At 35.5% G+C, this 288,358-nt stretch overlaps 8 protein-coding genes and 1 long non-coding RNA gene across 19 annotated transcripts in view; 3 read left to right on the forward strand and 6 right to left on the reverse strand.

The window, feature by feature from the left end:
* Positions 1 to 11,728, reverse strand: part of LOC128239143 (baculoviral IAP repeat-containing protein 7-A-like) — a 12,728-nt gene extending 1,000 nt beyond the window's left edge. The window contains exons 1-7 of one of the 2 annotated variants that reach the window (XM_052955637.1): positions 11,559 to 11,728; positions 5,090 to 6,884; positions 4,618 to 4,814; positions 4,179 to 4,215; positions 3,004 to 3,129; positions 2,297 to 2,587; positions 1 to 2,111 (exon numbers count right to left, since the gene is read on the reverse strand). The exon at positions 1 to 2,111 is cut by the window's left edge and continues 1,000 nt beyond it. In XM_052955637.1, the coding sequence (XP_052811597.1) occupies positions 1,921 to 2,111; positions 2,297 to 2,587; positions 3,004 to 3,129; positions 4,179 to 4,215; positions 4,618 to 4,814; positions 5,090 to 6,419 (2,172 nt within the window). In that variant the 5' untranslated portion in view covers positions 6,420 to 6,884; positions 11,559 to 11,728 and the 3' untranslated portion in view covers positions 1 to 1,920. The remainder of the gene's footprint in view (positions 2,112 to 2,296; positions 2,588 to 3,003; positions 3,130 to 4,178; positions 4,216 to 4,617; positions 4,815 to 5,089; positions 6,885 to 11,558) is intronic. The other variant, XM_052955638.1, reaches the window with a different exon arrangement.
* Positions 11,729 to 19,154: 7,426 nt separating this feature from the next.
* Positions 19,155 to 99,704, forward strand: LOC128236670 (syntaxin-binding protein 5-like). Of its 9 annotated transcripts, XM_052951683.1 has the most exons (34): positions 19,155 to 19,429; positions 25,913 to 26,010; positions 34,724 to 34,805; positions 35,997 to 36,097; positions 38,726 to 38,860; positions 39,789 to 39,852; positions 50,362 to 50,445; positions 53,386 to 53,509; positions 55,229 to 55,304; positions 57,153 to 57,188; positions 59,614 to 59,768; positions 60,464 to 60,536; positions 61,054 to 61,204; positions 61,862 to 61,929; positions 63,269 to 63,309; positions 63,732 to 63,934; positions 64,350 to 64,499; positions 65,654 to 65,737; positions 68,377 to 68,525; positions 68,875 to 68,963; positions 70,268 to 70,324; positions 70,951 to 70,983; positions 71,683 to 71,807; positions 76,608 to 77,622; positions 86,175 to 86,294; positions 86,564 to 86,686; positions 87,779 to 87,919; positions 88,531 to 88,616; positions 89,990 to 90,080; positions 90,567 to 90,678; positions 91,074 to 91,169; positions 92,692 to 92,816; positions 93,153 to 93,277; positions 93,611 to 99,704. In XM_052951683.1, exons 1-34 carry the CDS (start codon positions 19,292 to 19,294, stop codon positions 93,746 to 93,748), a joined length of 4,488 nt encoding a protein of 1,495 aa, XP_052807643.1. In that variant the 5' UTR covers positions 19,155 to 19,291; the 3' UTR covers positions 93,749 to 99,704. The 9 variants fall into 9 exon arrangements, with proteins under 9 accessions (XP_052807643.1, XP_052807645.1, XP_052807647.1 ...); XM_052951685.1 differs by lacking the exon at positions 70,951 to 70,983; XM_052951687.1 differs by lacking the exon at positions 70,268 to 70,324.
* Positions 99,705 to 103,418: 3,714 nt separating this feature from the next.
* LOC128239453 (lambda-crystallin-like) lies at positions 103,419 to 109,366 on the reverse strand. Of its 2 annotated transcripts, none has more exons than XM_052956090.1 (6): positions 109,332 to 109,366; positions 106,354 to 106,588; positions 105,940 to 106,101; positions 104,447 to 104,641; positions 103,996 to 104,101; positions 103,419 to 103,671 (listed from the first exon to the last, which is right to left on the reverse strand). In XM_052956090.1, the coding sequence occupies exons 2-6, from the start codon at positions 106,561 to 106,563 to the stop codon at positions 103,448 to 103,450; spliced, it is 897 nt and encodes a 298-aa protein (XP_052812050.1). In that variant the 5' UTR covers positions 106,564 to 106,588; positions 109,332 to 109,366; the 3' UTR covers positions 103,419 to 103,447. The 2 variants fall into 2 exon arrangements, with proteins under 2 accessions (XP_052812050.1, XP_052812049.1); XM_052956089.1 differs by lacking the exon at positions 109,332 to 109,366 and adding an exon at positions 106,852 to 106,964.
* A 78-nt stretch (positions 109,367 to 109,444) lies between these two features.
* LOC128236699 (IST1 homolog) lies at positions 109,445 to 114,824 on the forward strand. Its single transcript, XM_052951769.1, has 5 exons — positions 109,445 to 109,834; positions 110,759 to 111,143; positions 111,660 to 111,719; positions 112,227 to 112,389; positions 114,104 to 114,824. The coding sequence occupies exons 1-5, from the start codon at positions 109,566 to 109,568 to the stop codon at positions 114,256 to 114,258; spliced, it is 1,032 nt and encodes a 343-aa protein (XP_052807729.1). The 5' UTR covers positions 109,445 to 109,565; the 3' UTR covers positions 114,259 to 114,824.
* Positions 114,825 to 119,521: 4,697 nt separating this feature from the next.
* On the reverse strand, positions 119,522 to 147,067 carry LOC128236747 (sushi, von Willebrand factor type A, EGF and pentraxin domain-containing protein 1-like). Its single transcript, XM_052951838.1, has 16 exons — positions 146,964 to 147,067; positions 142,384 to 142,560; positions 138,779 to 138,955; positions 138,402 to 138,578; positions 138,117 to 138,293; positions 137,551 to 137,727; positions 136,657 to 136,824; positions 135,627 to 135,758; positions 130,755 to 130,889; positions 130,282 to 130,407; positions 128,564 to 128,694; positions 127,927 to 128,265; positions 126,867 to 127,065; positions 120,658 to 120,824; positions 120,006 to 120,118; positions 119,522 to 119,888 (listed from the first exon to the last, which is right to left on the reverse strand). Exons 1-16 carry the CDS (start codon positions 147,031 to 147,033, stop codon positions 119,639 to 119,641), a joined length of 2,715 nt encoding a protein of 904 aa, XP_052807798.1. The 5' UTR covers positions 147,034 to 147,067; the 3' UTR covers positions 119,522 to 119,638.
* A 31,244-nt stretch (positions 147,068 to 178,311) lies between these two features.
* Positions 178,312 to 191,243, reverse strand: LOC128236754 (mucin-2-like). Its single transcript, XM_052951851.1, has 16 exons — positions 190,345 to 191,243; positions 189,010 to 189,864; positions 186,917 to 188,295; positions 186,203 to 186,379; positions 185,881 to 186,057; positions 185,398 to 185,571; positions 184,883 to 185,050; positions 184,493 to 184,624; positions 183,843 to 183,977; positions 183,551 to 183,676; positions 181,623 to 181,753; positions 180,739 to 181,077; positions 179,861 to 180,065; positions 179,432 to 179,595; positions 179,117 to 179,229; positions 178,312 to 178,607 (listed from the first exon to the last, which is right to left on the reverse strand). Exons 1-16 carry the CDS (start codon positions 191,241 to 191,243, stop codon positions 178,412 to 178,414), a joined length of 5,370 nt encoding a protein of 1,789 aa, XP_052807811.1. The 3' UTR covers positions 178,312 to 178,411.
* Positions 191,244 to 193,588: 2,345 nt separating this feature from the next.
* Positions 193,589 to 194,475, forward strand: LOC128238812 (uncharacterized). The gene is made up of 3 exons (XR_008261777.1): positions 193,589 to 193,738; positions 194,048 to 194,112; positions 194,334 to 194,475. It is a non-coding gene; the product is annotated as an uncharacterized LOC128238812 (long non-coding RNA).
* Positions 194,476 to 248,756: 54,281 nt separating this feature from the next.
* Positions 248,757 to 260,004, reverse strand: LOC128236758 (uncharacterized). The gene is made up of 13 exons (XM_052951858.1): positions 259,914 to 260,004; positions 259,226 to 259,393; positions 258,690 to 258,821; positions 258,213 to 258,344; positions 257,749 to 257,880; positions 257,014 to 257,148; positions 256,477 to 256,602; positions 254,364 to 254,494; positions 253,672 to 254,010; positions 251,526 to 251,730; positions 249,982 to 250,145; positions 249,551 to 249,663; positions 248,757 to 249,017 (listed from the first exon to the last, which is right to left on the reverse strand). Exons 1-13 carry the CDS (start codon positions 260,002 to 260,004, stop codon positions 248,786 to 248,788), a joined length of 2,100 nt encoding a protein of 699 aa, XP_052807818.1. The 3' UTR covers positions 248,757 to 248,785.
* A 13,557-nt stretch (positions 260,005 to 273,561) lies between these two features.
* LOC128236759 (mucin-2-like) overlaps positions 273,562 to 288,358 on the reverse strand; it is a 21,387-nt gene continuing 6,590 nt past the window's right edge. The window contains exons 2-11 of the mRNA XM_052951859.1: positions 286,627 to 288,358; positions 282,010 to 282,216; positions 277,901 to 278,098; positions 277,562 to 277,729; positions 276,963 to 277,112; positions 276,544 to 276,678; positions 276,045 to 276,110; positions 275,214 to 275,341; positions 274,661 to 274,951; positions 273,562 to 273,816 (exon numbers count right to left, since the gene is read on the reverse strand). The exon at positions 286,627 to 288,358 is cut by the window's right edge and continues 1,229 nt beyond it. Of these exons, the coding sequence (XP_052807819.1) occupies positions 273,562 to 273,816; positions 274,661 to 274,951; positions 275,214 to 275,341; positions 276,045 to 276,110; positions 276,544 to 276,678; positions 276,963 to 277,112; positions 277,562 to 277,729; positions 277,901 to 278,098; positions 282,010 to 282,216; positions 286,627 to 288,358 (3,330 nt within the window). The remainder of the gene's footprint in view (positions 273,817 to 274,660; positions 274,952 to 275,213; positions 275,342 to 276,044; positions 276,111 to 276,543; positions 276,679 to 276,962; positions 277,113 to 277,561; positions 277,730 to 277,900; positions 278,099 to 282,009; positions 282,217 to 286,626) is intronic.

A 288,358-nucleotide genomic window follows, 5' to 3' on the forward strand; every position in this document is an offset into this window, starting at 1 on the left:
TAAAAGATGTGCATTACATTCTATGTTTCATTACTTCACATATAGAATCAATACAGATTTTATTATTGAAAATTGCTGGTATAGTTTGTTCAATACAAATAGAGTGAACTGCACCACAGTCAGGTTCACGAAGAAAAGAAACTAAGCATATAAAGTGTATCCCCCATAGTATCCCTTTGTTGGCAGGACTACTGTACACACAGAATACCATGAGGATTAAGTCCTTAAATGTATGCTGCTACTGAAACTGCATATCCAATAAGGGCTATTCCAGTAAAACATCAACCCGGGGGGAAGGCTATTATCTAAATAGTATATTGGTGGGTTTTTTATGCTAATTTGAACCCACAAGGATAAATTTGCTTCTGTAGGGGGGTGGCATAATTTATAAGTGCTTTCCCCCCGGGTGTTATATGTTTAAATGGAATAGCCCTAAGCATAAATAACTGAAATAATTTCATCAATATATGCACAACACAAACTTCATTCCTGAGGCCCTTAATAATACCGTGGTAGTTTAGCCTCACTTAAGGCCCATAACTTTACTGTGCTTCACCACAGACAGAGCCACAGGTGCATAACTTCACATGCTGAAAAATATTCTTGTAAACCTTTCATCAGACATACTTCTGGAGATTTGTGTGACAAGGAATTGTCACAGACATACAGATGGACAGACAACAATGCCTAAAACAATGAGTCTTTCTTCTGTAGAAGGGGAGACATACTCATTAATTTATAAATAAACTATTCACCTGATGCACTGCACCATTAAAGACAAGCAATATCAGGGTGTGCATAATACATCGAAAACTAAATCACCAACATGATCCACCATAAACATGGTATAAAAGTCATGCAAATAGTTCTAATATCTAAAATCATTCCAAAAATTGTCAATAAACTATAGAGTTTAATGGGCAAGAACTTAAAAAGGTAAAACACAGAATAATGACTATCAATCTGAACAAAGTGATATTGAACATCAAAGCAAAAAACATACATGTACAAATATAACTCTAACAAATGTATGAATTAGGAGCATAATTAATTCCATATTTTATACAATTCTGCCTTTTAAGCAATTTATACAAAATAAAAATGTAATAATATCATAACACCTTTACCTAAAACTAATCATACAAGCCAGACAAGTGGGTTTTCTCCGGGTACTTCGGTTCCCCCACAACACAAGACCACACTCTCATGTAATATTGTGACAATGAGAGTGATTAATTTAAGTTGAAATAACTTGTTTCACAATCGTTGTAAAATTATAAGTATAAACTAATCACATAGAAGCAAAAGGCTTATCACAGAAAAAAAGCAAATCAACACCCCTTGTGCCATAAATTTTAAAATAGTATTGCGTAATATCTTATAAAAGAAACATTAACAATACATGTACATGTTACAACCTAAATGCAATTAATGTTAATGCAAAAAAAACTTGCAATGCATAATTTGGTAAAACTTTACTAAAAATAGCAGTCAAATGATTTTGAATTAAAAATGTCACATTCAGTAATGAAACAGACAAATAAACAAAATACATAAACAACAGAATGGAGCACTATTAAGTAAAATATATATATACAAAGAGACAAAATGAAATGGTTTTAGCACATGGACAGAAACACTTTTATGAGTATAGATAACACCCTGCCACATGGCAAACCATACCCAACATAGTGGCCCTGCAAATATGACAATGTTGAAGAGCTGGGCTACAATAGGCAGGTCAAGACACTATTCAATGTTAGTGTTGACAGCTCCTCATATCAAAGTCCTGAATATATGACACAGTTGCAAAGCTGGGTCACAGGCTGAAGACACTATGCAACGTAAGTGCGGATGGTTCCTCGTATTGTTGCTTGCAGAGAAGACACAGTTGCAGAGCTGGGCCACAGGCTCAAGACACTATGCAATGTAAGTGCGGACAGTTCCTCGTATTGTTGCCCTGCAGATAGGACACAGTTGCAGAGCTGGGGCACAGGCAGCACAAGACACAAGGTGGCCACAGGGCAGGAACACGACATTGGCATCAGAAACCATGCAGATCTTACACAGACGCTGCTCCTTCAGCTCCTGGTTCTCTTTGGCAAGGTCACCTGCAAATATGAGATATCAAACCGCTAAACATGGACAAGTGTCATGGTAATATAGTTATTTAATAATTTTGAAGTCATGTCCGACAAGTTTTCACATATAAAAACAAAACTACCATAATCATTGACGCTATGACATTACCTCGCTTACAAAGCACATGTAAAATCTGCTAATTACTGGCTCATACCATGACTATCGGCAGCCTCTTGTGCTTGGGGTATGGTTGAAGGCATGTCCGAAGAGCTGACATCAGCTCCACTTGAAGCTGGAGGTTGCAATTCACCTTTGGACTGGGAACCTGTCACTTCAGCTGGTGCATTCTGGGAGCCTGTTGCATGCTGGATGTAAGAAGGATTCTGGGAGTTCATAGTGGTTTTAACATTATTGGAAGACAGTGGATTCTGTGACTGGCTAGCCTGCTCTGCCTCCATCGCAAAAGCTGCCTCTAGCAAAGCTGTTCCTGATGGAAAGTCATCACCTGTAAATACAATGTTCATGTCAAAGTGTTTTTCTAGCAATGAACTCTAAAACTATATTATAAGATTAGTTTTAACTATTGAGCTTTATAATTGTGAAGACAGCTACAGCTTATAATCATAAATGAAGTTTGAGTGTTTTTCCTGGCTGAGAGGTCGAGTGCTCCAAGGGACTCACAAAACCACAGCCTCTTGAGTGTGAGATGGACATCTACATCTCTACATCATCACTACACCATCATATCCTCAATAACTCACCCTGACAAAATAACATGTATGCAATAGCAAATAATATCCAAGGAAATTGGCTTTGATGTCTAATATAAACATAATTATTTAACATATACATTCCACTTATATCAGGAAATAAATTAAGTGCAAAATGAGGCAGATTCAAACTAAAAACACATTAATTTACCAGTTTCCATGAGCCGTTTCCTGATGGTGGTCATGATGATGTCTCGACTGACAAGTCCCTCTATCTTGCGTACATACGGGCTGTCCATCCGTGCCCTCACTTCACGTTCCTCAATCTGGTACGCACCTTAGGACAATGTAACAAACATAGACTAGTCATTTGACTGAAAATTGTGTTAATTTTGGCTTGATAGTGTGGAAATTTGGTCTGTGTTCCCATAGTCTTTTGTTTAAAGAATACATGGTGGTCTATTGTTCAACTCAAAAGATCTGCATTTATGTTTATGTCATTGTTTGTTTCAATAAAGTGCTCTGATGGGAAGTCATTTAACCAATGAAATACAAAGTTACATTCATCAGCTGTCCTTTTACACACGCAAAATATTATTAATGCTTTTCTTTCTTTAACAATATTTACTCAGGTGTTGAGAAAATACAAACTTTAAGTGTGATGAATTGAAATGTAAATATAAGAATTGATCACTTGTTTCAGTAAGTTCATGCTGTATAAATGCTGAAGGGCAGGCTTCCAAATTTCCCAAGAATTTCCGGAATTTGCTAATGTGCCCTCCTGCATTCATACAGCATGAACACATAAACAAAATGTGATCAATCTTTAAATCAAACCATGTCACGAAAGACATTTGAAGACATAGATAATTTGGAGGAGCATACACACATAAATCAAAAATTACAATCTGACAGATGTTGAAGCTTGTTCAAAATTATTTCACTAAGAGATATAATTCCTAAACTACTGAACCCAGAAATATGGCCATTTGGCCTTGCTGATAATATTGGGACCCCTTATCAATTAACGTATTGTACGATCCCTTTTCAGATCATTATCACTGAGTTACGATATATTTGGAAACAAATTCTAAGATTGAAGAAATTAGACAAAGTTAATTTTCATAGAAAACTTTCAAGTAAATATGTATAATACCAATATATGAAACCAAAATAATCTTACAATGTTTGTCACACATTTGTTTATAGGGCGGATCGTCACCGTGTCATTGGTCAAATGTGTATGTACCCTTAGCTTATATGCAAAGATTTTGAGCAGATTTTGAGCAGTTTTTCACATGACTCCACCATTTGTGACACTCAGGATGTGGGAAATCCTCAACTTTTGTGTTAAAAAACGATCAAGCTAGAAATAAAGCAACATACCTCCAATATGCTCGGTTCCATCAGCACCTTCATTGTCCTGGAAAACACACATGACTAGGCATTAAAAAACCTACCAGCATCTGATAGAATAAGAATCAATGAAAAATTAAAGTTAAAATTAAATACATAATAAATCAAAAGTATATCTTTCTGACATGTAACAGTTTTTAAAGCATTTAATAATTGAAATCATGTTTGTACAAATAATCCTTTTTATACATATGGTAGTCTATTAAGTGAGAATATATAATCAGACATCTATTTGGTGTGCTGAGTTTATTATGTAATAATTCATATATATAAAATGAATTGTTGATCCCATATTAAACTGCCAATCTTCAAAGTGTTTTCTGTGGACAATCATAGGCAATTTCAATATATAATGAGTTCATGAGAAAACTTAAATCATTGACTAAACTATGACTCTATTGAAGCATACCATCTGTTGATTTGCAGGTGGTTCCCACTCGCCACCATTTTCCTGGACAACCCGGGCCACAAACTCCTGACCTTTGACCTGAATGACGAAGGGGCAGCGCGGGAACCAGCGGGCATGCTCCCTCCATGGATCGTCTTTTGGGTCCCAGTTACGCAGTCCGCCATCACAGAAAAAGCACTTCACATTGTCATTGAAACCTATCCAAATATCAGAACAACATGCTCCTTATTTTATGATTCTTATTCGAAATTTGAGCAAAACAAAACATATATTTATTGAAAGAATATTACTGAATTTACTGTATAGTATTTAAATCAATAACAAAACACCTCATTTGAATAGCTGGTTCTGCTGTCTTTTAGTAAAATAGCACTCTGCATATGCATGCATACAGTTTTTATGCAAAATGAAAATAAATTTGGTCTGTGATAAAACAAGGTTCTATTAATCTGTACAGTCTTAATAAACTTACCTGCATACCAGAAGCCTGCCTCAGCCAGCTGCTGTGGTGTCTGGTGTTTGTATGGGAGCCAGCTCTGGAAGGAGGCAAGACGCTGGGCCTCAATGGCATACTGCGGGTGCTTTGGCCGGTCTGTGACAATACCCAGACTCTCTCCCTGGTTTTTCAGTCTGCTCAACGCATCTGTAACATTATTCATACTTCTGTTTGTGAGAGAGCCACCAGGCGGAGAGCTGAGGTCCAGAGGTAGAGGCACATTACCAACCTTCAGTCCAAGGACAAGAGGACATCGGGGAAAATGTTTCCTGTGCTCTATATGAGGCCTGTCACCTTCTTCCCAGTTCCGTAGAATCCCTTTACAGAAAACACACTGTGCCCTGTCAGCAGTCCCAGTGTAATAGAAGCCATGCTTTGCCAGGTCAGAGGCAGATACAAAGGCATTGCTGGGCCATGTGCGGAAAGTCTCTAGTCTGTTCCTTTCAAACCTTAGAGGACCAATACTGGCACCTGTAGGAGGTGGAATGTCCTGGCCCCTTCTAGCGCTTACTCCTGGCAATGAGAGTGAACCAGACCCAGTTTGCCTTCCTGGTGAAAGTCTTGATTCCTTCTTGTCTTTTTTGCTTGTCTTCTTGCTATGTTTCTCCTTCTTTGACCTTTGTGAAGCTGGTTCAGAGACACAATCTGCGACATTGGTAGTATGGGCGCTTGGTCTTCCATCACTTATATGTCCACTTGAACCGCTTCTTAGAACATTTTCTAAACCAGCAACAGTTCTCAAAACAATAGCATTGTCACTAACACTGTTGGGTAAAGTTCTGTTTTCATTACTTGCACCAACCTCTACATCAGAACCTAATCTTGTCGGTAAACTGTGTGTTTCAAGATCTGTTTCATCACGTAACACTTCAGCATCAATACTTACTGCTGTATTTTCATCTAACCTTTCATTAACATTCTCATCATCTATTGCATCTGTACAATCTTCAATAACACTATTTAGCCGTTGGATGTATTCTGATTCCCCATTCGCACTCTCTATGCCAAAAGGAACATTTTGTTCATCACTTTCCTCAAAGAAGGCACAGTCAGGGCTCAGAGTCCTGTGTATATCCACAGGGTTATCGCTCTCCTGCCATTCAGAGCGTTTGATCCCACACAGATAACATGTCACCTCATCCTGCAACCCGGTGTGGTAAAATCCTGCTTTCGAAAGCCTTATGGCAAATACAGGACTCTCTGTCGGCCATTCTTTGAAACTTGCTAATCGACAAAATTCAAACTTTTTATCTTCATTGCCTTGAAAAGGTGGTCCTTTAATTTTTCTTTCAAAGTATACATTCATATTATCAAGGCACACATTTCACTATTGTTGTTATTAAAAGAATCTCAGACTGTTAATGTTTAAGTGCTGAAGGAAACAGGAAAATACTTGTCATAATGTCTCCAAACAATCTTAATGAAATGTTTACGCTATTTTCTGTCTGTTACTCTGGCATTTTTATAAGGATACATGTGTCGAGAATTTGGTCCCTGGGTGCTGGATGTAAGCAGTATCAGTGTGCCATATTCCTGCTGATGAAAGCTGGTGCACAGCCATTCAAGATCTTAGAGAGCTGACAGTTGGTAAAGAAAGCTATTGAGTAGCATTAATTTGCTTTTATATTTAATTAAAATCAAAGCTACATGTTAGAGCGTATGCATCTCACATCATCAAGTCTTCAGGGCTATCACAGAATCAGGGTCTTTCTCCTCGTAGCCTCAGAGACAATACCAGTTCTCCCCTCCCCATCATTATAAGTTGTTGTGCCTGAAAAAATACAACTGAAATGTGGTAATTAGGTTTACAAGTGTTTAAACAACTGCATTGACCGAATTACAATAACAAGCTTGACCCTAGGGTATTAAATGCTTTAAATTTAAGCACAAGAAAAGTTGAAATTTGCTGACTACATCCTGGTTGTGTTCATGTTTTTGTGATGGAAATGTGTAACACATGAACAATATATTTATAAAATAAATATTTGGACAAGAATTTTGGACAATTTTACAATTTTTAGCAAGAAATTGGAAAAAAAATTGATTCTTTTCATTTTTTATGTAACACTTAAACAGGTCCTATATTTTAAGGTAATGTGTAAAATATAACTCTGTCTGATATCTAAAGTACCAGTGGGTGAAAAGGACAGATGAGATTTTTCAACTCATTTTGGAATCAACATTATAATTTATATATAATTTATACATTTGACATTTCGTATGTATCCATGTAACGCTACAACTCTCTACCATTTAACACTGGGCGAAAGAATATATAGTAATAGTATGCATTAATGTTGAATAATAATGACAAAATTGTTCAATATATACCCGACAGTGATCTAAACTGGAATGAATTTGTCATTACTGGTTAAGAAGCAGTTTCTGACGGAAAGCAGTTTCCGACAAATCGCTTTTTCGTGTAATTTCTTTAGATCTTCATAAAGAAGGTACTGCAATTCAACTATATGGTAAATAGGCAATCAAAAGTTGAAATTCTTACCGAGACACGTATTATATATAAAGTAACTTTTATCATTATTTAATGTTTATTTTTCATTTTGTACACAAACTTGCACGTGGGGGATCGGCACACGCAGCGTATTGAACCTAATTTGCATATCTATGAAAAGCTTAAAGGTTTCCCTTAATTGACTTATACAAACGATGATCATTGTGTACATATTTGTGAACACTGTTGTCGTGCTTGTTTTGCACCCACATTCACTTAAATGTATACAAACACAAGTTTCTATCAGAAATGAATCAAAATATCATTGATATTCAGTGTCTGCCTGATTTCGAGTATGAATTGACTTTCGTAAATTTAATGATTTAAATTTTTCGTAAATGCTGAAGAATTGAATAATTTTTCTCTTATTACAGTCTTATATTTAGTATATTAAATCAACCGATAATAAAAGCACACAATAGGCACCTTAAATCTGCCCCGCATTATATTTGTCGGAAACTGCTTCTCATCACAAGATAATCAGAACAGTGAAAGTACCCTCATTGCGCCCCTATTAGATACACTAAATGTGACGTCACACATGTGAAAAATAAATCGTCAATAGCAGCTTCAGCTGAAGTTATCTAAAATGTGAAAAATTTTAGTAGGTATTGAACACATATAAATAATTCAATAAAAACGTATAAAAACTGTCGGAAACTGCTTCTCAACCAGTGGAGTCGTTATTTTCACACAAATATATTCTATATACCGTTTTAAACATGTACACTGCCTGTCAGATTTGTCCCAGATATCGGGATACTTGATAAATAATCAACACATGTAAGTGATTAATGATATCTGAACATGTGTGTTATTTTGCATAATGACATAAATAATAAATATGTGTTTAATGGTAGTCAATAATATTTTCCTAGAAATTTAATTAATAATGGAGATCATTTCAAAATTGTGGCCGCAAGGAATTTCTCTGAGCAAGGACCATTTGCTACTTTTTGCTGGGATGATATACGTCACATTTTTAGTCTGCCATAGTAAAAAAAAAATTCTTTAAAACTCGTTGACAGCCATTTAGGTGGACTTATAATATACAAGTAAGATATATATATTTATAAATGTATCTGTACAAACACGGAAGAGTAACAATTCAAATAGTTGTACATGGACATTTTTTTTTGATATGGTAAATCCTTCACATACTGGCTAAGGTCACAAATCCGAACACTTTTTGAGGTTTTTCACAATTATTTTGGAGAGTTTTTGTTGTAGTAAGTTAAAATTGTGTATGAAACATCTTTGGTTAATGTGACAAAATCTGTCAAAGTACAGATCCACGATCTCATCAATTTTATGTCGAAAAACGTTCATTTTATGCACCAGTCAATTGCAACCACGGCCCCCACAGGTCCGGGGGTATACCGGGTATAGCCGGGGAAATGGGCCGTGTTTTTACCTTTCAGGTAGCCCCGCAGTGCCGGGTGAATGCGGTGGTTTTGTCTTCACGCAAAATATAGCGGGGAATGGGCCTTACCTAGGGTCCCTTGGGTGCGGGGGCATTTGGTGGGGATTTTACCATAAGTTTGTCACTGCAGGGCGGGGATTTTACCCGGGGTTGGCTGGACCGAAAGTCAAAATCCCTGCTATTCCCCGGACCTGGGGGAGCCGTGGTAACAATTGACTGGTGCATTATAGACAGTAATTCACCCTTAAATTTATGCTATGGACGGCACAAATACCAAACACTTGAAAAGCAAAAATACATGGTCATACAATTATAATTAATAAGTATGCTATATTAAATAAACACTTAGCTGCAAAGTTATTTATTGTTTCCGATGTTTTATAAAACATGAAACTCATATACATGTAAAGCGTGATTTCTATTTATAAGTATCTTGAATAACATAACTGCAAAACCTAAAGATGCGTGTGCGCCCTCTGATGTCATTCCCCTGTGTGCTACATTTTGATCTTTAAGCATATAAACATTGATTGGCATATTTTAGGAAAATACTCAACATAACAAGATGAAACTTCGCAAGTGTTAGTGTGACCAAGGCAAGCCTTTGTATTCAGGGTTCTCAAAATGTTTGAGTTGAACAGGCCAAATTGAATTTGTAACAGGCTTTCTAGGGGGGTCCGGGGTCATGCCCCCCTACAGACTTTTTTAAAACAAAAATGCAATTTCCTGCATTTTGAGCCATTTAGGGTACTGTTTTTCTAGGAGTTTTGAAGTGAACAACAATGCAAAATTTCGATAAAAATACTGTTTTGTACATAAGTTACATACAATATACAGAAATGTCATACATTCAGAAAAAGACCTTGACAAGTCACTGTCAGTGTCTGTATCATCACTGACTAAGCCGTTTTGGATTGAAAATAGAAAAAAGAACACATTTCAGACCGATTTTATAAACCATTTTCTTTTCCTGAAGTTTCCTGCAAACAAGTCAAAATAAGAATCGATCGAATATATAAACTAAAGAGAAATATCAATGACAACTTATGCAACAGGTCTATAATAAATGGATGAATACTCAATGGTATTTAATTATTCATACTTGCGAGTGGATGTTTGTGGCCGAAAAAAAGTCATCTACCGTATTTCACCTTAGAGTTCGGACACCTTTAAATAATTATTTTTTTGCTGTCAGATTTCATAGAAAATTACCATTTTTACATTTTATCTACATGTATTTTAAACCTGCCTTTTTCTTCATGTTTGCATTTTACCACTTATTAATTTATCCGTAGTTATCAATGGTCATAAACTTATTAATATTACGCCAATAAGTGTAAATCCTTCATTACGCCTATCAGTGTAAATCCTTCATCAAATTAATTAAAATCCCATTAATCACCATTTTATACATGCATTGAAATGAATAAGCACATTATATCGGCTTCAGATCAAACAGTCACATTGTGTGACGTCACATAACTCACAGTTATACCCAGAGGATCTCGTGGAGAGCATGGATATTGCTGTGCAGGACTAATGTGTCTGAGTGGTGTTTCCGATTGTAACTTAAGTATTTCATTTCAAACTTTAATTCATCACATTAATTAGTAACATATATCATTGAATGTGTTGACTTTTATTGATGTTTCAATAAGTATAACTGTACGATTATTACTTCTTACAGTCTATATTATAAAGTGTGGTACAAGTTTCAAAGTTTATTGGCAGATCGTTTTACAAAATGTCACGTCTTTGTTTTCCTAATCCCTTGATTGCCCTTCTTGTTTCTATAATCCTCCAATAAATATTTCACACTTCCTCTTTCTACAGGGAATAAATCGTTTAGGATGGGTATTAACTAATTAACTTGTCACAGTGGTGTATATGGTTAGGTGATCTAGCCAGGCATTGTTAAGATAAAAATCAATAATCTTCGTCTGTGAAACTTGGTAACTGTGAAAGTTATGATTGATGTCCTTTGGGTGTCCAAAAATTAAGTACGCAAAATAAATTATTTTTGAAAATAATTACGGGTGTCCGAATTTTTAGATTTTTTTTTAGTGTCCGAACTCTAAGGTGATTTATGCTATGTTCTTTTGTTGGACATCGGCAATATGTTCTTCAAAGTGTGCTTGCGCATGCGCGAATTACGGAGCATTCTTACCAATACGATTTCAAACCTGAAGACTCTTATATAGATAAAATAGATAATCAGTTTTAAATATGTCAGAAAATAATTTGACCTTATGGTTTCTAGAACAATTCTAACCGGCCAATTTCTGGTTTTAACCGGTCAAATAGGCCGGCGGCCGGTTCATTTTGAGAACCCTGGTATTGATATAGATCATCGATTAATCGATCACGGTAAACAAACACATGTTTTAGCTGGTGTGCGGGATTGGTGCCCTGTTCCGAAATGTGACGTCAACCAGTAAGGTTGATCAGAAGAATCCAGGATATTGAACGTGCATTATTTTAGTCTAAGAACGTAAGAGTGTTTAACATACTTTTTTCATTCAGAGATGTTTCAAATTCAGGAGAATGTCACATAAACCTCAAAAAGTATTTGAGAACTACTCGCCTACTGGTATAGTTATTTGAACACAGTTTCTGATCTCGTTCCTTTTCATGAAAATAAAAATAATAATTTTAATTCTACAAATTTGTTATTGTAGCACACAACAGTTTCTAGTGGTGCATTTTCTTACAGAAATACCAAAAAATAAGGAAAGCTGGTACATAGAAATGCCGAACACCCAATTGCCTGAATTAAACGGGTTCCCCAAATTCGGCCGAAATCTTATGTGTCTGCCCATTTAGTCGTACATTTTGATCATTCGACCATCAACTATAAACCTCTAACAGAATAATAAAATATAAAACAACTCAAGATGTTCATTGAATAATATCATTGTTAATCGAATATTACCGAATTCCATAACTTTTATAAACCCCGTTCAAGCAATATTTAAATAGGCATAACAAATACAAAACATGCAAGAAAAAAGTGGAAAAACTAAGCAACTCAACCAAACAGGTTTTAAAAAAAGCAACCACGCATGTTTTCAGTATTTGGACCCCAAAAATGAAACAGCAGTTCAAACGAAATTAAAGTTCTGAGTCCTAAAAAGCATATGTAGCATAAAAAGCAAAGAGAAAAAGAAGGTAGAATAAATATTTTTTATTTTATTGCAACTGGGAGTAGGATTTGTTATTGGTCCCAGATTTCAATGATTATATGTCAGATTCATAGAAATAATACTGTTTGAAGAGTCTAAGAACCTTACTTTAAATTAATATACAACAATATAATCGCCGGACTAATCGTTTACACTGAAACAGACCAGGATTCCGGTAGTCTTCATACTGAAATATCTTGGCTGTCATAACAATAGATGAGACAAGACCACATCCAAGATCCAACACCAATTTGTCAGTATAAATTCAGGATCACCCCTTACGGCTTAGCAACAGCTGGACAAGAGGACAAACCTCATACAACCAAATCTTTAGCTGGGCCAACTACCTTTAATAACCCATTTCATCCCCGCACATATCAAAGCTAGGCGATTGGAAAAAAGGAAGGCTTCAAGATTGCACAGAGCGATTACCTCCGATGGCTGACACGTGTACGTAGTTCAATCAGCTATATATATAACTTTTTCCAATGGGACCCTTTTAAACACAAATTGTTACTCTATTTTCAATCGCTAACAATCCAATTTTATTAAAATCTGATGATTTCAAAAGGGACCTACATCCATACCCATATATACATCTAATGAGTTTGTTTTGAGCATTTTGGAACTTATTTTTCAGTTGTATCGTAAGACCACTATACCAGGACGAGCTAGTATAGTCAAAATGGCATTACATGAGCATTTTGCGAAGTTTAAAAATGATATTTGTTTGTTGATCCATACTTGATTGTAAAGCAACCTTTTCATAAAGTACCTCAGCCACTGGAAAAGTGATGGCTGTCTTATCTCCTCAGTAAGTTCAACAGAATACCAAATGCTGTTTCTTCTTTAACTATACAAAGAAGACTGCACTTACCAGGTAGTCTGATAATTCAGCGGTTTGGATTCCGGCTTCGATATAGTACATAACTGATGTTGATTCCGATAGTTTTGTAATCAACCCATATAACCAAATTCTACAAAGTATAATTTCCTTTATTTACTGATGCCTAATAGTTCGGAAAATTTTATAGAAACGAGTGTCGATCGTGCATATGTTTATTTTTGCTCCCCATATCATTTCCTCCATATCATTCAGACCCGATATTCAATTATATGCATAATAGATCGCTAATTGAATTCTATCTTCGCCTTTTGGGGGAAATATGGATTTTGGTACTTATATAATGTCCCAGCTACTGAAAATAAAATACTGAAAAAAGTAGGGATGCAAACGAATATTCGAATATTCGATCAAACGTTTGGTATTCGAATGTTAAAATCAGTATTCGAATATTCGATTTTTTGTTATTGTATAAATAGAATAATAAATATTTTGCCTACCACTCTGTTGCTATGTATACTGTTCGTTTGTCTTGTTTTTAAAGCGATTTGCCCATAACACCAGAGGAGTGAATGTGTCATATGTCATTAAGGGACTATAAAAAGTCCCCGTCATTTTACAACAATTAACTGGCTATTAGACAAGTGACATCAAACATTTCTATGATTTTCCGTAAATTTAAATGCCTTTGCCAATTAAGGATTTAAGGAATCGGCCTTCACACCAATGTGTTGTCTTGGCTGCTAAACAAGCTGTGCAACATTGCTCAAATCGCCGTTATGCTATAACTGACATGTGCTACAACAATGTATATGTATATATAGTTACGTATATGTTCTTTATACTGCCTTTCATGTTTTCGATATAATGTTCGTGCTTTGAAATGAAACTGTACATTATAGCGTTTAAAGATATATTTCCTCTGTTGATGTACAATGCGTCAAAATCCACATATGGTGCTAGTTTCCGAGTTGGTTCTGTTTTTCCATAGTTATATTTAGAAAAGGTCAATCCCAAAACGAGGCTGCTCGTCCTACGGAAAGAGCCGCCATTTGATTAGAGATCCATCTAATTTTACTTTGTTTACAAATATAAAGGCAGTGGAATTGAAATTATTCGATTTTGGTTTTTTATTGTTCATAATGTATTGCTTTTTTCGTTTCTGAAAATGAGGAATTTCAGAGGCTAATTTGGGAAAAATCAGGGTCCGCCGTGCGTACTGGCTACGACAAAGTAGGTTAACATGCCCCAACTATTACTTTAGCGAATAATGATAATAGTTTACTACAACTTCTAAAAAATGTATTTAGATAATCGAATATTCCATCAAAAGAATTACCGAATACTCGAATATCAGTTTTGCCATTCGTGTGCATCCCTAAAAAAGTATATATATATATAGAAGATATTTGTTTATTTCAGTGTAAGATCGTATTTTATTTCACGAGTGTCATAGAAAAACCTATTTTCACGAGTGGCAAAGCCACGAGTGAAAATGTAGTTTTTTTATGATCACAAGTGAAATTAAATACGATCTTACACTGAAATAAACAAATTTTCTGTTTCTTTTATGCTTATTTTCGGAGTTTTATTTGTTTTTTTTATTTATTTCTGAATTACCCCCTTTTTGAAAAGGGTGGGCTTTACGCCGCTACCCGTGGGGCGCCCCTCATGCATAATTATAGCTGTCAACTTTTCTACTTTCGGTTTGCTGAGAAATAGTTCTCTGCTATTCATTCTTATAGCTTAATATTCGCTCTTTTTTATTGCAAAGCTTTATGAACAGTAAACAATGAAGTATTATTAGTGTACATATGTTCCAAAAATAATGAACACACTTTTTATTTTAAGATGGGCATGAATACATAACCAAATTACTACGCCGCTATTTAAAGAATGAACATTTGGAAGGTCAAATGTATTAGCAAAACAAATGTGGATACTCATTGGATTTAAACCATTCTTCTTAGTTTAATACTGCATGTACGCGTGTTTTATAGTAAGTTAATATTCAGTCATCTTACTGTCAGCTGACCAGTCTGTTTCGCTTTAAAATGTTTGTTTTCCAGATAAAGTCAGTAAATGCCACGCTAGTTTATTGACACATTTTGAGGTGTGGGTGGGGTAAAAAATATCGGATCTATCTGTAAATGGTTGTGTGAATTATCCAGGAAGCTCATTTACGTACTACAACGGTTAACAGTTAAAAATACACTTGAACGATGATATAAAATTTTATTTATGTTCGAACAGTTGTTTTTGACTTAATTTGTTTGGTATGAAAGCAAATGTTCGAACATTCAGCTTCAAAGATCAGTAAAATGTTTGATAAACGGGATAACCGGTAATAAACGGTAAGTTGTTAATTTCCAATTATATATTTATTAAAATTTATTTTATTTTTCATTTTTTTATTTTTTTTAAACATTTTTTTACATAATATACTGAAGTCCAGTGTTCTGTTTTGATCAAGGCAAGCACATGTAACAACAGAGGAATTTAAAAGAAGTTCTGAAAGTTGATATTTTCACTCCTTATTTTGTTATTTCACTGTTAAAACCCCATATTTCATCGTAAAGCATGAAAGAAATATATATAGTCGAAACTCGTTATGTCGACTTTTTCGGAACCTAGGGAAAATGTCGAGATAACGAACATTCGACGTTCGACACATCCGAATTACAAAAAAATATCACCAATCCCAACACATTTGAGTTCGATTTATGTTCGATGTCCGACTTCTGCTATTGAACGGTCTTGTTACATATTACCGTCGTGAAAACAGCAAACGTATTATTGAAAAAATGATTTATTTGTGTCAAATTTATTTAATTCAATTCATTTAATTGGTTTAAAAAAAGTTTGCTTTCTACATGCAGTGTAGAGGAATCTCTTCATCACGTAACTTTCATTGTTGTCGAATTTTTCTCATGATATCACCGGCGCCCTCGTGCGTTTCAGTAAATGTCTCTTGTTCAATAAATGTCTCTTTAATCAAAAACATAAACAAATAACTTTAATTTTTCACACTTATTAAATAACCTCCAATTATGACAGTTTGTTATTGTGACACGCACGATAATTTAGCGACATCCCGCAAGTCATGAATTTTTTCGCACCTACAACTCGATCAAGTTCAACATAACGAACAAGGGAAATGTGTGAAATTCGACCACTGTGACTGAAATAGAAGGTCAACATAGCGAAAAAATCGAGATAGAAAAATCGACACAAGCAAATTTATTTTATATAAAACAAGAAGGAATAAATTCGGGACCGGAGAAAAAAGTCGACACAACCGGAAAGTCGAGATATCCGACGTCGACATAGCGAGTCTGGACTGTATAAAGACAAATGATAGACAAGCGCGCCCTAGAAAATAATATATTTATATTTATTGAAAGCCTTTGCAACTATATATCAGTATTACTGGGAAAACAAATACACAAATCAATGTATTTATATTTCTCTTACCGTCGTCGGAAACAATAATAACAGGTAAATCATTCTCTAGCAGATAAAAAGATTACTTAATCATGTAAAACATCACAATACGGACGAGGACAACTTCTTTAAACCTGTTTCGTTGATGTGAACCCAATCATTAGAATAATTTCTTCTCCGTTCAGACACATTTGCCACTCTTGTTTAAAATGCCGTTAATCTTCATTATACGAGCATAATATCACCTAAATCTCAACTCCCTGTCATTCGTGAAGGCACCCCGTTCTGTGATGCACGTCGAGCAACCAAGCATCCTCGACGACATCCCTTTGATGTGGGACATCCGCGGCGACCTCTGTTGGTAATGACGTTGTGGAGATGTCATCATTCTCAGGGATAACGACGGCCAGTTACGGCTGGAATGTCTCATGCCTCTTTGGAGAGAGAGAGAGAGAGAGAGAGAGAGAGAGAGAGAGAGAGAGAGAGAGAGAGAGAGAGAGAGAGAGAGAGAGAGAGAGAGAGAGAGAGAGAGAGAGAGAGAGAGAGAGAGAGAGAGAGAGAGAGAGAGAGAGAGAGAGAGAGAGAGAGAGAGAGAGAGAGAGAGAGAGAGAGAGAGAGAGAGAGAGAGAGAGAGAGAGAGAGAGAGAGAGAGAGAGAGAGAGAGAGAGAGAGAGAGAGAGAGAGAGAGAGAGAGAGAGAGAGAGAGAGAGAGAGAGAGAGAGAGAGAGAGAGAGAGAGAGAGAGAGAGAGAGAGAGAGAGAGAGAGAGAGAGAGAGAGAGAGAGAGAGAGAGAGAGAGAGAGAGAGAGAGAGAGACATTCTAGCATTACCGTCCAAATATGCTCAAAAGTATAACGCCGCTTAAACTCTTGGCGACGGTAACTATCCGTATAGAGTTTTGTCTTTGATAAAGAAAGGAACTAAAACACATCATGTCATATTAAAACTTGTGACACTTGATTTGACTACACAAAGGTGGTACATAACTCAATGTTTATAACCACTGATTCCTAGCGTATACGTTTGTATACGATCAATATTGCAGCTTAGTAGTATTCCATCATATATTACCCACCATGTACAGGTGAATGCCGACCTTACGTTCGACACATACACCCGTCGGTTTGTTGGTCATTGTTAAACGCTCCAACCGACTTACTCTGTTATCATGTTGATTCGGGTAGCAACTCCCTTGAATTAAACTGATTATGTCCCCAATCACTTCGTTCCACTGGTAAATAATAACCCTGACCCGCCAACGAATGTAACGGACGACGTTTCTGACGTGTTCATTGTCGTTTGTTTTTGAATTTGGACTACTTGACCTATCCCTGATCGAAGTTCAAATTGCATACTGGATACTAAAGACAACCAGAAGTTTGTGTACGACAAAACGAAAGACAAGTAAGAACGACCAGCCATCAATCTTATTGAATTATTGTTCTAGTGCATATAACAAATATGAATAAGCTGCTTTCATATGTATATTGGGTCTTAGCCTTTTTGTCATCAAACAGGGTCTTCATAAGGCCCCCATAAATGGAGAATCATATTGTTTTTGCTCGAGTTGTATGTCTGTCCGTCTGCAGTCATTCTCGTACACCAAAGTGATGATAATTTGCGTACCACACTCTGGTTCAATCGCCCCGATTCTGAGTGCAAACAGTGAAAATGTCAGCCAATCATGGACGTTTCGCTGTTTACAGTTGATAAATTCTCTTGGAGTCTGCAAAGCGTGGCGATTGCATATAGCCAATGAAAAAGAGCCAATCAATTCTATAAATTTTATCACATTTGGTCTTACATAATAAATCTATGTTCTTCTAGTATCAGATAAAGTTAACAATCAAGAACAAAATAATACTCATCCTCGAGCACATTACAAATATGGCATTTACTGTCTTTATTTGGAATAGCTACAGGCGTATTTCAACTGACTGCCTTTACTTGTAATATGTATCCAGATGCTCTTATTATCGACAAAGCAATCCTTTATATTTAGCTATATAATTATCGTTAACGTAGGACTGCGACTTGTTATTTGTTATTTGCATATATGTTCTAGCTCTACTTGACTAATTATTTACAAATAATGAATGAACTCTTTCTGTTGCAGATTACCAAGAAAACCTCATACTTCGGAGCCGTACGTATATAGGTTAAGACAGGATTATGAATAATTAAGTTCAGCAAAACGATATCATCTGTGCTTAATAGAGAATGCAGGAAATATAACCCAACACTGCCTAAGTTTAAAGATAACCTTCATATATTAAAAATATGTGCTATAAAGTTTGAATAGAAAATACTTTTTCAGACTAGGTTAAGGTTTTGAAATGGGCCTTTCTATTAATCAACCGAGGAAACTGTTCTATGCTCCGTGAATATGAACCCATCCGCTAAGAATACTGAAATTCAGTAAATGCTTGCACCAGGAATATTTAGGCGAAATTTGTTTATGCATTCCAAATTAATATTCTTATTTAAACGCAATTTAAACTTGAAAGCTGTATTTTAGTGAATGAAATTTGATTGGGATAAGGTTTAGATATCAGAAATATATGGACGTGATACTTGGTGACATCGAAGAATTTCGTCAAATTATTACAATTGATTCTATTATTGTGACAACCTTGCTCAGAATCTGGGATATCCGGGCAACTTCCGCAAATCTGGAAAATTTTGTGTTGAGTGTCAAAACATATTTGCTGATTATGCGATCATCATGGAATGTGAAAGATATTAGACAAAAAGTTGCAAGGTAGCCGGACACAATGGCTGGTAAAATGGCAAAAAAGTTTAACATTCGGGGGATGTTTGACGGTCTCCGACAATCTGTCAGCAGCTCATCTCCGAAATCAGAATCCGATATCGAAGAGACAATTCGGTCTGAGGACATTCAAGTGGCGAAGGTTGTTATCATGTTTTATTTTATTGTCATTCATTAACTCCTTTAGTGTATCTAGTGCTCACATGTACTGCATATTTATTTCTTATTTTTATATAATGCTTAAAATTAAGAAATTGCAATCGGTACTGTAGAAAACGTAAACACATCAAGAATGACAGTGGTCCAGTGGTTAGTGTCTCAGACTCGGGAATTGTACATGTTTAATCGAAATATATATTAAATGTATACTTTACTGAGTAAGGACATTTTTTTGCATGGAAATGGAGGTTTTCTGTGAAAAACTTACTGAACATTAATACTGAACATTTCCAATTGAAATTTCACGGGGACCTGTAAATTCCGCTAAATGACAGTGTATGCTACAAATCGCCCTTTCAGATATTAATTATAAAATAAAAACAACATTTCTTTGACAAGAAAATATGTTGTTGTTGTTTTTTCTATGATATTAAACATGTAACTCTGTATATACGAATTTTGGGGGTTGAGACATTTTCCATTTTGTTGAGCGATAAAAATTTTCCATTTTGTTGAGTGATAAAAATAATAATTCCCGGCTGGTATAAACATGGTGCAGCCTGGTACAATTTCACTATTATTGATAAAATGCTCACATTCAGAGAAAAAAAATGGTTCCTTACCTGAATGTTTTTTTTATTTTATTTTTATTATTAATTGTGCAACAATACCTTTGCAAAATTATATGATTACCATTAACATGAAGTATTCTTATTTGATGAAATGCTATGAAGGAAACTGCGTGGTCCACACTCTATATGTTGTTTTTGTGCAACTTTAACTGTGCAAAAAAATCAACATTCTGCCGTAAAGGGGTTTAAATTATCAGGGCATACAATTGTAGTTGGGCCTGTTAAAATTGGAAGACATTATTGGGTCGAATACTTGCTTTAATTCACAAATAATCGATGTTCATTTTCGTTGAGCAAAATCAGAATCGAACACAAGTGTCATTGCTTTATAATGCGTTACCATATAGTCCATTACTTCATGATTACTGCAACTTGGGTCATATCCGGCTCTGGGTATATCATTTGGTTAATGGCTGAGGTTTTTTGTTTGCACTGATTGGCTAATAGGTTTTCAAGAATAATTTGATTGTTTTGCCTTGTCTTGTCCGAATTTTCTAAACATATCAGCTGCGATTATCTACTGTTCAAAGGTTAACTTCTAGCATGTTATAAGTGTAAACTTTATTTGCTTAAACTAGATAAGAATTAGTCAACTTATACTGCAATACAAGCCTGATGTGTTTTCTTTGTTGTCCTTTTTTACAAGAAAATATAATTCAGTACTCTATAAAATGGTCAAACTTGCTATTTTCCTTCATTTTCCTGGCCTATGCAATATGATTTCGGCCGCGGAATTTGTTCTTGTGCGTGAAAACATTTGGACACTGGACATTTTGTCTGATGCGTATGAGGTTAAAGGAAGACATTTTATTTGAATGCAATATACTTGACAGTTAAATATGTGTAAACTCATTGTTTTTGTTTATAAACATACGAGTCTGCGACCTCTGTCACCTTCCCATCAGTATAACAATGGGTAGCTGCCGAAATGCTTGTTTATACTAAATACACGCAAGCAGTGTGACGTTACTGTTTACATGGAAATAGGTCGGACAGTCCGACATTGCTGGTAGATTTTCAAACTGTAAGTCATATCTTCATTTCTTGAACGGATAAAAATGATATCAAACTGATCAATTAAAAGTTGAAATATTTGTCGCGTATGAAGCCTTTTGACAAAAGATGTTTATATTCCAAATCCATATAGTGGACATCATGCACACTGATCAAAATAAAATGCAGCTTCCAAGTATTTCCTGAAAAGATGTCAGTTTGATGTAATTTACATAGTAAAAAAGTATTGCCAAATTCATTTAAAGCTTAAGCGAGGAAGATTACACCACCAATTATTCAAATATTGCTCATTTTCTAACTGATGTCTTACAGATAATGTGACAAGTCAGCATTGTATGTTAATAATTAATTGCATTCGAAAATTAATTAGTCATATTTACATTCGAAAATTAATGTTATATGCCCCAAAACTCATTTTTCCTAAACCGTTAGGAAGCTTTTAGCCATTAAACATCAATTTTCGACCGTATGTATACATATGAACAAATTGCAATCTGATCTTAAGTCAGCAGTCTTATTTCACTGGTTTCCAGACAATTACACAAAAATTGTCTCATTCCAAGACAAAAAAGAAAAACGGTCAATCTGTGAGAGTGCAGCTGTAAGAAATAAGTTATTAAAATAACACATTTGGGCCACAATTGATAGTTCGTCTTGACATTTCTCCACCCACATTACTAAGCGTAACTAACTTTTTAGGTGTTAATAATCCAGATGAAATACATATATGATATCTATGAAATTAACTTCAAATGAATGGAGCAATAAATGTTTACGATGCAAATTATGGGGAATGGGTGTAATTCCGTAAGATACTGCACATGTCAATGCATATGAGTCATCCTATCTGCGCATTTCGCAATTAAAGACATTAACTTCCAGACAAAAACTACGAGCAAAACATCCATACCAAAATTACGGTAATAACAGCATAAAGGCTACATGTACATTTGTGTGGGATATTTTGGATGTCAATTTTGTCCAGACAAAAATGTTGGAAAATGTACCAGTTTTTTTAAGTTACTGGCGATAAAGTTGTATGCATATTCATTAAAATATGTGCATTACCTGAGAGATGTTCAAGAGGTTTGTTGGTAGGAAAATTAAATCCTTTTAAAACCACTCTTCCTGTAGAAAACGCTGATCTAGATAAGTGCATGGAATTTATATGGCATGGCTGGTTGATTTTTTATGTACTCATATTAAGAATTTAGGCTTATTTGTTCACCAGTCTTAATTTCACCAGTCTAATTTGTTCACCAGTCTGATTTGTTGACCAGTCTAATTTGTTCACCCGAGTCTAATTTGTTCACGCCAGTCTAAAAAAATTCTTCACACCAGTCTAAATTGTTTGCCAGTCTTATTTGTTCACCAGTCTAATTTGTTCACCCGAGTTTAATTTTGATGAGAATTTAGGTATTGCAGAAGTTTTTTGTGCAGTTTGCTGTGGTGTTAAGTTTTAGAATTATGGTGAAGCAGAATGTATTGTTTGGCAATAGTATGTGATACAGAAGTAAAAAAGGATTAAACAGAAACAATTTGTCTTTAAATTGTGACCTCTATGGATTTTGTGCTCAGTATGTTAAAAGTCATGGACAAAGTTTGTTGGAAGAATATGTCTGCACCATACCTCAACAATGTCAGACCTAAGACCATGTAACTTTATTGGTATGTTGCTCATGACCAGATCTAGAATAACCCCCATTGAGATTTTGGTGCCAGTAAATCAAAAGTTGAGATCATTCATCACATTTGTGAAGTTTTTCCACTCAATAACTTAAGAATGGTACAGATTGGTTTACAAACCTGTTGGTGTGTAAGGTCAGGGTCATACCAGTTCCATAAAAGATGGGGTATAACAGGGTTTTTGTGAGGATGTTATACAACTGCAATTCCAGTCACGGTGACCCCTATGGTTGTGATAATTTAAGGGGGTCACAAAATAATGGTTAACACTTAAGGAAAGTTTATTTTGGGTTTCCCATGGATGCACAGATTTCTGCATCAGGGAAATCCTTGCCACAACCAGTTTTCAAAACTCCAAAAGTATTGCACCTAAACACTTGACTCTGGGTTTATTGCATTGGTGCGTTTTTCTTGTTTATGTTGAAGTCTGAGCTGATGACTGAATTAGGTTTGCACTAGCCGGTTCAGGCAATTGACTAGCAGATTGTAGTATAGGTTGGAGTTTTCTTTTATTTTGTTGTAGTATCTCTGGTGGGTTGGAGTTTTCTTTTATTTTGTTGTTTTCATTTGAATGTCATACAAAAGCATTATCCTTGACTGTGAATCAACTGTTCAAGATTATCGGATTATCCACAACTTGTGACAGTACTTATTATTGTAGACCTGATTAATCATTTCCATTTTCTCCTAATATATAAACCTATGTCATACACTTCAGTTTGAAAACTAGTTAAGTTTTAAAGCACCTTCAGATGAATAATTTTGCACCCATAATCTAAAAATACAGATGGAATTATGCCCCTGACAATCACTGAAAATACCAAGGAATTATGCCCCAGATCACTGATGATACATATGGAATTATGCCCCTTGATCACTGAAAAAAGAGATGTTTTCATGCCCCTTGGTCACTGAAAATACAGTTGAAATTATTCCCCTTGATCACTGAAAATACAGATGGAATTATGCCCCTTGATCACTGAAAATACAGATGTAATTATGCCCTTTGATCACTGAAAATACAGATGTAATTATGCCCCTTGATCACTGAAAATACAGATGGAATTATGCCCTTTGATCACTGAAAATACAGATGGAATTATGCCCCTCTTTCACTGAAAATACCAAGGAATTATGCCCCTTGATCACTGAAAATACAGATGGAATTATGCCCTTTAATCACTGAAAATACAGATGTAATTATGCCCCTTGATCACTGAAATTACAGATGTAATTATGCCCTTTGATCACTGAAAATACAGATGGAATTATGCCCCTTGATCACTGAAAATACAGATGGAATTATGCCCTTTGATCACTGAAAATACAGATGGAATTATGCCCCTCTTTCACTGAAAATACCAAGGAATTATGCCCCTTGATCACTGAAAATACAGATGGAATTATTCCCCTTCGATCACTGAAAATACAGATGGAATTATGCCCCTTGATCACTGAAAATACAGATGTAATTATGCCCTTTGATCACTGAAAATACAGATGTAATTATGCCCTTTGATCACTGAAAATACAGATGGAATTATGCCCCTTGATCACTGAAAATACAGATGTAACTATGCCCTTTGATCACTGAAAATACAGATGGAATTATGCCCCTCTTTCACTGAAAATACCAAGGAATTATGCCCCTTGATCACTGAAAATACAGATGGAATTATTCCCCTTGATCACTGAAAATACAGATGGAATTATGCCCCTTGATCACTGAAAATACAGATGGAATTATGCCCTTTGATCACTGAAAATACAGATGTAATTATGCCCCTATTTCACTGAAAATACAGATGGAATTATGCCCCTTGATCACTGAAAATACAGATGGAATTATGCCCCTCTTTCACTGAAAATACAGATGGAATTATGCCCTTTGATCACTGAATATACAGAGTTAAGTGTTGGATCAGCTGGTGGTGGTAGTTTATAATAATAATTGACTACACATGCATGACGAGTTTGATCTGGTGTTAAAAATTATACAAGTATTATATTTCGTCACTGGGTATGGATTTATTTCACACCATAGTGCATGAGCAAAGTCATTCAACCGAGCAAACCATAAATTGAAGCTTTATGCAGTCACAAATGAATATGCAAAAACAATACAAAACAGTAGTTATTTGATAGTACCTGTTGATTGTTGTATATTCCTGTATGATGTGTACATGTTTTAAAGTTTACATGAACAAAGTGATTAGTGACCAGAAAATTTCCTGCTATTCCCTATGTCAGTTCTAACTTTCTTCCTTACTTTTCAGGGCCTTTTTACCCTTCTTTGTTTAAGCCAATACCTGGCGTGTACTGGCTATTTCCTCAAAGGCCAGACCCTGTTTTTCCTCCCAAAAGAGCCTTTATTATTTATGTAATAAGAATCTCATGATTCATTTAAATGATGTTTCTGATTGATATATATTTACTGTGTTATTGATATCTTACTCCATTTGTAAAACTAAATTGTCCAAACTGTTTGAAAAAGTACTCTTAAGAATCCCCCCCCCCCCCCCCAAAAAAAAAAAAAAAAGAAGAAGAAAGAAAACAAACAAACTGAAATTAACTGATAAAAAGGCTCTTCTTTGAAGATCCATGTCTATGAATATATTCAACCAGTCCAGATATATATGCAAAAACAACCTGACAGGTCTATGTTCAATCCCCATATGGCAATCTTTCTCAAGTCATTTGTACAATGTCATGTACTAATTCATGCCCCAATTTTTCAAACAGTCTTAAGTCCCTGATCAATTTAAGCACACTTTTTATGTTCATTTAATTTGTTTAATTTTCTCATTTTGTCTCTGAGACTTTTAAAAGAAATTACTTTCATGGTTATCATGATTTTACTAAATGAATAAGATACTTCAGTTGGTTATGGTTGAGGTTTTTCGAGAAATTGGGGCATTGTTTCTATTCAGGAAATAAGGTCAAGTAGGATTTTCATTTAAAGCTAAAGCTTTGTCTCCATCAGGCTGGAAACACATGAGAGCTGAAATTAAATAAGGAAAATGTACACCAATGCAATGAAGGCCTGCTAGTTAACTTGTCCGTTTTGGATAATCACAAGCCTAGCAACATGTACTTGGGCCCTTTCTCTACATATTCATCTTGTTGTTTTTCAGACTGTGCGTCATGGGTTCCCATATCAGCCGACAGCGATGGCGTTCGATAGCGTACAACATATTCTTGCCATTGGAACCAAGTCTGGCTCCCTCAGAATGTATCCTTAAAAGGCACCAGTGTTTCAATGTAAAAATCATAGTTCAACTTAATTCTGTACTTAAATTATACCCAATTCTCAAATTTAATTTGAAGGTGAAATGAAACCACAATAATTTCTCCAATTACAGTTGATATTGTTAGTGTTCAAGGCTCTTATTGCATTACATGCGTTATATGCCATTTTTAGCTCGACTATTTGAAGAATAATTTTGGTTATTATACTCTCCCCATCATCCGCATCTTTGTCGGCATCCATTTAAAGTTTTGGGGCAAATTGTCATTTTTACGTATAAGTCCAATACCCTTTATCCAATTCATGTTATGCTTCAAACAGTAGTTCAGGTTAGGTAACATCCATATCATCCTAATATAGTCTTACCTGAGGTGAGCGGCCGCGCAGGCTTTATGTGCCTCATCCAGTATGCTGCCCGCTCAATAACTTTAGAACCCTTTTTCCAATCTTCCCAAAATTTAGCCAGGATGTGTATGGGCATAATATAGCAGGCAAGTTTGATAAACAGCTATATCCCTTGAGTCACTCAAATGTGATTGCCCTTTAATTATATAAATGACCGAAAATCGTGGACACGACCAATTACTTGAAGCCTTTTCCCAATCATCACTAAATTTGTTCAGAATGTGTATGAGCAGAATATCTTTTCAGGTTTGTTAATTGTTCATGTCATTTCAGTCATTTTAGAGTTATGACCCCTTAATTGGCATAAACTGTCTTAACTTGCAACCAATTGTCACCAATTATTGTGTCCTAAATTAGGACGGGCATATTTTGTGACAGTTGGCACTTTTTTTTTGTCATGCACATAAATGCATCATTAATGCATTCGTTTGTTAGACAAAGGGGCGTATAGTGGAGCGTACTTTCCTATGACAGTGTAAGTTTTTCTGACCAAATTGGGGGCCAACATTCAGCCCCATTCCCAATTGGTAAAACCGTAAAAATAAAATTGGACCCCTAATAATTTTGTATGGAAGAGTTGGTGTGTTCTTAGAAAAACAAACTTGATCAAATTCTTTAATGTTTTATTTTTCTATTTTTGAAATCGTTTTTGTTCATTTCTACAAGCAAAATTGAATTTCCATATTTTAGTCAAAATTACTCCCAATCAGAACAGCCCAGCTCCATTCCCAAAATGGTGAATAAAACACTTTTTATTATTTTGCAAAGCTTACATTTAAGGTTAATGTTTTCGCAATAATCTGATACATTAATAGCGAGATCAAATTTTCTAGTGATGAGGAAAAGATATAAGTAGAGAGTGCACAGTGCAGTTAAGTAGAAAATCCAGGTCATTTTTCACATTCATTGATTTTTTCCTTCTTGCGTAATCTAGAACACATTGAATATAAGGCTTACTTCTTTTTAAGACTTGTCAATTTATGATAAAATTAAATAGAAATAAAACCTTGCTAGAATGAGGTCTTTCACAGCAATGTGTGACACGCTGTTTGACTGTACAGAGTTAAAATATTGATCTAAAATTGCCAATAACATAGTTTTTTATATGTATATTTTACAAAAATTAAGCCCATGGTATGATGGATCATAATGACTGGTGCATTCCAGGTGGTTAAACACAAAAATACTTTACCACTTCAATTACTGGAAACAAAATTAAATTTGGTGAGTTTATGAAGGAATCAATACATTTTCCCAGTATTACCATAAATGGGTTTATTTTGTCAGAATGCTGTCTTTTCCCTAGAAGCCAATAGAAAAATAACAATTCTTGTTCCCTGTGAAAGTCTAGGCATCTTTACATTGGTCGCCACATTTGGAAGAATATTCCTGCAAAGCAAAATTAACACGAAAATTAAGAAAATATATATAGGTCTTGGATAGATATTATCTACGGAGGAAAGCCAATAGTTTATGTGGTGTTGGCAAGAGTTTGTGTATGACATTGGCAGCCAGAGATGGGAGTAATCATACAGCCGTCCTAAGGCAGGGATTATTTCTCTTTCTCGCCCAATCAATACTGTCCTCTAGGTTGGCTTCCAACAGCACTGTTTTATCAGATATCTGAGAAAATTTGTACATGTTCGAAGAAGATTTTCATTTATTTGTATACATTTTATATTGCCTGAATTAAAATGCCCTTGGTTGACAGTTAAACTTTGTAAGATAGCCGCCAGATGTTGATGATTAACCAAATATATGCGTTTTTATTGTTAATTGAGTCAAAAAGAAAGTTTAATGTCGGGGTTTTTTGTTAGCTACCACTGGCTTAAACTCAATTAATTTTGAGGGAAAGCTTTATTTACAAGAGCAGATGCACATTACTTATCAACATGATATGGTTTAATGATTTTTTCATTGGGTCTTTCCAATATTTACATAAAAATCATATACAGATAGTTCCTCTGGACGAGAAGTGCATTGTACAGGAACCATAGCTCTGTCAATGGTATATTTAGATTTCTTGCCCTTTGTTTAACTTTGTCCAGAGCATAACTCAAAGTCTTCGAGGTATTGACCTCAAACTTCATATATGTATAGATAATAATATAGTTTCCGCCAAATAACTTAAGAATATTTTTTATGGATAATGATGAAGTTGGGTGTGTAGGTAGCTAATGCGAAGAACTAGCTTGGGATTGCTTTTGAGAGGGTCAGGGTCAAGGTCAAGGACACTGTTACTAAAATAGAAAAATGGTTTCTGCCGTTAAATTTTAGTAAGAATTGATGGATAGTGATGAAAGCTGGTGTGTAGGTAGCTTATGTGATGAGCTAGCTTGGTAATGCTTTTGAGGGGGTCAGGGTCAATGTCAAGTTCACTGTTACTAAAAATAGAAAAATGGTTTCTGCCCAACAACTTCAGTAAGAATTGATGGACATTGATGAAAGTTGGTGTCTAAGTAGCTTATGTGAAGAAATATCTTGGTAATGCTTTTAAGGGGAATGGGGTCAAGGTCAGTGTAACTTAAAGTAGGAAAATGTTTTCAACCCAGTTAACTTAGACTGCTTCTTTTTCTCATACAGTCAAACCTGGTTGAATGGTCACCTGCTTTAAATGGCCACCTGCCTTAACGTGTCCCCATGAAGCCATATAAACACTAATTAGCGGCCACTAATCCCTTGTCACTGACACTTCCGCTTATTAAGTTTTCCAATACACAGCTTTAATTGCGTATAGAAGTTTACGGAAAAGAACGACGGCCTCGGGTATCTCCGTCATCCAATGAAAATGAATATTGCAACCCACGATTGCCATGCGTGTTTACTCATCGAGAAATCATGTTTATTACACGTCGGCGAATGTTTTGATCAGAATTGACAAAATTAATGACACAATTTATAAGATGATTAAATAGTTACGAAGATAATTATTAAATACCGACAAAAACACCGGTTTTTATGAATTCACAGTTTGCATTGTCATTCGAAGGCGTGAAACGAGTTACGATTTTTATGCACTTCAATATTATTTTTCAAAGTGCACGGATTTATATTTCTACGAACGGATATTTACAATGCATTGTTTTTGATATTTTTTTACCTTTGATTATGGCTGAAACTAAGACTAATCGAAAGTGTTTGACTCTAAAAGAACGTGTTGAGTTTATAAAGTTATTAGAAAACGGCCGTAGTGCCAGAAGTGTTGCCAAGGAATTTAACTGTGGAAGGACTCAAATCAATTTCTTACGTAAGCGTGAAATGTGTAGACTGATATGTGGTGTGTTTTGTTTATGCCTTGTATCAACATTTATCTATTGTATTTTATTTATAAATTTGAAATAAATTTATTTTATCTATACAAATGTACAGTACACTCCACGCAGAACTACCACTTTCCGTTTTCCTCGGCGGATTTTGGTCATCGCGGACACGACATCCAATTGATCATAATCCTCTTTCCTCGGCGTTTTTACTCGTTTACCCACCGAGGCTAATAAGTGGACCGTATAATTACAATCGCCACGTTACTCGGAGGTAAAAACACCGCGAAACTCGGAGGAAAACTGATAAGAATCTCCCACTGTATCTTATTTTGTTTAATTTATTTGATAATTTTTGCTACACCCGTAATTGTTTATAATTTTTTATTTACTTACACCACTGTGACAAGTTAATTAGTAAATACCCACCCTAAACGATGTATTGCATGAAGAAAGAGGAAGTGTGAAATATTTATTGGAGGATTAAATAAACAACTAGGGCAATCAAAGGATTAAGAAAACAAAGACATGACATTTTTGTAAAACGATCTGCCAATAAACTTTAAAACTTGTACCACACCTATAGACTGTAAGAAGCAATTATACATGTACAGTTATACTTATTGAATCATCAATAAAAGTCAACACATTCAATGATATAGGTAACTAATTAATGTGATGAATTAAAGTTGGAAATGCAATACTTCAGTTACATTCGAAAACACCACTCAGACACATTAATCCTGCATAACAATATACATGCTCTCCATGAGATCCTCATGGGTAAAACTGTGAGTTATGTGACGTCACACAGTGTGACTGTTTGATCTGAGCCGATAGAATATGTGTTATTAATTTCAATGCATGTATAAAATGGTGTTTAATGGGATTTTAATTAACTTGATGAAGGATTTACACTTATATGCGTAATAAATAAGTTTAGAACCATTGATAAAAACGGATTAAGTTATAAGTCAGGTAAAATGCAAATTAGGAAAAAAAGGCCGAAAAATATTCACACTTACAAAGTTTTCAACACCTTCATTACTCCAATCTAATTAAGTTCTCAACACCTTAGTATAGTAGGAGAAAGATGACAATAAAAAACACAAACGCACGCTATGGTATATCTTTTAATTACATAATGTGAAAAACAACAGTTGTTAGACGATGCTGATGAAAATTGATATGGAAATTTTCAATAATTGTTTTTAAAAAGAAACTTACTGTACTTTGAAAAATTAATTATCTAATTATTCAATATTGTTTTAACAGAAGCAATGTGCAGTAGTAGCTATGCACAAAACGCGGAGTTCCGTGATTAGGTCAATAAATCGATACGATCACCGGCGCTACCGGCAATAAAACCCTCCATAGAAAACGATTAACTCGGTGCAACTCGGTGAAATTTAGCGAGGAAAAAGGTTGCGTACTCGGCGGAAATCCGTGATAAATTAAAAATTCCGCCGAGTCACCGAGGATAGTGGTAGTTTCGCGTGGAGTGTACTGTATTTGTATTCAACCTTCTTCAATAATATTTATACAGATGTTACTGATTGTGGTGTGAGGTGGTGGTTAAGATATTTACTCCATCTCTGAATAAAGCTAAAGGCGGAAATGTCAAACCTGGATTAAGTGGCCACCTGTCTTAAGCAGCCACTTTGATCATTTCCCAAGGGTGGCCACTTAATACAGGTTTGACTGTACATGAAATTAATTGGCTATAACTTCTGATTGCCTATATTAAAAACATGGTTTCTTCGTAATGCAGCATTTCTATTTTTTTTGTCTGGCACATTAATCTAAAAGTCTGAGATATTAACTGCAAAGTGCTTTACACAGAAATGATATTCTGTCTTTGGTAATTGTTAAGTTATTGCCCTTTGTTCGTTTTTAACTTCTTTTTTCGGATCATATACTTATGACTTCCCCTATCTTGGTATGTAACAATAAGAATTTCTGTCAGTAATTTTTCTTGGTGGGAGAAATGGCCATCTGTGACTGAATCTTTTCCAATTTGCACTTTTCCAAAATTGTTTGTGTGTGCTTCGTTAACGCGCATGTGATATGAATGATATCAAAACCACTTGACACATATCTTCTCAACATTGAACCCAAGAGCTGATGTTTCTGTCCACCATCTTCGCCTTTGCCTTATACATGAACGACTGTTCACACTAGCTTGCCCCCCTCTAAAATTGTCCAAGTTAACTTTTTATATAGATATAGGAAAAAAAAGAAATAAAATAAATGCACCATATCTGACTACATATGGTTGAAATTCTCTTGAGGGGGTAACCCCAAAACCCCATGCAAATGCCATTATACTTTCAGTTTGTTGGGAGGGGCGCATGTAAAAAGGTTCACCCCTAAGTTACTTTCCCCTCTAACGTCAATTCCTTGATCTGCTCCTGGTTCATATTTTACAGTTTTTAAATTTCTTCTAAATAAGAACCCTATAGGGGAACAATCATTGTTTCTGATGAAAGCTTGTTTAATATGTATAGACCGACTGTTGACTGATGCTTAATCTGTATAGACTGGTGCTTTACTCTGTGTGGCTTGTTTGTGTAGAAATTCAATTACAGCCTTATCAAGATGTTGTTGGCTGCCGACCCATGAATCAAGGGCCACTCGCTGTGACTTGACCTACCTAATCATCCTTTCCTCTTCTTCGACAATACCAATATGGAAGTAATCATAAAAAGTAATTTACTCTGACATCTCAGTATATAGCCATGCATTTGATGTTATATACAGCCCTCGTATCGTTTCATTATTAAGGGTCTATTGCTTGCCATTATGACAGTGGGCTGATGGTGAAATTTCCATGTACATTATTGTTCACAGTTCAATAGTTTACAAAATGCTGAGACAGTTGTATTGAAATGACCCAAATAATTATTTCTGGTGAAGTCTTGCTAACTATTTCCCAGTCTTCCCGAAATGTGCCGGTCCGCCAGACATGTCTGGCAAATTTTGTACGGGTCCGGCAGGTCTTTCGAAAATTACGGTCCGGATGACCGACATATTTTGAGACGACTAAATAGCGAAGAGGTATTTGAAAGTGAACTGTCTTGAGAACTTCCGCTGATTATTTGCCTTTGCAGTAGTTAGTCAATCCAATACTGATATTGACGTCACATTGCATCGCCAAAAGTCGGCCATTTCGGATTTCCGATATGCTATCATGATGTTGATTCCCGGGGATAAACGAGTAAATACGATTCATCAGTAAAGGCATTTTATTAAAACAGTTTTGAAAGGTTCTTGGTTTGCAACAAAGGACAATCGAAAATTTACTTCGTCGGCAGTCAAAATGGCAACTATAGGTGGAATTACTGGACGACCGAAAAACCAGAAAGCACCTTAATGGCGGCGGTGTTTAAATATTTTTTTTGCGAGACCAAGTGTGTTTATTTTTACTTAACGACATGTCAATATAGTGTTTATATGTTGTTGTTTTTTGTGTGAACTAAATCAGGAAAGCATTAAAAACAGTTGACATTCATTTTTTTTACTCTTTATGTATACTATGACATATTTGTTTGGACAAGCAAATATTTTTTCGGACAGGCAAAAACTTCCAAAGTGCCTGTCCGGTGGACAGGCAGAATTTTTACAATTTCGGGAAGACTGATTTCCATGAAATTGTACGTGGGTTGATGCTTTTTCAACATGATATATTTACTGTAAAGGCATTTGTGCTATAATTTGCTCTGATATTGATTCTCAAACAATTGGATTCAAAAAAATACTTTAACTACATGTAAGATAGAGTTAGCAGAATAATAACGCAGAATAACATTAAAATGGTCTCATTTTCTTCCATCTAGAGGTAGGAAGTGAATCTCTCTCCTTGGTTGGTGGCATGCTGGCTTTACACTTCCGTTTGTGTGACAAATTTCTTTCCGAGACACAATGATTGGAAGTCCTGTTGTAATATAGAGGATATAACAACAGGAAGTAGCGGAACTTTGCCAGCAAATCACAGCAATTTGTGTGTATTTGGTCATATGTTTGGTTGCATGAATCAGAGGCTCCCCATGGCTGGGATAAGAATACATGGGACAGCTGTGATGAATTGTTGTGCTGTTGCGTTGTTGAGTCTGCGTGAATTGCAGCAGCTTCATTATCACGTCCCAAGGCTAGGAAAATATCTTCTGGGTCTCTAGAAATTCCATTTAGGCCTTGGACTATTTTGCGCTATACTGTGTTAAACTCTATGGGCTATCCCCTTTTGGTGTAGGGGGTTGGCTGTTTCAGAGGCTCAAATGCTCTTCAAGAAAACTCTTTGTAAACACATGGTATTTGGTGCAATCCCCATCAAAGTCAATATATAATTATTATCAAATTTTGATCATATATAATGTTCAGTATATATTGTACTAATAAATTAATTAATGTCTCCTGTCATAATTAAATTATGATAAATACAGTTCAAAGTTAATTGTGCGAAAGGCCTCCAGCCAATATAGAAGCAAAAGAATATACATATATAATACAAACATGACCAACATTTTTGAAGTCCTACAGTTGAAAAGTTCAATTATTTGTTGTTAAATTTGTTGGTTCAGACCAATGTGTGTCATATTAGTCAAATAATGACATTTGAAATTTTATAGGACCAGTTTTTATTAGATCATAAGATGATAGAAGGTTTATGTGTTGGTTTATATAGCTGTAACTCATGACTTCTGGGCATTTTGAAATCATGCATGTCGGTTAGTACTTGAGTTTAATAGTAATTTGTACATAAAGGTTAAGTAACTGGATATGTAATATATACAGGAAATGATACGTGATGTACAGAGGATGGATGAACTTCCTTGACATCAAATGCTCTATTACGGCCATTTTGGGATTTTTTTGTAGATTACGTAACTTACTTAATATTATCTGAAAATTTTGACTCAATTTTTACATACTCAATTAAGCCCTAGGTAACTTAAACTGCTATGATTGGCATTAACAAAATTACAGCTGTGTTACTATAGATATCAGCATGATTTGATTCCTTGACATTGCGACAGATTTGGACAGCCAGGTGTGGACCTCCACTGTCACCATGGCGCTGATGTCTCTGTCCTCCAGATTCTATTCCTTGTGAATGAGGTATGTTTTAGCCACACCTACCCTCAACCACAACCATAATGCACCCTCAACCACCCTACCCTAAACCACAACCACCCCACACCCTCAACCACCAAACCCTCAACCACAACCATCATGCACCCGCAACCACCCTACCCTCAACCACAACCACCCCACACACTCAACCACCCAACCCTCAACCACAACCACCCCACCTTAACCACCCAACCCTCAAACACAACCATCATGAACCCTCAACCACCCCACCCTCAACCACAACCACCACACACCCTAAACCACCTCACCCTTAACCACCCTACACTGCAACAGTGTTAAACTACATCTGAAGCTTGGGAAGTCCTTTAATCATTTACTTAATCTTTATGTTTTACAAGAGAAAGTCTTGGCTGCAGCTATGTAACGACCTCTATAACTGCAATGAGGATCAGGGGCACACACCAGTCTGAACATGGAACCTGCTCAGTTCCAATTAACAAATTTCCATTTCAAAAGAAACTTTCATCGCTTATTTTAAATGGCTATCTTAATACATAAATACATTTTAGCTAGAACACATGAAGATTGTTCATCAGACAAGTAATATAATAGTAGTATTGATGTCTAACACATGCTTATTGACATGGGACGAGATTAATGGCAAGATGTCATTGAGTAAACGTATCAGCAGCTGTTGTTACCCCCAGTAGATACAAAACACCCACTTAATTGATGGGGTTCAGGAAAAGGTGAATAAGAAGAGAAAATTCAAGTTCATCAAAAATAATATCAAGAGTTGTTTTAAACAATTATTTAAATAAATGTTTGCTGTGATACTTAAAAACAGCCCTTGTACAACATTGACGTGCACTTTACACAAAACACAGACACATTTATGCAAGTAATTTGTATATACATGGAAATTAGAGGGTGATCCCTTGCTTTGTTTGTCTGAATAGTGCAGTGGTTAGCACCATATATTCCAAGATGTTCCAGGTTTGATTTCCAGTCTGGGTGCATGCGAGTAATCAGTTGAGTTTGTTGTCAATAAGGCAGACAAGTTAGTTTCCACTCACTCTTTTAAACAACCTGACTGATGCACCACAAAGCGTGATTAATATGACTGAATTAATATAATATTGCTAGATTGGATTCTAAAATATATATGAAATGAATAAATTTAAAACCATTGTTTTTATTGACTTGTAATTTCAGGGAGCACTGGTCACATTCTGTTCGGATGACAACATACATCTTTGGAACTATCGACAGAAGCGGCCAGAAATTGTACATTCCTTAAAATTCCAAAGAGAAAGGTAAGCTTGCATAGTACTCATTTTCCATAGATACAATCAAACCTGGTCGAATGGCCGCTTTATAAGGTCACCTATATTACCCGGCCACTCCAAATTAATCCTGTATATTTTTGCTATATGAAGTACACGCATTAAGCGGCCAACTGTCTAAAGCGGATGCGGTCGCAAATCTTTGATCCCATGAAGCCATTTTGGCACTAATTGACCGGCACTAATCCCTTGTCACTGTCACGTCCACCAATAAATAGTCACGCTTCGATAAACAATTAGATGGCATGTTTTCCAACGCACTGATAAATATATGGAATCATACGGAAAATATGATGGCCTCAGATCTGTCTTGCGACCAAAATACAAATTACACCACGCGATTGCCCCACATGTTTACTCATTGAGGAATTATGTTTATAACACTTTCAGGAATGTTTTGATCCAAATTACACAATTATTGAATAGATACTTGAACAAATATTATTAATTACGAAGTTAATGATCAAATGCCAACAATTTGATTACCGTAAATGACTGGGTATAAGATGATAGGGGGTATTAGACGCAGGGAAAAAAATCTGTGAAAAGTCCAAGAAAAAACTTTTAATCTATGTTTTTGGTTAAAAGAGGAATAGAAAATATGTCAAATCGTCTGGCATTTTCGGCCACCATGTTTGTTGACAGTGACAAAAAAATTTTTTTTCGTGAAAATGGCGACGGTTATCTTTAAAACCATACAATGATAAACTGTTGAGAATGAAAAGTTAAGTTATGCAAAAACCTTATATTGTACAGGTTTGATCTCAAAATGTCAACACCTACAGAAAAGAATAAAGTACCGTAATTCACCTAAGAGTTCGGACACTGGGTCCATAATTATTTTCCAAAATAATTTATTTTGCGTACCTAATTTTCGGACACCCAAAGGACATCAATCATAACTTAACTTTCACAGTTACCAAGTTTCACAGAGGAAGATTATTGATTTTTATCTTTACAATGCCTGGCTAGATTATTTAACCATATACACCACTGTGACAAGTTAATTAGTTACTACCCCATCCTAAACGATTTATTGCCTATTGAAAAGGAAGTGTGATATATTTATTGGAGGATTAAAGAAACAACAAGGGCAATCAAGGGATTAAGAAAACATAAACATGACATGTTTGTAAAACGATCTGCCAATAAACTTTCAAACTTGTACCATACTTATAGACAGTAAGAAGCAATAATCGTACAGTTTTACATAAACCTGCATAGCAATGTCCATGCTCTCCACGAGATCCTCGTGGGTATAACTGTAAGTTATGTGACGTCACACAGTGTGAGTCTTTGATCTAAAGACGATAGAATGTGTTTATTCAATTCAATGCATGTATAAAATGGTGTTTTAATTAACTTGATGAAGGATTTACACTTACAGGCGTAATAAATAGTTAATGACCATTGATAAACAGGTCAAAAGCAATCGAGTTTTTCACACCTTCTTGTACAACTGACAAAAAATATTTTGACAGTGCCCAACTTTGCTTTTTTATATATGCAAGTTTAATTATTGTTCAATTCAATTTATTATACAAAATAATATTGAATAACTTTAATCGAAAAATATTTTTGTTTAAATTTTAAACGTCTTACGATATACCGTATCCCGATCTTCAACTGCCGTTTTAACTCATATATACTCGATTGATATGACGCGAGTAACATCCCTTTCTACATAAATCTAAACAAACTTTAGGCTTGAAATCAACATTAGAAAAAAAGTTAAAAAAATTGTTATTGGGTATTATACGCAGGCATTTTTTTTTGCATCGAAATATGAGGGGAAAAAGGGCGTCTAATACCCAGTCATTTACAGTATTGGTTATTCTAGATTTACAGTTTGCATCGTCCCTTGAAGCGAAGAAATGAGTTGCGCATTGTATTCTTTTCAATTTAATTGTCAAAGTGCTTGGATTTCTATTTTCACGAATGAACATTTACTATGCATTGTGTATGATATATTTTTTTAAATTTTGGTTATGGTGACAGAAATATAAATCCAAAGTTTTAGACGATGAATAAACGTGCTGAGTCTATGTACTATTATTAGAAGAGGGGATTAGGTTTACACAGGATTTATACATGCGCTTTAGATAAGATACTGGTGTGAAGCAAGTGATATGATCTGATTTTTGGTAAAATGTTTTTGTTTTTGCAATTATCTAATCAGGTTTATCGCAAGCTGTCTTGTTGGATTTATATTTCTGTCACCATAACCAAAATTTAAAAAAATATATCATACACAATGCATAGTAAATGTTCATTCGTGAAAATAGAAATCCAAGCACTTTGACAATTAAATTGAAAACTGTTTAAACAAAGCTTATATGGCAGAAATCTCCCACCTGGCCACTTACACAGGTTTGACTGTACCTTTAATTTGAGAATTTTTAGTTGCTCTATTTTTCTGTTGTCAAGATATTGCCAACCATTTTCAGCTTGCCTGAGCACAAAATTTGTGAGCTATGGTGATAGGATGCAGACTTTTAAGCATTTCAATTAGTTTCCTCAGCAATATAATATTTCTATAACAGTCCAAACAAGGTAGAGTCCATGCACAATTTTTGTATGATTACGCTTTGTTTCCAGGATAACATGCTGTCACCTGTCATTCCAAAGCAAGTGGCTGTACGTGGGGACGGACAAGGGCAATGTACATGTCGTCAATATCGAGTCTTTTAGTCTCTCTGGATATGTCATCATGTGGAACAAAGCCATAAGCCTGTAAGTCTCCACTCTGTGCAATAAAGCCCGTATAGCCCACAGGATGCCTAAGCCAGTAAGTCTGCGCCCATATTCAGTCACTGAATTTAGACTTGGATAAACAAGCCTGAATACTTCAGCTAGTGCTTTCAATCATTTGCTATTTACCAACTCTGCTATATAAGATCCAGAATTGGAGCAACCTAAGAAAGCATTTTACTAGCTCAGTCAGCCACTACATATTCAAGGACTTTTGAATTGTTTCACATTGTTTCTTTGATATAGTGCCTGCCACAAAAGATGTGTAATTAATATTGTAAAATATGTAATTTGACACTTGTAAAACCAATTTTATCACAACTGTGTAAAACCAATTTTATCAGCACTTTTTCTTTAAAAGGAATTTGATATCATTAATCAAGATTTACTGTTCAGAGCACAGGTCATTGTCACATAGCTTGACCAAAAACATGACCATTCAGTCCTTACTTATTTCTTTAAATAACTGACCAAATCTTATACATTTTACACTGTCAGAAATGTGAAAGACAAAGCTACAAGGAAATCTTCTAATATAGTTCCTGCTGATATTCTTACATAATCAGACAAAATCTGCACTCAACTCTGAAAATGAAAATTATGAAACAACAGAGAGGTTTGAGAGCTAAGCAAAATTCACCCTGAAAACATGTTAAATACTGACTGAATGCAACCTTTGTGCATGCATTACAAAAAGTAGACGGAAAAATCATCCATACTGTTGTGAATTCGATGCATAAGGCGAGTATTAATCCGAAATGAAAGTTTTATGTTCCAATATTTCTACTGCACTCTGGTTGATGTCTGGATGTTAATGTTTATAATCATCAGAAATTGGAAAGACCCTAGGATATCCATGCAGCGGAGAAGATATACATGTTAATGAGTCTCGATGTTTTGTTATTTACAGGTCAAGAAAAACCCATCCAGGCCCGGTGTTACATTTAAGTGATTGCCCTCTGGACCCTAGCAAGGTAGGTGACCAATGAGAGGGGTTTTTTTTTGCTTATATTCTAGGGCTTGTTTCAATAAATCTGGTGGTGTAAGTTTGACATTTCTTATTGTCATAATTGTACCATTTTAATGTTTATTACTGTGAATTGAAGTTAAGCCAGTATCAAAATTAAAATCAAAGTTGAGGAAATGAATTTGTTATCAATTTGAAGCATCTATGATGTGTGGTTACACTGGTGAGGGTTGTTACATGGGGAAGGGAGTTACACACGAGGGATTGGGATTACATAGGGGTCACATGGGTGAGGGTGGTTACACGGGGAGGGGAGATACACAGGGGTATTACATGGGGGTCACATGGGTGAGGGTGGTTACGCTGGTGAGGGTGGTTACATGGGGAGGGGAGTTACAAAGGGGTATTACATGGAGTCACATGGGTGAGGGTGGTTACACTGGTGAGGGTGGTTACATGGGGAGGGTAGTTACAAAGGGGTATTACATGGGGGTCACATGGGGAGGGTGGTTACACGGGGAGGGGAGTTACACAGGGGTATTACATGGGGGTCACATGGGTGAGGGTGGTTACACTGGTGAGGGTGGTTACATGGGGAGGGGAGTTACACAGGGGTATTACATGGGGGTCACGTGGGTGAGGGTGGTTACACTGGTGAGGGTGGTTACATGGTGAGGGGAGTTACGCAGGGCGATAACATAGGGGTCACATGGGTGAGGGTGGTTACACTGGTGAGGGTGGTTACATGGGGAGGAGAGTTACGCAGGGGTATTACATGGGGGTCACATGAGTGAGAGTGGATACATTGGTGAGGGTGGTTACATGGGGAGGGGAGTTACAAAGGGGTACTACATGGGGGTCACATGGGTGAGGGTGGTTACACTGGTGAGGGTGGTTACACGGGGAGGGGAGTTACGCAGGGGTATTACATGGGGGTAACATGAGTGAGAGTGGTTACACTGGTGAGGGTGGTTACATGGGGAGGGGAGTTACAAAGGGGTACTACATGGGGGTCACATGGGTGAGGGTGGTTACACTGGTGAGGGTGGTTACACGGGGAGGGGAGTTACGCAGGGGTATTACATGGGGGTAACATGAGTGAGAGTGGTTACACTGGTGAGGGTGGTTACACGGGGAGGGGAGTTACGCAGGGGTATTACATGGGGGGTCACATGGGTGAGGGTGGTTACACTGGTGAGGGTGGTTACATGGGGAGTGGAGTTACGCAGGGGTATTACATGGGGTCACATGGGTGAGGGTGGTTACAAGGGGATGGTTGTTTCATAGGGAGAGGAGTTACAAGAGGGATTACATGGAGGTCACATGGGTGAGGGTAGTTAAACTGGCGAGGGTTGTAAAACAGGGAGGGTAGGTCGCTTACATGGGTGAGATGGGTTACATTGGAGATTGGGATTACACGGATGGAAAACTATATTTGCATTTATAGTAGAGACTTGAATTAGAGAGCTTATTCTGTAAATTCATAACAGTAGTAAGCAGGGCTTCTAAAACTTTTGGAACCTCAATCGGCAACCACCCCCCCCCCCCCCCCCCCCCCCCCCCCCCCCCCCCCCCCCCCCCCCCAACCCCCCCCCCCCCCCCCCCCCCCCCCCCCCCCCCCCCACCCCCCCCCCCAAACCCCCCCCCCCCCCCCCCCCCCCCCCCCCCCCCCCCCCCCCCCCAAAAAAAAAAAATCCCCCCCCCCCCCCTCAAAAAAAGAAAGACCTGTTCAATAGTCCGATTTTATAGAAATGTCATACATTTTCGCAACGTCTTTTCTGTCAATATTTTTTGCGATGTGGCAATTCATAAGAGAGCTCTAGAGCCAGCATAGCTGATTCGGTTAGTCATTGATACAAGTTTAATTCAAATGAGATTCTCATCAAGTTCTGCGGCGTTTCTAACAAGAAAGACTGCGATCGTAATTAACTGGCTGTCGGAGAGCGGTCAGACGACAAAAAGTGAAACATGATTTATTTGCTTAATGCTTCTTTAGTGGGTCAACAATCAACTGATAATCTTGAATAATAGTATATATCTAGATTTTTAATCGAGGGCAACAAGCTTAAAGTGTGATATCGACATCGATTTTTTCATTACTGCGAATAAATATGACGTAAGCGGCGGACTCAGCTGTCAGACAATGTAGTTAATCAAGCGTATCGCTGTTGATATCCTATATATTATTACGTTAATTAATTCGGTATTTTAATGCTTTCACGGATTAACAATGACATGCATTTATCTTTAAAGCCGTTTTTAACCAGCAATGGTTCTTTATAACAATTTAAATTTAACCGTTTTGTAATCAACAAACGGATATCATGTAATGATCGACGACGACATAGCACATTGCCATGTGAAAATATGGACCGATTTTAACACTTAATCAGGAAAGCTGCAAGCAGATAATTAACACATAGTTTAATTGTGTCTTCTGCTTATACCAAAACACGTGATTGGACCGATTGCAAGCGTCTGCTAATTAAAAGATAGGCTATAGAGTGATCAGCGTAGCGGAAAAAGCAGCTGGTCGCATCGGTCTCATGGTAACCAAGACATTTTTATGACCTGTTGGATGTAGTTTTGAATGTGTGAATGACCCATGAATGTTTGTGTATTACAATTTCTACATCTTTTACTGACTTAGTCGTTTTGGACCGAAATTACAATTTTTTTTAGGAAATTTCGGACCGATTTTTTTTACACTTTTTGAAACTAAAATCGGTCTGGCTTGGTCAAAATCGGTCCAGACCTGCAAATTGCCGGTTTTTAGAAGCCCTGGTAGAAAGCTTTTGCCAATACTTACTGTGTTAAGTGATAACAACTGTTTGTATGTTCACATCTACTAATGCTGCTGGGTACATTAACTGTGTGGGGGTCCTTTGAGGCATTTTTCGTAAATAAAGTTGTGAAAATTGTCAACATTTGTAAGGTGACAAAAAAATATTTACTTGTTCAAATTCTTTGCTTTTTAAGGCTATTGCCAGGTTAATGACACAGCAGTTTTTAGGAGTGCTAATTGTTATTGTCTGAAAGTGGGCAGTTTGTTCACCACACTGTCTGTGAACTGTCCAGTTTCCATTCCAGTTGGGTCATTTCAAATAATAATTATATTCAAGAAAACACAGACCTTACTTGGTGAAATTATTGTAAAGGCCATAACCAGGAACTGTTAATTTTAGTGATAATTGTAACTTTAGATACTGAAGAGTTTCAATTTGAGTATTTGAAATGTGCAAGCAGTTGAATAAGATGTTTAGCTTGAAAAATTACACCAATGTTGTTTTATTGTCTTATACTATGTGGTTTTAAAGTCTTATGTCTAATTATTGTTCCTGACAAGATCTTCATGTTGTGACTTTCTCATACAGCCTAAAAATGGAAAACAGAGCTAGAGTTTGCAGACAGTATTTGTTGGAAATCGTTTTATCCATCCTCTATCTTTACACAAACATAGTTTGGGTTACCAGGTTTTCTTTTCTTCATTCATCTGAGATCCAGTTGTGTTTAAAAACAAAGTTCTCAAGGAATCGTTGATGGAAAGGAAATATTGTGTTTTTCTTTGTCCATAGTCAACAGTGGTCTTCCCATATATTTGTATGACTGTCCCCAGTGTGTCTGTGTAAGGGTAGCTAAGGAAGAATGTTGGCATTAATGTGTCTTGTTGTACTGTTCAATTACCCACACGTGAATGTATGCTTTTCATTTATACATTTAACTGAACAATTCTGATGATTATTTGTTTAGTGCGTTTCACATAACATTGTTGTTCCTTTTCAAGAATTCCTTATAATCAATCATAGACAAGTGTAAGACCTTCAGTATTTGTACGGAATTTGCTTGTTTAATAGTTTAAGATATTGCATTTTGCAGTATTGATTCCCATTGTCTTCTTAAGTTTTCTCTCATCTTGGTCAATAATTTCAGATATTTAGCAATAAATTATTAAGACAAGTGCAACATTACAGCTATAGGAAGTGGTAAAGTGTTAGTTAATGATCTGCATTTGAATTTCTAATATTTTACTTGGCATCTTACACCGCAATCTGAGAAGAATTGTTATATCTGTTCCCTGAGACATTGCATTGGATATTGTTGGCGATTTCATCTGTTGAGAAAGTGTGGTAGTGTCATGCGGTCTTAGAAGTTAAACTTTTCTATGAACAATTCCAGATTCTTAAACTAGCGCTATTGCTTGGCATATCATTTTTAGCTCTACTGGCCAAAGGCCAGAAGAGCTTATGCGATGGTAATGTGTACGTAGTATGTGCATCCGTGCGGTCGTGCGTTCGTGCGTCTGTAAACAATTGCTTGTGAACATGATACAGTCTTCAGTTTTGATTGTATCTCGATGAAACTTGTACAGTATCTAGATATCCATTAGAGCTAGGTTCCTTTCGAAAACCATTTTTAGCCAGGTCTGCATGAGCGAATTCTATTTTTAGTAGGGATGCAAACGAATATTCGAATATTCGAATATTCGATCGAACGTTTGGTATTCGAATGCCAAAATCAGTATTCGAATATTTGATGTTTTTGTTGAAATAATAAATTAATAAACTTTTTGCCTACAACTGTCATCTTCGTCTGTCTTGTTTTTACAACGATGGACCCGTATTGCCAGAGGTGTAAACATATGACACTATACACACGCCATATCGGATATATCGTCGGGAACTATAAACAGTCCCCGTAATTTTGCATTTACTGGCTGTTAGACAAGTGACATCAAACACATTCCAATTATTTTGGGAACATTTAAGATCGGCCTTTATACCAATGTGTTGTCTTTCCCTGCGAATCAAGCTTGGCGATATGCGCAAATCGTCGAAAGACATGTGATAGTTATTTGCTTTAAACTGTTTTCCATGTTTCGTTACAACGCTCTTGCGTTGAAAAATAATTGTATGGTTTAACGTTTAAGGATATATGTCCTGTATTGTTGAACAATATATTAGTCAAAATCGACGTGCGGCCATGGTTGGTGTCGTTTTCTATAAAAATATTTCGTAAACATCAATCCCAGAACGAGGCTGCAAGTATACCACGTTGGCGCATATCGTCATTTAGCCGGGAAAAAACGAAACTCCCGATCTTATTTTGCATTGTTTACAAAAGTGAACGCAGAGGAATTGACATAGTTTATTTTTTTGTTTAAAATATAATTATGGCTTTTTCTTGGGATATATTCTGAAAATGGGGAAATTCAGAGGCTAATTTGTGGAACAATAAGTGTCCGTCGCGTGTACCGAATACGACAAAGAAGGGTAACAGGGCCCTAGCTATTACGTTATTGAATACTAGTTTTCTACAATTCTTAAAGGATCATTTTGGTATTCGAATATTCGAATATTCGATCGAAAGAATTACCGAATATTCGAATATCAATTTTGCCATTCGTTTGCATCCCTAATTTTTAGCCAAGTTTACATGTACATGTAAATTCAAGTCTAGAGTTAAGGGAGATAATTTGCAAGTCTAGGATTTTGAGAGACAATTTGCTTTTTGCTTCTGCAGTTGATTTTGTGAATTACTCTGCCTTGTTCTTGTTGAAAGCCCAAAGGCCATTTTTTAGCTTTAAGTTCTGTAGTTTGCGCATTCATCTTAACAAAATTGGTTGTGAATGTTTAAGTTATGCACCTGGTGTCATTACTGGCCACACCCAGGGTTCACAGGTTTGGTAAACATAAATCTGGAAAGGTTTGAAAATCTTTTTGTGTGTTCGTGCATCCGTCTCAGCACAATTGATTGTGAATGTTTGTTCAAATTGATCAATGTTGTCCTAGGATGCCCTTGACTTTGACCTTTTGACCAACTTTTTTTAACTTTTAAAACTACAGAAATTTTTACTATGAGTACAGTTTTGAAAGCATTTTTTTTTGTCAGGTGACTTTTACTTGGCACATATTAAAATAGTTCATGCAACTAATCTGCTTACAATACTTTCTGGGCTCAGATGTTGAATGTGCTACGTTTTCAGGTAACCCAAACACAAAACATAAAGTATATGTCTGTTGCCTTTTACCCATACATACATGCTCTGGATTGATATGACCACAAAAGCCATGCCAGTAGAGCATAGGCCCTTTTGGGCCTCTTGTTTAACAAGCCAATGCAATATAAAATCCAAAAAGCTGAGAAAGCATTTTTCCAGTGGAGGGCTTGCCACCTTGCGCTAATTACGTCCACTGCTCATGGTGACGTTGGCATTTTTGTTTTCATCAGAATGCCAAAACTTAAATGTTGGCCATTAAAGCCATTAACATGGAACTTGGTAAAGATGTTTACTATCAGTTTACACCTTTTTCGATAACTTTGGCTAAAATTTGTCTAAAACTAATGCCCCTATAAAAAAGGGTAATTTATGCCCATAAATCTGGCTAAATTTGTTATTTTATGCCCCAAACTTTGACTCAGATTGGTAATTCATGCCCCTAACTCTGGCTAAAATTGAAAATTAATGCACCTATCTCTGGCTAAAATTGGTAATTTATGCCCCTAACTCTGACTAAAAATGGTAATTAATGCCCCAACTCTGGCTAAAATTGGTAATTAATGCCCCTAACTCGGGCTCAGATTGGAAATTTATGCTCCTAACTCTGGCTCAGATTGGTAATTTATGCCCCTTACTCTGGTTCAGCTTGGTAATTTATGCCCATAACTCTGTCTCAGATTGGTATTCATGCCCCTAACTCTGGCTCAGATTGGTAAATAATGCCCCCAACTCTGGCTCAGATTGGTAATTTATGCCCCTAACTCTGGCTCAGATTGGTAATTTATGCCCCTTACTCTGGCTCAGATTGGTAATTAATGCCCCTAACTCTGGCTAAAATTGGTAAAATATGCCCCGTTCTCTGGCTCAGATTGGTAATTTATGCCCCAAACTCTGACTCAGATTGGTAATTTATGCCCCTAACTCTGGCTCAGATTGGTAATTTATGCCCCTAACTCTGGCTCAGATTGGTATTTTATGCCCCTAACTCTGGCTCAGATTGGTAATTTATGCCCCTAACTCTGGCTCAGATTGGTAATTTATGCCCCTAACTCTGGCTCAGATTGGTATTTTATGCCCCTTGATACAACAGATAAGTGTTTGCTTGTGGTGCCCTTGTTTTTGTCAATATCATTTTATTATTTATCAACAATCACTTAAAAGCTTAAAAGGAATATTGACATGTTACATGATAATCATGTTTTATGTGGTGAATGGTTAGACATGATGATTTTCATTCATATCTTTATCCACACAAACAGAGTTCAACACACAATGTCATGCACTTGGATTTAGTATATTCTTTTGTTAAACTTCATAAATGCTCTGATTTAAGTTACATATCAAATATCAAAGCTCTGATGTAGGGTTAGATTCTAAATAAATATTATTTTATTATACCCCTTCAAAACACTGTTTGTGGGTGATTTTAGGAGTGAGCTTATCCATCAGTTAGTCGGTCAGTCGATCTGTTACTTTTGTATGAACAATAACCCATAAAAGAGTTAACAAGTTAAAATAATTTTTGGTACACATGTTTATTACTATACAATTAAGTCAAGTTTGAATTTTGTTACAAACTGACAATTATTGATGGAGTTATTGCCCCTTCTCAACTGTGAACTTTCCAAAAACTACAGTGTCAGGTTAAACTCCTGAAAGGGTTGACAGTTTTATTTAGAATGGATATGTCTGTTTCCTATACCAATAATGAGACTATGTGCATCCTTGATGTTTCGACTGTAAAAAAGAAGAGTGAATCTCTCTTTTAGAAAAAAAATACAGTAAGAGATGTTATCACAAGTTTTACAGATTATCGCCAGTATGAGTATCCCAGTGCAGCGACTATTGATTGAAATGTTAAAATTTGGGCAAAAATAATATTGAGCTGGTGCCATCTCTGTTTGTGAAGGCTTTCAGTTGACACTGATTGTGTGGCTGGAGCTGCTGATATTGATTTAGATGTGGGGAGATTGATTATAGCATGGAAATCTCTATAATGTTGTTTATAGTTTAGATCTTAAACAACAACAGTAAGGAGGCTATAGGCTTGCACAGTGTGTTTGTCATTTTGAACAAACATGTTCCTTATCAGGGGATTTGTGGCCCAAAGTCTAAAGCCTTATTTTTGAAAACAAATTCACTGTAGCACATTTATAAGACAGTTGAACTATAAATAAGTTGTCTTTCTTTTTTGAGGCCTGGAGGACCCGTTTTATTTGCCCCTGAAAAGAGGGACCAATTGGGGCTAGAGCCATTCCAAATGGCCATTACAACATACATCAACATTCAATATTTCGTACAGTGTACATGCAATTATGAAGTGTATCATAAATGTTCTTTCAACAGCAGTAGACATTTAAATGTGGCAGTAAATATTGAACATATTTCCTTCAAAAGCAAACTGTTGTTTAACTATAATTTTGTAAATTAATCATTTTTGCTTTAAAGCTGCACTCTCACAGATTGCCCTATTTTGACAACTTTTTCTCATTTTTTGTCTCCGAATCAGCTGATTTTGGTTTCAATGCCTTCAATTAAGCCATATAAGATAACCCACCATAGAACAGATCTCAATTGCAGAAAATTTCATTTTTCTTAATGCTTAAGTAAAATTAAACATAAATTTTCAAGAGTGAATATTAGAAACTGCTATCTGATCTTTATCAGCTGCCGGTTTTTAGACATTTACGCAAAATTTGGCTCATTCCAGACCAGGAATATAAAAAGTTGTCAAAATGGTCAATCTGTGAGAGTTCAGCTTAAATGTACAAAATATCATGCATATTCAGCTGTTCTGAAAGGAAACTTTTTATTAAATGTAGTGTTACATATCTATTTATCACTTTTGTTTTGAGGTTTGTTGGAGCTCAATCCATATTGTACACCTCATAGTTGACCTTAAAACAACAAGGCTTATGTGGAAAAAACCCATAGACAAACAATTAAAATATTAAAAGAAGAAACAAACTCAAAACAGCAGAGTGAGCATAATGGCTGAAACAAAACCATTCAAAAAATCTTATTATATTCTTCAGTACCTCAGTAACACGGCTTTCCCCTGTGTGACGGCAGCTTTGTCCTTGTTAAGTGGGTATTGTTGTTTTAATGTTGACTTTTGGCCTTTTTAGCCTATCATCTGACGAGACAAGAGGATAGAATTGATTGGTCACTGTTTACATGACGAGGCCGAGAGAGACCCCTAATGAGATTTATTTCATCAATTTGAAATGTGCAAACACGGTCTTTCCTTTATAAGATCTTCAGAACAGAAAAATGGACTTTTCATTTGATGACATGTGTTTGACTTGGCTGATAGATTGTCTCATGAAATAGGCTACTTTTTGATACAACGTTTTATGCATTTCTTTGGTCTTGCTTGTTTAACTTGCAAGATGTGTTTTTCTTTCAATGGCCCAATATGTGAAAGCAAGTATTTCCCCAAGGCCAATTTGGGATGTCGGTGCCTACATCCCTTCAAATGCTGTGTTGGCACTCAGACAAGCTTTAATCATCGCAATTTGCTTAATCCTGGCACACGACATGTCATAAAACCTGTTTTTTTTTGTGGCCTGTGTTCCAACAGTCAAGTTTTATGATAATCTTAGGTTATTAAACCTTATTAGCTATTTCACAGCAGTTATAAAGGGTGTTGGGATATCTACCGTTAAGCACAAGCCAATAATTAAGGTGTTATTCAGTTATAAAATTTGATTTAAACAGCGTTAAGTGTGACCGCTGCATTGAGCAGATTAGTATTTTATTTGAATACCAGCTGATTGGTTTAATGAAGTTCTGGGTTTTTTTTGTATGTTTTATGTCAGTGTTAATTAAGAAATGAATACCAGTCCTTGACAAACCTTTTTGATACGATTATGGTATATTTATATCAAGGAGTCGGGCTCCTAAACTCAAAATCAAGTTGTCTGAAACATATTCATTGGTTTTGGGACTTCTGGACTTTTGTTTACTTCCGATGCTGAATTAGTCTTATATATATGTCAAATGGCACTATAAAATAAAGTGGGGACCCTGACCCCTCCCATTATCATCAACATTTCTCAAAAGAATATATTTATTATGCTACTAAATTATTCATGCAGCTGATGAATCTGTCGCCTATGTTTAAATTATAATTTCTAACCAAACAATGATAATAGAGTTCCTTTTGAAAACAACACAACACCTGGAGTCTGAGTTTGAGACTAAAATAGTCAAAACTACAAATCTTGGTTTTTCAATAAAATAATGAAGAGTAAAGCAATAATTTTGACCATTGCTATTTATGTTACATAGGTCAAGTTTCATTTATGTATTCTCCTTTTGTCAGGTTTGACATAAATGAATCAAATCAAAAAATTGTGTCAAACTCAGACTGATGATGTGATTATGTGCCCAGCACTGGTGGTTTCTAGTAAACTGTCTCCCCAGTTAGCGGACTCGAGAGTGATTCATAAAAGCTGAAATTGAGCTCAAATAGATTTATAAATTATAAACTACAATTATTGCGTAATATTTCAGTTGCTGATAGGGTTTGAGTGTGGTGCCATCATCTTCTGGGACCTGAAGAACAAGTCAGCAGATTGTCGACATCAGGCCGCAGAGGTAAGTAGGGTTGGGTTTGACAGGGCAATAGCAGGAGTTGGGGTGGATTAAAGAGGATTAGTCTAAGTGGGGGGTGTGGAGGGGTGAACGATCAGAATAGTATCATAAAGCTACCTAGAAGCTTGGTTGAGTGCTAGTTGGTTTGGAGGCTATGTCATTCTTGGTTGAGCGCTAGGTGGGTTGATGAGGGGTTAGTTGGGAGGCTATGTCATCCTTGGTTGAATGCTGGGAGGGTTGATGAGGGGTTGGTTGGGAGGCTATGTCATCCTTGGTTGAGTGCTAGGAGGGTTGACGAGGGGTTGGTTGGGAGGCTATGTCATCCTTGGTTGAATGCTAGGAGGGTTGACGAGGGGTTGGTTGGGAGGCTATGTCATCCTTGGTTGAATGCTGGGAGGGTTGATGAGGGGTTGGTTGGGAGGCTATGTCATCCTTGGTTGAGTGCTATGAGGGTTGACCAGGGGTTGGTTGGGTGGCTATGTCATTCTTGGTTGAGCGCTAAGAGGGTTGATGAGGGTCATCCTTGGTTGAGCGCTAGGAGGATTGATGAGGGTTTGGATGGGAGGCTATGTCATCCTTGGTTGAGTGCTAGGAGGGTTGACGAGGGTCTTGGTTGATTGCTAGAAGGGTTGATGAGGGGTTGGATGGGAGGCTATGTCATCCTTGGTTTAGTGCCAGGAGGGTTGTTGAGGGGTTGGATGGGAGGCTATGGCATTCTTGGTTGAGCGCTAGGAGGGTTAGTGACGGGTTTGGATGGGAGGCTATGTCATCCTTGGTTTAGTGCTAGGAGGGTTGATGAGAGGTTTGGATGTGAGGCTATGTCATCCTTGGTTGAGCACTAGGATGGTTGATGAGGGGGTATAGTGCTATGAGGGTTGATGACACGTTGGTTGGGAGGCTATGTCATCCTTGGTTGAGTGCGAGGAGGGTGGATCAGTGGTTGGATGGAAGGTTATATCACCCTTGGTTGAGTGCTAGGAGGGTTGATGTGGTTGGTTGGGAGGCTATGTCATCCTTGGTTGAGTGCTAGGTGGGTTGATGAGGGTTTGGGTGGGATGCTTTGTCATTCTTGGTTGAGCACTAGGACGTTTGATGATGGGGTTTGTTGGGAGGCTATGTCATCCTTGGTTGAGTGCTAGGAGGGTTGATGAGGGGCTGGTTTGGATGCTATGTCATCCTTGGTTGAGTGCTAGGAGGGTTGATGAGGGGCTGGATGGGAGGCTATGTCATCCTTGGTTGAGTGCTAGGAGGGTTGATGAGGGGTTGGATGGGAGGCTATGTCATCCTTGGTTGAGTGCTAGGAGGATTGATGAGATGTTGGTTGGGTGGCTATGTCATCCTTGGTTGAGTTCTGGTAGGGTTAATGAGAGGTTGGATGGGAAGCTATGTCATCCTTTGTTGAGTTCTAGGAGGGTTGATGAGGTGTTGGTTGGGTGGCTATGTCATCTTTGGTTGAGCGCCAGGAGGGTTGATGAGGGGTTGGATGGGAGGCTATGTCATCCTTGGTTGAGTGCTAGGAGGGTTGATGAGAGGTTGGATGTGAGGCTATGCCATCCTTGGTTGAGTGCTAGGAGGTTTGATGAGAGGTTGGATGGGAGGCTATGCCATCCTTGGTTGAGTGCTAGGAGGGTTGATGAGAGGTTGGATGGGAGGCTATGTCATCCTTGGTTGTGCGCTAGGAGGGTTGATGAGAGGTTGGACGTTTGGTTTGCTAGCCGATGTAGGGAGAGAATCTGAAAATGGATATTTCTGGTTCGGTCAGGGGTTATCAGGAGAAAGGGAATCAGCAGGTTACATTGCAGCATAATTCCTCCAGTCTGTTTTTAGTAAATATTATAGGTTTTTGAATACCATTCTCAGAAAAAAAGTGAGCAGAAACTAATTACTTGGCAAATATTGAAAGCATGTGCTGAAAGTCTTGACAAGAATCTTGCATGTATCTGAAATGTAAGTTGAAAGTTTAGTACTTGGCATGATAACATTTGCTGATATAAGCATCAATAATATTGAAGAGCATTTTGCTACTATCCAAAGCTTAATTTACCACATGGTTATAGTGAGGTGCCTAATTATGACTACCTGGTAATTCTTGAATGTAAATAATAGCCTGTTTCCTGCTTGGTCAATGTAAGGGCAGTCCAGATTGCAACATGGCTTGTCGCTAAATCAGTTTTGGAGAGGTGGTAAGAAAATTGACATTGTCCCTCTAGCAGCAGTCTGCCACAGTCAGAATAAATCAATACGCTAGCTATCATTTAACACAAGCCTTAATGAAAATGGCATCAAATATTGAATGCTTGGCAGAAACCACTGTAAACATCCTGTAAAACAACAATGTCCGACCGTATTTGGTGTATAATGTACTCGTAAAAGAATAAATTTGATTGTCTGTCTTTGCTGAGAATGTTTTGGACTTTACAAGTAATGACTAACTGTCTGCTCTATTGGAATTTGACAAAGTAGTATTGACTTCAGACATTTTCAGAGTCCCATCATTTATTTACTCCCACATTATGCCAGATTTCTGAATTTAAGCAACACCCATCCTGTCTGTACGCCATTACAGGAAAGTTTACATTGTTGAGTTTAAATGTTAGGAGCGCCACTTTGCTTGTAATGATGACCAAAACATGTCCAAATCTAGCAACAGCAAATAAAAACAACTATCTTATCAATGAGCATATGACAAAATACCAAGAATTTCCGTTAAATATGAGTGAATGACACAAATTAAATTGAAAATTTTACTTTCAAAATCTAACAAACATAGCCTTAACTAACAAATAAAGACACCAGCTTTAATAAAATAGTGTAACTACCCAGTGATTTGACATTTGTGTTGATAACATGGTTTTTATGTTGAAATATTCATTTAAGGCCTGCCTAACAGGCATATTTGAACATGCATAATTTTATGTGTGAGAGACTGTGTTGGTGTTTCAGCCCCTGCGGTCAATATCGTGGCACAGTGAGGGCAAACAGTTCATGTCCAGCCACTCCGACGGCAGTCTTTTAACCTGGAACGTGAAAACCCCCGGGAAACCCGCCAGTATTATCACACCACATGGTAAGATGTGTCCCGAAATATGCATGGTTTTTATCGTAGTACTCTTACACAAGTGATATGACATGTGCACAAGTTTGAAGTAAATGGACGCTTAACATTACCACTTGCTTAGTGGTGTTGTGGTGTGCTTATGGAGATGTTGAGAGGAATCCAGGACCTCTGAGACCTGATGATACCTGTAAATCTACATGAGCATGGAGCCAGACAGTTGCTGGTAATGGACGTTGGTGGATGCCATAGGCCAGGTCTGGGTCAGGTGGAACCCAGGGTGAAGTCATGTGCCAGTTGTCCATGTCTTCTTATAACAGTACCATCTATTCTATACTCTTGAAAAAAAATCCTGTAATTAAATGTTTTCCTGATATTTATTGAGATTAAAGAAATAAAATTGATATTTCACTGTTTCAAACTGTGAATATTTTAATTTGATATTTTTCATTGTTTTGAAATTTTAGGCCATTCTGCTATCCAAAACACACATCAGCTTGTGCAGGCCTGCGACAAGAAATTAACAATTTCATTTCCAAAAATTATCTTGATTCAGTGTAAGATAGCAATATATATTTTACCTCATGAAGTGAATATTTCACTTGTGGCTACCCCACTTGTAAAGTATAACTTTTGGTGCTTACTCGATAAAAATTTTACAATCTTAAACTGAAACAAACAACTGTACTCTATATTCTGGTTTCTAATTGAATAGCTTTTATGGATTATTATCTACTTTATTATCTACTTAACTATATATCAAATAAAAAAAAATATTATCATATAACTACAATACTAAGGATCAGATACATACATAAATCACATTTAATGATAGACATTAGACTCAACTATTAGATATCTATTACCATTGTGCATTCTCATTTCAAATCCTAAAATAATTGTTGACTTGACTTGCCATAATATATTTGTTTTTGTCTTGTAAATCCAGAAAGCCATGTGGTTTGTAGAACAGAGTTTAGGTCCGATGCTAAACAGAGCATGTGAAACACCTTGTTTTATAACGTGTAAAGGGGCTTTCACAGGATTTTTTAGAAGTGGGTCTGTGACCCTTATTCTTGGTTAATTAGGGATCTCCCTAAAATAATGTTATTCACTTGATGACAGTTTATTTTTGGGGTCTTAGGTATGCACAGTAATTTCAAAATGAGAGTCCTTGGCTTAAAACTTGAGTTTAGGATTTAGGTTTACTGCGTCAAGAAAGTCCCAGGTTTGATTTATGATGCCCACACCTTTAACTACTCAATAAATAATTCATTTATGGAAAATGTTTATTACTGATAACAAGATTGTAGCCGTGTATTTAATTGCAGAAAGCGGAAAATTATTAAAAGATTGGTGAATGCTAAAAGATTTACTGTGGTCCACTAAAGTCTAAGGTAGAAATACCGTGTTTTATGCTCATTTCTTTCAAATTAAACTCTGTATCCTTCATAAGAACCATTGGTTTTTGACATTTATTCATCGTTTCTGGAATATTAAAACAAAATTATTAATTGTGGATCTTATTTGGGTGTAAGAGTGCATATTTTAAGGCATGTTTTGCTGCTACAGCAGAAGGCCAATGCCCTGTATGACCTCCAGCCCAAATGAGCTCAGCCATTCAGCTGTATGTTAAATCACAACCCTCATCAACAGTGCTTCAGTTTATCTATTCATGTGTTCTTGAACACAAGGCAGTAAGAGGCTCTCATATATAACTTGTTGTTTCAGCTAAACCAGGCAAAGACGGGAAGACCGAACAGTGTAAACCTATAACCAAAGTGGAATGGAAGTCCGTCAGAAATGGGTAAATCAACTTATCACCTTGAAATTGTCTTGTACCAGTCTGCAACCCCGTTCCTAATTTAGAAGTGAATTTAGGCATAACATGCTTTAGATGTTGTATATTTAATTGTTTGTAGACACATTGGTTTCCTGTCTGCTTATGGGTTCACGTTACAGTTGGAAATATTCACAACAGGTTCTCAATAAATTGGCAGCTTTTCAGCACAATTAGTTTTAACTTTATTTATTGTTTTATTTCAATTAATTAAAATCACAAGAAATAACATGGAACATTACTTTAAAGACAAACCAAAAAAATGTTTTCAATATAACAAATAATGCTGTATTTCATCAAGTTCTTACTTGTATGAAATTTTGTAATATGTGAGTCAGAAAAGTCTTAACATGGAGGTACCCATGCTGTGGAAAAACCATGTTGGGGCCAAATGTGCATCTTGTTAGGATCGAACCCACAACCTCTTGCTCCACAGGCACATTTGCCATGTCATTATAAAGACTAGCTCAATAGTAAGACATTATAAGCGCTTCTATACACTTATCAAATACCCAGTCATACAAAGCTGGCTCTTGGATTTAACCAACAGCAGCTCTAAGTTTTCATTATGTCTTTGATGGCTAGTTGTTGGGTTTAACTAACATCGGCTCTAAAGTTTCATTATGTCTTTAATAGCCTGGTGTTGCTTTAACTAAAACTGGCTCTAAGGTTTCAATATCTCCATAATAGCCTGCTGACGGGTTTAACCAGCACCAACCAAAGGTTTTATTATGTCTTTGATGGATTGTTGTTGGGTTTAAACCAATCCTGCTCTAAGGCCTAAAAAAATAAATTGTGTGTCGGTCACCCGACCCTACCTGGAAAATATCACCGACTCTACTGTTTTTTTTTTGGTGCCACTTGCGAAAAAACACACTCCTGAACTTAGGGAGTTTAAGCTCATAACACCCAAGATGAGTTTCGAAGATGTAGAGATAATGTTTTTGTTCGAGCCAAGATCTGTATCCGAGATTGACATGTCAACATCCGACAAGGGGCCATGGAACAAAATGTCTCTTGGATAATAGTATTACTTTTCCCACACATAAGATTGAATGCCGGTCTAATTTTAATATACCCCACCCACCACTGCAGGACAAGGCATGACCCTTTTCACTTGTCATGTTGTCAGATGCAATCATAAAAAATAGTTTAAATAAAATAGCAGCAGGACAAACATACTACTAGTATAGAAAGGAAATATAAAATTCTGGGAGTTCTGACATAGGCTGGTGCCTGACAAAATGTGACTTTCTTTTAAACTTGGACTGAAACCTTGGTCTGTTGCCATTTGTACAGTTTATAAATTATTCCTAACTTTACTTCTTGGAGAATGGCAGAGAAATGTTTTTGAGATGCTGAAGCAGGTCAGTATTGTCACATTTAATTATCAATATGTTTTGCTTTCGGAAGGTGTGTGACGAATGGCAACAAAACTAGCAATGACACACCACCTAACTGCAGCGATGCTCAGCAATGTCCTTATATAACTGAAATTATGTTGAAAAAGGACAAAAACAAAGCAAACAAACCTGTACCAAACTAAAAAAAAAAAAAATCCCGACCTACCCTACCTATTCTTGGGGACCATGTTACCCGAACCACACAATTTATTTTTTTAGGCCTAAGGTTTCATTATGTCTTTGATAGCCTGCTGATGGGTTTAGCCAATACCCACTGTAAGGTTTCATTATGTCTTTGATAGCCTGCTGTTGGGTTTAGCCAATACCCACTCTTATGTTTCGTTATGTCTTTGATAGCCTGCTGTTGGGTTTAGCCAATACCCACTCTTATGTTTCATTATGTCTTTGATAGTTTGTTGCGGTCCTTCTGGCATGGATTGAGGTCAAGGTAATTAGGAAACACTGTGTTCTGTTGACTTGACTTGTACTGTTTATACATGGAATGGATTAGAATATCACAGGCATGTTTCTCTTCAGAATTTATCAGTTACTGTGAAATCATTAATGTTCGTGGGCATGAAATTTCGTGGATTGCCGAAAAAAAATAATTTCGTGGGTACTTGAATTCATGGATTTTCATTTTTGAAAAAAAAAAATCGAAGATGCGATCGTCTGCATAATATCCACGCGCTGGTCTTCTGCGTCACTCGGTTTATGACACTCGCTAATGTGGTACGACATGCCAATTAGTGCATATACCCATGTCACTTATCGATTTAATTGGGAATAAAGGTAATAAAAGAACATGTACTCTGATCATAAATATAGATAGGGGAAGCCATTGAATGCCAATTAAGAATTTTGCAAACTGTGAAAACACCGAAAAGATGCGTATATTGTCACGTTCGGTGCTTAGTAACCTTCAATGTACTAGTATTCGATTAATTATTTCATTAAATAAAAAAATCGAGTATGGACACTCATCACGCACATCTTGTAAACTTGGAGATTTTCATTAACAGCACACGTTTAAACACGTGCTTATAACTGTCATTTGCTGCATAAAACACATTTAATTGATTTGGTTCATTATTTGTTAACAGAATAATGATCGTAAGTTATACAGTGAGACAGGTTTTAACACTGTATACTGCGACCTCTGTAAATGATATACTAGAGTATGTACGTAACAAGGCAATTGAAAAAGTGAATAAAGGGTTTATATTTCGAGGGATCTTGAATTCGTGGATCACCCAACCCACGAAAACCACGAACATTAATGCCCCACGAACATTAATGATTTCACAGTATATGACTTCCATTTCTTGTTATACTAAATTAACACTGTTTTCTGTTTCTATTCTACTCAAGAATGATTATTTCCTCTTTTTACCCAAGAGTTTATGAGTTTGATCCCCACTAGGCGAATATTGTTTTAGCTTTTCATAAAACCCCTCCAAAAATATTGGTTTCTACCCAAGAAACAGACTCAAGAGTTATTCATGCCGGCTCAACGCTGTTATCACAATCAAACTAATATAAAATAGTATAAACTGAGGATGATTGCTATGTAACATATGAAATATTGCAACCAGAAGTTTTAATCTTTTATATAAGGAGATACAACGAATGCATTAAGCTTTCTTCTTCGATTCCTCCTCTAGTTTTGATGAAATGTATGCACTACATAAAATCCGATAGTTTGAATCAGAAAACCCCACAGATATTGTGCCAAGAGCCTATTCAGTATTTTCAATATATCATAACACCTCCTAATGTGCAGGAAATTTGCAAGTTTATAGGTTTTATGTAGATGAATGTTGAGATTATGGTGGCATATTGTGGGTGACATTTACTTGTCATTATTCCAAGTTAAGGTATCAGGCCCACACATATGTGAACTGTAGCTGCCTGGTGGAGCCATACTGTGTTTATATCATCTTTTTGTGCAGAAAAAGAAAAAACAAATATAAAAATATTTACTAAAAGTAATATAACAAGTAAGTTATTTGGCTTTCAAATATTGCTTTATGAATAATTTACATCTGATTTCAGTTGAAGTAGAGAACAAAGATACAAACTGTATACCATTATATATGCTTTGCTATCAGCAAGAAAATACCTATCAAATGATATCAAAGTTATATTGTAGTCACCAGTTATCAAAATTTAACATTCTAGTTAAAGGCACTCATCAAATACTAGCTTATGTGTGGGCCTTATTCCTTAGGGCCTGATTGTACAGATGTAAACAGGCTTTCACCCTGGCTCCAAGTTCCTCTTTGTCTATGAATGCCTTTCATGTGTATTTCTATACACCATAAAGTGATCAGCTTTATCTGATGAAGGTTATATAATCAAGTACTTTAACAAACTCCTTTTGAACAGATGTGTCCATCAATTAATCATGTCAATTTTGCTTTTGATAATAACCCAGTGAAGAGCTTTTTGACCATTGATGTTAAAGCTGGAAGGTCATGACAAAGCTCTTCTACAGACTTAGAGGTTAAATAAAGATTTAGAACAATGTGTTAATAATGTTCTTAGCAAACTTTATGACTGCTTAAGGAATTGTAAAGGTCAGAGTGTTGAGAACGTCTGCTCAATGTTTGCTAAGACATACCAATTTTTGTGTACTACAAAAAATAACACTCTAGTGTTCTTGTTAGTATCTACATAAAATCATGTCCAAGAACCAGTAAATGTTTGGACATAAGGTCAACTGGCTGAAATACATTTGATTGGTCAACTGGCTGAAATACATTTGATTGGTCAACCGGCTCATATACATTGACCGGCTCATATACATTCAATTAAAATCCCAATGCAAGTACCATGTATTTTTTAACAATGCCCCATGCTGCTTGTTTCAGTGATCCGCTGGTGATATTCTCTGGCGGGATGTCATATGACCGTGCAGGAAGGACCCCCTGTATCACTGTCATGACGGGGAAAACCACAACCGTTCTTGAAATGGAACACACCGTCATAGACTTTGTTGTCATGTGTGAAACTCCCTGGCAAAATGGTAAGTAGAGGGCTTTTGTGACAGGTCTGAATACTATTGTATGATGTAGTAAGAGAGGCTATATTAGAACTACCATCACTACCTTGTGTTACACCAATGCTTGTTTAGGCCATTTTAAGCTTAACTATTGGAAGAATAAGGAGAGCTATACTACTCACCCTAGCGTCTGTGTCACACCTTGGTTAAGGTTTTGCATGTAAGCACCAGTACTTTAACTCATTATCTCAGCAAATACATTGTGTATTGCATAGCTACTTCAGATATGTGTTATCAACTATCCAACCTACTTAATTAATGAAGTTAGATAACTCTAATTTGAATGTAATGCAAATGCCACTATTATTCAACTTCTGGTTAAGGTTTTGCATGTAAGCACACATAATTTAATACCTCAGCAACTTCTTGGTGTATTGCATTGAGACTTTATACAATGATACTCAACAATCCAGGTTGATCATACTTGAATAACAGAGACAGTTAACTGTATTTTGGTAGTTCACTCAGGTGTGCAATATGATATGAAACTTGGCCACAATGTTAGTCTTAATGTTTTTGGAGTCATCTTCTGTTTAAATTTTTTTAGTACTCCAGTGATCATAACATATGGTGTTTATGGCGTTCTAGGTATTCAGATAATTGCATGAGTTTTTTTTGTCCTTTGTTACAAATATTGATATGTATGTTCCTCGTTTCAGATTTCCAAGACCCTTATGCAATAGTAGTCCTTCTGCAGAATGACCTTGTTGTTATTGATCTCACTTCTCCAGGGTAAGATGGATTGCTGCACATTTCCTGCAGCTCTTGTGTATAATGCACAACTTGTTTTGTTAACATTTTCAAAGAAATTTCTATAGTTGATTGGATACATCAGTCTAAGGTTACATTCAACTATTAAGTTTCCTGCTGCAGATTTTAAAGATTACTTTCAGGGACGTTTCCCTGTTGATTTGTCATTTAGACATTTCTAACATTCTAAAACATTTATGAATGAGTTATATTCATGCAGCAATATATTCATACTTAATGCTGCTGTATTCAGAAGTTCCATAATAAGGCTTGCTAATGCTTGGCAGGTCAGAACAATGAATTGAAATGGCTTAATGGACATGACATTTTCATTGTCCATGTTCAGATTCTTTAAGATCAAGATAAGCTTATTTAAGGCCCTACAACTTTTTGAATAGTTTAACTTTAGATTGAAAATTGCAATTTTTACAGATATTGACCCGTTACTTTGAATAAAACACTATTTCTAGATATGCTCAAGAGCCGTGTACATTTTCAGGTACCCATGTTTTGAAAATCCGTACCCCATGGACATTCATGAATCCCCCGTTACCGCGTGCCAATACTTTGCCGACTGTCAAACGGACCTTATACCCGCCCTCTACTCTGTCGGGTCCTCAAAACAGAAACGCTCCGGCTTTAGTGAAAAGGTGTGCCAAGTGTGATATTCCAACTGGATTTATAAATATGTGTGGATTTAAGTGTGGATTTCGTGAGTGGGTTCTCTGCACTGTAGCAAATCACAGTTGTTGTTTAAAATTGGGTTTTAAAATCTTTGTTTCCATGTCATTTTTTTATGCAATGATGATTTGCTGTATGCATAGAAAATGTAATGAAATAGACGGATTATTGGTGAGGTGAATGTGGCGTTACAGGTAGGTACATGCAGGTCACTGGTGCCAGCCTCGGAAGACTTGGTGAGTATGGCACCATACTCATGATAGATCCGTGCTTGAAATAGAAATTCTAGAAATAGGAAGAACCCATTCTTTAAAACCTCCATGATTAAGAAGGGTGGAATGAGCAAAGCGAGCCCTTTTTAAGTATTAAGATTTTACACAATTTGTTCAAACTGACTCTTGTCTGAAAAGTTGTAAAATTGAAATTCATAACAATAAAATGTCGTACACACTGAAGGCTGATAGGTGATTTCATTGGTTTCAGATGTAGGTTATAATCTTAATCATTAAGGTTTTTGCAAAATGGACCCATCTTATGTACCTCACAATAAGTATGTTCCTTACTTGAAACATTTATGTCATTGTACTTTATTGTATAATAATGTTAACATGCCTGTATGTTTTCAGCGCTGGCCTATAAAGGGAGGCGAGTGGGGCGCATCAACCTGTAGTTATCCTGAAATAGTTGTCACTGGGTAATTCTTCACTATTTGTCTCATACTGTTCTTTATTTTAGTTGCATTGGCCTTGCTGGCCATTTTTTTACCCTTATTTTAGTAGGCAATAATCTTGTTTTGTTGACATTGGTTTAACCTAGGTCTGTGAAAATTCAGTGGTAGGTTGCCCTTTGATCAGTAGATGACCCCTTTTGTTCTAAAGGTTAAAGTTTAATGTCAACACTCTTAGAAAAAAATTTTTTGTCTTAATAACTCGAAAACATTTTGACATATGACCATGAAACTTCACTGACAGGTGGCTCTTGCTAGTAAATGATCCTCAGGTTCAACTCTTATGAAAACTTTGTTTGCTCAATAACTTTAGAACAGTTTGATTAAGGACCATGAAACTTGACCAGAAGATGACCACTATTAGTTCAGTAGCTCGACAGTCTTAAGGAAAACAGTGTCTGCTCCAAAACTTCAGATTGGTTTGATGAAGGCCGATGAAACTTAAATGGAAGGTTGCCTAATACCAGTAGATGACCCCTGTTGTTGTTGTTTTTGTACATCTGTGTTATGGCCCTTCAATTGTTGAGATTTGACAAATTTGGTCTCATCCACTCTCTTCAAAGACCATTGCATAACCAATCTTCATCAATCTTATTTTCAATCTTGACTGGACATGTATTTTGCCCATGCTTGATAACTAACCTACTACTGAGTTATTTTATGGCCCTCAAAGTATCTAAATTTGACTTAATTGACTCTAATTTGACTGTTTCTTTTCTAATCCTTACCAAATTTAGTCATGATATCTCTCTCTTTCTTTGAATTGTCTGAAATTAAGTCCAATGTACTGATAGCTTCTTTGATGGGTGTATAATGATCAGCCTGCTGGTGTTTTTTTAATTGCTAAAATACGCCAAAGTTCACCATTGAGTCTTATTTGAAAACTTTTCAGGGCCCTTTTGCACAAAAACTACCCCCTTCTATCGCCCACCCATCACTGGAACTTAATTCATCAAACATAAGTTTTTTCTTAAATATCTAGGGACTATTTCTTTGGCTTTGGGGGGTGGGGGGGGGGGGAATGGGCCCTTACCCTTTATTTTTGAGGGAAAGATGAAGGTAAATTTATCATTTTGGGGAAAACAGCATGATTGCAAAGTATGTTCATTTAGAGGGTAGAATCACCTTATCAAATTGTCTGTGTAATTTTTCCGGAAAAACACCCCAGGAATCTTTACGTTTTTATCGAAGATTATCTTAAAATTCCTTAGATAAATTTTAATTCAATTATGTACTTAGATATATAGTGAGATGTGTAGGACATGCTTGATTGCAATCAATTGTTGACTGTTTCAATTATTTTCAGTCATGCAGATGGGACAGTCAAATTCTGGGATGCATCTGCAGGTATAGTTCATGTTTTTATTACAACTTTAGGGCTCTTAGGTAAATCATGTGAAAAAGGGATCAATTTTCGCATTGACTTAGTTTTGTTGTCTATATAAGCATTTTAGAATTCTCATTAGGTTATAGTTCAATGAAAGTCTTTTAATTTATTTTTAAGTGGATTTTATTAGAGTTATTTTAATTAAAAAATAGCATAATGATGCTTGAATGTAAATGAAAATGTAATTGGCAGAAAAATTTGAGAAAACTGCATGACTTAAGGGAATTTAGACTTGATTTTAAGTTTATTGTGTGTTTTCAGTGACGTTATAAGTATGTGTATATTTCAGTGGCGTTACAAGTATAGTGTATATATTTTAGTGACCTTACAAGTATAGTGTGTATATTACATTGATGTAACAAGTATTTTGTGTATATTTCAGTGACTTTACAAGTATTATACAAGCTGAAGACTGCCAAACTGTTTGAGAAGCCTAAGAACCGAGTGTTAGAGGGACAGGAGGATGATCCATTTGCCATCTACATGATCTACCTGGACCAGGAGAGCCGCCTCCTCACCCTTGCCGGGGCCACACATGTCATGCTATTTAAATTCTCCAAGTCCGAGGCCACGCTAGAGGTCCCGGTATGTTGATAGAATGTGTGCCCATGGCATAGTCAAATATATTGTCTTATAGTCAAGGTCCCGATGTCCAAATTTTACAAATTCAAGTTAATGCTATTGGTCCCTGATTGATTATTGTCAATTTTGGACGCTCATCAATGATTTTTCAATTTCATTTGATCATAGCAATTTAACAAGCCAAAACTCCTTAAATTCAGGCTCCTTACATAAAACTTCTTACAATGTAACCAGTGAAATTACACTTTTTTGTAGCAAGGTGCCTTACTGTGGCTAAAATTGCCCTTAAAAATCAGGGAACAAATTTGGTTCTCTTGTTTGAGTAATTGGAAACTCCTAACAGCCTTATTTTGTTTTCTGTGATTGATAGGTACATATATTTTCATCCTAGTTTAGGCCTCAATAATGCATATTTCAGTCTCTGGACGTGTCAATAGTGTATGAGGTGTTTGACGACCTGGACTCTCCGGAACTGGATTACCCTAAGCCAAGTCTGGGTGTGGCCTCCCAACACAACCATAGTGGGTCCATGGGCTCGCATAGCAGCAACGCCTCTGACTCTGCCAAGGTATGTACTTCTGCTTTTGAAACCAGGATGTATGGGAAGCATTGATGTGATGCTGAGCCAACCTGTTCTTAGTATTCATAACAGAGCATTTTTCTCATCTTTTTGTGAATGGTGGCCTTCCCCGAGTTGTGAATAGCCAAAAAAGTCAGGAATTATTACTTTATCATAGCATATTTTAAACAATGAAACAAAGCTCTTGAAGCTCCTGGGTTTGAAGAGTTATAAGAGCCTTAGACTGCATTTAAACATACATATAACTACTACAAGAGTTGTAAGCGTATTGTGATTTTTTAGTCTGTTTGTGATACATTATAATTTTTTGGGCTGGGCCCCATTTTCTTTCAGTAAAAAAAACGCCATGCATTAAACCAACGAAATGCATGTAAAACTAAGGGTTAAAGTCATAGCTGAACAAACAGTCACATGAACGTTAAAGTTATACAAGGTCCTTAGTTTCCATTGGCAGATGTAGTCCAATATAAGCACCATGTAAATTCTTTTATTTTTTTCTTAATAACCAGAGGTGGGTAGTTTCATTTCAAACCAACATTTGAAAATACACTTTCCAATTATTTATTAGGTTCTCTGTAAGATATTTTCTGGATATTCTCCTTTGTCTCATTTCAATGTAGTTATTTAAAATCAATGAGCACTGTAGTTTGTATTTTATCATAATGCCATATTCTTAATGAAAATCAAAGGTCTGAATTGATACCATATTATATACTGAGCTTCTTAAACCAACAATTTACCGATCTGGACTGATTTTGACCACGCCGGACCAATTTCAGCCACAGAAAATGGTTAAAAATTATGAATATACATAATAATATAATTAATTTATACATTCGTATGAAAATCCCATGATGACATAGTAAAAATTGTATTTGTGCAAGCATTATTCTGTGAGTAGAACTGCAACTTGTTATAAGGCATATTTTTTCTGTCATTAGAGAACTTGACTTGATCTAGAGATCTGTTTTGTATATGTTGAATGTTTTGTATGAACTATTTGTTCTGCTGTTGATTTCCTTGTTGGTACTAGAATAAGATGTTAGTATATATGAGTAAAAGCATGCCTAAACAGCAAAGATTCTAAAAATATGAATAAGTTTTATTCAGTATTCAATTTCAAATATAAACCCTATTTTCAGCAATCAAAACCTAGCTTAAGCGTATTATCGCAACAACAAAAGTCTGGCGGTAGCATGGGCTCATATTCGTCTGATGGGACTCGCGTAAGATAAACAGATATTCTACATTCCTGCTCCTTTTTCACACTTTTTGTCAAGTTTTTCTGTGTACACTTTGACTGCTTTTTTATCGTCATTTTTATCTCATCTTTTTTTTCGAAGGAGAAGTCGAGGTGTTGTCATTGGCTTGGTGTCGTTGATGTCATTTTGCAAATCTATAACCATTGCCATAACTCAAAAAACAAGATATTCAAATGAAACTTGGTGCCAGATGAAAGTATTACACATGTTAAGCAAGGCCCATAACTCTGGCCTTAATAGTTTAGTTACGCCCCTTTATCAAATGAAAAAACAGAAGAGTGTTGAAGTTTGTTCAGCTGGGCTATCGTTTTGTGATTATAGACACTCTCATAAATTTCATCTTTGCTAAAGCATGAATATGTATTTCATACATTACCCTTTTTAATCAAAATAATTTTGTACATTGTGTATGGTCTGTTTTTCAGAGTTAATGCATTCTCACACTTAAAGCTTAAATTTTAGCTGGAAGAGTTGTCAAAATTTTGTTATACCCCCCAAAACAAAGTTTGGGGGAGTATACTGGAATCGGGTTGTCCGTCCGTCTGTCCGTCCGTTTTTTTTTTGTCCGGATTCATCTTTGTCGTTATTGAACAAATCTTTTTCAAACTTTCAGATATTAATGGCCATGATGCAAACTTGCGCCTCTGTGAAATTGGTACGGGTCACATGACCCTGACCAGAGTTATCTCCCCTTGATGTGTTAAAGTAGGCAAAATAAGCCCTGTCCGGGATTCATCTTTGTTATTATTCAACAAATCTTTTTCAAACTTTCAGAAATTAATGGCCATGATGTAAACTTGCGCCTCTGTGAAATTGGTACAGGTCACATGACCCTGACTGGAGTTATCTCCCCTTGATGTGTTAAAGTAGGCAAAATAAGCCCTGTCCGGGATTCATCTTTGTTATTATTCAACAAATCTTTATCAAACTTTCAGAAATTAATGGCCATGTTGTAAACTTTCGCCTCTGTGAATTTGGTACAGGTCACATGACCCTGACTGGAGTTATCTCCCCTTGATGTGTTAAAGTAGGCAAAATAAGCCCTGTCCGGGATTCATCTTTGTTATTATTCAACAAATCTTTATCAAACTTTCAGAAATGAATGGCCATGTTGTAAACTTTCGCCTCTGTGAATTTGGTACAGGTCACATGACCCTGACTGGAGTTATCTCCCCTTGTAGGCAAAATTAGCTTTGTCCGGCCTAACTCCAGGGCAAACAACCTAGACATGGAGGGGTGGGGGGTATTCGTTAGCCTATGGCTTACAGTTCTAGTTTGTCATAAATTGAAAAGAGTAAGGATATTAACTTGAAATTGGGTAGACATTTTAAATATGGCATTGAACATTGATTTATGAGTAGCAAGTGCCATATCTCTGGCTAGAATGTGGTGGAGTTACACCGCGTGATAGATGGACAAAAAGAGATTCACACTGGTATTCACACATCATGCTTTTAAAGAATACATTGTAAAGGGGTGCAACTATAATTGTAGTTTGATTAAGGAACAAGGGAGACAAATCTGGAAAAAAATAGTGTTTATTTTTTGTTATCCAGTACTTGTAATGCCAAGGAAATTTATCTGTTCAATTACATGTTTCCTATAAGGATTCCACTCTTTATTATAACTTAACCTGTGCTTCTAGTACCTTTGTCAAAGCAGCGTTTGTCTTATCTTAATTTTGTGAGCCTGTGACAAGTTGACAATGTAATTTCCACCTGTCCATGTTGTGTCCTGTAAATTGACATTGTCATGTTGTGTTGTTTAGTTTATTACTTACACAATATATGCAGCTCATGGGAGACTAATCTTCAGCAAGGAAAAGCACAGTTTTACTCTTTTATTTATTAACTTGTATGTTTTTCCCAAGAGCAAGCCCAGGTACAGTCACAGCCTTCAGATCTCATCGCCATTCAAAAACTTGAACTTGTGACTATAATTCAAAAAATGTTTAAGAGTTTAAGATATTCAAATGAAACAAATGAAAGTTGTAAAAGACAATTGACACATGTAGAGAAAGGCAAATGGAACAGAAAAAAGCAGGCAAGCCTGGGCACTCTTTTTCTTACTCTTTGTTGTGTATTTTTATATTACCTTGATCTACTTTAGTAGCACCCAGATATAATGTATGAATGTTTATCTTTCTCACTGAAGACAGCCATGTTTAAATTATCGTACAAAGTATTTAGCACGGTATAACGATACGTACATAAACCTTTATTTTCAAGTTATTTACTTACAAAATTGGGTAGATACATCATACAACATTTTGTATAAAAAATGCATGTAATACACAGTTACATTAATTTTAAGAAAGCAGCAGTGCCACTGAAATGGTTGTTACTTACACAAACAAATGTTTTATTGTTGTTTTTCATAAGTTTACTTTTCACAAATGTAGGTTAAGTATGAAAATTCAATGAATTTGTTTGGTACACGCATTAGACTTTAGTCTTGCATTCAGAAAGTTGTTTTATTTTCTTTAATTTTTTTGTAAAACCTTACTAGTAATAGTGCTTGTAAAGAATGTGCTATGTTATAATTAAAAACTGATTACAAATCTATGAATTAAGTTTAAACATTTTCTGTGCTGTCTATTGCAGCCTGAGCAGACGACAGCATTGCGTGTCCGGCCTGGGTCGCGTAAATACCCTGCAGGCTACCATCCAGACGTTGTGTGTCTTCTTACTTGGACAGACAATGAGCATCCCGGAAATGTGACCAGCATCTGCACTAACTCAAACTACGGCCTGTTAGTCATTTAGAAACTTAAATACCTTGATGGTGTCATTATCAGGATTAATAAAGACTGTTTGAATGTCATGAGTGATCTCTTTAGAATGTTTTAGAGAGTTTACACGATATAGAACAATTAAGTTTGGCAGTTTCGTGTTTCAACATCTCTCTGCCCTAACTGGTGTGTAGGGTTAGGTTTTTTTCTGTACTAGTATATTGATGCAAAATACTTGTTAATTGTTCAGATGTGCACCTGTTTGGTCAAATACTAGTTGTAGCAGATGTTAACATCACACTCATTCAAATCTTTGTACAAAGATTAATGTGTTTTTTTTATATGAACATGCTTCTATAATATATTTCAGGTTAGCGTTTGGTAATGAGTCTGGCCTTGCTATTGTGGATATTGTACAGAAGTCCTGCCTGCTCAACCTAGGGACTCCAGATTTATATGGTATATACATGCATAGGTTATACATAGGTTATATATATATATATTTCAAACAGGTTTAAAAGTTTAAAAAATGGAGCAAATGGATGTGGTATGCATTAGTTAATGAATTTTTAGGAAAATATATGAACAAGTGTTTACGTGTTTGTACCTTGACAGTAGAGTTGCCCACTGGTCTGTCTATTAAAGGGACTGTACACCAGATTGGCACAAAAAAAAAGTCGGAGACCGGGTTTGAACCGGTGTCACCAAAATTGCAGTCCAGTGTGGTATCCACTGGGCTACGACGGCTAACCCTCAACAGTTGAAATATATAAGCTTTATACCTAACTTGGTAATATCACGTGATAACATCAACTAGCCAATCACGCATAAGGAATGAATTCTACCAGGTAGATACACCTAGTGATCTTTTTTAATGGAAAAATACGAAAAAAGTGTGAAAAATAAATTTATTGTAAACTATGTGGTACTTCAGTTAGTAAGTTTGAATTTCAATTTTTTTTTATTTTTTTTTTTCGCTATTTCATCATACGGAGTACAGTCCCTTTAAAGAACACACCATTAAAAAAACATCAATAATAGGAGTGAGCTTGTTGGTCAGGGTGTTTTTTTTGTATTTTCTGGATGAAAAATCATGAAAGGATTGCTAGACTTAAGAATTTTTTGGAACTCATGTTTAACACCAAAGAAAAATGTCAAGTTCGACTTTTGTTACAAACCAGCAATGTAGATCCTAACCTTCCTCACCGGCCTGATTGGCTAGTACAAATATCGTGTCAAAAACTATTCTAGTATCAAAAACATGAATTGTAAACATTGGTGATAATCAATAAGTGTTCTGATAAGGCTTGTTGTTGGTATCCGGATCAAAGCATGTCGGCACAATTAAAGTGTGTAGATAATTAGCCTTGCCAGCCGAAAGCATGACGGGCCCTATATACCATAAAGGCCTGACGGAAACACTTCTTGTGTTTAACACCCTAAAATTGAGGTTAAGCATGACTTTGGTCACAAACCACCAATTTTATATTCTGTTATTTCCCATTTTCACCTTAAATTATTTTTGGTAAAAAAATCCTTAAAATACAAGTCAAGTTCGACTTTGGTTACAATCCACCAGTTTATTATTATATGTTGTCCCAGAGTTTTGCCTTTAAATTACTATGGAGTGTACATTGTTGATGCATGCAAGCCAATGACCATGACAAATAGAGAAAAAAATTTTTTTTTTTTTTTTTTCATCAGCATTCTTAATATGATAATAATAGAAAGAAGGTATATGTCGTGTTGTGTACGTGTTATAGGGTTCAAGGAGAATCACTCTCACCTTCTTCATCACCAACACAACAACCACAACCAACGTAAGACTTGATATGGTATACCTATCCACCTACTAATATTTGGACCTCCTCAAGCCCCCCGGACATTCACCCCCGGACATTCATTAGTTCATGGGCCCTGGTTTATAAAGCTTCTTTTCCTGTTAGTGTACATGTCTGGTTATCCTTGCATCCAGTGCCCTGTGATTAGAATACAGTGAAGGCTTAACTCAAAACTGTTGTAACGTCTTTCTTGTTGTTTACCGAGTTACAACCGTCTTGCATTAAGTCTGCGATATAAGAGCTTCACAATAGATAGTACAATTTCAGAGGGATTTTACTCAAAAGACCAAGGCAAGTTTATGCCTTGATGTATGATGTGTTTTTTGGACACATTTTAATTATAATTGTTAAATTTTTCTATTCAAAATGTGTAAGTTATCTGTCCTGGGGCCCTAAATTGATTAAATGTATTTAACTTACATTACTTAAATCACAGTGTTTTAATTGGATTGCAATAATTGACCAATTTGTAACGCCTGTGAAGCCTATCTTAGGGCAAGGATCACCATACTTTTGAACATGGACCCTGATTCTGGTTGATATGAATATCCGTGCATAATCCCTGAATATCTGTGCCTAATCCCTGTGGGTGTCGTTTCCCACAGATCCCTGTGTATGTAGTGACGAGAAGCCCGTGGGTAAGGAAGGGACCATGTAGATCATGTTGGGCTCATACCCTGTAGAGTAGTTTGACCTTTCGGTTGTTGGGTTTCTCTTTCAGTCTATAGTAAAAAAGATTCTAAGAAGCGTAAGTGCAAAAAATGGATTCCGCTTGATAAATCTCTCATATTTAATAACAAACTCTGATATGATGGTTTGAAATGCATTTGCATCTTGGTGACCAGCTTTTCGATGTACACAAGTGTATACTCTGCAGTATTTCTTCCCTGCTCTCTCTTCCCAAAAGTTACTTCTTTGTATTTTTTTGCTGCAAATACTGATAAGTTACTGGCACATTTTGTTTATTCCCTGACCAAAAGTATAGAATAGATCCATCCTCTCCGCGTCAACATTGATTTTACCAAATTAACAGTTCTGTTCCATTATACATCTATTATTTCTTAATTCACAAAGAATAATTTATTGTTTATTTTAGAACTTTGGTGCTATATTTTTACTCGACCATTAAACTGCTATTAAGATTTGTAATTCAACATGCCTGGTTCTGTTAAGCCTAAATTATTATTATTAACTGCTTAGTTGTTTAACTGTTTATTTCTTCACATTGCGTTGCCCTGTTGCTCCTGAATCTGTTATAAGCATTTCATCTTGCCTCCTATGTATATAACATATACTCTATGCTTACATATCCCCAATGGGGTGGGTGGTGTTTTTAGGTTCGATGGACCCATACCAGCGGGCCCCTCGCTCCCCCCGGGGTAAGAAACCCCAGCCCACCCCTCTGGACGGCAGTAACCCAGCTCTCAATGAAGATGGTGCTAGATCACCCACCAGTGATCAAGTAAGTTCAAAACAAATATACATCAACTTCAGATGGATTATGTCTTAAAAGCAGGAATAAATATTTATGGCATATAGTAATTAGATCGTCTGTCCGTCAATCTGTCCCTATGGTTCCCAATGGGGCCAAGGGATCTCAACCTTGGATTAGACAGGCTGGAAATGTTCCGATTTGTGACCTTAGCCAGTAGGGGTAATTTTTGGAAAAATACTTAACAGAACAAGATGAAACTTCGCAAGTTTGACCGAGGCAAGCCTGTGTATTGATCTAGATCATAGAATAATCGATCATGGTAAACAAACATGTATTTTAACAGGTGTTTGGGGTTTGTGCCGTGTTCGGAAATGCACCGTCAGCTAGTATAGTTTTTGGTCAGTTGGTCAATAACTGAGGAACATTGTGCCTATAAACCTCATTCTCGATGGGCAGTTTGAACTTGAATCCTTGCATAAATACTCTAATACTTTGTAGAATGTTTACATACATACATGTTCAGTGATGTTCACCAGTCTCATTTCAAGTAAAACAGGCAGTGTTTGAAACCACCCAATCTTGCAGTGAGATATCAATTTCGTGTTCATTCTTTGCTCTTTAGAAATGTTAATCAATATTTCCAAATTGCATGAGAAGGTAGGACAGGTCGTCATGAATTATGTTAGATACTAAAGACTATCTGTTCATATAGGCCCAAATACTAATGGCTATCTGTCCAGTCATGCCTGTTGGGGGCCATTGTCAAGTTCCTGTGACAGCGTTTGTTCCAGTTTGACTTTGTCATTAACTTAATTAAAAATTAAAAATGTAAATAAAAAAATAAAATATTTGATACTTATTTGTTAAATTTGTCAGTGAGTTGTATAGAGATAACTTAACAAAAAAATATGGCTTGATTATCTATAGCATGATTTAGACGATGCACAGAAAGAAATATAGTAGTGTTTAGTTGAGCTTGCAAATGATCTTAATTTATGTGAGCTGTCATTTGTAGGTTGTTCAGAATTTAGAATTCTCAGCAGTTGGATTTGTAAACTACAGAACACAACCCAACATCAATACTCATATATACCTTGTTGTATTACAGGCATACAGTGTACATACGTTTTTACAGAGGCCATAGAGTGGGACCCATTGTCATTAATCATGTGTACCTTGTTGTATTACAGGCATACAGTGTACATACGTTTTTACAGAGGCCATAGAGTGGGACCCATTGTCATTAATCATGTGTACCTTGTTGTATTACAGGCATACAGTGTACATACGTTTTTACAGAGGCCATAGAGTGGGACCCATTGTCATTAATCATGTGTACCTTGTTGTATTACAGGCATACAGTGTACATACTTTTATACAGAGGCCATAGAGTGGGACCCATTGTCATTAATCATGTGTACCTTGTTGTATTTCAGACATACAGTGTTTATGTCTTATAGAGGCCATAGAGAGGGACCCAACTTCAATTCGCCTTTTTAGCTTGACTATACTTATAAGGAGGCTATTCTACTCACCCCTGTGTCGGCAACCAGTTAAGGTTTTAGGGCAAGTTGGCATTTTCACTTATAAGTCCAATACTCTACATTCAATTCACTTTATACTTCACATAGTTGTTCAGGACCATCACACAAGGAGGTTACATAACTCCATAGTATCCTAAATACAAAGTATGGCACCTGATTGACTTAGGAACTTAGGTTAAAGTTTTAGTGCACAAGAAACTTAGGTTAACGTTTAGGGCATATTGTGTCAGGTTAAAGTTAGAGGCAAGTAAGGTTCAAGGTCACTGTTACTCAAAATAGAAAATTGGTTGGTACTGAATAACTTTAGTTAGGGTTGATATTAAGCGACCAAACTTGGTATACAGGAAGAATTAATGATGACCTTTTATGGGATTGCGTTTGGAAACCTTTGTGTCAAGGTCACTGATACTTTAAATAAACAATAAAACAGTTGAAAGGTCACTGTTACTAAAATTAAAAATAAAACAGTTGAAACTGAATCTCACAATGAAGGCTTAAGTTCTTTTGTCAATCATTGAAAACCTGGTTTTGTTGCATTTTGTTTACTCTTCAATTTGAATTTTGTATTGCTTTTGACAGGCACATGTTACATCATTATTGTATTCATTTCTAAAACAAAGTGGCGCGCGCTGTCGTTCAACAGATTATTGTTTATAATAGGCATTTGGTGTCTATGTTTCACAGGGGTCCAATTCTTATTAATTGCTTGTTTGGTTTTCAAAGCAGAACAGTATATGTTTTGTCATTATAAGCTCTCTGTTGTCAGCAGATGGCCTTGGCCAACTCACTCTATACCTAACCTTCTCTGAGAAAAACAGATGAACTATGGCGTCCGCTTACAGAGATCTTACTATATTTATTAATTAATTAAATAACTAACATCAACAACCCTGAAAAGGAGAGAAAAACAAAGAACATGCTTACTAGACTATTTTCAAAACATGCAGACTGTCTGTGACATTTCTGTACAAATCAGTTCAGGTGATCATGAATTGTTAATGCCTTTTTCTGTGAACACTCAACAGTTATAGCATGATGCTGACAATGCTGGCTCAGGTTTGTCATATGTGACAATAGTTCAGTACTTACTAAGATAATAATTACTTCACCATTACCCTCCATTCTGTCTAGCAACAGTGTATTAAGTCTCAGTTTGTTGATGTTGACATTCCTACAAACAACATAATAATATGAAAGTAGATTAGCAGCTTGATACAACAATGATTACATATATATCTATGTATGGGATAGTTCATATGTGTATATGTGACGTTGTCATCAGGAATGAGTGCAGGAAACTGTGACATTTTCATTTTTGCGAGGTATCGTTCCTAAGAAGCAAGCGGTTATAGCTGTTGTTAAATATTTCATAAACACTTCTTTAATTCAATTTTAGGATGTTGTTATAAGTCTTTTTTATAATGGTATCTCTTGGTTAAATTTCATGTGTTTGTCTTTAACGTAAATAGCTCAACAGGACTCACTTTCTCAGACAATGTCACAGTTTATATATGATTATACAACATGCTATTGTGAAAGAAATTTTTTGGCAAGACTTTTGTCTTTAAGTGAACATTTGCTAGAAGTAGTTTTACACATGTTTGTAATTGTTCATATTGAAATTCAGGCGGGCTAGTTGCCTTAATGATTTCAAAGTTTTAAACCCAAAACAAATGGTTATACCCAGGGTGCTCTGTAAGACCACTTTATTATCCCCCGCCTATGAAATAGGGAGGGGGATAGTGAAATGGCGTTGTCCGTCCGTCCGTCTTTCCTTCCGTCCGTCTGTCCTAATCCTTCCGTCCGTCCGTCCGTCACCTGCGTTTTCTCAGTAACTAGCCGTTATAATTTCATGAAACTTAAAATAGATATGAACCACTATACTGGAATGATGCCCGTCGAAAAAAAAATTGATTGGTCAATTGTCCTTGGAGTTATTGCCCTTGATTTTTTGAAAAATGCACATTCACAGCCATTTCTCAGTCACTAGCTGGCAGAATTTCATGAAACATAAAATAAATATGAATTACTATACTGGGATGATGCCTGTTAATTTTTTTTTTGGATTGGTCAATTGTACTGGAGTTATTGCCCTTGATTTTTTGAAAAACTCATTTACAGCCATTTCTCAGTAACTAGTTGGTAGAAATTCTTGAAACTTGAAATAAATATGAACCAACATACTGCGATGATGCCTGTTTATTTATATTTTGGACTGTGTAATTTCTATATGAGTTATTTGCCCTTGATTTTTTAAAAGATCCATGTTTGCAGCCTTTTCTATTCAACTAGCTGGTAGAATTTCATGACACGTGGAATAAATAAGAACCAACATACTGTGATGATGCCTGTCTATTTTTCTTTTGGATTGGTCAATTTTCCTTAGAGTTATTGCCCTTGATTTATTAAAAAATCTTGTTTGCAGCCGTTTCTCAGTAACTAGCTGCTAGAATTTAATGAAACTTGAATGTTATATGAACCAACATCCTGCAATATTCTTTCTGAGATTTTTTTTAACCTTCAAGCACAAACAAGCCATCAAGCACCAACAAGCCATCGTTGGCGGGGGATATCTTTTCACTGAAAATGCTTGTTATTTTAATATATAATCCAGATCAAATGGTTTTATGTTGCTCAGTAGATTATTTATGGTCAATCTTAAGCTATTTCAAATCATTCCAGTTTATAAGATTATCATTTACCAAATTTGATAGTTTTAACTTTGGTATTGTAGTTTTTTTTTCTTTTCTGTGAGACCTCTATGAAGCCCCTTATTTCCCGTACACTTGTTATACTTTGTCATTGTCTTGTTTATTACTATTCACAAATTTAGTACCAGAAGTAAAAAGTGTTAGATGATCTTTTAGACACACATTTTATACGAAATAATGTTGTGTTTTTTGCAATACTTTACAATTTGCAGACAATTGACAGTTGTCAAAGTATTTCTTTGTAACTTAATATAGTGATTAAATTGTTTTTGGTTTAAGATGAGGAAAAGACTGATCATTATGTAAATGAGGTATAAATAGAAAAAAAGTGTTGGTGAAGTTGGTGTGTGTTTTTCCTGTAATTTAAAAACAAATACAGAGTTGTTAAAAATGTCTTGTTATTTAGAATATACAAACCAAAGAAAACAAGTTGTTACAAATGTATCACAGTGATCAGTCCTTGCTTCGTTGTTGTTGTTTTAATGTATTTAGTTTCACTTTTTACCCACAATCACTATTTCTTTTATATATTTTATTATTTTTGTGTTTTTGTTTATTTTTCCTGCTTTCAGCCTGTGTCCCCTGATAGTTTAACACCACAGCCCCCTCCCCGTAGACGGCGACCTAGTAAAAAACTGGTGTGTATCAGTGAAAACGAGCGTAATACTCTAGAAAACCAGCCTCTATCAGCCCCCATTCTAAAGGGACAGTCTTTTCAGTTCAGCAATGAACATGAGGACAATGGACAAATGTTAAGAAAGAGTACAGGCTCACCCATCGAGGAGGTGGCTCCCCCGGACCTCAACCTTATACCCCCTACCCCTCTCGTTCTGAGGAAGGAGAATGAGAACAGGGAAGTCCATTTTCAGTTAAAACCAACAAACCAGACTGTAGATCAGCTAAAGCCTGTGATCCCTAAAAAGGCCCTGGCTTGTAGGACATCCTCTTTACCTTTGGTACCGATGCCGCGAGATCTTGTTGATGAACCAATAACAAACAAGAGCAAATCTCAGTCGCATGAAAACTTTCCCACAAGTCAAACTGATCCATGCTTAACTGAAACTGAGAAAACCTTACCTCAGAGAATAAACTCAACAGATTCTGACCCCGAGGTGAAGCACCATTCACACAGTAGACACAAATACACTATTAAGAGTTTCAAAAAGAGGTTAAAACATGGCGGTAAGAGAAGAGAGAAAAGTTCAGAGAGAAACCATAAGACTATAGAAACGAGTGATAATGACCAAGGCTTAGATACTGAAGGCTCGCATGATGACCTAGCCAGTCACGGGAGCAGGTCAGAGAATGAAGAATACCCTCTCACAGATGAGGATGTACTCAGCCCCTCTGAAGAATCTGTATTCCATGAAGGGAAGAAGGACGGATTTTTTAGGCGAATGAGTGTGAAAATGAAAATGTTTGTTGGAAAGCATGAAGACGAGGACCTAGACCATGACTCAGAGAAGAGGTTGAAGCGTAGCGACCATTGCTACCTCATTGTTACTGACCTTACAGATGACACGGAGGGGAAGCCGCCAGTTGAAAGGAAGAGATCAGTCCAGGAAATGATGCCCCGTACCTCTAATGGTAGGTCCAGTATCTGAGGTCATGTATAACTGCCATGCTGCAGGAAAAGCCTGCATTCTTTGTTGTGAAAATTTCAGGAAATAAAGAACTGATTTATAAATAAGCACCTTTTAATATTAAGTGATCGTTGTTTCCTGATTTATGATTTCATAATATTGATAGTTATTTTCAACATTAGTATTTTTACACACACAAAATTACTATTATGTTTGAATGCTCCTGGGCTTTTCTCTGTAGCATGAGCGTGGTATCAACACCGGGTTCTGGGAAGTTACATGTTGGATTATTAGCATCCCCACCCTGCCTATGCTTTATGTTAGCCCTTCTCTGCATGCCTCTTGTTACCTGCTAGTCTGCTTGTTTATACCCCCAATTTTTTGTTTTGTTGGTTTAGTTTGGTTATGTGTTTGTTTTACAAAATGAGGGCTTTGCAAAAGAACAGATGTAATTTCTTCTGTTTGTATAAGTTGTTACAACCATCTTGCACTGTGAGTCTGCAAATTTACGGTAATGTATTCACTTACATGAACTGACTAAAATAATAGAGTCAATTAAAACATGAGGTTTCTTAATGCCTTATCACTGATGCTATCCTACGAGAAGTGGCTATAAGTTCACCTGTAGTTTCCAGGGAAATGTATGAAGTTAGTGTAAGCGTGATCACGATCGTGGAGTGACTTCATGTTCAAACTGCTGTGCTATCTTTGTCTTCACATTTCAGGAATTAGAAATACTGCATTTTGAAAATGACTAATGGAATTTCTAACTCTTTTTAACAGGAAATAAAAAAAAAATATGTTGATATGCAGGACAGTTGAGACATAAGTTTCTATATTTCCTCTGAATACATGATTGCCTCCTGTTTCAGGGTAAGGATCTATGTTTAGGTGTTGACATGCCCCACCCACCTCGTAAGGCTCGGTAAACGTGTGTAGAACATAGGTTGTGCATTCTGTGTTCTGTTCTAATGTTCTGTTCAGCTAGGGGCAATGTGCTAAAATACTAGTATTTTTTTACCAAACAATTTAAAATGAATAAGAAAAAATCATCTAAAATGGTATATTAGCACAGCATCTACTGAAACCTAGATTATTGTGACAACTTCATTTTTAGGGAATGTGCACAAAGATTTTATTCTTTATTTTAAAACTTAGTTAAAGAGGTTTTCTATTAATGTTTTTTTTCTTCATAATTATAAGTCAAAAAGACCAGAAAAAGTCGTCAATTAGTTTTATCTGTTTTTAAAGATTCTGTTTTCGACATCATTTAAGAACTTTACATTGACCTTTATAACCCAAAGACCGTTTAAAATATTCAAATGAAACTTGGTATGTATGTTGCCAAGAACAATATACTCACGTATAGCAAGGCCAATAACTGGCTATATTATTTTTTGAGTTATTTCCCTTCTTCACCTGAAAAAAATACAGACAAGCATTGGCATTCGATCTGCGCCATTTATGTTATATTTCTTGAATGAATTTGTTATCAAAGTTAGTGTTAGGGCAAAATAACATTTAAAAAGCTAGACGTCTGCTTCTTTACTCAAGCTGAGCTTAACTTTGTTATGTTGCCTGGCGCAGTGTTAGTAAGAGTGCAACCTTTCTCATGAGTGGTTTCGAATTTAGTTTTTGATCGTAGCTTAAGAGGGAATGTAATGTTTATTTTTCTTTTCAGTTTGGTAATTAACAGCACTGGATTGTGTGTGTAACTGTTTCTTTCTATTTCATTTCAGAGGTTACAGGTATTGCCATTTGTTCATTTGATTTTCATGGCTCATGTTGCTCTTGTATTTTCAGTAGATATTGAGACAGTGTAGGTAGCTAACTGCTTTTATCAACCATGGATAGGTTATGGAGACATCGGTTTTGCATTTTTTGTTTTTATTTCATTTTGGACTGATTTTTACACTTGTTTATAGATAAATGGAATTTGCATGAGCCCAACAACATATAAGCCCCGTTTGGGCACAAAGCCCATGGGCCCTGAACTGAAACGCAGTCGCTCACAGGGTACCACACGAAAGTTGGTGAAAGCCCAAAACGTGGCCTCAACAGAGGACCCCAACTTTACGGGAGGTGCTGTATTACGTTTTGACTGCATTGCACCTGGCCTGTGTGTGTGTCCTCTGTATCCACTCGCTGCATGCAATATTTTACGTTCAAACATCTATCATGCCTATTATTATTTTATTAGATATGTTATTTAGCTTTGTAAGATGTGATAGCCTAGGTTTTGTTTGTGTTGGTTGTATTGTCGTGCAAAACTTGGCCATAACTCAAACACTTTTCAAGGTATTCAAATGAAACATGGTAAACATGTTGCCAAGGAATATCATGTTCATGAATATCAAGGCACATAACTCCTGACTGATCGTTGTTGAGTTATGCTCCGTTTGTGTATAAAAATAACTGATAAGTGTTGGAATTTACTCTGATATGCTGGGTGATATATGTCAGAAGCAGTATTATGAAAAAGCTAGGACCTTTATGCAAGGAGTAAAAAGTCGTTGAAGAATTTTGCACAAAACTTAGTACATATGTACTTGTCCGTACATTACCAGTACTACTACCAGAATAATAATATACATGATTGTTTAGCAAATCCTTAACTCTGGCTCTTACTGAAAAATTGACAAGCATTAGTGTCCACTTGCAGTGATCTGGAATGTTGAAGTTTTGCCTTTATTGACACAGTGAACTAAGGTAAATAAATGTTGGGAATCAGCACTGTTAAGTATTTGTGTCTGTCTGTCTACAAGCTTATTAATAATTGCCTCCAACCGTGTATGTACCTTACTTTTGCTGCAAATGTTTCATAAAGTCATTATTGAGTTCTAAAACCATCTTACGGTTGAAGAAAGGACACTGAGCAATTCCCTATATGAACCATTCTGCAGAATTTCATGTTGGCATTATAGTTGTGTGTCTGTAATGTGTTTCCTGTTCCTGGCATCATGTGTTTCCAGCAAATAAATCATTCATTTGATTTTACTTTTCTGAAAGCATAAAATTACATGCTCAAAAACATTTCAATTGGCATGTGACTCATCTTCAATAGGGGTGGCCGATGGATTTTTCCAGCACTGGTCACATGACTGGAAACACTTGTCCAATTGGCAAGGAACAGTTAATTATCTTTTCCATTTTTTTTTCCACTCAACTCCTAATTCCTCCCTCCAATGAATGGTGGACTGCCCTTGTATTTGTTTCTGTCACGATTAACACGTGGACCTTTTATTTTTGTTTCAGTTCATACTCTCTTTCACAGTGTTTATAGTGCCAGTGGATCCAGATATTTCACTTGGATGTTCTTGCATGCCCTCAGTTGTATTTTTACTCTAGTTACTCTCTAGTTTTGCCATGTGGAAATAAATTCAATTCAATATTTTAATGAATGGATTTGAGTGTCTTGAAATTTACAGACATTACGCCCCATGTCTGTTCAAAATTATTTGAGTGTAAGTTTTGTCTGGGAATATTTCAAGAGTTTATTGCCATATGAAGAAACTTGAGTTTTATGAAGATAAAATGATCCTATATTGAAGTAATTAAGTGTTGTGTTTCGTTCCTTTTCACAATCAGTGGAGGATATTGCCTGACTAGAAAACAAGGGGATTCCTCCATCAGTGTTTCCTGATTGGGAAACAAGGGGATTCCTCATCAGTGTTTCTTCCCCATCAGTGTTTCCTGATTGGGATACAAGGGGATTCCCCATCAGTGTTTCCTGATTGGAAACAAGGGGACTCCATGTCAGTGTTTCCTGATTGGGATGCAAGGGGATTCCCCCATCAGTGTTTCCTGATTGGGAAACAAGGGGATTCCTCATCAGTGTTTCCTGATTGGGATACAAGGGGATTCCCCATCAGTGTTTCCTGATTGGGATACAAGGGGATTCCCCATCAGTGTTAATTGACTGAGATACAAGGGGATTCCCCATCAGTGTTTCCTGACTGGGAAACAAGGGGATTCCCCATCAGTGTTTCCTGATTGGGAAACAAGGGGACTCTATGTCAGTGTTTTCTGATTTGGATACAAGGGGATTCCCCATCAGTGTTTCCTGATTGGGAAACAAGGGGATTCCCCATCAGTGTTTCCTGATTGGGATACAAGGGGATTTCCCATCAGTGTTTCCTGATTGGGAAACAAGGGGATTCCTCATCAGTGTTTCCTGGTTGGGAAACCAGGGGATTCCCCATCAGTGTTTCCTGACTGAGATACAAGGGGATTTCCCATCAGTGTTTTCTGATTGGGAAACAAGCGGATTCAGCATCAGTGTTTCCTGGTTGGGAAACCAGGGGATTCCCCATCAGTGTTTCCTGATTGGGATACAAGGGGATTCCCCATCAGTGTTTCCGATTGGGATACAAGGGGATTCCCCATCAGTGTTTCCTGACTGAGATAAAAGGGGATTTCCCATCAGTGTTTCCTGACTGAGATACAAGGGGATTCCTCACCAGTGTTTCCTGATTGGGATACAAGGGGATTCCCGATCAGTGTTTTCCTGATTGGGAAACAAGGGGATTCCCTATCAGTGTTTCCAGGCTGACATTTTTTTTTTATTTATTGCATGGTCAGGAAATTCATTAAACTTAGTAAAATTGTCCTGTGTGTGAAGATCATGAGTCTGTGGACAATTTAAGACCATAGGTGTGTTAAAGACGGATAGATTTTTAATCCTACCATTCAGATTTTTTCTAATTTCCCCCATACTTAATATGAGATACTTGGTGTAAAATGTGCTATTGTGAATTTAATTAATAGCAATAGATATTATTCAAACTGCTATGTTTTCTGATCGGGAAACAGGGAATAGCTTACTGGCTGGTAGGTTTTGCTTCCCCATTTGAAAATATGTGCTCCCGATTCAGAAAGCATTTTAAAAAGAATGGGGAAATTTACTAAGGTAAAGGAGGCATTTGTTGCCCGATGAGGCAATAAATTGAAAAAGTTTTTGATGGGGCAATTTCCTCCACTGGCAATATTTATATACCTATTTTGTTGTTTGTGATTTTTCATTCATCTGAAACCCTGCTTCAAGGGTTTAACTTATTTTTTAAGTTGTATGCGTGTTTTGCCTAATTTTATTTAATTAATTTGTCACATTATTTACAAGAAATTATTATAACTGGGCCATAGAAAAATACTTTATAGATTCTCATTTCCAACCGCAACTGTTCAAAACTCCGCCCATGAATTTTGCATTTTATAAATAATTAGCCTCTGTGAAAAGTTTCCAGACCTGCCCTACATTTTTGGACAGCCATAAAAAAAATTATTGTCAAGTGTTTAATATTTCTGACCGTTAATGTTTTAACTGCTTTCGGGATGAATTTTTGATAATATTTATTTTGAACCAGAAAGATGCTTAAATGTTGTGGTAACCCAGACAAAATGGCGAAATATGAGATGATAATATTATTGTCAACCTACCTACCTTATTATACTTGCAGTGAAATTGGAAACAGATTGTTTGATATTTTTGTCCTTCGAGTATTAAACAAAGCAAAACAAAATGCCACACATTTGAAAACTTGGATGAGAATGTAAAAATTATTTTTCAAATGATGTTGAAATATGATTTTTTTAATCATGTACATGTTTCAGTTTTCGTCCATTTTAATAAAGTCAGTGAGGAAAGCCATTATGAACCTTATTTGGACATCTTATTTTGTTCAACAAAATGTTGCATTTCAATAAAAATTGGGAGTCTTAATTATGTACTTTGAGATCATGAATGTTACGATATACAGTAGAGTGTGTGATTGACTGATCGTCCTGTTTGTGTGTATGTCTGACCGTCCTGTGTGTATCTGTTCTAGTGATCTACCTTAAGCCTGATTCCATGAGTGCCTCTGGTAAGTTTCGGCATCACCGACACCTCGCGTTGTCATGTCTTTTTATCATTCACAGCTTACAGTCACTTGTTCCACTTTTTACCTTAGTAAAGTTTTTTTCTCGCCGTAACCCACAATTGATGTGGAGGACGACGACCAATAAGTATTATTGCTTTGTGAGTTTTCTTATAAATATTCCTGTTTATAGAGACAAACATTGACCCATTTGGATTGTACGACCCCTGTACATGTGCTGTTTATTTAATTCATCCATGTTTTGTGGTGTTGCCATGACAATGTTGCAGTGTTATGTTACCTGTTTTTCTCTCAATATTTACAATACAGTTAATGTTGTTTCTCCAGTTTTCAACATAATAGTTCATGTTGTTTCTCGAGTTTTTCATCATAATAATGCACAATATTTGTCAAGATTTTTATCAATGTTATTCCTAGAGTTGTGATCAAAGCAGTGAATGTTGGCTTGAGTTCTGATCGTAAGAATGAATGTTATTTCTTAAGTTATAATGTAAATCTTATTTCATGGGGCTTGATCATAACTGAATGTTTTTTTCTCGAGTTAATATCATAACAATAAATGTTATTTCTCATTTGTTTAAATAACAGTGAATGTAATGTCTCCAGTTTTGGTCATAACAGCAAATGTTGTTTGTCCCCTACTACTGCGGAAATTTCTTATGCATGTTTGTGCCATTTACATTTTCATATATACATGTTCATTAGCTTAGACTCCAACACATTTTATATTGTTTCTGTATTACAATGAAAAGCACATGTGACAGGTGTTTCCTGTAAAAGTGTTATAACTCAGTCTTTTTTTAAGTTTGTTCAGAAGGTTTTGATTTAAGTTTTAGTATTAAAGGGCCTTCTCATGTTTTTTGACACTAACAAATTTTCCCGGTCATACATCTAAAAACACTTAAATTATAACCATTTTACTCTTTGCAGAAAAAAAAAATACAATTAAAGTATAAAAAAACATTCCAGTTCTTGAGGGGAGGGAACTCATGCCAGTACAGTCAAGGAAAAATTAGAACACTGACACCAAAACCACACCCCATATGAACTTATACACAGAATTAATGTAAAGGATAATTTAAGATTAAAGCCTTTTGTTAAAATGTGTTACTGTTGCTTTTCAATATCATTGCCTTCAAAGACAATACTGGAGCATATATCAACATTTCTTGAAGGATTTCGCAGCCGTCTGTATCTTAGTTATAAAGCTCCTTGTGATTTGGCACACTTTATTACATCATACAATTTTTTTATACGAAAACATGAGCAAGTCCCTTTAAGAAATGTTCAAGTGATTAATGAAAGAAATGTATTTTTAGACATTTCACCTGTTTGAAACAAGATGAATATTTATAGATATAATAGTAATCATTATAGTGAAGAAACAAAATAGTATATGTTTTACAATATACCTATGTAGATGAGAATTTTTCATGTCTTCCTTTTTCAGATAATGCAGAATTTTATATAAATATGGCTGTTTTATAAATATATTTATATTACACCTTTGATTTTGTTCAATTTGCACAGTTTCTTTTTTCTAGGAGGCTTATTAGATTGCTTTCCATATATAGGTAATCATGGGGTAATATTGTGGCACAGTTTTAAGCGTACTTGGAAGTTATTGTCTTCTTTAAGCTCGTCTGTTTTTTTGAAGAAAAAAAGTCGAGGTATGGTCACGGTCTTGGGTGTCGAAGGCGTCTTTGTACAGTCTTTTTAATCTTGGCCATAACTCAAAAACTGTTGAAGATATTCAAGTGAAACTTGGTACAGATGTTGCAAGAGACAAAACACACTTGTAGAGCAAGGATCATAACTCTGATCTTAATAAATTCACAGTTAAACCCCTTTTTTGACTGAATAAACAACAACAGATGGGCGTGTTCACTACGTGGAGCTCTTGTTTCAGTTTGTTTTATATTTCCATCTGTCAAGAGTTACCAGTACCAGTGTTATAGAGTCCTTAAGTCCTTATTCTAGTGACCAATGTCTTGAAAGTGTTTCTTTGTAAACTGTAGATTAGATGAAGGTTACAATTTGGATTTACGATATTGTCTAAATTGCTCTGTTCATTAGTTTTTAGTAAAATTTGTATCCTCAAGTAGTGTTTTGATAAAATTCATGGAAGTTTTTAAACTTGATAACTTCGCCAGAAAGATTTGATTTGTTTCTGTACATGATAATATATATATATTGTAATGCATGGTATCACATATGTTTTATGAAAATGTTTGATTCTGAAATAGAACTAGATGTTTCTCTTACATAATGTTTTTTCATATAAATCCCGACATATATCACAGGTTTTGAAAAATTTCTGAATGTTGTAAAACTGATACACTAATAGCACATGCTCAATAGAATAATTTTAGGTTAATCTTTGCATCGCTAAAGTTTTAAAGTTTTTGCTTTATACTTTGTAACAATTAAAATGACTTGCACTTTATGTAATCATAATAATGAAATTTGTAATGATAATTAATAATTAACAAGTATTGATATTCATTTAGGATGAAGAATGTAATTTTAAACAACAGACTATTAAAAGAATAAAATTTAAAACGTAAAATTATTAAAAAAAAATAATGATATTGAGTGCAGCACCCTTTTTTCTCATTTATTTGACAATACCCTTAATATACATCCTTTTTATTTGGTATTGTTGTTGTTGTACTTTCAGATAAGAATGATGGCTCGTCATTTTCGCGATCTCGCAGTTCTAGCATGTCGAGTCTGGAAAACGTCTCAAGGGAGGCAATCCAGTGCCTCGTCTTCACAGACTCATACACCCGCAAATTTGGTAAATAACCTCCCTCCCATTTCACATAGATGACACAAATGGCCTTCATTTTTGGTTTGTCTGTTTTTCAAATAAATAAGTAAAGGTATTATCATATCCCTCAATCAAATACCTCAACCATGGCCATAGTTCAAAACAATTTGCCTGAAACTTGATACACATGTTGATAATGACAATGTGCATATTATGTTGCTAGGCCTGTAATTTGTTTTGTACTTTTGAATCTTCGTTAGATGCTCTGTTTCACTGCAGTTACTATATATTTGCAGATAATTTCACGAGTCCGTGTTTGTGGGTTGGGACCAGTCTGGGCTCAGTCCTTGTTATAGTACTAAACCTGCCGCCATCTGGGGACCAGCGGTTAACACAACCAGTCATTGTCTCCCCCAGTGGTAAGTTAACACAACCCGTCATTGTCTCCCCCAATGGTGAGTTAACACAATTAGTCAAAGTCTCCCCCAGTGGTAAGTTAACACAACCAGTCATTGTCTCCCCCAGTGGTAAGTTAACACAACTAGTCATTGTCTCCCCCAGTGGTAAGTTAACACAACCAGTCATTGTCTCCCCCAGTGGTAAGTTAACACAACCAGTCATTGTCTCCCCCAGTGGTGAGTTAACACAACCAGTCATTGTCTCCCCCAGTGGTCAGTTCACACAACCCGTCATTGTCTCCCCCAGTGGTCAGTTCACACAACCAGTCATTGTCTCCCCCAGTGGTGAGTTAACACAACCAGCCATTGTCTCCCCCAGTGGTGAGTTAACACAACCAGCCATTGTCTCCCCCAGTGGTGAGTTAACACAACCAGTCATTGTCTCCCCCAGTGGTAAGTTTACACAACCAGTCAAAGTCTCCCCTAGTGGTAAGTTAACACAACCAGTCATAGTCTCCCCCTGTGGTAAGTTATAACACAACCAGTCATAGTCTTCCCCAGTGGTAAGTTAACACAACCAGTCCAAGTCTCCCCCAGTACTTAGTGGTTCTACAGTACGGTGCTTGTGGGCAGTCTTAGGAGTGACCTAATGCTTATTCCAATAATGACACACCAAATGATCAGCTGGACATAATTTTGTGAACAATAGAATCTATTTAAATTGAAATTTCTATGGATTTGTTGGTTTGACAAATAATACTGTCATCTGTTTAACTATAATGAATATTTATTTGGTTGTGTTCCAGTTATGGTCAATTGTCCACTGGATTATAATCTTTTTTATCAAACTTGATGTGTCCTTGGAAAACATACCTCCTTGAAAAAGGATATTGCGGGAAAAATATTGCCACTCTTCTTAATGGATGCAAAGCCATTGGTTAAAAAACAATTAAGTCTGATTAAAAACATTGTTAGAATTTGCCATTAAAAATGATTATGCTAGTAGTTCTTTAAGCTATGCCTGTTGGGGATGTTGCTTACCTTTTAATATCACGTAGTTTACATAAATTATTGAGCCCAATATGCACATTTGGTTTTTTGCTTTGTTTTCAGGAACTATATTCCGTCTGAAGGGGCCGATCCAGTGCATGTCTTTCCTTGACTGTAATGGGGTGATCATTCCCACACTGACGTCGGGGGCGTGGAGAGACTCGGCCAGAGATGAAATGAAGAACTCAAAACTACAATCCACACGTGAGTATAGGAATTATCTTGCTCTTGAAAATTGAGAAATGTTTTGGCTTTATGTCAAACTGGCTATGAATGAAATTATTTAATAATAATGGCATTACACTATGATATTTTTCAATATATTTTTGGAAAATAGAGCCTTACAAGGAAAGGCATTACTTGGGGCAGACTATGTTAAGAGAAATGATTACTTGAGGGCAGATTATGTTAAGAAAAATGATTACTTGGGGCAGACTATGTTAAGAGAAATGATTATTTTAGGCCAGACCTTGTTAAGATAAAGAATTACTTAAGGGCAGACTATGTATAGAGAAATGACTACTTGAGGGCAGACTATGTATAGAGAAATGACTACTTGAGGGCAGACTTAGTTATTAGAAATGATTACTTGAGGGCAGACTATGTTAATATAAAGAATTACTTTAGGGCAGACTATGTTAAGATAAAGGATTACTTGAGGGCAGACTATGTTAAGAGAAATTATTACTTGAGGGCAGACTATGTTAAGAAAACGATTACTTGAGGGCATTACAAAACTGAAATGAGAATAAGTTGGAGAATAATTGATGTAAGTATCATAATTGAATCTTATTTGTTTTTTCCTCTCATTTCAGCTCAGAAGCTTAAGCTATCACCCAGTTCCTCTACAGAAGTGACTGATAGACAGTTTGCCATTATATGTTCAGAAAAACAAGCCAGAGTAAGCATACATGGATGTAGTGATATATAGTTTGACATGATAGTAAATGTGCTACTTTTATGGAAATTTCATTGTAATGCAAATAACATTGCAGTACTGTATTTTGGGTACATTAGTTATCATATTTTCTAGCACACCAGATAGGCATTTCCGGTTAATTCAGCCGTGCTGGAAAACTCCATCTGGCATCCCCCCATGCCAGATGAGTCACGCGCTGTGACATAATAATTTTAATTTCTTTTATAATACACTTTATGTAATCATAATAATGAATTTTGAATAGATGAGTTCCATAAACATTAACTTTACAAAAATATACTATAAAAAACGAAACAAAATAACCTTTAAAAGACGTGATGTCGAAGGAACTTATTGACATATGCCCTGAATACATATTACTGCGCGTCATGACGTCAGTAAACATCATCGCACGAGCGCTTTGGTGATATGTACAAAAATGCGCTTTTTTAATTATTTTCTTTACAAAAAATGTAATTTAATGTATGCTAGAAAAAATATCTATCATGTGTGTCCATTCCGGATAGAAAAATCCGACCCTTGGGCACGCTGCATAGCCGGTAACTCTGCAAGCCTCTTTACCTGGCAACGCAGGTGCCCTCGGGTCTGATTTTACTATCCGGAACGGGAACACATGACAGATATTATTAAACATAAGCACATAAACACACACTGTCTTAATCAGAACAATATTGCATGGTGTGAAAAGCACAATGTTTCTCTGCACAAGAATGAATGTATTTATTTCCATTTCAAATATTTAACCTTTTATGACATGCTAAAATGGCTAGATATCACTTTTAATATGGACAATTATTATGTTACACTAGTATGACATTTACTGGATTGGAATATCCTTAAACCACCCTGGGATATCACATGATCATTGATTGACCTGATTTAATCAATATAATACACAGATTGGTTTCTGAAACATTTGTTATTCTTTCACAAATGGCATACAAATGGCATGCATAGGACCATAGAGAAGGTCACAAACCCTGGAATGGAGGATGAGAGCTAGTGGTCTAGTGGTAAAGACGTCCTCCTCTCACCCAAGAGGTTTAGGATTTGATCACTACCATGGGTGCCTTCTCATGGCGTCTCAACATGGACAACATTAATGGTTTCTACCCAGGAAACAGACTTGAGCATGATTTTAAAAGTTGTCAGCTTTGCAAAATCGAGCTGAAAGAAAATAGAAGAAAATAAAACCTGGATCCATTCATTAATAACTTTTACTACAGATAATTTAAGGACAACATCATGATGGCGGTGGAATCAAAACGTAAGAATATTTCATGTCTGTGAGGCAGTTTTCTCCATTTATGAAAAGCTGTGTACTTGTATTTCAGGTGGTATCATTGCCATCTCAAACATGTCCTTACAAGGCGAGAATTTCAGAAAACTCATTTGTGGTGAAAGCCGATGTCGTCAATCTCAGGGGTAGGCTCTTACATACTTACATACCTTATGCTCATGGTTTGGGTGTTTGTTTGATTTAAGTCTTTCTATAATAGGTCCTAGAGTCATAGGCTCTTCTGGGATTGTTGCGACAGAAGTTATGATAGTCAGATTTATATTTGGTAACTGAATGATTTATTTATAGAAATAGATAAAAAAAAAAAAAGACAGGAATATTTCACTACCGAGAATATTTCAAAATGAGATCTCTAGGTCTGTACTGAGAGGACTTACAGTAGCATACAGTAGTAAAACTCCATCATATTGAACTCTCATTTTTGGTGAAAGTTGCATCGATCAAGAAGTGCCATACGGTTTATTTCAATATATAACAATATCATATATCTATATGTCAATATTTTTCCTAAAGTTCCTATGATAACTGAGTTAACAATTTTCTACTCTGTAATGGTATATATGATAAATTGTATAAAGTTAACTCTAGCCCCACCCCGAACAATGTTACAGGTGACAGTGTGTGTCTGGCGTGCTATGTGGCCAATGGACACATAATGGTCTACAGTCTACCAAGTCTCAAACTGCTGCTCGATATAGACTTCTTGCCACTTTCTGATCTCAGGTACAGCATCTTGTATCAGTTGCTAATCATATTATTTGTTTAAAGGTATTGTAATTATAAAGTTTTGGGTCTTTTGTCTATGATACTTTTTAAGTATTTGTTCGTTCAGGCAGAGTACCAGTTTTGGATAGAAAACAAAAATAAATAATTATGCTGCCTCATACAACATTTTTTTATTTTAAGATATTAACCGCCAGTTTAGTATATATGTTGATAATGCCATTACTACTTTGTGGGACAAGTCACACATTACTGGGTGAGTAATGCCCCTTGTCCATCCACAGAAAATGGATACTACTGTAGATTCAATCGTTTTTGAAGAATAAACAAGCCACTTTATTGCTGATTAACTGCATAGCCGACATATCCAATAATACTGTTTTGATATTTTTCAGAGTTGCAAGAACCTTCTGCTTTAGTAACATTGGCCATGCAATGTATATGTGTTCACCAACAGAATTACAAAAGATTACATACTCTGCTGAATTTTGGTAATATGGGTTTGACTTGCATTTCATCGCTTTCACACTGTTTAATATTTGAATATTTCCATCAATTTGTAGTTAATTTCTACCTTTCCACTGCCATTGAATGATATTGTTCAGCAGATCATATGGCTCCTTTATAACACTGTCCTAATTTGACATTGATATTGACGTGTTATGTACCTTGCTTGTTGCATATACAGAACAATACTGATTGATTATAAACAGGCACTTGATATGTTTCTTCTAAAACAAAGAATAATACAAAAATTGTAGAGATTTTCTTCTGTTCGAGAACTATCCCATTGCTGGTAAAAAAACCTTGACATTCTTATTGTTTATATACAGGATCTTCATGAGTTGCAGTTTAAAACAAAAAAAATAGGTTAACGAAAGTTATAAAGCTTACCTTTGGCAATATTTGCAATGATGACACAGGAGAGCATGCAAGCAAAATCCATAAAGTGTGCTAGGGCTTAATTAACAAATGAAAAATGCATACAAAATATACATAAACTTATTAAGAACAAGCCCTTTTATTCCTCCTCCAATTTAGAACAGCCAATATTAAGCTTTCTCCCATTAATTTAAAACAGCCCCTTTCATGCTTTCTTCCCCTTTAGAACAGCTCCTTTCATGCCCTGTCCCATTTAGATCAGCCCCTTTCATGCCTTCTCTCATTAAGAACAGCCCATTCCATGCCCTCTCTAATTAAGAACAACCCCTTTCATGCCTTCTCCCATTTAAAATAGCCCTTTTCATGCTTTCTCCCCTTTAGAATAGCCCCTTTCATGCCCTCTCTCATTTAGAACAGCCCCTTTCTTGCCTTTTCCTCTTTAAAACAGCTCCTTTCATGCCCTGTCCCATTTAGAATAACCCCTTTCATGCCTTCTCTCATTTAGAATAACCCCTTTCATGCCTTTTCCCATTTAAAACAGCCCCTTTCATGCTTTCTCCCATTTAGAATAACCCCTTTCATGCGTTCTCCACTTTAGAGCAGCCCCTTTAATGCCCTCTCCCATTTAGAACAGACCTGTTCATGCTTTTTCACCTCTAGAACAGCCCCTTCCATGCCTTCTCCCCTTTAGAACAGACCCTTTCATGCTTTTTCTCCTCTAGAACACCCCCTTTCATGCCTTCTCCCATTTAGAACAACCCCTTTCCAGCCTTTTCCCATTCAAAACAATGTATTGAATGCCTTCTCCTATGTAGAAAAACATCTGGCATGCCTTCTCTCATTAGAAAAGCCTTTTTCATGCTTTCTTTGATTTAGAAAAGCCTCATTCATGCCTTTTCCATTTAGAACAATCTCTTTCATGCCTTCTCTCATTTAGAACAGTACCTTTTATGCCTTCTCCCATTTACAACAACGCCTTTTATGCCTTCTCCCTTTCAGAACAACCCATTTCATGCCTTCTCCAAGTTAGAACAGACCCTTTCCTGCATTCTCCCTTTCAGAACAACTTCTTGAATGCCTTCTCCCATTTAGAATAGTCCATTTTATGCCTTCTCCCATTGTATTTTCCAGTGATAATCTCAGTGAGATGCTAGGGGAGCTGTTCCTACCCATGGAAACTCCAGAGCCCCCGAAACAGGGCTTCTTCAAAAACCTGTTTGGAGGAGGCCCATCTATGCTCGATAGGGAAGAACTATGTAAGGATCTCACTTTTCTTTTTTTGAAAGGTATACGTTGATAGAAACATAGTTTTTGCTTTTCAATGACATCTTAATTGTATTGCCCCTGTTTTATAATTTCTATTATATGTCATGTCTTATGTGAGGTATATTTTGTGAAACTACTACATGTACATATTGTGCTAGCATCTCAAAGGGTGAAATGGCAAAAGTTCTAGGTGATGTTTAATGAGGAAGCATTAAGTTATGTTTCAGTTGGAGAGTATAGTTCACCCCTTGATCTATATGTGTCCATGTTACAGTACTGTTGGTGAGTCTAGTTCACCCCTTAATCTATATAATTCCATGTTATAGTTGGAGAATCTAGCGGTAAGAGTGCTCGTGGCCTGGCTACACGGGTGCCAGGGTCTGGAGGCATACAAGGACTCCAGTCACAGACACAAGCTACAGTGGCTGGAGAGGTCTCACGTGCACGACAGGTAGGCAGCTTATACACTCTTGACCTTTCCTTCGTAGGAATACTAGATGACTCTTGCATTGTCATATTCCAGACTTATAAATGTCTAGAACTGTACTTAATCCAGCTTTTTTGAGTCTTTAGATTTAACGATAACATTATCAAAGTTCATAACCATAGCAAAACCATCTTAAATTTGGTGCTTAGATACGTTAATTTTGCATTAAAAGAAGTTTTACAAGGCAGCTGTACATGGTTCATAGCATTCCTGACAGTAGCACTTCATTGATTTGTGGTAGTGAATCTGTTTTATATATGGTAACTAATTGGAATTCATTTCAATGATCACTTGCAGTTATTGTCCGAGCGAGGTGAGAAGCTATCAGGCGTGAGTGAGCGTACGGAGGAGATGGCAATGCAGGCAGAGGCGTACTCCAACACTGCCCATCAGATCATGTTAAAGTACAAAGACAAGAAGTGGTACCAGTTTTAGCGTCTATTTCACAACTTGTGTCACATCCGTGTCAAGGCTGCATTCGGCAAAGTGTATCCTCCATGACATGCCTGCAACATGCAGGTTCATCACCTGTGTCTCATCTGTAGGGGCCAGGTGTAGCACTTGTGTCACTCCTACCATGAACAGTAGGGTATTACATTTACATGTGTATAACCACACACACTTGGAGAAGGGCAGTTGGCTGAGCTAGTGTATAACAGTATACCACGACCAGCCATGGATGGAAATTGGACATGTTGGACATGTAGTTTGCCAATAATTGACAGTGAATGGATGGATAAACAGAAGAATGTGCTGATATTAAGGAAACATTAGTTCCTGTTGCTGTTTGAGGGATGTTTTGTCTATATCCAAGAAAATGTGATATATTGTTTCCTTGTGAAAGGGACTTTCTGTGGAGCTTGTTAGTGGAGCCAGTTTGTGGCCTCTAACTGTAGGGATGTCTGCCATTTGGACAGTGTTTGTCGACCAAAGATTCATGTTACGCCATAAATTTAGACCATTTTTGTACTGATGATATTGTACTAGTGATATGAACATGCAAAGTTTCGTTTGCATACAGTGATTTCAGCTCTCAAGTTCTGAGTGTGAAGTTCATGTATAAGAGAATGACATTGGCTAATATGTTAACTATTTAGGTAGTGGCAAATATTCTTAAATCTGATGACTGATACTATTTCTAGTTCTCACCAGTTCCCAACACAATGATGTGCTCCTGTATTGTCCGAGCTTATTTTTTTCGTTGTTATATTTTTAAATTTGTTAAATGCTGTTATAGATTTTAACCCAAAGAAATGTAGTTTTACTTGCCAAGAAGCCAGTTTCATATTTCTTGCAGTACCTTTAGGGTTGAATTATATCCAAATAAAAGATATAGGCATCCATGGAATTTTTAAATAATGAATTGACTGATTGATGTCAATATCAGGGTATGAACACAGTTGGGCTGGTTAAAGTATGTGCGAAGAACTCCATACTTACTTGAACAAGCCCAACTGCGTTCATATCTCGGATAATGACATAAATCCTCAAAACTAATAACAAGATTGTAACCATGTATGTAAAAGCAGAAAGCGCAAAAATATTGGTGAATGCTAATGAATGCTAAAAGATTTGCTGTGGTTTACTTTAGTCTCATGAGGTAGAAATACCGTGTTTTATGCTAGTCTCTTTCAAATTTATCTCGGTATCCTTCATCAGGAACATTATTTTTGACATTTATTCATCCTTTTTTGGTAAATTAAAACAATATTATTTATTGTGGTATATCTTATTTGGGAGTAAGAGTGCATCTTTAATATGTTCAATCACTTTTTTTACATAAAATTAAAACATGGATGACACCAATATATTTAACGGAATAAACACATGACTGTTGATTAAAGTTTTACGTGGCCTGCTGACACAATACAAATGATAACAAGATAATTTTCAATTTATATTATTTATTAATACACAATGATTTGTGAGACTTGTTAAGACAGCTGATGGTGTAATTTATAACCATTTATTGAATAAACGTGATTATTGAAGTTAATGTTGGGAAATTAGTCATTCATGGGTGCTATTTAGTTGATAATTACTTTGCAGGTATAGTGCATTTTTTGTTTCGATATTTCAGTGTAAGTGTGTGTATTCGGTGTTCTTATTTCTAAACTCATTAAAAACATGGTTACAATGAACAAGTGCTGTTCTTTACAATGGTATTAGTGACAGTTCGATACACTACTGCTGTATTATTTTGATTGTCATACACATACATTCGAGCTAAAATGTAAGTACCTAATCAAGTTGGGATTATTTTTTTGCATAAGCTTATTTTTCTAGGCAATTTAATGATTTTATAATTTGTTTCATACAAAGTGAAGCAATTCAAACCCCATTTTATATGCCAAAATATTCTCTAAGAATTAGGAAAATAACTGGTATTCCCATTTATTAAAAAAAAAAATTACGTAATAATATAAACAGCATTTATGTGTAATTCAATAAATGAGAATTATTATCTAGGTAATATACATTTTCAGTGAAATGTGAAGTAAGAATAGTTAGACATGAGACTGGAATCCATTGCATGAGTTTTGTTTCTTCACCTCTTTGGGTGAAACTATACCTAACAGCTTGTAGCCTGCCTCTTTATGTTATACATTCTGTTATATTAGTTTGAGGTAAATTAAGCATATGGTGAACTATGTATGTTACTGTGTTTTCAGGAAGCCTGACGATATTCTCACATCACATGTATAACATGACCCCATTCTCATTCAGATGCACGGCATGGTATCAGTCCAGCTTTACCGGAACTGACAACTAGCGCATTATTCATCTGGTTAAGGCCGGAAGGTACTAAGCGGCATTAAAATAAAGAAGGTCTTGGTAGCTTCTGGCCTTATCCCCATGAACGATACATGTACCTATGATATCTCTCTATTATGTTTATGCTTTACTGGCATATTTGTGTTTGCTGAATCGTATATCTTCATTAAGCTTTGTAATTCTATCCTGTTGATACTTTTATATATTTTATTTTGTTGAGTTTATTTGTAATGACCATGCTTCATGCTGCATTAGTTTATATATTATTTCTTCATAGGGCATATGTGACAATATATGTGTGGTTCAATACAGGTTATGTATTCAAATACAACTAGATTACAATTTATATACATGGACAGTTGACAATACGCTTAAATCGGATTACAAATGCCCTCGATTATTACCTGCTTAACTTTTTTTAACAATATACTGTATAAATTCCAAATCCATGTGCACCTGTTTTTCCGGGTGATCAGTTGACTGGGCAATATCGCCATGGATTTGACAGTTATATATATTTATATAAGGGTGTTTTATAAATATTTATATACAGGTGATCGGTGTTATTTTCAATAAAGAGTACTTCATTTTTATTCAATGTGAACTCGTTGATAATGATAATTATTGAAAAAATGGGAAACACTCAACAAGTGAAGACAATTTTGAAATACAAAATTTCATTGTGTAATGTTGCATTTTCAGCAGTATGAGAATGTTTTTTTTTAATTAAAGCAGTTGTATTGATTACCATTTAATTATTTATTATAATCATTCAGTGTAATATTAAATGATATTTGGAACTGCATTGGTTTAGTTAAGCTGTGCAAGACTTATGTGCAATATTCATAGGTGTGATATAAATTTCTTCAGCTTTTATTGTGTTGACACCTAGGGATAATTCTGTCTACATCGTCATACACATCATACTATCGTTTTCAATCAATCACATTCACATCTTGTTACAGAGCCTTTAAACTTTGTATGAGCTTTGGATGTGGTCAGTAATGACCCCTATTGACTTTGGGTCAGTAGGTCCGAGGTCTAGGTCATCATGACCTTGACTAGAACAAATGATGGGCTCTGGCCACACATCCGATTCTAGGAATTCTAGTTTTCAAGTTTTGAAATCCATGTTCTACATTCCCCTAAGATGTGGTTTAGTGGACCAAATTAAAATATAACATTCCTAATAAGGCAAATTGTATGTTTCGAACAAGCAAACATTCATGCTACAACCTTTATTGTTTTTCATTCCTATGTTAAATAATTTGAAATCTGACTGTACAGATATTATTTATATGTAACTATTGATGTTATTTATGGGCAATTTGGTGTTATAAGTAATGAAAGGAAAGGTTTTAAATATATACTAATTTATTTTGATGTAATATTAGCGATCGTTAAAACCTCTACATGGCAGAGTGTAATAGTTTGATCCAACAATTATTTTCTAAAAAAAGACTCCTGTAAATAATCTGATTGTCTTCAACAAGTTGAATACTAATTAAATAAGACACCTGCTGCAGCTAATTGTATAAAAGTAGGTAATTGTTTGGTTTGGTCAAAGTAAGCCGAAAAATTAATTGATTGGTCAATATTTATCCATTCATTGCAAATAACCAATCAAATCATTTAAATGTGCAACCGAACCAGAGTTACCTATGGACAGCTTAACCAGCTTTTTACAATTGGCTGCTGGGGCTGTATTCATGAATCATCTGAAGTTATTTCATAACTTGAGTTAGGATCTTATTTAAGATGTTTTTATAAATACCAGCTATGTTGTACATTTACTATTGGAATCATTCCTCTCATTATATATAGTTGAATTTGTTGTTTTTGGGTCATGTTGATGTGTTTGGTGTCTTGCAAAGCATATTTTCAATGATGTATGGTCATAATCCTGGTACATGTGAAAAGTTTACAAAGAAAAAAGGTGAATCTTTTTAAAAAAAAATTTTTATTGAAAATGTTCTCATGACGAAACTTGTGTTTATGATTATTAACAATGACTACGCCAATGTCTGTAGCTTGGATTTTTTCTGCCTGAAATAGACTTGATTGAATGTGTGTCAAGGTCAGTCATAGTAATATGCTGAAATAGACTTGATTAAGAGTGTGTCAAGGTCAGTCATAGTAATATGCTGAAATAGACTTGATTAAGAGTGTGTCAAGGTCAGTCATAGTAATATGCTAAATAGACTTGATTAAAAGTGTATCAAGGTCAGTGAAAGTAATATGCTGAAATACACTTGATTGAAAGTGTTTCAAGGTCAGTCAAGGTATAAAACCAAATAGACTTGATTGAAAGTTTGTAAAAGGAGGTCAAGGTCTTGTGCTGAAATTGAATTGATTGAAAGTGGGTCAAGGTCATGTGCTAAAATAGACTTGATTGAAAGTGGGTAAAGGTCAGTCAAGGTAATGGTGTGGAATTGAACTGGATTTAAATTATGTCAAGGTTGTCAATGAAATGTGCTCTGCATGATCCTGAAACACAGCCTTCAGGCCTTTGAAATTGAGGTGTACTATAAAACCCAATCATTTGTGCAATATGTTTGTTATTGATTGATATATTATAGATTATATAGCTGCAATTTGTACAGATTTTTATGAGAATGTGTATATTTTATTGTTTAGAGCATCCCTATTGTGTGTTTGAGTATGATAAACAAATCAGAATGAGGAAATCTCGATTGGATGTTAACATGAGAGACTTGTCTGTGCTGGGTATTAATACCTACATCATATAAAATGTATGGTCAGTGGGACATGTATAGCAACTTTGATGAAATACTGTCTTCGATATTAGAGATGAGGCTTATTTATCAACTCCTTATTAAAACTCATAGTCTTTATAATTTCATACAGTTTGCTATTTTGTAAAGGGATTGTGTCTTAACCATTCACTGTATAGAAGGAGAGTAGAAAAAACAATCTGAAAACAATGATTTTTATTTTAATTTAAAAAAAATAATACTTCAAACAAATTATTTTGAAAGCTCAACATTTTGATAGTTATACTTGGATTAGTTATGAAAAAAGAACAGTGAATGAAAAATTCAAAACCTTTATTTATTATAATAATATGCAAGCTATGGTTGTAAGTCCTGTGTGAATGTTCTAGTCCTTATTATTTGTATAACAAGCTCACCCACTAGTTAACTTGCACAGTTTAGGGTGTGTGTAACCATGTATGACTGGCCACTGTGTAAATGGCACATCTAGGAGACTATTGTAGTATCATCGTTCGGCCTAAACTTGGCTTAAGTTTCCAATATTTTCTGTTTTAAATTACTCTTGCAGAGTTCTGAAAATAATATTAATATATATTGGTTTGAGACACATGTACTTTAATTAGAAAATAGCACTGGTATTTATTTATGTTCTCATAAACAAAACCTTTGTATAGTTATTTTAGTCATACTCATTGCACATAATTTTCATTTGTACATTCTAAGGCATATGGACTAGAATAACTCAGTATGAAATGTTTCATTTTTTGATTGTTTATTGCGTGGCTGATGATGCATGTTGTTAATCAATGTTCTTGTTTTATTGATACAATGTGATTTCCTGTAGATCATTCTGAACGGTCAAATAAATCCCTTAAACAACGCAGCCATTGTATTATATATCCTTTTAAATGCAGCCATTGCCTTGTAAATACCTTAAGCAATGCAGTCAGTGCCTTAGTAATCCTGTAAGCAATGCAGCCATTGCCTTATAAATCCCATAAGCAATGCAGCTATTGCCTTATAAATCCCTTAAACAATGCAGCCATTGTATTATATATCCTTTAAAATGCAGCCATTGCCTTGTAAGTACCTTAAGCAATGCAGTCAGTGCCTTAGTAATCCTGTAAGCAATGCAGCCATTGCTTTATAAATCCCACAAGCAATGCAGCCATTGTCTTATAAATTCCATAAGCAATGCAGCCATTGCCTTATAAATCCCATAAGCAATGCAGCCATTGCCTTATAAATCCCATAAGCAATGCAACCATTGCCTTATAAATCCCATAAGCAATGCAGCCATTGCCTTATAAATCCCATAAGCAATATAGTCATGCCTTAATAATTCCATGAGCAATGTAGTCATGCCTTAATTATCCCATTAGCAATACAGCCACTGCCTTATAAATCCCATAAGCCAATGCCTGCATTGACTTTTGAATCCCATAAGCAATGCAGCCATTGCCTTATAAATCCTGTGAACAATGCAGCCATTGCCTTATATATCCCATAAACAATGCAGCTATTGCCTTATAAATACAGTAAACAATGCAGCCATTGCCTTATAAATCCCATAAGCAATGCAGCCATTGCCTTAAAAACCTCGTAAACAATGCAGGCATTTCCCTCGTAAATCCTTTAAGCAATGCAGGTATTGCCTTGTAAATCCCGTAAACTATCCAGGCATTGCCATGTAAATCCCGTAAATAATGCAGGCATTACCTTGTAAATCCTGTTAACAATACAGGCATTGCCTTATAAATCCTGTAAGCAATGCAGCCATTGACTTTTAAATCCTGTAAACAATATTGTCATTGCCTTATTAGATCCTTGAACAATGCAGCCATTGCCTTATATATCCCTTAATCAATGCAGTCGTTGTATTATACACCCCTTTAACAATGCAGCTACTGTCGTATGAGACCCTTGAACAACGCAGCTGACTAATTTTTCTTTTTAAACAACGCAGCCATTGTCTTACAAATCCCTTTAACAAGCAACTGTCTTATAAATCCATTTAACAACGCAGGCATTGTCTACAGTAAAAGGTAGTGAGACATAATAGAATTGTTATGTTAGAGAGGTGGTGAAATATAATAAATAGGTAGTGAAACATGATAGACAGGTGGTTAAACAAGATAGAGAGGTAGTGAAACATGATAGAGAGGTCGTGAAACACGATAGAGAGGTCGTGAAACATGATAGAGAGGTAGTGAAACATTATAGAGAGGTAGTGAAACATGATAGAGAGGTAGTGAAACATGATAGAGAGGTGGTGAAACATGATAGAGAGGTAGTGAAACATGATAAGAGAGGTAGTGAAACATGATAGAGAGGTGGTGAAACATGATAGAGAGGTAGTCAACCATGATAGAGAGGTGGTGAAATATGATAGAGAGGTAGTGAAACAAGATAGAGAGGTAGTGAAACATGATAGAGAGGTAGTGAAACATGATAGAGAGGTGGTGAAATATGATAGAGAGGTAGTGAAACATGATAGAGAGGTAGTGAAACATGATAGAGAGGTAGTGAAACAAGATAGAGTGGTAGTGAAACATGATAGATAGGTTGTGAAACATGATAGAGAGGTAGTGAAACATGATAGAGAGGTAGTGAAACAAGATAGAGTGGTAGTGAAACATGATAGTGAAACATGATAGAGAGGTAGTGAAACAAGATAGAGTGGTAGTGAAACATGATAAGAGAGGTAGTGAAACATGATAAGAGAGGTAGTGAAACATGATAAGAGAGGTAGTGAAACATGATAAGAGAGGTAGTGAAACATGATAGAGATGTGGTGAAACATGATAGAGTGGTAGTGAAACATGATAGAGAGGTAGTGAAATATGATAGATATATAGTGAAACATTATAGAGAGGTAGTGAAACATGAAAGAGGGGTGGTGAAACATGATTGAGAGGTAGTGAAACATGATAGAGAGGTAGTGGAACATGATAGAGAGGTAGTGAAATATGATAGAGAGGTAATGAGACGTGATAGAGAGGTAGTGAAACATGATAGAGAGGTGGTGAAACATGATAGAGTAGCAGTGAAACATGATAGAGATGTAGCGAAACATGATGGAGAGATAGTGAAACATGATAGAGGTAGTGAAACATGATAGAGAGGTGGTGAAACATGATAGAGAGGCAGTGAAACATGATAGAGATGTAGCGAAACATGATGGAGAGGTAGTGAAACATGATAGAGGTAGTGAAACATGATAGAGATATAGTGAAATATGATAAAAAGGTATTGAGATAGTGAAAGATGGTAGAGAGGTAGTGAAACATGATAGAGGGGTAGTTAAACTTGTTAGAGAAATAGCGAAACATGATAGAGAGCCGGTGAAACACTTCGCTTTCCTCTACTAGTACGTATACTTGCAGGAGGTTTTAAATTTCGTTTTTCAAGTGTACCGGGTAGGTACCAATGACATATAATATCATTTTTTAATCGTTTCCGGTCATGAACAATAACATGTAAGTGAATAAGGAAAAAGGTAAAATTACTAACGTTTAGTATTTTTTGTGTTTTTTCATTTCATTAACTTTAAGACTAGCTTAAGTGTAATTCCATTGTTCCTTTTTTTAAAAAGTTACATATTTCTAATAGATTATATATTTTATATTTTATTTTAATAAACTTAACATACGAACCCCACTCTAGCATTTGATGAAAGCGTTGAATAGCTATAGGCGCGACAATCCTGATTTTACAAGTCTGTCAACAAATCGAGTCCGAAAAATCTTTTGAGTGGCCCCAAACTGTAACCATTAAGTGGATAGGTAATTGTAAATTGATTTGTGTTTAATTAGCTAGTTTCATAACAGTAACAGATAAACCTATACATATACTATGAAATATGAACATTGCTTTCAGCTCGCAAGTTTATTGATTATGTAAAGTTAATTAATAATCTAATAAAACCCGTTTTGACTATATTTGTAGTAGATAAAATAAGGCATGGTCTTTTAGTCAGCACATTTCCATTCTTTGCATTGTTATCTATAACTATCCATTCCCTTCGGTTTCTATGAAATATGAACATTGCTTTCAGCTCGCAAGTTTATTGATTATGTAAAGTTAATTAATAATCTAATAAAACCCGTTTTGACTATATTTGTAGTAGATAAAATAAGGCATGGTCTTTTAGTCAGCACATTTCCATTCTTTGCATTGTTATCTATAACTATGCATTCCCTTCGGTTTATCACCAAGTTTTATTTAAGAGTCTCGTGTTTGCTTTCAAATTCACATTACCGATGCAATATTATGAACGTATTTAAATACATTTTTTTAATTCGCACTTGTTTAAACCGCAAAATACCATACGTCCCAGTTTGTAACCCCAGCACACTTATTCTTTTAACACGTCAATTAAAGAAAAAGATCTTACAATGCCTGAAATCGATTTGCGGTATTAAGTCTGCGATCTACAGCTAAAAAAATACAATTTCACATTCACTACTCTTAGCAAGACTTCGAAACCGACTCTTTCGTGATAGCGAATAAAACAAATGTACGTCATGGAAGAAAACTTAAAAAAAACACACACCATATAATATATTTTATAACAAAACAAGAGATGACAATGAAATACACGTGTTTTTGTTTTCCCTACAAATTATTTAGCGTCCTCAGCGTCAATGCGCTGGTTAAGTTGCGTGAGCGCGGCAAGGCGGCGGTCGCGCCACTGTCTCCGCTCTTGGAGGTCACACAGAGGGATACGGGCCTCCAGCTCCGTGCGGATCTGCTCCAGCACCGGCCCTCCGAACCGGTCGTTGGACTTGAGCGTCGACATGACGCCCTCGATCATCGTGGCGTACCGATCTGCGTAATTTTTCATGCCTGCGGGAAACACGCAAACATGTTCACAACGTCAGTCACCAGAAATTTGACTATGTTTTCACTGAGAAAGTTAGTGAAGAACCACCAATTGTAAAATAAATAGGAAATATTGATATAATGTAATAGATGCAATCTAAATATTTCTTAACATGTAGTATGTATGTAGTTCACTAAGTGAGTGATGATTTGACGTCATCTATTACAAGTATACAAGTAAATTGTGTCATGTATGTTCACACACGGCCTCAAAGAACCGACGTGTAACATTTTACAACATGTGAACTATTTCATCATACGGGAATATTTGTATATACATGTAATTACCGTCTGCGTTAAGGTGTGCAGTTTCAAAGGGCCCCATGAAAGCGTAGCGACGCCCAAGCCCCGCGCTCATCACCTTGTCAATGCCGTCAACATCAACAATGCCGTCCTACAGGACAAAACATGCGGTTTATGAGAATACAATGGTGGCCTCCCCTTCTTGATAAGAGGGCTTGGCTTTCTCCCCAACGTGACCTTCAATTTTTAGGCAATTGTGCTAAGACTGATATTATGTATAAAACTTGTTTTATGCGATGACTGTTGTTCTAATACAGAGGAATTGAAGCATTGACTGTCTTGTTAACCTATAATGTTGATTAAAGATAATAAAATGCGTATCTTTAAATTTTTATTCAGATAACAAATTTTATTTTAGTCTTACAAAATTCAGATTAATTTTAACATAGTATGTCTTCATAACAAACAAGTCGTTTTTCATTTCTAAAAGGCGAACCTTTATGAGCCCCCATCCTTCCCGCATGATGGAGTACTGTATCCGGTTAAGCACGAACCCCTCTATCTCCTTCTTGAGGACGACTGGTACCTGGCCTATCTTCTCCATGAGCGCCTTGGTGCTGGGAACAACGTCACTGTCCGTCCACGGGCTGGGTACCAGCTCCACCAGCGGCGCGTAGAACGGTGGGTTCGTCTGAAAAGTTCAGTTTCACTATTCTAATAGTCATAATAACATATAGGTGAATTGTAAGATCGCAATATATTTCACCGAGTAAGCACCAAAGGCTATTACACAAGTGGCGTACCCACGGGTGAAATATTTACTATGTGTATTCACGAGGTGAAAACTATTGCGATTTAACACCGAAACAAGTATGTATAATGAAAATTAATTGTATTTGTTCCCGAACGTAACGTCTTTTCGGAAATGATGTCATTGAGCTTTTGTCGCAGTCCTGTGCGCACTGACGTTTAAGTTGGGACATGAGAGCGGGCTAAAATTTTAGAACAGTGAAAAATACGAAACAGAAGTGAATATTTTGAAACATTGAGATATCATTTTTGTTTCACTTCTAAATCTCTTTAAATCACTCAGTAACATGACATCATCAAACTATAGGCATACCATTTTGAAAGGATCTGGCGTATCCCATTGTTGAATAATGCTTTAAAGGGACTGTACTCCGTATGATAAAACAGCGAACAAAAAGACAAAATTGTCGAAAACTGACATAAACTTGGTATCGATGTGTACAATGCATTGGAACTTACTAACTGAAGTACCACATGGTTTACAATTAATTTATTTTTCGCAATTGTTTTAGTGTTTTCCATTAAAAATATTACTAGGTATGTCTACCTAGTAGAATTCATTCCGTATGCGTGATTGGCTAGTCGATTTTATCACATGATATGACCATGTTAGGTAAACTGTATAGCTTAAATATTCCAACTGTTTAGAGTAAGCCTCCGTTGCACAGTGGATACAGCACAGGACTGCAATTTTGGCGACACCGGTTCGAACCCGGTCTCCGACGCGATTATTTTTTTACATTTTGGTATGGGTTTTGAACAATTATGATATCAAAGAGTAAAACATTTTATTAAATAATTGTCCTGAGATTCTTTACAGAAAAAAACTTTTTTGGTGCCAAATTGGTGTACAGTCCCTTTAAAAGAAGTGATGCCGTATGATCACACAAGCAGAATAAAAATATGAGCTCCATGATAAAAGGAATATGAAGTAAGGCATTATAAGTATTATTGCCTGACACTTAATAGATAAAGTTTGCTGAATACTAAGTGGAACATACAAGGAGTGAAAAGGAAACATTTGTCACATGTAAATTTATGCAACTTGGAAGTATTTCACCCAATTGTAAATAACAAGCAGTTTTGCTGCAGTTGACAATCAATGGCAAATGACTTGCACATAATTCTTAGAATTGTGCCTGATTTCGTCTTCGTAACACAGCAAAACGACCAACCTACCGGATGCGCTACAATAAACCGGTTCTTGTGTTTGATGTCGGCGGCCAGGCGTGACGGAAGTAGCGCGCTGGTTGAGGACGCCAGGATGCATGTATCACTCATGACGGCATCAGCCCGCGTGTGCACAGCGTTCTTTAATTCTATGTTTTCCGGAACACATTCCTGTCGTTGAAAAATCATTTTATTGTATGAAACTCGATAAACACTTTCCCTTATAACCAAACATTCTAAAAGTATAAGGACATATTCATATTGCGGTTTGTGGCGTTCTTTACATTATAGATGTATTGACTTTCGAAAAGAAATGTACCAATGCAGTTCAAGCAGAAAATGTCAGCATCGATCATTTGAGGTCATATTTTGTTTCTATTATGCAAAGCAAAATTCCAAATTGTTACATGAGCCGAAACTTGCCTGAACATAGAATGCACCCCGCACACAATCTTCGAACTCGCTGGTGGTCCGGATGTTGCTGAACTGCTGTTCCGCGCTCAGTTTTCCACGGAGGAGGCCGAGCCGCTCAAGTTCCGCCAGCTGTGTGCGCACCTCCGCCATGGCGCCCTGCAGTTGTTTCTCGTCAATGTCGTACATTTCGACATCGAAGTCCGCCGCCGCGAACAGCATTGACCAGCTTCGCCCAATAAGCCCACTGGAAATGTATGTTGGTGTAAAACAGTATAGCTAACGTATCAATCAGTATCGACATCATAATCTACTTGCACTGTGTTAAAAAAGGTGTCGATCCCTAGTTGTTAATACGTGTATACTATAAAAACGAAATTAGCATGTCGTCATTTTCATCAGAAAACGTGTTGCAGTGGTTGCCAATGTTTAACTCATGGAGGATTCTATATTTCCCGGATTTATTTGAAAAATACCGTCGATCACTTAGAATCATTGCGATATAGTTACCTTCCTATAATTCCTATTTTTTCTCTGTTCATTTTGATATTTGATGGCACAGTCTTTTGAACGATAGGTGATTATTCTGTTGCGTTCACTAATGAAGTTGAGTTCTGTCTTATCTCAGTTGTTGATAAGCGATAATAGTACATTGTGTACAATAATTAGGTATCATTGAAATAACGAGTTGTAATGTATTCAAATTCATGTTTACTTTTAGTGCTACAGTTATAATGTGGCGATCTAATTCTTCTATTAAAAGCCATTATGTGCATAATGCAGGTCAGTGTCTAACTAGTGGTCAACCCTGATCCCATGGCATGGTCAGCCCTGATCCAAGGGCGTAGTCAACCCGAATAGCAGGGCATAGTCAACCCTGATCCCAGGGTGTGGTCAACCCAAATATCAGGGCGTTGTCAAAGCTAATCCCATGGCGTGGTCAACACTGATCCCATGACGTGGTCAACCATGATCAAACGGCGTGGTCAACCTTGATACCAGGGCGTGGTGAACCCTGATCCCAGGGCGTTGTGAACCCTGATTCCATGGCGTGGTCAACCCTGATCCCATCGCGTGGCAACCCGAATATCAGGGATTTGTCAACCCTAATCCCAAGGCGTGGCAACCCTGATCCTAGGGTGTGGCAACCCGAATATCAGGAAGTTGTCAAACCTGATCCCGGGGCGTGGTCGACCCTGATCCCAGAGCGTGGCAATCCGAATATCAGGAAGTTGTCAACTCTAATCCCAGGGCGTGGTCAACCCTGATCCTAGGGGGTGGTCAACCCTGATAACTGGGCTTGGTAAACCCTAATCCCAGGGAGTTGTCAACCCTTATCCCAGGGCATGGTCAACCCTGATCACAGGGCTTGATAAACCCTAATCCCAGGGCGTGGTCAACCCGAATATCAGGGAGTTGTCAACCCTAATCCCAGGGCGTGGTTAACCCTGATCCCAGGGTGTGGCAATCCGAATATCAGGAAGTTGTCAATCCTAATCCCAGGGCGTGGTCAACCCTGATCCCAGGGTGTGGCAACCCGAATATCAGGAAGGTGTCAACCCTGATCCCAGGGCTTGGTAAACCCTAATCCCAGGGCGTGGTCAACCCGAATATCAGGAAGTTGTCAAACCTGATCCCAGGGCATGGTCAGCCCTGATCACAGGGCTTGGTAAACCCTAATCCCAGGGCGTGGTCAACCCGAATATCAGGGAGTTGTCAACCATAATCCCAGTGCATTGTCAACCCTGAGCCCAGGGTGTGGCAACCCGAATATCAGAAAGTTGTCAAACCTGATCCCAGGGCGTGTTCAACCCTGATCACAGGGCTTGGTAAACCCTGATCCCAGGGCGTGAATATCAGGGAGTCGTCAACCCTGTTCCCATGGCGTGGTCAGACCTGATCCAAGGGCGTGGCATCCCGAATATTGGGTAGTTGTCAACCCTGATCCCAGGGTTTGGTCAACCCTGATCCCAGGACGTAGTTAATCCTGATCTCAGGAAGTGGCAACCCGAATATCGGGGAGTTGTCAAACCTGATCCCAGAGTGTGGTCGACCCTGACCCCAGGGCGTGTTCAGTCCGAATATTAGGGAGTTGTCAACCCTGGTCCCATGGCGTGGTCTACCCTGATCCCAAGGCGTGACAACCCGAATATCAGGAAGTTGTCAACCCTGTTCCCATGGCGTGGTCAGACCTGATCCAAGGGCGTGGCAACCCGAATATCGGGTAGTTGTCAACCCTGATCCCAGGGTTTGGTCCATCCTGATCCCAGTTCGTGATCAGACCTGATCCAAGGGCGTGGCAACCCGAATATCGGGGAGTTGTCAACCCTGATCCCATGGCGTGCCAAACCCTGATCCCAGTGCGTGGTTAGACGTGTTCCAAGGGCGTTGCAACCCGAATATCGTGGAGTTCTTAACCCTGGCCCCAGGGCGTGGTGAACCCTGATCCCAGGGCGTGGTCAATCATGATTCCCGGGCGTTGTCATCCTAGATACCTGGGCGTGGTCATTCCTGATCCTAAAGCGTGGTCAATGGCAAGATCCCAGGGACATAACTCAAAATTCAGTGAACAAACATCATAGATGACCCTTTAGCTGGTTCAATATACTTTATGTTAACTATTCTTTACTAGGAAGCGATATTTCGACAACAAGTAATGAAGTCTGTTTCTACACGTACCGTGCTACGGCTGTCAGTTTAAGGTGAACGTTATTTCAAGTAATCAGCTAAATAAGGTAACATGAATCATTCTCATAAAGCTTAATGCACGTTATATGTGCATCAGATAAAGCTTAACTGACACGTATATTGCAGAGAGCATCGATACGTACGTAATATTAATGGAACAATAACAGGCGATACAAGCCGTGATATACGGTATATAGTATGTTACTAGTCTAAAACAATGCTGTTAACGCAATGAACAAGCATCATGCTGATTTTTCATACTAAAACATATCACTTTGTTAGAATATTAAAAAACTGCTTACCTTTTATAAACTCCCCCTTCACGGTCCGTTTTTTGCGTTTGTACAATTAACACCATAGTTGTATAGTGGGATGTAACCTTTCTTGTACTATTCGGAACAATATTTGGCAAACACGGAAGTAGATGAAACATCAACAAACAGTCAGAATCTTGTGACTATTTCAAAATTTATTTCATTTTGTTTGATGCATGGTGTGTTTTATTCATATTTTCGTAAGAACTCAAAGCAATAACCATGTTTAGCAGTTCTACAAACTACAATAAGCTCAAGACAAATCTGAGACTGACAATAAACAGGCTGAAGTTGCTTGAGAAAAAAAAGACTGAAATAGGTCAGAAAGCCAGGAAAGAAATAGCCGACTACATTTCTTCAGCTAAGGATGACCGGGCACGGATCAGGGTGGAGCACATCATCCGGGAAGATTACATCGTGGAAGCGATGGAACTCCTAGAGATGTACTGTGACCTGCTGCTGGCCAGATTTGGCCTGGTTCAGACACAAAAGTAGGTCAAAATGTTTATTTTTTGTAAGTTTATTTTTACGAAATAAAGGTATTTTAACCTTCATCCTCACAAATTACAAGATGTTGAGCTGAATTTAATAAGTGTGCTCCCATAAACACTTGGTTTCTTGGCTTCTCTTGAATAGTTTTTTTTCCTTAAAGTTTAATACATGTAACATGAAATAGTAAGCTTGGTTGTCCGGTTAGCGCAGTGGTTAGCACACTCGCTTCTCACCAATGCGACCCGGGTTCGATTCCTGGCCTGGGCGCATGTGAGTTTAGTTAGTGGTCACCAAGCTGGACAAGTGGGTTTTCTCCAGGTACACCGATTTCCCCACAACACAAGACCACACTCTCGCGCAAGATGGGGATAATATAAGTTGTAATAGCTTGTTTCACAATAGTTGAAAAATTAAATAAAGTTTAAACTAAATAGTCAGCTGACTAAGTGTGGCTATCTCAAACTACCTTTAGTCACTATGAATGGACATCATAGAATAGAGGTACAATAATAGGTGTTTGGGATTGTTTATCTATTTGACATTTTTTATAATTCCCTGGTAAGCCTCACTCTCAGCTCAAAAAAACATGCTCCCCAAAAAATTATATGAGTCATGGTTAGGAGTCATGTCAATTATACCACATCACCTGGTAACAATCACATGTTAAAATGCATCATTTCTTAAATATCTGGTGTCAACACCCATCCTCAAAGCCCTTGTACACACATTATAATTTTACAATACTGGTAGTAAGATATACAGTCCTTATAAATATAAGATCACAAAAGTGAATTTTTTTTGCAATAACCAGTAAACAAACAATTGTCAGCTTCTAGGGTTTTTGACATCATTGATTATTTATGTATATTAAAACAAAAACAATGTGTAATACAGAAATCAAAAGTTCATGTTTTTCCTTTTAGGGAACTTGATCCAGGCTTGGAGGAAGCCATTTCAAGTCTTATATGGGCAGCACCTCGGTTACAAACAGATGTCCCAGAGATGAAGACCATTGCTGACCAACTGACCATCAAGTATGGCAAAGAGTTGAACAATGTTAGTGAAAAAGTGATGCATAAACTTGGCGTTCAGGCTCCACCAAAAATATTGATTGAGAGATATATGATTGAAATAGCTAAATCATACAATGTACCATTTGAGGCAGATCCAACAGTGATGAGTCAGGATGAGATATTTGCTGCAGAGAATCTTCTGATTGACCTTGATGAGAACAGGAAACCCGGGGGAGGAGCTGGTGGAGGGGGTGGGGGCACAGGCATTCTCCAGCCCTATCCTGCACAGTCACAGGTAAGCTCATTATGCACATGCCTCATTCTAAACTGATCTATAATATGATTACAGTCAGTAACTTGAAAGGGATATGCATTTTTTATACGACGTAATGACCTAATTGTATTTTTTCTGGCTTTTACATGTGATGCACAATATTGTATATATATATATATATACTTATTTTCAGTATCATTGATGTTGTTTCTCTAGTTACAAATCATTTCGAATTAGTATTAATATCTTAACTAATCATTTATTAAATGTACTGTTAGAATGAAAATAATATTGATTGCTGTTGTGATAAATGATAATATTGCAATCATACACAGGTACAAGCCCATACATTTTACATTGACCATGATTAAATGCTCAAAAACACTGAACTAGAAACACACTATGTACATGTTCAAACAACACAGACAAATCAAACATCAACATCTTTATCAATATATATTGGGGTCACTGCCTTGGAATGGTTGGTGAAACAGGAGTTCATATACCAGTATCATACATGTCGTATCTCTGTTGCAGCCTCCTCCACCCAACCAGGGAGCCATGTACTATCCACCTCCCCAGCAACAGTATCCTTCAGTGAGTAATTCTAAAAAAATTGAGCCTTTTGGAAGTAAAAAATGATACTCAATTTTAAACTTGTAGTTTATATTTATTCTCAGTTTCTGGCTGACTGGCAAGACATAAGATGTGTTGATGTAATTAGAGCATGCAAAGGCATTGAAATTAGACTTGGATGAACAAGCCCGAATTCTTCTACTTTTGCTTGGTATCAATTTTTTTAACTAGCCCTGCTATATAAAATTCAGAATTTGAGCAAGCCAAGAAAAACATTTTGCCAGTGCATGGCTTGCAGGCTTATGCTAATTTCCAACACTGCATACATGCTAAATTTGTACTAGTTTGGGTAAAAATTTTTTGGTTAATTTTAGAAAAAAAAACGAAAAGTCTAATAAAAACCGAAAAGTCTAATATTTTTTTACACTTCTGAACAAGGAAAGTAATCATAATATTACCATATATTTAAGGAGACATAATGATCCGAAGTGTAATCTGACTAACAGCTTTTTTATTTTTTCATTCCAGGAAGGTTACAAGTCTGCCCCTCCACCTGTGCCCAACACGCCACCCTCTGGCTACGCAGGCTACCCCCCTGGTGGCGCATCTGGAGGCCTATCCCCCTCAGCCCCTGCTGGTGGTCAGGAACACTCGCCTCCACCTCCTTACACATCCTCTCATAACAGTCCTAGTAAGTTAACTTATTATGTACACAGGTATTTTGACTAATTTCTTCAAACTTATATAGTATTTGTTTAAAACAGTTGATATCATAACCATAAGAGACCTACCAAACATGTCATGTATGTGTTCTTAAACATGTACCTACATGCACATGTAACAGTTGCAACTTAAAAGTAGTGGAATTGAAGTGAAATTGTTGATACTTTAATCTGTCTATAGGCTCACAAATATTTGTATGAATAATGTTCTTATAACCTTTGGTGTCCCACCACACTTATATGTATTGTTACTTATAAGGGGAAAAATCACACAAGGTGTCGAGGGTTCACATATCTTTAATGTCCAATCAATACGTGCATGGTATAACAGTAATCAAACACTCAAATAGTCTAATACTCTAATAGTCGTAGTCGAATATGTCAACACACTGAAAATAGACAATATACAATAATAAATAAATGAGAACTATAATACTTGACATATCTTACTGTTGTTATTTGATAACAGTTATTACACATCCTTATATTCAATAGTCTCATAATACTGTATTTATGTGTCTAGTGGCCAGTTAACATAAATATGGATAAAACAATAAAACATGATTCAGAAAACAATTCATATCACACAATACAATACACATTGCCTACTTACAGATTTATGGAATCAAGTGCCATCAACAACAACTCAGCACAGCAACATCTCTAGCTCTCATTGTCATACATCTCTCACAGTGCTGTTATGGTCTGAAGTTAATCATTGCATAAACAAATCATGCACTAAACTGGGTGTCAAAGTAACTGCCATTTCAACCATCTCAGGAAAATATGTAATTTACTTGGAATTGTCCAAAACACAAATTCAGAATAAATGCAACATAATGGTTATCATTTATAATAATATCAAATCATAAGTGAATACATACCAAATATAAAATGATCCAAGATCCTTATTTAAAACTTCTTAAAATAAACATGTCTGCCACAATGACCTGTTCTGGACAAAGGCTCTCATCAAACTGGTTTTCTAAAAATAGCTTTGTCCAACCAAAACTGGTTTTGGAGTAAGTGGTCAATTTACAAAAAGGGAGATAATTGGTCAATGGTAAGTGATAGGTTGTAAACCACTAAAATCTCACTGGGCTACATTCTTGTGATTTTGAACGTACAATTTTGAACTTGTCATTGATTCATTGATTTGTACTCATACCGTGATGACATGGTGCACAAAAAGTAGTCCAAACAAACACATACAAGTAGTGCTTCACAACCTCATTATTCATTCTCATATTAATACTTTTCTGCTGTAGAAGAATATTTCAGGATCCGTATTACAGAAGTATCTTAAGAAAAATAAGTGTAAAGTTTTGAATTGTTATATTTCTTGAAAAAGATAATTCATTAAAATTGTGTTTTCATTTAAAGGAATTATGTTACCATATTTTAATTGCAGAATATCACTTAACATACTATTTTGTAACAGTAAAATAACACAGTTAAGGAAATTGATGAATTTAAGGAAAAGGTACAATTTTAATTTAAGATGCCTATGTAAAAAGGCCCTAGATGTACATGTTTATTTTATTCAATAGAAGTTCAGTATAATTTATATGGTAAAGCAAAACAATATCACTGAGAGGCTGCTGTCATGTTTATAATGTCTTAACTTTGCCATCTGCCAATTATCATGTCGCCGTGACAATGATTCCTACCATTTTGTTTTAGTGCCCTCCCAGAACAATATGGACAGTTTCCCCGACCTGCCTGCTGTGCCCAACAGTACTCTGCCCGACCCCCCTGGGGCATCATCTGCGGGGGGTGAGGACGTCGACTTTGATGACCTGTCGCGCAGGTTTGAGGAGTTGAAGAGGAAAAAGTAGACAGCATACATAAGACATAGACTTGCATGTGTATGGTTGATGATTTAGGATATAATAACATCATGTACAGTACTTGATATGTATTTCTTTTAGTGCACTGTGTTGTGAATTTTGATGAGACACCACAGTGATTTGTACTTCAAATGAGCATATACATTGGTAATTAGTGATGATTTTGATCGTGTATACATATTTAATATAAGAATGAGAGTGTGATTCTATTATATCACTGGTATGGTAATCTCTGCCATACTTGATAAAACATTGATCAGTGACAACATTAGAAATCTTTCTTGGTTTTGTAAAGCTCAATTACACTGGTTTTAGTAATATTGAAAAAAGCACTGAACTGATGTACCGTATTTAGATGTTTCATGATTTTAAAGAGGGTCTAAAAGTGTTGATTTTTGCAGAGCAATCATTGTGTATTATCTATTCATCATTTGATTGAAAAGCCTATTACTATTATTACTATTCAAAAAATTGTTTTAGGGAAAAGTCAGTAAATTAGTCAGAATCTGTTCTTTAATGTTTAAATATTGTATAATAAACTGTTTTTTTCTTCATGTTTGTCGTTGTTCTGTCTGTTTATGTATTTATCAGTTGTGTACTTTTAATGTTAATTAATCTGTAAAGCCTTTGAAGTCATTAGTCTCTCTATTTTTTTGCAAAGGTAAACTAAAACCCTACCTTAGCACCTTACCTCTGCATCTGCTTAAGAACCTTATTTCAGCACCTTACCTTACCCCCTACCTCAGCACCTTACCTAAACCTACCTTAGCACCTAACCTTACCCCCCCCCCCACTTTACACCTTACCTTACCCCCTACCTTAGCACCTAACTTTACCCCCCCCCACTTTACACCTAGCCTTACCCCTACATTAGCACCTAACCTTACCCCCCACTTTACACCTTACCCCTACCCTAGCACCTAAACTTACCCCCTACATTAGCACCTAATCTTACCCCCTACATTAACACCTAACCTTACCCCCCACTTTACGCCTGACCTTATCCCAGCCCGGCCCTACCTTAGCACCTTATCTTACCCCCCACTTGATACCTTACCTTACCCCCTTACCTTAGCACCTAACCTTACCCCCTACATTAGCACTTAACCTTACCCTATACCTTAGCACCTTACATTACCCCCTACCTTAGCACATAACCTGACCCCCTACCTAAGCACCTTACAATACCCCCAACTGTAGCACCTAACCTTACCCCCTACCTTAGCCCCTAACCTTACCCCCTACCTTAGCACCTAACCTAAGCCCCTACCTTAGCACCTTACCTTTGTACCTTACCTTTGTACCATACCTAGCACATTACCTTGCACCTTACCTTTGCCCCTACCTTATCACCTTACCTTAGCACCCTACCTTAGCACCTAACCTTATCACACTACCTTTCTACCTTACCTCAGCACCTTACCTTAGCACCTTACCTTTTCCCCTACCTTATCACCTTACATTTGTACATTACCTTTGTTCCCCTTAAATAATCACCTCTTAGTTATTTATCTTTGCAACTTTCCATCTTACCTTTCCATCTTACCTTTGCACCTTACACGTCAATCTTACCTTTGTACCTTACATGTCCTTACCTTTGCACCTTACATGTCCATCTTACCATTGCACCTTACATGTCCATCTTACCTTTGCACCTAACATGTCCATCTTACCTTTGCACCTTACACGTCAATCTTACCTTTGCACCTTACATGTCCATCTTACCATTGCACCTTACATGTCCATCCTACCTTTGCACCTTACATGTCCTTCTTACCTTTGCACCTTACACGTCCATCGTACCTTTGCACCTTACATGTCCATCTTACCTTTGCACCTAACATGTCCATCTTACCTTTGCACCTAACATGTCCATCTTACCTTTGCACCTTACATGTCCATCTTACCTTTGCACCTTACATGTCCATCTTACCTTTGCACCTTACATATCCATCTTACCTTTGCACCTTACATATCCATCTTACCTTTGCACCTAACATGTCCATCTTACCTTTACACCTTACATGTCCATCTTACCTTTGCACCTAACATGTCCATCTTAGCTTTGCACCTTACATGTCCATCTTATCTTTGCACCTAATATGTCCATCTTACCTTTGCACCTAACATGTCCATCTTACCTTTGCACCTAACATGTCCATCTTACCTTTGCACCTTACACATCCATCTTACACATCCATCTTACCTTTGCACCTTACATGTCCATCTTACCTTTGCACCTTACATGTCCATCTTACCTTTGCACCTTACATATCCATCTTACCTTTGCACCTTACATGTCCATCTTACCTTTGCACCTAACATGTCCATCTTACCTTTGCACCTTACACATCCATCTTACACATCCATCTTACCTTTGCACCTTACATGTCCATCTTACCTTTGCACCTTACATGTCCATCTTACCTTTGCACCTTACATATCTATCTTACCTTTGCACCTAACATATCCATCTTACCTTTTCACCTTACATGTCCATCTTACCTTTGCACCTTACATATCCATCTTACCTTTGCACCTTACATGTCCATCTTACCTTTGCACCTTACATATCCATCTTACCTTTGCACCTTACACATCCATCTTACACATCCATCTTACCTTTGCAGCTAACATATCCATCTTACCTTTGCACCTTACATATCTATCTTACCTTTGCACCTTACATATCCATCTTACCTTTTCACCTTACATGTCCATCTTACCTTTGCACCTTACATATCCATCTTACCTTTGCACCTTACATGTCCATCTTACCTTTGCACCTTACATATCCATCTTACCTTTGCACCTTACACATCCATCTTACACATCCATCTTACCTTTGCACCTTACATGTCCATCTTACCTTTGCACCTTACATATCTATCTTACCTTTGCACCTAACATATCCATCTTACCTTTTCACCTTACATGTCCATCTTACCTTTGCACCTTACATATCCATCTTACCTTTGCACCTTACATGTCCATCTTACCTTTGCACCTTACATATCCATCTTACCTTTGCACCTTACACATCCATCTTACACATCCATCTTACCTTTGCAGCTAACATATCCATCTTACCTTTGCACCTTACATATCTATCTTACCTTTGCACCTAACATATCCATCTTACCTTTTCACCATACCATTACACCTTACCTGTACACTTTACCTTTGCAACTTACCTTTGCAACTAACCTCTCTGGGTTTACCGCCTCTGGAAATGTGAATAATTTTTATTAAAAGTATTTTAGCTAATGAACTTTCTTGCGAAATACTTATGTATTCGGTAATATTGATATAGTATATGCATTGGGCTGAACTATAAAAAGCACTACCGAGCTGTTGTGCTTTAGTTTCTAAAGACAATATCGGCTCCTAGCTTCCCTGTTCAATATTTTACAATTTTGGTTTTAACCTGTTGTCGTCAACAGTGGACCAAGGTTATCCTTGTCCACTGTCTAACTAGGTATTTCCTTCTGCAATCGTTTCTTAACTTGGTAGTGTTGTTTATATGCATACAATATCATCCATTAATATGACAACCCACCCAGTTTGTTTCAGTCAATCCTGAATTGGGTTTCATTCGTTTTATTGACTTTGTCCTTTCTGTAACTTCGTACATGCCCATCCTCAGTTGTCTAGCATACTATCTCAGACGAGTATGATAATAACGAGCCATTTCACTTAAATGTTCGGCCAAACTGACCTTGTCCTTGTCTTAAGCATTTGTTAGGCAATCTTTACCAAACCTGGTTACTATGTTTATAGGCATACTGTATCACACAAGTTCATTACCCTGCCATATCGTTTTAGTTAATCATTGTTCCATTTTCTAACAAACTTGGTTTCATTGTGTACGTACATATTCTCAACTTTGATAAGCAAACACTTGTGACCGGTTTCTTTGGCTTTAACCACACTATAATCCTTTCTCAAGGCATAACCGGTTACTTTGGCTTTAACCACATTATAATCCTTTCTCAAGGCAGTGACCGGTTACTTTGGCTTTAACCACATTATAATCCTTTCTCAAGGCAGTGACCGGTTTCTTTGGCTTTAACCACATTATAATCCTTTCTCACGGCAGTGACCGGTTACTTTGGCTTTAACCACATTATAATCCTTTCTCAAGGCAGTGACCGTTTTCTTTGGCTTTAACCACATTATAATCCTTTCTCAAGGCAATGACCGGTTACTTTGGCTTTAACCACATTATAATCCTTTCTCAAGGCAGTGACCGTTTTCTTTGGCTTTAACCACATTATAATCCTTTCTCAATGCAGTGACCGGTTACTTTGGCTTTAACCACATTATAATCCTTTCTCAAGGCAGTGACCGTTTTCTTTGGCTTTAATCACATTATAATCCTTTCTCAAGGCAATGACCGGTTTCTTTAGTTTTAACCACATTTTAATTCTTTCTCAAGGCAGTGACCGTTTTCTTTTCACAAACCGAGTTTGGTTTGAAAGCAGATCGAATAGTTAATGTCACAATATCACTCAAGTCAAATCTCAGTCTCAATCTAACTTTACCACATACAATCAACAGTTATTCAACATCTGTATTTGTTTAACCTTTTCAAAGCGCATGCCATGAATATGCTAATCAAAAACTTTGGTCAAAATTCTGAAGAAAAAATACTCTACAGCAAAAATTTAATTGAGCACAACTCAATCTTTAAGAATTACACCTTTGCGCATTGTTTGCCTTCGAGCTAGTCGTCCTTCACATATTGACAAAAATGTCACATTCTAGGAGAAAATATGTTTTTTAAAAGAGCAAACTATTGAGATTTGACCTGTGTATATTTGTGATATTTGGGCCTGGTTATTGATGTACATGTACGTTATGAGTGACGTCATTTCTATGTACGGCATACATACCTCATCGTGTCCACAGAGAGCTTTTCAACGTTTAGTGGAAAAAGCACTCCTGGCCACTTGTACATGTACACCATTCTATATTGCCTCTGTTGCAGCAGTATGTATTTAGTATCAAGGTGCCTCTATCATAAATATAAATTTAAACGGAAGATTTGGGTTTTTTAAAAAGTGGACCTTTTTGAAACCGGCTGTTTTGGTATTGATCCGTTCTTATGTTGGGTATTTCTGACCCGGGTTCTCCACATATCACCTTTCTCTTACATGTTGCTTGTTGCTTGTAAATTAAATGATATTCTGGTTGCATACAGGTCTCCATATTTAAATCCTTTCAACTTGTCAACCTGATTATTATGGATCTGGTAACGCAATCACAATGGCCCAGAAGGTTATGTCAAACGGGCAACTATTTACACAATAATTTGCATACAATGAATCATAAACAATGGCAGAGTGACAGTGGCAAAGTATATTTTCTAATCAAAGCCCAAGAAGGAAGTCACTGTTTTTATTGTCTTCCCGACAACACCGTCCGTCGGCTCGTCGTCGGGGGACCAACTGGAGCAGTCGTCCGGCGGGTTGATGTCATAGTAGAGGTGACAGTACCGCCGGCTGTTCGTTGCAGAGCAGCACTGCCGAAAACCGGTCTCCAAAACATCGTTTAGTGTTTTGTTCTGGTACTCGGCCCCTATACCGCCTGGATATTTGGAAGCGAGCGCACCAAACCTGGAAAACCAATGTTTACATGCATACATACGCGCATGTTACTTAAAGCAACATATAACTCATCAAATATGAAAATATGAGATGATCAAATGTTATTTAGATTTCCAAGATGTTTACCTGTAGCAGCACCGTTGCCTGATCTCATATGGATTGAAGAACCACGACTCGTAGCAGTTGGTATACTGGTCAATGTTTGGGTGTATGGAGTTGTTCTGTTTGAACGTGTAGTCCTGGATTGAAATAGATGTCAATGTAGCAGTCGTGCTTCATTAATCAGTCTCAGAAAGCTTGCAATTTTCTCAACGATTTTTTTCATAGTGGCAATCTAGAAGATGTATGTATATGTATATTACATATATACGAACTAAGAAGAAAACAAAAAGGTAAACGAAATAAAATATGCCAGTGGCGTAGCTACATATAGGCCTTATATGCCGGGGCCTACAACTTTTTTTTTTTAAAATGACAAAATTTAAATAACCCAAAGATGCAATAAAAACTAAAAGCTGCTCAAACACTTTGAAGAACACAAAAGTTTGTTTTATTTTAAGTAAAGGTTGGTGTTTATTAAATTACGTACAGAGTGTATTGCTTGATTTTATTGGAATCATTGCAAATATAATTAAGTGTGTGTAAAGCACATATAAAAGTCCCCAAACTCACATAGAACCATCGGGGCTACAAGTTTTTTTAGGCCTAGATACGCCCCTGAATGCCCCTTTGATTAACACTAACACACAAAACAAAGTAAGATTCCGGAGAGCCCAACCTCTTTCATGTCTTGCTCATAGCAGGGACAGGGGTAGGCGTTGACCTGCTGTTCCCGCGTCCAATTCCGGAGCGCCTCGTTTTCGTGAAACTTTCGGCATCTCACTTCATCCCACATATTCTGAGTAATTTTGGTTACGTTGTGGACCCACTGGCCCGTCAGATTACCTGAAAGGAAACGCAATCAGGCTAAATGTACAGGAAAAAACGGGGCGTGTCGCTTAACTACATAACCCTGAAATCTCAAACGGAGTAAATGTACAGGACCCCCGGGTCGGATCGCTTAACAACATTGCACTGAAAACGCAAATGGAAGATGGAACATGGAAGCGATATACCTGCTTAACTACATTACATGTACTTTGAAAATGCAAGCATATTAAGCAAACAAGAAAACATGATGTACCTAGTCGCTTTTCTACATACCGGGTTAACAGACAAAAAACCTGTGTTCGGTTAGTTGACCTTCATTAATCCACAACGCAAGAAAAGTGAATACTGGAGCACTTTGCTACAGTATAAACCTTACAAATGCACACACATGCACGTGTAAACACGCACCGGGCTGCTCATACTACAATACTTGAACAAAGGGCAAGCAAATTTGACAACACACAGGCTTGATATACATTAAAACTGCGATCGAATGAGCAGGCAATCGTTCGAGAACTGTCGATTGGTAAAGGTCGAGGCTTCGTCCCGATTATTATTCATTCTATTTGAATGCTATATCGAATTGCTTTACTATATTACCTGAAAAACGCAAGACATTGGACGCATGAGATGACAGATGCCGGGTCACTTTACTTGAAAAACCAAACAAAGTTAATACACATGTAGACACAATTATCACGAGTCTCAGATTACCTGATAAAACGAAAGCAACTTAAAAACACAAGCGACATATGCCCCGTCGCTTTACTACATTATTCGAACGACGCAAGCAAATTAAATACATTGGTGACACGGGCCCCATCACTTTACTACAGTCCCCGAAAAACGCCAGCAAATTAAATTGACTGGTGAAAGGTGCCCGGTCGCCTAACTTCAGTACCTGAAAAACGAAAGCAAATTAAATACGATGCTGACAGATGCTCTGCTGCTTAACTACATAATTCGAAAAACGCAAGCAAATTAATAACTCTGGTGACAGGTGTCTCCATCGCTTATCTACATTACCCGAAAAACGTATGCAAATTAATTACTCTTGAGAAAAATGCTCCGCCGCTTAACTACATTACCTGAAAAACACAAGCAAAATAAATACTGAAATGACATGCGGCTCCGCCGCTTAAGGTGGAACGCGACTATGATTTTTTTTTCGAGTTACTGTCTGAAAATTGGTATACGAATAGAAGAGCATATGCCCAGTTTGGGACTGTTTTTACTTTTCGCAAAAACGAAGTCGGTGAGGTATCCTTTTTTTTGATATCAGGCGATTTGTAATAAAACATTGAATACATATATTTAAAAAAATCAAAAATTAAACGAGCAGTTTTTTCAAGAATTAAAGAAAGGCGCACTTTTTTCAGCAAAACACGTCGCCGTTTTTTCCCGCGAAAAATGACGTTTAAGACGAATTTTAAGTAAATAACGTAAAACAATAGAAAGAAAAATATATGAGCGTGAACGTTTTTACAAGACGCACTTGAGGTTTAAATTTCTTAACGGTAAACGAAGAATTGGTGAAACTATCGGTTATTGTAGCTGGAACGCAAAAATATGAGAGACGTCTCAAAATTGACGTCAGTGGTATATTTTGAGGAGTCATAGTTTCAAAACCGTTCCGAATATTGAAAAAGTAAAAACAGTCCCTAATTGGGCATATGCTCTTCTATTCGTATACCAATTTTCAGACAGTAATTCGAAAAAAAATTCATAGTCGCGTTCCACCTTAATTTCATTACCCGAAAACGCATGCAAACTAATACTTCTGGTGACAGGTGCTCCGTCGCTTAACTACATTACCCCATAAAGCAAACGAATGAAATACTCTGGTGACAGGTGGGCCGTGGCTTTATTATATATAGTCCAGCAGCCAAATGGCTGTTTTTGGCTGAACCTTGCATCGGAGTATCTAGAAAATGTTTTTAGCTTTTTAAGTAGTTTAGACCTCCTAGTTATGAAATCCGTTTGATGGCCTTGCGCCTTCATTGGGTAAATCGAGATATTCAGAATTTTACCAAAATCAACAATTGACTTTTGCTTTCGTGTCCATGATTTGATTCTAATGCAAATCAAATACTCTTGTGGTTTCTGAATATAAAACAATAAATTTTAAAATACTCAACCCCATATTTAGGCCACCATGGCACCAATATGCCCGCCACACCAATATGCCCGCCACAACAAAACAATACTGTCTAATTCGTTATATTTTGTTGCAAATATTCATCATTTTGGATTGTTTTAATATTTACAAAACATAATTATGTGCAATATCTATTGCAAATTATAATATATAGTCACATATTTACCAAGATGGTTTTCCAAAACGGCCGCCATAACAATCTTGATGGCCATCCGAATACATCAATTTAATAAATTTTGTACACACCTGTATAAAAAGGCATTTTTTAAGACAAATTTAGATAATAATTACTTGACGCATTATTTCATATATTACATATATAACAAATTCAGCAATAACAGGACCAATATGGCGTCCAATATGGCCACGGAAATATTGTAAAATGATAAAAAATAATAAGTTTTATTTGCTTTTGTTTACAGTTTCTTTCAAGAGGGAAAGCCGTTTATTAAAGTTCTTTGCTTTACAATGATTACTTATATAATTTGCTGATTTAAACAATATATCATGTAGACTTTAAGGCTAAATTTATGTCACCCAATTTCTTTTAACTCTGCTTAATCAAGTTCGTCTACAGGGCCTGTCAATGAAGACATATGTTGATTAGGCATTTGAATATCTTTGTGGGTTGATGTTAGAGAATCCTTCTACTGTGTTGACTACAATTGAACTCTTTAAAAAGTATAAGGCTGAAGGAGGTGTTATACTGCCCCAAAGACATATTATAGCTTTGTTGATTGAACGATTTGATGACGATCTGCTAGTTTTAATAGCCCCTGGTTTTGCATGTATAGTCGTATTTAAAGGAAGCACCCCGGCATTGTTGAAAGTTGTCAACGACAACGATTAATCAGATATAGATCTGATAGATAGCAATTAAAAGAAGTAAAACATCGCGCAAGCAAAGATATCGAGTACGACTGACAAATGTATAACATACGTTTGCAAAAACAAACAATTGAAAATCAGTTGAGTCCAACGGTAATGAAACTTTTATCCCAAGTGTCTACGAAACTCTATGACGCTCTGGCAGCATATCTGATTGGAAGCATCGTGACAGTAATTTTCCAACTCCACTTCAGATTGGAGTGTTATGGTGTTATAATGCGAAATCCAAAGGCACTAGTAAACCAAATGAACAGCTTTGGGGTTACCTTTGCCTATGACGAGGTATTGCGATTCAATCAGCAGCAGTGGCAGCTACTATAACCATACTCTTCAGGGAATATCAGATTGCTCAGAAGAATGAGTTTAGATGGTTGTGGATAATTTTGATGCGGGAATATCTGAACAAAATGGGAAAATTTCAACAACTATCTCTTGCATTGCTTGTGACACAAACTATTTCCGAAGAAAATAATGGAAACGATGGCAACGTGATACGACGTGTTGACAAGAGTAAAATGACAAACACAATTGATTATGAATCAACGAACATTATAACTTACCAAAGAAGGCTGACGTGCCAGTTGAAGCATCATTAAAGAAAGAAATGCCCTTGAAGGTAGTAGAAGAAATAGCAAAGTAAACAAGACGAGCAAAGCATACAAGAAGACAACAACAAAGCAGTATATACTTGTCACTTATTGAAAATCTCCATCTGATCCAGGTACAATAAAAGCAGCTTTAAAACAACCCTAGCTTATTGCCACCAGGTGCGGTCAAGAGTACACAGTATGTACGGGAGATTTACAACTGTACAGAGTAACACATGGTCAAAGCCAGATCCGTACACCGATGTTTTTCTACGTTTGGGTGTGTGTGTGTGTGGGGGGGGGGGTGGAGTGCATACGCTTATGAGTTGTGTAGGAAGCGTGGGAACTCAAATGGAAGGGAGAGCGGTTTTGTAGAAATTTTGGAATCTACATTCGGTTGGGTTTTAAAGATGTTATCGGGAAAAAAGTTTCCATAAAATATACGAGCCATACGTATAATATCAGAAGAACTTCTAGGTGGAACATTCTCAAGTAGAAATATAGACAACACAAGTGACCTTAATGAGATTATTGCAGTGATGTCGTCCGAAATTAAAACATGCAAATTATGGATAAACTGTGTTACGGTGCTAATCATGATGCTTTACATATAAGAGACAATGACTGGGGTCTGCATTTAGTAGCCATGTCCATGATTCCATATTTCTTTGCGTGCTTAACGCTTGATATTGCCTCTTCTATTTACGAAATATGGAGTTGATGCCTGATTAATGTAGGGAAAAGTAGCCCCTGATAATGTTCTTAAAATGATAAAGTGTTCTTGTGAGTCACAGTCCATGCAACACTCTTCGATGTCGTTACAACCATGCGCTGATGTCTTGTACAATGTTTTGCAACTGTCAAATAAAACTGTTGAAAAACAATAATCTCTAACTACGCTTAAACAGTTGGGCTATGTGACAAATATATCAATTCATACCATATTAAATACTGTTAATTTAAATGAAGAAAAATGCCATAGATTTTTTATACATACGTTAACAGTTGTGAACGTTTTATTTACTCTGTGTTCATTTAAGATTGTTATGGCGGCCATTTTGGACGCCATCTTAGTAAATATGTGACTAAATAATAATATTTAAGGTAGCTATTGCACACACGTATTGTTAATATTAAAACAATACAAGATACTAGTATTTGCAACAAAATATGACATAAGACAGATTTGTTTTGTTTTGGCGGCCATTTTGGACGCCATAGTGGCCTTAATATGGTGTGAAATATCTTAGAATTCATCGTTTTATATTCAGGAACCATAACACAAGAATCAAAGCATTGATACAAAAGTAATTCATTTGTTGATTTTGGTAAAACCTTTTGGCCATCTTGAATATCTCGATTTCCCCAAGGGTGAGATAAATGCTCCGTCTCTAAACTACATTACCTGAAAAATGCAAGTAAATAAAGGACTCTGGTTACAGATGCTCCGTCGCTTAACTACATGACCCGAAAAAGGCAAGCGTATTAAAAACTCTGGTGTCAGATGCTCCGTCACTTAACTACATCACCCGAAAAACGCAAGCAAATTATATACTCTGGTGACAGATGTTCCGTCGCTTAACTACATTAATCGAAAAACGCAAGTAAATAAATGATTCTGGTGACAGGTGCTCCGCCACTTTATTACATCATATGAACAACACAAGCAAAGTAAACGCACTACCGTTGCCTAATCGCGTTACAACGATGGCAATGATTTACACACAAAAAAGGCAGACGATATGTCACTTTATAATATCACTTGGATAAAGAAAGCCAGTGAATGTATGGTAAATCAGTGCCTGACCAAAGTAACTAGTGTTTTGTTAATAATGTCCTCATTCTAACTATCCCACTGTGCAATTCACAGTGTGTGTATACCACGCGATAAATTTATGCTACGTCGGAAGGCAACATTTTGCATAAAATCAAGTCTTAAGTCAAAGATAATGTTTCTTTTACAATACCATTTTAAATGAAACAAAGGGCAGTCTATGCCGTTTAAAGAGCCCCGCATTTGTTTTATTTCCGAAATTTGATAATGTCATTTGTTTCATCAAACACTTCGACAAACCTGTTTCCAAAATAATGTTTTGACAGTGCTCCGTATGATGGCCGTATGCGAAAAGGTTTGTCGAAGTGTTTAAAGAAACTAAACTCTTAATCAAAATCTGGTAAAATATCTAAGGCAGGGCTCCGTAAGCTGCGTAGACTGTGTTTTGTTTCAGGTAAAGAAATAGTGAAGATATCTTTGTTTAAAGTCTTTTTTCAAATCAAAATATTGCCTTCCGACGTAGCATTTATGACGCAATTTATCACGTGGTTTACACATACTGGTTCACTGTTTTGACAAAATTGATGAGCAGAAAATAGGAAAGAAAATGCTTAAGCTAACATAATTATTAAGTTCAAAATGTTTCTGACCTAAGTTTGAACCTGTCTTAAGGTCGTTGAAATTGGATCTGTTAGCGAGAATCTTTCCGGTAAAGTCTCCAGGGAAAGTGTATCCGGCGGCTACTGGCGTGTATCTGTCGGGTTTGATGCTGAACTCCTCCTGATCGTAGTTGAATAGAAGGTATGTGTACAGGCCGTCAGTAACCACAATCGCCTGCATGGACAGGTTCTGAAAACACCGACATTAAAAGAGTAGATATGTGTACAGTCCGTCCGTTAACACAATCGCCTGCATCGACAGGTTCTGAAAACACCGACATTAAAAGAGTAGGTATGTGTACAGCCTGTCCGTTATTACAATCGCCTGCATCGACAGGTTCTGAAAACACCGACATTAAAAGAGTAGGTATGTGTACAGCCTGTCCGTTACCACAATCGCCTGCATCGACAGGTTCTGAAAACACCGATATTAAAAGAGTAGGTATGTGTACAGTCCGTCCGTTACCACAATCGTCTGCATCGAACCTAATTGTTTGATTGTCCTTAACAACTGTGTGAACTGTGAATTGAATTGGATTAACAGCATTGGAGTTTTAAGTGAAAATGCCAACTTGACCTAAAACTTTCCAAACATAAGCGTGTAAATGACGTGTATTGAGTTTTATCATTGTACATTATCAGTGAACTGTTGGATTTGGTTCGATAGGTGAATACATGCATATCCATACACACGCCTGTTATATGAAGCACTTATGATTATCTTAGCTCCCGGCTTAATGGTATTGGACACAGCGATATTTTAAGACTTGCTTTCTCATTGCCATGGTACCCAGGTTACTGCATGGAATTCAAATATATAATCTGTAGCAAAACACTAACGCACGATGTATGTATATGCATGCAATTATACTTGCTTTTGAACTGAAGATAAAATAGATTAAATGGCGGCAACAATTTCCGAACTTGTCCCGAAAGTGACCGAGCATGTCCTTATCGTTCATGGAAACTGATGTCCCCGCCGTAATCGCCCTATAATGTATTTGTGAATCAATATCAGGATCTGGATTATAAATGTCGGGAAAATACAAACCTGGTGCTCGTAGAGTCTGTATCCGGGCATGAATGGTGAATGTATGGTGACATGTTTCCAAGTCACGGCAAATGCGACGCTCGCATTGAACTCGCTGTTGTTTGGATATTTCCGAACATGCTCTTGTATTTTGAGGATGTCACTCCTATTTCCAGTGCTGTTGGAAAACATATGGACCCATACACCTGCGCCGGTAATATTCCTTGAGTCGAGGTTTGTCCAGAGAGGGGCAATTACCACATGATTATCGACATATCGGGCCCACAGTGTAGAATTCTCCGCGCCGTAGGCTTCATATAGCGGTGGATAGTTAAGTGCTAGAAATCCGTTTAAACTTGGCTGGAAAAACAACATCACATTCATATAAATTTTGTATCTTAAATGAGTTAAAAAAAGACAGCTAAGCATTTGTGTTGTCGGGTAAAAGAGCAAAATGACTACCCTTGCTTGATTCTCAGAATTAAAAATAAATAAAATTGTGATTTCGAAAGCCAAACGTTTAAGCACAACAGAACAATTACTGAAGGGCGGACATTAACCGTGTTTAAGAGACTTGTGTGCAATTGAAACGTAATGCTAAGAGTTATACTATAACTGAATAAATTGAGATAAAGGTCTGGATTGGCGAGAAGGATACCCTGAAAAGATCAAAGTATTGTCCGAGGTAGGGGAACCTGCCACCGGGGATGTTTACAGGAGGGAGTATCTCGTTGTCTCCGCGTACACCATCTATCTCGGCCTTTGAGTTAAATGTGAGCAGTACAGGACCTTAACGATAGAAAAAACAAACGGGCAGTAAATGATAAAAACATGTTGTATAATAATGGTTTTCATGAAGTCTGGATTGTCCATGGGGTTGGCAATACAAACACATGTATCAGCGTCGAGTTAAGGATATCTTTACCAAAAAATGTTACAACAGATAAGAGCACTCATCCAGAGCGTCTTTTTATGTGATTGCACATTTTGAGTTACAGGCATATTTGAAGAATGTTAACATTAATAAATATAAAAAAGCATTAACTAAATTACGACTATCATCACACCGGCTCTCAGTTAAGACCGGAAGCTGGACAAACATTTCTAGAGATGATCGCTTATGTACAGCATGCAATTAGTTAGAAGATGAGTACCACCTAGTGTTATTTGGATGTCTTTTGTACAAAACATACGATGTAAATACATTAAGAAATATTATAGGAAGAGACCAAGCATGTTTAAGACAGTTTTTATGTCTGAAAATGCATCACATATTAGTTTAGCTGTATATATTTAATGCATTTGAAATAAGGAAATATATGTTCAAGTACAGATATCTTGTAAGAAGAAAATATGCGTGCTTTCATCTTTTTGAAATGTTGCTAAAATACAGTCATGCATTAAATTTGATACCCAAAACAATACTAATATCGACAAAGCTTTACCCTATAAACCCTGCTAATTTTTCGTTTTCGCCTTTTCGTGGGGTGAGAATGGCACAAAGACATTAAGGTTAGTCATGTATGTAATTCCAGAAAGATGGTGCATTCGCAGTATTTAGCATGGTTATGTTATTGCATTATGTTGACAGAATAGTTAAGGCAAAATATTTCAAAATCATCACGGAATTATGCATTATGTAAGTTATATTGCAAGAAGTTTATAACATTATTAAACATTTAACATTAAATTCGTTTAGTTATTCAGAGCATGGATATCATATATAAGACAAAGTGCATAAGTCATGTGTCATTTATAATATGTTTATCAAATTCTATAGATACTGTTGTTTTTTATGATACAAATATACTAGTTTATAGTTTAATTCATTTATTATATATAATGTGTATCAATATATATTATTTATATATACAGTTGCTATTTTGATACAAATATTCTTGTTTAAAGACAATTTTTTTATTTGTATACGTAAGCTATTTAATTCTATGAATTTGACACGTGTCATGTTGGCCTATTTCAAATGAATGTATATACATTGAGTTATGTTTCCTTGAATTAACTGTCTTCTTCTCTTGTAAATGTAAGTCCGATTAACCCAGGGGACATTGACATTTAGCAGTCAATAAAACAGAGACTGCAATTTTCATACATGTATTTTGTGCTTCGAAACAACCGTCTTTTTCGGATCCAATATATCTTTAATACTAACAATATGACTCAGGTGAACGCTGTCGAAGGATATATTGAACTTTTCTCGTAATACCCCAGCCATGTAAATTATTATACAACATTTAAACCCCTCATTATTGTACAAAACCGTAAACTTTTGTAGTGAACTATACAGAAAGGATTAAGTCTTTAATTTAATTTTATTTAAATGACATTTACTGTATTTGTATCACAAATAACACTCACTATAACATCCATGGAAAGGGTTTCCTTGCGGATATCCTGGTCGACAGCTGCAGTTATAAGACCCGACTGTGTTGGTGCAATCCGCATTCTGACCACATGGATTTCCACCGTCGCATTCATAAACATCTGTGTTTTTAAAATAAAATTTACGTTAGAATTAACATATCTATCTCAAAATCTTACAAAGCTTAAATATGATATACTTTTTATCCTAGTACATTGATAACTATTATACATAATATGCTTAATCATGTTTCGAAACCAATGCAGAACTGTGTCTCCGTGGTACATGTTAACCTTTAACAATACTCTTTTGCAGTTGAAAGAGTAAAGCCGAAGAAATGGGACCCGTTAAAACACAACGTACTAGCTCACGTTCACCTTTCTCATTTTAGAACATATGAAGACGATAGGCCATGAGCAGAAAGCATTGGCAGAAACAACAGAACATGATTCGTCCGATTTCAACTGACCATTCTCGCATTTTCTGCCCGTCCATCCCCGGTTACAGCTACAGTAGTAGCTGCCATCTGTGTTAGTACACCAGCGAGTCTGGTTCCAGTTACTCTTACAGAAGAAATCCCCGACAAAAGCACACTCGTCAATATCTGCAGAAATAATGAACATATTTATTTGATATACAATTACGACCATACTAGTAAATCAACTAGGCTAGTATTTATATTGATCTGAACATGACCTAAGCACGATCCAGTGAAAGAAAAAAGTTATATTTCCCCTTATTCCACTGTAATTATCACTTGAATGTCATCCTTGTTCCACACTAATGGTCATTTGAGTGTCTCCCTTGTTCCACTCTTATGGCCACTTGAGTGTCTCCCTTTGATTCTAGTGATCACTTGAATGTCTCCCCTTGTTCCACTATAGTGATAACTTGAGTGTATTTCCTCCTTTTCCACTCTTATTATTCCTTGAAAGTCATCCTGTTCTACTCTAATGATCATTTGAGTGTCTCCCTGGTTCAACTCTAGTGATCACTTGAGTGTCTCACCTTATTTAACTCTAATGATTACTTGAGTGTCTCCCTTGTTCAAAAAATAATCACTTGAATGTCATCCTTGTTCCACTCTAATGATATCTTGAGTCTCTCCCCTTGTTCCACTATAGTGATCATTTAAATGCCTCCCCTAATTCCACTATAGTGATCACTTAAACGTCTACCCTTGTTTCACTATAGTGATCACTTGAGTGTCTCTCTTGTTTCACTAAAGTGTCCACTTAAATGTCTCCCCTAATTCCACTTTAGTGATCACTTGAGTGTCTCTCTTGTTCAACTCTACTGATTACTCGAGATTCTCCCCTTGTTTCACTCTTATGATCACTTGAATATCATCCTTGTTTCCCTTATGTGATTAGTTGAGTCTCTCCCCTTTTTCCACTATAGTGATCACTTGAGTGTCTCCCTTGTTCAACTCTAGTGATTACTTGAGATTCTCCCCTTGTTCCACTATAGTGATTACTCAAGTGTATTTCCCCTTGTTTCACTCTTATTATCCCTTGAATGTCATCCTTGTTTCACTCTTGTGATCACTTGAGTGTCTCCCTTGTTTTACCACGTGAGTGAGAGTGGCTGTTCTGAATTCTGCCCACAGGATTAACTCATTGGATGTGATTGAGAGTGGCTGTTCTGAATTCTGCCCACAGGATTATCTCATTGGATGTGAGTGAGAGTGGCTGTTCTGAATTCTGCCCACAGGATTAACTCATTGGATGTGATTGAGAGTGGCTGTTCCGAATTTTGCCAACAGGATCGTGAGTGCGAGTGGCTGTTCTGAATTCTGCCCAAGTGATTCAGATATTGAACAGGCACATACTAACTCACAGGTACATGACATTGTTCTAGCAGAGCTAATTGCATTCATTAAATAATCTCGTAGCTGATATCCATTTTGGAAACTGTCTGATTTTGCTTAGCTATGTGTGGACATTCGTAAGTACTTTAGTAGATTTCGTCATTAAGAAAACGTATAAAGGTAGTGTTTTGCTATTTATGTGTCTTTTCAAGCTATTATGTTATCATGACTGTTATCGCCGATGACTTATTTGTTAACACATGAAAACGATAAAATGATTTACACGAGTGTTTCGCTGGAAGCGGTCGATGCTCCCAAAGCAGCTATTTGTACGAATAATTACGAAAAGAGAAAAGTTGTTATTCAATGTGCTGGTAGAAGGTGAACAGTTGTAATAGCATTATTATACGCAAGATGATATTTTAACAAAACATGCAAAAGTAAGCGCAGTGTTGAAATTAAACTTTTATTGCGACCTACCTTTATTTTAAATTTCATTTCAATCCATAAAGAACTTTTCAAAACACGGACCGGACAAGTACCTATTTAAAAACAACAACAAACAACCAATGGACTTAACAGTATTAAAACAAAAACATATTTAACATTCACTAACTATTTTTCAAACAAATCGGGTTTTATAATGTAAATTTATTGAATTATAATGCTCTTTTTGGTAAAAATGTAGGTACGCAGAAAAACTATAAACTAAATAAATACCTTTTTAGAGACATACTGGCATTCTATGTTAGATACTTTTTATGATATAAAAGCCCATTTCTATGTCGTTAGGAAAGTTTTCTGAAAGCGTATCCTAAAAATTAGTTCTAATATCAGGCGAAAAATTGCATGGAAATAGCACATGTTATACGGCATTATTTATAATAACGCCACACGCGTGACATAACATAATGACTTATTTTCAATTATGCTAGGTTCAATCAAAAGTTTGCTAACTTCTAAAGCACGCCGTCTTGATTAGAAATCGTTTGCGAAGGTCTATATTATGGCAGCTTCGAATTTTGTATGTAGGAGCATAAAGAGATCAAATGATGCATCACTTTGAACTCCTAATTTTCAATCGTCTTTTTCAATCGAAAACGAAGTTTACACGAGCGGCTATGGTATGTGCTTTTTCTCCCACCTCAGTTAAACAAAATTAAGTAAAAATGTATTTTTTTGCTTGAAATATTTTGTGCGCAGTGAAAATAAATGCGTATGGATATCTGATAATTCCAGGTTGTCATGGATATGCGCGCAGTGATTAAGATTATGTAAATAGTCAAATCGGTCTTTAAATGGTTCCAATGAGAGTGAAGCATTATTTCTTTAAAGGTGCGTGAAAACATTTTAATGGTAACATTTGAAACGAGAAATATTTAATTAGCAGTCTAAAAATTACCACAAGGCAAGGTTTCTCTGATGCTACAGACGACAGTCTTCAACAAGGGAGGTAATTAAAATGTGATGACCATTCAAACGAAAGGAGTTCCATACGGGTACTTGTTTTATCTTTGCCCGTAGGCAAAATAAGAATTTCTGACATGGTTTAGTTTTTGGATCTATTTATCTGAGGTGGGAGAAAACTGTATTTATATGCAGGATAGGCTTATGGTTATTCAGTACTGCACTTCCTCTTATTGCCATATATGTACATTTGAGGTATGATCTTTTTATCGAAAAATATGAGGCAAAGGAAAGAGAAGAGGAGACAACCTAAACAATATACATGACATAACTATTTTTCTGTATAGTGCACTTCCTCTCATTACTCATCTATAACTTAAGCTTCATATCATTTCATTTACTTAAAAGTATATGGCCAAATAAAGTTTTGGGGTATTACACTTTCTTCTAGTGCCATCTATGTAAATGTCAAGTTTCATTTTAATCCCTGTAGTATTTTGTATGATATGGCCCGGGCAAAAACATTTTAGAAATATTAGTAAGGGGAAGATCACTAAAACATTTTTCAGGGCAGGTTTCGGTACTTTTGCACTGCACTTTATTTCATTGCCATATATCTATATTTCAGGTATCATTTTAATGCCTATACTATTTTTCAAGATATGACCCGAGCAAAAACATATTTCCGAAAAATATCAGGTTAAGGGGAGTTAACTAAACAGTTTTGTAAATCATGATAATAGTTCTTGTGCAACGTACTTCCTAGTATTGATTTTTCTTTATTAAAATATTAATTTAAACCCCTTTATCGTTTTTAGACATTTATAACCGTTTCTCGGAAATCGCATCGGCAGATGCATTTTGTTGGTATGCATTTGCTTTCGCTGGCATACCCTTGTAGTAAATTAAATATGCTTAAGTCAAAGTTGAACTGTAGAGTAGATCTTACTAAAGAAATCCTAAATGCTTTATCCGTGGCAGTGCATTGTTTATGAATCGAAAGCTTCATATAAGGTTTTGTATAATATTGTGAATTACTCCATACCTTATAAGTAGCTATTTGGCGTATTCGACTTTTCAAGTGACTTATACTTCATGATCTCAATGAGCATCGACATTAAACTCGAAAGGTTTTCGCGAAGGAAATTAGGAACGAGCATATACTATCATCATATGTTTATGTTAATAATGATGCTTTACAATTGCTGGACTATACCCAATAAGCGTTGCCGGCCGAAAGTCATTCAACACTTTAAGCGCTTTGATTTAAGATATTGTCCTGACAAGCACCGACTTCCAAACGGTAAGGTAAAGGGGAGATAAATTAAAAAAATAACTAATCATGCATGAGAAGATAATGGTTCTTGTGCAGTCAACTTCCACTTATTGCAATCCATATGTATAAGTTTTTGTTCAATATAATCTGTAGCTTTAACGTATTTTCTGTACAAGGGTGTGTAGGAGGGACGGACAAAGCGGCGACTGTGTGCTCCACAGTAATATGTTTTTTAAAAACGGGTTTCGCGAAAGTGTTCGAATTCAACGATATAATAGGTGTGTGCTTATTAATTTTGTTGTATTACTTGAAATGTTCAAGTTTATTGTCATAGGGTTGTTACGGTCTCGGAAACATCCTTATTATGTTTATAATTATAAACAAGAAATGGTTCCACAATCTCTTACTGATATAACTGTACCTATATTTGAGAAAGAGTCGGTTTTGATAGAGGAGTGATAAAAGTTTTAATGTTTATTATAATATAAAGAGCAATGTGACTCTCCATGTCAAACTGATACTTCCAGCTTTTGATTTAAACATTTCATTTCATACATGTTTTAAATAATTAAATCCACACCATAACGAAATTTCGACAAGATACCACGAAATGATATCAAGACAAAAAGCTCTGTAAACAAGACGTCTAACAGACTCAGCATGTCAACATATTAATTGGGGATTATAACATGCCACTTTTACAAGTTTACATATCAATTACACAAAACGCTATTTTGGCATGATAACTGATCGATTACTATAGTTAACGAATAGAAATGCTTCTTGATTTTTGTATCGAAACATTTACCTGCTTTGATCAGTAAAGCCAAAAACTTGACTGAATTTACCTTTACAACGCCGTCCTCTGTTTCCGTCCGGGTCTGTATAACCTTCTGCACAAGTGCACTCGTAGGTACCAATCAGGTTGGTGCATTTGGCGCCGTAGTGACACTCGTTACTTCCCGAACATTCGTCCACATCTTTGCCGAAAGTACAAAAAAAAAGATGTTAATACACCTTTTAAAGGTCGAAACCATCTCCAAAGACCTGTTATAGACCAAGTTAGAGCTTCAAGCATTTTAAGATTATACGGATTGAAACGACCTCAAAAACGTTATTAATGCATAACACGTTCTCTTCAAAGCCACTACTGATACAACGTGTTAATTCGTGTGATGTACAGAAGGTATGGATTGAGTTGGGATATACTTTACACATGTTATTTGTTTTGTTCGTACAAAAACCCGTTCACAGACGTCGCACGTGAGGTGTAAAGCAGATATTTTACAAAAATGCTGGACAGTCGAAGGACACTCGTCTGTCAACGCACGAAATTCAGAGTCCGTACAGACTAACGTCTTGATTCTGAGTTTCACACCCAGGCCCAGACAACTGGATTCTTAAATGTTTCAAAATATCTACTATATAAATTACTTTGGCGTTTGCCTGATGGTATAACAGATTATTTGTAACACATACATCATTTTTACCATCTTTGCTCCTATAATAACATTTTTACAACAAAACTAAAATTAAGGTTTTCTAAGTCTCAAATCAGGATTCAGGACATTAGTGAATACGTGCCAAGGTGTTTCGCGACCGAAAATGTTGTCTATAATCGAAGAGTCCTACGATTGTCATATACCAATAGATCAACCATATTCTATCTGTACGATATTAAGTCGACAGCCTTGAACTACTCCCAACGCCAGTCAAATGAGTTCAACATAATTAATAAATATGCATTCAAACTAAAACAAATATCAATAAAAAAATCTGCAACAACCTTTACTGCGCGCCTTTAACTGATCACATCACTTCTGCAGAATGTGAAAAGCGTTACTTTTCAGATTATTATCGAAACCCCGAATTTACTACCTGTGCACGTCGGTTGACTCTTATCCCAGACTCCCTCCGATGTACAGCTGATCCTTGTAGCGTTCTCTGTTGTATAGCCAGGGTGGCACAAGTAAATGACGCTGTGGTTAAAAGTTGTAGACGTGACATTTACACTGCCGTTCTCCAGGGCAGGGGGTTGACCGCAATCTGTTTTTACACGGTAGCGATTTTTGTATAGAAATGATAAAATTAAACAAATGTTGCAGAGATATTTGTAATTCATACTTCGAAACAATGCTATTGTTACAATGAGTGCAATAAATCGAACAGTATCCGGTAAATATCCGGTAAATATATCATATTACTACAACATTGGTCTACGAATACTTTTAACATTATCCACAAACATATATTCCGACTAAGGATTGACGTTTCGTTCGGATAAGCCTTTTCTGAAATCATGCGTTACAAACTTAAGCAAAGAAAAACAACATCTGGACCCTTTTTTCAGGCAGTTTGGGAATATGAATTTTTACCTTACTATTAGACCTTGCCATTATGACATTGTTGTATGACTTGGCAATATATATCGTTATACAAATGTCCGCGGATTTATTTGTTAAAACTGAACTACTTTATTTACCCAGTGAAATCTTCAATTAATTTAAACTGACCGCGCCAAGTCGATTACCAGATACATATGGTGATTTTTTTATGTTTGTTAAAGGCGATTGTCTTTAGCGTTTAGTATTTGGTTTGATGATTACTATTCCCTGATCCAGGTGTATTCAAAAATAAATTATAAGCTACCAGACTTATTCTTTTTGTTTCTATTTTTTATTAGTAGTCGGTGTGTATTTCACATTAATTAAGGGGCGTTTGTAGTTTCTAACACTTTCAAAACACTCGTATTTCACTGTAACATTCACTTACCTTTAATTTTACAAATGGGCAAGGGTGGTTGCCAAGTTTTGTCAGCTGTACACACCGATGTGTCGTTTCCGATCAAGTCATAACCTGTATCACACTGGAACGAAATTTCTGACAAAAACGTTGAACCATTTGAAAAGTTGGTTTGACCGTTACTTATATGTACAGTTGATCCACAATCTGTAAAGAAGGAACGGGTGGTTAGACGTACGCACAGCCAGTACATTGTTAATCTCACCGTCATAGGGATGGTTGAGGATTGGAATATTTTAAGCTGGCATGCTTTGCTAACGATATGAAACTAGTATTAGTATATTAATGCGATCGACAAAGACCACATAAGCCTTAACATCAGGTTACTTTTGCAGGCAGTATTCTTTATTATTTCTATTTCAAATATTAGAAACCCCTTTAATAGTCAACTAAGTTACCAGCTTTATTTCCCTCAAATCGACACATAATACTTGTTAATACCACATTCGAACCCTTTAGGCATAATATCATTTATTACATCCATGACAGGTTTCTTAAAGCTTATATAACACCAAACACATATAACACAACTTTACCATTTATTATACAGCTAAAGTTGAATCTTTTCCACTGGCCACTTTCCAAACACTGAGAACTGTTATCTCCATGGAGGGTATATCCTCTAACACAGCTAAACTGAACAAAAGACTGATATATCGTTCCGTTGTGGTTTGCCGGGGCCGCATAGTCTGGCAATTTTGGAGAGCCACAATCTATAAGAAGTGTTTAAGTACCCCTGAACTGGTGATGAATTATGAGTTAGGGAAATATGTTGAAGAAATAAAAATAACGCATCAAAAAGTCATATGAAGTACACATACTCTTTATTGAACAAGTAAAGTTGAACCCCTCCCATTGACTACTTTCCAAACAACGAGAAGTATTGTCGCCATGAAGGGTGTATCCTGCATCACAGCTAAACATAGCAATGGACTGATATACTGTCTCATTGGAAGTGTCTACTCTTGCATGCTCTGGTAGCGTTGGATGACCACAGTCTATGAAACATATGAACTTCTCAATTGTTATGTATAAATTGCATTTTAAAGACACTATATTAACATAGTATAAATCAGAATAAAAGTAGTAATGCTTTGTATAAAGTAAATTTACCATTGATTGAACAATAAAGTTTAAACTCTCCCCATTCGCCATTTGCCAAACACAGAGAATTATATATAATTTAAGGTAGCATTACCATTTTTCGAACAGTTAAAGTTGAATGGCTCCCACTGGCCATCCTCCAAACACTGAGAATGATTATCTCCATAAAGTTTGTATCCTGTGTCACAGCTAAACGACGCAAATGACTGAAACACTGTTCCATTGGTTGTAAGTTTAAGGGCATGGTCGGGTATCTTTGGTTGACCGCAGTCTATAAAAGAAATGTTAAAATACATGCTTTATTTTGTTATACAATACGGACATCAAAACCTAAATAATAGAAATATGGGTTATATGAAGTCACGTACGATGCTTAGTGTGGCTGGTTAATGAAAAAATCTTTACACGAACTAATTGTAAAAGCACAATCTCCACATTTACTAAAGAAAATGTATTTTAAAATAATGATATTGTTGTATTTTTTTGCCAAAAAAACGTTTTCCAAGCGATGCCATTTCTCTTGGTATCTACGGCTATCTCTGTACTATGCAATAATAATTTCAATAAAAAGAATCCGCATATGTTACATCATTGTTGATACTATATTTGCATTATATATTATATTAAACACCCATAGCTAAAAATAAAACTTGTTAAAAAGTAAATTTAATTAAGAATGTCATTCGTATCATTTTGCACTTACTGTTTTCGAAGAGTAAAATAATCAAACATACCATTTATTGAACAACTAAGGTTGACTACGTCCCACTGACCACTTGACAAACACTTGGAACTGTTGTCGCCACGAAGGGTATATCCTCTATCACAGCTAAACTCAGCAATGGACTGATATACGCTTCCGTTGGTTGTAGATACATGCGTGTGTTCAGGCAACAGTGGTTGGCCGCAGTCTATGAAACAAATCCGAAAGTACACCTTTCATAGAAAGAATGGACTGTGTGACAAACACTATTAATATGCTTCGTGCATCTGGTTAGGATCGATTTCAAGACCACGCGCTCTTCAAGCAAAACAGTATAAGTGCCTCTATGAATCAAATACCAGGTTACACACACCTCCTCCAAGTTTGAAATTCTTTGTCGAACTTAAGAGTTAATGTCAATTTTCTTGACCTTGTGGCTTATTGTACATAGTTTGTTATTTAAGTTGGGCGCCAGATGTGACAAACTACAGGAATACGCCTCGTGTATCTGGTAGGGATAAATCCCACGACTCCTCACTCTGCCGGCGGAGACTCGACCGGGGTTCTTTGCATGCTAGCTATATAGCGAGACAGTATTAGTGCCGCTATATATCCAAAACACGTACATAAATGTATTGCATTATAAACCTAAAGACCACGATATATTTATAGTTTCATCATTCTTATATTAACAAACTAACATTTCCGGTATCTTATACAATAATACAAATCATACAACCCATATTATACATCAGACAAAGCAATTATTTGAAAATGTTTATATTTAAATTCGAGAAGATGCAATGTATTAGAGAATAACATTATTAAAGTAATAATGTTCCTATGTAAATTAAATGTTTTTTCGTTCGAATAAATAGGATCTGTGTATTAATTAACCAGGTATAATTGGTTTAAGTAACGGATACCGGCCCACTACCCGAACTATTGAGATTATAAGTTTCATAACGAGGGTTGTGATTGAGACGGTATTGTTTTGTTCCATGTGTTTCATGATAACGGTCAGTGCAAAAAACATCAATTTGGATGTGACTACTCACATGTGTTTTTATATTTTATTTTCCACACATGACAGTGAAGGTCAGACTAATGGCTTCTTTCCATCTTTATTCCCATTTATGATGTAAATGTAGGTAGTCGTGAAGTACTAAACATATATGTTATCTTGCGTACAAATTTAATTGCCAGGTCATTTATTTAGTTGTAGCTAATCTTTCAATATGTGTCGTGTGGTGTGGGTAAAAACGGTCGTAAGATATCACGGTATTTAGAGAACGGCCGTCCTTACATGTTACCGTTCCTATATGGAAATTATGTGCAGAAGGAAATAAAGCAACACACTCAAACATGGTACAATATCATAAATATGGTTAATTGTTGTATGTTACATCTGAATGAAAGTGTCTTATTGCATGAAAGCTTGTGTAAAAAAATAATCTCATTAATTAAAAAAACAACAGCAAGAAATTCCGTGATATCAGACATGCGCAAAACAAACGAACATCCTCTTAAATACGCTTTTCGATGCACATTCCAAAGGGAATTGAAGTTCATCTTAAGCAGTGTAACAGACTTGACATGTCCTTCTTTTGTTGGCATTGCTAGCTGTGTATGCCATCGTCCCAGTTCTTATGTATCTTCTAAAACTTAATCTGACTGTAGTTTCCGTTTGCGATGTCTTCCTTTTTTACAGCGTGATCATATACACTTTGATTTTAATTTTTTAAGGTGTGAGGGTGGATACTTATGAACAAGATTAAACCTGTTTGGCTGACCGTTAAATGAGGTGATCGCAACAAAGATTGATGAATATAATTCGATTTGGTCTGTTCGTGTTGTTTGTACATTCCGTTCAGTGTATGATAGGTGCTCTTAAACACGTATTCGTAAATGTGTTAGCTATCAGGGCTGCTCCTGTCGTTTCACATGTATTGTTGATAATGCGTTTATGTAACGCAATATAATTGAAAATTCAATGTATCAATAAATACATGAAGATGATCAAGGCGAGCCTCTCTTCACATGGCATATATAAAAACATGGCCATTAGTTTAAAAAACGTATTCCACACAAAAATAAAAAAATAAAACATTATTAATATGATTTCCAATTTAGATTACCATTAATTGAACAATTAATAATGAATCTCTCCCACTGTCCACTTTCCAAACACCGAGTGTTGTTGTCACCATGTAGGGTGTATCCTGTAGAACAGTTAAACTCAGCAATGGACTGATATACTGTCCCGTTGGTTGTCACTACCCCCACTTGGTCTGGCACATTTGGATCACCGCAGTCTATGAAAAAGAATTGAAAGGGCTTTTTAATTGGTATTGCCATATTGGTCGTTTTAGAAACAATACGACCGCGAGAACTAAAATTAAGTAAAGTTGTTACCATTTATTGTACAAGTAAAGTTAATTGCCTCCCACTCTCCATTCTCCAAACACTGCGAACTGTTTTCACCAGTAAGGGTGTATCCGGTATTGCAGCTAAACTCAGCAAAAGACTTATATTCGGTCCCATTGGTTTTATTTACGATCGCATTGTCTGGCAACTTGGGAAAGCTGCAATCTATGAAGGCAATGTAGAATTACATAATTCATACAAGTCATGAAATATAGACAGTTCTAGGGATGATAATATTTCATCCGTTATCCGAAATAAAAAAGTAGTATGTATACTATTTATTAAACAACTAAAATTAAACCGCTCCCACTCGCCACTTGCTAAACATTGAGATGCATTGTCTCCGTAAATGGTATATCCAGGATCACAACTAAACTCAGCAACTGACTGGAATACAGTCCCATTGGTTTGTGGTTCAGCTGCATGCTCTGGCAGTGTTGGAAGTCCGCACTCTTTAAAGCAAATGTGGAAGAACAAGCTTTATACTGTTTATGAACTATTGGAAATTCTAGACATGACAGTTACTTTATAACTTTACTAAGAAAGGGAGGAATATGAAGCAAACGTACCATTTATTGAACAACTAAGATTGAACGCTTTCCACTTTCCACTTTCCAAACACTTTGATATATTATCTCCTTGTAGAGTGTATCCTTCCTCACAGGTAAACTCCACAAAGGACTGGTACACGGTCCCATTGATTGTTGACGCGATCGCATGGTCTGGCATCATTGGAGGGCCGCAGTCTTATTAATTAATAGGAAAGTACTAATTTCATATTGATTATATTATACGGATATCTGAACTTGTTAAGTTAAAATATCTGGGTCATGCAAGAAGAAACGTATTGTGTGTTCTTATGAGTATCTTAACAGGGGAACTGTTAATGGCCATACATTTCAAAAAGGAAATTCGACGGCTTGGTATTAAATCCAATCCACGGAAGTTACAAACAACACAAAGACGAAATACAACCTGGCGAAATAACACATCTGAGCTTACTTTTCTTATGTGTCTGTGCCCGTCGTCTTGGAATGAATTATTGAACATGTCTGCTGATGGATATATTTTGTCATTTTTACTGACTGTATAACGACGATACCATGCTACGTGAGCGAAATCTATTGGAGACACGGATCAATCGTCACAGAACATTTTGTGACTGAACTCCCAAATGACCAAATCATACAAAATACATATTAACATTTATTCAAAGAATTTACTTAAGGGAGTACTAAAACATAAGTACATTTTCATAAGTATGTATTTTATACAATTGGTATATTTTTGTGTCTTCTCGTATGCAAAATGTTTTACCTGCACACAATAACAGTCAAACGGAGTATTATCGATGGAAGAGTCAGTTACAAACCCATCCGTTTATTGTGAAATGGGAATAGTTAGATAAGAAACACATATAATATAGAATATGTCGGGGATTTTGTTTTACCCAAAGACAACATACCAAGAGCATTTAAAACTAATGGTCAGTTCATAGCTAAGTCATAACAATAAATTCAATATAAAATTGATGGACGAACTCAATATCCTCAACACTATTTCGAGCTCAGCAATTATGCAAACAAATTTATACCTGCTCTCAAAATGATAGGTTGCAAATTCTTAATTATAAGACGTCAAGTTCCAAGATCACTTTAAAGCAGATATAGAGCACAGCTATTGCTGCATACAGTTTTATAATCGGACGTTAAGGAGTTCTGCATGTACACTGGCGGAAATAACTTTATAGCTATAACAACTTTTCTCAATTATGCCGCTTCCGTTCCCTATTCGAAAAAGGAAAGTTGTGGAGACAAAATTGAGAGGAAATTTAATTAATTAACCTTTTAAAAAGTGTTACGCTACCTTTATAATGATGTGATGCATTTTAATAATATTTCTATCCAAAAATGAACAACTTCTTGTATTGCCTTCAAAGTACATAACATGCTATGCCGGGTGCCCTGTTTAAAATAACCATCACGTAATTTTCTGTATTACACATGAGCGAATTAGCAATATCACTTCGCATGTTTCTTAACAAACTAATTGGAAACAACAAGACTTAGTGCTTTATTGATAATATTACAGCTAGCCACAAACAAGCTCAGTCATTAACTTCTCACAATGGATTTCTGGGGTTCCACCAAAATACATAAATATAAGATTGCGAAAAGCCCTAAAAATTTGGAAACTTGAACGGAATTCACTTAACTGGCAGTCAGATTCTAGGTAAATGTCGACTGCAGCTAAACAGCAACATAAGGACAAGAACATGGTCCCTATTGAAATTGTCATTATCTGGACAATAGCCAATCATTTACAAAACCTTCCAGCTCGAGTGCAGCAACTCTATTATCTCAGGGGAATGTTCATGGCAAAACCGAGGGTAACAGTATTTTCCCGAATGTTGACAATATGTACTGTCACACTGGAAGCCATGCAATATTAATTTTATTATACCGAACAGTTACATTTATATACACATATAAGATTTTTACCATTACACAACTTTCAAATTTAATCAATTTATTCTGTAATCATTGTTTGTTTACATTACCAGGTATTAGCTGTCATTTTGTTGCAAATGTCGTTTAGAAATAATGCAAACACCAGTTGTAACTAGATTAACAACACATTTAAATAAGCGCTTACCACCTCAGCCTGTGGAAACCAAAAAATGCCTATTTTTAGACCTTTTTGTACTTTTGGAATCTTTATACACTCAACTAATGTATTTCCATCGGCCTCCGTATGAGAGGCAAAATGTTAAGAATTCAGTTTCCACTGCCTCTGATGTCCGGACAAAAATACTATTTTTTTTTTTCAAATCATAGTCGATAACTTTAACGGTTTTGTTATGCAATTTTATTTATTGTGCGGGCATCAGCTCTTATTATTAATGCGGCCATTAAAAATTCTAAAACGCACGCGCATCTTTTCTGCGCATGTGATATTACTTTGCCAGTCAACATTACCGGGCAATATTATAAAAATATTGACCGCTCGGATAAAGGGAATTTAACTAGAGAATAAGTGAGGTATAATAATTAATAAGTGAGGTATAATAATAAAAAAATATTGACCGCTCGGGTATAGGGAATTTAACATAGAGAATAAGTGAGGTATAATAATAAATAAGTGAGGTATAATAATAGCGAATTGTCCTTATACGAGTAGGAACTTCAATATATGTTTTGATGATTTTACTGCCTTTTCGATGCATGAATATTCATTCGGACTCCGGGATCATTTTTGACGGGACGTCATATTTGATAATGCGTAGCTATGGATGGATTTCTTTTATCTGTCGTTCTATGATTTTACATTTAAAATATAAAGCATTTCATGCAACATTAAGGATTTAACTCTTGTGAAAAGGAACAGCTGATATTTTAAATGTCATTTTAAATGACATCGAGCTTGGCCAATTCGAGTTCAAAAAATGAACTTAAGTATAAAATGATGTTCTGTTTCAAGCTGTTTTAATTTACCAACTTCGCAATGTCCAGTCCAGTTCCAGTATGAGGGACTGTCCAACAGTTACTCTCCATAGTTGCACATACTAAAACATTGTGTAAAGTTGTTAATGAAATGTTTTGGTTGGGATGCACCTTTGTTAATCCAATCATCTTCATTTTCATTTATCGTTGTAGTTCAGTGGCCCAATTTACCGGTTACTGATAATAAGTGATCAACAGGTAGTTGTAATATTTTTTTCAAGTAGCTTGCGTCTGGAATATTTAAGACTTTCAATCAGCAACGCATTTTACATATGAATCTAATACTAGTAGATAACGCCCACTATCGCCAAATAACAACGCGTTTGGTGAATTTCCATCTGAACGCAAATATATTTCGCATTCATAACTTTGAACACGTTCGATGTTTTTTCTTTTGATTTAAAACCCCAAATTTCACATCATTATTTCAAAATGGGTAACACTTTAAAGAAAAAAAAGACATGAAAAGATGTGTCATTGGTAATTGACCACATTTGTTCATGGAAGCGAAATACTGTTTTATGCCCTATTGCCTTTAACACTGGCATCTTTTGACATGTAGTTCAATTATAGTGAGGAAGAAAATGCTACTCCGACGTATAGAAAGGATGGTCTTATAGATATAAATGCCCTCATATTCGCGTTCTGTGATGGGCGTCCCCCGTTCTTGAAGACTTTAACTTTAAGTTTTGAGTGTCCACAGTTAAAAATGGTCTGAGCATAATTCTTGGAGCAACTGCAACTGTCTTTGATGTCCAGCTATTGTGACCCCCATTAAAGCCACACCATCAGCGAACATTAGGCTAAATATTAAGATAAGTAATTAACTAGTTATTGAACGATAACACGAAGCTTGTGGCGTGAACGTTATAAACCTACCGTGTGGAAAAGTTATATCCTCCTTGTTTATGAAAGTTTGTCATTGACAACATGGTACCAAACAGATACGTCACCAGCGATTCAGTTCAAGATTGCATTCAAATAAGTTTATGGGCTTATTAAATGAACATTCTTTCTTATTTATATTGATTATAAGAAAAAGGTGTTTTATTTGCTCTTCGCTTGCTTCTGGTTTTATGAAAACTGACAAAATGTATTTTTTTCGCACGCTCGCTCCAATTTTTTTCGCAAAAATCTGAGGAACTAAACATTAATTTGGTGTAGCCTTATTCCAAGTTTCAAGTGGTTACTGCAAAATAGTACATAGATAGAGTAGATTCTTGTTGAAATAAAAAAGGTGATCACGCAAACCAAGGAGTGAAAATATCAACTTTAAGAAATAATTTTAGAATTCATTGTAGCTACTCACTTTTGAATCAGAAGAAATTGCCAATTATAGTTTGACAGCTACGTCATCAGCTATAATATTGCGTAAGGGGCGGTCAAACTGGGAGTATTAAGAAAAAAAGTACTAATAAAACTCCAAAAATAAGGATAAAAGAAACGGACATTTGTTGAATTCAGTGAAAGATCGTTATATATTTCACTCCTAAAAATATGTGTTTCTATGGTACTCGTAAAAAATACTATCTGACATTGAAATCAACAAAAATCTTCTATATTTTTCGACTATAATATTATAACTTATACCGGTGTTAAATACTTGTATACAAAAATACCTTTTAGTTGACAAGAGTGATATCTACCTGTGTTAGAAGATGAGTTTGTCGTTGAATGAGTCGGCGCTAAAATGGATGGCGGTGTTGGCGTCATCATCGTTCGTGTAGGTTCTTTGATGGAACCATGGTCTGTATTTAAATTTCAAAAGAAACACATTATTAGGCAATACATTTTAATGTGTATTTTTGTCATATAGCCATTTGGTATCTAAGGCATCAAAAAGGCTACAGGAGACAACATTGTATTTTCACTTTCATTGTAAATGCTGTTATTCATGACTTAGCAAGATCAGAAAGCTAATTAGTGCTATTGAAATTATTGTTCTATAAAAATAAATGAGAGAAAGACAAGCTGTAATATTGGTTGAGAGGTCATAATTATTGTCAAGTGACTATTAGATAACAACACAAATGTGAGGTTATATATTAAATATTGAACAGCTAGCTGTTGTGCAACTAAAATAAAAATAAAAACTCAAATAATGAACTGCATACCCAGACCATGCGGGCTGATATATACAAGTACAGTCTGTTTCATATTATGAAATGAGTATTAAGACATAATGGACACAAACAAAGCGATCGCATGCTTCAAATCATATGCAAGCATTACATTTTCCAGAAAGATTCGTAGAAAATGGCTTAGGAATTCCGAATGACATTTTAGCTTCAGGGGTTCAACGAAATAAAGACACTTCATATTTCATCGCCAGTTAGCGATATTGCAGCGAAAGTATGTTTATATAATATAATTTTATATACTTTACGACAGTGTTCAGGAGGCATATTTGCAATCAATTATATAAATCTTATATATAAACAAATAAAAGAGCCCAAAAAGAGTCCGATGATTTAGTGTTTGATGCGAACCCGAATACCTGTCTTGTTCACTGACGGTATGTCTAATGTTAATATAAACTAAATGTAAACGTTCACTGCTCTCTCATAGAACGGTACACGGAATGGAAAACTTCGGCAATAATGTTAAATTATTTATTTAAATTGAACTATTGTAACCAAATGAAGTGCATTTTAAAACTGTTATTGTATTACAAGATGACTTTCATATATTTCTATTTAGCATTTAATGATGAATTAAGCAAGCATTAACGTTAACAGTTAGGGGAAGTCTGCGCTGAAAAATAAAATCAGTGAGCTTCAGTTTTAAACACCTTTTATACATATGTCAGCATCAGAAAGATGTTGTTTATATAACATAGAAAGGCACAACTTTAACAGTGTTGATAATAATCATAAACTTTTATGGTTTGTTGCCTTTCAATTTTGTAATGTAATAATGTCATTACGGACCAAACCACGTGGACGATATATATCAAGCAGTCGAAAAGATTACTTTATATTGTACATGTTGTTACATCAATATAACACTGTGATATTTTAGAAAATTTTAAAGTTCAAGAATAAACAATACATGTATTGTTTCACAAAGAACCGAGTCCACATTTCCGGTTATATACAGGAAGTCGTTTGGGGGTATATTTTTACAAAAATTGATGTCACCTCCAGTTGAAAATAGTAGATAAAAATTACACTCGGAGGTAGATATGAAAAGTTTCTAAAAGTGAAATGGCGTTTTGATGTATATACCCATCGACCAGTGTGATACTTATGACAATTTTCAAATGTAGATCATCTCAGAGTAATAAAACAAGTGGCGTTGACGATTTTTATTAGGTATCTTTAAGGAGATTTGTCATCATTTTTTTCAAGTTTTAATACGTTTATACGCTAATGTTAGTACCCTTTGCCCAAACTTTACAGTAATTTTTCTTCGACATTCCAATATTATCAGGATTCACTTAAATATTTAGTAAACGAGACTAGCAGCGGTCCATAGATTTGACTTTGGGGAAACAATATAGATTTAAGTTGAGAGGCTCTTCACTGGAAAAAAGTTGCCATAATTACGATTAATTGGAAGATCAAAGTCATTTATATTTGCTATTTGCTTGTTTTCTTAGGGAATACGAATCTGTTTGTCTTATCAGTGGATTTCAGCATCCTGAATACTGACAAAACTGACCCAGAATTGGGCGAATAAAGGGATGGGAGAGGAGGGGGGGGTAAACAGTCCCTGACACCCTCATAGCGGGAGCAAATTAGCAATACTCAATACCAATGGGAGAACAGCCACCAGGTGCGTTATTTATCTAGCGCTGAAAGGTCGCAGGACATAAACAAAAATAGTTTATTTTAAAACTAAAGTACTTGTCGATGGTGCTGTAGTGATCATTGTTGGTAGGCTTAATGGCATTGTTGTGGTAGTTATCGGTGCTGGTGTGGATGTGGTCCCGGTCATTTTTATGGTTGTGGTAGTTGTTGTAGAGGTAGTGGTCGTTAATGACGTTGTGGTCATTGGTGGTGTGGAGGTGGTTATTGGTATTGTGTTTATAGTTGTAACTTCTGTAATGGCAATTGCCTCTGATGAAGCAGTTGAAGGTGTGTTTGTTGATGCGGTAGTAGTCGTTGGTATGGTTGAGTTAATTGTTGCTTCGTCCACTGGTTTGGAACTAGGAGCACGGCGAAGTCTATCTTCCCGTACTGCCGTGGAATATATATGGAATTACGCAAGGACAGCTTATTAGCAAAGATTTTATAAATATTGTTCTACGCATGATATTCGCTTCTTTTTGAATAGTGGACAAACTATTCCAGTTAATTAAATTATAAACCAATACTATTGCACATATGTCGGATGTATTTACAAGGAACATTTACAAACAGATTATGAGAAATTATCATGATACGATCATATCGTTAAAGTAAGATCATACAATATTTATAAATGAAGATATGAACTTGTGTTGATTTTATATCACACGTCAGACAACAATAAATTTGACAATGAAGTTTTTTTGACACTGTTGAACGTGATTTTGATATATACCCCCATGGGCTTTGTGACTTTATGTGATGTGTTTGTTAGAAGCTAGCAGTAAAAGTGATATTATGTTACATGGCATATAATTTACATCTGTATATGCCATACATTAATAACCACCGATTTTGCTGTTAGAGCCTCTGCCGCCAAAAAATACAAAATACAAGAAATTAGATTATCTGACAAAAGAAGCATTAGCAAATGTTTGAACACATTCAGCTCCAAACGTTTGGAGATTATTTCTTTTGCCATTTCCGTAATGAACAGTAAGTTTGTTTATTAACAAAAAAACATACTGCGTAAGTACTTCAAAAAGATTTGTCAATAATAAAATGTTTTACAATTCTAAACGTTATTAGAACGTGTCATTGTCATCTACAATAATGAACAGATTACTAACATATTCCTGGACGAGTTTTATGCATTAAATGATGACGACTGTCAGATTATTTTATCCCATGCTTTTCCCGGTAGAATATAGCAAAAACGACCAACCTATTTCAACTGCTTTAGTGATAAGCCGTATGCACAAAAACCAATGACATTTCCCGCGCTACATGCAGAAATGTAGTACACGGACTAATTTAACACCACGGATAGTTTAAATAATGATTTAAGAAGAATGCATACTGAGATATCCAGAAAGAAATACAAAAAAAACAACATTTTTCTTTTGTCGTCATTTTCTTTATTATAATGTGACATCATATCTGGTAAGATGACAGTTTGTGATATGTTTTATGATATAATTTCAAGTTTCAGTACATTGACATTAAGTTTTATTGGTATAAAAATAGTTTTGGTTTATTTTTGTTATACGAACTGTGCATTTGTTATAACAGTTTCAAATAAAAGGAATACTTATGTGAACAACAACAGAAACAAGCTCAGTAGCTAAAGATTTAAACATAAACACCAGTTTTATAGTTTGTTTTACGAAAACCGAAAGTGTTTTTTTAACTATCGAAACCCACTCTGGATGCAGCTTCGTCGGTTAGTTTCATCTGAAAACCAGAACGCTTTGAAATGAAAAAAGACAACATGATGGATCTAACACGTCTATTGAAACACCTATCAGTTAAAACAGTCAAATGCCATCTAATGTGTCATTATTTTAAGGAAATTCTACATGCAAAGGCTCCACCATATTGTAAAACTGTACACACAACCATTCGTTAGGTTACTTCAAGGACAACTCTCGAAAAAGGTTTCTTTACCATCAAAACCATTTAAACCAAAACAATAACTGGTTTGTATTAACCCGACCGTCTTTAAAAACACCACATCTGGAAACATCACGCTATCCTCTATAGGTTAAGATGCAAAATGTACTACTTTGAATACATCTTCATCATATAGACAAAGTGAGAATTAAACGTATCACTTGCTAGAATATTGCAAATTAAATTATATTTTGGCCCATTAATTTGTTTACAAACATATAAGTAATATACTATCTGATTAATAGAAATATGCCAGTATTATATTATACACGTGGTATGCAGAAAAATACGTGATTGCAAAATTTAACTGGAATCAAGATAACACATGTGTTGAAATAAGATATTTAATGCCGGTTAAAATATGGCTGTCGTTATGGATGGAAAATTGGACATGTAATTTAAATGATGTTGCTGTGAATTGTTTAGTAAAGCCACGGGACGAGAGAGAGAGAGAGAGAGAGAGAGAGAGAGAGAGAGAGAGAGAGTACGAACACTTCAAGATTGAACGTGATCTGGGAGCCGTAATACTGTAAATTATTCCCAGATGCTTAATGCAAATGGGTAAATATTTGCAATAACCAAATTGACAATTTAAGACAATAGATGGCGCTAGGGTAGGTTTTCATGGTATTTCTAACGTTGTTCACATTTAAGAGCCCGTTTTTCAAATAGTGAAATAACCAGTTTGTCTGCTCGGCTATGGGAAGTTGATCAGAAATAACACAATTCAAATGATTACACATACACGCTGCAAATTAAATCTTTATTCTTATATTCCCTTTAAACTGTTGCATTATATCTACAACTTATTCCAATTTAAAAATAAATGGTAAGTCAGATAATTGATATTAACTTGTATTACTTTTCATATTCATGCAGTAACTGTAAAGAATATTATTATATCATCTCAAGCCTGTTTTATCTGCGTTTATACAAGTCACCAATGATGGCCCATGTATGACACATCTTTAGGGTTTAGTTATAGATTTCTAACTTGATATAGAACGCAATCGGGTACGATGCATTTTATTTTCTTTGTAAATAAGCTGGAAAATACCACAATCCTCTTCTGTCAATCATTGTCCAGTATTTTTGGTAAAGACGCTATCGAATAATTGTGTCTCCTGCCATGGCTGTTCTACCGTCACGTTGTCCAGATTCTGAATTTTGAGTCATACATGGATTTTTCAAACATTGTATACAGACACGGTTATAGCCCTCTGTCTCGGTTTTGTTTTAATTGAATATTTGATGTGTTTTATTTGTCAAATAATGATATTTCTATCATGAATGTCTGCTCCATTATTTTTAGTTGATTCGTTTTTGTTTTCTGCTTGACTGTTTACTCATATATGTGTATTCTCTTATTTTTTGTACAGACAAAGTACAGCCTCAATTTCAGAATCTATTTGTAAATTAATATCCTTTCCATGAAAAAATAAATATTCCTTCTTTAATTTCTTCCTTCTCAGCAATCATTCGAACAATATATTTCTTAATTTTACTGCCTTCAATATCCATGCTTATTTTATACTCAAGTTTCCCTCCAAATTTACAGCCAAAATGTGCTTTCATCACCCCATTATTAATCTAATCAATAATGAGTGGCCCAGTATCACCACCATTAGAGCTCAGTGTAAGTTTGTTGTTGAAGATTAAATACGTCATTTGTGTAAACAATGGATAATTTAAAAGAACAAGGTTCAAAACGCATTCGTGATGAAATGAAACAACAATCTCGAACGTCGAAGAAAAGAATCGAACAAGAAGCAGAAGCAAAATCAACAGAAGGGTCATCTTGAATTTTATGTCTGAAGACTGAAAATGAGAAGACAGAATTACTTCACAACATGGATAGTTAAAATTGTGCCAAGGCGAAGGAAAACTGAATAGAGTTTTAACTTTTCTTTTTTTAAATAGTGTTTGATTTTTAAAACAAATAATATATTCCATCAGGAAGAGAGCAACATGTTGAGACTCACTTTGAACGGACTACCAATTTATTGAAAGGGAAAGGGCAGTTGATGACCAACGTTTCGTTGGTTCATTTAGTTCTGTTGAAAAACTTGTGACGTCTTTAAAGTCTCACACCGATAAGTGTGACGGTAAAGTTACAGTAAAAAATCACCAAATGCTTAAACATGCATTGTTTATTAATAAGCAATTTGAAAATGAAAAACATATTGGACTCGGACTGCATCGCAAAAAGGACGGTTTTTAGTAAATGTCAGTGGATACTTTTAATCTGGTATGTTACCGAACCACTTCGTGTAGGTCTGTGAAAGTGCAATCATTGGAAATACGGGAACACATTACATGAATGAATTTCAAGGCACCAAGAAGTCATTTCTAGACTGGCTTTAAAATCAAAACAGGAAGCACTTCAGGACGAAATAGCCATGCCATGTGCTACCTTGCTGATGATGAAATGGCCGAAGGAATAAAATTAATATCTTGACTGATGTCAGACATTGCTGGAGGAAAGATGCAGTTTTTAGAGATGTTGTTTGCATCGGACAAGATACACATACGGTTTTGGACATACACACAATATCAAAGAAAGATGATGACCCATGCTATCAAAGACATGAGCTGATATGTGCGAAGCGTATTTATCGAGCATAAGATGGCCAGTTATATCCATTTAATATCCATGCCCATGACTACAATAACCAAATTACAAAATATGTGCGTCAAGAAAGGGAAAACTTGGAATGAAGAGATATCGAACAAAGCAGATGTTTTAAGAACACATATTTACTATTTTATGCAAAAATAGTGAAAACAGTGCTGAAAAACTTCGAGCAGACATACCAATTTCGTAGAGCATTATCAAGGTCACAATGACAATTGCTTGTCAATATCACGATGCAAAACAAACGTGAACTATAAATGTTCCAAATACCGGCTGAAAAGTGAAAGTGCTGTTGAAATATCGACTTTGCTTTTTAAAGGACTGCCAGCAAATCTAAAACAAAAATGGAATCAATCAAACAAAACAATAAAAGTACAGGTAAAATTGTTTATACATGAAAATTTTGGTCCTCTTATATCGAAACATATGCTGTTTTAAAAAAAAAAGCAAATTAACCGATTTATCTTAATTCCATTTGCTCACTGTTCAACATTCAATACAAAATTGATTAAAAATAACTAAGTAAATATTTCAGAGTATCTAAACCAAATGTAAATTGTGTTTTATTTCTAATTTTTAAAAATATGTATTTCAAACTGCAAATCTTCAAAATATATATTTAAATATAGATAGAATATCACATCAAAAGTTTTGCGGTCAAGAATATCAAATCAAAAGTGTTGTGGTCATCTAAACCTAATGTATTTAACTCGTTCATAACAGTGTATGCAGATAACACAATCTTTTTTATTTTGATTCGAAAATATGTTTCCGGGACTAGATACCTTTAAACACATAGATGAACACTAATCATAAACAGTCAAATGTTAAGTAAAAGTATCGTTACTTTGTAAAAAACCCTTTGATTTTCTGCAATGAATTATCATAACTCATGCAGTTCGTATGAGGAATTAATATGCTACTTTAAACAGTTTTTTAAATCCTTCTTGGACTATATATAAATTCCTTTTTGACAGTATTCACCTTTAAAATTGATTTTTAAACGGACTGAAATGTAGTAATAGAAAATTTGACCGTTTCGTTAAAAACGAACAAAATTTTTAGTTATTATTATTAGTAGTAGTAGTATTAAAACAACGTCCGCATGAATCCTAGCAATGGAAGTTAACCCTAAATAATACAAACTTCAAGTTGGAAATTTGGAAGGATAGATTAGCTAATACATGTCGCTTTTATTTTTATTAATGTTTTCTTCATCTGTTCCCAGTTTAAGAACAATGATGCTTTTTATTATGAAACTCTATGATCACACAGTAACCTTTAAATTACATTAAACCTTTTATTTTATTAGGCAGATTATTTGTGATGCTTATAGTTTCAAACAATGACTGCATCGTATCTTTGAAAAGTTTTTTGCATTAGGTTTCTGAATTGTATTCCTCCGTCTGCAGATAGAGTTGGGATCTCTTATCATAGAAGTACTTGGTGTTTACCTATAAGTTTATTATTATTTGTTTTAAAGTTAAGTTTTCTCAAGTTAATGCATACTTGATAAGATTTACGATTTGCGTTTTATCTTTATCTAGGATTGTGATAAGAGTGAGGCTTGTGCACTTAAACTGGTTTAAACCCCCAGTAAATTTACATTTTACTCACCGTTCCAAGGCGGTACCTAACAATTCTTGATAAACATACCTAGTTTTTGATATATAGTTTGTATGCACCGTGCGGTTTGTGGAGTTTTGTGCTATTCTTCCATTTTTCTTGTATATGATTTTATGTTCTATGTCTTTGTCGTTTACCAGTGCTATTAAACGGGGTTTATGTTTAAACGTTTTACTACTGAGCTCGTTTCTGTAGCTTTTCGCACAAATATTGAAACATTCTGAATGTTGGAATGAGGGTGTCTGAACAGATCGTCATTTTATGAATATGAAAACTCTGCTTGCACCTTAGCCAGAATAAAAACAAATTCTTACCACTGTGGCAAAATCAGTTTATGACCAGATCAATGCATTGGGCTGCAAACCTTAAACATACTTGTCACTTCGTCTCCCAAAATACCACCACTTTGCACATTTGCCCCGTTTTGCGGCCAAGTGTCTAATCAGTGATAAGACAAATATACAATTGCATGTGAAAACCTGTTTTCCGTTAAATATAGGCTAAAATTCCATACAATAGAAATACAAGTGATAATGTTACACCTTATTAGCTTATATATGCTTGCCACAGTATCTGAAACGTCACTACTCACGTCGGTTTACTTAAAAAGAGATGGTACAAGGAGATTGGCAGTAATGGTTTCAGGTATCGGCAATTATGTACAGATTTTAGAAAGAAGTAAACTTATCATTATGACTAAGAATTTTATTTCTAGATAAGAACAAATGTAATTGTGCTAGATTTCATTTTGGCCGAGTTAAAGACGGTGAGCAAAGTAATGTTATAAAAAAATGAGTACTATTATAAAAATTGTCCGGAATGATATACTGTATGTTCCTGCTTTAACCAATAGATGAATGTACGTAGTTAAGAAAACAAACCAATTATCATTCGTCACAACATTCCAGGATGGCGACCACGATTTTACATTGCCATATACTTCAATTATGTCATACCAGTGTAATTCATGTCCCTGAAAACTTTCTTCTTCTTTCTATTCAAATATATGTTACAATAATTCTTGTGCAGAAAAACATCAGTTATTAACGTTTCTTAGAGACAACAATAATTGATCAATAATTGATTAGAAGGAATTTAAAACTGCTGTTAGTTTTACATTTACTAAAATTGACGTTTGTTTATTTCACAATAGATTTTTCAAGGTCATTGGATAATCTTTGCAGATGATGATTAGGGTCGATTCAGACTGGAACAAACGTTAATCCATTTATTCTCTTGCTGCTTAATGTGACCATATTTGAGTGCTTTTTTATGACCAAATTGTCATGTATTTTCTGTACTTAAAATTTGGCGTTGTGTTTCTATACTTCCAACCAAAAATGTAGAATTTTATCAGCAAAATTAAGAAATTAGAAATTGCCTTGTGTATTTCTTTGCTGACTTTTCCAAGCCTGATATGTTTTAATGCTAAGTCTGAATCAATATGAGTATCTTTTAAGAATTGACTATTTTGTAGTGGTTGAACTTTCGGGCAATCCCATAAAAGATGTTCCAGAGTTTAAATATGAGTTTGACAAATGTCGTCAAACTTGTGATATTTAATTTACATTTAAAGAGGAATTTATTACATGCAATGAAAGATTCTTATTTGTGTCTGTATGTATTCGTATATATATCTTTCTCTTTGCAAGTCTTGAAATTATTTAATACTGATTTATGTCATTGATGGCGTTTTAACAATCATCTATAGATAGGTGTGACTTTATTGCATTCAGAGTGTAATGTTTAAGGGACAACTAATAGTTTAGATAGTACGGTTGAAATACTTCATGTATTGTTTGAAATGTTTTAAAATTATTCCATGGTTTTGACCAAAAATCAAATACATGTTGTTGCCCTTTCATACCAAGCTTCATCAATGGATTAAGTATCCCCGAATGTTACATTTTTCTGAGCAGGCTTTTTGGTTTTATGAGTCCTTGCATCTTATATATCGAATAAAAAAAGTACTTTTTTGTAATTTTGTAATTTAAGTGTTGTCCAAATTGCATTCAAAATGCAAATACAGTGTTCTACTTTATCAACTTTTTGGAACACCATGAATTCCGTGTTTAAAAAATGTGGTATAAACAAACATCTCGACAACATAAAATACATCTTGGTAGGATATAAGATATACCAAAGGGAATATAATTGCGTCAATATTGTATTGAGCCAAATCTGCTACTGTATTTATAAAACATACTTCATCAGTGATAGGAGAGCAAAACACATTGTTATTTTGAATCATTTATTTTATGATTTGCTTACTTTACAGACGTTCTTAAAGAAAACAAATGTGAATGTTTGTTTTCTGAATGAGTTTATTAACAACATTAAACACATTATCTAACAATATATTGAAGATGTGTATATTCATGACAGTTCTATGTATCATTTTATATGTATAGCTGTACGATTGTGTATTCGTCTAAAGAAATAAACGGACTGTGAGTAATTGCAGTTCCAAAGAGAAAAAAAATGCATTCAAAATGAAATTTCCGCCATTTTTAATAAGGACTTTTCTATTGAATTCATTCCACGGACTTGTATATGATTCGTCAAAGTAACGCCTTATCAGATATCTTTTAATGGGGAAGATAAGCTTTCAACGTCTGTTATCTGTCCCCTTTATACTGAACAAAGGAGACTTCTTCTCAACTCTGTGGAGGCTCTGACTAACGCAACGCTTCGCAATTTACTATACGGTGACACTGCCCTCACAGAAGAACAAAATAAGACACTGTTCGATGCAGTTCAGCTCTTTATTCAAATGACAAAAAGATTTGATAGCCAGTGACAGTCACATACTACTTTATATCAATCCCTTCCAGGATTATCTCCTTTCTGTATACATGCTATTTAATACTACCAATCAGGGCTCAGTGAAGAAAAGGCACTGGAAGTTGTTCATCTAAACCAACCGCCCTACCCTCTTTCTTCATTCTTATCCTCTTTACTATCTTATTCTGCTCTCAAAGAAAATTAACGACTTTTGTATTTGAAAAGTGAAACTAAACTAAGCTTATTATAGCTTTATTGATCACAAAAATGTTTAACTTTTAACTACTATCTTGTCTGTGTACATCGTATGTAAAAAATCTTTAAATATTTCATAAAATTAAATGAAGCCAAATCACATTAAACACTACCATCTGATCTAATCCAACAATATCAATATCATTGTGTCATCTACATTGTAAGCTGTACAAATGTCCGTCATTAAATATGTACTTCTGCTAAAGTTTGGAGAATAACTATTTATCTTTCGTTCTAATTCTTTTCTAGATTGTACATGTGTTTTCTGTTTGTCTTTATAATATGTGTGTATACGTTGATGAATAAAATATGTTTAAACTAAGCTTTCAACGTTTGTAACTTATATACATCACATATAAGGTTAAATTTTTCCTTTTGGTACTTTGTTTGGTTAATTTGGGAGACCAGATAAAGGGTTAATAAGTTGGGGTAGTAATATTTTTATTACACTTAGTTTTCATAGGAGTGTTAGCTTTCAGTGTTGCCATTGCTATAGACAGTTTTAAATGAGTGTAATTTAAGTTAGACATTTATATTAAACACATCTGAAGTGTTGTTAAAATACTGTTCCTAAAATGTTTTTGCATATATATGCAAAGAAAATTGGAATTGGAAACGAAGTTTATCGCAGTATGTCAAAGTTGGGCTTTTTAGACTGCTAGCTCTGAGCAGGATGGATTTTGATATATTGAGATTTAGGCGTGATAGTTCTAAAACACACACACAATTTCTTACACATTTGACTAGAGATAATAATAATTCCTTCAATCCATCATGTGCGTATGATGCTTTATCTGCAAACAGCGTTTGCTTTATTTTTTCCATTTACTGGTAAACCCCTTAATGGTTTTAATACGGTCAATGAAGTTTGCTAGTACTTTTATGCATATTATCAAAATATAAGAAGACAACCCTTTCTTACTCCTCGTTTGATAAAACACAGTTGGCGATAGGTAACCATTGTTTAATATTTAGTTTTTTACGTCAAGGTCAACAGTTGTAACCCATTGTATAACTGTAAGAAACTTCCGCATTATACCATGAATTATGATATTATTAACATCAAAGGCCTTTTCAAAATCGGCAAACAAATAACAGTCCAGGGGTATTATTTGAGTTTGCAAAAAATATAACCTCATGGAAAGATCTGATATTTTCACCAATATATCTATTTGTTTTAGAAACAAGATGGAGCAATTGGTATTATATTGGGGGAAATATTTTTTAGACAGTTTGCAATTGCTTTTGTTGCTATTTTAGAATCATCATTTAATAAAATAAGATGACTCCACTTTGTTAGAGCTTTTTCTACAGCTTTGCCTTGTTTCAGTATCGATGAGAAAATTCTTTGAGTTGTGATGTTTCCTGATTCAAATGCAAACAAAATAATGATTATTTTAAAATCTTCTATATGATCGATCTGATCAAAGGTGCTTGTAACATTCAAGAAAAAAAGTTGTAGCTTAACATTAAGTAAAATAAAGTTTGCTGAAAAAAAAATGATTTTTTGAAACGGATTTAAAAAGAATGATTCATATGCAAATTTGACTTAATTCATAAGCACTCTTTTTCAAAGTAGGATAAAAGGCAAAACAGAAACATAGATGGAACAAAACTAAACCTAATAGTCAACATCCTGTTTTACAAATTTATCAATGGAAGAGTATTTTTTATCGATTTGGAACAAAACTATAACGAACGTTTATGCGGTGTATTATCGATCATCATCGTGTTTTGATATATGAAGCATTTTTACACCTATAAGCGTGCAAAATCATTAAGTAGTTAAGTCAGAACAATGATTTAACAGAAAAAACAACATTTGTTTGCTTTTAAACTCTCTAAGCTAACACAATGAAATTAAAATTGTATTTTATCTTGAAATGGGTAATATGTTCAAACGTTAATAAACGAGATCGAAAAAAAGAGAACAATCGTTTGCTTCAGTGTTTGATAGTAATATATTTGACCGAGTGGACACCGATAGTTATATTTTACGAGATCTCAGCCAGGAGAGAAATATTTACTTGGGTGTTCACGAGTTAAAATATTTTGCTATCTTACACTTAAACCAACATTTTTCTTCTTCTTCTCTTTATGCCTAAAAGGATTTACTGTTTATTCAATTTATTGTATTTGTCACACAAGCTCGCCAAATTGTATGCGAACATAGCGTCACTTATGCAATGACGTCAATGGCATTGTGGCCCAGGTGGGCGTTTTATCAAAGGTTTTATCAAAAGTACCTCTATCGTAACATTTTATCGCAACTTCTGAGATTTTCTCGTAAATGCGTTTCATCAAAACATCGTAGCTTAAAATCGTAACTCTACGCGGTATATCGGTACAAGCTGCCAAATTACGCTATGGATTTGCCTTTGACTCCTTGGGAATATAATGGATTTGACTAGTTGGTACTCAATTGATTTCCTACCGTAGATCTTTTAATAATAAGTAAACATTTAAACTTTATAACTAATTGAATACCATTTCCGTGTGTTTGCTTTTCAATTCAATTTAGTAATAAGTAAACTGCGGCTGACATAAGTAAAAACAAAGTTGAGATATGATTTACGTATATAGTGTCCGAATTTAAACAAATATCCGAAATACAAATATACTTACAGTCTTACAACAGAAAGATTAATACTTGAAGTTAAACAACATAGAAAATATTAACAAAAGGCCAAAATTCAAATTACAAATGCTAAAAAATGTCATAAATTCACGTTAAATTAAGAAAATACTGCGCGTGACAAGGCTGTCGAGATGTTAAGGTGGAACGCGACTATGAATTTTTTTTCGAGTTACTGTCTGAAAATTGGTATACGAATAGAAGAGCATATGCACAGTTGACGACTGTTTTTACTTTTTCAATATTTGGAACAGTTTTGAATCTACGAGTTTTCAAAATATACCACTGACGTCAATTTTGAGACGCCTGTCATATATTTGTGTTCCAGCTACAATAACCGATATTTTCATCAATTCTTCGTTTACAGCTATGAAATTTCAACGTCAAGTACGTCTTGTGAAAACGTTCACGCTCATATAATTTTCTTTCTCTTGTTGAACGTCATTGTTTCTAAAGTCTATAACGTCATTTTTCGCGGGGAAAACGGCGTCGTGTTTCGCTGAAAAAAGTGCGCCTTTCTTTAATTCTTGAAAAAAACTGCTCGTTTAATTTTTGATTTTTTTTTAAATACATGTATTCAATGTTTTATTACAAATCGCATGATATCAAGAAAAGGGTACCTCACCGACTTCGTTTTTGCGCAGTATCAAATAATCTAACCCCTATACCTGTTTCTTTTTCAATACGTAGTGTATTTAAACGTTTAGCATGACGTTAATCGAATTGCTTTTGTTTATTAAATGGAAAAAAAATAGAAATCCTAGAGTGTCTGATCAGTTTTTTGTTAGGGATATTTGTTATTGTTGTTGTACAACATATCTAATTCCACACAAGACGGGCGCTGAATAACCAGCTTTATGAATCAATGACTTAAATCTGGCGGCTATTTTAATGAGAGGCTTTCTTAATTATTAAGCAATCATTTGCCGAATTATAATATTTTGATAATACACATCAATAATCGTTCCAGTCACTATGCTATGAGCTGTGACTATGCTGATTAGTGCTTTGTGTTTTTTATATAATTATACATCTACAGTAATAACACAACAATAAACGGTTCTACTACTTTATTAGTTACCAATTTCTTTAATAAGTATCAGTAGAGATCTGCAGTTATAAGGCTCTAAACTATGCAAAAGCATAGTAAATCCAGTGTGTGACATTTATTTCATACACAAAATATAACTAACAAGCCAAAAAATTGTAATCGACAGAAATCTGCATTGTAATAAGCACAAACGGATCCCGGCAGTAGAGGGGGTGCAGCCCCCCCTTAAAATCATCCAAATTTTCTTCTGTATGTCACTATCGGAGAAAAATGTAATAGTATACAGATCTATAAAATACGCGACTATAGAGTTCAGTGTCTTGAATCTAAGTTTGATGTAGTCAATCGGTTATCGTTGAATAAAATCATATACAATTAATAAATTCCACTTATATTGGTAACCATATTATTGACTAAGTTTGGTAGTGAATATAACTCTTGAACATTTTTAACAAGGGTCATTTGTTACGCAACGGTTTGGGGAGGGGTGGGGGATGGTCAGTTCTTGACGTTTAAAAATGATCGGTCATTCTTAGAACAGAAAGAAAATTACTCATGTGGTCAATATATAACGGGGTAAATCGGCGTTAATTTAAAACACACTAAAATTTAAAGTGAAACTCTTATTCAAATCAATATTCCACATGTATAACAAACATTTATTTTGACTGATAAACCCTTACTTCTTACGTAATAATAAACTCATACAAAATATTATTCACTGATAAAAAGATTGTAACTGTTTATTTAATAGTAGAAAGCGCAAAAATGATTCATTTTTATTTGGTGAATGCTAAAGGATTTACTATGGTCTCTTATTTCTTTCAAATTAAACTCGGTATTCTTCATAAGAACCATTGTTTTCGATATGTATTTATTCTTATAGTATAAGTTGCGGTAAATCGTATTTGTGTTTTTTACTTGTGTTTGCATAGATTGTAAATGATCCCATTGAATTGTTTATATTATCTCATCTTATTAAGGGATGTTATAGTTCACACAAATACACTTACATGAACGCACGTATACGCCCACATACTCGTACATGCACGCACGCCCATACACATGAACGCGCGCGCGCACACACACACTATGATTAAATATATGTTACAAATGGCTCAAATGATGATCTTAAAGTTAATGTTTTAGTGCAGTAAAATGTTTAATTTTGTTAATCAATGCATTGTTTGTTTTAATCCATAACGAGTTATTTTGTTTTCCTGACTTTACCACGCAATCAAAGCTTCTCGTGCGTTCAAGCAAATTCATGAGACAACTTTCGGCGACGCATTCAATGCCCATGATACAGAAGCCAACATAGCTACCTTATCCCGCACTCAATGTCCCTGCCGTGGGTATTGTACACGTGTGCGTGCGGGCATGCGTGTGTACATACATGCCTGCGTGTGAGAGCGTACATGTGTGTGAGAGCGTGTGTGTGTGTGCGCGCGCGTGCGTGTGTATGGGCGTGCGTATGATCGTCTGTGTGTGTGTGTGCGTGCGTGCGTACGTGCGTGCGTGTGTGTGTGTGCGGGAGCGCGATCGCGTGCACATTTATGCATGCGTGTGCAGGCGTGCTTGAGTGTGGTATGGTGTGTGGGGTGCGTTTTTACGCGTGCGTACGTGAACGTTTTGTGCGTGAGTTTGTATGTAAGCTATAACAACCCTCAACAAGATGAGCTGATAGTAACTATTTAAAGATGCACACTTACTCTCCCATCTCAACTCAACTCAATATCTTAATTTTCCCCATGGTAAGAAATAATCATAATATCTCCAAACATTAATAGACATAGAACATAAAAAAATATTATATACAATAATAGTACAGTTTAAAATTATAGCATATTGTTGTCAAAATATTTATATAGGTAGGATATATCTATATATATATATATAAGTATAAATAAAAAGCTTACATTCTACATGCAAATAAAATAAGTCTATTTGACTTCCATGATAGTAAGGTCGTTTGTGATCTGACGCATGGATGCAGAAATCTTGTCGAAAACAAAGGTTCTTATGAGAAATACCGAGTTGATTTGAAAGAAATGAGCATAAAACATGGTATTTTTACATTATTAGACAGTAAATATTATAGCATTCACCAATAATTTAATCTTTTTGTGCATTTTGTTATTAAACACGCGGTTAAAATCTTGTAACCAATAATTAATATTTTCCATAAATGCATAATTGAGTAAGAAGTTAAAGTTTTATTAGACAAAATTGATCTTGATATACATGTTTATGCATGGATTTTGGATAAGCATGTCACTTTAACTATAATAGTTCATTTATAATCAGTGCTTAAATGATTTAATAATGTTAAACTATTCGGAATTTAACAGAAGTAAACAATGAATTATCAATTAACTAAAATTAACAACAACTGTTAAATGTTATTGATCAGTGGTTTATTCAAAACTAAGCTTTTATTAGCGTAAATAATAGTTCGATTTACGTCATGCTAAACGTTTTATAACAATACGTAATGAAAAAGAAACAGGTATAGGGGTAAGATTATTTGATACTGCGCAAAAACGAAGTCGGTGAGGTACCCTTTTTTTGATATAAGGCGATTTGTAATAAAACATTGAATACATGTATTTAAAAAAAATCAAAAATTAAACGAGCAGTTTTTTCAAGAATTAAAGAAAGGCGCACTTTTTACAGCGAAACACGACGCCGTTTTCCCCGCGAAAAATGACGTTAAAGACGAATTTTAAATAAATAACGTAAAACAAGAGAACGAAAAATATATGTGCGTGAACGTTTTCACAAGACGCACTTGAGGTTTAAATTTCATAGCTGTAAACGAAGAATTGGTGAAACGATCGGTTATTGTAGCTGGAACGCAAACATATGAGAGACGTCTCGAAATTGACGTCAGTGGTATATTTTGAGGAGTCATAGTTTCAAAACTGTTCCGAATATTGAAAAAGTAAAAACAGTCCTTAATTGGGCATATTCTTTTCTATTCGTATACCAATTTTCAGACAGTAACTCGAAAAAAATTTCATAGTCGCGTTCCACCTTAAGTAAAAGTAATATTACAAAAAAATTAAAACGCACTTCATAACCTATATCTTTTCTATATGGATATGGTTCGTTATTGAATTGCTATTGCTGTTAAGGCCTCCAAATAATCTTATCAGTGAATCGGGGTCTGGTCAATGAAAACCTCTTTATATGGACTTGAGATGCTTCATTTTTGATACTTCTGAAAAGAAACTTAAGGAAAGCCTATGCAGAGCTCTATTGTAAATAACATTGCTTAAACATTTCAAACAGGCGGTGTTTGGTCACAATAAAATCCAAAAATGTCCGCTTACCTTTCTCATTTGATTCGCCACATATATTCTGAATTTATAATGTGATTTAAACGAACAGCACGCAAAACAACTAAATACTAATAAAATCATATCAAACAAAATATGTTTACCATGTGCTTCTAAATGGCGAAGTTTTGCCAGCTGTAGAAATACCAACAACAAGATCAACTTCATGGTAAAGCCAATTATTTCATTCACACGTGTCCTCTAATATATATTACTATTTTATCGCTTTAAGAGTCTTTGGAGGTTTGGGGCAAAATCTTATCTTGTTTGCACTATATATGCTTCTATCATTGAATGACGCTTATCATTGACAATTTTTTATGTGATATTTAGGACAGGAATGAAATGAACACAGTGAAATGGAATGTGTATACAACTGAATACGCTGATAGAAACAAAATAACAACAAACAACTGCAACTAAAATGTTCATCCACTAACAGCAGCACTACCTCTACCTCTTCTACTACTACCCCTACTGCCACCACCACCACCGCCACCACCACCTCGACTACCACAACAACAACAACAACTACTACTACTACTACTACTACTACTAGTACTACTACTACTGCTAAACGGCAAAGCTCATATTAACTTTATGACTATTGATCAGACAAAACTAAAGTTTGCATTCAGTTTAAATTGATTTTCAAAAGCTTGTTTTATTATTATTAGATTTTTAAAAAATCGAATAAAAATCATCAAATTAAACGGCATCTGATCTTCTTCTGAACGCATATGTTATAAAACAAATTTACTGCACATTATTTATTCTGTACCAAGATTTTTTTTTCTTATTAAATCTTCTTGGCAAATGTTTTTGTTACTTTTCTTGGTTGTTTTCTGCCGTGACTGGAATACTTTTCGCATATGTTGGGTATCGGTTTTCAAACAAGGCGAATACAGTTTATTCAGTTACAACTTTTTTATAATAAATGTCATTTGTAGATGATAAACATCATCACTGTCGTCTTATGTAGACCAAATTGCGTTAAGACATAAAATTGATAAGGTGCGCCGAACTCCCTAATGTATATATATCTTACAACTTTATAGCCTTTACCAATGAAGTTATGTTTTTGCAGTCATTTATTGTAGAATACGTGCTAGTATAGAGACTCACGGTTGGTAGTCTCATTTCAACCGCATTATCTTCCGAAACTCAACAGCCACTCAGATGACGTGCCATAATCGTCGAGGGCAGATCTGTTTCGCCAAATATCATATTTGCTTAGCATTACTCATACGAGCATATGAACAACTAACATAGCTCCTCACAAGATATTCAATTTTAGGTTTAGGCATGAGTTGATCATATCAATTTAGGGTGGAAAATGAATAAGAAATGCCTACAATTTTCCAAAATTTATACATTTTATGTATTCCATTTTATGATGCGGAGGACCACAACATACACATTACACATGAAGGTGTTAATATATCTATATGCTTTACGTTTAATTTAAGCAGAGTATATGCACGTATCTCAGACACTTTTAAAACATGAATTATGTGTTTTCGACATATCGCATACTTAGTAATCCCATCGACGTCCGTTTGACGTCAGTTCAACTAAGGCTATGTCCATTGTGTCCAACATTGATTGTCTAATTAAGTTCAGTAAATAATAAGACAGCATTGCATATGGTGCAGTTCATTTAACATATATTTTTACCAAATTAATTTCAGATGAACCTTAGCACAGTTTATCATGAAAATATTGGGAACTTGTAAAGTAAACCACCAATCACGTTGGTCGAAAAGTCCACGTACAATTTTAAATCAACAGGTTTTCATGTTCTGTTGAAAGTGAACACACTGATATAACAATACTAAAACAACAACTGAATGAACATAAATGACACCTTATTCATGTAAGAACATGAAAATATTTACACAACACGAAAAAGAGTTCAGACTATTTAGAAAAAAACAACAACACACGAACGAATTGATATGCTTAAGACAGTCCAACAAATTCCATGACTTTGCGCCACAGCCCGTTTTACATCTCCCTCGTCGTTCGAATGCTGGAATGCGGGCGAAATGACCTCATAAAAGGTGAAGGTGACAATACTGATTTCTGTTTTCCACCGAGCAGCACTGCTGAAAGCCTTCCTCAAGAATCTCGTTCTTACCGGTGTCCCTGTAACGGCTCTTAATGCGAATGGATATTAATTACGAAGCTCGCCAAATCTGAAAATTAATTAAACAGAACCAGCTTACGAAATACAGTATCATAATGCACTACACACCTTTAATGACAAATTCACACAAAGTGGAGCTGTGAACAACTTTTATGATTATGTTCACACCTTAATTGACGAGTACATTCACAATTAGTGGAATTGGCAACTACTATCATAGTGTAATACACACCTGTAGCAGCAGCACTTTTGATGTCATATGGGTTGAAGAACTCGCAACATTGGTTCCACTTCTCATTGTCCGACCACAGTATGTCGTTTTGTTTTAAGGTGTAGGTGTAAGACAAGTCAGTATGTACACGCTTCAAAATCAAACGAAAGACCATTAAATGTTCTTGTTTGCAAGTTCTTAATTTGGTCCCTTATAAAAAAAGGCATTAACCGATTTTTGCTACTACACGTCATTTCCTATTCCATGTGATTTAAAAGGGCAATGGTATGCGTTATATGCTGTTGTCGAGTCAAGGGTTTTAAGGTTTGATTCTCGTGGAAACGTCTGCATCTCATCTCGTTCAATTTTCACAGTAATGAACGTCTCGTTGAGCAGCCTACGCCATAAGCTAAAAGGTAGAGTGAAGGTTATAATGCAAATTTTGTCGGATAACTGCAAATAAACGACAGGCATAGACAGAAAACGGAACATTTGACGTATTTAAAGTAATTGCTTATATAATAATTGCTAGTAAATAGGATAATTTTCAATGATTGCCTTTGTGAACATACCTAAATATGGATTTCAGTGCTACAACAAGTCGTTTACTTTATTAGTATACACAAGCAGTATAACGGAACTGGGTTAACGTTTAAATCATTCTGAAGGATTTTGAAGTTATGGCCGTCGGCAAGAACCTTGTTAGTTTCAAGGGAAAGTGTAATCGGCTAACGCTGGCGTTTAGCTTTCGACGGGTGAAATGCTTATTTGTTCCTGCTTGTAGTAAAAAAGTAGGTTCGTGTACAGGCCGTCTCGTTCCATAGTTGGATGTATCGGCAGGTTCTGAAGACATCGACCCAAGAGAGCAGTTAACTGTTTAGGCCGTCCGTTACCACAATTGCCTGCATCGAAAGGTTCTGATAACATCGATGTATAAGAGCAGGTACATGTCAAGGCGTCAGTTTTCAGAGCCCATATACTAGTGGTTGAGAGTTCGCCTCGGATACGGAAGATGACATTCATACCCAACGTTACAAAATGTAGTAGTAGCTCTCTTGAATACACAATTTATGTTTAAGCCGATGAATGTTGTATCCAGTTTATTGGGCTTTACATAGAGCACGTTAGAACACGAAGAGGCCAATTTGCAAAGGGCTAGGGTATCGCACCCGGACTTCCGCGTGAATCGCTCTGTTTCTTTAAATATTCCAATAATATGCAGCCAATGGGAGCGGGAAGACCTTCATAATCTCTAACAAACATTATACCGCCTTGTACCAAAACGGTTGACAGGTTATTAAAACACGTACTTGCATTATATGTTCTATCTTTACCTAAGTCTTTAACGTTGGCACTAGTCCAATGTTAATGCGTTTTTTTCTGAGTGTTTGAAGGATTATTTCTCCACAAATGTTAGCCTTTTAACTAGAGTTTTGGGACTATCTTCAGATATGCATAGGGTAATAGTAAAGACGCGTAACTAGGTTTGGCTTTTTTATCCTTTTAAACGTTTCCTATTTTGACAATCAAAACATTTCAGCATGCCGATCCAGACATAAACGGTACAAAAACAAAAAATGCAAAAATAAAAAGAACACGGTTGTTTTGAAATTTACCTGAAATACCTTATTTACACGCATATGCGCAACTCTTGTCACCACTCTTGCCATGCAGCGTAAACATAAGGAATTACCATAGCAGTCTAAATTGTAACGTAGACTATCGTTCTTACAGAAGACTGCAATTAATTTTGGCCTACCAAAAAGACAGTAAGGCTTTAAACGAAATGATAAGCATTTTATACGTGTACTTGTTTTTTCATTCAAAGAGACCTTTCACCGAACCGTCCTTGCATATTATCGCCTATTTATATGAAACCTCCTACAATAATACTTGAAAGTAGTACTCACAAGTGTAACTTAAACTTGTTGTTGTACGCGATGGGGTAACTAAACTTCAACCCCTATTCCTTTATAGGCACGAGTGCACTTTGTAGAGTTACCCCACCCGAAATTTACTGTTTCCTGCTAATTTTACGTATATTCCGATTTAGAACTTGCAAGGAACTTAGCTATATTGTGAAACATACTGATATCTCTTTGTTTCATCAGCTTCTAACCTTTAAACATGGGGAATTTAACATAATTTTGTCTGTTTAATAGCAGTTTGTTTTGCATTATCTCAGTGAGTCAGCCATCTTGTTTCATTTTTTGACATTTAGGTCACATTCTTTTTACAAAGGTTGGTATAACCGCGAAGTTAAAACTCTAAAGTTTGATGTTTTTTTATCTCGTATTATCTTATTGCTTTGCTTTAGCCATGAACACTTAAGGCGAAAATATGAATTCTAGGATCACTATTCTAATCGCTACATTTTCAGCGGTTCTATTTTTAGACCGATCAAAATTTTACGACTCTTTTCAATTTTAGGCGATCGATCGCATATTAATAGATCGATCAGCTGTAACGGTTAGTCGATGCGCTTTTTTTGTGTCGATCTAGGAGTCGATCGTGATTCGATACAGTATTCTGCATTAGGCAAATATAGAAGAATTTTGCTTAGGTTTTTCAAGTTTTTCTTTCGTGCTGATAGTATAAAAGAATTAAGAAATATTAAAGAGCATAAGTTAGATATTAAAGGGAACTGTTTACAATGTTTTATCATCAATTGAAGGCAGTTGATGACAGACTGTTTTAATATTTTATTAACGGGAAAATTTAATTGCTATATTCGTTAACAATTTGAACAATTTGACATTGCACAAACGATGATTTGATCATACATGTACATTGCCAGTTTTTTTCATGTCGAAGTTAACCTAGTAAACTGAATAAATGTTGTAAAGGCTATTACCGTTTGTGAAGATCATTGGGCTTTATTTCGTTGTGTCAGCCAATAGTCCGTCCCGGAACTGTTCAACACTTAGGACCAGACCTAGCCCTCAACAATAGCCCTTGCTTTGTTATTATTAAAAAATACCGACATTGCACGACGAAATCGTTCGTACAAATAAGAAAATAATTGTAGCGCAAATTTTGGGGGTATTTTTATAGTTTTGTTAATACGTTTTCATAGCTTTAAGGGCACTACTGACTACTTAATGTTTATATCCGTGTAGTTAAACCCAGTGTCTAGAACGTTTGTCGACTTCTTAAAGTGGTTCATATTATCCCAACAACACGAACATTTTGAAGAATAACCAAGTCTAACCTTGGTAACCCAATATATTACTTATAATACATCCTAAGATAATACCAGCATGCACTTTGGTTTGACAAATTCAAAGTTCCTTTTCGGAAATGCACATTTATGCGTCCATTGTTGAGAAGGGCACTGTTAAGTTATTGATATACTCATTCTGTATACTCACATCAATAAATAATGGCGATTGTAAGAAGTACTATCATACCTTTAAGTTACGAATCTTTGAAGTGTTTCTATGGTCTAAGAATCAATATTATTTCTGTTGGTTGCTTTCTGTCATAACTGGACAACTTGTATTTGTTGAATTATGTTGGATATCATTTTTACTGCGAGTATATTTATTCAATTTCATTGTTTTAACGTAAAAGATAATCTTTAGATGAACACTTATTAGGTCTGCCGAAGCCCCGTACTACGTTATGAACCAATACATGTTTCCTTTAAAACTAGTTTGCTGTAACCAACCTGATTGCATCACCTTAACTTCTGTCCAACCTAAGAAGGTTATGTTTTTGCAGTAATTGACTTTGTTATATTGACTATTATCGACACTTACTCTCATTTCCAACCTTTATATCTTTCGAAAGTCATCAGTCACAAGCTTGTGGGCCATCTTCGTCTTTGACAGATATATGCCATCAAGTATCATACACTATAAACATTTTGCTGTGGATCACTTATATGAGCGAATAAACAATTAACATATTCTTTGCAATGAATTATAGGCTTCAGTTTGTAAAGAAAAATGATAAAGAAATGCGTATAATGCACTAGAGTCTATAGATAACAGTTGTGTTTTTGCAGTGCCAAAGACCACAACTAACGCATGCTTTTTAACTACGAACTTATGTTTATATCCAGCAACGTTAATATACGTTCATATGACAATTAAAGAAAAAAAGAATTGTGTTTATTATATTTATCATATTTTGAAAGAATAATTTTGACGTCATTTCAACAGTTGCTTTTTTTGTCAAAGTAACCACTGCGTCCAGCAATGATTGTCTAATTCAGTTCAGTTAAGCATAAAACAGCATTGTATTGTTCCTTTAACAGAAATATACCTTCTTGCTAAAATAATTCCTTATGACCGTCATAATCATTTAAATAATAGGTTTTTAACACACTAATTGGAAAATTGAAAAGTAGCACATGTATTATGTTTGTTTACCAATTTATTAACAACAATAATAGAAAAAACATATGATTACATACTCGTTCGAAACTGAACAAAAATAATGCAATACACAACAACAAACAAACACCATTTGTTATAAATCATATACAGGTAAAATAACTTTCCAAATACATTCACATTTATTTGTCCGTACGAACACGAGTTCTATAAAAGTACAGGTGGTAGATTGAAAACCCCACAAACAAATTGATATGCTTAAGACAGTCCAACAAGTTGCATGAGTTTAGACACAGCCTGTTTTACAACACCCTTGTCGTCGGGTGACCAGCTTGAACAGTCGTCGGTTGGATTGACGTCATAGTAAAGGTGACAATAGCGCCGGCTGTTTACCGCAGAGCTGAACTGCCGGAAGCCGTCCTCCAGAATCGCGTTCTTACCGCGGTCCTTATACTCGGCTCCTATAGCGAATGGATAACCTTTGCGAAGTTTGCCAAATCTGCAAATAATTTGAACAGAATCAGAATCCCATCAGTAGTGGACCTTTTAATAATGTATATATAAACAACATAATGTAGTACACGCCTAAACGAATAAGGACATTCACAACAAGTGAATATGTCATCTACTATTAAAATGTTGAACACACTCTAATTGAGGATTGATTTCACAACCAGTGGAATTGTCATCTACTATCATAATGTTCAACACACCTTAATTGACGAGTGCATTCTCAACCAGTGAAAGCGTCAACGTCTAACATAGCTTATTACACACATGTAGCAGCAGCGCTGTTAAATGTCGTATAAATTGAAGAACCACGACTCGTAACAATGAGTTCCCTGTTCGACCACAGCCTGTCTTATTGTTTAAAGATGCAGTCCTTCGAAAAACAAACATCTCACTTCGTCCCACAAGTTCTCAGTGATGTACGTCACTTTGTGAAGCCAACGGCCTTTGGCGGCTATAGGAGTGAAAAGGTAGACTAAAATAATGATGCCAACCATGTCTGAACTTCAATTTGTGATCACGAATTACCAACTCCGACAAAAAACATATATCAAAAAATATAAACTTAATAAACGAGGACTTCAGGATAACAACAACAATTTTCTTTATTATTATATAAAGGTCGTGCAACGGACCTTGGTTAACGTTTTATTCGTTCTTCATGCTAATGAAGTTTTTCCTGTCTGTAAGAATCTTGCCGAAAAAGTTTCCAGGGAAAGTGTAACCGGCAGCCACTGGCGGGTATCTTTTGGGTTGAATACTGAATTGCTCTCGACCAAAGTTAAACAGCTTGTACGTGTATAGATCTTCCGTTACAACAAACCTGCATTGACAGATTCTGAAAACATCGAAAACATACAGAGCAAGTATGTGTACATGCTGTCCGTTACCACAATCGCCTTCAATGACAGGTTCTATAAATACCGACATATACAGAGCAGATACATGTACAGACCGTCCGGTACCACAATTGCATGCATCGATATGTTTTAAAATCACCGACATTTAAAGAGCAGGTGCATGTATAAGTCGTCCGTTTCCACAGTCGGTTGCATTGACAGGTTATGTGAAAACCGACATATAAGGAGCAGGTACATACTTATGCCCGTTTCCACCATCGCTTGCATTGATAGGTTCTGAAAACACCGAAACTTAAAGAGCAGGTACGTGTACAAGCCGTTTTGTTACTATAATTACCTGAATGGACAGGTTTTGAAAACGCCGACATATAAAGAGCAGGTACAAATAGGAAATGAATTCACTTTCCTCCCAAATCACGTATGACGTTTAAGCACAGAAGAATGTGTGATGGCGTCACGGTAGATTCAAGCAATAATGATACACTCAATGCCAACGGGTATACTTCAATAAGTCTTAAAAACATGCCATCTGTTACCATTTTGTTCTGCAGGTTTTGAATACACTTAATTGAATTGTATTCTGTGTTTAGCAATGCTTCTAAATTAAAACTAAAGCATAGCGATCAAAGACCGACATTCGTTCAAGGGCATTACTCGAATTAAAAACAACAACAACGTGGTAGCAATTTAGCCAGAGTTTAATATAAATAAGGTCATAGAAGGCATGTATAAACAGTTTTTTTATTTATTGCAATCTTCAATCATTTCAAAGTATGTTAACCAAACAGGCATGCCGATGAAGACAACAACAACTCAAGAATAGGCAAGCGAAAAAACAAAAACAGAAAGATTTATGATGAAATAGACTATAATTCTACACTCAGCACGCGAATGTCCATTTTTGGCGCGGCACCAGCCATGCAGCGTTTAATAAACACTAGGCCTTAACATGAAAAGATGAACATTATACGTAATTACATTGTTACATTCCTGTTGCTGGTAGAGCTTGTATCCGAGCATGTAAGGTGAATATATGGCGACCCTCGCATTGAACTCACTTATTTCTAAACACGCTCTTGTATTTTGAGGATGTCATCCCTATTTCCAGTGCTGTTGGAAAACAAATGGACCCGTACACCTGAATCGGCTATATTTCTCGAGTCGAGGTTTGTCCTCAGAGGGACAAAAACAACATGATTCTCGACATTTTGAGCCCACAGTGTAGAATTCTCCGCGCCGTAGGCTTCATACAGCGTTGGATGGTTAAGTGCCAAAAATCCGTCCAAACTCGGCTGGAAAAATCTTCATCACAATAAATGTAACACTCTGTTTTGCAAAAATTCGTGTATATCGTGAGGCAGAACAAGGATAGCAAAACGAAAACATTTGCATAATAAATAATGTGTGTAATTTCAAAGCCTACGGTTGTCAAAAGACAAACAATTGATAGACGATTTACATATATTTTATATGTTTCCATTAAACGCCATTTACGAATTGAAAAGCAATGCTAAGAGTTACATTTACTGCAATAAATGCGTCAAATGATCGATTGTGTGCTATACACAACCTAAATCTTACAGCCTGGTTTGGCAAAACAGATACCCTGAACAGACTTGTCCGGGGTAGGGGAATCTGCACCCGGGTATGTTTATAAGAAAGAGTATCTCGTTGTCTCCGCTGACACCATCTACCTCGGCTATCTTTACACAAAGAATTTTCATCGATTTTAGAAATCGTATAAAGATCGGTTTACTATTATTATCTAGAACCAGATGCTCTGAAACTAAAATATTAAGTAAATTGTAGTTACAAATCGACAAGTAATTTCAGTTGTAAATAGTACTAAATCCCAACCTATTCGAGTCCACACCAGAGTCTATATCTCAGGTCGCTTATAACCAAGATGCAAGACGGTAGCTCAGAAACTTTCTTTCTAGTACAACATTAACGGTAAGTGTACTACCACTTAAAGAATCTAATGATAACTGTTTGAACATGAATCACAATTTGTGTTTGTATAAGCTGTTACAAGATTTAATCCAAAGCTATACACTATACATTGTATGAAAAATCGTTTTCAAGCATGCTTTTGGATGTATTATAATATATGTAAAAAACATATTAATTGTAAATTTGTTCCATATTTTGGAAGTAAAACGGATATGTTATTGTATTGGTGTTTATCATCCCCAAAACACGAACGTTTTGAAAAAAAACAACTCATTTTTTTCGATGATTAATCAAAATCCTAATTTAACACTTTTTAATGAATTTTGATGTGAAAAACCACCTAGTTCATTGGCACAGGGTAAACGCCAAATACATAGGGCACAAAAACAAAAACTCGCTAACAAGAAACATTGAACAACAGCACAAAACTCAACAAACATAACAGTGCATATATACTATATGCAAAAACTAGATATGTTTATCAAGGATTGTTAGTCAAGCAAGTTTCCTCATCTAACTATCTTTTAAGCATATTGCTTTACATATGGCTTAGCAATATTAAAATGATTTACCGCTAGAGGAACCTTATTGCATTGATATCTCACTGAAGACAAGGGTTAACATTTTGATAGTCATGGAATCAATACTATCAAGGACGGTGTTCAGTTACTAGTGTGTATATATTGAAATATGGTTGTAATTCATCCGCACCTCACGTTTTACACGGTAAAACTCTGTTTACTGGTTACAAATATGATACGAGTTTAATGAATGACAAAAGGGGATGAAAACGCTCTCCAATAAAGTACAAATGGTAATAATACCATGATGATATCACTCACTATAATATCCATAGAAATGGTTTCTTTGTGGATATCCAGGTTGACATGTGCAGTTATATGATCCGAATGTGTTGGTGTTTAATATACATTATTCCACAGTCGCTATATACTCAATAAATGAAAACATTGATATAGTATTAATCTTGTTATGTTTATTAAAGAAGTTGGAGTGGTGCCCATACAGTAAAAGGTCAGACATTTTGAAACCTATGATAATCAAAATCAAAAGTTCAAAGAAGTAGAAAGAAAAAAGAGGGTTCTGATTGAATGCAACTCTATATTAAATACTTGCAATTTTTGCTCGAAATCTGTTAATTTGTCATTTATAAATGCATTTTCATGTTCGATTTTTATACTTTAAGTAAGTTACTTTTTGAAAGATGTAAAAGTTGGAGTAATGGAGTAATGGAGTATATACAATATATTAACAACGCAATCAACAAAGGAATCGGAACACTAAAATTTGAATCCAAAACTTATGGTTTTAATATCAAGACATATTGGGATATTCTTTGACAATAATAGGTTATTTAGATTGTTCCTCAAAATTTGTATAATATCACATTCCCAAAAATGAGGTTTCATTGTCTCTATATTTTCAAAACGAAATTGACATAACCCAGAGTTTGTGAGCTCGCATTGATACAGCTAGCAGTTTGTTTGCCTAAGTCAATAAATGTTATTTCACTGGGAGGTTCTTATTGTAGTCGCAATAGTACATTTTAAATGTAATGGGAATAGTTTATTCCACGTATTTGTCTCGGAATTCGTTCGTGGAATTTGATTCCATTTATCTACTTTACCATAATTTACTTTTAGGGGCTTTATTTGTGTGACGAATTTTACCACAGCCGTGTAAAACAGTTGACTTTCACCTAAGAAGTCGTTTCCCTTTTTATTTTGATTGCCAAATCGTCAGACATTTTAACTGTCATTCTGGAACCTTTTAAGGTAAGAACAAAAATCTTTCATAAAGGTTTTATGATTGATATAAATCGCTATTTTGTTTATTTAACTTTTGATAATTTTTTTGCATAATCTGTAACTTTGTATTAGAATCATTTTTGATAGTCATTTAGATAAGAATAATTTTGTCCAATCAGAATGCAGATCGCGACCAATCGAAGTGCTTGGTTTTCAACCAATCGAAGCCCAGTTTAAACAACCAATGAAAGCATTGTTTTGCTCGAGCGTTTTTCACGGCCGATTTGTTTTTGTGGATAATATAGTCATTCTAGATGCAGTTACCATACAATTGACATGAAAAATAATTGGCATTAATTAACTTGAACTTTCTAGTTGCTTGTCTAAATATCAACTATCTTTACTAAAAGGTTCAGCTTTGACGTATTGTATAGTTTATAGCTGACGAGTGGACCGGGTTGTTGTTGAAAAATACGATAGTTAATTAATGCCTACACTTCTATGCTCTTGCTGAAAAGCTCAGCTTTTCAGTGAAGCACATTAAGTTGAATTTTCAACAATCTTTCAGAGAAAGCTCTGCTTTCCTGTTTGGTGTAGTTGGAGCGTATTTATAGCTTGCAGACGCAAAGAAAGAACGTGAACGTATTTTATGTATTTACCATAAAAGCTCGGATATCTGGTATTTCATAATTGCTAAGCATTTTAATTTTGAAAGTTACAACTCGTTTTATTCAAGAAAGCCCAGCTTTCTGATAATTCACCGAAATCATCGGCGAAACAATATATTTAAAGAGTTTGGAATTCTTTGTAAATAAGTCGATCATAGGCATTAAGCCAAAAGGAAAATTACTTATACAAAACGTCTTTTATAATTGTATGTGATTTTTTATTTGGATCTCAATCAAAATCATTTGTACACAATCAAAATGTTAAGTTACCCTGAGGAAAATTATTATATAGTTTCATCTTTTGTCATTGATTTAAGAGTTTTGCCATTAGTTTGATATAATAGTGTACAGTCGCTCGGTATCATTATGAAACTGAACACATTTTAAAAGGAACACTACAAAAAACAAAACAAAAATACAACCTTTGTCATAAATCAAACCATATATATGTAAAGGAAGACTTGAATATAAATACATGAATGTCTTCACAAACACAAAACGTGTTCTGTAAACAACACAAACTGATTGATATGCTTAAGACAGTCCCACAAATTTCATGGCAGTTTTTATTCGCCCTCGTCGTCAGGAGACCAGCTGGAGCAGTCATCGGGTGGGTTGACGTCATAGTAAAGGTGACAGTACCGCTGGTTGTTGACCGCTGAGCAGCACTGCCGGAAGCCGGCTTCCAAAATGGCGTTAATAACGGTATCCATGTACTCGGCTCCTATAGCGAAAGGATATTCCTTACGAAGCTCGCCGAATCTAAATACATTGAAAGAACCAGCTTACCATATATACATATTGAACTCTTTTGGCAGTTTGTGTTTGACTACACTTATAATACAGAACGTTTTAGCAACGCGTATCCGAGTTGCTTTCGAATATTGACCAAAATGATGATGTGCCATATATAATTACATATATAATGACGTACACACCTTAATTGATGGGTATATTCACAGCAAGTTGATTTGTCAACTACTTGCATTATGTAGTACACACCTTAATTGATGAGCACGTACACAAAACAGTGGAATTGTCACCAACTATTTTCAACTACTATCATGATTCAAAACATACCTTAATAGATGCATACATTCACGACCAGTGGAATTGTTAACTACTATCACAATCTAGTACACACCTGAATTGACTAATAAAGGCACACAAATTTGAATTCTAAACAACTATTATGATTAAGTACACACTTTCATTGACGCACGCATGCAAAACCAGTGGAATGGTCAACTTATCAGCGATGTTATACACACCTGTAGCAGCAGCGCTGTTTAATGTCGTATGGATTGAAGAACCACGACTCGTAACAGTGTGTATACTCGTCCCTGTTCGACCATATGCTGTCATTTTGTTTAAAGGTGTAGTCCTTCGAAAGAAAATATACGAAATATACATAGCAAGCTGAACAAAAACCAAACCAAACGATTCATAATCGGTCAGATGTAAATGTTGAGGTACATTGACACCTTCAAAAACGATCAAAGGCCGTCTCCTTTCTTGTTTGCAAATGAAGTTTTGGACTCTTATAATAAAGCCATAGATTCATTCTTGCTATTACATGCTATTACCTCTTTCATGTCTTGTTCGTAACATGGACAAGGATATGAGTTTTTAAGCTGTTCTCGCGTCCATTCTTTCAATGTTTGGTTCTCGTGGAACTTCCGGCATCTAACCTCGTCCCACATGTCGTCAGTGATGTACGTCACGTTATGTAGCCAACGGCCTTTGACCTCTGACGTGATGAAAAAGGTAGAGGAAAGGAAATAATGCAATCTATGTCGGATATCCGCAAGTAAACCAGATGCATAGAAATTAAAACATATCCCTTATTATAAAGAACTGTTTATAACTAGAGTTAACAAAACATAAGTAATGGTAAGTTATGGTTTAGTAAACTTTTGCGAGATGTCACTAGATCATTAACAATACCTTTATGATCACGTGAGTGCAACAACAAATCTTTTTATTTATCAGTAAACAAAAGAAGTGCAACGAACCTTGGTTAACGTTTGATTCGTTCTTAAGGTTGGTGAAGTTGTGCCTGTCGGCGAGAATCTTGCCGGTAAAGTTTCCAGGGAAAGTGTAACCGGCAGCCACTGGCGTGTAACTCAAGGGTTTAATACTGAATTGCTCTTGATCATAGATGAACATCATGTACGTGTATAGACCGTCCGTTGCCATAATTGCCTGCATCGACAGATTCTGAAAACATCCACATATTAAGAGCAAATAAATGTATAGGCATTCGTTTTCAAAAAAACAGTCGAACACCGTTGGCTCAAACTCACAGGACCGTCAAAAATACCTCAAGCCTCAGAAAATCGAGCTAAGCGGGATAGTTTACCTTCTAGTTCGAGCCAACGCAGATTTTGAGCCAAGAGAGTTCGAGCCAACGGGGATCGACTGTACCTGAATTGACAGGTTCTGATAATACCGATGTATGAGAGCCGAAACGTGTACAGATCGTTTGCTTCCCGATAAAATAGTATTGAGAGTTCCCGTCGGGTTCGAAAGATTAACGACGTTAACGTAAGCTAACAAAATCTCTCTTGCATGGCGCTCAAGATGTAGCCAATGGGAGAGGAGGGTAAACGTTTCATCAACTGTATGAAACATCAGGCCGCCCGGTTAAACAATTATGACTACCAAAACATTCCACTATTCCGATCAATAAAACGACGGTATAACAACAGACATGCTAAACTGGAAAAGAAAACGGTTGTGTTAATGTAAACTACTCTTGGCATCACTGAATTTAGATAGCAGTCTCATTTGAAATGCGGACAATCGTACTTGTGCCACACTGCAATTTATTCGTTGTCTCTTAAAATAAACAGTGTGCCTTAAAACTAAATAACTATACCAGGTCACTTACCTGGTGCTTGTAGAGCCTGTATCCGGGCATGTATGGTGAATGTATGGTGACGTGTTTCCAAGTCACGGCAAAAGCAACACTGGCATTGAACTCGCTGTTGTTCGAATACTTCTGAACAAGCTCCTGTATTTTGAGGATGTCACTCCTATTTCCAGTGTTGTTAGAAAACACATGGACCCATACACCTGCGCCGGTAATATTCCTCGAGTCGAGGTTTGTCCAGAGAGGAGCAATAACCACGTGATTCTCAACATACTTTTTCCACAGTGTAGAATTCTCCGCGCCATAAGATTCATACAGAGGTGGATAGTTAAGTGCTAGAAATCCGTTCAAACTTGGCTGGAAAAAAACAAAATCACAATAAATGTCACACTCTGATGCCCAACGTTAAAGTATTTATCTACCTGAACTGAACAAAGACAGCTAACGGTTGTGGTTGAGGGTGAAATATCAATATGATTTTATACATTGCATTAAAATATTTGCAATTTTATAACTGGAGAGCCTTAAGTAAGCATTACAAGACAAAAAATAATTGTATATTTAAAACGTTTTATGGAGACACGTGTACACTAAACTATATTGACCAATTCAAAAGGAAAGAGTTATCCTATTCTTCGACAAAATACAGAAAATATTTTTCTACAATTGTAATTAAACTTCTAAAATGATACTGATGCTACTGATAGTTGTGTGAGGTGTATGTTAAGATAGTTATCGACCTCTGTTTAAAGAAAGCTTAGGTGGTGGAAATTTCCAACCTGGATTTAATGGCCACCTGTCTTAAGCAGCCACTTTGACCTTTTCCGAAGGTTGCAACTTAATACTGGTTTGATAGTACACTGAAATAACGACATTAATATGTCACAGAACTTTAATGATACCCTGAAGAGACTAAAGTATTGTCCGAAGTAGGGGAATCTTCCCCCTGGTATGTTTACAGGCGGGAGTATCTCGTTGTCTCCGCGGACACCATCTATCACGGCCTTCGATGTAAAGCTGAGCAGTACCGGACCTTAAAGATAGAAACACATGTACACAAGTGGGCATAGAAGTACAAATTATTTAAAAAACAACAAAAAATGTAGCACGCTCAGATGAACTAAATGATACATCCCATGTCAATAGTTATTCCATTACAAAATAGGAATGTGTTTATGTTCCTTTTTAATAAACTAGCCACTTGCAGAATTTTTAATACAATATTCTTTTATGTATAACATTTACAGTAAGCCGATGTATCAAACAATGAACTATTTGAACAACAATAAACCAATGGTTATTAGTGTGTGTCATTGTTTTCGTGTGTATATGTTTATCTTCTAGTACGTTGAGGCCATTGAGGTATTATGCTAATCAGAAATCGATAGGAATTGATTATAGTTTATCTTCGAGAACGTTGAGGCCATTGAGGTATTATGCTAATCAGAAATCGATAGTAATTGATTATAGTTTATCTTCCAGTACGTTGAGGCCATTGAGGTATTATGCTAATCAGAAATCGATAGTAATTGATTATAGTTTATCTTCTAGTACGTTGAGGCCATTGAGGTATTATGCTAATCAGAAATCGATAGTAATTGATTATAGTTTATCTTCCAGTACGTTGGGGCCATTGAGGCATTATGCTAATCAGAAATCGATAGTAATTGATTATAGTTTATCTTCTAGTACGTTGAGGCCATTGAGGTATTATGCTAATCAGAAATCGATAGTAATTGATTATAGTTTATCTTCCAGTACGATGGGGCCATTGAGGTATTATGCTAATCAGAAATCGATAGTAATTGATTATAGTTTATCTTCTAGTACGTTGAGGCCATTGAGGTATTATGCTAATCAGAAATCGATAGTAATTGATTATAGTTTATCTTCCAGTACGATGGGGCCATTGAGGTATTATGCTAATCAGAAATCGATAGTAATTGATTATAGTTTATCTTCCAGTACGTTGAGGCCATTGAGGTATTATGCTAATCAGAAATCGATAGTAATTGATTATAGTTTATCTTCCAGTACGTTTGGGCCATTGAGGCATTATGCTAATCAGAAATCGATAGTAATTGATTATAGTTTATCTTCTAGTACGTTGAGGCCATTGAGGTATTTTGCTAATCAGAAATCGACGTAATAGATTATACTTTCTCTTCTAGTAAAGTGGGGCCATTGAGATATTATGCTAATCAGAAATAGATAGCAATTTCCTTCCGTTTAAAAATCGTAAAAATATCAGTTAATTGTTTGATGTGCCACATGCATTTATTTTCAGGGTATAGTAAATGAAATTATATTTGTGAAATTTACAAGTTAGCTCATTTGGCAATTGTTCCATCTTGATATATTCTGAAAGACAAACTGATATTCAATTTTGTCGGTGTGTATCACCCCAAAACACATACGTCTTGAAAAAAACCCTAGCAATTTATTTAGATTCCTGTAAAGTTTTATATAATACTTATACATGCATATCAAGTAACCAAAACTAATACTCTGATAAGCACGTTGCAAATAATATTGTTAAGCTATTATAAAAAAATAACCGCACCAGGTTGTTAACTGCCTGTTCAAGATCAAGATCTGATCCAGGGGTTAAAATGTTGATGGTCATTAAAACAATACTCAAGGAAGCATTCAATAATTATCGTGCGTATATTGAAATATATATATAGTTTTTTAACATGCTTCTCATTGCACATATTGTGTTTTGTCTACAGGTTACCGAAATGGAGTATGCATAAACGAATAAAGGTGGGTAAGAACAAATTCTCTAAAAATGTTTAACCTGTTTTTATATCATAATGATACCACTCACTATAACATCCATAGAAAGGGTTTCCTTGAGGGTAATCCGCTCGACATTTGCAGTAAAAAGACCCAAATGTGTTGGTGCAATCGGCATTCTGACCACATGATGTCCCACCATCGCATTCATTAACATCTGCGTAAATGCAAAACACATTATTATATATGTTACTTGTCCATTTAAGTCAATAAGCCTAAACTTGACTAACGCTTTCTTATTTAATTATATACAAAGACGATATGCCATGGCCAGAAAGCATTGACCGACATTACAGAACATGATTCGTGCAATTTCAACTGACCTTTCTCGCAGTGTGTGCCCGTCCATCCACGGTTACAGCCACAGTAGTAGCTGCCAGCTGTGTTAGTACACCAGCGAGTCTGATTCCGGTTTCTCAGACAGAAATAGTCCCCGACAAAAGCACACTCGTCATTATCTGCACAAGTATGAATATATAACTGGGCTGGTCGTATTAAACAATTGTCGCAATTGGATCCAAGAACGAGGTAGCTTAACGGTTAACCTATCAAAAACCGAATTATGCAGATATGCAGTCTATGACTTATGACCATCAGATTGAATTAAGTAGCATACTGAAAACCATTCTGGTTAAAGTGTAAGGGCGGACTTGATAAACCGGTTGAGGTGCATCCATGGTCTAGTGGTAGAACAACTATCTTCCAATCTTATCCCCCACACTTCTTTAAAAACAACTGTCCTTTCACAGCCTACAAGACTGGTACTTTTAGTTTGGCCGAGAGTGTCGAAAAATTAACACCGAGACACCCATGTGAAACGGTTTAACCCGTCTTTTCATTAACTCTGGTAAGATAGTTTTCCAAACATGTTCACTGGTGTTATATACTAATAAGTGCAAGTCAACAAATGTAATCACATTTGACATGTTTTATTGATTTCGATAACTAAAACACTAAACACTGGATTTCCTACCGTCACATTGTCGGCCTCTGTTTTCCCCCGAATCTGTATAGCCGTCATTACACGTGCACTGGTAGCTACCATTTAGGTTGGTGCACTTGGCGCTGTAGTGGCACTCGTTACTTCCCGAACATTCGTCCACATCTTCGCAACAATAATATGAAGTCAACATGTTTAACATCATAAATAAATATAGCATCAAGGACAAGACGTACTGCATTGAATAACTTTTGTCTTAATCGTTTCCTCATACTGTTATTTGACCAACGAGCAGTCTAAATAAAACATGTATTGATTGGTTTTATTATTGTTTAAAATTTCTGAAGCAAAAAGTTTTCCAGAAATACTCACTTTTGCAGAATGAGACAAGTGTTCTTTTAAGATAATAACTCTCCTAGGTACCTGTGCAAGTTGGCGGATCGTCATCCCATAGTCCCTCCGACGTACAGTTTATCACTGTAGCGTTTGCCGTTGTATATCCGTGATCGCACGTGTAGAAGGCACTGTGGTTGAAGGTTGTTAGGGTATATTCAACTGTGCCTTTCTTTATGTTTGTTGGTTTGTCGCAATCTGTTTTACACACAACAAAGTTAAAACCGATAAAAAGGAGATCGTTATGCAATGTTCTTTTATAAAAACGATACAATTAAGACACTTTTCAACCTAAAACGAACTAATGTAACTGATTATACTGAAATCGATCAGTATAAATTAACAGTTTGCTTACTATTTTGACAAGATAAAAGTAATCTAAGTTAAAAATAAGTCTTACTCTTTTTCAATGGAATTTAAATCCAGCTTACTATATCATTAGTATACGATGGATCTTACTTTTGCATTTGGAATACCACCCAAAATGACCCGAAATCCAGCGTTTAAAGGGGATGGATGATACTTTCATAGAGACGCTCACTTACCAATAGGAGTACATCGGACGTCTATATACCGCCAGGTGCTGTTCGCCAGACATTCTGTTGAATTGCTACCGCTTAACGTGTAACCCGCGTGACAACTGAAAACCGCTAACGATCCAAACGTGGTTCCATTCAGGGAGACGTTGCCATGTGTCAAATTATGTGGGAGACCGCACTCTGTGGAACGTGATTATCAGTTATCAAAATTAATATTATCTTCCATGGCCTAGAGTGTAAAATAGTGTGTAAAAAAGTCATCCTAACCCGAGTGTTGGGTGTTTAGCGGAGATTAGGTCTAACGAGTTTCCGCAGAATACCGTGCGCGAATGTTGTGATGAACCTATCTTACATGAGCGGTGATGATAGATGCTTATTCTACAACAGAATCAAAACTATAGGAAATATTATTAAAACAATAATGCGAAAATGAAAAAAAACAAACACACTTCAGGACCAAGATGCAGGCAACTATCTAGCTTCACTTACCAATGGCAATGCAGCTAACGTCAATGTCCTGCCAGCTGCCGTTCGCCTGACACTGCGTGGAGTTCCTACCGTCTAGCATGTAACCTTCCTCACAGCTGTACACTGCTACTGATCTGTAGGTAGTACCATTCTCCACGGAGATACTGCCATGTGTCAAATATCGTGGAAGGCTGCAATCTGTGAACCATGATAATCCGTGTCTGTATATATTAGGATATATGATTACTTTGCCCTGCTATCTAGCAAATTATGATAACACAATGGCATTTGACCTGTAATATGAATTTGCAAATATAACAGCTGTTCGGCGAAAATTACTTACTAATGACAATGCAGCTAATGTCTATGTCCTGCCACATGCCATTCGCCTGACATTCCGTGGAGTAGCTGCCATCTAACGTATATCCTTCCTCACAACTGTACTCCGCTACTGATCCGTACATGGTACCATTCTCCACTGAGACACGTCCATGCGTCACATTACTTGGAAAGCCGCAATCTATAAAGCGTTATTTATTATGTTCTTTTTGATATGTTTTCTTTACCATAAAACGTGCAGTTTACATTGCTCTAGTATTGCAGTATTTTATTTGTCTTCGTTTGTTCGCGTTATGATGACGTGATGGCTAATAACCTCAACTTCAATCCACGGTAAAATGTTTAGAATTTAAGAGTATTCAACAACTTCAGTTCGGAAAACAATAATCTAGTGCGAAGAGCGAACACTATTTCGTTTTACGTAGTGACTGCAATGACATAAAGGCAAACATATTTTCTGAAGTACTACTTTTTTATTTCGATATGACGGGATAATATTTTGTTCTAACCGAATACTGTTTCGTTAGGACAGAAATGTATTTTAAAATAACACATTTTTGTCCATTATAAAATAACATTCGATGTCAGGACATATATAGTGACCTGTTTCCTTTAAAGTCTGGAAATGGAGTTTAACATTCGAGTACAAGCCACAATTTAATATCCCATCCAATAAATAAAAACAAAATCCAGATTGTTAACTCAAAACTAAAAATACCTGCAACACCTAACGGCTCGAATGTAGTAATGTTTGTTGATGTTGTAATGGTTTTCGTCGGATTTGATCTTGTAATAGTCGTTGGTGGGTGCGATGTTGAAGTGCTCGTCAATGGTGTTGTAGTGATTGTCGTTCGTTTTGATCTCGTGGTTGTTGTTAGTTTTGATGTATTATTGGTCAAAGTAGGTTCTAGTGTTGACAATACCGTTGCTTTTATTGGCGTTGTAATTTTCGTTGATGATTTCAGTGTTGTACCTGTTGATGCTGGTTTTAGTGTTGTAGTGGTTGTCGATGTGGATCTTGGAGTTGTACCGGTCGTCGTTATTGGTTTTGATGTTGTAGTGGTCGTTGTTGGCGTTCGTGTCATAGTGGACGTCGTTGGTTTAATTCTTGTTGTTTTAGGCGTTGGTTCTGAGGTTGAAGTGGTCGTAATTTGTTGTTTTGTTGAACTGGTCTTTGTAAGTATTGACCTTGTTGTTGTCGTTTTTGGTATTGATGCTGTTATGTTCGATGTTGGCTTTTGTGTTGTAAAGGTCGATTTTGGTCTTGTTTTTTTAGTGATCGTCGTTGGTTTTGGTGTTGTAGAAGTTGTCGATGTTGATTTTTCAATCGTAGTGTTTGATGTTGGTCTTGGTGTTGTACTGGTCGTTGATGTAAGATTTGATGTTTTAATGGTCGATGATTGCTTTTGTGTAGAAGTTTTCGTCATAGGTTTAAATGGTGTAGTAGTCATCCTTGGTATTGGTTGTGTTGAGTTTGTCGTTGGATTTATTGCCGTAGTGGTAGTTGTTGGTTTTAGAGTTGTAGTGTTGGTGGTTGGTCTAATTGTAGTAGTAAGCGTTGGTCTTGATGTTTCAGATGTTTCACTGGTTAATTTTGGTTCAATTGATGGAGTGGCCGTTGTCGACTGAAGTGTTGTAGTGGTCGTGATTGTTGTCGAAGTTGAAAATGGTTCTAATGTTGCACTGGTCGTCGTTGGCTTTAGTGTTGCATTGGTCGTCGTTGGATTAAGTGATGCAGTGGTTGTTGTTGGTTTTGTTGTAGCAGTGGTTGTAGTTGATTTTTGTGTAGCACTTGTATTAGTTAGTTTTGATGTTTCAGTGGTCGACGTTTGTTTTGATGTTGTAGTGGTCGTCGTTGATTTTTGTGGTGAAGTGGTCTTCGTTGATTTTGTTTTAGAACTAGTCGTTGTTGGTTTGGGTGTTGATGTGGTCACCGGTAGTTTTGATGTTGTAGTTGTCGTTTTTAATTTTGGCGATGTGGAGGTCGTTGTTGGATTTGATGTTGTAGCGGTTATTGATGGTTTTGTTGTTCCATTGGTTGTGGTTCGTTTAGTTGTTGTCGTGGTTGTCGTTGGGTTTTGTGTAGTACTTTTCGTGGTTACTTTTAATGATGTAAGAGGCAGGGTTGGTTTTGTTATTGTGATGGTCGTCGCCGTTGGTTTTGATGTTGGGATTGACGATGTTTGTGTTGATGTTGTAGTTGTCGTCGTTGATTTTGGTAGGGTAGTGGCCGTCGTTTGTTTTGTTGTAGAAGTAGTCGTTGTTGGTTTGGGTGCTGTGGTGGTCACCGATAGTTTTGATGTTGAAGTGGTCGTTATTGTTTTTGGTGTTGTAGTTGCCATCGTTAATTTTGATGTGGAAGTTGTCGTTTTTAATTTTAGCGATGTGGAGGTCGTTGTTGGATTTGATGATGTAGCGGTCGTTGTTGGTTTTGGTGTTGAAGTTGACGTTAATGAGTTTGTTGTTGAAGTGGGCGTCGTTGGGTTTCGCGTAGTAGTTGTCGTGGCTATTTTTAATGTTGTTGTGGTCAGGTTTTGTTTTGATGTTGTAGTGGTGGTCGACGTTGGTTTTGATGTTGAGATGGTCAATGTTTGTTTTGATGTAGTGGTTGTCGTCGTTGATTTTGGAAGTGAAGTGGTCGCCGTTGGTTTTGTTGTAGAAGTATCCGGTTTGGGGTTTGTGGTGGTCACCGATAGTTTTAATGTTGAAGTGGTCGTTGCTGGTTTTTGTGTTGTAGTTGTCATCGTTAATTTTGATGTGGAAGTTGTCGTTTTTAATTTTGGCCATGTGGAGGTCGTTGTTGGATTTGATGTTGTAGCGGTCGTTGTTGGTTTTGGTGTTGAAGTTGACGTTGATGGTTTGTTTGTTGTCGTGGTCGTCGTTGGGTTTCGCGTAGTAGTTGTCGTGGCTATTTTTAATGTTGTTGTGGTCAGATTTTGTTTTGATGTTGTAGTGGTGGTCGACGTTGGTTTTGATGTTGAGATGGACAATGTTTGTTTTGATGTAGTGGTTGTCGTCGTTGATTTTGGTAGTGAAGTGGTCGTCGTTGGTTTTGGTAGGGTAGTGTCCGTCGTTGGTTTTGTTGTAGAAGTAGTCGTTGTTGGTTTGGGTGTTGTTGTTGTCACCGATAGTTTTGATGTTGAAATAGTCGTTATTGGTTTTGGAGTTTTAGTTGTCATTGTTAATTTTGATGTTGTAGTTGTCGTTTTTAATTTTGGCGATGTGGAGGTCGTTGTTGGATTTGATGTTGTAGCGGTTATTGTTGGTTTTGTTGTTCCATTGGTTGTGGTTTGTTTTGTTGATGTGGTGGTCGTCGTTGAGTTTCGTGTAGTAGTTGTCGTGGTTACATTAAATGTTGTAGTAGGCAGGGTTGGCTTTGTTGTTGTGATGGTCGTCGACGTTGGTTTTGATGTTGCAGTTGTCGTCGTTGATTTTGGTAGTGTAGTGTCCGATGTTGGTTTTGTTGTAGAAGTAGTCGTTGTTGGTTCGGGTGTTGTTGTTGTCGTCGTTAATTTTGATGTGGAAGTTGTCGGTTTCAATTTTAGCGATGTGGAAGTCGTTTTTGGATTTGATGTTGAAGCGCTCGTTGTTGGTTTCGGTGTTGAAGTTGACGTTGATGGTTTTGTTGTTGTCGTGGTCGTCGTTGGGTTTCGCGTAGAAGTTGTCGTGGCTATTTTTAATATTGTTGAGGAAAGGTTTTGTTTTGATGTTGTAGTGGTGGTCGACATTGGTGTTGATGTTGAGACGGTCGATGTTTGTTTATATATTTTAGTTGTCGTCGTTGACTTTGGTAGTAAAGTGGTCGTCGTTGGTTTTGTTGTAGAAGTAGTCGTTGTTGGTTTGAGTGCTGTGGTGGTCAACGATAGTTTTGATGTTGAAGTGGTCGTTGCTGGTATTGGTGTTATAGTTGTCTTTGTTAATTTTGATGTGGAAATTGTCGTTTTTAATTTTGGCGATGTGGAGGTCGTTGTTGGTTTTGATATTGCACTGGTTGTTGTTTGTTTTGTTGTTGTTATGGTCATCGTTGGGTTTCGTGTAGAAGTTGTCTCGGTTAATTTTAATGTTGCAGTTTTCAGGTTTGGTTTTGTTGTTTTGGTGGTCGTCGTCGTTGGTTTTGATGCTGAGATGGTCGATGTTTGTTTTGATGTTGTAGTTGTCGTCGTTGATTTTGGAAGTGTAGTGGTCGTCGTTGGTTTTGGTGCTGAGATGGTCGATGTTTGTTTTGATGTTGTAGTTGTCGTCGTTGATTTTGGAAGTGTAGTGGTCGTCGTTGGTTTTGATGCTGAGATGGTCGATGTTTGTTTTGATGTTGTAGTTGTCGTCGTTGATTTTGGAAGTGTAGTGGTCGTCGTTGGTTTTGATGCTGAGATGGTCGATGTTTGTTTTGATGTTGTAGTTGTCGTCGTTGATTTTGGAAGTGTAGTGGTCGTCGTTGGTTTTGGTGCTGAGATGGTCGATGTTTGTGTTGATGTTGTAGTTGTCGTCGTTGATTTTGGTAGTGAAGTGGTCGTCGTTGTTTTTGATGTTGAGAAGGTGTATGTTTGTTTTGATGTTGTAGAGTTCGTCGATGGTTTTGTTGTAGAAGTAGTCGTTGTTGGTTTTGGTGTTGTTTTTATCACCGATAGTATTGATGTTGAAGTGGTCGTTCCTGGTTTTGGTGTTGTTGTGGTTGTCGATGTGGATCTTGTTGGATTTGGTGCTGTAGTATTCGTTGTTGATGTGATTATGTTTGTTACTGGTTTATGCGTTCTACTACTTGTTAAGGGTTTTGTAGTGGTTTTTATTTGAGTTGTAGTGACCGTTGTTGGTGCGGTAGTGATAATTTTAGGTGTGGTAGTGGCCGTTGTTGGTGCGGTAGTGATAATTTTAGGTGTGGTAGTGGCCGTTGTTGGTATGGTAGCTGTCGTTGTTTGTGTGAAAGTGGTTGTTGTTGGTGTTACTTTCGTTGTGGTTTGCGTATTTTGTGATGGTGTTGTCTGTTTCGCTTTCTGTTGTGTTAATGAAATGGTAGGCGTTTGCTCTAGCGTTGCGGTGGTCACTGACATTTTGGAAACTGTCTCTGTAAGTAAATAAAAGAGATAACATAATGTTAATTCAAATCATGCCAAATATATGGTTATTGGTACAACTGTTTTGAAAAGATCGGTATGAATCATTATTATTAAATTAAGACATCGAGAAAAAACCCATCATGTGTTCATATAATACATATTTAAATATATCTATCTTTATAAATTCTGTATCGTGAAATTATGTATTAACTTAATGCTCACTCGTTGAAATTCATTGCATGTTATGACAGTCATTTTTGTTAAAGGTAAATGAACGATTTGCAGCACATGATATGATGTATATTCTGCAATACACAGACCATAAACACCGACTGAGTCGTGATACGGAACATCAGAAAAGCGTTACATTAGTAATATTCCGTTATTATATGTTTGCTTTGATTATTTCCATGTTTATATGCACTATTCGTGTTTTTTACCAAGAAGGGCAAGGAACAGTTTGAACCATAGGTTCTATAAACATTCAAAACACCTGAACATCAACACAGTCCTACGCATATATAGCAGATTTCCACTTTTCCCCAAAATGTGGTGGCCAGTGATGGGCATTTAATTATAATAACATGGTCTGTCATGAGCCGCTGATAGTTTCATCCGGGAATGTTTTATGATCCTATCAAGTTTCAAGATTACAGTCTTAATTAGCTAGGGTTAGAAAATGAACATTGCTAGAAATAACGAGGACTGCGATTTTCAATTTGGTTTAAGGAGATATTTTTTATCTCAAAACTTTATAACAATTTTGTTACAAAGGTTACAGTAATTTTGATTAAATAAGTTATTGTTTTATATCACTTATGACTCATATTGAAAATATAAACATAATTATATATTACACTAGTGCTGAAGTAAGTGGGGCTTTTCAAAGACCTTGAAGAAGTGTCTGAAAATAAATGTCTAGGTGCGTAGTAGGGGTTTGACATTAATGGAAGATAGATAGATGGATAGATAAATACCCTTGTCATGTGATTCCTTACAAAATAAAAATAATACTGTTTAGCCCGAGCTTTTAATTAACAACAACAACAAGTCAGTCAAGTAGTAATACTTTGTGCAACTGGACTGTCTGAGAACTGTTCATTCAGTGTTAAATGAATTTTAGAAAACTGTATTGTAAATTTTCAAGACGTAATGATCAATGCAAACCTTAATATATCTAAAACAAATCATCCATTACACAAGAACTTAATACATAATTGATTAAATCATTTACATATCACTATTATTTTTCATTCAATGAATTCAAAAACGTGTCATATTGGCAATATAATATTGTATATTTCTTCACAAAAATTATTGTTTGTCATCAGCATGCCTTATGCTACCTTGTTTATGAAACCTTTGAAGAGAACTTGAATCATAAAAGGGGTTTCAAGGTACCAATCTTCAATAACATCAAACAAGTTCATTGATAATGGTTTCACATACTTATTATTCACTGTTCCAGCCACAATTTGTAAAGGGCTGGGTGCCAGGTCAGAAAGGGGACTTCTGATCCTTATGGACACTTGCATCGGCCAATGTTTAATTTGTAATGAGTATGTGTCGTAACTACTTTCAATTCTAATAGTTTGTTATGAATACCTAAGGTGTTATCTTTCATTTATATATAATAATATCAAAATTATTATTTTACACTTTCTGAAAATACATCGATCCGACCTGTCAATCAAACTAATCATTATTGACCAATGAGAAAGCTGCAAATTATTCACCGAGTCCCGTCCGCCATCTTTACCCACAAACACAGCAGCGATAACTGTTTACAACCGGACATTTTATTGAAGTTTTAAGACTGATTTGTGAAAATGGTTAAACGATGCGGATGGGGAATATGTTATGCAGATTAAGGTATCCGGAGGGACTAAATGGAGGCCGATTTAAACGATTTCCGACCTATAATCCGATATTGAGAAGTACAAATGCTGGATGAAAGCCTGTGGACACAGGACGGCCACACGAGAAACTGAATGTCAACAGGATAAACAAGCACGAAGACGTCTGCTCGAAGGTTAGTAAATTAAAATTTGGTTTTATCGTAAAACGATCAAAATACAATCATTTCAATTATAATTCTAAATTCTGCAAATCATGCCAAATGTTTATTTTGTTTACTTTCTTGTGTCCTAAATATTGACCTCCATGATCATGCTAGTTGACAGTTTCCATCAGGTTATGAATGTGTCAAGTTTAAACTACTGTTTTATTGTATAATATGTATAATATGTTACTGACTGGCATTGTGGAGTCTTGTCACACTAATTATATTTTACTATTATGCATATTTAAGCACTTTCATGAAGGAAATGGGCCATCTAAAGAGTATCCTGACCCATTATCAGCTGATGGCTGGAGAATAACATCTTCAAGAAAACTCCCCACAAAGCGGTCACTTGGAAAGGAAACTTATGGCAGCATTTATACACAAAATGCAAGTGTATGCATTTAATACAAGATATCACATGCCTGTGGGTTAGAGTTTTATTTATCTTTATGGAGTGCGCGAAACACTTGAATAACATGTACTATGTAGGATAAATTGCAAAACTGAGACTGTATTATTTTGTAGACTTCTACTCATTTTTAAAATGCCACTGTTCCTTTTTTCATTACAAAACAACAGCATTATAGTTACATATATTTTAATACAAGTAGTTTGTATGTTACAGAAAAGAACAATAAAAAGAACTGAAGAAAACATTATTACACGGAAATTACACAGTTTTTTTGTGTAAATTTGCATATAAATATATCAACATAACAACAATTTCTTTTAGAGAAAAGCTGGTCCAGGATCCTGCAGACACTGTAGCAGGAGTAGAAACACAGACCGAATGTCCATGTAAGTGAAACCAACACTCTAACAATGCCTATGATCTTGTTGTCAGTTCTGTTTTACTTGGGTCTTCACAGGTTGTGTGGTATTTAACGGTGTGAACTCTTTCGGTAAATCAATAGGTGCTGCATTTCAAACAAAGGTATTCCCACACTGTTGAGAAATGGTAGAAGTCAGTTTTAAACATCTTGTCTTAAATGTAAAATTTATTATGCATTTATTTTCAGGGACGTCACCTTTGGATATGTTTGCACTTACCGCTCAGAATGCTTCCCTAAAAGAACAGTTGTCACAAAAAGAAGTCCAAGTTGAAGAATAACAGTCTGCACTTTCATCAAAGTGTTGTGAAATTCAGATTTTAAAGCAACTGGTTGGAATATAAACAAACTGTAAATGTCGATATAGTTCTGCTCAAAGAAGCAAGAGTTAAAATTTGTTAAAATATTATACATGAATCATATGATTTTATTTCTGCTTCTTTGATATAATTGAATAACTGTTAGTTTATTCATGTTTGGAATAAAGCATTGTAAAGTGAATTGTGTGTTTGTAGTTCATTTATTTAATTTAATTTAAAATTTGTAAACTTGGTCTGTGTATCTATCTGGCAAAGGACAGGTTTCCTTTTTTCCGACTGTGCTATTATGACACTGTTCACTGGAACTGGCTTGATCTTTGATCCCTTTGGCACATTCCATTGTTGGGGAATACTTGTGTAACTTTGTTGATCAGGAACATGGGTGAAGTTTTGCAACTTGAGTTCCTGAAGTGACTTGATTCAGCCAACCACGTGTGAACAATGACCGCTCAATCTATAAAAAAATGAAAACAGAGATTGTTGACAAGTTATCAAAACAAAAGCATGATATCATGCTGTGAAATTGGCATGTGTTTATCCTACACTGACCCATGAAGTATCATTTGACTTTCCATATGTTAAATGTCTAAAACGAGGCAGTAACTAGAAATATGAAAATCAATAAATTGAAATACAACATGCAGTATCTTACTTCTTTCTTTACTCGACGACTTGAAAATATTTTTTTCGCATTCCGTATTACGGCATGAAATGCAAAAGACATGGCGATCCAAAATTGCTTATAATACAAAATGTATATTTAAGAATAAAATTACTAGTATAATAGCATTTGTTTAATACAATTGGAAATTCACATACCCTGGTTTTCATGAGCAATACCTATATCGTATGGAATCCCTCTCCACATCGACACTTAACATATGATGCTTCTCGTTTTTTCTCATTGAAGGCCAGCATCTCGCGGTAACATGGCAGATATTTCCTCTTCCAAAACTTTAATGTCATGAATATAACCTTGTAGAAAGTAATTTAATCCCTTTTCTTACACCTTTCCCGATAATTTGGCTTGATCTGGTAAATATTTGACTGATATATTGTCCGAAATCTTCGCGAGAGAATCGGATTCTGATGCTATCGTAGCAGCGCGAGAGCCGCCATTTTGAATTTACGCTTTGGGCGCATAGTAACAATATCTAAGGGGGCGGAGCTTATCTTGGCATCTCGGATCGATGTATTGACTCTGTGAAGCAAAAGGGCACAGCAGGGCGTTGTAAAAAGACAGTAGGGTGCTGCTATTTTAGGCTTGGCCGGAGCACTTATCTGAGCAACGTGTTTCACAGTTTGTAACATCGTCAAAATAGTCATCCTTCCTTTTAACATTCCTCTATAATTGTAAATTGTAAAACTTAAGAGTGACATTGACCTTTGAACAAAATATACGGTTCTTGAGCACGACAAGTCTTTCAGCATCTTATTTACCCCCTCCCCCCTTTCCGTACATAAGAAACAGACTGGAAAGAATAAAGCAGACAAAGGACGAGCGGTTCGATGTTTTACCTTCATGTGAGGATAAATTTCATTTGTTTCTGTTTTGTTCCCATAATTACCATACGACGTAAATATAATTATTGATAAAGTATTATTTGTATATTACAGTATACAAATTAACTAATAATTAAAACATAAGACAATTCTATTCTTAACTATTACAATCATGAAAAACACAAAAATACAGAAATTATCCATATTGATTTATTATTTCATTCATTTTTCTTTTAATTTTATATAATGTTAAAAAACGTTAAAATAATAAAGCATAAAACTCTTCTTCTTTCTTGTTAGGAAATGTATTTACTTTTAAAAAATAAATGATATATTTTGAAGAACTGCATCTAAAGAAATTAACTTGACCCTTTAGAATTCAACTTCACCAGCCCAGATAAGATCAAGAGGGCCAATTAGTGATGGCTGGGCTTTCAGCTGAAGTAAATGGGAGATTAACAGTTATAGGTGATTTACTAGCTGATAAACCCTTGCTGAATCTCAGTCGCTCTCTGGTGCATATGCGTAGGACTGAACAGGTAAAACTAGTTCATCACTTGTGAGCACTGAAGTGCATACTACAATCATATTTCCTGCAACTCTCTTACTAAATTGACTATCTACCAATCATCCGGTTGTGATTCCAAGTACAACATTGCAGCTACTTCTCGGACGACATTACTTTTTTCCACTATCAGCACCGCCACCCCTAAGTCTACCGCTTTAACAACCGTCAACCGGCCAATGCAAAATAGTCTTCATGCGGCCGGTACATGCCTTATATATTATCTGACCAAACGGAACAATAATGGAACAAAGGACTGGTATACAATCCAATGATAGCGAAGTAAAACTAGCTTTGGTAAATTACTATTCTTACAAAAATTTACTTCGACTTATATTCCCAATATTTCTAATTATACCAGATACATTCAAAGTCATCACACTAATTTCCCTTTTATTATATACACATCACGTTTATATGTATTGTACAGGACAATGTCAAATAAGATAATTGTTCTATAACTTTAATATTCCAAATATTGAAATGATTTATTAGAAACATATTATCGTTTTGTTTGTGAACAAACGACACTTGATCATGGTTATAACCGAGGATTTATGACACTCTAACTTTAGTGCGTCTGTCGATCTTGATTTTAATTGGGAGCATTTATACGTGTTTCGGTCTTTATTGTTAGTTAACAGGGAACGTTTGCGTCGTACACGATGGAAAAAATATGGGATATTTGTACGCACGTGCGGCCCGATACAGAAACATATCGTACTTGAAAAGTTAAATCTACGATTGAAAATTCGGTATAGAGAAATGAGCGTTATTGTCCCCTTATATATGGTTTCATTCCTAGTATGAATATTTTAGAGACACACAATAAACGCATACTTATATTCGAAGAAAGAAAAAATAAAGTGGTAATTGCGATCCCATTGTTTGGCAACGCTGGAGAACCGCAGTCTATGAAATAAATGGGAAATTCATGTTCCTTTTTGAATGAATAATACCGAAGGTTTTTCCCGAAGTGGGAAAAATAACCTTTCCGCGGGCATACTGAAGAAGATAGTCTGCATTAATTATAATGACCAATTTTCCTAAAGCATTTCGCTTCCGCAATAGTTTTAAAAATACGAAGTTGAGACAAATCAAGACACATATTAAATGATCGAACTTTTTTAAATGTGTTAATAAAGACTTATTGCAGAAGCTACCTCAATCTTCATTTGATGCATCCAATAATCTTTTCAAATGCAAATTTACCGGAATTACGTTCAAATATTAGGAAGTTAATAAAAACAGTCATAATAACAATTATAAACTAAGTAAGATTAAGACTGATCTCTAATGATCATTCAAGGAAGTCACAATTTACACATTTACCAATTGACTAATAGAAATAAAAAATGGAAAGGGAAATTTGAGTGGTTCTTACCATTAATGGTGCAGTTCACATGAACGCTTTTCCACGTCCCATCAGCCTGGCATTCTGTACTGTTCTCCCCATTCAACGTGTATCCCTTGCCACAGCTGTACACAACGATTGAACCGTAAGTCGTACCGTTTGATTTGTTTGCCGAGCTGTTCTTTACGGCGGGTGGGTCATGACAGTCTGCAAATTAAAATGTCACACAGACAATACCGATACGTATTTTTTGAAACCAAGTAAATGCGTAGCTTTTTTGCATAAAAAGAGTATTAACTTGTTAGCAATATGTCCAAGGCAGTCGCATTATAAGTGTTGCTTTTTCTATTGTATTATTTTGCATATACGACATACGAAGACGTGCTTATTTGTTTTTGATAGATCTATGATGATCGTCCAAGAAAGCCAGAATTTCACAGTATACTTTTAACTTTGTGTTTTATATCAATTATGAGTAAAGTCATATCAACTTTGGTCAATAACGTTCGCACGATGTTGCGTAAGAGTGTAGTCACAGCTAACGCATTAATTAGTATCGAATTACACATGGAAATACCCGTTCTTTAAGACAGGTGGATCATGACGGACTGCACATTATAGGTTTATACAGATACACAGTTTGCATCACTATAAACTAAAACTTTGGTCAAATAACGTACCCCGTTCTTCTTTCATTTTCAGACTGATGTTCTTTCATATCCTCAAAAGGCTTCCATTTTCAATCTCGTTTTCAAAGAGTCTACCGTCTAACACCTCTATTTGTTTACATATTGAATTCATCAGGACTTTCTTCATTTCATCTATCACACTTTTGATTGTGGATTTTGAAACATTATCATCTTTTAATGTTAAACATTTGCTGTTTTATTTAAGTATTTCACTGAGTTGTCCATCATTGTCATAAATTTGTCATGTTAATAAGTGTTCATATCCTGAATTTAATACGTAATATTGTTCAGGTCAGCTTTTTTCACCTCGCCTGATTCTATTTTTTTTAGTTTGCTCGTTTTTCTTCTTCTTCGTCTGCCTCTTCTTCTTCTTCTTCTTCTTCTTCTTCTTCTTCTTCTTCTTCTTCTTCTTCTTCTGTGCTTTCTAACTATCTTCTAGCTGGTTACATGAGACACTTGGTTTCTAATTCTCTAGTACTTGATTGGTCACGTTAACGTTTTCTTTCTTCCTCATTCATTCTTTCTTTTTCACTCGTGACTTTCGTATCTATACTTGTCTTCTTTGACGTTATACTTTTTTTGAGAAGTGTAGATTTTCAAATACTGAGCGTGGAAATGTTTTATTTCTTGCATACTGGTGAAAGAGTGAAAAATATTAATGATTGATAACTTGATAATTTCACTTTGGCTCGAGTGAAATGATAACCCATGCACATTCCACTCTGTACAGACAACTCGGGACTATTTTTCCCAATCTTTTATAAGATTTGCTTCCCTTGACTTTGAAAAAAACCCATGTATTTCACAAGTACATGTTTGCTGTCGTCTGTAGTGCAATAATATATACATATTGACCAAATCGTATTGAATTGTCAAAATCAAATTATGCAATAGTTTTAATAAAACAAACATTTTGCGAATATTATAACTATTAAAAAAGAACAAGCTTACCAATTTATGTATGAACAATTTCATGGAACATACTGTTACAATTAACCCGCTAGGAAGGTATCGGTTGAATATTTACCTGGCCACATGTGCTAATATTAGAGTTGATAGATAATTTTTTTCTACAAACTCTAACCGCTTACATGTATGCACAAGCATTTTGAGTTTGACCAATTTCCAGTTTACATTTTTCAGTTCAACAATTCATTTTTCTTTTTAAAATTTTCAAAGTATGCGCTGCATCCCTCTCTAAAGCATCTTCCGGCACATCCTCGACATTTCCTCTGGGGTCTTCGTAAACACACGGGAACGTGATATTCAACTTTAATATATATGAAACTAATTTGCTGCCTCAACAACAAAACATCCTTCGGCTGCACTATGCATGAATCCACCCCGAAAAAATACAGACTTCCGTTGCTTTTACGAATACACACTTGTATAAGTCCATCATTTTTAATTTAAATCGGTTGAAATTGTTTTTAAATGTACAAAAATGTCACATGCTCAAGTTTCATTGAATTGTATTTCTACGCGATACCTTTTTTTAATTCCGAAATGCTTTTGTTTAAATACTTGTTTTGTGCCTCAATAAATATTAAACATGATAGGTTTCGTTGATGGAAGTAAGGTTTTATCTAAAAATAATTTCAATTCCAACAATCATTTCCATAAAGTGTGGGACTTTTTTTTAGTGGACGGACTGCTCGCGCAAAGAGGAGGTAACTTTGACATAGTGATTATGCCGCAGTTACTTCCCTTCGCAAAGAGGCCAAAGAAATTTACTCTAGCGGGGAAATATATTGAAAAAACACGATATATGCATGAAATAAAAAGAAAATCTGTTGAATTCACGCCACTCGTGAAAATATTTTTTCTGTGACCACTCGTGAAATAAAATACGATCTTACACTGAATTCAACAAATATCCTCTATTTCAGGTATTTAGAAATATTGTTTGATCTATGTTCCCGTCAGCATAAAGAAATATAAAAACGTCTTAAGAATCAATGCTTAATTTGCTTTAATCTTTAGCATTTTATACACTTTTTGTTGACACCGGAAACGGAAACTACTCTAAGTTAAAGCTGTATTGCTATTTATAAGTTTGATATTATTTTTCTTGTCCTTATCTTAATGTTCTCACTTTATCACCCCACGACCCTAGAAGGGCACATTGAAAATATCTGAACGTTAAAAGGTAAAACTTTTGATCAATGAAGTTTATAATTCAAACGGTAAGTTCATGTACAATGTCATTCAGCTCTCCTACTTAACTACTATCTACCTCCCGGTCATCCGGTTGTGGTGCCAATAATAACCTTGCAGTTAATTCTCGGACGATATTACTTTTTTCCACCCTCTGCACCGCCACATAAAGACTACCAATTCAACGTTCGTCAACCGGCCGATGGCCAAAAAAAGTCTTAATTCCGCCTGTACCTGCCCTATATATTATCTGACGGAACGGAACAATAATTTTCGTTGATAAAGACAAAGGACTGGTATACACTCAAATAATAGCGGGTAAAACTATCTCTGGTATATAACTATTCTACCTAAAACTCACTACGACTTATATTGGTAATCTTTCTAATTATGTTATATAAAATTTATCACAATGATTTCTCTTTTGTTATATACGCTTAAAGTTTATAGCTCACGGAAATTTCATTAAAACGTAATAATGTACATTTTAATGACACAATCTTTCGTTTTCTGAAGTTATTTTAACCGTCTTGTTATGACGTGACGTAAACAGAGTGTTATACGGCCGAATTGCACTAAGATGGAAAACAGTGAAACATATTACTAGAGATGTATGCATTGAAGATGTATAATGCATATATAATAAAACATATTATAAAAAGGTTTCATAAATCTTCTTTTGTACGCTCAGATAGCAAATATAATGTTATAAATATAGCATAGGCATCTTTATTAATTAGGAATTGAAAAGTCATTGAACATACCATTGATTGAACAACTGAGGTTGAACTCCTTCCATTTGCCACTTGCCAAACACTGGGTTTTATTGTCTCCATGTAGGGTGTATCCTCCACCACAGTTAAACAGAGCAAATGACTGATATACGGTCCCGTTCGTTGTTGTCGCGATCGCATGGACTGGCAACGTTGGAGGGCCGCAGTCTACATAAATATGAAAAATAAACATTTAAAGGCACATCCACTCACCACTTGCCGAACACTTACAGATTATTTAACATTGTTCTGTACAATGGACGAGTACACAACTTGGAAAAGCATATTGACGAGCCGTTATGTGAGTTCAATATGGTTTTCCAGGCTGTGTTCGAGTGCAAATATATCCCTTATTTTACAGGACAATGTAAAATTAGTTATTTATTTTATAACTTCAATATTCCAAATATTTTAATGATTTATTGGAAACATTTAAACGTTTTGTTTGTTAACGAACGGCACTTGGTAATGGTTATTACCGTGGATTTATAACTATTAAGCGTCTGTATACACGTGTTTCGGACTTTATTGTTGGTTAACATAGGACGTTTGAAACGTACACTATGGAAAACATATGGGATATTTGTATGCAAGTGCGTTCCGATATAGAAAAATATTGTTTGATGGCGTGTTGAAAAGATAAATCTTGAATTGGAAATAAGGTACAGATAAATGAGCGTAATTGTCTCATTATATATGGTCCCATTCGTAATAAACATTTTACAGACACGAAATAAACGCTTACTGGAATTCGAAGAAAGAGAATGTTATAAAGCAGTGTACAGTAAAATTACCATTTATTGAACAGCTAAGATTGAATCCTTTCCACTGGCCACTTGCCAAACACTGAGAAGTGTTGTCACCAAACAGGGTGTATCCTTTATTACAGCTGAACTCAGCAAATGACTGATATACTGTTCCATTAGCGGTTATTGCGATCCCATTGTCTGGCAACGTTGGAGAACCGCAGTCTATGATATAAATGGAAAACTTATGATTATTTTTGATTATATAATACGGACATCAAAAGTGTAAAATGAAAACAAATCTGCCTATCGCAAGATAGTCTATCTGGAACTGTTCATGAACATTAACATATCAGTATTTGGTGATGGTTATACATTTTATGAATAAAGATGGAAAAGTTTAAGAAAAAGGCCCATATTCAGCTTAGGCGAAAACAAAAATTGGTTTGGTTAGGGTTACATCTACTTCAAAAACAGGTAGACTATGTAGGCTTTTTATTATTATTTTTATTAAGCTTTATATAAGAACGTTTTTTTCTATCATTGGAGATTGGAGTTAAAGTAATCTTCTGTATGAAAACTGAAAGGTTATAAAGTACACATTAAAAAAAAATGAAAAAGAAATGTTTAATTTTGTTTAACCAACCGACAATAAAAATGGTAGGGTCGGCGATTACTTCGTAGGTAGGTTCGGGTAACCCAAATCAAATGTATTATTTTTGGCCATATGTAGGCTGTCAATATGTATGAAAAGGTTGAGTCATATAAATACTAGCATCACGATAGTAACTTCGAGCCTTTCGTATGCAACCCAAATCGTAAAAGAAAAGACGAAATACTAATCGGGCGAGCGAAACAGCGATGTATTGTTGATTATATGAAATGAGTGCGTTACCAATCAGAGACAATAGAAACTTGTCACTGAACATATTGTGACACAAAAGGGGCCAATTTATTAATGTTTGTATACACATTTCTTGGCTGATAAACATAATGGTAAGTTAAGTTATTTTTTAAAAACACATTTTATTCAGATCGACCCATGTATATGACCGCGCATCTAAGTTAAAGTCATTTATCATTTAAGGAGACATATGACCGTATCCGAACACGCAATAACAAGCGAGTTACGTGCAAGTCGTTTGCTTTTTGTTATACGATATGTCGTTGAAGGCACGGAAGTTTCTTGAGGAGAAGCAATAGTAGATTTTCTAGCGATCTATTTGTAACCAATTGCATTATAGAGCCTGAGACAGAACATGTTGTCGACTCATTGGTGGATATATTTAGATGGTAAGATTCCACAGTGAAAGCATTAGGAGAATCCCTACATCTTCTTCACTATTTGGAGGTCAGCAAGTGGTTGAACGAAATGACACTAGTTGTAAATTCTTAAGTTACAGTTATTTAAGTGGATTAAAAAGACAGGTTCTCTTTTGCATAATGTTTAACAATAGGAATGGGAAACAATAACCTTTTCGCGTGCATTTTGAAGATAATTGCAATGATTATCATGACCATATTTCCTAAAGCACTCCGCTTCATTATTAGTTTTAACAATACGAAGTTGTAGAGACACATCAAGACACATATTGAACGAACGAACTATTTTAAATGTGTTAATAAAGACTTAATGCAGAAGCTACCTCAATAGTCATTTGATGCATTCAATAATCTATTCAAATGCACAATTAGCGGAATTAAGTTCAAATATTAAAAAGTTGATAAAACACAACAATCATAATTACAACTTTAAACTGAGTAAGATTAAGACTGATATCTAATCATCATCCAAGGAAGTGGTTCTAACCATTAATGGTGCAGGTCACATGAACGTTTTTCCACGTCCCATCAGCTTGGCATTCTGTACTGTTCTCCCCATTCAACGTGTATCCCTTGCCACAGCTGTACACAACGATTGAACCATAAGTCGTGCCGTTTGATTTGTTTGCCGAGCCGTTCTCTATGGCGGGTGGATCATGACAGTCTGCAAATTATAATGTCATACAGACAATACTGACACGTATTTTTAAACCATGTGAATGCGTAGCCTTATTGCATAAACTGAGTATCAACTTGTTAGCAATATGTCCAAGGCAGTCGCATCATATGTGTTGCTTTTTCTATTGTATTAGTTTGCATAAACGACATACGAAGACGTGCTTATTTGTTTGTTATTGATCTATAATGATCTATAATGATCGTCCGAGAGAGCAAGAATTTCACAGTATATTTTTAACGTTGTGTTTTATAACAACTATGAGTAAAAACATATCAACTTTGGCCAAAAACGTTCGTACGATGTTGCGTGAGAGTGTAGTCACATCTTACGCATTAATTAATATCGAATTACACATGGACGGATCTGTTCTCTAGGACAGGTGAATCAAGACGGACTGCAAATTATAGGTTTATACAGTTTCACAGTTTGCATCATCATTAACTAAATCTTTCTTCAAATTTTGTGATGACAAGAATTTCGTAAAGAGTTCTTTAGCTTTAACCTGCTCTTGAGAATTTTGTCTTTCAGCATTCTCGACTGAAATGTTACTATAATATCACGGTTTGTGTTTGTCTTGTAAGGGAGCCTATGTGCGATATCAACATCGACATTGCCTATATAAATCATCCATTTATCTTTCAAAAAGGCTATTACGTTTGTAGTTGTTATCTTAGCCGTCTCTGTTGCATTTTCATCTTTTACTCTAAAATATTTGATGTTGTTGCGTCAGTTGTATTGTTCACTTCAGATTTTTGAATATGGTTTCCGTTAAAGTTAGTTTTTTTTCAATTTCCTCATTTAGTCTTTCATTTTCAGACTGTTGTTCTTTCATATCCCTTGTCAAACATTTTTTCTCGAAAGGCTTCCTTTTAAAATCTCTTTTTCAAAGTGTCTACCCTCTAATACCTCTGTTTGTTTAAACATTCAAGACTACCCTCATTTCATCCATCACAATGTTGATTGTGGATTTTAAAACATTATCATCTTTGATTAAACATTTGATTTCTCTTATTTTGGTCCTTTACTGAGTTGTCCACCTTTTTCATTAATTCGTCATGTTAATTAATGCTCATATCCGAAATTTGTTAAGTAATGTTGTTCAGGTTAACTTTTTGCACCTCGACTGATTGTATTTTTTTTATTTAGTTTGGTCGTCTTTCTTCTTCATTCATTCTTTCTTCTTCACTCGTGTTCTTTGTATCTATACTTGTTTCTTTTGACACCATACATATTTTGAGAAGTGTAGATTTTCAATCACTGAGCATGGAAATGTTTTCATTGTTAGATATATAGAAGCATAGTTTGATCTATTTTCCCGTCAGCATAGAAACATATAAAAACGTCTTAAGAATGCTTTTTTTAAAATTTTAATCTATAACATTTTATAACTATTTATTGACAGGGGAAACGGAAGCTACTCTAAGTTATAGCTGTATTAATATTTATTAGATTGATATTAATTTTCTTGTCCCCATCTTCATTTTATCACTTAATTACCCCACGATCCTAGAAGGGCACATTCAAAACACCTGAACGTCAAAAGGTAAAACTTTTGATCACCGAAGTGCATAAAACAAACGGTATGTTCATGTTCAATGTCATGCAGTTCTTCTACTCAATCGACCATTTACCTCCCGATCATCCGGTTGTGGTGCCAATTATAACCTTGCAGGTAATTCTCGGATGATATTACTTTTTCCAACCTCTACATCGCCACCCCAAAGACTACCGCAACAACAACCGTCAACCGGCCGATGACCAAAAATAGTCTTAATGCCGCTATTTATTATCTGACGAAACGGAACAATTACTTTCCTATATAAAGACAAAGGACTTGTATACACTCAAATACAAGCGGGTAAAACTAGCTCTGGTATATAACTATTCTACCTAAAATACACTACGACTTATATTGACAATATTTCTAATTATATTGTATATAGCAAATTTATCACATATATATCTCTTCTGTTATATACGCTTAAAGATTATATCTCACGGAAATTTCATTAAAACGTAATAATGTACATTTAAATGACACACTTTTTCTGAGGTCATTTTAACATACTTGCTATAACGTGACGTAAACAGTGTTATACGGCCGATTTGCACTAAGGTGGAAAACATTCAAACATAGTTCAAGAGATGTATGCTTTGAAGATGTAAAATGCGTATATAATAAAATATATTAGGGAAAGGCTTCATAAATCTTCTTTTGTACGCTCAGATAGCAAATATAATGTTTTAAATATAGCATAGGCATCTTTATTAATGAGGAATTGAACAATTATTGAACTTACCATTTATCAAACAACTAAGGTTGAACTCCTTCCATTTGCCACTAGCCAAACACTTGGTTTTATCGTCTCCATGAAGGGTGTATCCTCTACCACAGTTTAACAGAGTAAATGACGGATATATGGTCCCGTTCATTGTTGCCACAATCGCATGGTCTGGCAACGTTGGAGGGCCGCAATCTATCAAACAAATGTGTAAGTACATGCTCCCTATTGAATATGATATATGGGCATTTTCATGACCAAACATGAACGCATTGCTTATTTATTATCATATATAAAATAATATAACTGATAATGTCGTTAGGTAAACCATATATCTTTCGTTATGTATCTGGAAACTGCTCATGAACAATTTCAATATTGAGTTATGTGCATATGTGGGAATATTTATATCGCTAATATAGGTAATTCAGATCGACTGATGGATATGACCCACGAATCCACACTAGATAGTCATATATCATTGAAGAAGACATAATACGACATCGAGAAACGCAATTTAAAGCGATTTAATTGGAAGTCGTTTGCTTTTTATTGAAAGACACGTCCATGAAGGCATGGCAAGTTCCTTGAGGAGAAAAGGTTGTCATTATGCAATAGTTGCGTTATAAAGCCTGAGACAGAACAGGTTGTCGACTTAACATTGATGGACATTTTTAGATGGGTAAGATTCCGTAGTGAAGTTTAAGAATTGACAAAAAGTGTACAAAATAATATATTGTTTTGGAAATCATATTATATAACATGGATACAAGTTAGTAATTGAAGATTCATAATTCTTATATCACAGTATTAGTCATTGCCTATATTATTGTATTGTTAAATCGAAAGTTTGTTTACAAGCAATCATACAATAGTTTCTGTATATTTTTAAATGTGAGCGTCGTCATGGCTGAGTCTTTTAAGTAAATGTGTAGTTTCTTTGTGGCTTCAAAGGGACTGCTTTAAAAGCGTATGACAGTACAATGACTTAGTCTTACATCAGTGCTACAGTTCGTCACAGTGTTATGTCCTTATATCTAAGAATGCATCTTTGCAGGCAATATGTTCGGTTTGTTCCTTGTCAAATTAACCTGACCACGTTTAAAACTTATGTATATGAGTGACAGGAAAATGGTTTTGAATGAAATGCGCCTTTTGAGCCCTCGCCTGTTGGAAGCTTTTTCAAATTTAAAGGAATAAATAAAAGAAACCCACATTGGGGATGACCTCTTTGACAGGGTTATAGTTTTAGATGTGTTGACCTTGGCATAGTCAGATAAGAAACACACGTTGCATATGACTTATAATATGTATGTTCTATTGTGTCTAATGACTTTATCGCATATACATTTGTCTTGGACAAGTATCGACAAGTTCCTACTTGTTAATACTTATTACCAAGATATAAAACTTGTAGACTAATGAGAATCAAAGGTAGTTTCGATGGATGTTAAATATTTCATAATTATTATTTTCAGCTGACATATAAATGGCTAAATGACAAAGTAGACATTTCATAGGATTAACTTTTTACAACTATGGGTAAGTTTGATAAAACTAGTTGAAAATAATAACCACCTTTAGCAATGGAAATGTAACAATTACCTACAACCTGGCAGTTACGTGGATTGTTCCACTTGCTGTCTCTGCAAACCATTGTCAAATATGGTCTATATACCCGTTGATAAGAATTCCAAAAGCCGTATCCATCGATGCAGTACACACGGACAACTGCATGTTCCGTCGTTTTGTTAGGTTCCTTAAACTCAATGTGTTTCACGTTTTCGTTGACTACTAATGTTGGGTCGCCACAATCTGCATGAACATACAAGTCGCAGTTATATTTCAAAAAAGCAAGTCTAGCAACCCAAAGGATAATGAAATATGTTTCCAGGTATCAATTAAGAACCAGTCATCAAAAACAAACATACATCAACGTAAAACAAATATAGCTAGTTCAGTCTCTAAAACATTACAATGGGGGACTGCGAGGATTTACTCAAACACAACGTACTAAGGAATATTGAGATTCAAAAGAAATAGGCAGTTCACAACCCAGTCATAAGACTATATCCCATACAAAACAATCTGAAGGTTCCTAAATCAACTACACAATTAGGTCAGAACTTGGCTGGACAAAACACTACCCGTTATCAAAATGATACGGGTTGTAAATCCTTAAATTGCACATTGTCTAGTTGCAAGGCCATCTTGCTGGGGATATATAAAAACGATTGTTTTGTATACTGTTTAGTAATCATACGTCAATGTGGAAACATGATCCATGTTATTTGCATTACTTAACGCAGTTCTTTTCAAACATTCGTTATATTTCTTTGACAGTACACGAACATACATTGTAGCGTTTGAATGATCATCCGAGCAAGTCACAACTCACGCAAGTCTCATAATTTACAAAGTGAAACAAAAAACACATACAGGAATATAGAATAATTACACAAATTAATCCACCGAAACAATATAAAGAATTTCACATCGAAAATGTTAACAGAGTGTTTTATGGCCGTATTGCACTAAGGTGGAAAACAGTCAAACATATTTCTAGAGATGTATGCCCTGAAGATGTATAATGCGTATATAATAATACATATTTTAGAAATATTCTATAAATCTTCTTGTGTACGCTCAGATAGCAAATATAATGTTTTAAATATAGCATAGGCATCTTTATTAATGAGGAATTGAAATGTTATTGAACTTACCATTTATTGAACAACTAAGGTTAAACTCCTTCCATTTGCCTATTGCCAAACACTGGGTTTTATTGTCTCCATGAAGGGTGTATCCTCTACCACAGTTAAACAGAGCAAATGACTGATATACGGTCCCGTTCGTTGTTGTCGCGATCGCATGGTCTGGCAGCCTTGGAGGGCCGCAGTCTTCATACATATGAAATATAAACATTTTAAGACATTTCCACTCACCACTTGCCCAACAATTACTGATTATTTAACACTGTTCTGTATAATGCGGATATACATTTGGACGAGTACACAACTTAGAAACGCATAATGACGAGCCGTTATGTGAGTTCAATATGGTTTTCCAGGCTGTGTTCGAGTGCAAATATATCCCGTATTTTACAGGACAATGTCAAATTAGTTATTTATTTTATAACTTCAATATTCCAAATATTTTAGTGAATTATTGGAAACATTTTAACGTTTTGTTTGTAAACAAACGGCAATTGGTAATTGTTATTACCGTGGATTTCTAACTATTAAGCGTCTGTTTACACGTATTTCGGTCTTTATCGTTGGTTAACATGGGACGTTTAAAACGACCATGGAAAAAATATGAAATATTTGTATGCAAGTGCGTTCCGATATAGAAATATTTTGTACGGTGTCGTGTTAAAAAGATAAATCTTCAATTGGGAATCAGGTACAGATAAATGAGCGTAATTGTCTCATTATATATGGTCCCATTCGTAATAAACATTTTACAGACACGAAATAAACGCTTACTGGAATTCGAAGAAAGATAATGTTATTATGCAATATACAGTAAAATTACCATTTATTGAACAGCTAAGATTGAATACTTTCCACTGGCCACTTGCCAAACACTCAGAAGTGCTGTCACCAAACAGCGTGTATCCTTTATTACAGCTGAACTCAGCAAATGACTGATATACTGTTCCATTGGCGGTTATTGCGATCCCATTATCTGGCATCGTTGGAGAACCGCAGTCTATGATATAAATGGAAAACTTATGATTTTTTTTGATTATATAATACGGACATCAAAAGTGTAAAATGAAACAAATCTGCCTATTGTAAGGTAAGCCGTATTTCAACGGTCATGTCATATGGAACTGTTCATGAACATTAGCATATCAGTATATGGTGATGGTCATACATTTCATGAATACAGATGGAAAAGTTTGAGAAAAAGGCCCATATTCAGCTTAACAAAAATTAGTTTAGATTTTTATTATTATTTTATTAAGCTTTATATAAAAAAGATTTTTCCATCATTGGTGATTGGTGTTAAAGTAATCTTCTGTATGGAAACTAAAAGGTTATAAACTACATTAAAAAAAACTTGAAAAAGAAATGTTTTATTTTTATTTATTTTTTAACTTATTTTGTTTAACCAACCGACAATAAAAATGGTAGGGTCGGCAATTACTTCGTAGGTAGGTTCGGGTAACCCAAATCAAATGTATTATTTTAGGCCATATGTAGGCTGTCAATATGTATGAATAGGTTGAACCATATAAATACTAGCATCACGATAGTAACTTCGAGCCTTTCGTATGCAACCCAAATCGTAATAGAAAGGACGAAATACGATAATCGGGCGAGCAAAAAAAGGCGATGTATTGTTGATTATATGAAATGTGTGCGTTACCAATCAGAGACAATAGAAACTTGTCATTGAACATATTGTGACACAAAAGGGGCCAATTTATTAATGTATGTAGAAACATTTCTTGGCTAATAAACATAATGGTAAGTTAAGTTATTAGAGTCATTTCTCATTAAAGGAGATATATGACCGTATCCAAACACGCAATAACAAGCGAGTTAAGTGCAAGTCGTTTGCGTTTTGTTAGAAGATATGTCGTTGAAGGCACAGATGTTTCTTGAGGAGAAGCAATAGTCGATTTCTAGCGATCTATTTGAAAACAATTGCATTATCGAGCCTGAGATTCCACATGGAAATCATAAGGAGGATTACTACATCTTCTTCACAGTTTGGAGGTGGTCGAACAATAGACACTGGTTGCAAATTCTTAAGTTACATGTTGTCCCTGTCCAAAACCATATTTAAGTGGATATAAAACACAGGTTCTCTTTTGCATAATGTTTTACAATAGGAATGGGAAACAATAACCTTTCCGCGAGCATATTGAAGATAATTACAATGATTATTATAACCATATTTTCTAAAGCATTCCGCTTCAATATTAGTTTTAAAAATACAAAGTTGTAGAGACACATCAAGACACATATTAAATGAACGAACTTTTTTAAATGTGTTAATAAAGACTTAATGCAGAAGCTACCTCAATGTTCACTTGATGCATTCAATAATCTACACAAATGCACAATTACCGGAATTCACTTTATTACCCCAAGATCCTAGAAGGGCACATTCAAAACACCCGAACGTCAAAAGGTAAAACTTTTGATCTTCGAAATGCATGATACAAACGGTAAGTTCATGTACAATGTCTCGAGTTCTCCTACTTAATTGACTGTCTTCCAATCGGTTGTGGTGCCAATTATAACCTTGCAAATAATTCTCGGACGATATTTAAGACGCGTATTTGTCCAAATCGAACGTTTTTTGTTGCAGTATTTCTACTTTCACTTCGAATCACCTTCTTGAGATTTTGACCTTGACCGCGCACTCGGCTTTGACTTAAAAACACGAAGCGTTTTCATTGGACGGCTACCATCGACTTTCCTTGTTTTAATGACGTAATTTGAAAAAACATTCAAATGTTGTCCAAAGTGAAAGTAGAAATACTGCATCAAAAAACGTTCGATTTGGATAAATACGCGTCTTACCCAACGAGTTTTTAACGGTAGAAATGATATTTTGAGCTTCTCATTGTAATGCATGCGCAAAGTTTGCATGTCAGTCTGTTCTTAACGTGTTTTAGGGGGGAAAAATCCTTTGTTTTTCAACCTCCAGGTTCTTTCGTAATGGCGAATTTTAGTTTCTGGTCGGTGTATTTTGTTTGAATATGCCGTAAAGGTCAATCTTACTAGCATAAAGTTATATTTTACTTGTAGATCTCACCTTATCAGAACAGTAAATTATAGAAATTATAAAATATTAGATTATCAATTATTTTAGGAATCATGCTCTATTGATTGCGTCCGTTTGGAATTGATGATTTTTTTGCACATGTTCACCTTATATTTATTTATATATTATACTAATTTTCTTTCATGAAGAATTGTGGAATAATTTTTTAGATGACATTTATTCACTATTTTGACCAAAATAAATAATTAATAAATAAAAAAATGTACTTCTGTATCCAGGCAATGTGACGAGCACCTTTGTGGAAAACAGTTAAACATATTTCTAGAAACGTATGACTTGAAGATGTATAATGCGTATATAATAAAATGTATTATAGAAAGGTTTCATGTATCTTCTTTTGTACGCTCAGATAGCAAATATAATGTTTTAAATATAGCATAGGCATCTTTATTAATGAGGAATTGAAATGTTATTGAACTTACCATTTATTGAACAACAAAGATTGAACTCCTTCCATTTGCCAAATGCCAAACACTGGGTTTTATTGTCTCCATGTAGGGTGTATCCTCTACCACAGTTCAACAGAGCAAATGACTGATATACGGTCCCGTTCGTTGTTGTCGCGATCGCATGGTCTGGCAACGTTGGAGGGCCGCAGTCTACATAAATATGAAATATTAACATTTTAAGACACTTCCACTCACCACTTGCCGAACACTTAAATATTAATTAACACTGTTCTGTACAATACGGAGATACATTTGGACGAGTACACAACTTGGAAAAGCATTATTACGATTAGATGAGTCCAAAATGGTTTTCCAAGCTGTGTACGAGTCCACATATATCCCGAATTGTACAGGACAATGTCAAATGAGTTATTTATTATAAAATTTCAATATTCCAAATATTTTAATGATTTATTGAAAACATTTTAACGTTTTGTTTGTGAACAAACGACAGTTGACCATGGTTATAACAGAGGATTTATGACACTCTAACATTAGTGCGTCTGTCGATCTTGATTTTAATTCGGAACGTGTTTCGGTCTTTATCGTTAGTTAACAGGGGACGTTTGAGTCGTACACGATGGAAAAAATATGGGATATTTGATCGCACGTGCGGTCCGATACAGAAACATATCGTACTTGAAAAGTTAAATCTACGATTGGAAATTCGGTTTAGAGAAATGAACGCTATTGTCCCCTTATATATGGTTTCATTCCTAGTATGAATATTTTAGAGACACACAATAAACGCATACTTATATTCGAAGATAAAAAGATTAAAGTGGTTATTGCGATCCCATTGTTTGGCAACGTTGAAGAACCGCTGTCTATGAACTAAATGGGAAATTCATGGTCCTTTTTGAGTGTATAATACCGAAGGTTTTACAAAAGGAATGGGAAACAATAACCTTTCCGCGGGCATACTGAAGAAGATAGTCTGCATTAATTATTATGACCAATTTTCCTAAAGCATTTCGCTTCCGCAATAGTTTTAAAAATACGAAGTTGTAGAGACAAATCAAGACACATATTAACTGATCGAACTTTTTTAAATGTGTTAATAAAGACTGATTGCAGAACCTACCTCAATCTTCATTTGATGCATCCAATAATCTTTTCAAATGCAAAATTACCGGAATTACGTTCAAATATTAGGAAGTTTATAACAACAGTCATAATAACAATTATAAACTGAGGAAGATTAAGACTGATCTCTAATGATCATTCAAGGAAGTCACAATTTACACATTTACAAATTGAATAATAGAAATAAAAAATGGAAAGGGAAATTTGTCAGAGTGGTTCTTACCATTAATGGTGCAGTTCAAATGAACGCTTTTCCACGTCCCATCAGCCTGGCATTCTGTACTGGTCTCCCCATTCAACGTGTATCCCTTGCCACAGCTGTACACAACGACTGAACCGTAAGTCGTACCGTTTGATTTGTTTGCCGAGCCGTTCTCTACGGTGGGTGGGTCATGACATTCTGCAAATTATAATGTCATACAGACAATACTAATACGTATTTTTAAAGCATGTGAATAAGTAGCATTATTGCATAAAATAAGTATTAACTTGGTAGCAATATGTCCAAGGCAGCCGCATCATATCTGTAGTTTTTCTGTTGTATTATTTTGCATAAACGACATACGAAGAAGTGCTTATTTGTTTTATAACAACTATGAGTAAGGACATATCAACTTTGGTCAATAACGTTCGTAGTATGTTGCGTGATAGTATAGTCCAGCTTACGCATTATTTAGTATCGAATTGCACATGAAAGTATCCGTTCTCTAGGACAGGTGGGTCAAGACGGACTGCAACTTACAGATTTATACAGGTTCACAGTTTGCATCAGTATGAATTAAATCTTTCTTCAAATTATGTGATGACAAGAATTTCGTAAGGATTTCTTCAGCATTTTCCTGCTCTTGAGAATTTTGTCTTTCAGCATTCTCGACTGAAATGTTACTATAATATCACGGTTTGTGTTTGTCTTGTTTAGGAGCCTATGTGCGATATCAACATCGATGTGGCCTATGTTAATCATCCATTTATCTTTCCAAAAGGCTTTTACTTTCGTAGTTGTTATCTTAGCCGTCTTTCTTGTATTTTCGTCGTTTACTCTAAAAATTCTGATATTGATGCGTCTGTTGTTTTGTTCACTTCTGTTTTCGAATTCGTTTCTGTAAAAGTTAGTTTCTTTCAATTTCCGCATTTAGTCTTTCATTTTCAGACTCTTGTTATTTCACATACGTTTTCAAACTTTCTTTTTCAATCTCTTTTTTAAAATGTCTATCTTCTAATAATACCTCTATTTGTTTAAACATTGAATTCATCTGGACTTTCGTCATTTCATCTATCATACTTTTGATTGTGGATTTTAAAATATTATCATCTTTAGTTAAAACATTTGATTTCTCTTATTTTGGTCTTTCATTGAGTTGTCCACCTTTGTCATTATTTCGTCATGTTAATTAGAACTCATATCCTGAATATGTTATGTAATGTTGTTTAGGTCAGCCTTTCGCACCTCTACTGATTCTAAAAAAATATTTAATTTGGTCGTCTTTTTTCTGCATTCATTCTTTCTTCTTCACTCGTGACTTTTGCATCCATACTTTTCTTCTTTGACGCCATACTTATTTTGAGAAGGGTAGATTTTCAATCACTGAGCATGCAAATGTTTTCACTGTAAGATATTTAGATGCAAAGTTTCATCTATTTTCCCGTCAGCATAGAAACATATAAAAACATCTAAAGAATGCTTAATTTTAAATTTAATCTATAGCACTTTATACATTTTTGTTGACACCGGAAACGGAAACTAACTACTCTAAATTATAGTTGTATTACTATTTATTAGTTTGATTTTATTTTTATTGTCCCTATCTTCATGTTCTCACTTTATTACCACACGATCCTAGAAGGGCGCATTCAAAACACCTGAACGTCAAAAGGTAAAACTTTTGATCACTGAAGTGCATAAAACAAACGGTATGTTCATGTTCAATGTCTTGCAGCTCTTCTACTTAATCGACTTTCTATCTCCCGATCATCCGGTTGTGGTGCCAATTATAACCTTCGGACGATATTACTTTTTTCCACCCTCCGCACCGCCACCCCAAAGACTACCGCTTCAACAACCGTCAAGCGGCCGATGACCTAACACATTTTAAATGCCGCTGGTACCTGCCCTTTATATTATCTGACGAAACGGAACAACAATTTTCATATATAAAGACAAAGGACTGGTATACACTTAAATAATAGCGGGTAAAACTAGCTCTGGTATATAACTATTCTACCTAAAATTCACTACGACTTATATTGGCAATATCTCAAATCATATTATATATATATGCAAATTTATCACATTGATTTCTCTTTTATTATATAAAGTTTATGTCTCACGAAAATTTCATTTACACATAATAATGTATATTTAAATGACACACTCTGAGGTCATTTTAACATACTTGTTTTTACGTGACGTTAGGTAAACCGTATAACATTCGTTATTTATCTGGAAACTGCTCATGCAAAATTTCAATATTGAGTTATGTGCATATGTGGGAATATTTATATCGCTAATATAGGTAATTCAAATCGACTGATGGATATGACCCACGAATCTACACAAGATCGTCATATATCATTGAAGGAGACATAATACGACATCGAGAAACGCAATTTAAAGCGATTTAATTGGAAGTCGTTTGCTATTTATTGAAAGACACGTCCGTGAAGGCATGGCAAGTTCCTTGAGGAGAAAAGGTAGTCATTATGAAATAGTTGCGTTATAAAGCCTGAGACAGAACAGGTTGTCGACTTATCATTGATGGACATTTTTAGATGGGTAAGATTCCGTAGTGAAGTTTAAGAATTGACAAAATGTGTACAAAATAATATATTGTTTTGGAAATCATATTATATAACATGGATACAAGTTAGTCATTGAAGTTCCATAATTCTTATATCACAGTTTTAGTCATTGCCTATATTATTGTATTGTTAAATCGTAAGTTTGTTTACAAGCAATCATACAATAGTTTCTGTGCATTTTTACATGTGAGCGTCGTCATGGCTGAGTCTTTTAAGTCAATGTGTAGTTTCTTTGTGGCTTCAAAGGGACTGCTTTAATTAAAAGTGTATGACAGTACAATGACTTAGTCCTACATCAGTGCTACAGTTCGTCACATTGTTATGCCATTATATCTAAGAATGCATCTTTGCAGGCAATATGCTCGGTTTGATCCTTGTCAGATTTACCTGACCACGTTTAAAACTTATGTATATGAGTGACATGAAAATGGTTTTGAATGAAATATGTTTCAAATTTGAAGGAATAAATAAAAGAAACCCACATTGGGGATGACCTCTTTGACAGGGTTATAGTTTTAGATGAGTTGACCTTGGCATAGTCAGATAAGAAATACACGTTGCATATGACTTATAATATGTATGTTCTATTGTGTCTAATGACTTTATCACAAAAACATTTGTCTTGGATAAGTATCGACTCGTTCCTACTTGTTAATACTTATTACCAAGATATAAAACTTGTAGACTAATGAGAATCAAAGGCAGTTTCGATGGATGTTAAATATTTCATAATTATCATTTTCAACTGACATATAAATGGCTAAATGACAAAGTAGACATTTCATAGGATTAACTTTTTACAACCATGGGTAAGTTTGATAAAACTAGTTGAAAAAAATAACCACCTTTAGCAATGGAAATGTAACAATTACCTACAACCTGGCAGTTACGTGGATTGTTCCACTTGCTGTCTCTGCAAACCATTGTCAAATATGGTCTATATACCCGTTGATAAGAATTCCAAAAGCCGTATCCATCGATGCAGTACACACGGACAACTGCATGTTCAGTCGTTTTGTTAGGTTCCTTAAACTCAATGTGTTTCACGTTTTCGTTGACTACTAATGTTGGGTCGCCACAATCTGCATGAACATACAAGTCGCAGTTATATTTCAAAAAAGCAAGTCAAGCAACCCAAAGGATAATGAAATATGTTTCCAGGTATCAATTAAGAACCAGTCATCAAAAACAAACATACATCAAAGTAAAACAAATATAGCTAGTTCAGTCTCTAAAACATTACAATGGGGGACTGCGAGGATTTACTCAAACACAACGTACTAAGGAATATTGAGATTCAAAAGAAATAGGCAGTTCACAACATAGTCATAAGACTATATCCCATACAAAACAATCTGAAGGTTCCTAAATCAACTACACAATTAGGTCAGAACTTGGCTGGACAAAACACTACCCGTTATCAAAATGATACGGGTTGTAAATCCTTAAATTGCACATTGTCTAGTTGCAAGGCCATCTTGCTGGGGATATAGAAAAACGATTGTTTTGTATACTGTTTAGTAATCGGACGTCAATGTGGAAACATGATCCATGTTATTTGCATTACTTACGCCGTTCTTTTCAAACATTCGTTATATTTCTTTGACAATACACGAACATACATTGTAGCGTTTGAATTATCATCCGAGCAAGTCACAACTATTGCATATTGTTATGACGTGACGTAAACAGAGTGTTATACGGCCGAATTGCACTAAGGTGGAAAACAGTTAAACATATTTCTAGAGATGTATGCCTTGAAGATGTATAATGCGTATATATTAAAACATATTATAGAAAGGTTTCATTAATCTTCTTTTGTACGCTCAGATAGCAACTATAATGTTTTAAATTTAGTATAGGCATCCTTATTAATGAGGAATTGAAAAGTTATTGAACTTACCATTTATTGAACAACTAAGGTTGAACTCCTTCCATTTGCCTATTGCCAAACACTGGGTGTTATTGTCTCCATGAAGGGTGTATCCTCTACCACAGTTCAACAGAGCAAATGACTGATATACGGTCCCGTTCGTTGTTGTCGCGATCGCATGGTCTGGTAGCGTTGGAGGGCCGCAGTCTACATAAATTTGTAATATAAACATTTTTAAGACACTTCCACTCACCACTTGCCGAACACTTACAGATTATTTACACAACTTGGAAAAGCATAATAACGGGTTGGAGATGGGGATGATACAGACTAGCCAGCCAAACTTAAATTGGAGTAGAAGTCATGCGGTAATCTATGAGTATTTCACAATCACTTAATGAAAACGTATCCAAACAGTAGCATTTTTTGAGCGGGGTTGATTCTTTTAAGTTGATCTTTTCTGTTTGCTTCATTCCTCAATGACTTTGTTTCATGCCGGTTGTTAATTATTTCCAGTCGCGACCATGAGATTATATCTTGTTTAAATGAAACAAAAACCTCTGCGTGTTTGTCAATTTTGTGAAACTATTTTTTTGCTTTTTTATTTGAGCATTACATTAAGAACTAATACTATAAGCAGTTAAACAAAACTTAAAATATCTCAAGGCAAATGGATTAAAAAGTGTGGTGTCAGTAACATCAAGGTTTTAGACTTATCTCTCAATACTTCTTAATACATTTCAACATTCTGTAAAAACACACATTGTATTGTTTCTCTTTTATAACCACCTGGTTGCTGAAGCTCTAAAGGACCTTTATGGACAGAAAATGCTATTCACGATAATTCTTTCTGGAATTCCATGCCGCCTCCAGAGAATGGAAAATGTGTTCAAGTAAGAAGAGATTTTAAACAAGCGCAGTTCTGACTCCTCCGAAATGCTTATTTGTACATAGTCAATTACCATGGAGTTGTTCAATACTCATTGCAAAATATTCAAACGTAATATATTTCATCTATTTTGTCTTGATCTTTGAATCCATTAAATTACACAGTGACTATATCAAATTTATGACTACACATATTTTGTATGCCTCAAATGATTGTTAACTGGCATACCGTCACAAAAGTTGTTGGTACTTTTATTCTGTTAAATACATTGCATTAATGCCATTTGCAGATTCTGATGTGCCAGCAGCATGAAGTGGTCAAACATTCTGAAACTTGGAGTGGATGCAACACAGAATCCCATATTGTAATAGAATGAAGTTGTAAGTCACCCGTGTCAAACTTGTTTGTGTGTAAATAATGTAATAATTGAGCAACATATAGACAATTGCAAAACTCGGATCTGGTAATTTTATGTCAAATTTAGCATTTAAAACCAGATACTTTCAGTTTTTGCTTTTGTTCGGTTTCTTTAATTGCATGATTTGTTCAAGAAGGGATCAGTTCGGCATATAGTAGTTATGGTATTTCAACTGTCAATGAATTCAAGATCACTATATGTTTGTTTTTGAATTGATATGTTAATTTTTTAAGATCCAGCTATCAGTACAGTAAACATTGATTGTGCTTTTGAGAACACTGAATTGTATTAACATTATTTGACACTGTACATATTGCAAGCATTTTTTCAGATTAATATATATAAATTAATAGTTGATAACTGTAGCCTTAATTTGTGCATATTAACATAAAAATAGCTTAATTTAATAGCCTCATTATTGCATTCTGTGTAAGTAATACATTATAATCATTTTAATTGTTTCAATTGTTTTCATATCAAAATGGTTTTGGAATGGAAATTTAAACTCGCTCTTTTTGCTGGTACACTCAACAAAATATATGAAATATGCTTAGTAAGCTTAGCTGACAGTTATTCACTGTTTTTTATTTGGGTGTGTTCCAACAATATCACTGACTTGATTACGTTTTTGTATATGCTATATAGACGCTGAATTTAGAATATATTTTCAGCTCTGTTGAATGTTGAGTGTAATTGCAATTCATCGTTTGTCCACCATGTGGGCTAAATATTATGTGAGGGTTAGAAGTCATTTGTTTGTTATTACGCCTTCATACTTCTCTAACATACTGGGTCTTTAAGAAAGTCCCATGATATGGAAATTTGGTTTTGACTATTTTCATGCTTAATTCAGAATCATGTCAAAAATGTTAATAGAGGTCATAAAATATTGACATATACGGTCTTTAAAAGTCAAGAAAATTTTAACATTAATTTATACATACAATTTCATTTAATTGAAATAAGCGACTTCAGCCTGTTAAGCTTAAGAAGTTTCGAGAAATTGGGGCCAGCAGTTGTTTTCGTCTTTATTGTGTTTTGAACGCAAGCAAATGTTTAACATTCAGCTTCAAACTTCAACAACAAGTATGAAAACAGTATTACCATTTTTCTAGTTGTATTTCCAAATAATTATATCTTTATTAAATCCTATGCACCCTTTTTTAAATTCTAAATTATTTTTTGTAATATTTTCTGGTTCAAACGTGACGTGTTTAGTTTTGATCAAGGTGAAATAACAATGGTTTTAAAAAGTAGTTATTGAAGTTGATACTGTCACTCTTTAGTTTGCAGTGAAACTATCAAATGAATATATTCAGTGTTGTTATATCGGTGATAAAACTCCATATTGCATCGAAATGAAATCAATATCATGTCCGACGATGTTTTCTACGTTCTCTATTTTCATTGACAATATTCAAAAATATACTATAGCGTTAGATTTACCATCCGAATGAATCAAAACTAACGCATTACAACTCACAAATGGAAACTAAAAAGCACATAGAGGAAAATACAGCTAAAATTATCCAACGAAATCTCCCGCCCGAGAAGTTCCTCTGAAAGAGCTATAAAAGTATTCGTAATTTGAGCAAATTGGTCTTGAATTTGTATAGACAGTACCTTATTTTTAATACGTTATTTCTATACTCGTGTAGTGTGTTGACAATTGCTATTCTTTATTTTAGTGATGTAAAATATATTTTAACTATAGATTTATGACCACAAAATAAAAAAATATAAACTATAGTGCTAAAATTTATACCAACGGCACATGATTCAAATGAATAGATAGTATTAAATAAATGGTTTGATGACAAAAACTAAAAAAAAACACTAGTTTACAGAAAATGTTCTTCAAACATCTTGAAATTGAAAATGATAAAATCAAAATACAATTTATTCAGCCAAGTTATCAGCGTAGTATATAAAACAATAACCTTTGACTGTGCAGTTATGTGATTTGGTCCAATGGCCGTTTTTACAAGACATGGTGAACTTTGATTGATATGTCCGTAGATTGTTAATCCAAAAGCCATATCCATCGATGCAGTACACACTGACTGTCGAATTTTCTGTCGTTTTATTCGGTTCATGGAATTCGATGTATTTCATGTGTTCGTTTGGAACTGATGTCGGATCGCCGCAATCTGCATGAAAATATAATCATCAGTTATTGCATAGAGGCAAGTCTAGCTACTAAAGGTATAATGAAGTATGTTTTCAAGGGAGTTGTCATGAAAACACCAATATAAAATAAATAGTAGTGCAGTAATGAGAAATATACATTGGAAACTGGATAGCAAAGTCGTGAGAACGCTTCTAATATAAAACATAACGATCCCTACACCCACTTGATAATTAGGGCGTCAGCAACTGGATGAACGCAATCCTACCTGCGGTCAAAAGGATACAGGTTGCCCATATGTGGATATAGTACAAAGTTATTCTTCTACAAACATATGTAAATAAACATATATATCAATATATTCTGGTACTAAATAAAGTAATAAAACTGCAGTTTTGGATTAATAACTGTCCATTGACATACACGAAAATTACGACACTGGCATTGTCCCATAGACCGACTCAAACGCTATTCTATTTAAGGTCATTCAACAATACTCTATGACCACAAAGCACCGAATTGAAAAAAAAACCCGGGTTACGTGAATCAGCCACCAGATTTCTTATTTTACCATAAAATGTTTAATTTTCAAGGAATGAAATGAACGATTTATGGAAATGATAAATGTAGCCCCACGCTAGATAATCTAGTGCCATAGTCCATCGTTTACAGATACTACTTTATATATACGGTCGCACATTTCATGCCAAAATAGTTCTTCTATAGTTGTAATGGTTTATAACTGATTCCTGATTTATTTCAGATTACATAAAGTTGATCTGTAAATGTATAAATTATTTTGATGATACAAAAACTAATAGTTTACAAACAAAAACAAAGTACATGTATTTCAATGGAGCATAAATACGAGTATGATCACCATTTTATTTTACGACATTTTGTCATCTATAAGAACTATTAGAACTATAAGTTACTGCGTTCATTTAATTCAAGTTATTTAACGATCGCACGAGTGTGTAGCGCGAGTTGTATTAGTTCAATCACGAGGGTTGTTTGAAGAGTAACTGTATTTCTTTCACCATAAACAATCACGCATCTGCCACAACTTGTTGTAACATATCCTGAGCGATTTTAGTATACAAAGAACTTTCCTCTGGCTCATGAATTCTGATACCAATGTTTCGCAAAATGATTCATTTTATTAAAGTCGCGAACACCGAAATTAGAAAAAGGGAGCATTGTTATAAGTCAAAATGAATTCCTATCATGAAGCCTCTTTTTTCAACTGCAGACTCTAGTGCCCCTTGCAGATAACATACAGCGCCAAACAAGAGATGCGTACTGAAAACGTTCCAGTGTATACCTTCAGTATTACAATGACTGTTTTCTAGCCTCCATACCGATAGGAACTTCCATCACCTGAACGCCTGCTTGTCGTTGTTGTTCCCAAAACAAACAATATAGCTGTATCCGTACTTAGTTACCCTTAACTCAAAACGTCCACCAATACAGAACACCAAACACTAAACGCGTTGACCTAGTTACAACACCCGCTTATCTTTAAAAAGAGTTAAGTATAAACACATAACGTGTTCAGGGACGGGCATTCAATGCCAACACGAAAAAGAGGAAAAAACCACGATGAGTACTAAGAATTATCACTTGATAAGTGAGTTTCACTATTAAACATCGATTTGAATTGATTGACGCTTCCTTCCAGACTAGACATGAGTCATTCAACGACAATACAGAGGAAATACCAGAAAACTCACATGGTGTAAACTAATAATTGTAACTTAATAGGTGAGGGTCAATTTCGTCTCAGCGATGTATATTATCTGATATTCCGAGCCAGACTACATCTTACACAAACAATCGAAACCGGTTGACTCGATATCGCTTGACTCGATTTCCTCGTTGGCTCGAACTGGATGTCAAGGACTGATTTTGTTTTACTCTTTGTAAGCATTCCCGCATGGCTCTATACTCGCGAATCATGAAGTATTTTGGCTGATCCCTTAGGGTATCGAGCCAACGTGCAAGAATTCATGAGTTATTAAATCATGGGATATAAATACGAATTTGCATATACATCGAATAATTATTAATGGTTTGTCTACGTTGAATTCGCCAACGAATACAGCATACATTTAGCAAAACCTCATCACGTCAAACCTTATAACTACAGGGAGTCATTAAATGTGATCTTATTATTAAATAGTGAATATTTAGGTCGTCATTTTAATGATAACTTTTGAAGGTATCCGTTTTACGAAGTCGAGTCATACACTGTCTGTCTTTACGATAAAATCCACTAATTATCTTTTTGCTAAACAAAGTATTAAAAAAACGTTAAGCTAATGAATATTATATGCTCTATCTATATTTATTTGGACGAAGATGTGTCGATAAACGCTTAGAACTATGCGCATTCTACATGTTCCCGGGGGATTATGCCTCCTCAAGAATAGCGGACCTACACATCTCTTCTGGTCTACCAACATCACGGCTTTCATGAACCCCTTTATGACTCGAATTACTTCTACAGATTATCATAGAATGCCACTATACATAAAACGGGGAACAACTGATTGACAGTCTAATATTAAATAATACTTGTAAAAAAATTGTGTGTCATAACACATATGAAGCCATATAACAATCTTTTACTGTCTCACTAGCCTTTTTATATTGTGTTTGCAATAAAAACCTTTTCAATATAAAACAGATACCGTTTCGCACTAACGTGCATTATATAATTGACACACTGCTGTTATGAAAACTCACATAATATTGAATACAAATACCTTTCAATTTGCATCCATGAGGTCCACGCCATTGTCCACTAAGGCATATAAAATGGTAAGTACTCATTTTCGTATTTGGAAGGACGAATTCATATCCATCGTTGCATGTCACCGTCACCAATGCACGGTCACCGGTATCAGTAACACCTTTTAAATATTCTATTGGCTTTATGTTGGTGGCAGAAATAAGTCTTGGGTCTCCACAACCTGTAGTCATTTTAGGTGTCCGTAATGTGGATAATGTAGGTATTATAGAAGTGGAGTCTTGTGTAACAGATGTTCCTGTAATTAATCAACGTGTTAAGCATGTATAACATAAATTATCACATTTGTCATTGATAAACTTAAACACCTCCCTATATTCTTAATTGTTTCTGCACAAAACAGATAGTAAAATCAATGTTTAAAATATGCACGGTTATTTATGGTACCCTTCTTTCTACATAATTGGTTAAACATATGCGAAATTAACAAGCAGTCTTTAACGGAAATCGCTTAAATGTGTTTTTACCAAATATTATAAAAAGATAGAAATTCTGAAGTTCAAACACAAGGATTCTAACATGTTCAATTTTTACCGTATTTTTATGTTGTTAAAACTAAACTAGCAATCAATGTTCGGTTGTTTATTTACAAATAAATTCCTTTATATAAGACGGGAATCCTCAACAAACTAGCAATCAACGTTCGGATGGGATTGCACTTGTATATAGAATGTGTATAGTATTTGTGTATATATAGATATCTTATAATTCACGTACATATGTGCAAAGATAACGCAGCAATGCAATCAAAATATCAAATAAAATGAGTGTTCAAGATTATATTTGTCGAATAGGATGCCTGTTATTTTCAAGTATGCTGTACACTTCCTAATTTCGGTAAATCAGCAGTCAGCCGTTATTTACTATATTCAGCAGTTTCAGGCAGAAGTTAGGTCAGCAAAAAGAAATATAATCTCAAAATTAAGAAATGATTAAACATAAAGATTATAAGTTTGTGTTACAAAAAATAATGGTTTAGTGCAACGCAGTCACAAATCCATTTAATTTGGTAAATACATACTGACTGTTCCGCCTATACAAGTCATATAGTGTTTTGCTGATCGCCGGCCTGCCTATATTTATGAAGTGTCGTTTTGTAGAAATCCGCGCATTTGTGTGATTTCTATCTTTTTCAACTAAGGGATTTAGACGGGGGCGCAGCCAGCGCGCGCCCCTCTTAAATTGTTTACTTATTTTATTTTTTACTTTTTTAAATCAATATCAAAGTAACGATATGAAAATGATGCTATATTTCAGACTAGAATGTCTCAATCTTTCCTTGGGGACGACTTCAAGCCCCATTTAACCCATTAAAACCATGTATTGTTCATATTCTTTGGGAAGCGAGTGTAAGTTCTCTGTTGTACTTCAAAAGTGTGCACCCTCTAACGTTAAATCCTGAATCCACCCCTGATTTCAGTATTCATTGTTTAACATTGTACAAAATAGTGTAAATACTGTTAATAATACCAAAAGGAAGGCATGAACGTAGAATTAAAGCACATATTTTTTGTCGTACATTTTAATAGGACTCGATGTTTATCATGTGTGGATGTTCTTTCGACAAGTTTCCCCTTCTGTCATGCTATCTCATTTTTGTTTTTAAAATGAAGCAAAAAAGGAGCTGCATCTACAAAAAAATATGTTGCGTCGAAAATACTTGAACTGTAAATCGATGCATTTAAATGCAGCTTGGTTAAATTTCACGTTCAAAAGAGATTAATTTTAAGTGAAGTGGAGATTTTATCTACAGCTGCATTGTTTGGGTAGGTGTTTACACGTCGATGTAATTTACCTGTCAATTGAACTAACTCACTTTTCTATGTGTCGTCTTGCCGTTTATGATCCTTTACAAGAATAATGTCATAATTGCAGGTTGTTGCTGATTCAATGAAATCAATGTACGAACAATTTGAAAACTACTGCAATACTCCAGGCACATTTACTTTGGTAAATGCATTCTAAAAACATTTTTACAATTACTGAATGGTCATCATATTGATCACAAAAAACATTTCTTACCACAGGCTTGTCGTAAAACCGTCAAAATCGCCATAAGTCCAGCCAAAATATACAGTTTCATGTCTATATGGAAATCGATGTCATCTGAAAGACAAATCAATCACATCTGAGTGTATATACTTTTACTAGTCCAATCAAAGTAAATATTTTTTCACAAGGCAATTAAACTAGACTTCAGTGGTAAAACAGTAAAGGTATTTTTCACATTGAATACTGAACATTTGAAAGTAATCTTGAGACAAATGTTAGTTTATAAGTTTATCTAACGGTTATCTGTTCTCGATAACATTTGTTCTGATTATAAGTTATGTTTGATAAGCTATACTGCACCCAATACAACCACTTATTGATATTATTTACAACGAGCTCGAAGTGTCGAACGTCAAACTCACCCATTCGCGTGTTAAAGGAATGACATGCGATAGTTCTAAAAGCAATAATCAATCAGAAGCATGATGAATTAGAATGTGTTCAACCAGTTTTTGTGTTAAGTGTACGTTCAATTACTAATGTCGGTGAACATTTTAATTCTGCTTAACATTTTTATTTAATGGATTCTAGAAGATATGGAAAATGCACAAGTCTTTTTTTTCTTTTTCTAAAACTTAATTATTAGAAATCAAAGTGTGTGGTGCAAGTTTGCTAGTCATCGTTTTGTTTATATGCATTATTGTGTGTTTCTAATGATATTTATATTAATACCTTACAATACGTTGCGTTTCCTTTCCAACTAGAAATACAAAAATGTCAACCTGGTTGACAAATATGTGTACTTCATCAAATATTTCTTTGTTTAAGTGTATACACTTAAGTGTTCATAACAGAACGATAACTAGTGCGGGTTGATACACAAGCTTGCAGTTGGCCATAGATAGCAGATCAAGCGGGAAAGAAATCGTTTGAGGGGTGAGAGGTAAAGCAGTTATCATTTAAAGATCATGACCAATGATAAACAAAGCAATGAAAATGAAAACAATAAAAAATGGACAAGCAGATGTAGCCATTATTTCATTCGCTAACACTATAAAAAGACTTTCCGTGTTGAATGTCTTGAAAAGAACATTCAGTACTATCTTGTGCCAGGGTCCGTGCCAACTTCTGTGCAGAGAGGATAGGAAAGTTTTTTTTATTGTTTTTATTTTCAACCTGTGTTTTTTAATGATATTGAAGGATGATTACCCAAAAAACATTAACATTGATGTTCGTAATCTGTAAAGATTTAGCGAAATAATTGATAAGAAAATTATTAACGTCAACTGCTACTTATTTAAGAAATAGTGATGGCAGATAATGAAATACACATATAAAACCTTTTAAGGTCTTATCTTTGAACCGCTATCCGTCTATATACTGTATAAACGATATTTATTACATCTGTATGATACATACACATGCATATAAAATACCCCTGGCCAGGGTCACACACTCCGGCGTGATTCCACAAACGGGCAGGCTAAAGTTTAGTTTTAGCTCAATCCCCACAGACGGGCAAGTTTTAAAAATAGATTCCTACTAACTTGTGGGGTGTTTTCCATTCATGAACGATGAGAGCTTTTGGTTTTCACATGCTATACATATACAAAATACCGATTGCAGCTGTTAACATTTAATTATTTAATCAAAAGAATAAATATTTTCTTCTTTGTAAGATCGTACTATTTTTTATTTCTTAAATACCAAAAGTGTATAAGGACATAGAACAATCTCGTAATCATGAATAATTAATGAGGCATGAAATCTGACCCTCATATCTGCACAAACACTCATACTTATGTTTTCCCGAAGAAGAATAACAATTTGGAAAGCTCGAATTGAATTCGGTCGGCTTGATCACAGCATATTTTAAACCAACTACTCGCCTGATGAGCTAACTGACAGTATAGGGTTATCTAATAGCAGGATGTGAATTAATTAGAAAAAGTTTTGTCTCCCCTGCCTCATGCATATTCATATAAATGTGTATTGTCAGTCAATTTTCCCACGGTATGTATAAAGTGTGACGGACGAAAGAACCTGGTTGCCAACGATGAAAACGATAAAAACTGAGTAACGGTGTTGTATGTTAGCATCGGGTTAAAAAGAAGCTTAACTACCTTTTTTTTTCGTCGAAATATGGAGTTTTATCAGTTAAATAACAACTTACATTAAAACAATCCATTTGATATTTTAACTGCAGACTTAGCTTTAAAAATGCACTATTACACCCAAATAAGATTTACCACAATTAATGCTATTGTTTTGACATTCCAAAAAGGATTAATAATTGTCGAAAACAATGGTTCTTATAAGGGATACCGAGTTAAATTTGAAAGAAATGAGCATAAAGCACGGTATTTCTACCTTATGAGACTTAAGTAGACCAAACTAAAGTTGTAAGCATTTACCAATCATTTAATACATACATTTGCGCTTTCTGCTTTTAAATACCCGGCTACAATATTGTTATCAGTAATCAATATTTTCGATTAAATGCATTATTAAGTAAGAAGTTAAAGGTATATCAGTCGAAATTGATGTTTTTTATACATGTCTATATTGATTTTGAATAAGAGTGTCATGCAGGTACGTGTATATGCGATCTACTGTGTTAATGCTACGTCATCCAGGTACATGTATAGTTGATTTACTGTGTTATGCTGCGAGATCCCGGTACGTGTACATGTAAACATCGGAGTTATTGCTGTCCCATCCAGGTACGTGAATATGTGATCTACTGTGTAAATGCTACATCATAAAGGTACATGTACATGTGATATAATGTGTTAATGCTACGTCATCCAGGTATGTGTGCATATGATCTTCTGTGTTAATGCTTCGACAACCAGGTATGTGTGCATGTGATCTACTGTGTAGATGCAACGTCATCCAAGTACGTATACATGTGATATACTGTGTTAATGCTACTACAACCAGGTATGTGTGCATGTGATCTACTGTGTTATTGCTACGACAACCAGGTATGTGTGCATGTGATCTACTGCGTTAATGCTACGTCATCCAAGTACGTGTACATGTGATATACTGTATTAATGCTACTTCACCCAAGTACGTGTACATGTGAGCTACTGTGTTAATGCTACTTCATCCAAGTACGTGTACATGTGATATACTGTGTTAATGCTACGACAACCAGGTATGTGTGCATGTGATCTACTGTGTTATTGCTACGACAACCAGGTATGTGTGCATGTGATCTACTGTGTTAATGCTACGTCATCCAAGTACGTGTACATGTGATATACTGTGTAAATGCTACGTCATCCAGGCACGTGTACATGTGATATACTGTGTTAATGTTACGTCATCCAAGTACGTGTACATGTGATATACTGTGTTAATGCTACGACATCCAGGTATGTGTACTCTGTACAAGGTTACAGCGTATATATACAAGCTTTCAGTGTATACTCGGTATCCAGAGCACGTTTCAAAGTGAATAATTTACGTCATATCAAAAAAAAATCTCCAATCAAGTGTTTCACTACATGGCGTCCATTTCTGGCATGGATATACAACCCTCACTGTGCACATCTATAGTGGTTTACCTTACATCGAAAAAGGGAGAATCTTTCTCTCATATCTCAGTGGATTCTGTCATTAGGTTGCACGTACGTTACAGTGTCGACTGCCATTTCCGTATAAAGCGGTGTACTTCCGTATGGCGTAGAAGAGGTCTGTACACCTACTGAGTGCATTTGTCATTTCTGATAGTGTTATACTATGACGTCATCAGGCTACTTGCTATTTAGCTCAACTTTTTAAACATACATAAACACAACTGAAATGATGTGCAATTATTATGAATATGATTATTATGAATATGATTATTATTATTATTATTATTATCATTATCATTATAATTATTATTATTATTATTATTATTATTATTATTATTATTATTATTATTATTATTATTATTGTACATTTACCAAAATTTTATATTCGGCTGATTAAAATCAAAAACGACTGACTAATGATTTACCAAAATGCATGTACACCAGATATGGAAAAAACTGCCATTCTATTAGACTAACTATAATTCCGAACACTCATATTGAATAATATATTTTTATTACAACACAGATCAATTTTATTTGAATTAAAACTATTAACAAAGTTCGTTAAGATGGAAAAAAAGAAGAAAAACAATCACATACATTAATGACTATAATCATAAAGATAAATATCTACACATGTACAAATACAAAGTTTAGAGTTTATACGCGGTTTAACACACATAACAAAAATGCTTAAGACAGTACAACAAATGTCATGACTTTGAGTACAGCCTTACAGGCTTACGGCGCCCTTGTCGTAGGTAACCAGCTGGTACAGTCGTCGGACGGGTTGACATCATAATAAAGGTGACAGTACCGCCGGCTGTTGACCGCCGAGCAGCATTGCCGTAAGCCGGTCTCTAGAATTGCGTTATTACCGGCGTCCCTGTAATCGGCTTCTATTGCGAAAGGATACTGCTTACGCAGCTCGCCGAACCTGAAACATGTTTTGCATTGCCAGTAACGACGGATTAAAGCATAACTTGGTTATTTTAGTAATAATTACTGTAACTACAATCCCATATACTGTAACTATATTTATATGAAAAACTAAACAAAAACAAGCTCAATAGCCAAAAGTTTAAACATATAAACCCCATTTACTTGCACAGGGTAAACGCCAAAATACCCGAGCGCTTTTGCATGAGTATATTATTTGAATCACGTGGGTAGTTGATGGCACCTTTGTCAAAGGCAACCTTCAAAAACTGCATGCGGTTTAACCTTATATGATCTAAGACTTCTGACCTTATCTTATCTAAGACTCCTTACCTTATATGATCTAAGACTTCTTACTTTATCTGATCAAAGACTTCTTACCATATCTGATCTAAGACTTCTTACGTGATCTGATCCAAGACTTCTTACTTAATCTTATCTAAGACTTCTTACCTAATAAATCTAAGACTTCTTACTTTGTCTGATCTAAGATTTCTTACCTTATTTATCTAAGACTTCTTACTTTATCTGATCTAAGACTTCTTACCTTATCTGATATGAGACTTCTTACGTGATCTGATCTAAGACTTTTTACCTTATCTGATCTAAGACTAAGACTTCTTATCTTATCTAACCTAAGGCGTCTTACCTTATCTGATCTAAGACTTTTTACCTTATCTGATATAAGACTACTTTCCCAATCTGATCTAAGACGTCTTACCTAACTGATCTAAGACTGCTTACCTTATCTGATCTAAGACTTCTTACGTGATCTGATCTAAGACTTCTTACCTTATCTGATCTAAGACTACTTTCCTAATCTGATCTAAGAGTACTTTTCTAATCTGATCTAAGACGACTTACCTAACTGTTTTAAGACTTCTTACCTTATCTGATCTTAGACTTCTTATCTTATCTGATATAAGACTACTTTCCAAATCTGATCTAATACGTCTTACCCAACTGATCTAAGACGTCTTACCTTATCTGATCTAAGACTTCTTACCTTATCTGATCTAAGACTTCTTACCTTATCCATCTAAGACTTCTAACCTGATCTGATCTAAGACTTCTTACCTTATCTGATCTAAGACTTCGAACCTTATCTTATCCAAGACTTCTTACCTTATATGATCGAAGACTTCAACTAATGTCTAACATCATCAATATTTTGCAGTGCATGATCTCCATGCAATTGAGGTTAAATTGATTTGTTTTAATATTCTCTTACATTCACTCCACGAGTGTATTTGTAAGTACTATGCGTAACATAGGAGCATACATACCGATAGCCGCAGTGCTGTTTGATGTCGTATGGGTTGAAGAACCACGACTCGTAACAGTGGGTATACTGGTCAATGTTCAACCAAAGGCTGTCGTTGTTTTTGAAGGTATAGTCATACGAAATAAACATATTTATGGAGAATACAAATCGTGTTTATTGGCAAACTAAATTCAATACAGAAAAGTGTTTTAATCGGTCCATCGGCACATTCTAGATTAAAACAATGTACCATTTTCATTGACTTTTAGTCTGCTTTTGTATATTGTTCGAATCTTATGATATAAGTAAATAATATAGTTCTTGCTATCATATGACAACTGAAAAATATGTCTGATGATTTACCAATAAAATGTCTGTCTTCATTAAATGTTCTTGAGACCCTATATACTAAGGATATATACTTATTCGTATATCATATTCCGGTACCTCATTCATGTCTTGTTCGTAACATGGACAGGGATATGAGTTTTTTAGCTGTTGTCGTGTCCATGTTTTTAGGCTTTGGTTCTCGTGGAATTTCCGGCATCTCACCTCGTCCCACATGTCGTCAGTGATGTACGTGACATTGTACAGCCAACGGCCTTTGACCGCTGAAATGGTTAATAGAGGGAGGATGATTATCAACTGTGTGTTGTGCAGTACCGATAATAAACGACAGGAATATTTAGAATATGTTTAAATATTTGTCTTAACTATTAAAATAATGACGAGAGTTTGTAATAATTTACCTTATAAGACCACGTTTTCACAGTATTTGACGTAATTAATCTTTGTGAAACTAGTATCAAAATTCCTAAGTAATAAAAACCAACAACATGCCGTTTAACTTACCATTGAATAGATAAAGATCAACAAACCTGGGGAACGTTTGAGCCGTTCGTGAAGTTATTCCTGTCAGCTAGTATCTTGCCAGAAAAGTTCACGGGATATGTGTATCCGGTGGCCACTGGCGTATAGCTGTCGGGTTTGATACTGAACTGCTCTTGATCGTAGTTGAACAGCAGGTACGTGTACAAACCGTCAGTTACCACAATTGCCTGCATCGACAAGTTCTAAAAACACAGACATATAAAGAGCAGGTACGTGTACAGGCTATCTGTTACGATATTTGCCTTCATTAGTAGGTTCTGAAAACTCCGACATTTAGGTAGTAGGTACGTGTACACACCGCCCATTACCACAATCTCCTACATTGACAGGTGAAAACATCGACATGTAAAGAGCAGGTACGTGTACAAGCCGGCCTTTACCACAATCTCCTGCATCGACAGGTTCTGAAAACACCGAACCGAAGGAGTAGGTACGGGAGGAGACCATTCATAGTACAGGTTGTCCATCATCAGAATCGCCAGCATTGTCAGCTTCTGAAAACACCGACATTTAGAGACCTGTTCGAACAGGCATACTGAACTGGCAATTGCACAGGCAATAACAATACGCCAAGCAAAACAAAACAACAGCCCACCACACATCACAAATCGCAAAAAAACAACGATGGCAATTTGTGAATAAACTATAGGAATACAATCATCACCTAATACATTCAATCAAATATTTGCCGCACAACCTATACGTTATCTAAATTTATATTATCTAATTAAAGTGCGTATTCGTTTGTTGAAAGTGATTAAAAATTAAATTCAATCGTCAGTAGGTTTTATGTGTAGACTAGTTGGTAGTATCAAAACACATAACGGTCCCATAAACGACACACACGAAAATCACTAACGATAACGGAATAGACAAGCACGCGCCTAAAACATATGATCGTGGCACATGGACCAAGTCAATTGAACACCGCAGTATTCCCCCATTCCCCCAATGGGCAATGAACTCCTATTTCTGTGTTCCAAGGCGCTAACCCTCAGCAATTAATAATAAATGTATTCGGGTGCATATGTTTCGTTTTGTTTCCGGTGGACCATAGCCTTGCAACCCCTCCGTCATACAGGTCTTGTCAACTTAGGCTATAAAAACACGTTTCTCAGGCACTTTTTTTTTTAAAACAAATGGGGAGGGAGCGCTCACTTTTTTTATCTGCTTGTTTCTTTTTTTTATCCTATTTTTAATTTAACAGAATGATAGAGACAGTGTATTTACACATGTTATTGTACAAAAGACTCATTTTCAGTAGTGTCTAATTCTTATTGTAATTGTAAATGATTGTTAAAATTTGATTTGGGTTCATATTATACAGCCCTCACAAATGTTCAGTTCAATCATTATTCTTAACTTAAATGTTTTTACAACTTTTGACAAATATCGTTAAACCTATGTTACACAACATTTTTGTTAAACCATTATTGGCATTAATGGGGCACATTGACATATTATACTCAACTTTAATAAAGAATGGAATACAAAAGCATTAATTCATATATCTCTATGTGTCCTGAATTACGTGTAAACATGAAAAAAGTAAGACTGACTTTTCTAAAGTGATAAATGATACAATAGTGGTCATAACAATGTTTTAAAGATCTGGTTTCAAGGGTTACATTGGTACTTTATAAAATAACAACTGTATCAGTCTTCAAATTTAAATTCACTTTAAAATTTCGTATGAAGCGGCCATTTTCCTGTCAAGGTGATGGCCTTGATTTATACACCCTCCGAACCAAGCCGAATACGCTCAACGGAGATTGCCGAGTAGCTATGAAGGCTGCAAACCAGAGCGCTGGACCCAAACTCGCTTATGAAGCTCACGTTCGAGCCAGTACAAAGATGTTTATGTTCACATTAATTTGTACATATCAAGGCCATCATCTGAGCACTTGTCAGACAAACGGCTGCTTCATACCAAATTCTAAGGTAAATTTGAAGTTGAAGAATGATACGGTTGTTCCTCAAATCGGTCTTTCCGTGGTTATTCGGAACACCTATACACAGAAGCATAAAACCACTGTTTCTGTGTGTAGTGCCGTTTACACGGGGACACATTGAAGATTGTAATTTACATTGGATTGAAATGGGACATTGAATTTGGCATGTTTGTCTAAAGAAAAATAGTTATACCAACATATTGCATACCAATTTAAAGGGTATTTACCCTTTTCTCATTGCACCTTGTTAAAAATGGATTGTTTCAATGTTGATTAATACGTTTGATAAAAACTGGTCTGTGAAATCCGGTAAGTTTAAGTTATATACCCTGTTTCTTTCGTGTATAACAAATGCATTAAATATATTCAGATGAATTGTTTATCTCATTATATGAATCCAAAACGATATTTATCAACATTTAGACACAAACAATGAGCCAGACGCCTGTGCTTTATAAATTGCTTAAAAACATATCAGTGAAGTTCATCTTACTAGCACAGTGCACAAAGGGACGAACATGTATTGGCTTACATTAAATGGAAAAAACATAGTGTTCATGGCATTATCACTTTGTCTTCATACTGTATTTGCACGCTTAAAATTTACATTTTTATCTGTTTTTTAACTCACGATGTTTTCTCTTTGATCTTTATCATGGCGATGCTTATAAAAACAGTTAAATAATGCGCTTAAATGATCTAGACTGTTGTTGAGGTTACACTACACTAAAAATCGGTTGATTTTGACTGGAATTTAAAACAAAATGTAATTAAAAAAAAATGTAATCTGAAAAACTGAAGAGGGTGAGAAAAACGAATGCGGTGCCTGAGAAACTTATGTGCATTTTGGCCTTATCTCTGCCGTTTCATTATTCTCTTACATCAATATCGATATTTCCTTGGTCAATTTATACATTTTACCGCATTGAAGCGGGCAACGAAAATTGAGAGTGAATTGCCTGGAGCTATCAAACACTCCTCCCCAGATATATACCAACTTATATAACTTAATAGAAAAACGTAGAAGCACAATATCGGCAATTATCAGGCAGTAGTTTACCTGCTGTTTAATAAGCTCATATCCCGGCATGTAAGGTGAGTGTATGGTGGCATTTCTCCAGGTCAATGATATGGCAACATTCACGCTGAATTCTGACCGGTTAGTGTATTGACGCACTAATTCCTCAATTTGTTTCGCATCCTTTGCGTCTGCAGTCTTGTTTAATAAAACGTGAACGCACAGTCCGGCGCCCGTTATGTTGCGCGTGTCAATGTTTGTCCACAGAGGAGCAATAACAATGTGGTTGTCCACGTATTTCTCCCACAATGTGGAATTCTCGGCGCCGTATCGCTCATACAATGGTGGATAGTTCAGGGCAAGGAATCCATTCATATTCGGCTTTAGGATAAAAAAGCATAGTCATTTAAAACAATAATGAAGATTCAGCGTTATTATATAAACTATAAGTGCCATCAATAAAGCTCTCGTTTCATTACAAACAATTGCAAAATGACTTTTCTTTGAATGATGATAATTTGTACATTGAAACACTAAAACATTATTTATAATACGTACCCGGAATACGTCATAATAGTTTTCGAGATATGGAAAACGCCCATTTGGAATATTTATGGAGTCCAAAATTTCGTTATCACCCTGGGCACATACTTCTGGCGCCTTTTCGAAGTCCAAAATGACTGGTTCTGCATATAAAGACATGTGTGTTTTACAAATTAAGCGATAATCGAATACGACTGTTTGTATTATGTTCACAAATTGTTTCTGTGACAGTTTGTAGGTATGGTAATGTCACATGTATAGTTAAATCGCACGCATTATCAATGCGAAAAAAAAGGAATGGGGGAAAGGCCCTTATCAACGTTTACGTTGATTACCGTAATTGTCGTTTATTTACTAACAGTCAAAACACTTCTTGTGTGCACGTCGTCATAGGTTTTCGTCAACCTCCGGCATACCCTAGGTCCTCATCGTTGTCTGTGGTCCACTAAGCGAGGATTATGTACTAGAAGTGTTGTCATTTGAGAAAAAACAAAATAGACACATAAACAATTACAAATGACATAGCAAGTGTAGCATTTGGGGATTTTCTAGATATGAGCTTAGAATTGTTAACTTTTTCAAAATCTTTTACATGCAAGGAAGGACATGATTGAAGACAACGTGAAATTTGAAAGGTGAAACTTCACATTATGACGGAGAAGGTGTTACTATACCTACACATACATACAGTCCAACAATCTGAGTCTAGTTATTCATTTTACACATTAAACATTTCACGTTTCAAAGACGGAATTATTAATAATTCAATACATTAAAAACAATGCATGCATTTTCCAAAACATAAAATGTAATTGTAACGCAACATAACATAACAACAAAGTGACAAATAAAAGAGATTTTATCTTTGTAAATTAGATCTTAATTTAAAAGCTTCATGTGAGTTTGTATTTATTTTCTGAACTTAGAAATATTAGTACGTTCGAACAATTCTTTCAGTTTATGCATACTAGGATTGGACCAGTAATTTTTAAAAATGTTTCTTTTACGGAGTTCAGAATAAATATAACATTCGATTTCAAAGTAGTATTCGTCTTCCAATATATTGCATGTTAAACACTTTATGTCTTCACCAGGGTTACAGTGTGGACGATGCCATCTACCAGTTTCAATAGATAGATTACGAGATAAAATAAATAACCTAGACATTGCTACAGTAAAATTATTACATAGGTTACTTTTTAAATGAAACTGTAAGCTCAAGGAAAATACGGATTTAAAAAAGTGCTACGTGGTGAATTTTCATTTCTGGCATTTCAGTTCTGCATATTTGTATTACACAAACGTTGTTTGAAAATACTTGCTAAAACATTAACATCACCAACACCGTGATCAAGCAATTCTTCATAAACTCCTAATGATGACTAAAAATGTTGAATTAATGTAACAATCTATGTGGAAGCAAATCCGCATCATTTTTTATAACTTCGTAAATAATTTTATAACTTCGTAAATAATTTTACAATACTTCAAGGCGTCACTATTTGTAATCTTTAACCAGAACTTTACAGTTCTGATATATCTGTTGTTAGCTAAATCAAATCTACCGAGTACACCATAAACGAAATCATTTTAGTACAGCATTTTATCTGAAAAACGTATGCAATTCTGTGTATAAATACGTTCGATATCATTTACTTTATGAAAACCCCAAATTTCATGAGAGAAATCAACATGGTGAAATCAGCTTGTCAAAAAGGTCGAATCAATGTTTTACGCTAACATAAGGAAAATTGTACAAATATTTGTTAAGATTAAAAAAGCTGATTTTGCTTTACCAGCAAGAGTTACTTCAATACTATTAAAAGAACAATCCGAGGAAAAGACAACACCAAATAAGACAGAGACCTGACAATTTCAAGACGTTCCCCGCTAACTGTAGACTGTAAATTCCTTGGCAAAATACCCCCCTTTCTGAAAACATTTATTTCAGTTTTCTGGACATAAATTTTGAATTTCCATCTACGACAATATTCATAAACACTATCTAAACCAATTTGCAAGCTATGCGCCAAAATTTCAACAATGTAATCAACGTATAATAACAGAAAATAAGTTGTCATGTACATAGCAATACCATTAAAACAATTCAGTACTATATGCTCTTCAATGTCATTGAAAAACATTGAAAACGAAAAAGGAGACAACGATTCACCTTGACGAACGCATAAAAAGCACGAAAACTCCCCCCTAAACGTGTTGTCAAACTAAACACGAGATTTAACACTTGAGTTTATACTTTTGAGAATTGTGATCATTTAACCGCGAATACCAAGTGTTATCACTTTGGACCAAAGACTATTGCGTTCAGAATATTCAAAAACTTTACTAAAATCTATGAAACTACAATACAGTTTTTAACCCTGATTTATCATATGTGTAGTTGTACCATGTAGGACGAAACTATCAGTAATGCTCATTCAACTGCGAAAACCAGTCTGAGCCTCGATTTAAACATTGTAATTTTTAGCCAATGATGTCAATCGGTTATTTAGAATGCGGGCAAAACGTTTATCCAATACGTTCAATTAAGTTATACCCCTATAGTTTTCCCGGTTATGATTAGATCTTTTCTTTTGAGATTTTACTATATATCCGTCAGACCATGTTTCTGGAAAATATACAGCTTTGAAAATAACACTAAATTCTGATTTTCCAAAAAAGGTTTAACATTATGATTCCATGTATAAACTATTCATTTAAACGATTATCTTGATATCTTTGTTAAAAACATGTGTCTTTTTTGACAGCATTCATCTGTAAACCAATGATTATTACCAGGCTGTGTATTGTTAGAATTATAAACTTCATGATAAATAGTAGTTTTACGAAGACCGTCAGTAAAAATTTTCATAAGCTTGGAAAAAATGTGATGAACTTAAATCTACGTCACCGTCAATCGAACAATTATTCGTATAACAAGTCAATATGTTAAGTTCATAAACAATTACATCGGTGCTTATTGCATTTATATTTTTTTAGATTGATCATTAGGCCACTTAAATCTAGAATCCATCACTTTATATTAACCATCTGCTACAGTCTCATCGCGTGATAAAGATGCAGCGGCAAGGTTAACAATGTTTTCAAATGTGTACTCAATTTAACAATGGTAGGATAAAGAATCGGGACCATGTACTGTAAATGAAGTAATGAGGTTAAACATGTAACCAGAAACTAAAACATGATCCACCAAACTGCATCCTCTCGACCCTACCAAAGTAATTTACCAATCCCCGCATCTTTACCATAACGGTCATTCAATATGCGTAAACCTGTTTGCTTACAAAAATCTACAAAAGTCTAGGACGTGATATGTCAACTTTATTTTCGTCAGGAAGTATATACAGATCAGTTTTTATATCAAAATAAGTACAATCGGAGTTATCAGATGTATAGAAGTTAACATCACCTGACATTAAAATATTACACTGACCATCTGTATAATTATGAATTCATGCTACAGAGTTTAACAATCTGTCAAAAACAATTCCTACCTGTTAATAAAAGCACTACCACTACTCTCTGGTACAACATAATATAAACCGATAAATAAATCATTATCTAGCAAGAATATATTGCCATCCAGTCGTATCCATAAAGTGTCTTCACTTTGGAAAAATCAAACTTTTGTCATTCACATTTGTATCTTTTACGTTGATTATTATACCATCGAAATCACGTTTAGAGATTTTACTACTTTTCTCATGTAAACAAACTTGCAAAAAGTCATTTTAGATTCAGACTCAGTAAGCATTACTCTATCATTATTTTCAAATATGGAAATAATGTCAGGACAATGTAGTTCATTACAATATTTAGACACTAAACACTGTACGGTGATATTAAGCATAACCTTCTCTTGCCATTCATATCCATTGTCAGCACCTGCTGATGCCACAGATTCACCATCGGGGGTCGAGTTAATAGTTGCACCCTGAGTTTGTTGAAAGCTTACACCGAGCGCTGAAACTGACTGTTTATGTAAACATATTCTATAATATGCCGATACCTTAAGCAGTTTAATGTTGTAAGTAGATGGTAATCCTAATCAAATTAGCAATCAATGCTTGGATGGTAATATACTGGTATATAAAAGACAAGTATTCTAGCCAAACTAGCAAGTAATGTTCAGATGGTCATCTACTGGTATCTATAAGACGGGCGTCCTCACCAAACTAACAATTATGTTGAAATGGTAATATGCTGGTTTATATAGAAATTAAAGCTCTGAAGGTAATATACTGGTATATATAAAACGGGTATCCTAGCCACACTAGCAATTAATGTTCAGATGGTCATTTACTGGTATCTATAAGACGATAATCCTAACCTAACTAGCAATCAATGCTCGGATAGTAATAAACAGGTATCTATAAGTAGCGCATCCTTACTTAACTAGCAATAATGTTCGAATGGTGATAGAGTGGTATCTATAAGACGCGCATCCTTACTTAACTAGCAATAATGTTCGAATGGTGATAGAGTGGTATCTATAAGACGCGCATCCTTACTTAACTAGCAATAATGTTCGAATGGTGATAGAGTGGTATCTATAAGACGCGCATCCTTACTTAACTAGCAATAATGTTCGAATGGTGATAGAGTGGTATCTATAAGACGCGCATCCTTACTTAACTAGCAATAATGTTGGAATGGTGATAGAGTGGTATTTATAAGACGCGCATCCTTACCTAATTAGCAATTATATTCGAATGGTGATAGAGTGGTATCTATAAGACGCGCATCCTTACCTAATTAGCAAATATGTTCGAATGGTGATAGAGTGGTATCTATAAGACGCGCATCCTTACCTAACTAGCAATTATGTTCGAATGGTGATAGAGTGGTATCTATAAGACGCGCATCCTTACCTAATTAGCAATTATGTTCAAATGGTGATAAAGTGGTATCTATAAAACGCGCATCCTTACCTAACTAGCAATTATGTTCGAATGGTGATAAAGTGGTATCTATAAGACGCGCATCCTTACCTAATTAGCAATTATGTTCGAATGGTGATAGAGTGGTATCTATAAAACTCGCATCCTTACCTAACTAGCAATTATGTTCGATTGGTGATAAAGTGGTATCAATAAGACGCGCATCCTTACCTAATTAGCAATTATGTTCGAATGGTGATAGTGTGGTATCTATGAGACGCGCATACTTACCTAATTAGCAATTATGTTCGAATGGTGATAGAGTGGTATCTATAAAACGCGCATCCTTACCTAATTAGCAATTATGTTCGAATGGTGATAAAGTGGTATCTATAAAACTCGCATCCTTACCTAACTAGCAATTATGTTCGAATGGTGATAAAGTGGTATCAATAAGACGTGCATCCTTACCTAATTAGCAATTATGTTCGAATGGTGATAGTGTGGTATCTATGAGACGCGCATACTTACCTAATTAGCAATTATGTTCGAATGGTGATAGAGTGGTATCTATAAAACGCGCATCCTTACCTAATTAGCAATAATGTTCGAATGGTGATAGAGTGGTATTTATAAGACGCGCATCCTTACCTAATTAGCAATAATGTTCGAATGGTGATAGAGCGGTATCTATAAGACGCGCATCCTTACCTAATTACCAATTATGTTCGAATGGTGATAGAGTGGTATCTATAAGACGCGCATCCTTACCTAATTAGCAATAATGTTCGAATGGTGATAGAGAGGTATCTATAAAACGCGCATCCTTACCTAATTAGCAATAATGTTCGAATGGTGATAGAGTGGTATTTATAAGACGCGCATCCTTACCTAATTAGCAATAATGTTCGAATGGTGATAGAGTGGTATCTATAAGACGCGCATCCTTACCTAATTAGCAATTATGTTCGAATGGTGATAGAGTGGTATCTATAAGACGCGCATCCTTACCTAATTAGCAATAATGTTCGAATGGTGATAGAGAGGTATCTATAAGACGCGCATCCTTACCTAATTAGCAATAATGTTCGAATGGTGATAGAGTGGTATCTATAAGACGCGCATCCTTACCTAATTAGCAATAATGTTCGAATGGTGATAGAGAGGTATCTATAAAACGCGCATCCTTACCTAATTAGCAATAATGTTCGAATTGTGATAGAGTGGTATCTATAAGACGCGCATCCTTACCTAATTAGCATTTATGTTCGAATGGTGATAAAGTGGTATCTATAAAACGCACATCCTTACCTAATTAGCAATAATGTTCGAATGGTGATAGAGTGGTATCTATAAGACGCGCATCCTTACCTAATTAGCAATAATGTTCGAATGGTGATAGAGTGGTATAGTCTAGTAAATATTATATGTATTATTTATGTCCTTAAGTCATCAAGTACTTATATGCAACATCTACACAGCAGGAAGGCAAATATGGTAAACAAACTTAACATTGTTAAAAGATTTTAGGTTTCCGAATTTAATTTTGTCCATTGGGATGCCAAATTTGCCGTATACTTATTTATATTCGTAAATCAGCAGTCAGCCATTATTGATTTTATTCAGGTGAATATTTGGATAAGCAGAAGCTGTGGCAGTAGAAAACATACAACCTGAAATACAAAGTTATGGTTGAAGGTTATTAGTTTTTATTAAAATTATAAGTGGCTTAATGTTACGCAGTTGCATAGCCATTAAAATTTGTAAATACTTACCTATAACATTTTACGATTAATATGTTCGCCTACATGTGTCAAATAATATTTGGTGATCGTCAGCCTGCGCATAGTTATGAAGTGTCGTTTGCAAGAGAAACACGCGGAATTGTATGATTTGTATCTACTGTTAACTTTATTACAGTGCAGAACAATTGCACATAATATTGAACACTACAAATGTGAAATTTAGTTCTTTATCATACATTTTTAAGAGGACCAAATGTTTACAGTTTATGCATGTTCTTTCGACAATTTTCTTTTTTATATTATGCATCTCCACGTCGATATATTACAGCACCTGCCAATTAAATCACTCTTCTAAGTGTGTCGTAGTGCGCATGCGCAATATGATCGTTTACAAAAGTTATGTCACAATAGCAAGTTGATGCTGTTTCACTGAAAAAAAATTATACGAACAACTTCGTAAATAATACAACACTTCAGACCCATTTATTTTGGTAAATGCCCTTCAACAATTACTAAATGGCCATCATGTTCTTGATAATAAAGAAACGCTCCTTACCACAAGCCTGTCGAGAAACCGACAATATCGCCATTATTCCAGCCAAAATATACAGTTTCATGTCTGTTTCTATATTGGTTACAAATAAAACAACAATCACATCTGAAATTATAAACTTTTACTAGTCCAATCTAAGTAAATATTTCTAACGAGACCCTTGTGCTAACAAGTTCATGGGACAAATTTAAGCTGATGAATTTATTTTAGGGTTATCTTTTCACGATAACATTTATTCTGATTATAGGTTATTTTTGATAAGCTAAACCACATCAAATCCACCCACTTATTATTATCATTCCCATCGAGCGCGAAGCGCTGAACGTCAAACTCACAAATTTGCGTGTTAAAGGAATAACATGCGATAGTTCTAAGAGTAATATACCTCTAGAAGCATTTTGATGAATCTTGTTTAACCATTTTTTTCTTTGTTTTTGAGTTGCCGTTCAATTACTTAATTTAGTGAACATTTTAATTCTGCTTAACATTTTGATTTAATAGAACCTTGAAGATATGGAAAATGAAATCCTATATGTTTATTATTAGAAATCAAATTGTGTGGTACAAGTATGTTGGTCTGGGTTTTATTTATATGCATTTTTGTGTGTTTAAAATGATATTCTTTTTAATATCTTACAGTTTCGATATCTTTCCATCTAGACTTAAGAATGCAAACCTGGTTGACAAAAAATGTTTACTTTATCAAAGATAAAGTTATTTTTTTAAAGATATATTTGTGTTCATATCAGAACGATAACTAGTGAGCTTTGATATAAAAGCTTGCAGTTGGCCCTAGATAACTGAAGACGCAGGAAAAATTGGAGGGGTGAAAGGTAATGCAATTATCATTTTAAGCTCATCACCAACATGTTAACAGAGCAATGAAATTAAAAGAAAGCTGTGATTTCATTTTTCACGATTCTGTGTGAATTCAGATTGAAATTTTGCAATTATAACATTTTCAAAGTTCGGTGTATATGCACGTATTTAAATATGCAAATCGCATTTTTATAGTATTTTAAAGCATTTAAAACTGTGTCTTTACCAAAAGTAGAAATAATGTCTTTTGGTCAGAATCATGATAATTTAGTCAATATCATTTCTATCAAAAACGTATCACAACATAGAATATACGAATAGACATAGGCGTCTACGAATTTTGAGTATCTTCCATTGCCGAGAGTGTAAGATAGGCTCGTTCCGACACGAGCATAGGGTATTTTGCTGAAACGATCTGTACACCCTGTGAGAGGGTCGGGATGAACCTATCTTACACGAGCGGCTATGGTAGATGCTTTTTCTCCCACATCAGGATATGTGATAATCGATAATTGTGATAATGTGGTTGTATAGGATATGCGCGCAGTGATTAATATTATGTTAATAGTGAAATCGGTCTTCTAAGGTGAGTGAAGCATGAATTCTTGGAGGGTGCGTGAAAACTGTTTTATGGTAACATTTGTTTGAAGCGAGAAATAAGGGAGGTAATAACAATGTGGTAACCATTAAAAAGGAGTTCCATACGGGCATTTTATCTTCGCCTGTGGGCAAGATAAGAATTTCTAGCATGGATTATTATTGGATCTACTTATCTGAGGTGGGAGAAAAAGGGCTCTTATTGATAGCACAGAAAGTCAAAACGTTTCTGGAAGCATATATTTCAATGCAAAGGTAAAGTGGTTTTAGTGTAGTATTTAATGTATGGCAACTGTTTGGAGACTGAGATTGTATATTTTATTTTTATTATTATTTATTGTTAGAGTGATACTTTTTGCATTTTGACTCCCGGTACAAAAACAGATCTGAATTATTTGGATATTCTTTTTTCATTGTAATACTGGATTGTCCTCTGCAATGTTTATGCACATGAACATTTCCTTTTTTATTTATTTTGTAAAATACTCATACTGTGGTTAGGATGAATATGGTAACAGCTAATAGTTCTAAATTATATATTAAAATTCATTGACCATTCTATTGACCACTTCGATCTTTCATTTAGTTTTGATACATGATACATATGAAATGCCCCAATTCCTCCGTAGCAAAAGTAGATTTGACCCTTGATAACGCAGTTCAGAACGATGGAAAATCCATAAGCTGAATCAGGCAGTTCTTCAGAGAAATATACATCAGCAATTTCAATGCCATCTGCCGGGAATGATAACAAGTGTTGTGATATCATTGGCGTTTGTTACATTCTATTGTCAACTTCATTTAAAAAAATGTGTAAGTGTATCGTTGCTGGTTGCAAAAGCAGCACCGCAAAGGTAACATCGTTTCAGGGAAATGGCGAATATAAAATTATGGTTGCGAGGAGTAAACTCAACCTGTGTTTTAAAAATGATATTAAAGCATGCTTCCCTGTAAACATTAATATTGATTTTCATAATATGTAAGGTTTTAGCGAAATAATTGATATGAAAGTCATCAACGTCACGTGTTACTTATTTTAATAAAAGTGATGACAGATATACATATATAATCTTTACCTCGTCTTAACACGTCTTCACACATCTCTATGATACATACACATATATATAAAATACCCCTGGCCAGGGTCACACAATCAGGTGTGATTACACAACCGGGCAGGCTTAAGTTTAGTTTAAACTCAATCCCCACAGACAGGAAGGTTTTGAGAATGATATTTACATGATCAACATTTCAAACATTTCTCGTATAGGATTTGGAAAGAAATACAGCTTTTAGAGTTTGTTATAACTGTAAATCTGATATCAATTCAAATGTTGGCTTTAAAGTATTAAACGCGTTTCTCGTTTGATCGAACTATGTGTCATTCTTGCCCGGACATCAACAACAATCCGTTTACACTTAATGTAATAAGACATTATTTTTGACAAGTTTTATAAATATCGATTAGAACATGTCGCCACTTAAGTGTTCATGACAGCTTTTTAAGCATTCGACCAAGTCACATATATGTTAAACTGACTTGTTTCCTGTTTAACTGACCGTACAAGGGCGGTTATCCGAGGGCATAACCTCCGTAAAATTTAATGCACCAGAGAAACGAGTTACTTTGAAACTATACGCCCGTTCATATATAATTTCTATGACAAGGGTAATGGGTCATGTAAATATTTTTACAATGTTGGCAAAGCCAACGTTCAATAACTAGCATTGCGATGTAATTTATCGGCACTCGGCACGATAGTTATATATAAAGAGTTAAAATAGAGGTTGCGAAACACAACGGGAGCTCGTAAATGTACATGTGATCTACTGTGTTAACGATACGTCATCCAGGTTCGTGTACATGTGATCTACTGTGTTAATGCTACGTCATTCGGGTACGAGTACATGTGCTCTACTGTGTTAATGCTAAGTCATTCGGGTACGAGTACATGTGCTATGTTAATTCTACGTCATTCGGGTACGTGTACATGTGCTCTACTGTGTTAATGCTACGTCATTCGGGTACGTGTACATGTGTTCTACTGCGTTAATGCTACGTCATCGAGGTACGTGTACATTTGATCTACTGTGTAAAAGGTACCTCATCAATGTACGAACACATGCTTGCATCTGCACTAATGCTACGTCATCTAGGTATGTGCACATGTGATATACTGTGTACATTCTACGTCATCAAGGTGTGTGCACATGTGATATACTGTGTTAATGCTATGCCATGAAGGTGTGTGCACATGTGATCTACTGTGTTATTGCAATGTCATCAAGATATGTGTACATGAGACCTACTGTATTGATCAAGGTGTGTGCATTCCTAACATGATAACAGCGTACATTCGGTATCTAGAGCACTTTTTAAGTGTATGATTTACGTCATATATGGCATTTACAAAATGACGAGCAAACGGTCGTTCGCACGTAAATATAAGTTTCGCAACTGTGATTTTTATTATAGCTACACACGAACACGTACCAGATGGATACCGCTCCAACATATATACCAGAACAAAAAAAGCCTTCTCCAATCAAGCATTTCACTACATGGTGTCCAATTCGGTCATGAATGATCAAACCTCGCTGTACAAAGGTATAGTACTTTACGCAAATCTAATAGTGGAGAAACGTTGTCTCAAGGCCATTTCAAAACTGGAACATTATGTTTTTTTAAGAATTTTTTTTTTTTATATTATATTAGTAAAATATAGAAAACAAAGAGTTTTTTTCGTTTGAGTTTAATTCAACATAATGGGATATGTTCGTTGTTTTATATTTGAATGATTCGTCTAAGAAACATAACTATAGTGTTTTAATCATTGTAACTTATACAAGTTTTCTTGACCATTTAGAAAGCTAAAAGGGTGCCTGGGCAGCTAGTAACCCAGATAAAATATTCGATCCCATCAATGATACTACCATCCTTTAAGAGTAAGTAGACAAACTATTATCCCAAACACTAAAACTGATTAATATATTTTATTTACAACATTGATCAGTTATATTTGACTTTATAATATTAAAATATTATCAAATGTTGAACAGAACAATATATCACAAACATTTATAATTATGATCATAAAGAAAGATATCTACACATGTAAGAAATACAGGTTAAGATCTGATACGCAGAAGAAGTAAAACACACCAAAAATCAAATTGTTTAAGACAGTCAAACAAATGTCATGACTTTGCCCAGAGCCTGTTTTACATCGGCTTCGTCGTCGGGGGACCAGGTTGAACAGTCGTCGGGCGGGTTGACGTCATAGTAAAGGTGACAGTAGCGCCGGCTGTTTACCGCTGAGCAGCACTGCCGGAAGCCGGTCTCCAGAAGGGCGTTATAACCGGCGTCCCTGTACTCGGCTCCTATAGCGAAAGGATATTCCTTACGCAGTTCACCGAACCTGAAACACGTTATGCACTGCCAGTTACGACGGATCGGATTGGACATGATAGTTACTGCACGGTTAAACTCCGAATCGACGTAAAAAAAGTAAACACTCTGAAACAAAGTATGATATAATTTATTATTGAACTCTGAACAGCTGCGTTAAACCACTGTTAACACTAATATATTTATACTGGATAATAATTTCTTAATGATACTGTATGTTAGTGTATGATCGGTAAAAGTTAATTTGTTGATATCTAGCCGACTCAAAATAAGTTTCATGTTGTCTGACTTCATCGTCGCATACTCTCGATGGATACACTGCTGCTCTTTGTTTTGTTGTGTATGAAGAGACAGCGTAATAGATACCGTCGAAGCCGAAAATGATCTCAACTTATCTGATCTAAGACGACAACTAATGTTTATCGTAAATCATCAATATTTTGCAGTGATTTTAATGCAATGGAAATTCAAATGGACAACTTTTAATATTCTCCTACACGTGTGTATTTGCAAGTACTATCTGTAGCATAGGAGCATAAATACCGAAAGCAGCAGCGCTGTTTTATATCATATGGATTGAAGAACCACGACTCGTAACAGTGGGTATACTGGTCAATGTTCGACCAAAGGCTGTCGTTGATTTTGAAGGTATAGTCCTACAAAATAAATGTATATAATGAGGAAGGTGCTTCGTAATTACGAGCAATGGAAAATCACTACAGAAAGGCGTTACAACCGATCCATTGGCTCATTTTAGAATAAATCAGTGTACCACTTCCATTGACTTTTCGTCTGCTTTTGTATATTGGTCGGTTCTGAAGACATAAGTAAATTATATTGTTCTTGCTATCATATGACAACTGAATGATGTGTCTGATGATTTACCTAACAAATGTCCGTCTTCATTAAATGTTCTCGAGACTCTTAAATCTATGGATAAAGTTATATCTATTTCTGCTGTCATATTCCGTTACCTCTTTCATATCTTGTTCGTAACATGGACAAGGATATGAGTTTTTAAGCTGTTTTCGCGTCCATTCTTTCAATGTCTTGTTCTCATTGAACTTCCGGCATCCCACCTCGTCCCGCATGTCGTCAGTGATGTACGTCACGTCATGCAGCCAACGACCTTTGACCGCTGACAGGAGGTAAACAGTATAGTATTATGCAATTTGTGGTTAACACTTTACCGTAACACGTTTACAACAGAGAGGCGGCAACAGGTAGACTTAAAGTAATACTTAAAACGTTTGATTACCTAATATAAGAGACAGGCATCAACAGAAATCGATATAATCTACTACGTTTTAAAACAGAATAACACAAGTGATGGAAGTTCATGATTTATTCTCAGTAAATCGTCGACTAAAATGTGTTCACAATTATGCAAAAAAGGCTATCGAGGGAATATGTTTTGCTTCTAAACTATCGGTTTTATTTATCGCAAAAGAGTTTGCCGTGGACAGAAAAACATCGTCATCACTTTAGCTCGGGTTTGAGAAGAAAAGTATCAATCGATTTTTTAAATCATTTATATCAATTGCGATATTATAAGAGAAAACACACACAATTTGGGAATAAGTGCAAAATTAAATAGAAGCAGCCACAGTCTACCATATAACAGTGCCGAAAAAGGTTTGGAAGAATCTGTTTTATAAAAAACAGGGAAAGTCTTAAGAATATGCTGCAGACAAAAATATAAATGAAACAATGTCGATTACTGTTGAAATACAACTAAAGAGTCATAATGCTTAGCAACATAAAACATAGCACTTTCACTCGATCAATTTTTTTTGTATATGGATTTGAAGTCAATACCTCAGTTCTTCTGAATTATGCTTCTGAGAAATTTTAAGTGTATAAAAGGCAAAACATTAACAATAAAATGTCGTTCCTATGAACTGTACTTTCAATATAAGATATATATGTTTATTATGTTTCAATCACCTAAGTACTTTTTTACTCCAGACTTACATAAGTATGTGAGTTAGAAAAAAACCCAAAGATATATGCCATACCATTTGCACAATACTTTTCCAAATATCGATGTTTCTTTTAACAGTTTAAGGTCAATAGTTTAAAGACCATTTGAGTAATGTTCCGGATAAATATTAGAATACGGTACAGGAAAACTAATTCATTATATAGGGCGGGTAGGATTAAAGCTCTTGCATACTGCCATTCACCTAATTGTCATGTTTCTAATATTCTAAGATTTCATTCAATTTTTGTTCGACAGCATTATTGTTCATACACTCCGTAAAGGTTAAATGTGTAGATACTAAAATAATGAATGCACCTAGGGTTATGGCTCTTGCTTAATGCACCTGTTCATATTAACCTCGGTCAATTGTTCAAATTGCAATTGCTGACAATGGTGTACCTGACGGGTGGACGAAAAGAGGAATTACAAGGAGGGGACTATGCTTCCCCTCTTGAAAACGTTATATAAATTATTCAAGGTCTTCAGATTTACAAAAAATAGTATTTATATGTTAATAAAAGCGGTGCAACGGACCTTGGTTAACGTTTGAATCGGTCTTAAGGTTGGTGAAGTTGTGGCTGTTGGCGAGAATCTTGCCGGTAAAGTTTCCGGGGAAAGTGTAACCGGCAGCCACTGGCGTGTAGCTGTTTGGTTGGATGCTGAACTCCTCCTGATCGTAGTTGAAGAGTAGGTATGTGTATAGGCCGTCTGTTACCGCAATCACTTGCATTGACAGGTTCTGAAACAATCGGAGAGCAGGTACGAATTAAGGGTGTCCGCTATCACAATTGCCTGCATTGACAGGACCGTTCTGTAAACACCGACATGTAAACAGCAGGTTCGAGTACAGACGCTGTCACAATCACCTGTATTGACAGGTTCTGAAACAATCGTTGTATAAAGAGCAGGTACGAATATAGGGTGTCTGTTACCGATATCACCTGTATTGACAGGTTCGGAAACAATCGGTATATGGAGAGCAGGTACGAATTTAGAGTGTCCGCTACCACAATCGCCTACATTGACAGGATCGTTCTGAAAACACCGACATGTAAACAGCAGGTTCGTGTACAGACGCTGTCACAATCACCTGTATTGACAGGCTCAGATAAAACATATAAAGAGTATATCCGTGTACATGCCGTCCGATTTCACAATCGCCTTCATTGGCAGGTTCTGAAAACACAAACATATAAAGAGCAGGTACATTTAAAGGCCTTCCGTTATTATATTTGCTGATATTGTGATGCTCTGAAAACACACCGACATAGAAAGAACGTGTACAGCCCGTTGTATGAATAGACAGGTTATGTAAACACCGACATAGACAGAAAATGTACAATATTGCCACGATAGCATTGTGGTTTAGAGTAAGAAACGGGTGCGGAATGTCTCCGTTTCAATCCCGCCACCATCATAATAAGCGAAATAAATCATAATATGTACCAGTAGTGCCCTTGCCTGACACTCGACAATAATTTAGTAGTACTGGAAAACACGATGTTCTCATTATTCTTTTTAACCCAGGAAACGCCAATCGATGCCTTGCATACACCATAGATACATAGAACCATAGAGGTGCATACACCATAGATACATAGAACCATAGAGGTGCATAAACCATAGATACATAGAACCATAGAGGTGCATACACCATAGATACATAGAACCATAGAGGTGCATATACCATAGATACATAGAATCATAGAGGTGCATACACCATAGATACATAGAACCATAGAGGTGCATACACCATAGATACATAGAACCATAGAGATGCATACACCATAGATACATAGAACCATAGAGGTGCATACACCATACATACATAGAACCATAGAGGTGCATATACCATAGATACTTCGAACCATAGAGGTGCATATACCATAGATACATAGAACCATAGAGGTGCATACACCATAGATACATAGAACCATAGAGGTGCATATACCATAGATACATAGAACCATAGAGGTGCATATAACATAGATACATAGCACCATAGAGGTGCATACACCATAGATACATAGAACCATAGAGGTGCATATACCATAGATACATAGAACCATAGAGGTGCATACACCATAGATACATAGAACCATAGAGGTGCATACACTATAGATACATAGAACCATAGACGTATTTTCGAAAAGAGCTATGCCATCACGCAGGACTGTCTTGTGTGTCAATTTTTTTCTCATTTTTAATATCTGAATATGACAGGGAATCACTTCTATTTCATGACAAGTATTACATTTAAACACTAAGTCAAGATGACGTCACGGTGGGGTTAAGTCATCATGTATCCAATTAGTTTTACAAGCAATCGACCGGCCGTTACCATTAGTGTCTGCATTATCAGGTTGTGAAACACGTACTGGTAAAATACACCTCTTTGACAAAGTAAAAAATAATACTAAAGCACAGCAGGCGTGGGTCAACGTTCGTTAGTTTTATTCTCAGATTGGTTCAAGGGGACAACTATAAGCATTTAATTAAAGTTATGGAACTTTCTTCCGCTATGCATATGGAAGTAAACATGTGTAACAACTTTAGTTTGAAATTACAAAACCAACCTTCTTCAAATTATGACCATCAAAGCATTTTAGCACGCCAATGAAGACAACGACGACACAAAAACAGTTTATTGGTGTCCTGTTAAAATGTACAGTAGATTTACCTGGTATTTGTAGAGCATGTATCCGGGCATATATGGTGAATGTGTGGTGACATGTTTCCAAGTCACGGCAAATGCAACACTCGCATTGAACTCACTGTTGTCCGAATATTTCCGAACAAGCTTCTGTATTTGAAGGATGTCACTCCTATTTCCAGTGTTGTTAGAAAACACATGGACCCATACACCTGCGCCAGTAATATTCCTTGAGTCGAGGTTTGTCCAGAGAGGGGCAATAACCACGTGATTCTCGACATATTCGGCCCACTGTGTAGAATTCTCCGCGCCAAAGGCTTCATATAGCGGTGGATAGTTAAGTGCTAGGAACCCATTCAAACTTGGCTGAAAAAGCAACACCAAAATAAACGTTAAATGCTACCTAACATTCATGTACATAATGCATCGAATGGGAAATGAAAACTGAACGTTTGTAATCAACTGATAATACGATCTCTTTTACATGATTACATGGTGTTTGTGATTAAAGAAACCAAGGGCCTTATATAAGCTTTCAACGACAAACAGTTCAATGTGGATCTACACTTAAATATGTAGACACGTTTGCATGAATCTCCATTGACCAATTATAAAGCAATGCTTATTAGTATACTATTACTCAACATACTGCGTCGAAATGATCACTATTGTATGTTACAGAACCTAAAGGTTAAAGCCGGGCGTTTCAAGACAGATACCCTGAAAAGACTGAAGTATTGTCCTAGGTAGGGGAATCTTCCCCCGGGGATGTTTACAGGAGGGAGTATCTCGTTGTCTCCGCGGACACCATCTATTACGGCCGGTGAGTTAAAGCTGAGCAGTACCGGACCTTAACGATACAACAACATTTGGCATCGAGGTACAATAGTTTAACTTATGAAATATAATTAAAAAAATAAATAACTTCATGTGAACGACAGGAAACCATATCAATACCATAGGTTAATCATTTCCAGTTATTTAGCCAGTAATCTTGGAAATGTATTTTTCACGGAGCGTGTTTGCTTTGACACTCGTCAATAGCTCGATGATATTTGCCATCGTTGGGTGAAAAACAAACATACGATGACCTATACAATAATCGACATGACCAATAGTAATGTTACTGCTTAGAGTGTTAGATCTGCTGTGTATGATATTGAAGTTGTTGCAGGTATATTTTAAGTGGTTGCATGTTTATAGACCATTAAGGTATTGTGCTTATCAAAATCGCTATAAAAAATCCAAAAAAAAATCGGATTTCTATCATTATTATAATCCCGATGATTTTAAACTCATATGTATAGTAAATTGCTGTTACAAATTAACAAGGTAGCTTAGTTGGCAAAAATAGTATAGATGTCATATGATATATGTAAAAAAAATCAACTATTAATTGGTTCCTTTTCTTAAAGTTAAAAACAAATATTTAATTTTGTTGGTGCAAATCCCCCCCCCCCATTTTTTTTTATAAATAATAGTTTTTCATATAAATATTGCTATTCCGACTGATATAATAGCGCGTAAGGAAACTTGCTGCTCACTGTGTAAGTGAATTGTTAGTGTAATGTAAAAGAATCTAATGTTAAAATATTATGTTAAAATATTGATTATCAGTTCTTTTCTCATGTCTGAGATTTCAAACCTATCATATTATCGTTGTATATATGTTTAATTGAATGTATTATATCTATCATGTAACGAGGAGCACTTTGTGTTCAAGTTACTTAATCAATAAGTTGAATTGAATTGAATTGAATTTAATCTAATATCTAACTGTATTTAAACATGATGATCATGAACACAACATTGTCACGTTTAATAATTTTAAGTGCCTGTATATAAACAGTTTAAATTTATCCGCAAGCTACTTTTTGCACGGTAAAACTCTGTATCCTGTGTTACCTTAAAGAAACACTCTTACTCCCAAATAAGATTCACCATAATTAATATTATTGTTTTAATATTCCAAAATGGATGAATGAATGAAGAAAATATTGGTTCCTATGAAGGATACTGAGTTTGATGTGACAGAAATGAACATACAACACGGTAATTCTACCTGATGAGACTATTGTAGACCACAGTAAATATTTTAGCATTCACCAATCATTTAATAATTGTGCGCTTTCTGCTAATTAATGCACGGTTACAATCTTGTTATCAGTAATTATTATTTTCCAAAAATGTATTTTTAGGGTTGAGCGCTAAACCACAAAAATTCAACTGACTCCATGTGGAGTCATAATAGAATGTACCAGATTTCAATGAAAATCAGTATGTGAAACATGCCTGGAATAATGTTTGATTTACATAAATAGTTCATGTTCAGTTAAAAGTAAGAGTGCGATTTATTTTGCGTATATTAACACTTATAAACACTGATATGAAAGGGAGAACTCCTATATACTACAAAAATCCTGGTAGGGACATAAATGGAATAAGATTGCATAACAATTCTAAAAATAAGGTTCTACAGAGAAGGAAACTCAGAAACTCAGATATACAATACAAATAATTCAATGCGATTTTCTCCTTTCTGTATAGCTCTAGCAGTGAAATTAGCTTAATGGTGAAAGAGTTAGTGAGTGAGTGAGTGAGTGAGCTTTACGGGCAAGCGAACAACCAATAGGAGGTTTCGTCGCTCAAGCCTTTCAGCACTATCAGTGCTTTCATTTAGTAAGTAGTTAAAGGTTTGTCAGTCAGAATTGATGTTTGTTATACATGCGTATGAATTGACTGTGAATAAAAGTGTCGCTTTAAATGTGAGAAATAATTAACGAAAGAAAGGTAAAAAACTGTAAAATGAGCATTTATGATGATACTACTCACTATAACATCCATAGAAAGGGTTTCCTTGCGGATATCCTGGTCGACAGTTGCAGTTATAAGACCCGAATGTATTGGTGCAATCCGCATTCTGACCACATAGGTTCCCGCCATCGCATTCATTTACATCTGCGTGTGCAAAATACAAGTATTTCATTTTTCATCCATAAATAGAGGTTTCATTACGGTTACATATCGTTAAATATATGTTCAATACACATGGTAACCTTTTGCAATGCACTCTGATATATGATAAAGTAAATCCATTAAAACATATAAAAAAACGTAATAGTATCACATGAGATAGGAATGAACACCATTTTATTATTATCTGAATATAGATCGACATTGTATGACCTACTATGTTCATTACTAGGAGTATTTTAACCTCTTGACGGTCGTTGGCTAATGTTATATGCGTTGCTCAGCTACGTCATGTATTTTGACTAGGTATTTGCCTTGCATGACTTTATCCAGAATGCCATTGACATTTAGCTTTGACCGATACAACAGAACATGCATCATTCGATTTCAACTGACCATTCTCGCAGTGTTTGCCAGTCCATCCCCGGTTACAGCCACAGTAGTAGCTGCCAGCTGTGTTAGTACACCATCGAGTCTGATTCCAATTTATCCGACAAAAGTAGTTCCCGACAACAGCACACTCGTCGATATCTACACAAATATCAAATATCTTATCTTTCTTTTACGTACAAATTATCGGTTTACTTGTTATTTAGAACTGTCTTTTGCATTCAAGGCAGTCAATGACCATTAGATTGAGTTGTATCTATAGTTATAAAATCGTAGTATCGGTTGCAATAAAACTGATGTGTTGGATCCGTGGTCTTGTAGTAAAATACCTATATGCCAATCCTTTGGACGAAGGATCAACCCCCCATCCCCTGTTTAACTCTTTAACATTAACGGGAATGACATTAAACCTAGGTCCCACGTGACAATGTTTGACACTGGTGCACTTAAAAGAACCAGAAAAGCTCCACTGTTACATCTCGTCTGTGAACAACGCTCCATCACCTCACACAACTCTCTCTGAGGTCGACGCCTATGGACTGCCCAGTGGCGTCTTAAACGTACAAAGACCCATGTGAAGCTGATAAATCCGTTAATTTTCACTTTCTTCACTACGGAAGTTTTCAATACCTTTTAACTTGTATAATATACTAACACGTACACGCCAGCAAATAAAAGGAGACATTTGCCGTCGATTTTCTTCGATCATTAATACACAATTAATTGGAAAAAGATCTTTACCGTCACATTGTCGGCCTCCGTATCCCTCAGGGTCTGTATAGCCGTCCTTACACGTGCACTCGTAGCTACCATTAAGGTTGGTACATATGGCGCTGTAGTGACACTCGTTACTTCCCGAACATTCGTTAACATCTTCACAGCAGTTTTGAAATAAACATGTTTTAAACATGAAGAACACAGAAAAAAACGAAATACGTTAAAGTTAAAAGATGAATTGAAATTTGATGTTGATTAAACTTTGCTTTGATCTTTAATAAAACATAAACTAGAATGAAATTCCCTACAGGCAAAACATCGGCCTCTTGTCCCCCTACCCCGGATGTCTACACGCGCACTCGTATGTGCAATTTAGGTTGATACACTTGTGCATTTCTTTACTTCCCGTTAATTCGTTCACATTTTTGCGACAGCTACTTTAATTGTGCGATGCACCACTTTCAGCAGATTTACTTTCAGATCTTTACCGTCACATTGTCGGCCCCCGTATCCCTCAGGGTCTGTATAACCGTCCTTACACGTGCACTCGTAGCTACCATTAAGGTTAGTACACATGGCGCTGTAGTGACACTCGTTACTTCCCGAACATTCGTCAACATCTTCAATGAAGTTTTGAAATAAACGTGTTTTAAACATGAAAAACACAGAAAAAAAACGTAATTCGTTTATATTAAAAGATGAATTGAAATTTGATGTTGATTAAACTTTGCTTTGATCTTTAATACAACATAAAACTAGATTGAAATTCCCTACAGGCAAAAAATCGGCCTCTTGTCCCCCCGCCCCGGATCTCTACACGCGCACTCGAATGTGCAATTTAGGTTGATACACTTGGCATGGAAGTGCAATATTTTTTACTTCCCATAAATTCGTTCACATTTTTGCGACAGCTACTTTAATTGTGCGATGCACCACTTTCAGCAGATTTACTTTCAGATCTTTACCGTCACATTGTCGGCCTCCGTATCCCTCAGGGTCTGTATAGCCGTCCTTACACGTGCACTCGTAGCTACCATTAAGGTTGGTACACATGGCGCTGTAGTGACACTTGTTACTTCCCGAACATTCGTTAACATCTTCACAGAAGTTTTGAAATAAACGTGTTTTAACACCATTTATACATGCAAAACACAGAAAAAACATACTTCGTTAAAGTTAAAAGATGAATTGAAATTTGATGTTGATTAAACTTTGCTTTGATCTTTAATACAACATAAAACTAGATTGAAATTCCCTACAGGCAAAACATCGGCCTCTTGTCCCCCCTGCCCCGGATCTCTAAACGCGCACTCGTATGTGCAATTTATGTTGATACACTTGGCGTGGAAGTACAATTCTTTACTTCCCGAAAATTCGTTCACATTTTTGCGACAGCTACTTTTATTGTGCGATGCACCACTTTCAGCAGATTTACTTATTTTGCAATAATGGACAAGCGTTATATATCAGATTAAAACTATTAAAAGTCAGAAGGTACTACCTGAGCACGTCGGTGGATTACCATCCCAGGCTCCCTGAGTCGTGCATGTGATCACTGTAGTGTCTGCCGTTTTATATCCCTGGTCGCACGTGTAGAAGGCACTGTGGTTTAATTTTGTTAGGGTGTACTTAACCTTGCCGTTCGTTATATTCTTTGGCTTTCCACAATCTGGTATAAAAGATAATGAAAAAATCGATACAATTTGAGAACTTTATGCAATGGTTAAAGGTGTTTCATATGCATAAGGATAAAATCCTTAAACGTTAAGGAAATATACTCCCATTAATAAATTATGATTATCATTAAATAGTTCGCTGCCTGACAATAAACGAAATATATGCCAGGTATGAAGATACGTTGAAATTCTTAATTTAAATCAGCTGCATGAATACCCTTAGTCGTGCAATTTTAAAATTGGTACGTTTATTTAAAATAGATTCGCTATGTTTTTACAGGATTGTTTTCAAACTCGATTGCGAGAGCCTACAAGGCTATATAAACTTATCACTACATCATTAAAACCGTTTTTTTTTAATTATCTGATGGGTTTTTAATTTTTCGTCATAGTATTATTTCATCTTAAAGAACGTTACATGTGGCAGTTTTATTCAGACTATTACTTTTCAGAAAGCTCCTCGTTAGCTTCATGACACATAAAGAGTAAAAGTACAAATGAAACTTGACATACCTGCAACACCCGGACGATGCGTTATTGGCTCTGTGGTAAACTGCTCGAATGTTGTAGTGGTCATCGGATGGTAAACTGTAGTGGTGCCCATTGTTGTGTTTACCGTTGTAGAGGATATCGGAAGGTCTACCGCTGAAGAAGTCGGCGTGCGGTCTAATGTACGAGTGCTATTCGATGTACTTTCTGCTGAAGTGATCGAGTGATGTTCTAATGTTGAAGTGCTATTATGTGTGTTTAGGGCAGTAGTTGTCGATGTGCGGTGTAACCTGGTAGTGGTTTTCAGTGTGTTTATTGCTGAAGAGGTTACCGGATGCTGTAATGTCGTACTGCTATTTTGTGCTTTTAACGCTGACGTGGCAGACACACGGTTTAATGTTGTAGTACTATTCAGTGTGTTAACCGTTGTTGTGGTCGCCGGACTGTATAATATTGTAAAGGTATTACGTGTGTTTGCTGAAGTGGCCGACACACGGTTTAATGTTGTAGTGCTATATAGTGTGTTTTCCGCTGTAGTGGTCTCCGGACGGTGTAAAGTTGTGTTGTTCAGTTTATCGACAGCTAAAGTGTTCGTTGAACGAAATACTGATGTCATGTTATTCTTTGTGTTAACCCCTGAAGTGGTCAGCTGATGGTCTAATATAGAAAAGGTATTCACTGTGTTATCTGTTGAAGTGGTCGCCGGACGGTAAATAGGTGAATTGCTTTTCGATGTGTTAACCGCTGTGGGGCTCGCCGGACGGTCTAATGTTGTTGTGTTTTTCATTGATGTACCGGTTTCTGTTTTAATTGCCAAAAATGACTATCAAGCACACATGTTAACAATGTTTCATGTTGTACAAAACATTTTGTTTTATTTAAAACTCTAAAGTTCGATTTTATTTTAAATACAAAAATGAAGAATTGGATAGATTATGATTACAAGCTAAAGTAAAACCTATTGAAAAAGCAGTGGTAAAACAAACAATACAAACATTGCGGAAATCCTACAAGCGTAAAATAAGAAATATATTGTATACGACAGTATTTCGTTGATAATGTATTTAATATAACAGCCTAAAAATACAATTACATGAGAGAGAACTGCTATAAAATAATTCATTTTCTAACTGTTGCCATCTCTTATAAAACGTATTTTCCCATCCATTGTTGCTATTGCGGTCTCTGTATTAAGTCGATTTATAAATAATACATAACCATGAAATATTTTAACAACTTTTTTGATAACCATACATTTCTTTATAAGTTAATAACTCATGAAATGCTATGGATTTGTATGATAATTAATTTAACCATACACCGTTGAATCGATCAGTGAAAAAGAGTTTGACTTTTCCCCCATCGCTTGGAATTTTCAGACAATGTTCATTATATAAATTCACATAACCTGGATACAATAATGGATGTATATACGTTGGCATTATTTTAAAGGATATTTAGTATAGTCTTGTATTTGCATTTCATCGTTTTGCCTTTATCAGTAGTTTAAATGAGCATATAGATATTTTCCAGTGGATGAAGTGTACTTATAATTGTGTTTTTCGATATGAAATAAGGTTAATGAATTTATTGGCTAAGATGCATTTATTCATCTTTTTTTCAAAAGAAACTTCAGTAATGATTACTTGAGTTGACCGATAGTTCGTTCTACATTAAATATTTTCCGTATCATATGCGTAAGTAAATCATTCATTAGGCAAAGTAAAAGTTGTGAAATATATTTGTAAAATAAGGTTATCCCGACATACGGTTTACAAACAATCAATACCATACATAATGTACTTACCAGCATATGTGTGGTGAAGAAAGGTCAGGAGTAGGAATAATGATATGAACTTAAAAGCGAACTCCATCTTATGCGTATATTGCATCGAACCAAATCATACATGGCCTCCTGTTTTTATCTTTATAAATGATTTCTGCACATGTTAAGAGACCATGGAATGCGGACAAAGATTGCTTATCTTTCCTGTGCTACGTCTGCTATTATTTTGTAAAGATATTTATACATGAAAGCTATCAATTGGTCAACTTTTTCCCTGTCACCAGGATGAACTGTTTACCTCTATTCACGCTATGATACAATTGGAACATTCAAATATTATGTAAAATGAAAGGCATATTATTATCGTTTTATTTTTTACATTTTGAACACCTTGTTCAAATAAATTTGAATAAGGGTTTAATTCAATTATTTTCTTTAAATAAACTTTTGATCAAGTAATAACACAGTGAGTGCATGCTTTTGCTGAATCAGTCGAACTGTTGTTCCTTAGTGTCGGGAACGACGTTCGGAACAGTGCATATAAAATATTGTAATGCTGAAAAAATATTTGAGGTTAAAGGTATCTTTAAGAAAACTCGCTTCAGATTTTTTTTTATTATCAAATTTAGAATGTTCTGTTCTCCCATCTTCGTTAAAACGTTAAAATATATATGCAATACAAAAATATGCGGATTTGTCTCAAAGAAAATAGTATTGTTAAGATCAATATTGATAAATTGGTTTAACTTCAATCACATGCAGCAATTCAATATACTTAATAAATATTTTATTTGTTAAGTGCAAGTAAACCTTTAGTGGTTGATGTAGAAAACATATGTATGAAAATCTTCTTCAAACAATTGCCAACATTCGAGCCGAGTAAGATCTATCACCAATGAAACTTACAAATGTCTGTACGGTATCGCATCAAAATATGTTCAATACCTTGTAGTTTTTAAGACTTGTATTTCTTATCTTAGATATGAAAAGTGTGACGAGGTGCAATCAGAAAAAAAAAGTAATGAGTTTTGAATTTTGATATTTTGCTCAGAACAAATAGTATTGATTTGATATATAATAATCCCTTGATTTCTATGTATTGCTCTTCTACTTGGTTAAATCCATCGATTTGAAGTTAATACCTGTATAAATAATGTCCCGGACAAAACTTAAGTGTAGAGATGAACAAGGGAAAATAACTCTAAAACTACTAAAAGGTATGATTCCAGGTTTTGCGAATTGAATGTCTACTCATTGCTATACATCCATATTCATAGACATTTGCATTTTTAATCGGAAAAGCAGCTTCTTTATATAGCTATACTGTAAAAGTCAAAGGGGGCGATACTCTAGAAGTTACGGATGAAGGACAGAGTTACAAATTGGCGACTATATGCTTTTTCCACAGAAAGATACATATAAAAGGTATTGAAACTATTTTCTTACCAGTGTCCTAAAATCAGTTAAGCAGACCTAGGTTGACGTTTGAGTCGTTAAGGTTGATAAAAATTTGCCTATCGGCGAGAATCTTGCCGTTAAAATTTTCAGGAAATGTGTATCCGGTGGACAATGGCGTATTACTGTCGGGCTGGAAGCTGAACTGCTCCTGATCGTAGTTAAAGAGCAGAAACATGTATAGGCCGTCTATAACTGCAATCACCTGCATTGACAGGTTCTGAAATATAACGATATATAAAGAACAGGTACGAGTATTGATCGTCCGTAATCAAAATATCTTGCATTGACAGATTATGGAACACCAACATATAAAGAGCATGATCGTGCACAGGCTGTTCGTTGCCACAATTGCCTGCACTGACAGTTTCTGAAAACACAGACATATTAAGAACAGGAAATTATACAGGCTGCACTGACAGGCTCTAAAACACCGACATATCAAAAACAAGCAATTGTACAGGCTGCACTGACAGGCTCTAAAAACACCGACATATCAAGACCAGGCAATTGTACAGGCTGCACTGACAGGCTCTAAAAACACCGACATATCAAGAACAGGCAATTGTACAGGCTGCACTGACAGGCAGTAAAAACACCGACATATCAAGAACAGGCAATTGTACAGGCTGCACTGACAGGCTCTAAAAACACCGACATATCAAGAATAAATATTTTTAAAGGCCGCCCCTTTACCACACCTATAGCCTAGTGGTTGACCGTTCAACTCTGGTGCAGTAGGTGATGGAATCAAAATCAAGCCTTACTTGGAATTGCAGCCTACCATTGGGCATTCAAAGGATAGTACTGGCAAACATATGTACTCAGTAATTCAATTATAATTATTTAAACATTTTATTACTATTCAGGATAATATCGACTCAAAACAGACAAGCTAATAAGCAAACAAAAAACCCAAAGTAAACTAGAAATATGTGTGCCTTACACATGAACGCAGGTAAGCTAGAAATATGTTCATAACACGTGCTCGCAAGCTATCTAGAATATCTGCGTAGCACGCGGGAGTAAATAAGAAACGTGTACATAACACGCGAACGCAAATAAACTAAAAATGTGTACAGGCGAACGCCTTTCTCATGGCCCCATACTTTCCATGCCGCTTAAACATTCAATATTTAGCATATTAGTCTAGTCTCGTTTAAAATAAGGATCAAGGTAATTGTTGCACACTGCAATCGTTTTTGGTAGCGTGTTAAAATGAGCATTAGGTACCTGGCCTTTACACGAAATGATGAAGCTATACATTATTACACACTTGATGATTGTAGAGCCTGTATCCGGGTATGTACGGTGAATGTATGGTGACGTGTTCCCAAGTCACGGCAAAAGCAACACTCGCATTGCACTCCTCGATATTCAAGTACCCGTCCATTATCTATTTACGAAAGATATATATCATTTATATGTGTAAATTATTGCGGCTCTTGCAGGTGTAGTCCTTTGTGTGTGCAAATGTTTATTTTCCTGTACGTTGGGACCATTAAGGTATTGTGCTACTCAAAAGTCGCTAGTTTTTTTCATTACATAAATTGCAATTACATCGGTTAATTATGCTTTTTTTTATTCTTATGATTTCAAAATCAGGTTTGAGAAGAAGAAATTGTAGTAACGAATTGACAAGGCAGCCCAGCTCGGATCTCAGGTAAGTTAAAACATTGGCTTATCAAACTATTCTGAGAGAGTAAAACGAATAATCATCCTGAAACTTACACAAACATATTTGAAAATCTAATTTTATACTTTTTTAGGGACTTTAAATGAAATGCGAACCACTTCTAATAAACACAGTATCTTCGGATATGATTGGGTTGTTTGTGATTTTATGTAATATGTCTTTGGCGTTTTCCCAGTGCCATTGAACCGGGTTTATGTTGAAACCTTTTGCTACTGAGCTTGTTTCTGTAGCTTTTCGCATAAATATCGAGAACTACGCGGGTTAGTATAAACATAGTTGTTGCTCTTGTTATTGTTCCAATGTGTCAGCATTCCGCGTAAAACCAGAGTCCCCATGTTAACATGTTTTGTTTTATTTGTTAAATTTACCATTTTCATAAGCGCTCGATTTCACGTAAGAAATTTATTTCATTTGGGACTATTCTTCGTCCGTAGCAAATAAATGTGCAAACCGGTCAGGTAGTATTATTAACATAATTGTTGAGAAGTAATTAATGTTGGAGCTTCTTAAATAAAATTTAGTAGTTTTAATTATGTTAATACATAATAAGCTATAGGTGTAAATATATAGATACTATCTTGTTTCAGTGTAAGATGCTTGCATAATTCATCTAGTGAGCTGTAAAATCGATATTGCACGAGTAAAATATATTGCTTCGCCTAAGATTGAGTTAAAAGTAATTTAATAAGTCTGAATAAGATAAAGCGGTCTTGAATTTCAAAACAATGAAAATAATCAAAATAATATTTTCACTGTTTGAAACAGTGAAATAGCAATTTCATTTCACTCATGAATCTCATAAAAGCAAGTAATAAAAGTAAATAAATTGCATGATTAATGCCATTATCGGGGATATGAAGGCAGTTTGGCAAACAATTAAACCAGTCCAATTGCGTTTGTACGCCGATTTTGGCATCAAGCACGCAATTCATTCTTTAATTCTTCTGAAACACATTTAAATATGATGATATGCAAACATTTTGACGAAATATTTAATTTAAAAAAAATGAATACAATGTGCGAATTGAGCAACGCAAAATTGAAAACTATCAGTGGAATTCGATATTTTTATAGCGACCCACATTGCGCATGCGCATTTGCCAATATATTACGTATTATGCACGGACATCTGTTGACGGTTGTATTTTATCGATGGAAATATCATACTGTCATCATCTTTATTTAAACACTGACAAAGTGTATCGTTGCAGGTTGCAAAAGCAGTACCGCGAAAGGTGACATAGTGTCAGGGAAATAGAGCACATAAAGAAATGGTGTAAACGGATTTGACTTATAACAAATATTTCATTCGCAAAACGCTTTACAAAGACTACCCGTGTTGAATGTCTTGAGGAGGATTGGAAGATTTCGATCTTATTCCAGGGTCCATGCCAACCTTTGTACAGCAAGGAAAGGTAATTTGTTTTCTTTCATTTTCAACCTGTGATCTTTACCATATGAAAGCACGATTACCTGAAAGAACTTTAACATTGTTTTCATAACCGTCAAGATTTAGCGAAATAATTGATATGCCAATTAATAATGTCACATATTATTTATTTAGAAATATTGGCGACATATATACATATATAATCATGTGTGTCTTACCGTTGAAACGCTCTGTCTATCTATTGTGTAAATAATAGTTAACACATGTATACCATAAATACACATGTATATAAAGGGCCCCTTAACGGGGTCACAAAATCTGGCGTGATTTCATGGGCAGGTTAACGTCATTATCTCTTGCATTCGCTATATATTACGTTTCTTTTTTTTTAAATATGTTTCTTATCTTTCTAATAACCATTAATATAATGATATCTCATTAAAACCATATTTCGTAGCTTTGTCCACACCAAATTAATAACTTGTTCATCGGATTTCCCGCACCTTTTTCTTTAGAAAAGCAATTTTTTTTTATTTTTTATCACAAAAAAAGTTATTTTTTTACGAGCACTAATTTGTTTAGTAGAATGTAGCCTTTTCCCTTATAACCGCGTTTTTCAATCGTAACAATTATCAAAGCACCGGCTCAATCATGTAGCCGCTCTAATTAGACCCGAATACAAGCGTCTAGATGATCGAGACTAAATTGGCAAAATAAAAACATGGTATTTATTTCACTTCCTGATTCTTAAAAATTACGTCAACAAATGACAATTCTACCACCATTTAACATATGTTTATATTTTCAATTACTTGTCTAAATTTGAACAAGATATCTAAAAAAAATAAGGAAAATCTGCAAGTTTGAAAAAGATAGGCGTAAAATTCTGAGAAAGCCTTAAATCAATCTGGCGCTGGCTGGAATTTTCTGTGACATATTTTCAGCTGAAATGGTTTACAATACCGTGTAGGTTTTTTGTAAATTCTCTTCCAAAACTTAAATGGCTACCAAGGCAAATCGTGTAGTCAACGCAAGAGTGATAGCTTTAGTTTATATTTGATTGCAAATGTCTATATTGATTTTGTGAGTTATTTTTCAAGTCACCTTGTCTAGTCATTTCCATGGCATGAGATATGACAATGTATTTTAATAGAGAATTATTTTTTACCCAAGGAAAAGGGGAAAACCTCGTTAATAGATTTGGATATGCCATTGGGCAGGCGGGCTGTGACCATTGGCGCTTGTGTCCAGGCTTTAACTTAGCCATGCATAGGGTATTTTGAAAAAAACACTTTTCAAAAAGGTTTAGAAAAACTGAAAACTGTGGTTTTGAGTTCCATCATTTATGAAATAGTTTAAAGAAATACATTTGCTTGATCCCAAATAGCATTTGTTTGATCTCAAAACTAATATTTGTACAGAATTATCTTTAAGTGTTATCATTCTTTCACTGGATGTTATCCTTGCACTGTTTAAAATATCATTGTTTAGTTAATAAGTGAATAAAATGTGAGCCAAAGTGAGTTAAATGACTATATATTTGTTCGCTCTTCGCTCGCTCCTCTTTTTTGCTAAATGGAAAATCAAAAGTTTTTAATATTATTTCGCTCGCTCGCCCCATTATTTTTTGGAAAAAATCCGATGAAAAAGTCATCAATTTGGTGTGGCCTTTGACAGGTTTTGAATTATGCATCGAATTTACATATCATCGATGGTATGGATCTTTCGATTACGGCATGGATTTTTCTTTTTTTTCACATATCCATGCCAATATTATTAATTTTATCCTGTGATGTCAAATCAAAGCCCTTGGACCGGACACACATGCTTTATATGTTTACACCAGAAATATTCAAAGTATCAGATCCAAAATTTTAAAAAGCAATTTTATCGACTTTGTGTTTTACAGAAACACATCTATCAAATGAATATTCATATAAAATACTACAGAAACAAGGTCAGTAGCCAAAAGTTTAAACATAAACCTCATTTAATGAACCAGGGTAAACACAAAAACAAAAAAGTTCACAAACAAGAAACATGGAACAACAGCACATAACGTCACAAACAAAGTGCATAAATACTATATTGAAACTAGTTTTGTTTATCAAAGATTGTTAGGTGCCGCCTTAGAACGTCAGTAAAATGTAAGTTCATTGCGAGTTAAAACCAAATTGTTTGTACAACCCTAATCTTTTCACACCAGTCATAAATAAAGTAAAAAGGTAAATCTTCTCAAAGTATGCATTAACTTACGGAAACCTTATAATAAAAAAGCAAACAATAATAATAAACTAATAGGTAACCCCCAAGTACTTAAATGATATGAGATCCAAACTATATCTGCAGACAAGAGAATATAGTTCAGTTCAGAATACCTAATACAACCCCCCCCCCAGCTTTTCATAGATATGATGCAGTTGCTGTTGGAAACTATGAGCATCACACACAGTCTGCCTTTACAAATAAAATGTTCAAAACTGTGTGACCATAAAGTTTCATAATAAAAAGAATCATTGTACTAAAACTGGGAATAAACAACATGTATAAGCTAAACGTTTCTTCCAAATGGTTACCTAAATAAAATAATAAGAGACGTCAGACGCCGGAACATCTCTAGCCAGCAGAAGACAACGGTTTTAAAGATAATTTTTCATAAACTCAAAGCACGGAAAGTTTAGTTATATGAGGGCGCTATATTCAACCTAATATTTTGTATGAGGAATTCATCATCAAAAACAAGAAGGGGAGTACTCTTCAAAGTAAAGTTACAAAAATAAAAGCAATTTATTGAGTCTATCTGCCCAACTAGCTACTGAAATCATTTTAATTTTAACAGAGGGTCTAACGTGTTTTGTGTTTTCCGAATTTCAAGTGAGGAAAATGTGTGATGCGGAATAAATTGGCGATGTTCGAACAGATTTTTGTGTTTTGGGATGATATTCTCTTCTGGTAAGTATGTTTTATCACTTTTCTCGCAATATAAATACGCCCTACCGGAGGCCACACGTGTAAGCTTCTATCACAACAGACGGTACAAAGACATTGACATAATTTCCGATTTATTTTTTACACTCTGGGCATCAGCCCACGGCTTTTGATAAAAACATCAATTTCCCAACATATCGCTCAGTAACTGAGTTTAGTGTATATTTTTCCCTTAGCCTGTGCTAAGTTTTGTAAGATTGTAAGAACTGATATGAAAATAACGAACGTACAGCGATAATCCTATCTGATTCGAGAAGTATTTTGCTTTCTGTAATAACCAAATGTGGCGGCATAAAACTCGAGGTATGTCCACACTGGTTATTCGTTAAGAATATGATTATTATGTAGTAAGCATTTTCTGTAAAAATATTTGCTTATCGTTTTCATTATAGGAAATAAGACTTTATTGATTCAGTTATTTTGACACTTATTTATTTGCGCGCTTATTTTGACAGATTTCAAGATTACTGACCTGAAGTTATGGCTGGTTTGAAATTAGCGGATAAATGCATGGTGCTAAGGCAATCAAATCAAACTAAACTAAAAGATCATCAGATCATGTTACGTAAGCATTTCAAAATAATTCAAAACAACGATAAGTTAAGTAATATGCACAGCACCCAAAACCCGAATTATCAATTCTTTGAATAAATAAAGTCGATCGGGCCCTATATCACTGTATTTTGATAAAAATCCGGTTTTATGACGTCAGCGGTCCATATGATATTTTCGGCCGACCTCGCTTCATCATATCGCTATGTGTACATGTTATCTACTGTGAAAATGCGACGTAATGCTCATATGAAGTACTTTGTTAATGCGACGTCATCCAGATACGTGTACATGTTATCGAATGTGTACATGCTACGTCATTTAGGTACATGTTCATGTGACCTATTGTGTGTGTAAATGCTACGTGACCTAGGTACGTGTACATATGATCTTCTGTGTTAATGCAACGTCATTCAGGTACGTGTACATGTGATATACTGTGTTAATGCTACGTATTTCATGTACGTGTGCTTGTGATAAACTGTGTTAATGCTACGTCTTTCATGTGCGTGTGCATGTGATATACTGTGTTAATGCTACGTCATTCATGTGCGTGTGCATGTTATATACCGTGTTAATGCTACGTCTTTCATGTGCGTGTGCATGTGATCTACTGTGTTAATGATACGTCATCCAGGAACGTGTGCATGTGTTCTACTGTGAAAATGCTACGTCATTCAGATACGTGTACATGTGAGCTACTGGGTAAATGCTACGTGATCAAGGTACGTGTACATGTGATCTACTGTGCAAATGCAACGTCATTCAGGTAAGTGTGCATATGCTCTGCTGTGTGAATGCTTCGTCATTCAGGTACGTGTACTAGCGATCTACTGTATTAATGCTACCTCATTCAGGTACGTGTACATATGATCTACTGTGTTAATGCTACGTCATTCAGGTACATGTACATGTTAGCTACTGTATACATGCTACGTGACTTAGGTACGTGTGCATGTGATATAATGTATTAATGCTACCTCATTCAGGTACGTGTACATATGATCTACTGGATTAATGCTACGTCATTCAGGTACATGTACATGTGAGCTATTGGGTAAATGCTACGTCATTCAGATACGTGTACAAGCGATCTACTGTATTAATGCTACCTCATTCAGGTATGTGTACATCTGGTCTACTGTGTACATGTTCATGTGATCTATTGTGTTAATGCTACGTCATTCAGGTACGTTTACATGTGCTCTACTTTGTAAATACAACGTAATTCAGGTACGTATAAATGTGATCTACTGTGTTTATGCAACGTCATTCAGGTACGTGTAAAATTTCAACTGTGTAAATGGTATGTCATCAAGGTACGTGCAATCCTTACACGATCGCAGCGTACATTCGGTATCTTGAGGACTTTTTAAGTGAATGATTTACGTCATATAAGGAGTCTTTTGCAAAGTTCACGTAAATCTACAAAATGACGAGAAAATTGTCGTTCTGACTTCAGGTTGACGTAAATATAAGTTTCGCAACTGCGGTTTTCATTTTAGATTCACATGTACACGTACTAGATGTATACCGCTCTAACATATAGAACAGAACAGAATGCATTCTCCAATCAGGTATTTCACTACGACTCGTCCATTGCGGTCATGAATGATCAACCCTCACTGTACAAAGGTATATTACTTTACGTAAAAACTTACAGAGGAGAAACGTTGGCTCAACGTGGCCATTTTAAATCTGGGTTAGCCAGTCCTTGTCAATGTGTGATAACTGAAAGGCGGGAAAGGGTGATAACGTGTCATTTCTACAGAGACATAAGTCTTGGATCATCTAGTCTTTTTAAACATTCAAATTTATAACATTATGATATTAAATTATAGAAAACAAAGATAAGTTTTCGTTTTTGCTAAATCGAGCATATTTGGAAATGTTCGTTGTTTTACATTTTAATGGTTCGTCTAAGAAGCATTAATATAGTGTTATAATCATTGTTACTTATTCGGGTTTTCTCGACCATTTAAAAAGGTGCCTGGAAATATTCCATCTTATGAAATGGCAAAATATACTGTCAACCTATTAGACATACTACAATTACGAACACTAAAGCTGAACAATCTATTTTTATTTACAACATAGATCAATTACATTTGAATTTAAGATATTAACATAATGCGTTCAAATGGAAAACAGAAGAATATTTCAGAAACATTTATAACAATAATTATAAAGATAGATATCTACACATGTTAACATACATTTTTAGATTTGTTATGCGAAACAATTGAACTAAACCACACCAATAAAACATTTTTTTAAGACAGTCCAAGAAATGTCATGACTTTGCGAACAGATCGTCTTACGACACCCTCATCGTCAGGAGACCAGCTGGAGCAGTCGTCGGGCGGGTTAACGTCATAGTAAAGGTGACAGTAGCGACGACTGTTTGCCTCTGAGCAGCACTGCCGAAAGCCGTCTTCCAGTATCGCGTTCCTGGCGTCCTTGTACTCAGCACCAATTGCGAAAGGATATTCCTTACGCAGTTCGCCGAATCTGAAACATGATGTGCATTGCCAGTTATAACGGATTGGAGCATAACATGGTTAATTAAATAATATTTACTGCACCTACAATCCCATGTATTGGAATTATTATACTCGAGCGAGTGTATTATGTAATACCGTGGGTAGTGTATGACGTCTTTTGTCAAAGGCAACGTTCAATAAATGGCATGCGGTATAAGCATGGTTCGGATTTACCCACATGATAGTTACTGCACGGTTAAACTCCGTATCGACGAAAACAAAGTAAACACTCTGAAACTTGGTATGATATTTTCATTTACTTGAGTGTGAACTCTGTAAATCAGCGTTTACCTGATGTTCAAATAATATATAGATTGAATAATTGCTTAATTATACTGTGTGTAGCATATGTTTGGTTAAAGTTGATTTGTTGATATCTAGCCGTCTCAAAATAGGTTTCATGTTGTCTGAATTCATCGTCGCACACTCTCGATAGTAACACTGCTGCTCTTTGTTTTGTTGTGTATGGCGAAAAGAACGTTATAAATACCGATAGCAGCAACGCTGTTTGATGTCGTGTGGATTAAAGAACCACGACTCGTAACAGTGGGTATACTTGTCAATGTTCGACCAAAGGCTGTCATTGATTTTGAAGGTATAGTCCTACAAAAAAACATATTTAAGAGGAATGCACATCGTAATTATAGGAAAAGTGGAATCATGACAGAAAGATATTTCAATCAGTCCATTGGTCAATTTTAGAATTTAATGGTCCATTGACCCATTTTAGAATCAAACAATGTACCACCTTCATTGACTTTTCGTCCGCCTTAAATATTGTTCGGTACTGTATTTGCAATTATATGACATCCAAAAGATGTGTCTGATGATCTACCAAATAATCTGTCATCATTACATGTTCTCGGGACCCTTTAAACAAAGGAGGTAAAATTAGTATATTTCCTGCTATCATATTCCGTTACCTCTTTCATATCTTGTTCGTAACAGGGACAAGGATATGAGTTTTTAAGCTGTTCTCGCGTCCAGTTTTTCAATGTTTGGTTCTCATTGAACTTTTGGCATCTCACCTCGTCCCACATGTCGTCAGTGATGTACGTGACGTTGTGCAGCCAACGGCCTTTGACCGCTGATACGATTTAGAAAGAGAGAATGATAAGAAACTGTGTGCTGTGCAGTTTCGAAAATGAACAACATGATTATATCGTTTCGTATTGCATAATTTACCTTACGGAAAGACGTTTTCACATTATTTCACGTAATTTATGAAAAATACCAAAAAACCTTAAACATAATTCATGAAATCAACAACATACCGTTTTACTTAACAATGTATAGATAAAGATCGACAAACCTGGTAAAACGTTCGATCCGTTCTTAAGGTTCATGAAGGTATTCCTGTCAGCTAGTATCTTGCCAGAAAAGTTCCCGGGATATGTGTATCCGGCGGCCACTGGCGTATATCTGTCGGGTTTGATGCTGAACTGCTCTTGATCGTAGTTGAATAGCAGGTATGTGTACAGACCGTCAGTTACCACAATCGCCTGCATTGACAGGTTCTGAAAACATACACAGAGCAGGTACGTGTACAGACCGCCCATAACCATAATTGCCTGCATCGACGGTTTCTAAAACCACCGACCTTAAACAGGTCCGATCAGGCATACCGAACTTACCATTACACTGGCAATAACAACACGCCAAGCAAAACAAAACAACAGCCCACCACACATCAGAAATCGTAGAAAAGAACACGATGATAAATGTGGATTTAACTATAGAAATACAATCATCTCTAATCACATTCAATGAAATCGATGACGCACAACCGTAAGCGATCCCAACTTAATTTACCTTACTAAACTTCATATTCGTTGTTGAAAGTGATTAAAAAAATAAATTCAATCGTATTAAATTCAATCGTAAATAGGTTTATGTGTAGATTTGTTTGTAGTATCAATAACATATAAACTGTTCAATAAACGATAACGGAAAAGACAAGCAAGCGCCTAGAACATGATCATAGCACATGGACCAAGAGCCAAAACACAAATCAAATGACCAGCGTCCAAAGCCCCCACCATATGAACTCTTGTCTCTGTGCTCCAAGGCGGCTACCTCACCTCACCATTTTAAAATAATTGTGTTTGGTGGACGTGTTTCGATTTGTGTCTTGTGGGCAATAGCCTTGGATCTGCGCCCCGTTGAGAGTTTGTCAACGGGGCTTTTCCCCACAGTCCGATATTTCTTTTGTCAAAATTAGACGCCTAGAAGCGGGCAACAAAAAACGGATGTGAAATCTCTGGAACTTTCTAACCTTCCTCCTCTCATATATTTCAACGTTTATCTCCGAAAAGGAAAATGTAGAAGCACTTTATCGGCAAATAACAGGTAATAGTTTACCTGCTGTTTAAAAAGCTCATATCCCGGCATGTAGGGTGAGTGTATGGTGGCATTCCTCCAGGTCAATGATATGGCAACATCTACGCTGAAGTCTGACCGCTTAGTGTTTTCAATTAATAAGTTCTCAATTTGCTTCATGTCCTTTGCGTCTGCAGTCTTGTTTGACAGAACATGAACGCACAGTCCGGCGCCCGTTATGTTGCGCGTGTCAATGTTTGTCCACAGAGGAGCAATAACAATGTGGTTGTCCACGTATTTCTCCCACAATGTGTAATTCTCGGCGCCGTATCGCTCATACAATGGCGGATAGTTTAGGGCAAGGAATCAATTCATATTCGGCTTTAGAAAAAACCCCACATCATTATTGGACATTAACACATCAAAATAATAAAAGAATTGCAAAGTTAGATAAAGTCTAAATTGTCATCATTAGAGCCATCGTTTCCATGCAAACAGTTAAAATACAGAAGTCCTTCCAATTAATACAGTTTGTACTTTTGTACACTACGAACCAATCACGGACAATTACCGATAAACTGTTTACAGTACTTACCCGAAATACGTCATAATAGTTTCCGAGGTACGGAAAACGCCCACCTGGAATATTTATGGGGTCCAAAATTTCGTTATCACCATGTGCACATGATACTGGCGTCTTTTCGAAGTCCAGCATGACCGGTTCTGGAGTTTGAAGACATATGTGTTTTACAATAATCAAAATAAATACGTATGTTTGCATCAATTCTCATTCATCAAAGGTTCGATCGTGATAAAATCTAATCTGTGGTACGTCACTCAGGTGAAAGGTACGTAACTCTGGTAAACGAGAATGCTTTGCATCATGTAACCATATAGTTTCCATTTCAATTGCAGGTGCGGCAATGTATAGTTTAACATACATATGTGCAGACATAAGAAATGCGAAAAGCGAACGTTGGGGATTGGGAAATAGAGATGAACAAATATTATTCGAAGATAGATTATCTAAATTCGTTAGCAACTTTTACTTAAAGTTTAAAGAATGTTTGGCATGATAATCCCCTGCTGAGCATCTCCTGCTAATTGCACTGTCACAGTAGGGGCCAATTTCCTGTGTATTCGTTTATTGGCTCAGGGCCATTAAGGGTCCATTTTATAATTGAACTTTTAAAACTGCACAGCAAGATACTCTGATCGGAGAACTGATAAGAGGGACCAAGGCAAGTAGATTAAGATCAATAAACAGAGTTTGTGTATTATACACAGTTTGGGGGTGGGGCACTTGTAGAAGGCCTAAACTAGGCCTTTAAAACGATTCATTTACATATATTAAATGAAAACTTACTAAAACATCCAAGAAATGGGTTTCCTTGGTGATCCGTATCACATTCACATAAATAGTTACCATAACCGTCTCGGCACGTGGCGTTGTGGCCGCACGGCTTTTTCCATTCAGTGCACTCATTTACGTCTTCAGATGAAACAGAAAACATCAGTTAGAATGCGGTTTGACATGAGGCAAGGGTAAGATCTAATTGTAGTCGCAATGGTGAACAATTGTTACAATGTGATAATCTGACCGAAGAGTAAAGTAAAGCATCATACAATTTTGTATACGAATATTAAAGTCATTTAATATAAGCCTATTTTCCTAAATATAAATAAACATTGACTTTAATCGTTATTTTTATTTACTCATTTAATATCAAATAAATATAGAATAGTAAAAACGTATAAGCTGTGATATGTACAACTGATTCATGCAATAACATTTATCAATAGTGAATTACTTATATGATTATTGCCAAAATAAATACCCCTTTCTAACATAATGTCTTAGAAATATAAGGGTTGCGATGGAGGCATATAATTCGCAGGCACTGACGACATAATTCCTTTCATACTTGTTTCACATGTGGCCCCCTTCCATCCCGGATAACACCTGCAGTAATAGCCGGGATCCAGGTTCGTGCACCATTGAGTCTGGTTTCGACTGTACAAGCAGTTCGTGCCTTTAGGATCGTTGCACTCGTTGTGGTCTAAGCGAAAGACATACATGAAAACAATAATCTTTTAAATAAGTATCAAAATATCATGTATCTATAAATATTAATAATACTGCCATGGAAAAGCTATGTTAAAGCTATAAACGTCTTCAGAGTCTTATCATTATTATAAACAATCACCCTATTATTATGAAAAAACTTGTACTACAACAGTTTAACGTCATCAATAATAACACGACTTCTTACATGTGATACATATTTCTTATCGACATTATATCAATATAGACAACTTTACTGGAGCAAGTTAGCGATACAACCTCGACAGTCCCGGCCAATAGAATCGTAGGTGTTCGAATTGGCCGTGTCGTCATATCCCTTCTTGCAAAAACACGTGTAGCCTCCGGTGTTGTTTGTGCAATTGGCGTTACGATGGCACTTGTGCTGACCGGTAGTACATTCGTTAATATCTTTAAACACAATACTTTCAATATAATAATAAACGAAATGCTGAGTAAAGAAAGAAACAAAATAGCTCGAATAATAGCAATCGTACAGTGTTAACAACAGGGACACCCTCTAACAAGTCTAATTATTTGCTACGCTGGTTGCTGTTGGATATATTTTTGTTTATGCTGTATTCACCACACGTGCATACTTTGTATTTACAAATGCAAACACGAAGTTGAATGCGACACTTATACCCTACGTGTTTCATACTAAAACACTTTTCATTTGTTTTATCAATCGATATACAAAGGAAATGGCTCAAAATAATTATAGCTAGAAAATAAGTCAATAACTTAAATGAAAATATGTTACATATGTTATTTTACATATGCTTACGTAGTGTTTGACTAATAGTTTAAAGAAATTTATAATTCCTCGGTTTAATGGTTAGAGTGTATATTCTACCTACCTGTACAAGTTGGTACGGTTGTGTCCCAATGTCCGGAACTGTTACAGGTAAGAGTTGTGTTGTTCCCAGTGTGATATCCACTGTCACACTTGAAAATAGCCTTACTCTCGTACGTTGTAGAATTATATTGCCTTGAACTGTGATCGGAAGTAGGTGGATCCCCACAGTCTTGAATAAACAATGAAATAACCAAACATTGAAATATTTTGAACTTCTATTATTTTAATGTTTACTAATTTAGCATTCAACCAAATTATTAGGTTCTTAATAGCTTTGTGACTTTAAACATACGGTTAAAAATATTTTATAAACTTTTCTTGTTAAAATATGTATTCTTACCTTTCCTTCCGCAACCTCTTGGCAACGACCATGAGCCGGAGTGCAAACATAGAATATCCTCCGATGTGAGCGTGTTATTATTGTCGCCCATCAAACGGTAGCCTTGTTTGCAAGTGACAGTTGCATAACCTTGATATAATGTTGAGTTTTGGAATGTAACATTTTTCGCATTTTCCGCCGATATATTTCTTCCACAATCTATGTAGTAAACGGAGTGACATCATGAAAACATATTACGAAGTGCGCAAGTGACCTTTACAATATACTGGATGAAATGGTACAATATGAGATATAAGGATAAACATATAATGTATAAAGTGTTCAGATTTACAAGTAGTATATGAGTAGTAAATTAACTGGGTTCAATTTCGTATGGCTTAATATTTTCAGGCGCAGACTAATTTTGGGCGTAAACTGCCCTTAAACGGAGCCCTTAATCTATGTCAAATCATTTAAAAACTTTTTTTTAAAAAGGGCTGGAACGCGATACTTAAAGATAAAATGGAGACAATTTTGATAATTGTATGCATAAAAAATACGTTTCCTCACACAACGCTCGGATTTGACCAAACTTCTCAAGGAATTCAAGTTAATGTCTCCACTTAGATTTTGTTCTCAGGTATTCGATATACCTTATAGTTATTCCTTACTTTCTTTATGCAGACACTAAAATAGTTTTCAATGAGCAAACATACGGCTTTAAAATATAAATACCATTCGTTATTTCAAGGCAGTTCTGTTGCAATTTGTCGTTTTAAGACTTCATACATGTTTTAGGTATCATTTGCAAATAACCTTATCCTATTTTCCATACATATCATGATTGTCAAACAAATCACTTCTCAACGAAAAATGACAGTAGCCAAATTTCAACATTATGCATTTATAATGCTCTTAGAAGATCATACGAATATTTGAACAATGCTTCCTTTGCGCTATTGGTTTAAATTTTGAATGCAGTCGCTCAGACAAAAAAAATCTAACAGCTCCTCGTATAATAAAACTATGGAAAATAACAGGGTAAACTCCACTTTTAAAATTATCGAAATATTTGCATATTGCGCAGATATATTTGTCCAGCAATCTATTAAGTACACATAGACATGCAATCAATATTTATTAACATATTTGTAAACACCTTATCCTCATATACATAAACCAATATACATAAACATAATTTGATCGGTTTCGGATCAATTAAATGTGGCTTTAATGCATCAATAAATTTTTCATAGATATTGAGCAATATGGGTCTGACCAATAACCAAAATGTTTCCGGATGTTTGATTGACTTTATATCCTTTAGCACAGGAAACAGTCGCGTTTTCATTGAAAGGGTATCTCCAAAGGCTATGTTAGCGTGACTTTAGTTTTGTTGCCCCAATCTACAAATTACAATGCTAACGAATATAAAAACGGTATACATATTAGGTTCTTACATAAAGGATTCAACTGATTTCAGAACAAAAGTTAAGAATATCAAATTGAATAAGAATATTTTTATAATTAGTCAGATTTTTTGCTAAAACGGGACATAGCATCTTTATCATAGTATCGCATCTTTGCATTAGGTACTCTGAATTGTATTCCTTCGTATGCAGATAGAGTTTGGATCCCTTATCATTGAAGTACTTGTGGTTTACCTATTAGTTTATTATTGTGTTCGTCTGTATAATATTAAGTGATAAAAGAAGTCAGTTAAGAGTATCTTTAAAAATATAAAATTTAAATGTTATTCTTATAGCAAGCAGTGCTTGGCACTGGTCATTTTCAAACATTTATATTGCTGAACAGTAATCATGCGAACAAATAAGCAGTGATTTTGGTTTGGTTACAGTCAAATTGGAAAATTAACTAATGTTTCTTCGTGTAAAGTAATGAAAATATAAATGAATGAATATGAGTGCTTTACATTCAACTGTGAATCACAACTCTCTTATCATCATCATATTACCTTTCCTAACGCACACAGGGGCACCGGTTTTCATACAACGGATGGTGGTTGTAGTGTTATCATTCCCTTTAGTTCCATGTATCTTGTGTCCCGGAATGCAGCTGACATAAGCGACAGAATCAAACAAAGTACCATGCGCAAACGCCACTGTAGCATTGACTGTATGCGTTTCGTTGCTGCAGTCTGAATATAATGAATTGCCGACTTTATTAAACTGAAATCTTAAAAAAAAACTTTGCATAAAATAATTTTGCTTGGAGAAGGTTTCAACTTAAACAACGGATCATCATTATTTCATATTCATCTGAATAAAGAATATGAATAGTTGTTTAAACTATGATTATTTGAATATAAACTTCAATTGTTAATATACCCTTGCTGCGTATGACAATATATGAAAACGAAATATCAATTAGAATCAAAAGTCAATGACTTGAGGTATATTTTAACAGTCATTTGTGAAGTCAATGCGCAATCCTCTAATCAATACCATATAGGCAAACACTTACCTTTTCTAACGCACACAGGGGCATCTGACCAGATACCGGTTTTCATACAACGGATGGTTGTTGTAGTGCTGTCATTCCCTTCAGTTCCATGTATCTTGTATCCCGGAATGCAGCTGACATTAGCAACAGATTCAAACAAAGTACCGGTCGCAAACTCCACATCAGCGTTCTCTGCATGCGTTTCGTTGCTGCAGTCTGAAAAATATCAATTACCGACTATGTTAAACTTACATCATTTGTAAATAATAAAAACAAATATATAAATTATATTACTTGAGCAATTGTTTTCGATTTTAACAACCGATCATCACAATTATAATTACTTTAATCGATTATCCACATAGAACTTAATTTGATGAGTTGAAAAATAACCATTGCATTTCAACCATTAATATAACGTAACTGCGTATTATGAAAACTGAACACGAACAATTAAATCAAATCCAAATCAAAGTAAGTTTTAAGCATTTGTAATTTGAATAATACTTATATAATACAAGTAAGGTTTTCTAAAATGCAGTATGTATGGCATGAGAGAAAGAAAGATGGTTGTATTACACGTGTCCATAGAAAGTACCGATCAAACATAACTAAATTTAAAAAAAACAAACACATAGAGTGTAGCTTGTTACTGTATTCCACACGTGTTTTTTAAGCTTTCCACCACATAAACAGTCATTCAATATGGTTGCCGAGTTATTGATTTTTTCCACCATCGAATTTTTCTTAAATCTAACCGTCATGTCAAGACTTCAGCACTCGCATGCGCAAGTCTGGTTTAAAGAGTGTTTTGTACTTAATATTTTTATTATTTGATTATTTAACAAATTTATTTAAGGTAGTAAGATAATATATATTCCAAGAATAATTCAAAGTTTAGTCAAAAGAAAAAACCTCGTACCAACCTTTCTTGTCACAACCTTGAGCTTGCGACCATTCCCCATCTTCTGTACAAGTCATAGTCTCTGTGTTGTCGTCGTTACCAAGGCTCCCGTGTATTCTGTATCCGTCTATGCAGCTTACATACGCTGTGGACTCGAACACCGTACCGTTCGGAAAAGAGATGTTGGCGTTGGCTGATGAAGCCCCTTCTCCACAGTCTGAGCGATGAAACCATAGCATAAATGCATGACGATGTTGTTATTGTACAAAATAATTGCTAAATTGCATCTCTTGTTTGATGATTTTATGGCCTTGATGCATGTGCCTTCAAACATTATGTTGGTTGAATGTTAGGTTTATTAATTTGTCCATGTAATATTTTACAGGTTAATCACAATATTTGTATATATATATATCATATTGAAAAAAGATCACATCGGTAACAAAAGTAAATAAAAATGTACCTCAATTCTGATTGTTCAACCATAAATAACAGAGTTTCAGTAGATACATATACTTATTCATGTCTTCATCATTTATTTTCATCTACATCTTATATATTCTACATTTGACCTTTTTTCTGAGCGCAATAATTTTCCATACTTATATATGTCACTAATACACATTGCGGACTACATACCATAAGCAACAGGATAGTACTTAGATTGTTGTGAAGATGACAAAAGTGACTGATTGACTCACAGGTCATATATAATCTCATAGATTTTTTATTATACTTTTTAATCGGAATTAACAACACATACCCTTCTGTTCACATCCTGGAAACGCTTCCCAAGATCCATTTGCCTGGCACTTAAGATCCATTGATGTTTTGCTGTTATTTTGTGTTTTCCTTATTCTGTATCCGTCCAAACACTCTACAAGAACACTCGAACCACGGATGTAGTTCAGCTCATTTAACTTTATTCCTTTAGTGTTGCTATGTTCTGTGGTGATATTTTGGGAGCAAACTGAAGATGAAATATGTACAACTACAGAAAACGCCTGAGTCACAAGTCACTTCAGTCGGAAAAGGTAAGTTATCTTGAGAAGTTTCATTTAAAAGTCTTATAATGATTTTCTTTATGAAATATTGCTATTTTATTAAATGACGGTGTTTTTAATGTAAATATAATTTGTTTTAATCTGCTGTGTAGATTTGTGTTCAAGATAGATAGATGAAAGGTTGAATGGATATTATAGACTTTCCCATAAAAGGCGTGAATGGACCTTTTGATAAAAGACCAAAGCGACATTTCTATTCGCAGTGCTACCCTGTAGTCATGTCTGAACCTAAGTCTAGTAATTATGCGAAACACATTTAGGGCATTCAAGGTTATGCAACCTGATGTCCTACACTGATAGTTAAAGGGATATATATAAGCATTGATGTATGACTGGATGCACGAACGGACAGACAAACGTACCGATATACAGTCATAGAGCATATACAGTCATAGAGCATTCAACTTCATGAATTAACAAATTCTTTTCTTATCGTCACGATTTCATGATTTCGATAACATATATTTACAATTTAATCATTTCATCTCAAGAATGATTCAGTAATGCCGGTGAAAAAGTAACACGGTTATTTCGTACATCTTAGATTCGTTTCACTGAAGGAAGAAGAAAGTCATTATATTTTCAGGCAGTGCAAACCAAAAGACTTAAACTGAAAATAGACGGTTTTTGCTAATTATGTTTGCTTATTTATAAAGTTATGTTACCATAAAGATATATATTTCAGGGAAATGTCAAAATATGTTTCACGTCAAAGTTTTGAAATGGAAATACTTCTATTACTCACAATTCTATAAAAACATTGACATAGTCAGAATTTCGGCATTAACTGACGGTTCAATTCAAGTTGAGATGAGATATGTATTACTTCATGAACAAATATTATATACGTCTTAATAAATATTAATAATCTATGATCTAAGGCGCTGCCTCTACGGGCTTTATGTCCGGAAACGTTAAAGTTAAAGTTCACTGGATTAATCAAGTGGGACATTCCAGGAATGAAATGGAAACGTTTGTCCTGTTTATGCAACATGGCAGTATTTGACCTTTTTTTAAGTAACACACGGTTCCGCTGCAGTTTACACTTTATTAAATACAAACACGAACATGGAAAAAAATGTTGTATACATTTTAATACATATATGATGCTAAACTTATGCTTAAAAATGACTGGCACTGTATTGTATTGTAAAGCTCATGTGTAATAATGATCCCAGTCATCAGCAAATTCTGGTGGTAGATAAAACTGTATAAAAGACATTCAAATATGAACCGGATTTCCTATCAAATAAGAATTGAGGTAAGTCACTTCAAGAAACTTAGCTATTTCAGCATTATTTATATGTGTTAAAAACTGTAAATGACTATTCTAATATAAATGAAGCAAGCGCTAATTTCGGATGACTTTGGTTTTGGTGTAAACAATTAACATATATGATGATGGGCTGTGCAGACTTACTCTGTTCCATTTCATTTTTTTTCATGTCATTTCCGAACATCTTGATGCATTTGTACTCAGTGAATTATCGGGTATATTATGTAGCCAAAGTCATGTATTTTCTGATATTTAAAAAAATAGAAACTGAAGCTTTCAATTGGGCTTGTTTGGTTATAAAGTTAGCGCAGTGTTGAACTTACTCGATCTATCATCTTATCGATTTCGGTTTGATTCCCGGCCTAGGCGCTTGTGGGTTTGGTTTGAAGCCGGTCAAATGGGTTTTCTCTTGGAGCTCGGGTTTCTCCCACAACACATGACCACTTACACGCATAACTTGCCAATGAGAGTGATTAATATAATGGTGTACACACTTCAATGATAACAACAATAAGGCTATAAAGGTTACCTGACATCATGTCAAAAGTAAATTAACATATAAATGAAGTAGTTAGAACAAAAAAGGAAAAACAATTGCCATCCCCAACGGCGGAAAAAACACAACCCAATGTATAGTTGCTATAATATAAAGTGTAGTTAACATTGACAATACGTATAGCACGTTTTAGTTTAACATCTAATAATAAACACATTATTATTCTTCAGTTAGACAAAACAAGTGTGGAATTTTCTTCGTGAACCTTTGTAATACACTTTCTTTCAGGTTCGTTTTGTATCACTGGCCTGAGAGCCCAGTAAACTTTATTACACGCCTAAATATACAAAAAACATATCTGGATTTAAACCTTCAAGCAAAGCCTATTGGAAGGCTCAGTTCCAGTTTTAATTTCTGGGCAATATCTGCAAATACAAGCCTTTTGCCAAACAGAAACATCATATTAAAAAATGTAACTCTATGATGCATCTGACTAGTATATAAAAGTAAATTTTATATGAATAAATGTATATATATAGGTTATGTCATTGTTGCTCATAAAAGCCGTCCTGTCCGTAGGGACCAGATATCAAGAATGTATATATATATATATTATAAATACATTTACTAAATAAAGTCAATCATTGCATCAAATCAAAAGCAAAGGGCAACAAGAGCATCAGTACGTATTGTCATTGCACTTAAACAAAAATGTTGATCTCATTTTTGATATTCCGACTATTACGTCACCTTAGTGCAAGAACTCAATAACTGCCTCTTCATTTATATATGCAGTTATTGAGTTATTGCACCAAGGTGACGAAATTTAGTTCTAGGCATGATGGATGCAAATTTGATAAATTTGCTAAAGATCGATTAATGTTATATTTGCTTTGTTTTTTCAGGTAAGTATACAGAGGACAAATGCACAAAACGTGGAAGTCCGATTAAACGGTATTTGTATTACATATTTTCTGTTTTCTCTAGCAATACTGTTGTATGTTTAAGATTCTATTTCTAAGAAATGGTTCAATATCAAGCCCTGTTTGACAATACTGATCGCAAAGCCTTTGTTTAAGCATGTTTCTTTGTTTCAATTTTATTACTTAACCAAATATTGCTCAAACCTAATCCATCAAGTAGACATTTAACAACTTTTGCCTAGTTCTGTTACACATTTGCGTTTATAAAGGAGTTGTCTCTAGCATTATTATATTAAACAGGTACATAACTGTTTATAAGAGTTCATTACTTTATAACTTATTTATAAGTATGTGCAATGTCACTCACTTTAAAAGATGTATATGCAATTCAGAAATGTTAAGTCCAGGGAAGCGGAATACAAAATGGAAATAATTTTCTATAATATGGTACGGTCAATATATGACTTTTTTAATCAAAATGTTTTAAAATACGCAAAAGTTAATTAATAAAATACTCATTAATTAGGTGATTTCATATTGGCCGAGTGATTTGCCCTCAGTCAGGCTCGGGCAAATTCTGCTGAACTTGGGCAATTAACTTGGTCAATATGAAATAACATAATTAATAACATTATACGAATCACGTGCATAACAATGACGTATCAAACTCGACTATGTATATACTCTTAAACTAGCAACTGGCATAATTAATAATGATTCAAATTTGCCATACAGGTCAGAGTCCGACCAATCCGAAGTGATATTATCGAGGTTATATCATATATATGCTCTAGACCGTATGTCCGGGGACAAAAGGAGTGCCTGAGTAATGTTGAACAAGGACAAGGATAGAAAAAGATCCCACATGTAGAAAAAAGACCCATTCCCCTCTCCTACTTCACTTATAGAATTTGAAATCAAAAAGCAACGACAGCATTATCAACATCTTCTATAGAACAACATAAAATCCATTACTTATAGAAAAAAATATGGTTTTGCATAACATAAGTCATTTAGGATTATTTCTTTATCAATGCAGGAATTTTGAAAAAAAAGTGCCCCGTTGCCATGTGAAGGTCTGTAGTTTGTTACAAAAAAGCATATTCGAAGGGAGCTTTAGAAGCAAAATAGGTATTGAATAGGTTTTATACGGTTTAAATTTAAAAATGAAAATGATGTATACATTTGTTCTTGTTACATACAGCAACTGATATTAACCTTAATCAATATACTGATATATTTGTGTAGATTGATGTTTATTCACTATAAGCACACAGCCCATGAGTAATACATACATAAAAAATAATATATAAAAACGCATTTCCGGATTGCAAATACGTAATTATACTTATCTTATATATTGTTCATATATATTTTCAAACGTATTTAACTTAGCGCAACTTGAGTTTTCATATGACATAGTATTATTCCGAATATCGATAAAAATCCAAATTATATTGTGCACTTAGAGTCTACGAACTGGAGTTTGATACCACAAGCTTGAACAACATTGAGCCTACGAGGATGACTTAGCAAAACTAATTTAAAAACCAAGTGCTACCTGATCTGACCAAATCCAAATATTATACGGTAACATATACCAATCGAACTGATAACCTACCTGAGGGTTTGGTTGTGGTTGATGTCTTGGCAGACTGTGTGGTTATAGTAGCAGTGGTGCTGGAGATTGGGGTGGAGGTGGATGCTGTGGTATTTGAGGGACTGGCTGTCGTTGCTGTGGTGGTGAAGGGTTTATTGGTTATTGCTTTGGTGGAGGACGGACTGGTGGTGGTTGATGTGGTTGTTGAGGATGTATTGGTTATTACTTTAGTGGAAGAGGAACTGGTGGTGATTGGTGAGATGGTGGGAGGTGTATCGGTTATTGCTTTAGTGGAGGAGGAATTCGTGTTGGTTGAAGTGGTGATGGAGGATGTATTGGTTATTGATTTAGTAGAGGAGGGATTGATGGTGGTTGCTGATGAGGTGGAGAGTGTATTGGTTATTGCTATAGTGGAGGAGGGACCGGTGGTGGTTGATGTGGTGGTGGAGGATTTATTTGTTATTGCATTAGTTGAGGAGGGATTGGTGGTGGTTGAATTGATGTTGGAGGGTGTATTGGTTATTGTTTTAGTGGTGGAGGGATTGGTGATGGTTGATGTGATGTTGGAGGGTGTATTGGTTATTGTTTTAGTGGTGGAGGGATTGGTGATGATTGATGTGATGCTGGAGAGTGTATTGGTTATTGTTTTAGTGGAGGAGGGATTGGTGATGGTTGATGTGATGTTGGAGGGTGTATTTGTTATTGCGTTAGTGGAGGAGGGATTGATGATGGTTGATGTGATGTTGGAGGGTGTATTGGTGATTGCGTTAGTGGAGGAAGGATTGGTGTTGGTTGAATTGGTGTTGGAGGGTGTATTGGTCATTGCTTTAGTGGGGGAGGAATTGGTGTTGGTTGAATTGGTATTGGAGGGTGTATTGGTTATTGCTTTAGTGAAGGAGGGATTTTGGGTGGATGATGTGGTTTTGGATGATGTATTGGTTATTGCTTTAGTGGAGGAGGCATTGGTGGTTGCTGATGTGGTGGTGGAGGATGTATTGTTAATTGCTTTAGTGGAGGAGGAATTAGGGTTTGTTGATGTGGTGGTGGACGGTGTATTGGTTATTGATTTAGTGGAGGAGGGATTAGGGGTGATTGATGTAGTAGCGGAGGGTGTTTTGGTTATTTTGCTAATGGAGGAGGGATTAGGGGTGGTTGATGTAGTGGTGGAGGCTGTATTGGTTATTTCTTTAGTGGAGGAGGGATTGATGTTGGTTCCTGTGGTAATGGAGGATGTATTGGTTATTGCTTTAGCTGAGGAGGGATAAGGTGTGATTGATGTAGTGGTGGAGGGTGTATTAGTTATTGTGTTAATGGAGGAGGAATTACGGGTGGTTGATGTAGTGGTTGACGATGTTTTGTTTATTGCTTTAGTGGAGGAGTGATCAGGATTGGTTGATGTGGTGGTGGAGGATGTTTTGGTTATTGTGTTAATGGAGGAGGGAGTAGTGGTTTTTGATGTGGTTTTGGAGGGTGTATTGATTATCGCTTTAGTTGACGAGTCGGGATTGGTGGTAGTTAATGTCATTTTGGAAGGTGTATTGGTTATTGCGTTAGTAGATGAAGGATTAGTGGTGGTTGCTGTAGTATTGGAGGGTGTATTTGGTGTTGCTGTAGTGGAGGAGGGATTAGTGGTGGTTGATGTGGTGGTGGAGTATGTATTGGTTATTGTTTTAACTGAGGAGGGATTGTCGGTGATTGGTGTGGTGTTGGAGGGTTTATTGGTAATTGCTGTAGTGGAGGAGGGGTTGTCGGT

This window comes from Mya arenaria, chromosome 6, assembly GCF_026914265.1.
Source record: "Mya arenaria isolate MELC-2E11 chromosome 6, ASM2691426v1".
Lineage (NCBI taxonomy): Eukaryota > Metazoa > Mollusca > Bivalvia > Myida > Myidae > Mya > Mya arenaria.

Excerpts from the sequence above, each read along its gene's own strand:
- LOC128236670 (XM_052951683.1), top strand. The coding sequence starts at position 19,292 with ATGGCTGGTAAAATGGCAAAAAAGTTTAACATTCGGGGGATGTTTGAC. Across the intron at positions 68,526-68,874 it reads ACTAACTCAAACTACGGCCT|GTTAGCGTTTGGTAATGAGT; the intron begins GTTAGTCATTTA and ends AATATATTTCAG. Across the intron at positions 88,617-89,989 it reads GTTCAGAAAAACAAGCCAGA|GTGGTATCATTGCCATCTCA; the intron begins GTAAGCATACAT and ends CTTGTATTTCAG.
- LOC128239453 (XM_052956089.1), bottom strand. The coding sequence starts at position 106,883 with ATGAACAGAGAAAAAATAGGAATTATAGGAAG. Across the intron at positions 106,589-106,851 it reads AAAATAGGAATTATAGGAAG|TGGGCTTATTGGGCGAAGCT; the intron begins GTAACTATATCG and ends ATACATTTCCAG. Across the intron at positions 104,102-104,446 it reads AAGGATGGGGGCTCATAAAG|GACGGCATTGTTGATGTTGA; the intron begins GTTCGCCTTTTA and ends TTTGTCCTGTAG.
- LOC128236699 (XM_052951769.1), top strand. The coding sequence starts at position 109,566 with ATGTTTAGCAGTTCTACAAACTACAATAAGCTCAAGACAAATCTGAGA. Across the intron at positions 111,720-112,226 it reads CCCAGCAACAGTATCCTTCA|GAAGGTTACAAGTCTGCCCC; the intron begins GTGAGTAATTCT and ends TTTTCATTCCAG. Across the intron at positions 112,390-114,103 it reads ATCCTCTCATAACAGTCCTA|TGCCCTCCCAGAACAATATG; the intron begins GTAAGTTAACTT and ends ATTTTGTTTTAG.
- LOC128236747 (XM_052951838.1), bottom strand. The coding sequence starts at position 147,033 with ATGATGACGCCAACACCGCCATCCATTTTAGCGCCGACTCATTCAACG. Across the intron at positions 142,561-146,963 it reads AAACTCATCTTCTAACACAG|ACTGCGGCCCTCCAATGATG; the intron begins GTAGATATCACT and ends TTAATTAATAAG. Across the intron at positions 137,728-138,116 it reads CTTTAGCTGTATAATAAATG|ATTGTGGATCAACTGTACAT; the intron begins GTAAAGTTGTGT and ends CCTTCTTTACAG.
- LOC128236754 (XM_052951851.1), bottom strand. The coding sequence starts at position 191,243 with ATGTCAGTGACCACCGCAACGCTAGAGCAAACGCCTACCATTTCATTA. Across the intron at positions 179,596-179,860 it reads CGAATCAAACGTTAACCAAG|AGGTCAAAGGCCGTTGGCTA; the intron begins GTTCGTTGCACT and ends TCATCACGTCAG. Across the intron at positions 179,230-179,431 it reads ACGAACAAGACATGAAAGAG|GACTACACCTTTAAACAAAA; the intron begins GTAATAGCATGT and ends TTTCTTTCGAAG.
- LOC128236758 (XM_052951858.1), bottom strand. The coding sequence starts at position 260,004 with ATGGGCACCACTACAGTTTACCATCCGATGACCACTACAACATTCGAG. Across the intron at positions 257,149-257,748 it reads CGGAGGCCGACAATGTGACG|ATATCGACGAGTGTGCTGTT; the intron begins GTAAAGATCTTT and ends ATATTTGTGTAG. Across the intron at positions 251,731-253,671 it reads ACATGCTCTACAAATACCAG|AACCTGTCAATGCAAGTGAT; the intron begins GTAAATCTACTG and ends CGATTGTTTCAG.